Here is a 219,864-nt window from a genome sequence, read left to right on the forward strand (position 1 = left end):
TTACAAACACTCACAAAAGCAGCATTATTTCCAAAATCAGATAGCTTATGTGTATATCAGGATGTAAAACTACGTCGTCATCTAAGCTTCTTGACAGATACAGGTGCAGCAATATCATAGTAAAGAACAAGACACGAACAAATCACACAGAAAACAAAGGCATGAGAAATTTTATCAAACCACGATGCATACCTCAACTTGTTGTTGAAGTGATTGCACATAGTTGATAATCTCATCAAGCATCATCGCTTTCCCAGTAATCTTGAACATAAAATTTCCCAAAATAAGTTAGAAATTTTCCAATTCAATCACAAAATTGGAAGGTAAGCTGCAAAAATCAGTACCTTATTGCAGCCAGGAACCAGTTCCTGAAGCAATCTCATTCTCTCACTAATCTTCTCTCTTCTCACCTGCAGTTGAGCAGTTCAATTAGCTATTTTTCGACAATCAACCAAATAGATTTTTCATTTCACTCAAGAAACTTGGTTTCAAATTGAGATTTTACCCTTTCTGCAAGGCTGTGACTGTTTGTTGCCTGTCCCCTTTTGGCTCTCACATGAATGTAATCATCTTTAGATGGCTCTGCACCACTCTGATCATCCTTGGCTTGCTTCACAGCTTGCTTACCACGACTGATACCTTTCTCGAACTTCTGTTTCATTTCATCATCTTCTTTAGATGTATCCCCAGAGGGATCCTTGTGCTGTTCTTCTTCACCACTCTACATTAATCACAATGGAGCCAAAAACACATAAATATATGCCAAACGACAAACAACACACACACACACAAACACGCTCACGTGGAGTAGCAAGAAGTTCACCTTTGGTGAAGCTCGTTGCTGCACCTCCCTCTTCCTCTTCCCGTAAGGTGAAGCTCCCAATATCCCACCATCCGAATTCGGGCAATGATCTTGTGAAACCCCCTTACTGAAATTTGGCGAATCGGAGTTATGGCCGAAGGAAGTGGCCATCTCAGAGAAGCTGCCACTCCCGAAACCAGGGATTCTCGGCACCAAATCAACAAGACCAGAATCAGAGGGGAACTGAGCCAAAGAGCCACACATTGTCTGATTCTCCAACACGAGTGGATTATTGGCAAACTCACTCTGAGAAACAATGTTGGAATTCCCAAAATCCCCACTTTGACCCAATGACACAATTGGATCCCAGTTAGAGCCATAGAACATGGATTCTGAACACATTGTCACTCCTGAAACTTTGTCAGAAGCTGAATTTGTGCCCCCTATTCCTGAATTCATATCCCTACCACCACCTCTGTGTTGGAACACTCTACCCCCACTCCCCTCAGACCCCATTATCAATCAAACAATAAATTAGAGAGAAGCCCCGAATTTGGAACACCCCAAATTCAAGAATTGCAGTTTCAATTTAGGTGAAATAGGGTTTTAATTAAGCAAGAATGGGTGGTAAAATGTCTTGCAAGACTCAAATGAACTTCGCAGCTTTACAGCACTGAGTGTTGAGATAAAGAAAGTAAAAGCAATACCTAATTGCAGCATCCAATTCACAGAAAGGGGAAAAAAAGTTGAAATCAAATGTACCAGGCAGAATATCAGCACTTCACCATCTCTCTCTATCTATCCATCTATATTACTCTTCTTTCGAGATCAAGAACTACTCTAAGCTGAAAAAGAATGAATCTTTCAGAGGTTAAAGGAAGACAGTGGGCATTGGCTAAGTAACAGCTCACAAACTATTGGGGAAAAGCAGATTCCCTTTCCTCTTTTCCCTTACAAGAATTTACAAAACAAATAAACTGAATCTGCAGAAATGGTTAAGTCTGAATTAAGGTGAGTAAACTAATAGTAATATATTGTAGAAGATTTAACCGAGAGGAAGTGAAGAACCCCACAAGAATCCAAGAAAAGCTAAATTGCAAGGAGCCTTTTGTGATATTCTCAAATGTTGCAGCTAAAATTGAGTAGAGAAAAGCAGGGAATTCCACTTTGACATATAAACAAACAGTTTGTGGGCAGAGGTAAAGAGGCAGTACATTTTTATACTGCGCTTATGATTGCTGTCAACAGCATCATATGCTTGCTTAAGTCACACAAGAAAAAGGAGCGAATTCACCAACTGGGTACTTGTAGAAACAGCAAAGGATGCATCAAGTTTTCCCACTTTTAGTACTCTATAATGATGACAAATATATATTCTATAATTTCATTGACAGTTCATTAATAGTAATAAAATGTGCTTCATTAGGTAGTCTACCATTAGACCTCCACTTTATCACTTCTAATTTTTCCGACTTCTTTTTTTTTCCCTTTTAACAACTTATTTAAGTCCATTATTTATATACACTCATTTAATTTTAATACTCTCTCCATTTTTTAAAAATAGCAACTATTTTCATTTTTGGTAATTCCTTAAAAATAAAAACTTTAGAATCTTTCTATTTTAGGACATAGTCCTTACAATCCACTAACTCTACTTTCATTACTTTTTCTCTTCATCTCTCTTATTTTACTCATTTTTCTTTTCCTTTCTCTTAGTTTATTAATTATTCTCACTTACTTTATCAATTGTACATTAAAACTCATGTCATTTTAAATGTTTCTATTATTTTAATACGGAGGGAGTAATAATTATAGTCTCTCACTGTTCGCTATTAATATGATCGAATTAATACTATAGTATTTTTCTCGATAAAAACATCACATGCACCATTTTAAACTTAGAATTGAAAAGGACAATATTCGATTTGGTGGATTAAATAAATTTAATCTTACGAATGCTATTTGATAAATAAGATTCGATATTTAATTTGGAAACAATGTCATAGAATTACTCTTTAACTTAAGAGTATTGGCATTAACATGAGACAAAATTAATCTAGAACTAATTTTAAATAATTCCAATCCTGATTTTTTTTTGTTTGAGAATTATGGGAAATTAACATGAAATTTTAGGTAGTACTTTTGATTTTAAAAGACAGGCTAACAACTTCCAACTGCTCTTGCAGGTTAAATTATTACACAACCTAATCTTTTGCCTCTTTTCCCCCTACACTTTACTCCTTATTAATTTTAATTTCCATAACTTTACTTTTCTTTTTTTAAACAAAAAAAATCATCATCATGGTTTTGAAGATGTTCTTCTCTTCCATATCAAGATTGCCTCTCATCTTTATCCTATTTTCATTTTTTTACTGACACACACATTAATTTCCTTCTCTCTCTCACACACACACACACTAATTTATCTTTGCTGTTACACACTCATTTCTCTCAGTGCTAACTAACCCATAACAATTCTTTTAAGAGAGTCCATCATCATCATTCTCCATAGGGTGCACCATTCATCACTCTTGCTAAACACACCACACACACTAAAAAAATTACTACTACTATACTATTAGTATATTATTTCTAAAACAGGATTCGGGAGATATTGTTTTCTTGAATAATTATGGAGATGAACAAAAAAGTTAGTATTATGTGGGAAAAATGTGTAAAACTAATAGAAATGTGCCATGTAGGCAGAAGTGGGAGTTGTACATTTGAGGGTTTTAAGGTTGCACCTCAGGTGATGCAGATGTACAGTATAGTTTCCCATGTTAATTTGGTTTTGGTTAAGTAAATTAATACAAGTGTCAGAGCAGTCTTTTTCTTTTACTCTAGGCTTTGGTGATAAGAATAATGGAATCTCATTCACCTAATTTTACTCCTTTGTCCTTGTACAAGTTTCCAGCTGTCGGCCTCCTACTTTAGCTTTAGTTTGATTAATTAAATCAAGACGATCAACACTAATTCTACTCACTTTCCTTTTATGTTAATAAAGTTATTTTTATTTTTGGCAAGATGTGATTCTCTTTTTACTTTATTTTCTCTTCGTCTCTCTTACTTTATTCATCGTTCATTTAACACACTATTCTTAAACTCAATTACGAAAGGAAATGTCTTTATTAACAAGTAAATGAAGAATTATATAATATTTTTTGAAAATTAAGTATCAAGTATAGGATTAATGTCGAGTTCTGTTATTCCAATCGAATAATATTCATAAAGAGTTTCTTATCCGACTCATCGAACCAAACATCCTCTTAGTATTTTGTTAATTAAAATTTAGTTACAAGCTCACTTCTTCACAAAGAAAATGTGTTTTTTTTAAAAAAATAAAGAAAAATACCAGCTATTTTATGGTCAAAGTCTGATTCTCCAGTCATTGTTTTATGTAAGGCTGTGATCTTGCTGGATACTGAAGCCATTCCCAAATCAAATAGGTGCCTAAATTTGGCATCAAATCTCTCTTAGACTTTTTTAATGTATATTATTTTTGAGTTTATTAGGATTTCTATAAAATTAAAATTTGTGTTAGAATACTTAATAATTTTATATTTTAAATTGAAATTGCAGAGGGGAGAGCAAGAATCGAATAATTTGGAAACTGAAGAATCAAATTAGTTAACAGTGCAACAAATTATTTTTATTAATCTTGATTATCATATATTTATTCAAATTGTGAATAATCAAAAAATATATTTAAATAAAATTTATATATAATTAAAATTTATGCTTTTTATAATAACTAAAAAGTGACATGATTGAAATAAAAAAACTGCTGCATAGAGTCTCATTATTCACAAATTCACTTTTAAAGACCGAACTAGAGACCAAATTAGGGTCATCCATTTTCTTAATCTTGTGGTTAGGATTAATTTACAATTAATTTAATATTTTATTCAATAAATTTTAAAATTTTTAAAATTGTTATTTTTATTTTTTTTAATTTTTTTTTTAAAAAAATTAAAACGTTATGAAGTATGTTATTCAATAAAAAAAATTTTATTCACTAAATAATGAACTAAATGAAGTATGTTATGAAGTAATTTTGACATGTTATTGAAATACATTAATGATACAACAAATTTTAGTGTTAAACGTTAAGCGGTAGTAATGAACTATATCCAATAAATAATTAACCAAATGAACGTTAGTAATGAAGTAAATATGACATTTTATTGAAATACAATGTTAATTGTGTTAAACGTCAAGCAGTAGTAATGAACTTATTACTTCATTCAGTCTGCTATTACTTCATTCCATTAGTTTATTACTTCATTACGTTAGTTTATTACTTCATTCAATCATGTTATTACTTCATTCCATTAGTTTATTACTTCATAATGCGTTATGACATAATTATCTTTCAGTTGAAGTAAATTCGGTATGTAATGAATGCGAAAATTTACTCCATAACATACGTTCATTTAGTTCATTATGTAGTGAATATAGTTCATTATTTACTCCAACAAGTTTTTATTGAATAAAAAAAAGTTTTAAAAAAACTATTTTTTTAATTAAAAAATTAAAAAAATTTAAAGTAAAAAATTAAAAAAACTAAAAATTTTAAAATTAAAAAAGTATTTATTGAATAAAATATTAAATTAATTGTAAATTAATCCTAACCACAAGATTAAGAAAAATAGATGGCCCAAATTTGATCTCCAGTTCGGTCTTTAAGAAGGGCTCATAACTCTTGCTGCATGTGTTTATATATAGTTTGGTATATAATTAGTCATCATTAATAAAAAGTGAAAGAAAAATAAGAAAAGGAATTAAATTGAAAAGAACAAGAAATATAAATTGAAAATTCTTAGGGCTTCACCGCATCGAACGCTTCAATCGCAGCAGCCACATCACTTATCTTTACAATAATAAAGTGTGTTGTGAATGCTTCTATTAACTTCAAGGTTTTGCTATTAGTATAATATCATGCTATTAGTATAACTAGTATCACGCTTGTGCTATGCACAAATTAATATATTTTTAAAATAATAATTTTTAATTTTAAATTAATTAAACAAAATTAGAATAAATATTAACAGAGCTTCGTCTGTGCTTAGATATGAAATTATATTATTATACTAACCGGTATCACGCATGTGCTATGCACAGATTAATATATTTTTAAAACATTAATTTTAAATTTTAAATTAATTAAACAAAATTAGAATCAATATTAACAATGAACAATATGAGTAACAACATTGAAGCATAATAAATTTGAAACAAATCACATAATATAATGTTTAAGCATTAAATCATGGAGCAGGAAGATAAACATTTATCATAATAAATAACTCGTTTGTCATCTTTAAAGCCGTTCGCCTCACCTAAAACTACAATAAAAAAACAAAATCAATTTGCAATGCACAAAATCAATAATCAATATGTATAGCTACTTTCGTCTAACAATTTGTATAGTTTTCAATAAAATTAAAGACAAATTAAATTATACATTAAATTTACCAACAGAATAATCCTTTCATATGACTCATCCTACTTATAGATATGTATAAAAAAAATTAGCCAATTATAATTTCACACTTCAATTTTTTAACATGGATCAACTATGAAGTAACATAAATGGACTAAAAATCTAATCATTACTATTGAAAAAAAATATAATTATTTAAAACAAAAAGAAAGAAAATAGTGACACTAAGTTAGATATTTTGAGTTTTACCTTTTTTGCTGAAGGCTTGAATATATTGCTCGGCAACTCTTAAACTTGCTGCATGCATACTCAGCTATCCCTTCTGCAGTTGCTTGTGCTCTAGCACGGATAGCTTTTGCTTCTCCTAATATAGCAAAAATTTAAGGGATAAGCATAATTGAAGAACCCAATTTTTTATTAAAAAAATAAAAACTTGAAGCATCAAACCGCTAAAATCCTTTTAAAGGAATACAATCCTAACCTCCCACTCACTCACGTATACCTGAAACATGGGAAACTAATCTCCACTAATAAGAAGAAACGTGGGAAACCTGTATATTAGGATTATATTATATATTTATTAGAATTAATTTCTGGATTTTATATTAATTGCATTTACATTCCTCAGCATAAAATATTATCCAAAACCTCCCAAAACTCCCCTTTTTATAGATATAAAAAATTAGGCATTTTGTTGCAACCTACAACAAATATAAGAATATTAAGAAATTCAGAATCAAAAATTGACGTGGAATCATAATTAGTCGAGCTCACAAGTTACAACCATCAACAATAAACTCAAAAGGACATGGCATAATTATGAGTTACTAGTATTTCTTTGTACCAATATGGCAATATATATATATATATATATAGGGAGATCATTAAATCATTCTATTTATTGGTGACGTGAAATTCTATTATATGTGACATAGAAAAAATATTAAACTCGTCATAAACATACCGGAATAATTAGTCAGATGATTTTTCTTTTTTGTCAAATGTAGGTATTTCAAAATAACTTCGGGAGAAATATAGTTATGAATACTGAATTTTGCGTCACCAAGTATAGTATTCTGTATCCCAAAAATTTGAAGAAAAAAAAAAACTTTCGGTTAGAAACTTCACTTGAAACTATAACGTTGACCATAATAGCTTTTTTTTTCTCTCTAAATAGGGTGGGTTTGAATTGGAGTTTATCTTTCATTTAGATAAGAACATAACCATTTTCCTATAATGTTTTTCTTGATTTTTTATTTCTATTTGTGGTGTTTGAATTGATGGTATAGTATCTATAGTCCTTAACAACACATGCTTGGTTGTTATTTAAATCCAGGTAATAGTAGGAAATTTCAAAGTTATCCTCTAACTTTTTTTATATTTTCAAGACTAAGGGCTATATTAGTAATTTTAGGTAATTTAAGATTGAAAAGTGTTGCACAATTATTATCACACAATTTTTTTATTATGTTCGGCCTTAATTCAATGGACCATTGCCCATTAAACGGGTCACACAGAAAATTTAACCAACATATCAAACACTATATTGAACCATTATATGCCCTCTAAATATGCATATCTAACAATTTAATACTAGTACTATATTGAACCATTATATGCACTCTAAATATGCATATCTAACAATTTAATACTAGTAGTAGTGGTATCATTTTTCTAGTCACATCAAATCCTCTTAAGCAAAGTAATCCTTTTAAGCAAAGTACTCCTACGTAGTAGTATTTTCCGCAGTTTATCACATTATTTACATTTATATCACACGATATTCTGTTTTCTTCGTTCAAAATATATTTTTTAATTATTGCTAACACTATCTTTAATTATCTTTAATGCAATATTATTTCTTCCCTAGTAATATTTTAAAATTTCAACCACTATTATTAAAATTCGTGTCTCCACTTAAAACATTTATTTTTCATTCCCAGTTATTAAAAAAATGAAGTGTCTGCAAAAAAAATATTCTCACAATTTCATTCAAAACGAAATATATTTTCGGCACAAGATTTAAAAAAATGAAGTGTCTGCAAAAAAAATATTCTCACAATTTCATTCAAAACGAAATATATTTTCGGCACAAGATTTAATACACCTTTAGTTAGTTTATTAAGGAGAGATAATTAAATAAAAGAAATGCTATTTTTACTTTTAAATGAATAAGATATCCAAAAAGAAAGTAAGTATTGAAAAAAGAAAATAAGATATCCAAAAAAAAAAGAAAGGGGTACCATCTTACAGTATGAGTAGTATTGGAAAAAATAAACGAATATATTGATTGTTTATCATGAATATTTTGCTTATTACTTGAATTGAATACTGGTTTGGGGACAACCTTTTGGAAATAAGATACTCCTTAAATACATGTGGCTGGGATATGTTATTTTAGTTTTTTAACTAAATGCTCCCTCCATCCCAACGAACCGAAGATGAACGACTTTTCTTTTTAATTTGTCTCACTTAGATGATCTATTACTAAAAATAAAAACTCATTTATCTCTACTTTATTTTATCTCTTTTGCTTTATTTTCTTTACCTAACACATAAAATAAAACTGTATAAAATTATGTATCACTCAAGAAATGAGTAATCTTACTTGGGACAGTGGGAATATTTCATTTATTACTTTCTATTCTAATTAAGAGATTCAAGTAACATTGTTATATTCAGGGCGGACACAGTAAAGGAGAGGGTAGGGCTTAAGCCCTTACTTGGGTTTTTTGTACTTGTATATTTTTTGAAATTTTCGAAAATTGTCTTAAGCCCTAACTATCTGAATGCTGTAGAAGACTAAATTACTGAAAACTGAATGATTAGTGGGGCTGAACATAACCTGAAAATGAAAAGAGTTACAGGAATAAACGTAACAATGGCGGACTGCTAACCGGGGAAGAAGAAGACTAAGTCATTAAACACGACTAATATAATATTATTTTATACTCTTTCATAAAATGACTTGTTATTTTCCTTAAAAAGGCGTGCCACTTTAAAATGAGCCTTGTTTGCACTTTCTAGCATTAAACTATTAGTATTAGGGCATCCGCAGTGGTGCGGATGTCCCGGCGGACATCCCAAAAACACCTCCTGCCACGTTATACGGACTTCCCAGTGCGGATGCCACGTCATATGGACATCCCACTGCACAGTGGCGGATATCCCCAAGGACATTCCGATGGACTTCCCACATTAAAAAAAATCACAAATTCACCAATTTAACAATTTACGGAATTAAGCAATTTACAGAAGAAAAATTCGAAACGAATACGGAATAAAAATTTCATTAATTAAAAAAAGAAAAGTACATTTCACCAAAGCAAAAAAAAACATTTCAATGCAACGAGACTTATTTATAGAATTTTTTAAAAAAAAATGCAAAAATCGGGAATTCCGCGCCGACGTCCGTGGGAGTCAACGCAATGGCGGACGTCCCGACGAACGTCAGCGGAAAGGCGCTGACATGCGGTGTCCGTATCGGACGTCCGTATCCGCTGAACAGTTTCACAATGGCGGATGTCGCGCACGCCGGTCTGACAACCGCACGGAAGTCCGCCATTGCGGATGCTCTTACACATCTTTCAATTTTCTTCAGTTTTCATTTTACTTCTAATCCAATAAAGTAAAATTTACTATTTTTAACAATTCATTATATTATAAAATTGAAAATATGCAAAAATATGTTATGCGCTCTGCATTGTTAAATTTTTGTGAAGATTTTGTGATACGGAGTAGTATTAACTAAATCGGTTCAGTGTACCTATTTAATTTGAGTTTAAGATGAGTTTGAGTTGCTAGAACTGTTTAAAATTTGATTTAAGTGCTATTCCGCTTCTAAAGTTAAATGTGAATCTTTTGCATTTGAATACTATTATTTATATTTTTATCCTCTAAAAATAGACTAATTTTGAAATAGTATGCGTTTTAAATTTTAATATGTAATTGGTAAAAATAAGAGATTCATAAAGAAAAAGTGATTATAGCATTGTTATAGAGAATGAGACACATCCCATTAAAATGACAAAAAAGTTTCGTTAGATGATCTAATTTTAAAAACGACCAAAACAAGTTATTTTAAAGGACATGTGAAGTGAAATTTACATATAGCGCCGCCCTTACTGAAAAATAATTTATGCGTACAGCCCTGGTTATAGTACTCCTATTTAAAAAGAAATTACTAAAACATTAAATCGAATCTACTTAATTTATGAGTACTCCTATTTAAAAAGAAATTACTAAAACATTAAATCGAATCTACTTAATTTATGGTTGAGGAATGATGATAGAAATAGCACACGTAACTTGGGAGTGTGTGAACCCATCAATCACTCTTCATTTTTAAGTTTTGATTGATGCCTTTACACTTTTTCATCCCACGAAATCTACATGCATCAAATTCTCTAAAAAGACACTCCATACTTTATTATCCAAGATTAATATCTCCAAATTATGCTAGTTGCTCGAGATTTATTTTGTCGCATAAAAAGGACCGAGACTTATAGCCAACACTAATATACACAACATTATCTCAAGAGAAATTACAAAAGTCTATTTACCGAATTAGACAACATTAAAAAAACTCGATCTCATATTAAGAGACCATCACACGTTACCAACTAAGTCATTATAATCAATTGATATTTTTAATTCTAGGAAAATAAAGACAGCTTGAGTTTTACGGTTGAATACAAAATATCTTCTATTGGAATTTGGGATAAATTTCAGATAGGAATAAAAATTAATGCATGAGGCGTGGCTATGTGAACATCGACATATTCATATTATCTTTGAGAATGTAGTTTTAATTTGTGGGGCGTTAATGTTTTATGGTTCGGTTATTAGTTTAGGTTAAATTATTTATTAAATCATACAGTACATTATTAGAGCATCCACAAAAGTGGCAATAAGCCGTCCGTCCGTCATTGCCGCTGGCAAGGACACGCTTGTCCGCCGCTGCGCTCTTGGCGCTGGCACGGACGTGCTCTTAGCTAAGAGCACGTCCGTGCCAGCGAGCAGGGCGACGTGACGTGTTTCTATTGGCCGATGACATTTTCTTTTTTTCCTTTTTTTTTAAAAAAATCGAAATTAATACCAAAAATTTTAAAAAATATATTTTCGGATTCCCAAAAATATACAGATTTTATTACCATTTTTTGATTTTTTTGATTTTTTTAAAAAAATTAATCCCAAAATCATCTATAAATACACACATTCATCATCCATTTGGGCGAAATTCGGCCACGAGTAATGAGTTTTTTTAATTTTATGAATTTAATTATGTAATTTTAGGATTTAAATTATGTAATTTTTAATTTTTAAGACTTTAATTATGTAATTTTTAATTTCTAGGATTTTAATTATGTAATTTTTATTTTATTTTGTAATTTGTAATATTTTTTCAGTTATTTTTAATAAATTTTAATTTTGTGGAAATATTTTTATTTAAATTGAATAATAGAATGTTGGGGCCCTTGTGCTCGTACTTGCGGAAGAGCACGGTTGTGGGTGTTGTGCTCTTGCCTAAGAACATGCAGAAAAAGTGGGCCGGGCCCACAACCGTGCTCGTTGGCAAGAACACGGTTGTGGATGCTGTTAGTAATACATCACATAATTCAAACTCATTTTATTTTTTCAAATCATTGGTCAAACATTTAGGATTTATTTTTCTTAACATATGGCCCATGGGGGCTCTAGATTTGGCACAAGAAATTTGATATCTGAATAAAATAGATCCATTAATCCATATTTTTTTTATTATTTTGGACTATAACTAAAGAATATGATTGTGTATCATAATAATTTCTACAATTTTATACAGTACATTCCTTTAACAAAAACAAGGCCCACAGCGTGATGAATAGTGTGTCATGGGCTTTAGAAATGGGCCTTTATGTATGTGGTCCGGCCTCATTTTAAGGTCCCTACTAATTACTATATACATTAAACTATTTCAACATTTTATATAATCACTTATTTTATGTTAAACTTATTATTATTGAAAACTTCTTGTTATGTTCTATATGGCCTGGTCTGTCACATGTGATTCTTAGAGTGATTTACTTGTCATGTCATGTATGATTTTTAGTTATTATTATATATATTTAATTTAACAATAACATACATTCTTGTAAAAATGTGGTTATGATCATTACTACTCACAAGATTTGTATAGCGTGATTTACATCTCAAATAGTGACTATGTGTGTTATGTGCCTTGAGCATGCGTGATTTATTCTATTTAACTTTTAGAATACAAAAATAAACGAAAAAATAATTTGAAATGATCAATCTACTAGTACATTTTAAGTCGAATTTTGTATTAATTCATTCACCATCACAAAAAGTTGAATACAGATTTCAGATTTGCATGGATTAATTGGGGAAAAAAATGTTGATTTTGAAAATCATTAACTTTCCCAAGCTTAAATTATAAATAAAATAAGAAATAACGTGCCGTAACAACGAATGTACTTAATTAATGATCACTTGTTTAACTTACATAAATCTCACTTTGGTCTCATTCTTATTAAAGCTTCTCATAATTATACTCATTTACTACTATGCACCCCTCGTGCACTACCAGTGTCACATAATAACTATTTTACACTAACTTTAATCATCATTAGCATAAAAATCAACTCCAACTGTCCACAACAAATATAAGCAATCATTAATCTTGACTATCATTAAAGTTTTCAAGAATTTCGCAATCAATTTGTTTCAACCTTTTACATAGTATTAAGTGTGTAATTTAGATAGTATCCTTCTACTCTTCAAATATTTCCAGTAGACTTGTGATCCTTTTACCATTTTAATCAATGTATACTTTATATTTAACCAATAATTTTGATTAATGTTGCAGGGAAATTCCAAAATTTGTTAATGGCATGAGCTAAAAAAAATACTCCTTTAATACAAAATAAAATATTTCGAAGATTCTATTTAACATTAGTAACCTCATTAACAATGATCTTCGAATTAATCTATCTCAGATACAAATATCTTAATTCACAATAAAATTAGTGTATTATTCTATCAATAAAATGATAGTTATATGACAACATGAAAAGAGAAAGCAAATCTACTTTTAGATAAATAAAATAAAGAATCATTTACCTTTAGATTTTGTCTATTTCAGGTATAGAACAGATTGCTGGAATAGCTCAGTTGGTTAGAGCGTGTGGCTGTTAACCACAAGGTCGGAGGTTCAAGCCCTCCTTCTAGCGTTATTTTCTTTTATTATATTTTGGCATTTTATTTTTACCCTTTCTTCTAGCATTTTGGCAAACAATCACATTTCATTTTTTGGCAATTTATTTTAGTAGTATATGTTTGTTATTTATATTTTTTATTTTGTAATATACTCAAACCAATTTTTATTACCTGTTTTTCAAAAAGTGAATGTTTTGGATCAAGTTCGTGTTTTGATTATATGTTTATGACCAAAATCGACCTTTACTCTTGCTGTTAGTACTGGAAAAACTAAGTTTCCCCATTTTAGTTCATTAGAAATAAAGTATTGATAATGCCAGATAAATTACTAAATTTCTGAAAATAATCAAATGTAATAGTTTCCAAATTTAATCATATTTTCGTAGTGCACCTGCAAATTGTAATTCACCATTCCACTATTAATAGGATTAAGTACGACAAATCAATTGTCCACAATTAGTAAAAAAATCTCACAAATTGAATAAAGAAAAGAGATTCATACAATTAACATAATGATTATAAGATCAGTAGAATATCAAGAAAAGGTGATCACTTATTTTTTGTAATGGGTCTATGTCAATTTTTGACTACGTCAATCAACTAATTACCCAAAATTACTGTGATGCATATGAAAATGGGTGTCGCACTTCACTATCAAAAGGTTGGTGATCTCAATTTTTATTTATTTATTTTTTGCTGTTAATCGAAGACTTGTGAGTTGCGACAAAATATTGCACAATGCCAAAACCTAAATGGCTAAATGTGCACAAAATTTCCCTGCTTTTCCGGCATCATTCCCTCCACTGTCCTCCTATAAAAACACAGAATTTTCCCTGTTTTTCTGGCACCATTCACAAGACAATACATGCCCGGTGTCGGCGAACTTAGGGCATTAGCAATGGGGCGCCCTAAGGGATGCCCTAAAGCCCGCCCTATGCACCGCCACATCAGCATTTTATCCTCTCACCATTCCACCTACAGTGGAGCGCCATATAAGCCGCCCTAAAGGCCGCCCTAAGCATTTTCTTTATTTGAATATTTAAATAACTACAAAAATTGGAAAAAAAAAACCTTCATTTCATTTAAAATTAATACATTACAATACGAATTAAAAAAAATACGTATTCTCAACGACGGCGGTTACGAGCCCAAACTTTTTCAACCATGTCGTTCATGAGCTGAGCATGGTCTTGTTGGTTGCGCATTGAGGCCTGTCTAGACAGAACCTCATTGAAGCCCATCGGTAATCCTCGAGCGTGGGGCGCGATCGCCGGGCTGGAGCTAGATCCACCTTCATCATCGGCCCAATCGGTGGCGCTTCCACCTTCTTGTTCGACTATCATGTTGTGCAAGATTATGCACGTATACATGACATCGGCAATGACTTCCTTGAACCAGAGACGCGTCGGCCCTTTCACTATTGCCCACCGTAATTGGAGCACATCAAATGGCTGCTCCACATCCTTCCACGCCGCCTCCTGCTTTTGCGTAAATAAAACTATCTTCTCACCCATTGGGCAGCTTATCGTCTTCAGAAAAACAGGCCACCTTGGGTATATGCCATCAGCCAAGTAGTACCTCATGTGATATTGGCGCCTATTGGCAGTGAACACGATGGTCGGGCCGTTGCCATTGCATTGCTCGGTGAAGATGGTGGATGAGTTGAGGACGTTGATGTCGTTGTTCATCCCCGCTACACCGAAGTAAGCATGCCAGATCCAGAGCCGATGGTCAGCGACGGCTTCGAGGATCATCGTCGGGTGGCTGCCCTTGTATCCACTAGTAAATTGGCCTCTCCACGCCGTCGGACAATTCATCCACTCCCAGTGCATACAGTCGATGCTCCCTAGCATCCCAGGAAAGCCGTGCGCCGTCTCGTGCATCTTCATCAGGCCCTGACAATCCACAGCAGTCGGCTTTCGCAAATATGTGTCGTTGTAAGCCTCCACAACTCCCCTACAAAATCTCTTCAGGCACTCGCGGCCAGTTGTCTCCCCGACGTGAAGGTACTCGTCGAACATGTCCGCCATGGTGCCGTAGGCCAACTGCCGGAGTGCAAACGTGCACTTCTGCAACGGCGTAAGTCCGAGTCTACCGAGGCCATCTTCCCGATACTGGAAGTATTCATCACGTGACTCCAACGTTTAGACAATGCTGAGAAAAAGATAGCGATGCATTCTAAACCGGCGGTGAAAAACAGTCGGCCCCACCGTGGTTGCTCGGTAAAATAGTCTGCAAATAGACGTTCGTGAGCTACGGCGTGTTCGTGGCGGACAAATGTCGGACGTCGAATAGGCCTGGGGATCTGCTTCGCCGCCGCCTCCTCCTCGCGCTGCATTTCGGCTAAGCAATCTGCCATTGCGTCATTGATGGCATCGAATAAGGTTCGCGTCAAGGTCCGACTAACGCCCTCTGAGGTACTCCAGTCGTCGTCGTGGTTCATTTTGTTTGTGAGAGATTATCAAAATATTCGTATGGAATGTGAGAGATGAGAGAAATGTTCGTATGAAAAATAAAATGACAAACGAGGTTTAAATAGACAAAAATTCGAAAAGAAAAAAAACAAAAACGTGTTGCATCGTCCGCGCCATCGTCCGCGTCGTCCACAATGGGCGGACGATGAGGCGGACGATGCTCTATCGTCCGCGTATCGTCCGCGGACGATCTATAGGGCGCGCCACTAGGGCTGGCAAATCGTGCGGATTGGGTCGTTATCGGGTCAACCTGATAATGACCCAACCCAATAAGGCCTAACCTGAACCCGACCTGTTAAGGAAACTGTAAATCCGAACACGAACCCGACCTGCTACCTTCAAATCCGAACACGACCCGCACCCGACACGAACCCGTTATCGACACGATATAATATGGGTTGACACGACACGATAACAACCCGAACCTGATATTACACGATTAAAACCTAATATTACACGATTAAACCTTAATTTTTAACCTAATTTACACAATTAAAATTCGTTTTATACTATTTAAACCTAATTTATAAGAAATTAAAACATTAAAGTAATATATATTTTTTAAATAATAATAAAAATAATAATATTATTTCTTAATGGGTTACCCGTATCCGACCCGCATCCGACCCGAACCCAACTCGAAATTATCGGGTTCTTAATGGGTCAACCCGATAAGGACACGGATCCAATAAGACTTGACCCCAACCAAATAATTTCGTGCGGATTCGTGTCGGATTATCGTGTCGTGTCGAAAATTGCCAGCCCTACGCGCCACACTGCAGGTGGAAGAGTATGATGATAAAATGCTGACGTAGCGGTGCATAGGACGGGCTTTAGGGCGCCCCATTGCTAATGTTCTTAATGGAGTTTTTGAACTGAGATATTGCACCCATCGGAATCTATGAACATGTAATTGTGCTTTCATAAAACTAAGTTGTGGTGTGATTTGAAGTTTGATTTGAGGTATGAATACGCAGCATAGTTGTTGTATGATTTGAGGTGTGATTTGTGGCCTAGGTTGTGGATGACTTAAGACCTCGTCATTAAGTCACTTTATCACTTAATAATTGACGTTCCGACTAAATGACAAAAAGCCAAAAGGCTATTGGTACGTTTCCATTATAGATGGCTTGTGATGCTAACAACGATCTTTATTCATTGAGATTTGCAAGCCCAATGTAGACGTGTGTTTGATTTTATGATGGAATTACATGTACAACACTAGAGTAACAAGAAAATTGTTGCCAAAATTCTAATCCAATTACCAAACAGCTTCCAACATGACCTTATCATAACTCGAAGTTGGAATACTTGTGTTACATCAATTAGGTCTGACAAGCTAATAGTATGGTGTTTAGCATTACTTTACTATTTTTAATGAAAATGAGGGCTAAAATCTTTTAGGCACAAGTTCACATCACCCCACCAATCATGGAAACTCAATGCTCAAACACATATTGCAATTATTGCAGCAATCTTGAAAACCTCAAACCCCTTTTAAACTACACCTCATTCAAGAAACATGAAACACACACACGCACACACATGTTTATATGTGTGGAGATATGCACTATATGGATGTAATAAGAGGTAAAATCAGCCCATATCAGGCCACAAATGTGCTTTTCAAGTCCAACATAGCAGCAAGTGGAGGGGTGGTGGAAAAGCCTAATTACAAACATTTAGTGCATCTTAAATCCAAAAGCAAGCAAATTAACATCACTTCTTAAAAAGAATCTCCTTTTGTTTGAATTAAAGGAGGAGGGAATGTCTGTTAACTTTGGGGAAAGCTCAGAGAAAAAGGTGCATGGCTGTGATCATGCAATGCATTTAGAAAACCATTGATAGCTTTTGTCGAAGAGAAAAAAAAAACCCTTTTACATTATTGGCCTCATTTACTCTCTTTTCTAGTACTACTACTTATTATGGAATTAATGTGAAACATGCTATATATATAAACTCAATAATACAAAGGAAGATTTAATCATGAGAGAGGCCAATCAAGATTCCCTCCATTTTGCAAAATCTTTATCCCAATAGGTAGAAAAAGCATTTTTGAGTTTGGAAAAAGCTCCTAATACGTAGTTGCAAATAGATATAAATGGATCCCACCATTGTCCCCCTTTCATGATTTCCAATGTCTACCACCATTACACAAAAAAAGCTTATAGCCAACATATCCATTTTTTTTCTCCATTTTCTTAGGGGGTATTGTTTTTTTCCCACTTCAAGAAAATCCATGTAACAACGCCTGAAGGAGCCTTCAGGCGTCGTTCCATGACGCAAAGGCCGGCAACTGGGCCGTGGTGAGCAGCACCGGCCTGAGCTGAGCGGTCGGGATCCACGCACCCATGTTGCTAGAGGGGCCCACGAACCTACTAGGGCCGTCCCCGTACCTATCGGGGCTAGCCTCCCTTGAGCTACTCAAGCTAGTAACTAAGGACGACGCGTTCGAGAAGTGGGGCGCCATGGTGCTGGTGGTTGACTCGTGCACCGCCCTCTGGCTCGTGTCGAGACCAATTAAATCGTGCAGGCCGGTGGAGAACGCGGGGCTTTGATAGCTCCCGAGATTCAAAGTCTTCACTTCAAGCGTGCCAACGCCAACACTCCCTTGATGCCCCTGCCCCTGCCCCGGGGCATCGTTGTAGGGCACCATCTTCCAATCACACGCGTTGGAAACATGCTCGCCCCGAGCAGCAACAGCAAGGGGAGGCGCCTCGCCTCCATGGCACTCCTCAACGGACGCGGAAGGCCTCCCCTCCTTGGTCCTCCGGGCCACCTCCCCAGTGGGCAGAGTGCTGCTGGCCATGATCTTCTCCACGTCGTACCGGGAAATGTCGAAGTTGGTGACCGCGTTCACTCCCCGGAACTTGATCGCCGCGATGTCGTAAGCCTCGGCCGCCTCCTCCTGCGTGCCTGCAAATAGCACCACATCAACAATTCAAATTTTACTACAAAAAAACAACTAATCAAGAATGTCTCACATTTGAAAAGACCTTTTCCATTTTTCTCTCTTTATCATTTTGTCTATTAATCCAAAAACAGCCTTGACAAAAGTGGAGTCCCACTAAAAATACAGTCAAAGTTACTGTGTGAATTCAGCCTTACCAAAAGCAATCACAACTCACTACTCAAAAGATAGAGCAGCAAAGAAAGACATGCAACAAATTTTCACACAAACAAATTTGTAAAAATCTCATTATTTCAAAATTGATTGAGATGATCAAACACAAAACTCTTACTGAATGTTCCAAGGTAGAGATCCTTGTTTCCAGCAACACGACCGATCCTCGCCTGCCATCTACCATGCTGGTGATGCCTGAAAACAACAAACAAACCCTAATTTAAGCATTTTTGCAACTCAAAGCTATAAAATAAGTTCAACATCACTCAAATCTACCTTGTTACACCTCTGTATATCGAAGCCCCCCTAGAAAAACCACTGCTTTTCCTGAAAATGGCAAGGTTGCTGTGAGATTTCAGACAAAACAATGTTTTTCAATATGTATGATTATGATAAGAAACACTATTCACCTTCTCAAGTGGGCGACATATTCTTGTCGGCTCATGTTCTTCATATCCTCGAGTTCTTGATGGTAGTTTTCGAGCTGCAGACGACAAATACATACATCAAAATCAAAGCTTTACCTCTAGAAATAGATAAAATGTGGTTTATAAAAATGGGAAAATGTAGTTTACCCCAAAATTGATGTGGGTAGAAGGGCCCCAGTATTTAAGAGCAGCAAGATCATAAGCTCTGGCAGCTTTGTCTTCCATATCATAACCACCTGCAAATTTATTTATTTCAACTATGCTAAGCTGGTAACTAAGTTTTGATCTTTTGTTTACATTTCTACTCCACTAAATTATGTAGTGAGTGAGTTAAATTCTTACCAAGATAGACTGAGCAGCAACAGCCAAATCCAGACATACAAGAGAGATTCATAACACAAACGTCAGATAATGAGCATGAAAATGAACTCCACGGTTAAAAAATAAAATAAAAATGATTAGTTATAATAAATTAAATGGTGTTTATTTTGGGACTAACCTTGTCTTCCTTTTCTGGTCTGCCCCTCCTTCTTGCAACTGTTATCCCACAAGTGAGCTTCATACCTACCCGTCCAACGATGTCTGCGGGGAACACAAATTAATTAATCAATCAATTAAAACCCATATAAAAAGATCATTTTTTAAAATGGAACGGACAAAACAAGAAAATGATGAGTCCTGACAAAACTCACACCAAATCTTGAACACAACAGTGAGAAAGAAAAATCCGCGGAAGCAATGATGATGTTGGTTTGCAAAAATAAAAATAAAAAAATGAAACCTTGTGACGCCTCTATACTGAGAAGTTCTCTGGCCAAATGTGTCAATGGACTTGCGATGGACAGTCTGCTTCTGCTGCTGCCCAAGCTTCTCCGCCCCTCTCTTCTTGCTTCCCATGGCCGCAGATTCGGTGATTTCAGCCGGTCGTGACGCCGTAATGCAGCTCGACTGCGAGCCCGGGCTCATCGACAAGCTGAGTGATTGGATTTCATTCGACCTCATGGCATTCTCCTCCCATGTTTTGAAGCTTTCCTCTTCTGGGATTTGGTGGTGTTGGTAGAAGGTGTAGTTGGAGAAGTAGTGGTTCTGGTGGGTGTAAAAATCCATGGCTTGGTTGGAGGCGGCGCCGAGGAAGTCTTCGAGTTTGGGCTGCGGGGGGACGGCGTGGGGGTGTGATCTGGAGAGGGCTTCCATGAGGCAGAGGGAGCCGTCGGATTTGAGGGGCATTACGGAGAGGGGGGCGTCGTCGATGGCGAAATTGGAGAGGTAGGCGGCGGCGGCGGAGGAGGTGGTGGTGGGAGGGGAGTGGGAGTGGGAGAAGTGGTGGTGGTGGGAGTTGGGCTCGATTTTCATGTGGGGAGAGAGGGAGAAGCCGAGCCAAGTGTTGATGTCGCCGTCGTCGTTGATGTCTTTCATTTTTCTCGAGATTGAATTTTTTTTGTTGGGTTTTACGTTTACTGGTTCACAATCATTCGGGAGAAAATGGAGTAATCATTTTATGATATTCCTCTCTCTCTCTCTCTCTATCTCTCTTTTTCTACACAAGCTTGAATCATCTCTTGTTATATACTTTGGCGGAGAAATAATCACAAACAAGAAATCTCGTGTTTCCGTTTCTCTAAATCGTTGGTTTCAAAGAAAACAAAAGGAATGAAGTTGAGCGAAGAAAAGTGTATGCTGGGAAATGGGTGGCATTCCTCTCTGCATTCCCATGGGGATCTGTGTATATATATTGTGTGTGTGTGTGAGAAAGATAAAGAGAGATGGTGTAAATCTATCAAGAATGTGACTTTTGCTTTAATTTTAGTTCTGATTTTATGTAAACAATTTGATTTGAGGAACTTTTAGGGTATCCACCTTAAGGTGGACACGCCCAATAGCCTCGCCCCAGTTTTTATTCATAGCCCCAATTTTGTTGTCCACAACCCTAAAATTCTATTTCCGCCACTATAGTGGACACCTCCAATAGCCTCCAAATTCCAAATACAAAATTCTACATTTTCCCCAGCGCGTCCTTGCCCCAAACGCGGCTATCCCGCGTCCGCCGCCCCAATAGCCCCCAAATGTTGTCCGCCCACCTTCCCCAATATAGCCGCCCGTCCACCGCCCCCAGACGCGGCTATAGCCGAGTCCTACCCATAGTGGACACTCTTACGGCCGTCCAGAACGTAATCACTTATCCGTCCCTTAATCGTCCCTTGAATTATTATTCATGGGTCTCACTGTACTTTTTTACTCCATCTCTTAATTAAGGGACGGAACCTGCAACCCTCCGTCCCTTAAGCGTCCATTAAATTACTATTCATTCAATTTCATTTTTTTTATTTTCAACCAAATTCAATTTAAAAAAACACACTTCATTAAAAATAAAATAAAATTACAACATAAAATAAAAATACAACTTAAAATTCAAAAAATAAAAAAAACACATAATTAAAATCTTAAAAAAATAAAAATGACATAATTTAAAATACAATTTAATAGAAAATAAAAAAAACTACTCCGCCGGCGAATCATCCACCGAAGGACATTGTACATGCCCCCAATCGCCGAACTCGTTGATGTCGAACCCGCCGGAGCCGCCACCGCCAGAGTTCCCATCGCCGGACATTTTGTGATGAGAGGTTAGATGAAAATTGGAGAAGAAATGGAGATGATTTGGGAAGAATAGATGTGTAGTTGTGTGTGAAATGAGGATGAATTAGGAGTATTTATAGAGTAAAAAAAACTTAAAAAATTAAAAAAAGGAAAAACGGTAATATTACAGTTTTAATTTTTTAATTTTTTTATTTATTTAGAATTTTTAAAAAAAATGATTTATTGCGTCGGCGTGACGATGCCCACTCGCGGGCCGACGAGTGGCCGTCACGCATGGCGCTGGAGCGCGCCACGTCGCCTCGGCGCGTGGCGAGACGTCTCGCCATTCGTCACAGCGGGACGGAACGCGGAACGAGCTAGGGACGAGACGGAGCGCTGCAACGCGTCACGCCGCCGTCCCGTCCCTTAGTGACGGAATGAGGGCCACCTGCGTGACGCGTTGCGGGTGGCCTAAACCCTAACTTAAAACCCTACATAAGTGATAAATAATTAACAAAAGGATGTATAGTTAAATAGTGGTAAATCATAAAAGAGTCCAATTTTGATTTCATCTTATAGTACAGTACTTTTTAAAATTAGAATAATATATCGCGAAACAAGAAATTTTCTCACTCATCACATCATTCCATATTCCTATGAACTACGTACGCGTTGATATGATTAACAACTTGAAACGCGTTAACAAAACGATATTGGACAAAACGACATCATTTAATTAAGTTTGAAAAGAGGTTCTTGCGTTCACATATTTTAAAAGCAGGCCCGTCCCTTGGCCCGTGCGGCCTGTGCGACCGCACATGACCTCCAATTTTCAGGGGCCTCTGAAATATTTCAGCTCATATACATGTATTCCTATTTTTTCAGCCCAACAAAGCTATATTTTTTGTATAGCAACGCACAGGCCTTTTTCTAGCACCGTGACTTCAATTCTGATCGGTTTCTTTTCCCGATCGTAGACCTGGGAGCCGCATGTTCGTGTTCGGTGTTCCTCATCGACAAACGCCGCAACAGGGACCAGCTCACCAGAGCCATCGTTGATCGCTTCTGCAGCGCCTGCCATCGTCGGCCATTGCGATTGGGAGCAGCGCAAACGCATCAATTTGTCTTTTTTTCTATAGTATATTTCTTTAAAATGTATTGTCTTTTTTTCTTTAATTATCATATAGCTTTAAAATGCATTGTCTTTTTTTCTATAGTGATAAGCCTCATTTTAGATTTTTACACAGGGCCTCAGATTTTGTCGGGACGGCCCTGTTTAAAAGGTTTACGTTGTCATAGCAGCATATAATTTGTTAACAATGGAGTGATGAGGTGATTGATAAAATTTCTAACTTTTGCGATTTATATTTTAGATTTAACGAGGATGGTATGAATTAAAAAATTAATCATCTTTCATGATTTATTTGACAATTTTCTCTAAACAAAACCCGTATTAAATATGCTCATCTTTTAGCTTCTACTCTGTACTTTATTATATTCACTTAATTATTAAACATCAATTTTTTTATGTACCTAAAATAAATGGGTCAAGTAATTTGAGATGGAAGGGCTAATTAAGGAGTACTACTAGTATAATTTATCTATTTCAGCAAATGTTAGTATTTGATTTCTTAAATTTGTAATTAGAATGTGTTTATTTGGTTATGGACTTATACATAGTATAGTGATAAAAACTTTCGGAATTTGGCAACTAATAGTACTCCACATTTTAATTCATAGTACTGTATAAACCAAGTGCTTTCTATAAGTAGAATGTCGGTATATATAGGGTTTTGATCTATTCAAAACTAGATTTAAATACATAAACGCAGAACAATATCATACGTAGGGCACTTTTAGGTCATAGTTAGTTAATTTTTAGGTCATGCTAGCATGGCATTAAACACAAATATTATAATATAATCTAAAATTGCTTAATTATGACCTTCCGTATTTTTGGTTAATTATTGATCATTAGATCATCTAATCCTAGGGCCAAGATTTGGGGTGCATTTCTAGATTTAAATGCATTTTTATTTTGATCATCTCCCTATATATATATATATATATATATATATATATATATATATATATATATATAGAGGTTCATGATCAATTGAGATTTTTTAAGCTAATTAAGAAATGAGATGCAATCTCAGCCACTCATTTTTATTAAATGAGTGGTCCAGAATTTGCCACATGAAAAATATTTTTAAATTAACTAATTATAAAAGGGCTGAATGGTAATTTCAATTCTTAATTAATTATAAACAGTCATCCTCCCAACCCCTCTCTCCGTCTCCCACTCTATTTCTCTCTCAATTTCCTCTCGGCTGCTGCCATCTCTCTCCAGCTCCAATTTGTAGCGCTCGCCGGTGCTACTGACCGTGCAGCCTATCGCCACCATCAATCGTCTTCGTCGATCATCAATCAAGCCAGAGACGACGGCGCCTCCAGACACGCCCTCTCTCTCTCTCGCGGTTTAACGTCGCCGCTGTTCACCGCGCTTCGCCGCTCCTGCTGCACGAAGCTCCGAACAGCCTTCGCTTCTCACGTCGTCGCTTCGCCGGAAGCTTAATTGTTGATTCGAGTATGGATTTGGAGGTATTAGGAAAAATGGGGAAAGGATGTGTGAGATAGAGAGAGGAAACGCCGGTAGATCTCCGGCAAAACCAGATGGCGATGGTGAGGCAGCGAAGGAAACGCCATTGTATTCTCTTCAAGCTAGGGTTCCTAATTTGGGAAATTGGAAAGAATATGAAGTGATAAGAGGAGAAATGGAGGAGGAGAAGAAAAAAAGGGGCGAGCTCCGGCGACGCCGGAAAGATGGCGAACTCGCCGGAGAGGAATTTGAGGGGCGAGAGGGAGAGAGAGCCGAGAGAACTTGCTATTGTTCTTCAATTACGGAGTGGAAGAGACTTTGGGGAGGAAATTCACGATGAAGAAGGCATTAAAATGAGGGGATGCCTTCTTTTCTATTATTGGACAACTTTAATTGTTTGGTTTGGGCCTTAGTAAATTAAATAAGTGTAGCGGAATCAGCTATCGATACGTGAATTATTAGTGTTATTTTTAGTTGTTGACATTTTAATACGAGTTGTTGACATTTGATATTCTCGCTATTGATATGTGAATTATAAGTGTTGTTTTTTAGTTGTTGACATTTTAATACGAGTTGTTGACATTTGATATTCTCGTTATTGATATGTGAATTGTAAGTGTTATTTTTTAGTTGTTGACATTTTATTACGAGTTGTTGACATTTGATATTCTGGCTATTGAAATGAAATGACACTTATACCCCCGTGTTGACATAATGTGATAGCTGTTGACATTTAGTTAATCTTGTGGATTAGTGGTTGATATTGCATCTCATTTCTCAATTTAGCTAAATAATCTCAACCTAACAGGACCCTATATATATATATATATATATATGGGAGCGTTATTCACCTTTTCACATCTTAGATCTTTTTTCCTTCTTAATATTACGCATTAGATCTAAGGCATCAACGGATCAGATTGATTCTATAAAACTGGTTCCGTGTTGCATTATAGAAGGTGGTTGTATGCATTACAAGGTTATTATTGACATTTGACGGAAAAGTAACTGCCACATTTTGGTATCTGCGAATAATGCACCACATGGTCACGAGTAATGCATATAATTGACTATATAATGCACAATATGTGAACTGCAATGCATACGAATAAGATGTACCATGTTATGATGTTTGGACACACGTTTCTTGTTTCCCCTAAGGGTTTAATAAGCTTAGGGGCTAGGGTATAGTACGTAGACATGTATGTAATCTTCACATGGTAACGAGTAATGGATATAATTGACTATATAATGCACAATTTGTGAACTGCAATGCATACGAACAAGATGTGCTGTGTTATGATGTTTGACACACGTTTCTTGTTTCCCCTAAGGGTTTAATAAGCTTAGGGGCTAGGGTATAGTACGTACGCATTAATAACAAATTATAAAACGATACGAATAATTCACCAAATTGTCACGAGTAATGGATGTTATTAACTATATAATGCACAATATGTGAACTGCAATGCATACGAATAAGATGTACCATGTTATGATGTTTGACACACGTTTCTTGTTTCCCCTAAGGGTTTAATAAGTTTAGGGGCTAGGGTATAGTACGTAGACATTACTAACAAATTGTTGTTATTGGAATATACGTATGTGCATTATTTGGTTTAGGCAGTGCATTATGTAGCTGTTAATTGTCATTATCTCAGTATATTATGCATTATTAGAGGTATTGTGTATATGGGTTAATCAACGGATTGAAGATTACATACGTGCATTTAGTAATGTCTACGTACTATACCCTAGCCCCTAAGCTTATTAAACTCTTAGGGGAAACAAGATTAAACGTGTGTCAAACATCATAACATGGTACATCTTATTCGTATGCATTGCAGTTCACATATTGTGCATTATATAGTTAATAACATCCATTACTCGTGACAATTTGGTGAATTATTCGTATCGTTTTATAATTTGTTATTAATGCGTACGTACTATACCCTAGCCCCTAAGCTTATTAAACCCTTAGGGGAAACAAGAAACGTGTGTCAAACATCATAACACAGCACATCTTGTTCGTATGCATTGCAGTTCACAAATTGTGCATTATATAGTCAAATATATTCATTACTCGTTACCATGTGAAGATTACATACATGTCTACGTACTATACCCTATCCCCTAAGCTTATTAAATCCTTAGGGGAAACAAGAAACGTGTGTCAAACATCATAACACAACACATCTTGTTCGTATGCATTGCAGTTCACATATTGTGCATTATATAGGCAATTATATGCATTACTCGTGACCATGTGGTGCATTATTCGTAGCGGTTTCCAGCCATTATTAGATTACTATTGTACCCTCATAATGCACAAAATAGGACAAATAATGCAACACATGATTAATTATCCAATGTTGATCTTGACCGTACATTTCTCTAATCTAATGGCTGATATTAAGAAGGAAAAAGGAGGAAATATAGGAAAAGGAAATGAATACATCCCTCTATATATATATATATATATTGATTTTATTCGCATTTACATACCACCATTTGAGTTGGATAAATTATGTACCATGCAAAGTCGAAATTTTTGTTACATTAATAATGCGTTAGTAATTTTTCTTTTCTATCAGATCTGTGAAATCGTTTTTAAGAAAAGATAAATTTATTTATAAAACTTATGGATGGGGATGACAGGGATGTCAATGTAATCCGAACCCGCGGGCCAGCCCGAATAACCCGATAAAAATACAGGGTTAGGGTTGTAATTTCGCAGCCCGAATTTAAAATCGGGCCATTCGGGCTGACCCATTCGGGTTGTCGGGTTAGGCGGGCTGACCCGTTCGGGTTACGGGTTGGCCCGTCGGGTTGAAGGCTTCTGCACAACGAGCAGTTTTTGTAACGGTCATAACTTTCTCTACAAAGCTCCGATTGAGGCGTGCAATATATCCACACGAAGCTCTTTCGAAGACGAAGAGAATGATATGTATTAGAGGTTTATTAGACTTCAAAATCGCGAGAAACATTGACTCAAACAAGGCTGCTGCACATCCACATATTTTGTGTACATTTTCTAATCAATTTTCCATCATTTCTCAACAAACATATAAACATACAAAAATATAGAAATATAATTAAAATCATCCAAGACAACCCTCTAAAACCATGCAAAATCCAAATACGTAAACCGACTATAAAAGACCACGAAAAAAATCACCATGTGGTTCATGGATTCATAAATACTCGTATATAAAAGCTTTCTTTTAGTATATTTCCAATATAATAGTGCAAAGTGTTTTGATGTCGCTTCGTCATTGAATTATGCGTATTTTGATTATTCTTAAAACAAAGATAAATTATTATTTGACTTATATACAGCTGGAATAAATTAAATTTGACCAATCATAATTCAAGAAAACTTAGAGTTACTCCAATTTGCTAGCATCTTGATAATTCACTCTTTAACAATTCAAAATATTTTTGTTACATCTACGATGCACCTCTCACGTTATGAAAAATTTATTTAATTTTCTACGAATTGATTTATGTTTGAATTTTGAAACAAAGTGTTGATTTATATTTTAAATACATAAACATACTATTTATAGATATTTTGTAAATAATTATGTAATGAATAAGTTTTTTAAATTTAAATAACTTAATCTTTTTTAAAAATATTAAAGAAAATTAAAAATATGTATTTCATTGTTGAATGATTAATTAAAAATATGTATATATTTAAAGAAAATTTAAAATACATATTATTTTTTGAAAATATTAAAAGAATTAAAAATACGCATTGGCCCGAATAACCCGGTGGGTTAGCCCGAAACCCGAAGGGTTAGGGTTAGGGTCGAACTTTTATAACCCGAAAAAATCATAACCCGAATAGCCCGTACCCGAATGGCCCGACAACCCGAACGGGTTGGCCCGAACCCGAACGGGTTGGCCCGATTGACATCCCTAGATGTAGGATAAAATAAGAGCATCCACAGTGGAGGATGTCTCGCCGGACGTCGGACCGGCATGCCTGACATCCGCACGGGACGTCCGCCATTGGGCGAGGGAGGGGCAGACGCGGACGTCGGCTGCGGACACCGCATATCCGCGGCTTTCCGGGAAGTCTATCGTGACGTCCGCCATTGCGGTGCCACGACGGACTTCCCGGTGGATGTCCCGATTTTTTAATTTTTTTTGTGGATGTCCGTCGAGATGTCCTTGGGGATGTTCCCTATTGTGCAATGGGATGTACTTATGACGTGGTAGTGCAGTGTGAGGTCCTTATGACGATGTAAAATGTGTTTTTGGGAAATCCGCCGGAACATCCGACAAAATTCGGATGCTCTAAATGCATAGTATTGGGAATTAGCTAGATCTGAAAACTAGGGGTAAGGTCTGAAAATAGAATTAATTGCTAGGGTCTGAAAATAGAATTATACAGAAAAAGCTGTTCCAAGAAATTCCTTGCAGTGCAGCCATATATATACAGACATAATAAATTAAATTGAGTTAATAAACATCTTATAAATGTTTCTAAAATCTTGACATTTGCTAGCTGTAAAATACTACTCCTAGTACTAAGGTTATAAAAAAAGTCTATACTGCTAGTTTGAAAAGAGAAAATTATTTCTTCTTTCATGATTACTTTAGATCATGTAAGATCCACAATTTAGATTTATTTTTAATTAATTAATACTCTTATTTTACAAATAAAAATTATTTTCATTACACTATTTAAGTAAGAGAGAAAGGGGGAGAAGAAATAGATAGATTTGATGGGTATGGGGCAGTAGATGTGGGCATCAAGTCATTTCATGCAGACAGCTTTAAATGTACCATCTTCAACAATGGTGGTAAGATCTGTTGTTACTATCTTCCTCCATTGAATGTCTGTTGTTTAAATATGGATAAATTTCAGACCCTTCAACTAGATTTTCCAAACTCTGGGTAATTTCTATTTAAGATAGCAATTACCTTAGTAAATCTAGTAAAAAAACATTTACATTGTCAGAATTTCAAATCTAGCAGCTCTTTGCAATATAAAAATAAAATTTTAGACACCAGTATTAAAAATTGTTTATTTTTAAGTAACAAATTTAGTTAACCCTTCGGTGTTTTGGACTTTTGGTAGAAGGGCTAATTAGGGTTTTAACAATTTTGGTTGGTTTGTCAAATTACTACGTACTCCTATAACTTTCTTTTAATAATATACTCCCTCCGTCCCGCGATAGGATAAAAAAAACTAGATTGAATAAATTATTTGAACGTGAGCCTCACTTATATACATTAATTTTATAATAAAATAAGACCTACTTACTGTTTATGATAAAAGTGAAATAGAAGTCTTATCATGAGATGGATCGAAATGACAAAATATGACTCTTGTTGTAAGATGGAGGAAGTAAATACTATTCAAATAAGTACTATACGTCATATTTTGCCCATCTATCATTAAATATTTCACATTACTATTTTGAGATATCCATTTATTAATTTGTGTCATTCACATTGACTAGTAGTATTTTTTATAAATATACTCCACAATCTAAAAAATCCAAGTACCATGTCGTTATTTGCCTCACATTAATTATTTCAAATAGACTAATGATAATTTGATATCACTTTTTAAATCATGCACATGGTCGTTTTCTTCCTAACAATTTATTGTTATTAATGAAAAACATAGGCAACCACCCTCGTTAAAATAAAAACTAAGAACATGTGGAACATTTATGAATTTACTTGAAAAAGTTAATATGAATTCAAAATAATTATTTTTGCCACTTATAAGTTATAGGATACCAACCCAATATCACAAATTTATTCAACAAAGTGGTTAATCCACAATATATTTCCATGAACACGCTTGAAACGTTTCCTAATTTTTATTATCAGTGGTATTTTAATTTTTGTCAACTTATTTATTAAAAAATACAAAAACTCGTACTCTCAACTAATTTTCTTTTCATCTAAATATCATTAATATTTGTTTATTTCGATTTGTAACCCTAAATGTGTAGTACTTTTTGCAAAATGAAGATATGTGTTAACTGCAAAGACAATAAACGTCGTGTATATACAACTAGGTCGACATCGCGGTATCAATCAATTAAATATCAAACCAAGAAATAAAATTATTTTACGTAATATATTGAGGAAAATGGGAGTGGTTCGTATATATATTAGTCAACATGACAAAAGGAAAAAGTGGGTGTCTCAAATATTCCCTAAATGATGATCATAGGGCCCTCTAAAATCACAATGCTTTTGGCCATATATATTGAATTATATTATTTCTATATAGTTTCTAGTCTTATGGATGTGGTTATTAACTATTTAACACAATTATTAATTTTATTAAATTATAATATAATGCAAATAGTTAGGTCACGTATACTCTATAATTCTAACACCTTTAATCTTTGTATGAGTAATACTATTTGTTTGTATTATGATTGCTTACTAAAACATCGTGATGTAAAAATATTAATATTGCATATTCCCATAAAACTTGATTTTTTATCCCTAAAAACTATTCTTTACACCAATAATTCGACACTCACATAAGACTTAAACGTTGTTACTAGTAAAAATATAAAATCTCAAAAAATAATTATGATGCGTGGGAGGATTTTTTGCATGGACAAGTACATGAAAAAGAGTTTTAAGGAGACATATATTCAAACGTAAATGATTTGGTTTGGATGTTGAATGAAAAATAATTAGTTTTTTAGGAGGGAAAATGCGAAGTGACAACAGTAGTAATGCTAAAGAAAAAGGGCCTCTTTTTGATTATATGACAATAATGACTGAATCCACCAATTTACAAACACCCAAAAAGAAAAGGAAAAAAGAAAAAGATATTCCATTATCTACAAAACCAAATTATGAGCATATGCCCCAGCACAAAAGCAGCTGATCAAAACAACTTTTTTCATCACACTTTCACTATAATTTTCCACAATAATACTAGTGGTTTCATTTCAAAGAATTTTGGTAGAGTTATATTGCCATCAGAATAAATATGTGTCTGGATATTTTGATCAGATGATGTAACACCTTGTTTTCGTATGATAGATGTCTTAGCTAGTAGTGTTGTTATTTCTTTCATAGTAGTACATTATTTTTATACACTTGTAGTGATTGTGTAATTCGCATTGTGACGATATGATAAAGTGTAGCTTAGTGTTGCTCTCAATCTGATCTACTGATGAAAGAAGTTGCAAAAGGAGAAAATGTGACATTAGACGATCTAGCATGTGTAACACTCTATGCATGACAGATTCAAGTAGAATCGTAGGCCTATATATGAGGGTTGAAAACTACATTAAATCCGGTAATTGGATTGTTGTCGTCACACAGTTCAACATCTCAATTCTCAACCCTAAGCATTCGGGTTGAAGTTCGCTTTTGTTACGTGTGTGACTCATTGTTAGCGATGAGCAATGCACCGTAATCCGACCTCACGAATTCCATTTTTTTAAAATTGTCAGTAGAGCAACATAGAGTTTACTAAGAATGTTGAGTCTAATTAATTTACCGTCCAATCAATTTTTTTTGGGTAAATAAACATAAATGTTTAAAAGACATGTCACGTTGCATTTGAATTTGAGATAGAGATGACAGATGAGACAATAACCACTAGCTATAACAAATGCACATATGACCCAACCATTTTATAAAGTACTAGTAATGATATTTTAAATTGTGAAATTTAGAAACAAAATCACTAATTATGTCAACTTTGTTACACATTAATTGTCCAAACATTACAAAAGCAGAGACTAAAATTGTGGAAACAATATGATAAATAGAATAAAAAAGATAGGAATATAACAAGAGGTAAAATTAAAAAGATGGTGCAGCAGAGCAGACTGTATTTATATGAGGGTAGCTGTATCCGTACACACAAACCAGATATACATACACAAAACACTAGAGAGAGATGGTATATTTAGATTGTTATAGAAAGAGAATAATAAATGAATAGAATATACTAGTTGGAAATATGAATGAAATTGGAGAGAGAGTCCAAAACCAAATCTATGGAGATCATAGTTAGGCTATAGTACAACTCACAATTTCAATTCGCACCCTCAACTATATACATACTACTACTATATTATAGATGTAAGTGTGAACAAAAAATACCAACAAACATATTATATCATCATCCACAATAGTACTAGCATATTCTTGACCTCTCAATTTTGATCCATCTTCGTAAATACTACCTCCATCTACTAGCAAAAATAGTAAAATTAGTAAGTAAAATATAATAGGGATAGAAATAGAGAGGAAAAATAGTTGGAGTACTATTAGTGGTAATATTAGTGGATAATATGGACTATAGAAATTTATAAGGCATAGAAGGTGACTTATTTTTGTAAACAATAAAAAAAACAGAATTATTAGCTGTGGATTAAAATTTTATTTTTTGATCAAATCTTAAGATATGTATGTTCATTCTGCAGAGAAAACACGAGACTAAGACTTTGGACAAAAGATGCTCCAGGGGCGTAGCACAGTTGGCAACGGAGGGGCAGATCTTCCTACAATGAGTCTGGGTTCGAATTCCACTGCTGTCGTGTAGTTGCTTCCATCTCTCAGGAGATGGGCTTCTAGCAGCCAGTGGGTTAAGGCCACCCCCTTAACGGGCTACTGCGTACCCTGATTGAACCCACTCACATGATGTCGGGCCAGAGTGTGGGGGTCGCCAAGGCGACTGAATCTCCTTTTGCTGCAATGGACAAACAAAAAGATAAATTCAATAGCCGAAACAAAAATACTCTCTCTGTCCGTGAATAGGAGTCCCATTTTTCCATTTTAGTCTGTCTGCGAATAGGAGTCCCGGTTTACTTTTACTATAAATGGTAATAGGGTCCCACCTTCCACTAACTTTTTTTTAAAGGAGGATCAACGATGGTTCCCCATCTACCCCCGAAGTGACTCGGACCCCCGGCCTAACGGTCGGAGGTGAAGCGTCTTACCACCGAGCTGCGCTTCGTTGTCGAGTTGGGAAGGAACGAGTCTGTATAACCAACCTCCCCCAAGCACGGGTCCAGGCGACGCCATGAACAGGCTACCTCCCCCAGCGCCTGGGTCCAGGCCAGTGACTCAAGAACCCCCCCAGGGGAAATTAATGCGCCATCAGGGGTCGAACACGTGCCACTCACATTTCATTTAAAACTAATATATACAAGTGGGACCCCTATTCCACTAACTTTTTCCACTCACTTTCCTTAACATTTTTTAAAATCCGTGGCGCCCATAAATGAGACTCATAATGACGGACGGAGGGAGAATTATCTTAAAGTCTCAACCATCTTGAAGGAAATGCAAAGAAATTGAACTAGTTGAGGGGGCAAAATGGAATTTTACAAAATACTGTATTAATATACCTTAACACTATCTGAGAATGACAAGAGTCTGCAACCTTCAATTCCAACCCACCCCACCAAATAGTACACTGTTTTATATGTCTCACTGATCTTACCACCTTTCTGTTTCATTATTTATTATTCTATTCACATTTTTAAATTTGTTTTGTTCCTCAAGATATTCAATTCTGAATATATCCTGCATCAATAATAATAGTTTGTCAGGTGATTAAATATGGTTCATGCATGTCTCACTGCTAAAATATTGAATGATACCTTGTTGTAATATCACATATTGCTTAACTTTATTCTCTAGTCTTACTCTCTCAAAATTCTATTCTATCCAATATTAATTAATAGTCTTGATAGATGATGATTAAACAATACAAATTTTAATACATAAAATTAAAGTATAAAAAACATTATTGGAGTATTTCTAATGAAATTAGTCTCACTTCATTCATAGAAAATTGTTATCACAACACAAATAACCATATAAATATATTTATACTACTATATAAAATCATTATCGCAACATAAGTATTGCTCCCTATTAATGTATTCATATATATTCCTATTATAAATCAAGAAGCAATACTTTTCTGATAATTTTATTTTACCAAATGATAAAAAGGATGAAGGAAAACATTACTAACTTGTAATACTACTTCATAAATTTAATTTGGATGAGATTTGGGATGGTAGGGCCCACATATAAGATTTTCATTTCGGCTGTTTAAGTAACCAGATATGAGTTCAGATTTGGGTATGTAGGGCCCAACTATATAAGGCATATCTACAATGAATGCCCAAAAAGCCCTCAATATTTTTTGGCAGTCCACCACCTCCTGTCCAAAACGAAAATTTTGGAGGGGTAAAGAAGGAAAATTGCCTTCAATTATCGGTTCTGATTTCACTTGGGTTTTAAAAACCACCAATTTTGAGAGAATTGATTTCAGCACATTTTCATGGTAAATAGTGCGGGCCCATATTACATACTAGGGCTGAACAGAATTCAACCAAGGAACTTGAACACCACAATTTGTCAAGATTTCAGTCCATTTCTTGGTATTTCTATGAACTTGAACACGCCCTAAAGAAAACAAAGTAAATTCAGCCCTCTCTCTTTAACTAGCAATGTTGTGTCACAATCTAGGCCAAATTGTATGGTCACAATCACCATAGATTCCCTCCATTCTTTATATCTGTAAGTAGAAAACTTGACTGCCTCATCTATAAGAGAATCTCCAATGGCGGCGAGCGGACAGGCTAGCCGATTCCCGGCGCTGGCCGGTCCGTTCGCCGAACCATTGGAACCGGCGAGCGCCATTTCGGCAAAAAAATCGGCGACCCAACGCCAATTTTCGGGCGCTGGCCGATCCGCTCGCCCGTCGGCTGGCCGCCATTGCTGGCTCTCGATCGGCGAGCGATCGGCCAGCTCATTTTTTTTTCGAAACACTATATATGCGCGATTTGCACGTCATTTTCATTCGCACCACTTGTTTTAACGAGTTTTCTCTCCATCTTAATTTCTGTACAAGAGCAACAATGAGAAATGAGTAACGCAGGTGGTAGTAGTGGTGGTAGTGGTGGTGATGCTGAGGAGTACGAACGGCAAATGAACAAAGAGTTGGAGGCCCATACGTCCCGCGAGATAAATCGGTTGATACAAAGGGCCTTGCAGCTGGCGGTACCTCGACCTCCACCCGTTGTCCACCGATGAGCAGTGATTGATCGGGATCACGTAGCTGCACATCAGCGGAGGACTGCACGTCGTTAGATTTGTTTAATTAATGTAATTTTTTTTACTTAATGTACTTTTTTAAATTTAAATATTATTATTGAATTTTCCTGTATCTGTGTCGTAAATTTAATTCCGTATTTTGTGTGATTGTTAATTATGTGTTTTTTATAATTTTGTTTATTGTGGCTAGCCTATTGCTTGTCCAGTTGCTTGTCCGGATGATGTAACATGATGAGTTTTTAGTACTGATGATGTGGCAGAAGGAGTTTGTCGCTAGCCTATTACCATTGAAGATGCTTTAATACAAATAGAGTAACAACATAGCACATTAACAAATTCACTCCAATCTTCCCTCCACCAAAATATACCCATTTTTCGTTAGAAAAAAATGAGCAAATTATGTAGGAGGTGGCAAACAAAAATTAATATGGAGTATGTAAAAAAAACTTTTGGCTACTTAAATTGACTTCGTTTAATACACACAACCAGTCATATCTTTATTTCACATACATACACAATGTCAATAAATTCAAACACATCATACACCATAATTTTAACGGTGAGAGAACTGAGCAAATAATGTCAAATTTATGATATATAATCACTCAACACTCATTTTATAAATTTGCAGGAATCACTAAAAATTGACCAAATTAATTGTTTTTATTTGCCTGAAAAATTATCAATGTATGTCATCAGATATTAATGTTTGATCCTTCAGTTTTTTGCTATTCAAAGTTTAAAAATGATTTTGGATTGGGATTTACCAAAAGGTTCCCAATTGCCTAAAAAATGTGTACAATGACATATGAATTGGGATCACCTCTTTTAACGTTTTCCTTTGGCTATAAATGGATAGTTTCAACAATGTAGATTTATTACCATAATACTGTGTTTGGAGATTCTGGGAGCAGACATGTCTCCACTTTCTCCACTAGATAATAAACTCTGTAATTGAGGCCTCTAATAAATAACTTAATTGCAAATTCATACTTAACACTACTATATTTTTTTCTATCCTATAATACCTTTATTTTGTAGTATAAAAAATACTGTGGAGTACTGTATTAAACTTTTGCTATGCTGTGATTTTCAGTACTGCAACATTATGCATTTTATGTATATCATAAAATGCCACGATATACTGAAAATTCAATATACACTGTATGTTTTGATACATCACGTGATATATGCTATTTCTATTTCACATCACCTCCACTCTTGAAAAGAATCATATAAAGAGAGAACAAGTTCACCTAATATAGGCGATTGTTTTTCAAAGTCCACTATTTCCTCGACAACAAAATTTAAATTTCAAACGAAGATATATAGAGGGGTATTAATTTTCAAAATTTTCATCATTTCTTAACCAACCACTAAAAGTTGCATTGTTGTTATTAGCAAATCAACATTATTTCTTAATCATAGCAAGTAGTACCACCAGTCTTCCAATTTCGAAACTTCCCGATTGTAGTAAAAACAATTCCAATACTAATGGAGTACTAAGTGCATCATTAATCATAGTACTAAGTGCATCATTAACCTCGGCCCGGTTTCAGGCCCCAAGTCCCCTCCACGTTATCATTCCCCCAAATTTGAGTCTCAACCCCAACTGCTCTAACCCTGCAGGCCACAACTCGGGCCGCAACTAATAACTGACAGTCTGACACTATTCAAAACTTCAACCTATTTGACTCGTAAATGCAATACGTTTAACAATTCAAACCGAGAAAATAAATTGTTTATTCGAAAAAAATACAAATGTAAAAAAACTAAAAATTATAACATAAAAAATGCAAAAAAACTAAAAATTATAACATAAAAATGCAAAAATACTAAAAATTATAACCTAAAAATGCAAAAAAATGCAAAAAAAAATTAAAAATTAAAAAATTGGATCCGCCGCCCCTCTTCTTCATCTTCCTCCCTCTTCTTCCTCTCCCCCTCCCTCTTCTTCCTCTTCCAAATGCAAAAGAAATCAGAAAATTGAGCTTCGTCACCCATCTCCGTCTTCTTCCTCTTCCTCCCTCTTCTTCCTCTTCCAATTTTTGGCAAAAATTGCAGCTCCGTCACGGCCCCGAACCATCCAACGATAGCCCGGGCCGGACCCCGGGACCGTCCCCAAGCCGCAACTGCGGCCCCAGGACCGGCCCAGGCCTCAAATCCTCCCCCTCCAACGCGCGTCTCGGGCCGGGACTCGCGAATTGCGGCCCGGCCCCTTGCGTTAATGATGCTCTAATAGGTGTAGATCGATTTTCTAAATAAAATAATATTAATATATAATTTAGGATTGATTTGTGAGATTATTTTAGTTATACGGGGTTTGCTTGACTAATTATACATGATTAATCATCTAAAATTGAATTGTGGGGGTTGAATCTTATGAACCAAACACACTACATATTTAATTCGGTATACAATCTTATAAACCGAGCACTCCCGCAAATTATTTGTAGCCTGTAGCAAATTAAATTAATGAGGTAAAAACCTTTGACTTGGTGAGTGTAGCTTAGGCATGTAGAGTTTAGATAGGGAGAAAATGATGGGATTAAACAATCAGAATAGAATAGGATGATCAGTCAACACTATGGATATGTTAGAAAAGAAATTATCTGACAAAATTAGGTCTGGTGATATCAATCAATAGATGAGTGATTGGCTGTATCTCTCTCTCTCCCCTATTCTCTCACTAATAATCAAAGAATGTGATTAATTAGAATGTGAAAGGAGGCCTTCGTATCTATATATTTGTTGAGGGCTAATTGACAAAATCTCTGAATTATTACTACACAGTCTGTGCCCTAACTGGCTCTATTCAGCAGACCTACTGCCCTTCGTCCTTTCACACATACTCCCTCCCTAGTAAAAGTTACTTCAGTCTTATTCCGATTATCCCAAGTTACTTACGGTATTTCTCTGTTTGACTGAAAAATAAAATATCTAAATCACACCTACTTTATTCTTCTTTTTACTTACTCAACCATTTTTCTCTTAATTTATTATCTCATCTACTTTAATTAACATATTAAACACAATTTTCTTAAATCTCGTGAAAAAAAAACATCTCAAATAACGTGAGACTGAGAGAGCATTTTAAAACTCTATTTCATTTGTCCTAACTAAATTTAGTCACTCCTTTTGAACAAAGAGCTCAAGAAATTATATTAAATGATTTAAATAATAATAATAATACTACTATAAAATAAGAGATAGAAAAAAGTAGGCGAGACTAAAATAGATAATGTAATAAAATAAGAGTAATTAGATATTTATTTTTTTGTCAAAAAAGTTAACGACTTAACTTTATTAAGTCGTCCAAAAACAATAGGACTCAACATAGTTGAGACGGAGGGAGTATCTTATTCAAGGGAAACAATTTCCAATCCGCACATGATTTTATGTGGTTTTCTTATACTCTTTATGCCCTATAATAGATGACAAACTTGGGTAATGACAATGGATTTTAGGATATACTCTTATTATTTTGTGTATTAAGTGGAGAGAGAAAATATTATATTTATATTAACATGAGAGAATAATTTTTTTTTAAAGAGGAAATGTGGCATTTATTGTGGGATAAACTAAAAAGGAAAGTATGACATCTATTATGGGACGAAGGGAGTATGAGTTTGGTGAAGATAAATTAAAGTATAAATAGTGAATTACTACCATTTTAAGAAATACTCCCTCGTGACCATTTTAAGAAATTAATTGGAGAACTTTTAAAATTAAATACTTATATGTTCCATAAAAATATGTACACTTTCCATTTTCGTCTGTCTCATAAAAATAAAAGCATTTCCAATTATGGAAAGTTGTCACAACTCATTACTCATCTATATAAATTTATTTACAACTTATATCGCTGTAGCCTATCATTACAACTCATTAACCATTGATAATAATATGAACCTCATTATCCACTAGGAGGAATTACAGTAGGGGTGTTGAGCACTCAAATACCAATTTCTTATAAAAAAATTTGATATATTTTAATATTATATTTTAGAAATAAAATATTGGGGTGTGAGTGTGAGGACCCTTACTGTAATTCCTTCAGGGATCCAAGTTCCTATCCTTTAATATTATTTAAATTATCATTCTTTTCTTTTCTCACATCTTACTTTACCAATTGTGTATTAATTCTCATGCTATTTTAAATACATTATTCTCTCTCTGCCTCATAGAAATAGACCATATTTCATTTTATGTCCATCCCATAGCAATGGTCCATATCTATCTATGGAAACACTTTTCTCCTTCACTTTTACTTTATCCTTTATGGACCTCACCATATACTACACAATTTTAAATATTTTTCTTTTTCTATCTTATTTTACCAATTAAACATTAAAATCTATGCCAACTCCAAATGATCTATTTCTATGAGATGAATGAAATGAAGTATTTTATGGGACAGAATTAGTAGTATTCGTTGGTAGAAGCCAAGGGCATGGGTGACTCGGCTGTCAGTGTGTAATAAATAACACTGTTCGTGTGATGCTATTACATAATTTAGATGAAAGATTTACTGCCTTTCTCTTCAATGAACATCTCTGATTTCCAAAGGACATGTTTTTCTATGTGAATCAGAAACCTCATTAAATTGAGATACACTTGTAATATTGATCACAAGTTTAATAGTACCATTGTAATAACCTCATCCTGAATCGCCTAATATTAATAGAAGTATTTTTTAAAGATTTTGAATAGAAAATTGTAGCGACCGCAAACTTTCCTAATTCATAGAGCGTATACAATGATGGACTCGAGAAATAGAACTCAGAAATATGAATTTAATAAAATTTTCTAGTGCTAGTGGGCTGACGTTGGGGTCATTCGACCCAACCCGACCCTGCATCCATTCATCCTTGAGCAAACATACGATACAAGTAGTGGCCGCAAGCTTTCCTCGTCGTTCAAAACAAGCATGGGACTCATTCTACGATGATAGCAAAGTCCTCTTTCATAAGCATAAATCGTCATCTAAATTATTCAAACCAAGTTCAACATATCTGATGTCATGTGCAAATGTTAGCAAATTAAACAAACAAATGGTTTCAAACTATTTTAAGATTGAACCTCATAGATTTGTATCAGAAATTTTTTTGACTATCGAATAGTTGTAAAGTAAGAGGAATCATGTCTAGGGGTGGTCCGGTACGGTATATCGTACTTTAAGTGTCATATCGTATACCGTACCGAAAGTTACGGTATGACAAAACACCATACCAATAAGGTATTTCGATATACCAGAAATTCGGTATGATAGTTTTTTATACCGTTACCATACCATGTTTCCGGTATACCGTACTTTTGCGATATACCAACTTCGGTACGGCATACCGTTATACCTGTTATACCGGAAAAATAATATATTATACATAAAATATTAAAAAAAATAATTCCATTGTTCAACTACTTCAAAAAGTATAAAACAATTAAAGTCCATATGGTCATTCTAATATTCAAATTATAAAACTTTGACAACCAAATTAAAAACAAATTATAAAATCATGAGCAACATTATCTTCATTTCTTGGAAACTTTTTAGTGAATTTGACAAAAGACATTACTTGTAGATGAGACTGAAAATGGAGGATCCAACCTTCTATAAATAAAAGGGTTATATATATAATAATAATTCTATAAATATAACATAAATATTATATATATATATATATATATATATATATAGGTATATAGTGTCATGTTAGGTTGAGATTTTTTAGTTTAATTGAGAATTGAGATGCATTTTCAGCCACTCATCCACAACATTTTCGAAATGTCAACTGCAAGTAGATTATGTCAACTCATGGGTATTATCGTTAATAGCTTGCACATCAAATGTCAACAACTTATAGTTGACATTATATGTGTACAGTTGACAAATTCTGGACCACTCATTTAATAAAAATGGGTGGGTGATAATGTATCTCAATTCTCAATTAGGCTAAAAAATCTCAATTGATCACAACCCTAGGTATATATATATATATATATATATATATATATATATATATATATATATATATAGAGAGAGAGAGAGAGAGTTGTGATCATATGATAACCCCCAAATCACGTAATAACTCTATAACCAAATCTGAACCACACATATTTTCTAATCTTGTGGCTGAGATTCAAACTTAGATTTACTTCATAAAAAAGACGCAGAGGGTAAATATGTCATTTCCCTCATTTAATTTCTAAATTTCGCTCCATTCTTTCACTCTCTCTCAGTTCGATTCTCTCTTCTCAGCGATTTTGTTTCCATATTTCTCGCCTATTTTATTTACATAGGCTCCAAATTTTCTTCCGATTTGGTTCGTTATTCCATAATCTCCAGATTTTGTTTCCATATTTCTCGCATTATTGTGACCGGGAAGATGTTTTCAATTTTGCATATAAGTTGATAAAATGATACTTTAACCTGACAAAATGACATATTATGCATTGCCGATTATGTGTTAACATGATACTTTTGGCTTATAAATGTTAGGTTTAGTGCATAGAATGATAGTTTTGCCGGATAGAATGATACTCTGAGTTGATAAAATGATAGTTTTGCCGGATAGAATGATACTATGAGTTGATAAAATGATAGTTTTATTGATTTGTAGGTATGTGCATTCCTGCATACAATTATAGTTTTGTCGGATAGAATGATACTCTGAGTTGATAAAATGATAGTTTTGCCGGATAGAATGATACTCTGAGTTGATAAAATGATAGTTTTATTGATTTGTAGGTATGTACATTCCTGTTTGTGATGATGCTTTGAAGCCAATGATTGGTATGAAATTCAATACATTAGTAGTAGCAGCTGATTTCTATGAACATTATTCTCGTTTAGTTGGTTTTGGCATTCGTAAACTGGGCAACAAATCAGATCATGATATTATGTAATTATATTATGCATTGCCAATTATGTGTTAACATGATACTTTTGGCTTATAAATGTTAGGTTTACTGCACACAATGATACTCTAAGTTGATAAAATGGTAGTTTTACCGGATAGAATGATACTCTGAGTTGATAAAATGATAGTTTTGCCGGATAGAATGATAGTTTTACTGATTTGTAGGTATGTACATTCATGTTTGTGATGATGCTTTGAAGCCAATGATTGGTATGAAATTCAATACATTAGTAGAAGCAGCTGATTTCTATCCCTGATATCATTTTATCATTTAAAACTATCATTTTATAATTTAAAACAATAATTCATCATGGAATAAGGTATGAATTGATCATACAAAACCAAGTATGAAGTAAATTCAAAGTAAATTCATCATGCTGTCATATGTAACTCTAAATCTTCACTAAAAAACTATAGAATCTAAAAAACCGAGAATCTCTGGCAAAATGATAAAATCGAGCAAAAACAAAAGTGAAATAAGTAATAAACTTCATCCAGCCTTCCTTCGATGATGCTTGAGCGTTTTCCTTCGACATATTCCAAAATTTGGATGATTTTTCCTTCGAAACTGAAGAAGCAAGGGTTTGAAATGCGATTCGGAGGGTTTGAGTGTGAGAGAAATTGAATGCAGTGTGTAATTCACGTTTTCTTCTAACCCGCCCAATTTTATAACGAAACGACAATTTTTCCCTTAATATATCCGAAATATGATAGTTTTATTTGATAAAATGATAGTTTTGTTAGATTAAATTCAGACCACATATTTTTAAAATGTATGGTGGAGATTTAGTTATAGGTTATCACACAAATTAGAGTTATCATTATAATGCACCCCTATATATATATATTTATATATTTAATAATTAACGGTATACCGAAGCGTCGGTATATAGCGGTATACCGCGGTATAGGAAATCTAATACCGTTACCGTACCGAAAAATACAGTATACCAAAAAATCGGTATTTTCGGTACGGTAAGTGCGGTATTTCAGTATAATTCCCCACCCCTAATCATGTGTGTTTGACAAGTTTACCTCCAAGAAAGGAAGGAATCACAAAAGGTTACCTCCAAGAAGGAAATATGATCGATGTTAGACTCTAAAGAATTGATGTGTTCATCACCATCTTCTCACCAACGATGCAAGCAACAACTAAATTGCTGGTTGTTCTATCAATCTTATAAAAATCATGGTAGCAATGATGGATTACAATAAACAGAATGGAAGAATATACTTAAACGTGTCTGGGTTGCTGACCAGAAATACCTCAAAAAGTTGGAAAGAGCTGCCACGCTTGTCATTATGTGGAGAGGGGAAAATGGTGAAGAATAACGCTCTCCATCCAATAAGTAACCTACTAGCATAGCATGTATCTCTTGCTAAGCCGTCCATACATAAATAAAACAAGATATTCTTATACATTCTAAGCAATACCAAATCTCAGAAACTTGTTGTTTGCAAGTATGTGCATAGGCTATGATTATTTGGAAGAGTGGGAATCGGATGTAGCAATTGTAATTTTTTCATTAGACATTTTTTTTTTCTTTTTCTTTGCAAGAAACTGATTAGACAAAATATGTCGCGTTAAGTATATTATCTGCGGAAATTTTGAAATTCTATGCTTTACTTAATTCTTCAGACAAGTTAATAAAAAATTATATTCACCCATAAAATTAAACAAGACAACATTGTGTTGATAAGAGGTTCTTCTTTCTTCTTTTAATCAATAAGTCGGATTTAATCAAATTACAATCATCAGGAACTATTATTGATTTTTTACACAATAGAAATAAGCTAATAAAACTCTTACATCAAATAAATTTGTTATTTTAAAGCTTACGAGATGCAACTAACATTTTAAAGTTATTTAGCACTAATGAAAATATACAAGTAGTTATATGATTGATGAGGTGTTGATTTAATGGCCGATGCAAGCGCTGTGTTTCGCTTTCATAGTAACGAAAAGAAACGTGTTTGAACAAATACACACAATACCCAAATGGCCAAATTCATAGCTCAGAAAAGTCGAATTTCGAAAAAAAAAACTCAATATTTGAAAGCAACTCAATAATTTAAGCTCACTTCAAAGTTGTTCATAATTTGATGATATAATTGAGGGAAATAATGAACATCAACATTAATGCATCTCCAATTCATAATTCACACATCAACAGCATTGGAGTAAAAGCATAGCCTTCACAATGGAAGAATGCTATACAACACTTCTCACCACAAAAACAAGTCCCACAAGCTCTGCTTCTTCTGTTCTTCAATACACAGAGGCAAGCAAGCACTATGATTTAATATGAAACACAAAGGTAACTCATGATGACAAAATGATTTAAACTCAACAAGAATGCAGAGTGTGTATGTTACATGAATCCAAGTGCAGTAGCATATATTCCTCTCACTTGACAGTTTAAAGAGGAACTCAGATTTATCATAAGCAAGACTATCACACAGCTGACTCGAAAATCAGTTCAAGACATTTATGAAACCCACTTCAAAACAAGACTGAACGTAATAAACGAGAACCATACTAATAACAAGCATCATCCAAGCAACAGCGAGTCAGAGCATACCTTCAGCTAGCTTGATCAAACCAAACTGTGTCAAACAGATCAGAAACACTGTATGAAAAAATAAATTTATGAATAAATTATATTACAATAACTGAATCCAGATTCCATTGATTTTTAAAATTAAAAACAGGAAAACACACCAAATCTTTATAAGAATTAGAAACAGATCTAGCGCGTGGACATTGGAATAACGATAACCAACTCCGCCAGTGGGAGAAACTTCTAACATGTCAATATCCACAATCAAGACGTCAAGCAGTCAGCTTGAGTTAGCAGCTTGGTAAGACATATCACTAACTCTGTGACTCTGTTTGCTAGCCACACCTCCAAAGTTTCTTCCAGAACCAAAAGAATTGGCATCTACATTATTTATACCAGTCTGAGGGGGTGCTGATTCAGCCGTGTGTTGAGCATCTCCACCCAAGATCCCACCATATCCGTTAATAGACAGTCCCATCACTCCAGGCCCGCCATTCACATAGGAGGGATAGACAGGAGCACAACTTCCATAAGGCAGGAAACTTCCCCTGACACCAACCATCGCTGGATTCCAAGGACTCCTCGGGGCAATTGGAGTGAGACTGTAACTAATTCCGCCATACCCTCCAGAAGGAGGATATCCACCACCAAATATCCCAGCTCCATATGGGTAGCCAGCCACATTACCACCATACCCAGGGAAATACCCAAATCTAGAACTATAAGGTGTGTAACTCCCCTGCTGATAAAAATTGAAGCTAGTATGGCTTCTTCCGCCACCTAATCTTCCATTATAACCAACGCTACAACTACCAAGTCCATCCTTTGGCACCGCTCTTTTAACCTCAACAAGCTTTCCAGTCAATTCATGGAAATTCTTCTGCATAACTTCCTCTACAGAATCCTCTGAGTCAAAGGTAATAAAACCAAATCCCCTCGGCCTATGAGTCAGATTATCATGCATCACAACTACATCAGTAATCCTACCAAAGTTCTCAAAGTAACCTCTGAATTCTTCTTCACTCAAGTTAGCCGATAAACCCCCTACAAAAATCTTCTTTGTCCTAAACTGCTCGTTGCTCCTACTGTTAGCCCTACTATTATTCCTACTCAATCCCCTGTTATTCTGTTGTTGACTTTGTTGTTCGCTTCTGGGAATGGCCCTTTTGACTTCCACCTATAAGAATTAAGTCATACAAAAGCTTGAAAGGTTAAACAAATCCAGCCAATGAACAATATCAAGTTGACATAAAAAATAATTACATAAAAAATAAAAAATGAAACTCTTGACAAAACAAGACCTAAAGATAATTACATAAAAAAGGAGACTCGTGACAAAAACCTGCAAACAGGCATAAAATACTACTCCATTTGCAAACACAAGGGAAAAAGTTAATGAAAAAATACCAAAAAAATGGGCAAAAGCCCAAAACAGTGCATAAGACCTGCATGTGCGCAGAAGCAGAAACTCTAACTTCGAAAACAAAACACTAGTATGAAAATAGAGCAGCGGGAATGTAGAATCCCATTGACCACGACTGTGCGAGTTATCCAGACATGCACTGGAAAAAAAAACAAAAGAAAAGAGGGGAAAAAGAACAGGAAAAAAAAAAGAAAAAATATACTACTATTGAATACACACAAGCGCGAAAAAGAAATAATTTTAAAGAATATAAAATCAGCCGACAAAAAGCCCTAAAAATAAAGCAAACGAGAGCAGACCGTTCTGCTGAGAATTTGATGGGAATCCTGCAGAGCGCGGTCGACGGCGGAAGATTCCGAAAAGGTGACGAAAGAGAAGCCCCTGGGGCGCCCGGAATCCCGATCCCGAGCAATCACGGAGTCCACAACGACGCCGTACTTGCCAAAATGGTCCCTGAGCACATCGTCCGTCGTGTCCCACGAAATTCCCCCGACAAACAGCTTATTCTGCTCCGAATCGTCCATGATTTCACCTGAATTCCAATTTGCACGAGTAAATTAGCCAGGAGAGAGGGAGAGGTGGGGAATTCGGAACGAGCTCGAGAGGGGGAGGAAACTAGGGTTTTTTGTGGGGTGGAGCGCGGAAGGAAAAAATTGGGGGGAAAGAGGGAAAGAGTTTTTCGGATGCGTGGGGCTATCTGCTACTGTAATAACAAAAATATATTGTAGTATAATTAATAGAAAAAATATTGATGATATGTAAAGTTTCTTCTATACGATAATGAATGTAAAAATAATACATATTTATTTATGCTACATTATTGCAGATAGTATGACGTGGTGTGTCAATTTATATTGGGGTGGAAAGATAATTTCTAGAGCAGTTATTTAATATGATCCTCATTTCTCAAAAAGATATATTATGTTGGACAAAAGTGTTTTCTACTATAAGCTTGTGGGTAAAATTGTGAAAGAATGGGTATAAGCATATTTGAAAATTCAAATAATATGGAAACGTACTATATGCGTTGGATCCGGAATCACGTTTATAGGTACTTTACTAGAAGTAGTATGCATGCCACTAATGTTCAGTGAGGGTATGGCTATAGCCTATAGGAGGTCAAATGGAATTATTTGTTGAGTATTCGCCGATTACTCAACAAAATATTCATCATGTCATAAGTTATGATGTTGGTACGTCTACGAGAGCCCAAGAACCAAGTTTTGCTGGAACATATAGATTTGCAACACAATATTTTGATGTTGGAGGCGTGCGTTTAGGGGACAATGACAATTGTCATGTGGCTGATGATATTATAGGTCCTGATAAAGCCGACTTTCTTGATCCACAATCACCTAATGATTCAGAAGATATAAACATTGTTAGTACAGACTCAGAAGGTGATCCGCCTGATGATGAACAATTTATTGATTCAAGGCCATCCATTCCAGTTGGAGAAACAACAGTTGAAGAAACAGTGGTTGAAGAAACAACAGTTGGAGGAAGAGTAGTACCACAGTTCCCACAGTTTTATCATTCAAAGTTTTACCGTCTTATTTGGGGGAGGAGAATCTGATATAATTCATTCGGTCTAAAAACGCCAATGACGTTGGCGTTTCTAATTTAGTTTTATTTTTTTTGTAAATTTTTTAAACACGCCAACGCGATAGGCGTGTATAAATTATAATTTAGGATTTATTTTATCCCAAATTTGCTTAAAACGCCAATACAATAGCCGTTTTTTAGATAAACACGGCAACTTGGTTGGTGTGGTACAAGTTGGCGTGTTTCGATAAATAATATATTTGTATAAAATCAAAAAGAAATTTTAAAACGCCAACGTGGTTGGAGTTTTTATTTAATAAGCCGCCAATACGAGTGGTATTTTTCTCATAGAAGGAAGAAATAACAAAATGGATACATTTTTATTATTATATTAGTGGAGTGCCCCTCGTATCCGAAAAACTCAAAGGCAAAGGAAAAGGCGGTGGAGTGTGTGTGTGGGAGAGGGAGAGGGAGAGGGAGAGGGAGAATCGTTTGTTAGAAGTATGAGAGAGAGTAAAAGGATCCCAAAAGTGAGGAGAGTGAATCTGAGTTGGTGGTTTGTTCAAAGGGCTACACGTTGGAGTGTTTTTATCATATTCTATGTAGGAATCTATTTTCTTCTTGTTGGTTTTATAAGGAATCTAATTAAATATTCCTTCTGTCCACTACCATTTTTTTATATTGGAATTTTAATCGAATTTTACAAGAAAATATAGACAGAAAAAGATGATGGAGGGGGTAGTTTAGTTGTGTTATATAGTGATTTGAGGCAGACAAATCTCAATATCCACTTCAACTTCAAATTTAGTTTTTATTCTTACAATTTATGATTTGACAAAAACTTTATGTACTTATAAGCAGTAGTGAATCTTTGAAAACAGCTGGTAGTATGTAAAAAAGGAGCTACGGTTAGAACCACCCTTGTACAAATGCTAAGAGCATTCACAACCGTGCTCTTGCCAACGAGCACGGTTGTGGGCCCATGCCCATTTTTTCTGCCTGCTCTTAGGCAAGATCACAACACCCACAGCCGTGCTCTTCCGCAAGGACGAGCACAAGGGCCTCACCATTCCATTATTCAATTTAAATAAAAACATTTTCACAAAATTAAAATTCATTAAAAATAACCGAAATAATATTACAAATTACAAAAAAAAAATAAAAATTACATAATTAAAATCCTAGAAATTAAAAATTACATAATTAAAGTCTTAAAAATTAAAAATTACATAATTTAAATCCTAAAAATTAAAAATAACATAATTAAATTCATAAAATTAAAAAAACCCACTACTCGTGGCTGAATTTCGCCCAAATGGATGATGAATGTGTGTATTTATAGATGATTTTGGGATTAAATTTTTTTTAAAAAAATTCAAAAAAATGGTAATAAAATTTGTATATTTTTGGGAATCCGATTTTTTTTTTAATTTTTGGTATTATTTTCGATTTTTTAAAAAAAGGAAAAAAAATGTCAACGACTAATAGAAACGCGCCACGTTGCCTTGCTCGCTGGCACAAACGTGTTCTTAGCTAAGAGCACGTCCGTGCCAGCGGCAAGAGCGCAGCGACGGACAAGCGTGTCCTTGCCAGCGGCAAGGACAGACGGACGGCGTGTTGCCACCGTTGTGGATGCTCTAAGGAACTTTATATGGGCTTGCCATCAAAGCCATCATCTGAGTATAAGCCAGGACTGGAGGCCCAATAATAATTGCTCTGGGCAGGCCCATATCTATATTTGAATTGTTTTTTGTATATTCCCAACTTTTTATATACAAAAATATAATTTCGTGTTTTTAATTCGAATTTTAAAATTGAGACTGCAGGAGTATAAAATATGATACGAAATTAACTACTATGATACATTTTCCTTTAACGAATCTGTTGAGGATTCTTCCAATGGATATTTTCCAAGAGAGGTTCGATCATGTGAAGCTCATAACTCCTTAACAAACTCTGCACAATAATGTTGTACGTCACCGTGTTGGGCTCACAACCACGGTTCTTCATCTCTACGAGCAAACGGTTTACTTCCTCCACGGACCCTTCGCGACAAAGTGAACCAATGATCATATTATACATACAAACATCGGGTTGTAAACCTCTAGAAGGAAGCTTGTCGAAAAGTTCTCTTGCAACGTCAAATTTTCCATTCTTGCATAATCCGTTAACATAAGCCCCATACGAGACTATATCGGGGTTAACTCCTTTCACTTCCATCATGCGTAGTAGCATAAGAGCTTTATCAGTTTCCCCGTTCCTGCACAACCCATCCAACAAGATATTAAACGTATACAAGCTATGATTCACTCGCTGAGCTTCCATACCCTTGAAAAGCTTCCACCCTTCAACAAATCTGTCTTTACTAAATAATCCGTGTATCATGGTATTGTACGTATGCGTATTGTGCTCCAAACCTTTACAAGACACGTCGAAAAGAAGCCAAGCTTCATCCACTCGTCTCATCTTGCAGTATCCGTTTATTAGGCCATCCACAACGCTGTCACTATACCGTCCCTTAAAACACTATTTGCGGGCCTCACTGTACTTTTTTACTCCACCCCTTAACTAAGGGACGGAACCTGCAACCCTCCGTCCCTTAAACCGTCCCTTAAATCACTATTCATTCAATTTCATTTTTTTACACCAAATTCAATTAATAAAAAACACACTTCATTAAAAATAAAATAACATTACAACATAAAATTAAAATACAACTTAAAATAAAATAAAAATAAAAAAAAGACATAATTAAAATCCTAAAAAAATAAAAATGACATAATTTAAAATACAATTTTATAGAAAATAAAAAAAACTACTCCGCAGCGAATCATCCCCTGAAGGTGGTGGAGGTGCCCTGAGGCCACTTGGAGGCGGGATACCAAGTTGTGCCGCCATAAACAGGAATACGTTAAGCCAGGCTTCGTATTGGGTGGGCGTAAAGCGGGAAGTGTCCGCCATTGTGGCGGTCATGTACATGGACATAAGGGAGTTCGAGGGTCCCCCCGAGCCCGAGCCCGCCTGGCTTGATTCGGCTAGGCCCCTCCTCCCTCTAGCCGCCTTCGCCGCATTTCTACCTTGCAGCCGACGGCGCCCACGGGAGGACCCCCCGGCATCGTCTGCCGGGGTCTCCTCCTCCTGCGAGGCAAACTCTTGTGGCCCGATGCCCGAACAGCCCTCACCAGACGAGTATTGGCCACTCGCCGTGCGCTTCGAGGTCGAGCCCGAGCTGGACCGCACACCACCGGCCAACCTTTCTTCGTCCCTGACAACCTCCCAAACATCGGCATATTTGAATTGTTTGCCGATGTCTTCGTAGTAGACCCGCAAAGCCGACCTCAGAATGTCGGCTCCTGTGGCTCCGCTTTGGTACTGAGCCGCTTCATTCTTGTAGATGCCGCAGAATCGTTTGACCTCTCTGTTGACTCGGTCAAAGTGAGCGCGGAGCATCTTATATGTGCTGCGGCGGGTCTTTTTCGGCTTAATCTCGTGGTAGGCCTCGGTGACCTTTTCCGAGAAACACTTCAGGGGTTGTTGATTCCCGACGATGGGATCGTACGAGACGCTGATCCAGGCGTTGTACACCGCCAGCGTTTCTTTGGGGCAGTACGGATGCCGACCTAGATCCTCCTCCTCCGCCTCCGCCTTCTTCCGGAGTGGGTTGAACCAGATAATCCCTGCGAATACCGTGGGGCGGAAGGACGGGCGTATGCATCAACATCAAAATTGGGTGGTTGGTACCCCCGGCGTGCCCGAACCCGGGTGCCCGGCGTCGACGAACCGGAACCACCCAATGTGTTGTACATGCTCCCCCAGTCGCCGAACGAGTTGAGATCCCATGTGCCGGAGCCGCCACCGCCACCGCCGGGGTTTCTGTCGTCGGACATTTTATGATGAGATGTTAGATGAAAATTGGAGAGGAAATGGAGATGAATTGGGAAGAATAGATGTGTAGTTGTGTGTGAAATGATGATGAAATAGGAGTATTTATAGAGTAAAAAAATTTAAAAAATAAAAAAGGAAAAACACCTCTATAACTATTAACGGTAATATTACCGTTTAACATTTTCTTTATTTTATTTAATTTTTTTATTTAATCCGATTTTTTAAAAAAATGAATTATTGCGTCAGCGTGACGATGCCAACTCGCGGGACGGCGAGTGGGCGTCACGCATAGCCTGGGAGTGCGCCACGTCGCCTCGGCGCGTGGCGAGCCGTCCCGCGTTTCGTCGCGGCGGGACGGGTTGCGTGACGGGCTGGGGACGGGACGAGACGCTGCAACGCGTCCCGCCCCGGTTCCGTCACTGCGGAACGAAACACTAGCAACCCGCGTGACGCGTTGCGGGTGGCCTTATGGTGCTATAGCATATAATATTGGGTTTAAGGCCCTTCTCTACAATGGAATCGAATACCTCTCGTGCTCTGTTCATTTTCCCTTGCAAACAATATCCATCTATCAATGCACTATAAATGAAGACGTTGGGACGGATATTCCGTCCCAACATAACTCTGAGTTCTTTCTCGGCCTCTTTCATCTTTCCTTCCCTACATAACGCGTCTATCACTATACCAAAAGTAACGTCATCCAAAGATACATTAGCATTCGTTACATCATTCAACAAATCTCTCACGTCCTTCATCCTACCAGCATCGCTCAAAACACGTGAAAACATCAATCAAAACACGCTTTTCAACCATCCTCGACAAAAGTTGGAGAGCGTCATCCACCTTCCCGGCCTTGCACAAGCCGTCAAGCAACGCGTTATATGCCTTAACATTAGGTCTCCACCTAGTTCTTTCAAGTCTACTAAGCAAATCACCAGCTGCACCAATTTCATCAGCTTTGCAAAGCCCATCTATCAAAGTGAGAATCATCACATCATTAGGCTCGCATATTCGGAAACGCAAAAGCTTCTTGAACAATTTCATGGCCTCATCAGGCTTACCATCCAAGAAGAGACCTTTAATGAGGGTGCAGAATGTTGCCACATTTGGTTCGTGACAGCTCTTGAAGAAGACGCCCATTATAGCAAAACCGAAGTCTACACGTCGAAGAAGGCAATAGCAATTGATAGCGATGCTCAATGTGTACTCATTCACCGGGGCACCCCTCAGGCGCATTTCGTCGAACAGGTTGAGGGCGACGGAGTAGTGCTTCAATTTCATCACGGAATTCAACAGTTTCATGAAATCAACGACTGAAAGGTGCGGACGAATTCGGAACATCTCGTGAAACAAGCGGATGGCATCGCTTAATTCTCTGACGCAACTGAATGGGGGAATGAGAATGCTGCCCGATTTGTGTGACCTTGAAGAAGCAAAAACTCTTAAACGAATCAGATCAACAACGCTTCTGCGCATCTTCTTTCTTATTGAGTTTGAATGAAGGGAAAAATGAGTTGAAAGCTTTAGAATTGAGAACTAAATTAGTTTAAACTTAAATAGATCATTTTTGTAATTCTATTATTATGGTGTTTTTTAGCTTGAGCATCAGCAGTGGCGCGGAATTCCCGACGGAATTCCCCGCATAATTATCAAAAACACCTCTTGTCAGTTGCCACGTCATACGGACTTTCCACTGCACTGCCACGTCATAATGACTTCTTACTGCACAGTGGCGGACATCCCAAGGACTTCCCACAATTAAAAAACAAAAATTCACAAATTAAACAATTTCCGGAATTAAACAATTTACGGAATTAAAATTTCGACACAAATAGGGAAACAAAATTTAATGCGATAAACGGGAATTCCGCGCGGACGTCCGTGGGAGTCAACGCAATGGCGGACGTCCGCACGCCCGTCGCGACGGAATTCCGCGTAACGCCGCGGAACTGCGGTGTCCTCGGCGGAATTCCGTATCCGTGCATACCATGCACAATGGCGGACGTCCGCCGCGAAATTCCGGCACGCCGGTCGAAATTCTGCCGGGACGAGCCCATTTCTGATGCTCTTATTATTATAAATCGAGATTTTTATCTGATTCTTGCATATTTTGTTTTTATTCAAGTCTGCGTCTTATTTTTCATAATCATCATGAAAGATGAAATTTTTGCAATAATTTCCGACAATTATACGTGTCACCCAGTTTAAAACAAATTAATAAAATGACGTTGGGCAAAACAATATCTAATTAAGTTCAAAACGATGTTTTGTCTAGGTGTTTTAAACCGACTGCTACATCAGTGCATGACTTGCCGGAAAAGGAAAAGGGAAGGGTGAGATAATCGAAAAAAATCTTCTTTCAGAATTTATATTTCAGATTTTGAAAAGTGTGGGATGTACCATAATTTATTCATCTTTCGTGATTTATTTGACAATTTGCCCTCGTATTGTTATAACACAAAATAGATAGATAAATTGTGTCTCCTTGTTTTTGGCTGCAAAATTTAATCAACAATTAGGTTTTTGACGTGGCAACAAGAAATTTTTGTGCTTTCCTAATTTTGGGGCAACATGAATTTTAAGGTGAAATTAGTAAAATACGCGAGAATGAGAAAAATAATTGAAAGAGTGTTTCTAGATTAATGAGCCCATTTTATATACAGTGTAATGTATGATGAAAATGTTTCCAAAATAGACAATGGACATTTTGGAAGTAAAATAACTGAAGGAGACAATTTTTAAGAAGAATGGAACAATATTTGCATTTAAACAAACACTGGCTTAAACAATTACTCCTAGTATATAACTATAGCTGAACATAACTAGTAAAAGACCCAAAAACAAGTCTCTAAAACTAATTTATTCTTTCTAATTTATATAATTAAGGATCCAGATAAATTGAACGGAAACAGCAAGAACTGCTAATCTATGAGTACGGAGCATCATCGCCAACTCTAATGCAAATGACACTCTCAACAGTTTATGTCTTTTTCTTGACAACCAAACGGCCCGTTGAATTATTCGCTGGGAGCATCGGCACTAACCCTGTTATATAAGCGGTAGAGCAATGTGGATTTTGCCATTTGAGGCTCTCTTTCTAATACAGCAATCACGTCCTTCACTGAAACGCTCCTAGCCACCCGAGGTACAACAACTTGATTTCGTGCCACTTTTCTGATTGACGCTGTATGCATTACGACAAGTCAGCAAGTCTCCAACAAGTAATGTATGGTATCAATTTGAATACAACTTGATGTATCTGATGCACTGAATTTTCATGGACAATGACAATAAGATCAGCAAGCTTACGCAGTTTCCCTTATAACACCAGTTCGATATCATATCTAGGTCGCACAATATGTTTCCTGAGTGCTACGCGAACCTTGTCTCTTCATTTTAACAAGATTAAAATAAATGACAATGCTTGTGTGAAGTGTAATCTATATATTATGGAGTGTATAGTTAAAGTTATAGGTCCTGCGAGAGTAGTATTGACATTTTGCAATTTCAGGCAATTAGGTTTTAACTACTACTGCTAGCAATATTACCAACTTACCAGGAGTTGTGAGAGCAGCAGAAGGATCCCGCTTTTCAGATTCTTGATTTTCCCTTGTGTTTCTTGTAGAGGTTGCTAAAGGCTTTCGTCCCGCGTCTTTGTTAGTCTGGGGAGTAGATGATGTATCAGACCCTCCCTGTTTCTGCTTGGCCTCAATCATTAATTGCCATCTTGATGTGATATCACCCACTCCAGTAGCAGCTCGAACAGCAACGTTTGCAGCTGTTGCGCGCATTTTATCATCTTCCTCTTTATTAACCTGCATGACAAGAAAGGGCTTCCATTAATGCTATTTCCGCATCATATGCAGCTTTGGAGAAATTTTAGTATCAATACCTTCACCGATTTTCCACGACTGTCATCCTTATCCTTATCACCATCAGCTCCTGTACTACTTTCCGACTGCAAATTAACAAAATCAAGATACAAAGTTCACACAGTTTCTACAGAGGTCACATGGGAACTGAAAATGGTAGGACGTGATAATTACTTCACTGAGTTTCTGCGACTTTTCAGTTTCAGCCTGCTTTTTCTCCCAATCTTCACGAGCTTTGGAATTTATAGCCATAATCTGTTGTCGAACATCAGAGGTGATAACAGTCTTGTGCCTTGACTTCTCCACATCAACTCGCTGCAAAATTTACAAGAAATTAGACAGATAAACATAAGTAATTATTATGAAAATGCATACTTCGCTGATCGCTCCAGACATATCATAAGAAGAAAAATGAGCACATTATAGAAAGTGAATCTTAGAAAGTAACCTGTTTTGAAAGTCTGATTACATTAGATAGGATTCCACGCATTCTCTCTTCTGTGCACTAAAGGAAATATGCCAAAAAAATAAATTAGATAGTTTACTGATGCTTGTGTAAAACTTGAGGAAATTTTGTTATAGCCTGTCTACGAAATATATTTCGACATAGTAAACCGGAGTATCTTTTAGTGTGCCACACGGTAGGTAGAGAAGATATAGGAAATTCACATTTACAGCACAATTTAAGCTATCACAATCTTACCAAGGACAAGCATCGCTCCACATCACTACTCATATTCTTTAAACCACATTTTGCCACTGTCAGGAAGCATACAGATCACAAATTAAATAAAAAAAATGAGGACGAAGCTCATGAAAACAAGTAAAGTACGGTCAGTTAGGAAATACTAACTTATCTCCACCATCATTTTCTGAAGTGGTATCTTCTGCAATATCAACTTCTCTTCTTCTTCTTGAACAACCCGTCGAGATGCCTCTGAAACCCGGCTGTCTTCCTTGGATCCAGAAAAGAGTTGTTCCTCCTCCTCCTGTTTATGTATTTTATGTCATGTAAGTAGCAAAGTGTATTTTATATTTTTATTCAATATCTACATTTACTAAATATCAGTTGTGATAATGAAATCAATTCAGAAATTACAATCTTTTGAGCTCAAAAGAAAAAAAAATTATAATTTCATTCATACTGCATTTTGTATAGATACCAAATATGGGAATCATTTTATCCTTTTTCCTTCATCAGTCCACTCCATCCCCAAACTCATTTTGATTTAGTCATACCAAAATTTCTGTTCTAGATACTAGCCACCAACTTAATGTACAAGGAATACAAGCAAAAACAAGGCAGAGTGACGAACAAAAACATAAACATGTTTCAAGTATAATGTTCAGGTTGAAGGAGGGTTACCCTGAGGTTGACTCCGCTCACTGCAGTCACATCATTGAGATGCTCGATGCTTTGATCAACAAAGGATCCAGACACTTTTTGCTTCTTACTGTTGGAACAATTTTATGACAATCCATTAGTAACTTGAGAACAATATGTTTTTAATCAACAAATTTGTTGATCCATGAAAATATATTGCACCTTGATGGAGGTGAAGAGCCAGGTGCTTCCATTGGCTTCTTCTGGCCAGCCATAGGCTTTTTGAGGGGAGCCTTGGAATTATTTCCAAGACCAACAGGAGTGGTTAGAGAAGGAATCCGAGAACTTGACTGACAAGATGAAAAAGAAAAAATATAAAAGATAAAAATTTATGACAACTTAAGGAAAAAACATATAACAAGCCTAAAATGTAAGTACAAGAGTTTGCTAAACAAAATAAGAGAACAAGGACCCCCCCCCCCAAAAAAAAAGAAACAAACCAAACCAAACCAAAAAGATGCAGTGAGGGTGGTCTAGAACCATATAGCATGCACATCAGAAGTTCATAGCTCCCAAGTATATAAGTTTATCGATTTCTTGTACATAGCATGTGCACAAAATAGGAATTCCATTACTCTAGCCTGAAGCCAATCATGAGGATGACAACAGAAAAACTAGAGAGTCTCAAATACCATAATGTTGGTCTCCATCAGGCTGGGACTTGGAGAGGAAACTGAGCTTGATGGCATCAGAGTGGCGGGCGCTGTGAGACCCGTTCTTGATGATTGTATATCAAAAGATTCATCCTTCAAATTCAGATTCCCAGAAGCAGCACTGCCCAATCTTTGGTGTTCATTTAACTGATCCGAAGGTTCCTGCTTTACATGAGTCATGGATGACGTAATAGAATTTTTCTGTTCTTTGCTGGTGGATGGTGGCCACTGGACTTGATTTTGTTGCAGCGCTGGTTTGCTATTCATGTGAGACAAACTTCCAGCTGGAATTTTCTTTGGATCAGTAAGAGAATGAGACCTATCAAATGTAGACATGTTTGTCACATTCATGGGCCGGGATGCTGGCCCCAAGTGATTAACAGCCATATTAGGATGAGATGGAGCCTGCCTCATCTGAGAATCATGAGGTTGTGGCCGGATAGGTGCAGAAGATGCAGCACTAGTTGTCTGGAAAGGCGGGTAACCACTCCCAGCACTTCCATATGTTGGAAAAGATGTCTGTGAGAATTGCATATGCTGCTGTTTATTAATCCCCTGTGCTGGAAATGCAGGATGCTTCGTCTCATGACCTAAACCTGAAGTGGAAGTTGACATCTGGCCTACTTGTGCTCCATGTGAATCTGCTTGCCTCTCCATCTCACGTGATTTTGTTGCATTAATGTCACTTATTGAATTGCTCAAATCTATTGGCAGTTGTGATACAAACAAGCAATTGGCAGATATAGCATTAGATGTGGTGTCTGAAGAAACTTTTTGGCTGGTTAGATTTTGAGAGAGAATTGCACCACCTGAAGGCATTTGTCGTCCAGAGGCTTGAGGCTGTGGTTGAAATTGATTAGGAGCAGCTTGTGTGTTCCTAGCAGCCTTAATATCATTTTTGCAGTTGATCAGACTGAATTTCAATGATTCAAAACAACCAGAAATGCATTAAATGACATGATGCTCATAACATACCTGAGTCTGCAGTTTGTACACAGCCATTTTTAACATCTGGTCTCCAACAATACTTCTCATATGCCGGACAAATCCATCTTTAGAGATTTCATTTTTCTGAAAACAGATTGTCAGGATAAAGCTAATAAGTACTCCCTCCGTCCCTCTGTAGTAGAGGCGTTTCTTTTCAGCACGCGATTTAAAAAATTGTGTTAAAAGTGAGTTAAGTGAAGGAAGAATAAAGTAGGAAATGAAAAAGGTAGAGAGATGAAGAGAGAATAAAATACGAGAGAGTAAAGTAAGAGAGAAGAAAAGTTGGGGCTTTTTACCAAAATAGGAAATGCCTCGGCTACAGTGGGACAAAAAAAAAATACGACTCAGCTACAGAGGGACGGAGGGAGTATGATTTGGTCATTCTAGAAGGATAAATATTTCTTTGCTAGTAAAGAGCAATAAGTCTACCTTTAAGTTAAAGTAAAGAGTGTGAAGTTGCATAGCTCTGTCCTTGTCAAGTTGGGGTTGTATGATAGGAAGCAACATGCCAAAAGGAACTTGTTTGTTCAATTTCAATGCACTAACAGACTGTTGACTACTGCTCGTCATGGTCTGTGGATTACTCATCCCTGGGGATATTGCCTGTTGACTAGTAGTTGACATTCCTATAGTTTGCTGACTCAATGAAGGCAAGACTTGGTCATTATTGATTCCCATACTTGTCTGTAGCTCATTTGATCCCACTGTCATTGATGGTTGATGGGTAACATTTTGTAATTTGTTCATCTGCAATTCTTTGTCTGGCTTTGTTTCGTGACCCAGAACTTGTGGATCGATGGGTTGTTCTCCGGATGATTGCCCGCCCACTGGTTGGGGTAAAGGGAAGGTGTTCCGTTCGTCCTGCTGGTTGGGATTAGGCTCATGGGAGGTGTTATCGTCCTCTTTTCTGTTCTGAGAGCCTGAGTCCTGTCTTTGCAGCTCCACTTCAGAAGAATGCTGGTCTTTTTCTCCCACGTTTACAATATCCTGCCCACTCTGGCATTTAGCAGTCCCGTCATGACTGGATGTGTGCCACTGAGGATTAAACTGACTTGTCATGTGACTGCTTCCTTGAGACAAGGCTGCTGGGATAGTTGAATTGCATGGAAGAGGAAAATCATGAATTTTAATGTTGTCAATAATGAAAATGGAAAAATAAGTAACTAAAACTAACAGTCTCATACCACAGATTTTTGAACTGGGATAACAGGCACTATCTCTTCAGTCATAATTCAAAATAATCCTTCATGCTTAGTTATAGGGATGTCAATCGGGCCGGCCCATCGGGTTTCGGGCTGGCCCTACTCGGGTTGCGGGTCAATCGGGTGCAGGCTAATCGGGTTGTGAATTTGTTCGGGTTGTAAAAGGTCAACCCTAACCCTAAAAGCTCGGGTTTCGGGCTAGCCCAGCGGGGTAATCGGGCTGCTACCGATAAGATTAACATGCGATCAATCCAATAAATAATGATGAAAATTAGTTATATTCATAAAATGTAAAATATTTAATTATGATGAATTTGAGATATATGGTCAAACTCAATCATAAACATGATCAAATACTAATATTTGAGATATTTAGTGAAATTTTAATGTATGTTTTTGAAATTTGAATATTTTTTTAAGTGAATTTATTTATCAATTATCATATTAATAAATATTCAATATATAATTTGTATATTTAATATAAGATTGAAAGTTATTTTTTAGTTATCTATATTATAAAATTAATCAATGAAGTGTCGAATTATGAGTAAAAAGTAGAATAATAGAAATTTTATCGGGTTATTAGGCCAGCCCATCGAGTTTTCGGATTTGGCCCTAACGGGTCGCGGGTTAATCGGGTGCGGGCTAATCGAGTTTTAATTTTATCGGGCTACAAATTTCTAACCCTAACCCTATAAATTTGGCGGGCTATTCGGGCCAGCCCACGGGTTGCGGGCTACATTGACATCCCTACTTAGTTATAAATCGATAGAAGTAGCTTGAGAAAACCTTATATAGGTGAGGTAATAAAAAACAAACTTGCTATAACCACATGATAAATTTGTATATATGGTTCATTCAGAATATTTCAAGTATTTAACTCATTAAAGAAGTTAATAAAGGTGTATAGGTTACATAACACATTGTTCTGTTCAGAAAGGATGAAAATCATTTTATTGAAGTGCTCCACATAATTTGTGAATCCACTCAATCCAAGAGAAAGAACATCATCAGATATCAAAGGTGAACACAGATCTAAGCCTCACAAGTGAATGAAAGAAAAAATAATATGAGTACTGCTTTTGACCACAAATTTATCATGGATCGGATCTTCAAATATCTCAACTTTCATGCTATCCATACCTTCTTTTCCATCTAAAATTTTCTCCAATGCTTTTCATGGCACAGCTAAATCTTATATTTTTGGCATAACATAGGTTTCTTGGGAAAAGCTTACCTCAAATTTCACAATTTATCTCAACTAGACAACCTAAACCTATTTTCTCTTCAATGACATGCTAAAGACCCTAGCTTTTCAATTTCTTCAAACCCATCTAAACCAGAAGTCTATGCACAAGTTCACCTCTCCTTTCTTTTTTCGAAAACCTTCATGCTTTGTCTAAGCAATAAAAGGAGGAACTTCATAAAATATCTAAGTTAGCAAGACATAACAGAAGTACAATAAAACTGGCACCAAAATTAAAGTGACTCAAAACTAAGAATTACCGGCATTGGAATCAGAGGGATCCTCCTGCATCGAAGTATTCCCTTCAATGTCTCTGTTCAATTCCGCTGTGAAAGCCTCCACGTCTGCGCCTGAATGCATAGTTTCATCCTGCCAAATAATTATATTGTTGCATCAAAACTCAACAAACGCAAATAAATGTTAATAGAATGAAGATGCCCAAATTCAGAGGGCACAAATTGGTAAAGACTGTGTGAGTATGTACCATCATGGCGGGGAACTAACCTCATCTTCTTCGAGGAATTTCATGATGTTAGGGTCCATAAGAACTGATTCGGAGATGTTCTCTGCAGAAATTCCTTTTGATTCGCAATTTGGTGAAGAAATTTGGAAGGAGGAAAAGGCTCGACCAACAATAAACAAAATAAAAAATTGACTGCAAATTTGAAAAGAAGGATCTTGGAAACTGATTTTCAATCAAAAAGCGCTTCCGATTTCGAAAATCCGGCCTTCTAATTGGAGATTATCGGGTATAAATTCGGAAAAAAATGCCTCTTTCACTCTGTCTCTGAATTTCTGAGCTCGTATCCTTCTGCGGGCTTTGAAGCTGAACGGAGCGTTTTGTGGCAATTTTAACAAATTTTATTATTCAAACCAGAAGTAATCCATATAAATAGGTGATTTATATTGAAACAATCACCCGCCGCCTCCTCAGGAAATAAAACAGTTTTTTTAATAATTTTACTACTTAACTATTAATATTATGACAAATTAATATAGTATCAAAAAAATTCTTATTTAAAACTATAGATATAGTCATATAGCTAATCCGTTGTGGAGTTACCAATTTCTAGTTATAATTCATTTTAACTAAAACATCATCAAATTTGGAAAGTCATTTTTAAATTTAAATTTATTAACTTTCAATTATAATATAATCATATTGCACTAAAAATTATTTTAAATAAATAATTGAAACTCCCTTTGTAAAATTTTATAGTAGAATGTTTTGTAGTGTAAATTGTAGTACTCCCTCCGTCCCGCACTACTCGCACGTTTTCTTTTGGGCACGGAGATTAAGGAATGAGTGATAGACAAAGTCAACAATTACGGCTGTAGGTATAAATTGTTGCTAAAAATAGAAAGAGTGCAAATAACTTGGGACGCCCAAAAAGGAAATAAGTGCAAGTAGTGCGGGACGGAGGGAGTAGTAATAAAGTACGTACTCCTTATAATGGAGAGTTATTAAATTATAGGATTAGCCACACGGCTCCGCCGGGTACTCGACTGTCCCCATGCACCGCGGCACCCCTCCGGCTTGCAATAGACCGCAGCGGCTAGTATATTGTGGACACTCTAACAACTAATAAAATTAACGACAATTTAACCAATAAAAATCGAAGAAGAAAACTTCATGTTTCTTTCTAAAAATCATCTTATTGAAAAGACCTCAAATCCCTAATATTCGTAAAAAAAACATCTATATGCACACATCACGGATAAAATAGTACGTATCTTGTTAGACTTTCAAGCTCAAACATAGTAAATTCGAAAAAAATGATGGATAACAACTTGCAAGGCGAAGAAGTTTATATCAATCAAATTACATAACATGAATCTCCGTGATAAAAAAAACATGTCATGCATGAAAGTAAATATGTGTTCGCTTTATCAAATGTTGATTCAACTATTGTACTTGCATATTAATTACAGACAAAATAGTTCAACTCGATAATAATGGAGATTCTTTAGTTTCTCAGTTTTGTCACCTAAACAAGATTCATTGCTTAATACGCATCTGGATCCTTTTTAGTTTTTATAGCACTTTGAGTGAGTTCATATGTGATTTTCAAGTTTTGCTTCGTAAGATCTACGCAAAGAAAAACTCAAACAATTTATAATTTTCAACACGCCAATAGTTTAAGTTCTTTGTGAACACAAGTGAACACACCCTTATAGTGTGTGTTTGGGGCTCCCCTACCACGCTTTTATTTTACTTTTTTTTTCTAATATTAATCGTTAAAATTGTGTAAAATCATCTTCTGCCCTTACTAATCTGACGCATGAATAAAAAAAGAAATTCATTTCGTCCGGTAAAAATATGTGCACTTTCTATTTTTTCGTCATTTGATAAAAATATGAGCATTTTCATTTATGGAAAATTATCACAATTTTTTACCCTTTTACATTAAGTTATTTACAACTTATATCATCATTAAAACACTAATAATAATGTGGGTCTTACTATTGACTAACACCACTTTAACTATCATTCCGCTCATCTATCTTACTTCACCAATTTTATTTTAATTTCCGTGACATATCATATGTCTGTATTTTTATGAGACGGAATGAGTATCTACAAAAGATTGGTTCGAAATAAGAATAATCAAATGCTAAAATGACAAATAGAAAGAAAAAGGTGAAATTGACTTACTACATAAGTACTCCATATGCTGATTTTTTATATCATAAAATATTTTTAAATATGTATATACGCATACTATATGGAAATAATCAAATTAGAACTCCTATCAATATATTTTTTTTATGATTTTACCAACTTACCACGATGCAAACTCCAACGAGTATCATCAGATTTGCTTCAATAACATTTATTGGTGCAGTCCTCTTTGTGTGTCAATTTCATCACTGGCAATTCATATGATAACCTTTAGAGCACCCACAATCGTGCTCTTGCCAACGAACACAGTCGAGGGCCCGACCCCATATTTTCTACCTGCTCTTAGGCAAGAGTACAACACCCACAACTATGCTCTTCCGTAAGGACGAGCACAAGGGTCCCACCTTTCTATTATTCAATTTAAATAAAAACATTTCCATAATATTAAAATTCATTAAAAAAACTGAAATAATATTACAAATTACAAATAAAATAAAAAAGGCATAATTAAAATCCTAAAAAATAAAAACTACATAATTAAAATCCTAAAAATTAAAAATTACATAATTAAAGCTAAAAATATCCCCGTGGAAGATCCGGCGACACTACCCTCAGTTGTTTTTGGAGGCCCAATATCATGGCATCGTGCGATCGAAGTTGCGCGGGGGTCATAGTTGACCTATCGGCCATATTGAGTTGGGCCAAAATCCCCCACAACGAGTTGGTGGGGGGTGGAGGTGGCGCATAGGGCACCGGAACGGGAGCGGGTTCGGGAGCATCGCCGGATGGAGTCGCGGCGCGACGACGATTGGCCGCCGCCTTCTTCCTTCCTTGTGGTCGGCGTTGGGAACCGCTCGGACCGGCGTCAGGGCTACCCAAGTTAGCTCCGGCGAGTTGGCTAACCACGTCTTCGGAGCCGGCGTCGGATAGGGATACCGACCTTGACCTTTTAGAGGAGCCGCTAGAGGAGGATGTTACGCCTCCCCTATACTTCGGATGCGACCGCGTCTCCTGCCAAATGTTGAGGTACTTGAACGGCTTGTAGTTCATGGATTGGTAGGTGTTCATCGCGGCAGTGATGACGTCGACCTCGCTCCGACCGCTCCCCGCCGACCGCTCTTCCTGGAGGTAATACCCCTAGAACTTTTGGATTTCTTCGTTGGCTCGGTAGATGGCGTTGCGCACCATACTCTCGTTGCGCTCGATTGTTCCCGCCGGCCGATTTTCATTGTACTGGCGACAGATGCACCACCAATAGTGATCGTCGGATTGGTTCGTGCCAACCTCCGGATCTTCGAAGATTGACAAGAACGCCTTGAACAATTGCTCCATCTCCGCCGGACTGTACGATGTGCGGACACCGCGAGTAGGAGGAGTCGGAGTTTGGGAGGGGGCGGTCGACCTCGCTCTAGGCCCGGGTGTCCACCCGTATAGCCCTTCGGGGGCATCTTGGTCGTCGATCGGGTAAGGCCGGTAGCTACCCGGAACTCCCGAACTTTGGGTTTAAGGAGGGGCCGAAAATTCCATTTCCGTACTAGGAAACGGTTGTGAACCGAACAAATCGGGGTTCCAACCGTGGGAGCCCGGGGGGTGATCGCCGTCGCCGGACATTGTTATATTGTAGGAGTGGAAGAAAGATTGAGAATGGAGATGAGAGAATGTAGATGAGAATGGAAATGAGTGTGGTGTGAATTTTTTGGTGTGAAAATGAGGGTATTTATAGATGAAAATGTGTTTTTTTGGGGAAAAAAATGAAAGTGGGTAGAAAACGGATATATTTTTTTGGGAAGTGGGAAAATAATTTTTTTTTTATTTTTAATCGGTTTTTTAATTAAAAACTGATTTTTTTAAAAAATATATTCAAATGCAACGGCTATGTCGTTGCCTAATCAACGCCGGCCACGTCACCTGCTCGCTGGCACAGACGTGCTCGATGCATCGAGCAGCGCCGTGCCAGCGGCGGACAGCATCTCCGTGCCGCTGGTACGGACGGACGAACGTCGTCCTGCTCACCGTTGCATATGCTCTTAACCCCCGGTCTCTCTAGAAGTATTTTTATGCTTACAAGAATCTTGAACAATAATCTCTCGGTTTCTTTAAAAAAGGAGTAAAAGACATTGGAGATAGTATAACTTTAAATTAAGAGAGAGAATAATTATTGAAGACTTTGGAGATAGTATAACTTTAAATTAAGAGAGAGAATAATTATTGAAGTAGGGTTAGGGTGTCCACTATAAGGTGGACACGCCCAATAGCCCCGCCCCAGTTTTTTGTCCATAGCCCCGGATTTTTGTCCATAGCCTCAAAATTCTATTTCCGCCACTATAGTGGACACCTCCAATAGCCCCCAAATTTTATAATCAATTTTCATTTTAAAAATAAAAAATTTTGCATGCGTCGACCGCCGCGCCGGAAGCTGCGGTCACTATGACCGCCGCGCCTATAGGCGCGCCTCACCCCCACCAGCCGCGTCCTCGCCCCGCACGCGGCGAAGCCGTTTCCGCCCCCCTCCCCCGTCCTCAGGCGCGGCGGCCACCCCAGCCACTATGACCGCCGCGCCTCCCGCCTCGCCCCACACCCCTCTTCGGCGACCGCCGAGCCGCTCCCATAGTGGACACTCTTAGGGTGTCCACTATAAGGTGGACACGCCCAATAGCCCCGCCCCAGTTTTTTGTCCATAGCCCCGGATTTTTGTCCATAGCCCCAAAATTCTATTTCCGCCACTATAGTGGACACCTCCAATAGCCCCCAAATTTTATAATCAATTTTCATTTTAAAATATTTTTTATTTTAATGAAGTGTAATTTAAATAATTGCAGTGTAAAATAAATAGAAAACGAGGTAATTAGGGCCGAATATTCGTTGTATTGGAAGGTGGTAAAATTATACAACGAATAATTAAAATAAAATACAACTACAAAACTCCGCCACCGTCTACTCGGTGTCGGAGTCGGCTTCCTCGTCTTCCTCTTCTTCGTCTTCTCCTCCTCCTCTCTCGCTGCTGCCGGCCGCGGTATCCCTAGGCGCATTATCAACCAACCCCAGTCGAGTCTCAAGCCGATTGATGAGCCTCTTGTAGGCGTTCCTGACGTACGGGTCAGTTTCCCCTGCGTACGACCGCAGTGCGTCTTGCAGTTGTTGCATCAACGTCACGTCTATGGTATTGGCCAATACCTCGTGGGGTTGCACATAGGGTTGCACATTGGACGGTCGGACTGATCCGGACTGGGGGAAATGCGCCTCGGACGCGCCTGCCGAGAGGCGGGAGGCACCTCTACCCCCTCGTGCACTGCGGATAGAGGCCTGTTGTCCCATGGGCCGTCGGCGCCTAGTGTGAGTGGCGGCTGGCTCTTCGACTTGTTCGTTGGACTGCTCGAACTCGTGCGAGCCGCTTCCACTGCTGTAGTCGCCGGTAATGTTTTGCCTTGTGCGCTTTGGCCCAGGCGCTCCTCCTGTCTCGAGCGCCACGATCGACCGGAATTTCGGGCAATCCGCGAGAGCAAGATACTCCTCCCACGACTGGAACTTCGGCCAGCCCTCCGTGTGGAATTGGCCCTCAGACAGGACCTTAACATCAGCTGCGCTGCGGCCACTCTCAGCGTGACGAAGGTTGTTCTCGTATATCGACGCGAACCGCTTAGTAGCCCGGAGAATCCTACTCCACTTTTTCCGTATCTGTTCGGGGTCGCGACTCTCGGCGCCTTCGGGTTTGAGCTCCTCGTATGCATCAGTTACGCGCCTCCAAAAGCTCCCCTCGTGCTGATCGTTGCCAACCACTGGGTCCGAAGTGATTGCATCCCAAGCCTTCGCCACGGCAACGCTCTCGTCCTTGGTGTATAGCTTCCCCCTGGTGGACCCAGAACCAGATCCACCGCTACCGCCAGTGCCACTGCCCTCGCCACTCGCCGTGCGACCACCGCCATGGCCGGAGCCCCGACTGCCGCCACCTCCCCTACGGCCTCCACCCCTTGAACTGCCGCTACCTGCTCGGGTCGGAACGGGCGTTTCCACCCGTGCTGCCGGTGTCTCTGGGATGCCGGAACTCAGCAGGCCCATCATAGTTTCAAATGCATCGTGATCTGCTTCGGTGATGGGAGATTGGCTGGCCTGGAAAGGGGAACCCGGTCGCGTCTGGTGAAGCGTGTCGAAGGTGGGTCTGTAATCTCCAAAAGCGGAACGACTCAGATTCCGCTGTAAAGATGGGGGAGTTGGAGAAGACCTCCACGACTGAGATGGATGAATGGGTGGACTCGATGCCCACGGTGGGGGAGATTGATTCCAATTCCATGTTTGGGACGGAGTCGCATATCCGCCAAATCCCGACCCCTGACCTGCATATCCGCCAAATCCAGCTGCATGGAAAGGATTAGCCGACTGGTTTGACGGATTGCTGCCATATCCCGATTCCTGAGAGTCGGGTGATTCGTCGTCTCCTCGGTGCATTTTTTAGAGAGCTGAGATGTTGAATGATTGTTGTGGAAATGGTAAAAATAAGTGGGGAATGGTTGTATTTATAGAGGAAAAAGGAAAAATAAAAAATAAAAAATTTTGCACGCCCAAACCGCCGCGCCGGAAGCTGCGGTCACTATGACCGCCGCGCCTATAGGCGCGCCTCACCCCCACCAGCCGCGTCCTCGCCCCGCACGCGGCGAAGCCGTTTCCGCCCCCCTCCCCCGTCCTCAGGCGCGGCGGCCACCCCAGCCACTATGACCGCCGCGCCTCCCGCCTCGCCCCACACCCCTCTTCGGCGACCGCCGAGCCGCTCCCATAGTGGACACCCTTAGTGTATACTATAAATTAAGAGAGAGAATAATTATTGAAGTAGGGTTAGTGTATTGTTATATTGTAGTATTGTATTTATCGTGTTAACAAGCACAATGTGATAGTACTAATACTACTCCCTCCGTCCCACTTTAGAAGTCCCAGTTGAGTTCGGAACGAGTTTTAAGAAATGTAAAGTAAAGTTGGTGAAAAAAGATGGTGGAACGTGGGTCATGTTTTTTTATATTAGTTTTATAATAAAATATGATTGGAAAAAAGGTTAGTGGCAATGTTTTAAAAACTGGACCGGTGAGTGAACCGGAGAAGCTACTGGTTCACGGTTCACTTGGTCCAACCGGGTGAACCACTGGTCGAACCGTTTTACTGTTACAAATTATATATATAATATATAAAATATATTCAATTTAATGAATGATAAAATAAACTCTATATATAACAAAATACATTAAATATATAAATATAAAAAATATTGAAAAATTAGTAAATAATAAAATCTATTTATTTTTTTATCAATTAAATATACAAATTACAAGTTATTGTGGATAAAATTTTTAATATTTTAGATATAAAAATAGATAATTCATATTAATTCAAAAAAATTATATGGCAAAGTATATAAATAAACATGAATTAATAGTTAGTTTTGATAAAAATATAGTACTATATAGTAAATAATTTATTATAAACCTTAGGACTTAGGTATAACTACTTATATTTACATAATGTACCTATATTATACAAATAATGATTAAATTTAGTAGATGATAAATATATTATCACATTAATACCTTCTCACTAGAATATAATTTTAAACATGAATTATTAGTTTGAGTAGATAAAAAATATTTTGTTTTAATATAATAATAACTAGTTTTCATGTTTTAATACATGTTAGTTGATAATAATTTTACATAATCTTTGCAAAATTTTCGGAATATGCCCGCAAATAAAAAAAATGTAAATTACGAAGGAGTCGTCTTCACCAAAAAGGCAAAAATAATTTGTTCTGTTGCAACCGCCAACCTAAATTCTTGCAGCCTATTCGACTGATAATCCCACTCTCCCACCATTCCTCTTTCTCCGCACCTGCACCAAATCATTAACCAACCATGAGATTTCACTTCGCTAACGATTTCGCCGGCACTGCCCTCCGCCGCCGTTTTGCTGCAACGTACAACCAGCAATGCAGAGCGTACGCTCCATTCCGCCGCCTCCACCACTTCACCAATAAACCCTCACCTCCGAATCGCATTTCCCCTTCCCTGTCGACATTCCGCCGCTTTTGCTCATCCAAATCCTCGGGTTCTCGTATGGGATTGCTAGGCTGGTATTTGGGGATGTTGGAGTCGCGTCCGATTTTGACCAAGAGTCTTTCTTCCGGCCTTATTTATGCGGCGGCTGACACTACTTCACAGGCAATTATATTCACCTTCGATTTTACAAATTTGAGTTAACGTAATTCATTTAATTTCGTTGAGGTTTTTTGAATTTGATTGGTTAAAGTCTTGCTTTTGGAATTGGTGTATATGATATGAACACAATCGCTAGGTTTTTTGGTTAAGTCTGAGAGGGGAACTGTAAATCCAGTCAATCAATGAATCAAATCCCTAATTTTGGATCAATTGAAATGAACAGTTGTGGTGATAGAACTATTTACTTTAGCTATGTGTGTTTTAAAAGGTATATAGCTAAATTTTACACATTTTAGCTCGACAACTAAATATGTCAATATCTTGATTGAAGGACTAATTTTGTTTCGTGGGATATAAATGATGTTTCTTGCAGCTCCAAATTTACAAGAATGTCTGAAATATTACCTTTACCATATCCTATCATACATTGGTAATTGATGGCTTGCCATTTTTTGTTGGTTATATAAGTAAGAGTTATGTTATATAACTACTTATTTTGAAATTGATCAGCTATTTACAATGGATCCCAATGGTACTTGGGATCCAATAAGGACACTGAGAATTGCTGGGTTCGGGCTGTTTATGCTAGGTCCGTCACAGCATTATTGGTTTAACTTTGTTGCGAGAGTATTGCCAAACCGTGATCTGATATCTACATTGAAGAAAATGGCAATGGGACAGCTTGTTTATGCGCCGGTGATCAATGGCATTTTCTTTTCTTATAATGCAGCTGCTCAAGGTACACTGTTCTTTCTATGCTTCGAATTGTGACCCTCTTGCTTCAATAACTGCAGCTTGAAATTATGGTTATTGAACTCTTAGATGAAGATTGTATGATAGTGCTTTGATGAGGTTAGAGTTTGGGAATACATATCTGAGTAATCAAATGCTAATTCCTAAGAAGCTGTTGTGTATAGACATGCACATATCATACAATCTTCATCTAAGAGTAGACACTGAAATATACTGATAATTCTCTAACTCTAATGTTACCATGCTATTTTCCCATAAAGTTGTTATCCAAAATCATCAATATTTGAAGTTAGTGTCACATTTTGATAACATCACTATCAGTTGAGATAGTGTCCTCAACTTCTTAATTCCTCACACAGTTATATTAATGTTTCTATGACGAGCCATACTTGATGGTTTCTCCTTAGCGAGGTACAAAAATTAGAAAAATTTGGAAGTTTATCAAGTTTTGATATTAACACATCACATGACATCGGAAGGAAAAGAGAATGAAGAAAGAATGTCAGGTAATATTGATCACAAAACAAGAATTGGAAACTTGAAGTAGGTGATGGAGCAAAGATCTTGGCATTTTTTCCCTTCTTCATGGTGCCATAACATATGTTTATAAGCAAACATCTTAACATCTCGCTTGCCAGATAAAAAAAATTATTCAAAGTCCAAACCATATATAGATTTGAGACTCCTTCATTTGGAAATTTTTAGCCTCTTTTTGCTTTACACGATAGCTTTCTTGATGTTCTAAGGTTTTGTGCTATGGCCCAGGAAAATAGAGTTAAATGCAGCAGTCATACTTGTATGCTTATTTCAGTTAAATGCCATAACCTAGTTGGATAATGGGTTTATTGATGTTTGATTGCCTTTGTTTGGTGACTCCAGTTGAAGAACAGAACACTGATGCATATGCTGGTTATGCAGTCTAAAATCTTCCTAGGTTTATTCGCTAGCTTAGTTTTTTACTTTTGTAGTGATTGAAACCTTAAGCTGAATCCATCACTCAAAGATCTTTTTAGCTGAGGCTTAAATGGACTCAACGTTATTGTAGGATGAACATTCAAGCTACCTAATGAAATCCCAATAATGGATTTCAAGCCTGTCATCTAAATCCTTCAGTCCACATGCAATCTTTTTTTTCTTTGTGCAACAGATAATGGAAAAAAGTTCAATGTGCTGTGTTGAGTGGATTCATATCCATGAGATAACTTAAAAGGTAAATTAAAATATTAGTGGCAGGTTTCAGATCTATCATAGAATGAACTCACCCTATCAACCTCATTGGACTGTTGTTATGGATTTATTTTATGTACACTTTAAGTCGATCTTTCCAAATGCGATTCTTTACATTTTGAACATGTACTTTGTCATATTCACAGGGATCCTTGTTCTCGAGAATCTTTGTGTTGGCTTTTGAGTTGTTGCTCGCTCACTTTCTCTGTGTACTAAATTAGCATGTTTGAGAGTTATGACTGGTTTTTCATGTTTAGGAGAAAACGGGAATGAGATTGCTGCGAGATTGAAGCGAGACCTGATTCCAACTTTGCTAAACGGTCTTATGTACTGGCCTCTGTGTGACTTCTTGACATACAGAGTCGTCCCTGTCCATCTACAGGTACTCCTCTTTTCCTTAAAATGGTTGTTAATTCTCTGATACGTGTACATGGCGTGGAGGATACATCTCACATTTTCTTCCCCGCGTATTGGGAAACTCTAAGACACTTTTTCATCTGATTTGTGCAGCCCTTAATGAATAGTTCATGCGCGTTCTTGTGGAGCATATATTTGACGTACATGGCGAGCTTAGAGAAAGCTATTCCAACATAACTTGAATTGTTGGAGAAGGGCTACTCTCCTTTCAATTTTACAAAGAAGTTGAGATCGTCACTTCCATCATTCAAGCAAGAGGCACAAATAGTGGTTGTAATTAATCTGTATTGTCTCTTGATATGTCCCTAAATCCTTATATCCTCTCCCTATTTGTGTTTGGATTAGATAATTGGAAACTAAACCATGAGATTATGATGGGATTTGGATAAAGATTTTTGCTAGGTATCTACCATAGCTATTGCATATTCTGGTATTAATTGAAGATTAACATATTTTGAATAAGAAAAAGGAAGGCAACCACAAAACAAATACTCTGTCCGTCCCAACTAAAATGTCATACTTTCCTTTTTTTGGTTTGTCTTAACCAAGATAACACATTTTTATTTTTGGTAATTTTCGCTTTCCAATTTATACATTCAACTACTTTTTTCTTTCTCCAATTAAATTATTCAACTCTCTTTATCTTTTCATTTAATACTTATACCCACTCTTTTTTTCTCCAATTAACCACATTAACCAACAACTTATAAAAATGTGCTGACTAAGAAATGTGTCATCTTAGTTTGGACGGAGGGAGTACTTGATACTCAATATGTCCACCAATACAAGGCCTAATTTGACTAGACATGAATTTTAAAAAAATGAAATGAAAAGTGAATAAAAAAAATAGTGTAAAGTGGGTCTTACTTTTATTTACTTAGTTTTATAATAGTAAAATATAAGTGAAATAAAGTTTGTGGAATGTAAAGTCTATTATTAAAAGTAGTAAAAAATAAATGATATATTTGTTGAGAGATGAATAAAAATGATGATAAAATGAGTCGATTATTACTGGACGAAGGGAGTAGTTATTTTAAATTTATTACTCAATTCCCACATGTGAATATATGAGTAACTAAGATCTAACATTTATAGATGACTAAGGTAAGGATCTCATATAGCGTGTCTAAATTTATTATCAAATATTTGTAGGTGAAAAAATTATTACTACCCTGAAGGCTACCTACCAGTTTTGACTGAATTTTGTGCCCACAATTTATTACACTTTTAACTCCAAGATTTTGTGATCTTAGTTCTATTTATTTTATTTAATTGTCTCCAAGATTTTGTGTACCTTAGTTAAATTTATTTTATTTAATGTAATGAACATAACATAGTTGAGTGTTATGTAACTTCTTTCTAGCATTCTTTGTTGATTCTTTCATGGATCATGATAGAGAATCGGACCGTATAAAACTAATCTTTAGCCAATTCACAAATATTTAAAAAACATGGCATGCCATCATTTTTAAAAAAAGGATAACTAATCTAAATATACCTACTTTCACCAAATATATTAATATTGGGCGAATATAGCGATAGTACCATGGTGCATAAATATAATGTGATATTTTTGGTTCCCTTGAAGCAAGACATGAATGCTTTAATTTTATTAGAATTATTAAATTTAAAAACTGTGGGACACAATAAATACAGGTATTTATTCATTGCTCATCAACTAATTAGGCGGCGCTGCACTTTATTATTACATGAATAATGGAATTTTTGTTAAGTTATATACTATTTGTATAGGAAAATGCTAAACACTAGTACTATATAAATACAATTAGATATGTCAGTATCCCAATAAAATTTCAATAAAATTAGCTCGCACTCAAAAAATCCTTGGCCCATATAGGGTCGATTAATAATCTAATGAATTTGGCTCTAAATGCAACTATGTATTCTCACGGCTTGATAAAATGAATAACTACAAAAGATTATAATTAAATTAGCCATCCAATTTATATTTGATATGCTTATATATTCATTAATTTTTTTGATAAGCGCACCAAAAAATAAGAGTTCATAATAAGAAATATTCTAAATTTTTATGTTAAAAAATATAGAGTAAACTTTGAATTAGGTATCTGTGAAATGGATTTCACCTTTTAGGTTCCGCAATTTGAAAAATTATCATCACAATATCTTTGTAAAATCATTAATCACATTTAGATCATTTTCAACTTTTTCTTTCCTATTTTTCCCCCAAAGCTTTAAGAACATAATTAATCTAAATTCATTTGTATTTTCTGAATTCAAATCTAGCACGTACTCCTATTTTTTGAACATATAAAACAATATAATGTGCAGATAATAAATAATACTACACATTGCATTTTTTAAAAAAAATATTACTGGTATATATTTTTAGTTAATATCAGGTAGTACATGATTTTATATAATAATAAGAGACAATATTAATAATAATTCAATGAAATGAATATACATCTAAAAATATATAAATAAATGCAAGTGATAAATTTATAAAAAATTAGTGCGAGTAATCTTTAAACTTTAGATTTGAATTTAGAAAATGCTCAGTTTATGGGAAAAATGGAAAAGAAAGATTGAAAACGAATTGAAATATGTTTAATGATATGTCAGACCTATGACGATATTCTTTTGAGTTCAAGGACTAAAAGATGCAATACCCATTCTCCGGGACATGTAATTTAAAGTTCACTCTAAAATCTATCTAAATGTTCATGTTTTATTTATTTTTTGTTAAAAATAGCTGGCAAATTCCAGTTACAAAATAAACTAATCAATGTAGAAATACCTTATCTATAATGCATCAATGAAAATACTAACTCATTAGAGAAATTCCCTTCCATATGCACGTGATGGAGTAACACTAAGTCAAATTCATGTAACAAACTTCGCACTCTCCGTACTATAGATCTGCAATTGATGCTCACTTCAAACTTCCCCACAATCATGGACACACCAATGAAACTATCACTTTCTACCTCCAGCTTTCGAATACCCATATTTTTTTGCCAATTCTAGCCCATGAAACAAGCACCAAATTTCGGAAGTAAAAATGGAACAGACTCCAATATTAGCAACAAAACCATACCTCCAAGTTTCTGCAGAATTACGGATGAGACCACCACCAAAAGCATGTCCAAATCCTCCCTCTAGCGATGCGTCAGTATTGAGCCAACTGACAAGGTTGGGTAGTCGAGCTACTCCAGGGGCTGTATCGGTCGCCGTTTTAGCCATTTAATTTTAAATTACTTTTTATAGGGCAAATGCGAATTTTGTCCTATTGGTGTGTTTACCAAATGTCACACTGTTTTAAGTATTACTCCCTCATTCCCACAAAAAGAGTTATATTTTGCTATTTCGGTCTATACCATAATAAGAGTCATATTTTACTTTTATCATAAATGGTAAGTAGGTCCTACATTTCACTAACTCACTTCACTCAAATTCTATTATAAAATCAATATAAAAAAATGAACCACATATTTCACTAATTTTTGCCAAGTCACTATTTTTTACCTTACTTAAAATTTGTGCTCACAACAAATGTGACTCTTATTGTGGGACGAAGGAGTAGTATCCATCATTTCATTATTGAGAATAAAATATTGAGTATAGTACTATTTTGGTCCTAAACATATGGCCGATTTATGATTTTGGTCTAAAACATTCACTTTTTGAAAATCGAGTCCAAAACATACGAAAACATTCTCGAATAGGTCATTTTTTGACTGTTTCCGTCAACTTTGACCGTCAAACGTCATATAGCCCAATTTTGACCCGATTAGACTTAATATGAGATTATTAGTAGCTTAATATTATGTTAATTATTTTACTAAATAATTCAATTTTTAATATTTTGAATATGAAAAGTCAATCTTCCAAAACTCACCTAAAATATTACTAAGTGAACATGAACCGTCACTCTCTCTCTTTTCTATCTTCTCTCTCGTCACTCTCCTAAGAACAAGAACCCTAGTTTAGGATTCCGACCAAGAACAGCCCGATTCCGACCGATTATTGTTGGTTTTCATGAGTTGGAAGTCCCTACTCTAACTCCCTTTCCAGCGACGGTCTTGTCGATGTGAAAAAAGCATATGCGAGGAAGAGGAAGTCCAAAGCTATCCGCCTGACACCGAAGATGGTCCGTCGGCTGATTCGTCGAAGCAAAACACACAATGCAACGAACAATGGCCGTCGGCGGCATCGGGATTTGCGGGCTCTAACCCTAGCTCTCACGACGAAGAAGAAGCAAGGCGGATGCAGTATGGTTTTTGGGTGTTGATGGTGTTAAGGTTGATGCAGTGCCTTATGACAATATTTTTTTGTGGATGTAATTCGACACTAACTGTGGTTGTTTTTGAGCTTTGTTGGTGTTACGATAGATGCAGTACCTTATGACAATATCTTTTTGATCGTGTAAATGTTCAAGACCAATTCGAAGTAGAAAATGAATATGAAGGACCATTTTGTATTGTATTTTGTTGTTCATTTATTGGTTCAATTTGATGTCAGTTTATTGATATAGTCGACGAAGAAACAATCACATACGAAGAAGCAATCAAATAATGTATGAAACCAACATCAACTCCAAAATTTTTTTGCTTGTAAGTCTGCAATGAGTGTTGGTTAAATGTTCAGGACCAACTGGAAGTAAATGACGACTTTGTCTTGTGTGTTAGGGTTCTCTAATTATTGAATCAGTTTGATTTCTGCCAATTTTTCTAAGGAGAATAAGAAGGATTCACTTCAAAATTCAAATAGGAACAAAAAATTAGGATTTTCAAACACTTCATCAAATAGTGTTTGAAACATTCACTAATTTCTGAATTTTATCCTTAATTTCGGTTAAATTCAATGCCAAATCCTCAAAATCGGCACCACCAAATGAGGTTGACGAAGAACATGCTCGTGCTTCGACATCACGATTTGGCTTGCACCACTTGAAGAAACTGTATTCCTTCATCTCAGTTACAAAGTAAGGCTTCCCCCGCGAAGGTTTGCCTTGGCCGGTGACAATACGGAGCGCCGCTGTCTTCTTACAGTAGCAGAAAGCGTAGCTAAATTGGAGGTCTCCAAAGTCACGAACGCTGTCGATGGAGTCCCGGCTGCACATCGAACGCCCCATGTTCGAAGGTGTTTGGTTGTTGCAGAGATGGAGAAAAAAAATTAGGGTTCTGGGGGGGAGGGGGGAAGAAGAAGGAGTGGGAGAAATGGGGGGAAAATTTGAATGAAATGAAGAGTTGAAAAAAGCGATTATATTACCCAATTTTCAGAATTTTCATTTAACATTTAAAATGTAAAATCTGAAAATAAAAAAATTAAATTAGCTACAGTAATTAAATTCAGCTAATCGGGTCAAAATTGGGCTAAATGACGGTTGACCGTCAAAATTGACGGAAACCGTTGAAAAGGGGCATATTCGAGAACGTTTTCGTATGTTTTGGACTCGATTTTCAAAAAGTGAATGTTTTGAACCAAAATCATAAATCAACCATATGTTTAAGACCAAAATAATACTTTACTCTAAAATATTACTCCAATGTACCGCACAGTTTTTTCGACAATTATATTGTTATGGTAGACAATATAATAACAATTATATTGTTATTATTCATGATTTATCTAATATTATTGCCTTGCAAAAATGCTCAATCTTTTGATGGCAATTTTCCTTCACATATATAACAATCATGCACTACTACAATAATTATAGTCTTGTAGTTCCCGTGAAGACTCAATTATTTGGTATGTGTCGGTCAATATATTTTGAAGGATCTCTAATTAATTGGAATGTCCTTTTAAAGTTAGAAAGTTGATAGGGCAATATTATTACTTACCTAACCGAATAATTTCTTCATTCATTTTTGCCCACACGTTGTGATCTTGCCTCCACCAAATCCATCCCTATATTTTTTTTTCAATTTTCTTATGATCATATTATAATCATTTACGTTTCGAATAATTTTAAAATTCGCCCATAAAGTTAACACTTGAAAAAGTTATATTTAAGTCTCAATTTTTTCCATTAAGCATTGATATTCCTCATAGATTGCTGCCAATACTAAAACCTTATACATTTTCTCTTCGAATAGTTTTATTTAGTCATATTAATTATGAGTGATCATAAACTATTATCTCACTAAATTAATAAGAATATGCTGAAAATTACTACCCTAACTCAAATTTATTATTTTATTCAATATATCACTCTAAATTAATTGTAGCTGGTATTATGATCAGGTAGCTTTTCCCCCATAAAGAAATAAAATAATAAGATGAGAAGAATGGGTACATAATTAAAAGTAGAAATAATTAGGAATGGGGCAAAGAAATCCAATAACCTCTGTCGGCAATGGGGAAGCCAACTCCCTTCACACACTTACTGTGTTTGTGTGTGTGAAATTTGCATCTAATTATATTTATACAAACGAATGTACTAATTAGTTCATCAACATTGGAAATTATTATGATGTTGACTATTGAATTTCTCTAGAGATACTAATTACTCCAATAAGCTACATATCTCAAAAAATAGAAATAAAGATGCATCTGAAGTTTAATAATTAGTTCACCAATATTATTAATTATTATGATGTTGACTATTGAATTTGTCTAGTCAGACACATCTCAAAGTATCACTCTCAAAAAATAGAAATAAAGTTGCATCTCAAAGTACACAGTATTTATTCTTTAGACTTGGTTACTATGTATAGAATGTGAAATTATTCGAATACACTAAATATATACAGATAAATACTACTTTTTTTATATTACAAATAGCTGGAATAGCTCAGTTGGTTAGACCGTGTGGCTGTTAACCACAAGCTTGAGGTTCAAGCCCTTCCTTCTAGCGTTATTTTCTAATTTATTTTTTTGGCTGGTCACATTATTCATTTCTTAAAACTTAAAAGTGAATTGATTGTTATAGAATAATTATGGTTGAAAATATAATTACTAAATATTTTGACACCTAACATTAGGCGATTAGAAAAATGCAAAATAAAAAACAAGAATGAAAGTAAATAAGATAGTGTCTCTAACACTAGGACCATCAGTACTGTTATGTCCATATCAAGGTAGTAGTAGCACATTATCTACAAAATCCCAAAAATAAGCAATTTTACAGTCAATCTAATAGAGTATAATAGACAAATAAAATGAGAAAATTAAAACTAGCATATAAGGATGAAAATACAATGATTATTAATAAATTTGATATTTTTTTTTCAATTATCACTTTGTGAAAATTTTGGTATTCAACATGTCTCAGTACTCCCTCCGTCCGATAAAAATAGAAATTCTTTACTTTTGATCCGTCCTCTGAAAATAGAAACTTTCATTTTTATGAAACTTCTTTCTCTCTATTGAGGTGAGACCCATTTTCCGTTAACACACTTTTCTTTCTATTTCTCTCTTACTTTACTAATTTTGCATTAAAATTGTGTTGTTTCAATGTTTCATACTCCCTCCGTCCCATAAAAATAGACCATATTTCCTTTTTCGTCCCTCCCATACAAATAGTCTATATCCACTACACAATTTCAACTACTTTTTCTCTTTTACTTTATTATTTATGGGCCCACTATCCACTATACAATTTCAACTACTTTTTTCTCTTTCTCTCTTACTTTATCAATTATACATTAAAACCCGTGCCAATACCAAATGACCTATTTCTATGGGACGGATGGAGTATTTAAAAGATGAAGGGAGTATTAATTAACGTCACGCTACAAGTCTTAAAGTTGAAGACGCAATTAACAAGGTGTATAAAATGATAGTAGTATCATTTTAATTTACAAAATTAAAGATATGATTTTGACTAGGTGTATTTTTTGTCTACCATATCAAGACATAATTTTAAAGTTGAAGACGCAATTAACAAGGTGTATAAAATGATAGTAGTATCATTTTAATTTACAAAATTAAAGATATGATTTTGACTAGGTGTATTTTTTGTCTACCATATCAAGACATAATTTTAAAGTTGAAGACGCAATTAACAAGGTGTATAAAATGATAGTAGTATCATTTTAATTTACAAAATTAAAGATATGATTTTGACTAGGTGTATTTTTTGTCTACCATATCAAGACATAGTTTTTCCCAAACTTGAGATCATGAGACAATTGAAAAAACTGTAAAAATTACTCCAAAATTAATGTTTTTCCTTATTGACAGTTGAAACCAAAAATAAAATAAAACTATCCCACTTACCAATTTCATCTATCTTGATTTTAACTCTACTACATTACCCTCTTGCCTTCTTTCTCCTAACAATAACTTCTAATTAACTCTTATAGCTAACCAACTACAACAATGGAAAAAAACAACCAATTATGACAAAACACTATGCTTCCATTCATGAGATGTCAGTATTAATATTAAATTTATACATGTATATATATATATTCTGCACATACATACAAATGTATGTATCATTCCTCTTCTAGAAAGCATTGTACCAAACCTTTCAAACATCCTCTCTCCTTTACACCTATATTCCTATCCTAATTCCTAGCCAAACATAGCACTTGAAACACACACACACACACACACACACACACACAATGATCCTTCTCCCCAAATCTGTCTCCTTCTGCAACGACCAACTTCTCCATTTCATCTCTTCATAATCTCCACCGCTTTTTTTCTTCATGGATTTTCGGTTGGTGGATAATTTGATCTGTTCACTCTCCGCTTCCAACAATTCCGGATCTGCATTTACTGACGCTGAACATGACCTGCCGGCGGCTAAACTGGCCAGGATTTCCGTGCCGGAATGCAACAGAAGCGGCGGTGCGACTCAGCAAATGCTCGGCTTCTCCGCCGCATTCCCGTTTCTGAGGAGCTCATCGGGTTTGTGCCTTTCTTCCTTTCATCTTTTCTCAAACATGTGGTGTGCATGAATTGTGTGTGAAAATTAATGATGTGAATGAATTGTGTGTGGTGATGATGCAATTTGGTACCAATGTATATGTTGTTCTAACTTGTATGCATTTTACTTAATATTTTGAAAATTACTAGACCGGTAACAAATCAACGAAATTATCGGTAGTGATTCTGTTGAGGTCAATGATTTTTTATGTATGGAATGGACCAGCTCGTGTCATGTCTTAATAACATGTTATGTTCACGTTTTATGTCATGTCTCACTTTGATTCGGCATGAATTTTAAAAATGTAAAATAAAGACTAATAAAAAAATTTAGTCTACTTTTAAATACTACTACTTGGACAAAACAAGTTAGGGCGAGTGATGAATAGTAAAAGTAGAATGAGACATTGAATGAAAAATAGGAAATTTAGCAGGGGACGGATGAAGTGAGTATTAATTATACTCGTGTCTTAGAAATATCGTTGAACTATGTAGATAGAACTCAATAGTTAATTTTGCAATTCTTGCAATACTAGTGCACAAATTGATGACATATATTGGCAAAAGAAAAATTGATGACATGTATCTATAAAATTTCCAAAAGGAAGGTAATAAATAACGTTTGTGATTTGCATCAGTTACTTATGTAGAGTTGAGAATGAATTTAAGTGAAGCATAGACTTGTGATTATGGGATTGTAGTTTGGTGATATGGTGGGGTCATGCTTTGCTGTTCTAGTTGTATGGTCTTGTCTTATAAATATTTGGTGCCCCGCCCCCATCTATTATATCTTGCCCTTACAACCAAACAACAATAGTGATTATATCTTTATGAATTCACACAAATTTGGTACAAATCTCATGTATTTCAAAATTGTTTAGAATTGACATATTTTGAAATACTAACTATTAAACAGGGTATGAGTGTGCAAGTATGCATGTGTTGAGGGGCCCCTGCCCCTGCCCCTTCACCACTTCACAATGGATGGAGCTAGAACACCAAGCATTGATCTACAAATACATCACTGCAAATGTTCCCATACCTTCCTATCTACTTAATCCAATCAGGAAAGCTCTCGAACATTCTCGATTCTCTTGCCTCTCCTTCCTACGACCAAATGCTCGTGAGTTCTTCATTCTCTCCTTCCTTTCATTAGTTCCTAAACTAACTGGGTTTGAAACAGTGGGATGGGGTGGTTCCGCCAAGACCGATCCCGAGCCAAGTAGGTGTCGGAGGACAGATGGCAAGAAATGGCGGTGCTCACGGGACGCGATCGCTGATCACAAGTACTGCGAGCGCCATGTCAACCGAGGCCGCCACCGTTCAAGAAAGCCTGTGGAAGGTGGACCTGGAAATAGGTAGGGACCCTCACCAATTAATTATTCTTTAAAGTAATTGTTTATTTCATATTTCTGCATCCGACACTGATTATATATTTCTGCGACCTTTGTCTAATTTTTTATATCATCAGATGCCCTATGGACAAGGAAACTCGGAAAACATGTTTGAAAGACAAGCAGCACGCCTATTCATTGCTCGACCCCTTAGAGAGGACTGAGCTCTCAATGGGACTTGGCGTTGCTAGTGAAGAAGGCCAACGACGTAATGGCTGGGGAGGTGGGCCGTTGGGCGAGGCATTGCACGCAACGGGCAACAGCTCGGGTCAATGCAAGGCGCTCAACCTCATAGCGTCGACCCCATTTTCTTGAGAAGAGAGTATTTTGTCATATCTTTGACTTCCAATCTTGTCGCCTATCACAAATGGGATCGAAATATGTGGTTTTCTTCTTTGTGTTTAGTTTCGGCCTCCATTTATGTAGGTGGTCTGTAAAGTGGTAATGTTGCATGAATGCATTCATATATCTTGAAATGATATTTTGATGAAAGTTCACTAAATTTAAGACCATCAAATACCATAACTTTTCCACCTACTTTGATGGTGTTTTATGACAATTAATAATAGCTCCCATCTATTACCCCTGATTTCTATTCAACATTTCTAAACCTTTAAAATGTGGAATGACAGATATTTACGTGTAAATTCACTTCTAACAGATAATTATGTGTCATGATAAAAGAATTTTTTTTAATGAAATTAGTTAAAAAATGGCACATTGTCTTGAGAGAGAGACCTGCAATACGGTCTGTTGAGCTTGAATTTTCCGAGTCGTCATCGCCATAATAAATTAAAAGATTCAATGAATTCAAAATAGGAAAACCTTCGGAAAAATTTCGGGAAGAATCGATAGTAAAAAACGAATTGGGATTTAAATAAGGATGAGCGATAACTGGTAAATCAATTACTCCACCAAAAACTGAATACTGATGAATTGAATTTGTGATATGACTGTTGTATAACTCCCCTGTCCGCTGCTATAGGAGTCACGTTAATTTTAGAAATGTTAAGAAAATTGGGTGGAAAAAAGTTAGTGGAATGAGTTAGAGGAATGTGTGACTCTATTGGTAAAAGTGAGGGGTAATTACATGTTTTATACAAAATGTTTTACCTTTGTTTCAATTTAATACAAATAGTATTAAGTTTACATATTTCATACAAAAAGTTACATTAATGTTTTAAATTAATACATTCCGTTAAATATTTTAAATACTGTTAGTTAGATTACAATTGGTCCAACTTATCATCATAATAAAAGAATAATTAGAGATTTAATACAATTAATCACTCTAAAAAATAACAGTCAATATCAATTCTTCCAGCAATTGATCGTGGTTTAAAAAAATTTCGTCTCTCAATATACTCTATTTTTTATTGTATTTTTTTATAGAACACAAAATAAAATAAGTCCATATTTCATCTTTACAAAATGGCTAATTTGAGCTTCAAACACTCAATAAGTTAATATTTATTTTTTACAAAAAAGATTCAATATATTTTAGTTGTATTCTCCATTGTTACATGAGAAAACTTCGACAATAAAATGCTATTCGCTAATTTGATGGTGAAAAGTGCTGATTTTTTTTCTCTGTGTTTTTCATTTTTGTGAGTAATAAAAATAACTGTATTTGAAATAATTAATGTAAAGTTTTAATTTACAACTTTTTGTACAAATTTGAAACATTGATGAAACTTTTTGTATGTATGATGTAATTGGAAGTAACGGTGTTAGTAGGGACATAACAGAATTGTATTATTTTGGAACACTAAGTAAACTTTTTGTATGAAATATATAAACTTAATACTTTTTATACTAAATTGAAATAAAGGTAAAACATTTTGTATGAAACATGTAATTACCCCGTAAAAGTGAACTGAAACTCATATTCGTGGACGGAGGGAGCATAAATGAGTGATGAAATAGCAGAAATTGACTTTCCGCCTTTTTATTTCAACTACGCGAGACATAAACTCCATTGAAATTTTTAAGGGCAAAATAGTCAATTTGAAATATCAGGGCTTTTATGTAATTGAAATAGCAGAAATTTTGTTCCTAATCTAGGCCCAAATATGGTACCCCGAACGTATTCATCGAATAAGGCAGTGGTGGGCCATACCCGATTTAATTAACGCAATTAATAAATCTGACCAAACCATATCTTCTTCAGCTAACGAGTCCTTACTGTGCTAATCGATATAGAATTCGAAGAAAAATGGCGGCTCTGAGTTGGCGGCATCACACCCTAATACAGTCGCTGCTGTCGCGAGGCCCGCTCAAGGAAGACGATTTCGCTTCTATTTTCTCGCAACTCACTGTCAAAAATTCAGGTTAAATATGTGTTTCCGTCGCTTTTTTTTTGTTGGATTCAGCCCTCTTTCGAATATTTCACCGTGTTTGATGATAAACTTGTATAGGGCTTCGGAGACTATTATTCCTACTATTATTTTTATTCGTTCTGAGAATTTCGTCCTGGTTTTGATGAATTGTGCAAGTTTCCCTCTTTTTATTCAGTTTGACTTGTAATTGTTTCATTCTGCTCATATTTGAATTTTGAGGTATTTGGTGGTGTATTGCCTTCTCTATAAACCTAGACACCTATAAGAAGAGTAAAATTTAATTGATTTGAGGGTATATCTTTACCTCTAGACTTGAACTTCAGCATAGGAGAATTTCATCCTATGGTGCACTTGCTTTTTAGGGTCACGGAAGCAACAGGAGCGGAAGTTATTCAATGAGTATCTCAAGAAGATAAATGCAGAGTTCAGTTGTGTACAGTTAGAGCTGCGAGCATGCCGGAATCAATATGATGGTCATGTTTATTATGGCGTTGTCAACAATGTCGAGGATGACCAGTCCAAGCTTGGGACAAAGTACACAGTTCCGCAGATTGCTTTCTACAAAGGCATTGTGAGCTTCTTTATGTTTTCTCGCGTATCCTTGTTCATGCTTTCATTATACTTTAGGGGGTTCAGCTGTAATTTGTTTTATTGGTGGCTTTAAAATAAGGAATCATAAAGCTAAGTAAAGAATACATCAGGAATCTTGTTCAAGAAAGCTAGGGGGGGATTGCAGTTGATGGGCTGAGCAAAGAATAATTATCCTTTATTTGATTTCAGTCTGCTTTTTCTTTCGTTGCTCATTGTGGAATAGTTTGTGTATCATATATGACATTGACACTTCCACCCACACTACTTTATTAAACCGAGACAAATCATCCTTGAGTTTTGACAGAATTTGGGATATATTTTCCATGTAGTATTAGATGAGGCTGCAAATAACAATATTAGTGACAATCTGCTTGTACATAAAATAACTGAAATAACTGTAATAATAGCTTGCGTATGTATTTATGATTTGTTGCAGTGAACCACTAGCCATGAAAAACAATTAGAATCATGTACATGATGAAACTTGTGATAAAAGCTACAAAGTTAAAATATTTTTTCTGCTTCTGATGGATTTACTATCAAATTGTTCACCTTAGAATATTAGGTGGTCAGATCCGAAATATTATCTTCCTATGTTTGTGAAATGACTTATTATATGCTAAATTTGCATACTCATATATGCTAACTTTGCATACCTACAGTGAAATTGAGTGTTATCCTTTCTGTTCATGCTTGGTTTATATTGGAAATTGATATTAGGTTGAAGCTATTATACACGATGCTGAAGGTGAAGGCTGCATTTATAATACGGCTGCTCTAAACATAAGGCTGGAATCACAGGTTTGCAGCTTTACGTATACCCTTTTTTGTTCTAATAATGGCTTTATTCTTGAGGAGCAAGTTCCTGTCAGCAATCCATGCTCGTGCTCGAAGTATTTGGTCGTATTGATTAAAATAGATTTGTTGATTAAAATAAACTTATATAGTTAATTGTTTGTTAAAATAGAGCAGGACATTTAAGTCCAAGATTTTGAGTGATCAATGATGCGGTCGGAACAAGATTCTGGATAATATGTAATTAGTTTTCAAAACTAAGTACCATCATTTGGCCATTTCTTGTATAATCACAGGTTCATGGGGCAACTGATTCGCAATCTCAGGGAGGTGCTGTCCAGATACCCCCTGCCTTTAAGAATTTCTCCATGTCACAAAAGGAAAAAACTCTAGATCAACTAGTGAATGACCAGTGGCTTTGTTCAACGCCTGAAGGAAAAATTGGTATTGGAGTTAGATCCTTTCTGGATCTGCGTAGTTGGTTTCGGACTAATGAGGTTCCCTCATGTGAAGTTTGCAATGAGGCTGCCATCAAGGTACCCTGATTTACATGTATTCTTCCTTCATTTTCATCCTTTAAAATGATATACTTATAAATCATGCATTTAAAAAGCTTTGCATTGCAATGTGTACATCTTCTGTTTAGGTAATGTGTTGGACATACATAAAAAATCTCTCTAGATTTTGAATTATACTGTTTTTCTATGAAACAAACTATACATTTGTTAATTAAACGCCATAAATCACCCTTTTTCCTTTTTTGAAAGCAGCCAGTCATTGGTATGTTAACACTACCCTTGTATCGGGTTTACAGTAAGGGATATCTGTTTTTCGGGTCTAGATTATCTGGACTGGTATGTTCTCTGTTGAAGGTCACAACTCATCATCTTAGATGGAAACACTTCTGTTGTAGAACTTTCCCTTAACAACCTATATTATCAGAATAATCACCAAGTTTTATGAACCCATTTTTAGTACTTGTCTATCTCTCAGAATAATTGCCTTCGGTCACTTATAATGAAATAGATGTGTACTTGCTTTTGCATCTGGACTTTGGAAATGATATCTCCGCACTGTTTGCCATGAGCAGGCTCAACTCTGCCCAAATGAAGCTTGCAACGTCCGCCTTCACTCCTACTGTCTGGAGAAGAAGTTTTCCGGACAAAGGGTACCAAGATCTTTCTGTTACATTTGCATCAAAGTTGCATATCAACAGTATTGTTGTTTAGGCTGTGAACTAATGTAGGAACAACACTTTTCAGGGCGAAAAAGTTTGCTCGGGTTGTGGTACGCAGTTGCAAGGCTCAACAGTTAAAGCAGAACTCGTGGAAGAAATAACTAATGCAGATGTCCATTTACAGAACTCGCAACAGGCAGAATCTTCTAGAAAGAGGAGTCGCAGATCAAACCGAGAAGCTAATGCTGACATCGATGACACAGGCGATGATTCTTCTCTGACTTCTGCTACTATGTCGAAAACAAAGAGGGTTACTAGAAGCTCTGGTCGGCTGAGTATCAATTAAGGAAGATGATGTTGCCTTTTTTGTGACTACTTTCTGCTTGCAGATGGTCTTTAGTTGTAAATGTTTTGTTTTCTTTTGAAGCCAGCAGCTGTAAATGTTGTTTTAGTGCTAATGGTAGCTTGGCAGATTTTGTGGTCCGGTGCTGGATGACCTCGATTTAGCTGACATCTCTACTGAGATTCCATCCCGTAACTAATTGGTGATAAGAGGAGTGACTTCCGAGAACTACTATTTAAGTTAACTTCTTTTTACTTCACATATTTGACTGAAGACAGCTCACATTTTAACATTATATGTATATACATAGAGGGACACCTTAACATTATATGTAAATAAATACATAGAGAGTAGAGAAACAAATATGGATTAGTATATAAAAATGTTATGCTAAAGCCTAAAAGTGTCATTAATTTTTACAAATTATGTGAAATCAAATCCTGATTTGCTATTTTATTTATTTGAAGTTTTATAGAAAATTGACAAATTAAACTTTGATTCTTATTTAATCAGTGAATTAATGATATCAATAGCGAATTTTCAACTTACAATTAAATAAATCGATAAAATGAAAAATTAATCTCTATCTCTAAGGAAATACATAACGTTATTACCTAGCTAATTTAACAAAGTTATAAAAAATTTATGATTTGTATATACATTGTTTTGTGAGACAGATGATCGATCAATAACCTATTCTTGATTGGTAGATACAAACGATACAAGGTCAAAATGAGTTGCGGTTTCTGCTCTCATATGGGAGAAGATTAATAATTTTATAAATAAATTTCTGCAGTTGTGCATTGGAAATTTGTAAGATTTTTATTTAATTAATTTGAAGAAAAAAATAGTTATCACAACCAAACAAAGTTAGGCTAATGAATCTGTTAGTTGTCATTTATATATTAAATTGTTGTCATATTATGATTGTTTGATATCAAAGATAAACATTTTTTAAGGACGTGAAAACGGACGTAATGGCTAATTGCTGATTAGTGTCATTGTTGTGAAAATTAATTTATTTAAACTACAGAAATAAAATAGAAAAGAGTATATGAAAAGTCTTAAAATTGTTTCTGAATTTGGATTTTTGTTTAATTTTCTTGTACATTAATCAAACAAACCGCTACAGGCTGCTAAAATATAACATACGTTTCAAATTTGAATGACTTGGAATTTGTCAATTTCTTACAAATTTATCATAAGCTTTTTTTTAGATTAATCATCCATAAATATGATGTCTATCCAAAACTATCATTTTCAATTTCATATATAGGTGTCGTATTAGACAAAGTATACCATGAATGACATTGCATTTTTATAATATCTCATTTATTTATGAATAGAGACTTGTATTTTTTTTGTCCAGACCTACTTCTCAATTTACTTGTAACCTAATGTAGTAGAGCATATATGGAATTAATTCGCCCAATATTTCAGCCAAGCCAATGTTTATCTTTAATATCCAAAAAGCACTGATTGCACAAAATTGGCAAAAATTTATTGACTCAAATGTCTCTATGCAATAATTTCGATGATTACGACGGTCGACGATGCACAACCAAACTCAACATTAGGAGTATGACTTTGGGATGATTTACACAAATCTTAATGGAGACCACACGAACACCGTGAAACGAGCAAAACCTCATACTAATGGAATTAGGGAAACACTTATATATTACTTGCAAGATATGAGATGATTTGCCCCAACTATTGTTTAAATAATTTTATGTATTTATACTTTTTTAAAATAGTAATTAATTAGTTAAATTTGAGAATAAAAATTATCGTACGTCGAACCTTTACTTCTATAGCTAATTCATTTTTTTTTTGTTCTTATCAAAGATTAGTAATAAAAATATAATTTTTTGATTTTTTAAAATGTTTATATACATTAAATTTAATTTTTTATTTTGATTTTAAAAAAGTTGTTCAGGCCCCACATTTCAAATGCATATTGTATAACATTAATTGTATTTTAAACTTGTATATATATGCTTTCTTATTTCAGAATTAAGTTAGAATAACTTATTTGTTGAATGAATTTGTGTGGTTGAATAAGGTAAAGAATAGAAGTGAACCCCAATCTGATCGGATTGAGTCAGGATAAATATTTGGAATATATGACAACATGCACAGGAGATTACAATTCACACGCGTGTCTTTAATTAATTAGGCTTGGTACATATAATAAAGTTATGAAATAAAACAAAATCACAACTAATGAAGAATATTACTAGTAATTAGTTAGATATTAACCACATTAATTATAAAAATCAACAAATTAATCGGCTAGGCATCAAGTCTGACGCAGACACAAATACCTCTCAAATCTCCATTTATTATTTCAATTCGTTGCCCTCTCTTCCATCATCAACGTCTTATTTCTCACTCATTTTCCCAATTTTTGATCCCTTTTCTCGTTGAAAAGTTCATTTTATTGTTAATTAGATTTGCCATTCAAGAGTAGTGTAAACTACGTGACTAAAACACCTTAATTAAACCAATATATATCAAAACCTAACACACCCTAATTAACACACACACACACACAACCAGGAAAATTTACCTAACACACCCTAATTAACACACACACACACACAACCAGGAAAATCTGTGTTTTGAGATGATGAGTAGCAACAATATTCACTCACAAAGAAACATTCCCTTCTCATGGGAAAACGCACCCGGTGTTAGCAAGGCGGTGGCGCCACCACAACCACCACAACCGGAGAAGTCTAGGGTTTCGTTGCAAATCCCTCTCCCACCGTGTGCGAATTCATCGAAGAAGAAGGGAGAGAAGAAAAATTCTTCTTCTTCTTTGCTCCCTTTTTCGAGGATGGATGATCCTTTTCTTATAGCCTACAAAGAGGTGACGAAGAGCACGAAAAAGGGTAAGTCTCAAGGGTTTGGGTTTGGAGTGATGAAGAAGAATATCTCCATTTTTTCATGCAAACAATCATCTTGTGGCGTCGCCGGTGATAGTGTAGTTAGATTGTCACGCCTTCCTCTTTCAAGATCACGTAGAGATTGAAAAATAAACATTTTTTGATGAATGTATATAGACAGATATCGAATGTTATGTTATGGCTAACCCAATAAAACAAAGTTTTGAGACAAAAAATCTTCTTAATTCTTTCGATTTGGAAAATTAGGTGGTTGGTCATCGGCATCCCATTTTCGAACTTTCTCTTTGAAATTTGAAGTGGATTTCTTGCGTGAATCTCAACAATCACTTGTTCTGATTCTATATATCGATCGTTGTTATGTGACTTGTGAAGATCATCATTCTTTGTTTAGTTCAGATTAGTATTATTTGTTTTGCTTTTCAACATTTAGAAATTCTAATGCCTCAAAATTATTATTAGGTGATTTATTTTACAGTTTACATAAAAATCAATGGATGATTTGTTTTCTATGTAAATTATAAAATTAATAGCGTTAATGATAATTTTTGAGGTATTAAAATTAAAGTTAATATATAAAACATAACAAATCATGCTAACGAGGAGTTAGTGAGAATGATAATTATAAATAGACTATAGAATATGATTTGGGTTTTTTAATAGTTTCCGGCTAATTTGAGACCTTGAATAATTAATTACTAGTGCAATATTATACTCCATGTATCTACATGGTGATTAAAGTAATTATGTGTATTACATTATGATCCTATAATTGCAATATTGATCATTATGATCATTAAATTGTATTTGTGCACTATAATTAACTAGTAGTACTTCGTTAATATGCAACACACCTATAAATTAGTGCATTAAACTCTACACTCTATAAAGAGTAAAGTTGGAAAGTTAGCACAATTCCGTTATATAAATAATTTTTTAAAATTGGGGCAAAAGTTTGAACTACATCTAGCTAGCTATGGTGTATATGGTATAGTATATGATTTTATTGATTTTCAGAAATTTATTACCCAAAGATAGAGATAGTTTGGAGGAAGTTCTTTGTTTGTGGCTATTTGTCCATTTCGAGAAAAATTAAAGAAAAGTGGCAACTAATATTAAACTTTTATGCTATATATATAAGTATATAACCCACTTTGTCAAATGAATACAAGTTTTAGGCAGAAAAGTAAGTTTTGTTTTTTTCTTAATTAGAACTTGCATCGGTTATGATCATGGAAGTCGTAATTTTGTCCAATTAATGTTCGGCCGGCCACTTGATTATGGATGTGACATTTTTCAATACTACATTGGTCTAAATCGACTAAAGAATTGGGCTCTAAAAAATATTCATGTATTGAGAGCCCACTTGTTCATCCACATTTGAATTATAAGTGAAAAAATTAACTCTTTGGACTATTAATAATTTAATAATAATTAACTAAATATATGAACTACTAGTATAATATATCGATTTTAAGTTTGATTTTATCTACTGCATTAACTAATGGTTGTAATAATTAAAACTAAGTTTTATGATAATATTATTAAATAAATAAATAATAATAATAATAATAACAACAAATACAACGTAAAGTATGATCCATAATCTAAAAATTACATTAATATTTTGTGTTATTACTTGAGGACTTATATCATTATTATTTATTATTATTATTATTATTATTATTATTATTAAGTACATGATCCATAATTTTTAAAAATAATAAAATTTGCTTAATAGGTTATTAATTGATAACATAATAATATAAATATATTAATTATTACTATCATTATATTCGTAATTTAATAAATAAATATTAAATAATTTAAATATGTAAAATTCTTGAAATTATGAAAATAAATATAGTTCATTCTGGAGAAATTAGCACTATAGAACAAGAAATCAATATCTGACAGTTCGACACCAATAATTTTCTATGCTTTATGGGTTTCATGAAAAAGCATAAATCTTTCTTCATTTATAGCTGAAAAAAACATTATTGTTCTAAAAATCATTTTGTATAATATATATAAAAAAACATTAAATCTTTGTAACTGAATACGTCTGTTTCAACAACAATAATTGTTGAAAGAAATGTGAGTGGCTTGTGAAAAGGGGTAAAATTATAAAACATACATTTATTAGAATTGAAACGTATTCACGGAACTCACATATATAGGATGGGTGAAATTAATGTACAATTCCTAACTCACATGCATAAACTTTGCATATGCTGTACTGCTCCCAACGACCTACTACTACTCTTGCGTCTTGACACAACGGTATTGAAAACCGGCTAGATCTATGGACAAAATATAGACCACCTTACCTTAACCACAAGACCCAAATAATATCAATTTAATTACTATATAATTTTAAACTAAAAAATAAATTAATTTAATATTATATGTTTAGTATAAATGCTAATTATTTTTATCATCTACTAAATTCTAAGTTTATTTAATTATTAAATGATTTATAAAAAAATAATTTATCTACTTGATTATATTACCCCTGTAGGATTATGTCCTTTTTAAAGTGACAACATACCACCAATCTCATGTTGCCACGTGGCACGTTATCCAACAATATTCATTTAGTATGCGTTTACAGATTGCATGATAGTAATAAGTGGATTGCTGTGTAGCTAGTTGAGTATTGCTGTATAGGTATAGAATGTTACAGTTGCAGTATATATAGACAGATTGTTCTTTTATACTGTTATTTTGTTGTATAGCTAATACAACAATGCTCAGCACTCCACACATCAATCCACGTAGTACTATCACGCAATCTGTAGAAATCCATCTAAAACGCTTACTATGATATTGCTGAATACTCTCCTAATATTGTTGGATAGCGTGCCACGTGGCAGCACGAGGTTGGTGGTACGTTGTCACTCTAACTATGGTGGCACCCTAATGCTCCCCTACTCCTATATTCTTATCAAAATAGTTAAAAAAACTATAATATTTTATGCATCGCACAGAAAAATTAATTATATTTAATCAAAAAAATTCTATATTAACTAATAATTAGTATTTACTTATATATTCATATAAAATAACTAAACAAGTTTAATATTTTGTATATTAAACTTAATTCATACTATATGTTATGTACAGCTGACTCTGTTGCTTTCCAACAGGTCATGTACTAGTTTTTTTGTCTTACTATATCTACTAACCTAGTACAAAAGTTGGTTAACACAATAACCATTTCACTAGCATGTGACAATCTCATTAATAATATCTTCCAAAATAGCTTCTCCAATCTCTATGGAAACCTCATCTTTGTGTTGTTGAGAATCAAAACCCCACTCTCCCAAAGAAGCCATGAAATCACATTTCACAACATGAGATATGTTGTGTTCATGTATTGATTCTTGGCTCCATTGCCACACATTCTCACACACAGCCTTCCAAAGCTCCTCAGCTCCCAAGATCTTCTTCAGCTGCTTCCCGCCTCCCCCTTCGTTATCGTGCCTCCTCTCGTTCTCGATCACTTCTCTCACGCAGTCGACTAGAAGCTTCTTCGATTGCTGGAGTGCCCTCTTGTTTATGCTGTAGTGATGATCATGAGAATGTTCCTTGCATTCTTGAGATTTTGGGGCAGTTTTATGCTTTAATTTGCGTTGAGAAATCGACTTTGATGAATTCCCTTTTGTTTTTTTGAATTTGTATTGCCCTGCACAAGGTGGAATGAGGGAGTTCTGCTATGATCACTTGTTAACTTTTGCCCAATTCTGGTTTTGCACACGAACTTTATGTTTATCGCGGTTTTCCTCTTGATTTGTCTTAATTTTTTTTAAAATTGTCGAAAATCGTCTTTAGTCATCTGAAGACGAAATGCCGGAAATTGAAGAAGAGGGACGAGAAAAAGGAAAAAAAGAATGATTGCCGAAAACATGGTTCTAAAAATAGTTTTAGAAATAGACTAGAATTTGACCATACATGATTTATTTGACGATTTATATATTTTTAAATTATTGAGCAGAAAATACAAATATACTACAATTAGTAAATTTTTACCAATATTTGTTTTAATCGCTAAACGATGCCATTCTTGCGTTAATAACATCAAGTAGTCACTTAGCACTTAATTCAACAAAAAACATGTCGCTTTGAGTTTCTAAAGTACAAAACGACATCGTTTAGCACTTAGTTTTTATAGTACTACAATTTATACTCCACTAAATAGAGTCACACCGTTGTCACGTCAGCTTTGATTTACATAAAGGTTAAACGATTGCACCAGATATCATAGAAAAAATTGAAAGTTGATGTATTTTTTTTTAATAATTTAGTTAAATTATACATACTCTGGTGAAGTGGTGAGGCTTTGGATTCTGTTTCTTCAAGAACTGAGATTGGGCTGAGCTGTTTATCACAATCTTCTTCAACTGATCTCTAGCTTCAACGAAAGTTCAAACATATGAATGTCACATTTATCAAATTTGTAATGAAACAATGATCTAATTAATTTGTACCTCATCTTCCAAATCTGAGCAAGAACTGTAGAAAGTTGTGGAAGAGAACTCATCTTCATTATTTTTTCTGGGATTCTTGATTTTCTTTCTATTGTTATGCCGCAGAATTCTGCTGAAAACTGCTTTGACTACGTCCGAGCAGTTTGGGATGGCTTGCCGCCGTCTCTCCTTCAGGCTGCAACGCGCAAAGCCTCGTTCAAGAAGGTAAACTTCGAGAGCGAATGGCTCTTGTTGCTCCTGCAGAAATTCTCCCAGCAATTTAGGCATGGTCTCTGATTTGGGGGATGGAAAGTTTGAAGAAGATGATGTTTGTTGCTTGTGTAATAAATGTGTATAGACAGTGGATTTTTCTCTTCAATTTGTGAATGAATTATGGGAGACTATTCATGAGTTTGAGGCTTAAATATGGAGGGATGGGCATGAACTCTTTATACATACATATATAGTTACGATGTTTTAGGGCCGACGCACACAGAAAAAAATGTTGGTCAGGACTTTCGTTAAACTTATTTTCTTTTTATATTAACGTAACCTCTTCTCTCAAACTCATTTTTTCCGGCAAAGTTTTTTTTTTCCCTTCCTTTCTTTATGCAATTTCGGTTCTTCTTAATCTTCCCACCACCATCAATTTGGTCTATCTTAGTAAAAGTTGAAGATAATTTTTGACAATTTCGATAATAGAAAAAAGAAAAGTGTCATTTTGTAGTAGTTTGTGAATTTAATTATAATTATTAAACGTTGGGAATTTGTGTTGGAGGGATCAATATATCTTAAGATACAAGTAACCAAAAATATGCATTAAAGCATTAAACAAAGTGGATAAAAGTTAAGGTGTAACTTCAGTTTGCTAAAAAAAAGAAAAAGTGGAGTAAATGGAAGTTGTGCTACAACATCAGTTTGATCAAACAAACAATGCTTCACGATCACTCATCCAGTCTATTTTTATTTTCAAATTATTGTTGTATGAGAAGAAAAAAAAGGAAAATTATTTATACAACTAAAATTTATTGTTGCAGCGAAAAAATTCAAAAAGAAAAAGAAAATGCAGCATAATCTTTTGTTTGTTGTTTATTGGATGGTCCTCGTGATTTGGCTGTCTTGTTTTCATGGAAACTTAACTTGACACTAACAGAATCATTGTCGAATTGGATAGAATTGCCAAAATTTTATTAAATCTCATAGACAAAATCCATCTATTTTGTAATAATAGAGTGCTCATTTCAGTTGGAAGAAGAAGGCAGAGTTCGGTAAGCTCGGCTTTGAGCTGGAACTAGCCGAGAAGAAGAAGGCAGAAGAAGGAAGCTCGGCTTTGAGCTGGAACTAGCCGAGAAGGAAGTTCGGTTGTGAGCCGAGAAGGGAGTTCGGTCTTGAGCCGAGAAGGGAGTTCGGTCTTGAGCCGAGAAGGGAGTTCGGTCTTGAGCCGAGAAGGAAGAAGCAACCTAGCCGAACTAGCCGTTGGAGCAGCAGTTAGTTAGCTGAGATGTAGCGGTTATTCTTCTTGTTTTCTTGATTCATGTTGTAGTTAGTTAGTAGCAGTTGCTACTTGTTTGTAGAGCTTTAAATAGCTCATAAACCGTGTATGTAGTTTAGAAGTAGGAGTTTAATCAATAAAGAGTTTTCCAGTTTCTCTCCAAGATTATCATCTTCAATACTCAAAGTGTGAGTGTGTGTGTTTCTGCATTGTGTGATCTCATACAACAGTGAGTGTGTGTGTGATCTTCTTGAGTGTGTGAAAGCCTTGTGTGTCTAAATCACAACAAGTGGCGCCGTCTGTGGGAAGGGATATTGAAGCTGATTTGCAGAGGATCAAACGGTTTCAGAGATGGCAGCAAGGCTTGATGCAGAAAAGTTCACAGGCAAGAATGATTATAGCCTGTGGAAGATGAAGATGAAGGCGGTTTTGATTCAACAAGGCTTGGCCGCAGTTCTTACAAAACCAGAGGAGAAAGGAAAGGCTCCAGTGCTTGATGATAAAGCTCAGGCAAAGATGGAGGAGATGCAGCTCAAGGCACATTCTGCAGTGATTCTGTGCCTTGGAGATAAGGTCTTGAGGGATGTTCAAGAAGCCAAGACTGCGGTGGAGATCTTGGACAAGTTGGATGAAGTTTACTTGGCCAAATCCTTGGCTAACCGGCTGTATCTCAAGAAGAGGCTGTATGCCTATAGTTTTTCTGGAGATAGGTCCATCATTGAGGAGCTAGAGGAGTTCAACAAGATCATTGATGACCTGGGATCTGTTGATGTCAAGATTTCAGATGAGGATAAGGCCATTCTCACATTGAATGCCTTGCCTAGCTCGTATGACCAGTTAAGTGATGCAATTATCTATGGAAGAGATAAACCTATCACCTATGCAGAAGTCTATTCAGCCTTGATGGCCAAAGAACTCCAGAAGACAGCCAACAGAGGCTCTGCAAGCTCCAATGTTCAAGCTGCAGAGGCCTTGAATGTGAAGAAGTTCAAGAAGCAGAACTTCAAGAAGAAGTTTGAGGGCCCTAAACCCTCAAGTTCTGATGCTCAGAAGGAAACCAGAGCTTGCTATTGGTGCAAGAAACCTGGACATTTGAAGAAAGATTGTCATGCATGGAAGAGAAAGATGGCCTCTGAGGGACACAACCAATCTGATTGTGTGGAGAGTGCTGATCCCCCGGCTCAACTTATGAATATTAGTGACAGTGGGGTCAGTCACAGGTGGATAATGGACTCGGGGTGCAGCTTCCATATGTGCCCAAATAGAAGCTGGTTTCATGATCTTCAAGAAGCATCGGGTACGGTTGTTCTTGGAAATAATCATACTTGTCAGATAAAAGGGATAGGGAAAGTGAAGCTAAGCCTACAAGATGGCTCTGTGAAGATCCTGACTGGGGTGAGGTATATTCCAGACGTGAAGAGGAACCTCATCTCATTGGGAATGCTGGAGCAGAGGGGGTTCACTATATTAATGAGTCAAGGAAAATTGTTTGTGAAATCTGGAGATGCAGTGATGATGGAGGCTGACAGAGAGCATATTCTCTATTATTTGAAGGCTAAGGCTGTTGATGGAGAAAGCAATGCTGTGTCAGATGATTCCCTAATGCTATGGCACAAGAGGCTGGGCCATCCAGCAGAAGGAAGCTTGATAGAACTCATCAAGAAGGGCCTGATCTCTGGAGATTTCAACAAGATGGACCCCTGTGAGCAGTGTATACTTGGAAAAGCAAAGAAGGCACCCTATCCTACAGGTATTCACTCTTCTACAGCCCCTTTAGACTACATACATAGTGATCTTTGGGGGCCTTCACCGGTGTGTTCAATTGGTGGAGGAAAGTATTATCTAGCTATCATTGATGACTATACAAGGAAGTTGTGGGTATATATTCTTAAGGAGAAATCTGAAACACTCACTAAGTTCAAGATATGGTGTAAGGAGGTGGAGCTAGAGAAAGGAAGGAGTGTTAAATGTTTAAGAACTGACAATGGCTTGGAATTCTTGTCTGCTGAATTTGATATATTTTGCAAAGAGAAGGGTATGAAGAGGCACCGTACTGTTCCTGGTAATCCCCAGCAAAATGGTGTTGTGGAGAGGATGAATAGGACTATCCTAGAGAGGGTGAGGTGCCTGCTTCTTGGTTCTGGTTTGAGCAGCAGGTTCTGGGGAGAGGCAGTGTATACAGCAGCCTATCTCATCAATAAATGCCCATCTACTGCCCTGAAATCTGAAACTCCTGATTACATGTGGTATGGAGCTCATAGTGACTACTCAAAATACAAGGTGTTTGGGTGTGCAGCCTATGCTCATGCTAGGCAAAGTAAGCTTGAAGCTAGGGCTCTGAAATGTATCTTGCTGGGATATCAGAGGGGTGTTAAGGGGTATAGGCTCTGGTGTATTGAGCCTGGTAGGCAGAAGGTGGTGGTGAGTAGGGATGTGGTGTTCTTGGAGGATCAGATGCCCTACTTAAAAGGTAAGCTGGACTCCAGTGACTCCAGTGAAGTTGAGAGTGATTTCTTCAAGGTGGAGCCTATGGGAGTTGGCCTAGGAGCAGGTGGAGTCACTGACTCAGAAAATGAACCTGATCCAGAGGGTGATGGTGCTCCAGCTCAAGGTAGAAGAAATGATGAGCCCACAGCAGATCCTACCAGAGAGTACCAGATTGCAAGAGATAGGGGAAGGAGAAATGCAAAGCCTCCTGAGAAATTTGCAGATATGGTCTATTATGCACTGTGTGCTGCTGAGAGTATTGATATTGCTGATCCTCTCACCTATAAAGAGGCCATGAGAAGCAAAGACAGAGAGAGATGGATAGAGGCCATGAATGAAGAAATAGAGTCTTTACTCAAGAACAAAACCTGGATTTTGGTGGACAAATCCAAGCTGAATACAGATGGAAAGGAGAGGAAGCTGATCAGTTGCAAGTGGTTGTTTAAAAAGAAGGTAGAGACCACTGATAAAGACAGAATCAGGTTCAAAGCAAGGCTGGTGGCAAGGGGATTTACACAGCAAGAAGGAGTTGACTTCAATGAGGTGTTTGCTCCGGTTGTTAAGCACACTTCTATTAGGATTTTGTTGGCTGTGGTGAATCAGCTAGATTGGGAATTGCAGCAGCTTGATGTGAAGACTGCCTTCCTAAATGGAGACCTAGAGGAGACTATCTTCATGGATCAGCCAGAGGGCTATGTGAAGAGTGGTGAAGAAAGCAAGGTGTGCTTGCTACAAAAGAGTCTTTATGGTCTTAAGCAAAGTCCTAGACAATGGAACAAGAAGTTTGATGCACAAATGAAGAAGATTGGCTTCATTAGATCAGAGTTTGATGATTGCATCTACATCAAGAGGAAGGGCAAAACACCTATTGCCTATCTATTGCTCTATGTGGATGATATGCTACTTGCAGGACCTTCTATGACAGAAATTCAGCAAGTCAAGGAGGATTTGAAGTCTAGCTTTGAAATGAAGGATCTAGGAGAGTCAAGGAAGATCCTAGGCATACACATTCAGAGAGACAGAGGCTGCAAGAAGCTGTGGATGCTTCAAACTGACTATATTGAGAAAGTTTTGCAGAGATTCAAAATGGAAAATGCAAAAGCTGCATCAACTCCTCTGTCCCAGAGTTTTAAGCTTTCAAAGGAGCAGGCCCCTAAATCTAAGCAAGAGGCTGAGGAGATGGAGTCTATTCCTTATGCTAGTGTGGTTGGAAGTGTTATGTATACTATGATCTGTACCAGACCAGATCTGGCACATGCTATCTCAGTGACTAGCAGATACATGGCTGACCCGGGGAAGGAGCATTGGAATGCTCTTAAGTGGATATTGAGGTACATGAAGTCAACCAGTGGCTGGGGAATTGTCTTCAATGGCTGGGAAGGTGAATCTGAGGAGGTTGTGCATGGCTATTGTGATGCAGACTATGCTGCAAACCTGGACAACAGAAAGTCCCAAACAGGTTATCTTTTCACCATGTTTGGAACTGTAATCAGCTGGAAATCAGGGTTGCAAAGTGTTGTTGCTCTCTCAACAACAGAATCAGAGTATATAGCTCTCACTGCAGCTGTACAGGAGAGCTTTTGGATTCAGGGAGTGATTTCTGATTTTGGTTTTGACCAAAAGACAATGGTGATTCATTGTGACAGCAGCTCAGCTATGTGCTTGGCTAAACATCCGGGTTTTCATGAAAGGAGCAAGCACATAGACATAAAGTTGCATTTTATTAGGGATGAGATTGAGAAAGGGAGAGTGAAGGTGATTAAGATTAACACCTTGCACAATCCGGCTGACATGCTAACAAAGTCTCTAGGTAGAGACAAGTTTGATCATTGCAAGAAGTTGATCAATGTTTGTGCAAGAACTGAGATGAGCCCTCAGGTGGAGAATTGTAATAATAGAGTGCTCATTTCAGTTGGAAGAAGAAGGCAGAGTTCGGTAAGCTCGGCTTTGAGCTGGAACTAGCCGAGAAGAAGAAGGCAGAAGAAGGAAGCTCGGCTTTGAGCTGGAACTAGCCGAGAAGGAAGTTCGGTTGTGAGCCGAGAAGGGAGTTCGGTCTTGAGCCGAGAAGGGAGTTCGGTCTTGAGCCGAGAAGGAAGAAGCAACCTAGCCGAACTAGCCGTTGGAGCAGCAGTTAGTTAGCTGAGATGTAGCGGTTATTCTTCTTGTTTTCTTGATTCATGTTGTAGTTAGTTAGTAGCAGTTGCTACTTGTTTGTAGAGCTTTAAATAGCTCATAAACCGTGTATGTAGTTTAGAAGTAGGAGTTTAATCAATAAAGAGTTTTCCAGTTTCTCTCCAAGATTATCATCTTCAATACTCAAAGTGTGAGTGTGTGTGTTTCTGCATTGTGTGATCTCATACAACAGTGAGTGTGTGTGTGATCTTCTTGAGTGTGTGAAAGCCTTGTGTGTCTAAATCACAACATATTTGAACCAACTTCAATAACATAATCTTGATTTTTACTCGCCTTAGATTTCCGTGGGTCCCATTTACGTTGTTTTGTCTCGGGATACTTTGTCCTAACTCACACATAATTGCCGCATGCTACACCCGCTTGAGTCCTAGAGTTTTTTTAAGATAGACGAAAAAAGTGATAGAAATCCATGAGTTCCATCTTAAAACTAATTGGTGATAAGAGGAGAGGTCCATGAGACTTATACAGTGGATTAAGCTCTTTGTGTACACCGATGTGAGATATTATTATATTCATTTTTATGTTTCAATTGCCAACAAAAAGAAGATGCACCCTATTTGGTACTAGAGTAACACCTATCAAATCTGTTAAGTCCTCCTCGAATATATAGTCTCATACATGCACACACATGGAAGTCGAAGTCGCTCCTTGTCTGTGTCTGTGCTCTGGCATTGCACATTCAATGTTACCAACCTTGATTTAATGAGAAGAATATATGGTCTAATTGAACATTGATATGGAGCTAAAATACAGCCAACTCCATGTGCATGGATCTCGTTTTCATTATTAATTCCACCTCCAATTATATTTTTATTGGGAGTATTGAAATAGATGATAGAAAATCAGATGCACCATCATTTACCAATTTCATGTATAACACAAGATTTATTATACACTATTATTGTATGATTAGAGAGTGGCCTTTTTCTGTGAAAGAACTTGTACACATATATGATTTCGAATTGGTACTAATTAGGTCAGGAAAATTAAATTAATAGAGTCATTCAATATTCTATAGGTGCAATTTAATTAATGTGTGCCTCCAATATTAGCTCAATAAGTGAAATAAAATGTACTCCCAATAAGTTCACTTAAATTTTAACAAATGTAATAAAAAGGGGTTTGAAAAAGTTAGTGGAAAACCAGTAAAACTATGCTACCAAAACAATACCAGAAGAGTGTACAATTCTTTGCTATTGGTGTGTTCTTTCCAGTGGCGAATCCAGACTTTTTAAACTGTGGGTACGAATTTTATGATAAATAAACATACAACATAAGAAAAATAACACATTAAAATATAAAATAAAGTAAATTAAATTAAATTATAATATATATATATATATATATATATATATATATATAAACTACCACAAAATATTATTAAAAAAGACTTACTAAAATCTTTAAATATAAGTAACAATCTAGAGAACAAAATGATAATCTACAAAATATAAAATCTAAGTAAAATAGGTATACAAAATAGAAAACAAAATCATAAAACTTAATCTACAAAATATAAAATTTAAGTTAAAAAGTATACAAAACAGAGAACAAAATCATATAACTACAAAACAGAATACAAATGAAAAGAAAATTGAGTTCAAGGGAACTCAAACTCGGGTCTCTCCATGTAGGTAAAATACCTCTCCAACCGCTGCGCCACTGATGTGTTTTGAAATATGAATCTAAATATAACAATATGTACGCAATTATTTGGGGGTTGTTATAAGCTGGATCCGCCAATGGTTCTTTCGGTATTCAATTATGAATCATTCACCCAGTATTAGAAATTACAAAGAAATATAAATTTTTAACAAAAATAACTATTTAAATCATAAAGTTTGGTCAACTTCTGGTTAGTCCTATAAGTCTCGACATATTAAATCATTAAGTTTCAATTTTTCTCAATTGTCTCGTTTATATATAAATCAATGTCTTTTGTTGATGTTCAAAACGGCGTGTGAGATTGCTTCATCTACAATTAGTATAAATTAGTTATTGCTTTATGGAAAAGACTATCGATTAGTGATAGTAGAGAGACATGAAAAAACAGATTGTGGCTACCTAACAAATTGATTGGGGAATATTCTGCAAAAACAATTAACTCGATTGGAAATGTTAGAAATCTATTGAACAGATTTAATCAATTATTGGTAAGATGATGGTTCTAAGCCAAACAAGAGTATCAACAGTAGCTTGTTTTCCTCCTCCTAACTCCTAAGCATACATCAACGTGCTCTACTGGTGTTGCAAACCGTTGAGCACGTTGTGCTCAGACGCAAAATTTATGTAAAAGCTCATATTTCGTTTCCCAAATAGAGCTCACCACATGATATTATATTGGTAGTTTTTAATAATTCACAAAAAATAGACTTTAGTTTATTTATTATTCTTCCTTTTACCTATAGATACACTTATTTTCATAATTTAATTTTTTATTTTAGCGTTTAATTAGGTAACATTTGATTTATTTTAATTTTATAATTTTAATATAATTTTAGTACTTTGTACTCATTCATAAAATAATTTAATTGAATTTATGAATAATAAAATAAGAAATGAGAAATATGTAAAATAGGTGGAAACTTTGGTGTGGGCCAAGTGTGAAGACTATGGTCCAATGTTTTTCGAGGGGCTTTGGCCCATAAACTAATTGTGAATCATACAACACCCGTGTAAAGTTTAATATTGAAACAATAAATAGTGACCAATTTGATAAAAGCATCATAGTTTAATAACCATCAATTAAAAAAACCACACATATATAGGAAGATGTTAAGTTTCATTACTCGGAAAATAAATGAATTCAAGCAAGGCAGCAAAGTAATAATATAATCATTATCTCATACAGTTTTCTCTCAGCAGCTCTAGATGAGGATTTGCTATGCTTGCATAAATTTACCAAGTGATCACAGTTATACATCTGCAAATTCATGTCTGAATCCCCCGACTTCATCTGTAAATTTATGCACATTTCGAGTATTTCACCAAAATTACTTACACTATAGTGTGGAGTTGGTGCAATAGCCTTAGGCAAGGGGTTCGGAGCATTTCAGATCAACTTCCCGATCCGGCTCATCCTCTTTGACAACATCCTACAACAAGAAAAAGTAAGGCATTATTATTGATGATTGGAGAAGTTTGCAACATTTCTTGGGAATTTTGCATATGGCGCCGAGACAAATGAGCAAATGTAGTTCCCTGTTCGCATATAGTAAGCAATATACTCGGTAGAATATGAGAACTCAACAATCAACTATACACAATGTTTTGTACTTGTATATATAGACTAATTAAACTAACAATTATAAGTTCGTTTTGGCTATTGTATGTTTGGTGATTTGAAACAATGTAAATTTTTAGGAAAAGCAGATGCTGCATGGAAATACTTAACATGGTAAACATACAAAATCATTACCAAATCCTACAATTTTGAAGCTACACCAGTTACTTTTAGGAAAGATAAATCAGAATAGGATTTAAGTACCATGTCTTTTGGTTCAGGTTCAGCTAATTCACTCTTCACTCTGCCTGGTAGAGGCTTCCTGTGCACAAAAGGATATTCGAAAGCATTCAAGAGAAGAGAACAGATATTTCAAAAGAAGTGCACAAATAAAATAAATGTACCGTTCATCATCAAGTTCCATATCAGAGTCGGGGTCATATCTCTCATCCTCTCCATCATGATCTTCTTCCATCTGCATAGAAAACATGTTGAGAACAGTTCAAAGTAGAGTTCCAAAGGTTGAGACCTTTGAATTTGAGCTGTTCAGGCGATAGATGAAAGTAACTGCACATTAGGTGAGATTCAGCAATTGTATCTTCGTTTTTTCTACTTTGACAAAGTTGTTTGTCCTTATTTGCAGAAAAGGTTTATAAAATATTATATCATGTTATTTAGTTCTTTTGGGAAACAAAAACTGAGGTACAATAATCCAAATATCTAATAGACGTGTAAAATGCCTATAAATAAACTGCAATATCAAATTCCTCCGAGTTAAAATGGTTTTCACGATTAAACCATACATAAATTAAAAAGAGCACATTTAGCAAAGGGTGAAAATGATGCAGAACGTAACTTAGCAAAATAAATCTGTTGAGCTCTTTCAGTTCTTTTATTTGCATTTTAAGGTCAGGAATATAAGGCCAGAAACAAGGAGCCCATGGAGCAATAAAGATGAAAAGTCGCATCAATTTTTCAGTACATATCCTACTATTTAGGTGAATCAAATCTTCAATGTCATCAGTGGAGAACAACTCAAAGATAAGCAAACAAGCAAGGGGTGCATTAACTGTGTTGGAAGTGGAAGGCTGACAGCTTACTCATTATTGGCGCAATGAAACATACTCATCAATGGCGCAATAAAACATACGCATTCTGTACAAATGTTGCATGCCATATGAATAGCTCAAGTCATACAATTATAATAAACCTAATTATGAGATGCAAAGGTAACCTGTGGCAGTTCACTATCTGGTGGCCGCTCCTGAAATTGGACACTTGGTGCATGCTGAAGCCTTGAGAGGTTTTCAAGAAGCTTTGATTTGATCTCTTCCAATAAATGACGCGAGTTCTTATTTTCCATGTTACTTGGAGCAACATGCAGAGTATAATCAGGACCGAAATACTCATAGTATTCATGCTGTGGTATCTTGTCATCAAGTTCAATGCCAAGTGCTACACTTGTCTGTAAAATCAAAATTGACAAGCATTAATAAGAGACACTCTGTCACAACAACGGACTGAGAAGGGTCACACAAAATATACTTTGTTTAAATCATTAAAGAGTTGATATGCATCTTTCATTTTACATATGGGCTAATAAGTACAAGTTACCAAATAACTTTTCTGCAGAAGCAGTAAAAAAATGAAACAGCTTCATGATTTGGTTCAATGTGACAGGTGGCTAGAATATTGGCTTACCTCATAACACCAGCAACGAGCAACATTACGTATGGTGTAACCACCACCACCCACCAACAGGAGAGGCACGTTGAATGATCTCATAAACCTCACACACTCGGCATGACCCTTAATGGAGAGATTAAAGCATCCTAACCGATCCCCAGACAGCGAGTCTGCACCACATTGTAATACTACCGCACCAGGTTTAAAAATCTCCATAACCTTTCCCATTATTGGCTTAAATAGACACTGATAGCTTTCGTCATCAATTCCATCATCCAAGGGAACATTAAGAGAGTAATATTTTCCCTTCCCAAATCCAATGTCTCGTACATCACCTGTCCCAGGAAAATAATCTCCAAATTTATGAAAAGAAACAGTCATCACCCTATCTGTAGTGTAAAATGCTTCCTCAACTCCATCACCATGGTGAATATCAATGTCTATATAGAGAACACGCTGCAAAAAAAAAGACTTAATTAACAATAAAATGCCAACGTAGAGAATGCAGTACCAATTCTGTCTAATCAACATGCTCCAAACATCTAAATAACAGCCGGATAAATCCTGGTGAGTATGCAGCAAAGAAGTGTTTTAAAAAATTTAAGGACTTACGAAAACGGAACATCCATATACCACCAAAATTGGCAATTGATAGACCGAGGCATTTGGGGCAGCAATAATCATACCATAAATTTGTCAAAATGAGTACATAAAGAAACTTAAAATGGACTCTAATCTGTTCAACATAATTAAAATCAAAGACGAGTCAGAACGTTAGTCTAATTTTGTGGTATGATAGAGGTTTGGCATGTCCATGGTTAAGTTCTTTTTTTCAACTCCACATCAAATTGACTAAGTGGAATTCATGCTATGAATGATTAACTTGGTATTCTTGAATAAATTTCTAAGATGGGTTTTAGCAGAGACAAGCTGTAGCAACACATAAAAACAACAGATTCACAAATACTCATATTTCACGCAAGATGCTTGCTCCAGAATCCTGCAATCCAAGAAATCTGTAAACACAAAGCAGAAAAGAGGGCACAGAAGTAAAAAACCTCATGAACTTTTAGGAGTTCTAAGATAGCCAGCACGATGTCATTCACATAACAAAATCCAGAAGCCTCGCATTTCTTGGCATGATGCAACCCACCAGCCCAATTCACTGCTATATCACAATGGCCATGATTTAGCTTCACGGCCCCACCAACCGAACCACCTGCAGAAGTCTGGCAGAACGAGTACAGACCATCGAATACAGGACAGTCTTCACCAACATTAAACCTCTTCAGCTGCCTGAGCTGTTCCTGTTGTGTCTCCGGTGTGATGGTCCTCAGAAAATTAACATAATCATCAGCGTGAAATCTGGCGAGATCTTTGTCTCTGGCGGGATTCGGCTTGAGAACATGCATATGCTGCAACATTCCATAATGTGCAAGAAGCGCGTGCGTCATGCGCATCCTGTGAGGCTTCATCGGGTGACCTTGCCCGTAGTAATAATTCCCTACCTCAGGGTCATAGAAATAGCTTACTTTCCGCTTGACCCCATCGGCTCCACCTGGTAGAGAATTGCCTCCGGTATCCATTCTCCGATGATAAATTAATTACTGTTAATCCTCAACGAAACAACTGAAAAATAGCAACAAAGAAATAGATAATTGGCGAGTGAAATAGGACAAGTACGTTAACGACATGAAAATAATCTGTAGAGTGAGATTTACAGAAGAACAATTCTCTATCCAGTAGAAAAAACTGGCTAAATCGTAAATTGAGGGTTTGGTTTGTCTAAGGCAAAGAAAAATCAACGATCGAATGCAAACTTCAACTCAAACCTAAGTTTATTTTCAAAGTCGCAAATCATAATATATAATTAAACAAAATGATTAAGCGATAACCTATGAAGAAATTGTTCAGATACAACAACAAATCTACAATTGTCTAAAACTACAGCGGATGAACAAAGAGTAAAATGGAGTAACGGTAAAGTTCAATTTATTCAAAAGAAACCTCAACATCAAAAGCAGCTAGTACTCGAAGATCATACAATGCAAAGCGACAAAAAGAATTAACGAATGCAGCAGCGATAAACGAGAGACAGAGAGTTTACCAGAGTCCAGAGAGATGAAGAAGGTTGAACAATTGCAAGACTTTAAGCGGCAGAGGTATTTATGAATTATTATTCGCTTTAATTTTTCTGTTTAGGTAAGTATCGGAATAGAAATTTCTGGAATTTGCTTCGCTCACGATTTAAATATTTATTTAATTTTCCATATATTTCTTAGTTTTAAGTCATAAATAGTTTGGCTTAAACATTCAAAGAAATGGAGTTTATGAGTGATTATCTATTAATGTAGTTTGAATTTTTCATATTAGTAGCTTAAATTTATAAACTTTGGATGCCATGAGAATTGAGATAGGGTCGAATTTATGTTCCACTTATTCAAAATAATTTACCCTAGGCAATTTTATTGAACAAAACTTGTGTGTGGGCGAATTTAGGTTATAGGAGTATTAATTTAGGTTATGATATTTATGATACTAATGGAAAAGGATTAAATATTAAATAAAATTCTTAACAATGTAGGAAATTGCACGCTCTTCTTGTCTTTTTCTTCTTGCCCCTTTAAGAAAAACCGAGATAAGGTGGTGCGCACGAACTTAGGCACACCTTCCGAGTGTCGCGGACTCGAAATTGTCTGTTTCGAAAATCCAAAAATGTGCTCTCACCTTTGCGACTTTAGGCACATTAATTAGGAAAATAGTTATGACATTACTTAAAAGGATTAATTAGGATTAATTACTAAATGAAATCCTTAACTATGTTGGACATCACGCGCAAGCAAGATTCTCTTTCAGAATATCAGAAACAAGGTGATGCGTGCCTATTTAGGCACATTAATTAGGAAAATAGTAATGGTATTTATAACAGTATTTATATAAAAGTTAAATATATATAAAATCCGAAACAAGGTAGTGCGTGCGAAATTAGGCACATTAATTAGGAAACTAGTTACTGGTATTACTTAAAAGGATTAAAAATTAAATAAAATTGTTAACTATAGTATGTTCAAAATCGTGTGCTCACCTTTTCGGTGGCCCGCATGCAAGATTGTCTCTTTCAGAAAATCCCGAGACAAATTAGTGTGCAAATTTAGACATATTAACTAAAAAAAATGTTGTGGTATTATGATATTTATTACAAGGATTAAAGTAAATAAAATTCTTACATGTGTTGGAAATCATGCTTCATCTTGCAGACACAACAAGACTCTCTTTCAAAAAATCCAAATTCAAAACTTAAAATTTGATATAATTTTATAATCCTCAAAAAATAATTTTGGTAATGGACAACACATGTTTCAATGAAAAATGGTAAAACAAGAGAGATATAGAGAGTAGCATTGATTTGTAATCTCAAACAAACCACATGCACAAAGCATGAGATCACCAAATTCCTCAATTCAATGAGATTACATAAACAGAACATAATTGAATCATGTTACATAACTAAATAAGTTTATAGATGTAGCACAGCAGAGATATTAGACACCTTCATGATCCATGAGATTTGGATAGTGAAGTTGGATTCTGCGTCTTCATGGTCTCCAGCAAAGATTTGAACTCACTTTGGAAAGACGTTACTGACCTCTGTCGACACGCAAAAGCAGCGTTAAACTGCTTGATCTCTTCCTCGAGCTTCTTTCTCCTCCTAACTTCAGTGTTAAGCTCCTTTAGAACTCTGTCCTTTTCACCAGTGACTTGTGTAAGAATCTGAGCTGAACTCGAGATTCTACGGAGCATTGTATCTCGCTCTTCTTTTACAATACAAAACTCCTTTTCCAAGCTATGAAGTTTCCCTTCGGAGACCTTCAAAACCTGGTTTTTAACTTCCAACTCTCTTTCCAAGTCATTGTGTTTATGTTTGATATCTTCAACTTCATTTTCCAATGAATGGAGTATTTGAGACGAACCGGAGATTCTTTCAATCGCTGCATCTCGCTCTCCTGTTACAAGACAGAACTCCCTTTCCATGCTTTGATATTTTCCTTTGGAAACCTCAAGTAGGCGACCTTTAGCTTCAAACTCTTTCTCTAAGTCATTGCGCTTATGTTTAATTTCTTCGACCTCATTTTCCAGTGCCTGGAGTATTTGAGACGAACTAGAGATTCTTTCAAGTGCTGCATTTCGTTCTTCTGTTACAAGATGACATTCCCTCTCCATGTTCTGATATTTTTCTTCAGAAACCTCGAGTAGCTCAATTTTATCTTCCAGCTCTTTTTCCAAGTCAGTGTACTTATGTTTGATTTCTCTGACTTCATTTTCCAATGCTTGGAGCATTTGTGATGAACTAGAGATTCTTTCAAGCGCTGCATCTCGCTCTTCTGTTACAAGATGGAACTCCCTCTCTACGCTTTGATATTTAATTTCAGAAACCTCAAGTAGCTGATTTTTAACTTCCAACTCTTTTTCTAAGTCACTGCACTTTTGTTTGATTTCTTTAACTTCAATTTCCAATGCCCGGAGCGTTTGGGATGAACTGAATACTCTTTCAAGCGCTGCATCACGGTCTTCTGTTACAAGACAGAACTCCCTCTCCATGCTTTGATATTTTCCTTCAGAAACCTCGAGTAGATCAATTTTATCTTCCAGCTCTTTTTCCAAGTCACCGTACTTTTGTTTGATTTCTCTGACTTCATTTTCCAATGCCTGGAGCATTTGAGATGAACTGGAGGTTCTTTGAAGCATTGCATCCCGACCTTCTTTTACAAGGCGGAACTCCCTTTCCAAGCTATGAAGTTTTCCTTCGGAAACCTCAAGCAGCTTATTTTTAACTTCCAGCTCTTTTTCCAAGTCATTGTACTTATGCTTAATTTCTCCAACTTCATTTTCCAATGCCTGCTTCCAACAAGCAATTACTCCTCCCAAAGTGCCCTTCACATTGAAACACTAGTTTTAAGGGTTTGGCAAAGAATGTTACTCAACATATATGTACCCTAATGTATTCTTAAAAATTACTGGAATCAAGAAAATTTTTCAATCTGAATGGTGAGGCATGTATTCCTGCTTAAAAAATCACAAATCTAAAAAGTAATCAGCATATATATCTGTGATTGAAGAAATAAACATTAAGGTCCATGATACCATCTAATAAAGTCTAAAAAGCAACAGTTCCTATGATTCCTGCCATGGTGGTTAATAGATATACTATGACCCAACATCCGGCTTGAGGTTTTGGCATGTCATAAACTTCTTCCAGACTGCATATGCGACTAAGTTCAGAATCTCACCTCGTCTACTACATTATAATCTAAATACAAAGTAGCAGAGACGACTCCAGAAAGATGAAAATGACAAGAAGAGAGTACAGTTTCTAAAATTGCATCATGCAGAGGACTGTTTTTAGACAAAACTTCAGGACATGAATAATGCTCTGGTATATTTCTTATCTTTAAAATGCCTTTTGCATCTTAATATTAACCTAAGCTAACCTTATATACGAGTTATCTAAATGAGAAGTTGTCATAAACTTATAGCCATATACAGCTTACAACTGTAAGAGAATGACTAATAGTTCTATAGAGCTGCCTACCAAAACCCACTTTTTCTATGGTCTGCTATCGCAATGCAACAATAATTGACTAGTTATAATTGCTCATGTGATTGAGAAGTTTAACCATGAATGTCCAAACAATCCTCCCCTAATTAAGATTGGAAAAATGAGTTAAATGAGCATGTTCGTTCCTGGTATCCTGCACACCTAAAACTATTTCAATTGGGTACTGGTTAGGCAATGTTGAGGACTAAACAGATCACATAGTTTCTACCGATTCCCAACAAACTAAACAATATCCACAGCCAGAGTTTCCACTTAAAAATAACAATAAATGGAAAAATATTAAGTAAGCTAAAGAATAAGTTCACAGAGTATTTAACAAGATAAAACGTAGATTAATCATCAGAAAAGAAGTCTGTATAACCTGCGATTATGAGCTTGAAGTAGGAGAAACACATTCCAATTGTGAGGACAAATAAGAAAATTGGCATGTAAGATCTTGATACATATGAGCAGGCAGCTACCTTAGTATTGCTGCTGTTAGAAGAATTGTCCTTATATTCATCAGCCACAGTTGATCCATGTGATGAACCAAAGGAGTATACTGCATCACTCAGCTTTTGATGGAGCTTGTTGTATTGCTCTTGTACAAGGCAATCATTTAATGACGAGGGTCTCTTGCCATCCCCAGCCATCAGTAGATGAGATTCTAAAGTTGAGAAAAGGGAGGTTCCAACTTCAGTTGTGGTCGCAAGTATTTGAGCAATTTCAGATTTCTCATCAGCTACAGTGTTCTGCTTAAGGAATATATAGCAAAGATATTAGTGTTTAGCAAAATTCTCTATGTTCAGATTTTCTTTACCTGAATGCAGTAAAACTGATATACCTGTATAATAGAAAAAACTTCGTTGTGAATGCCTTTGCAATGTGTCACAGTCTCAAGGAGCTTTTGTGGAACTTCTCGTGCTGTCAATATCTCGAGTTGAAGTTCAGATTTCTCTCTTGTCAATTGGTCATTGAATGAGACGCGTTCTGTATACTTCCTCTAGAGTACGTACAAACAGCAAAAGAAGCAGAATTGTCTTTTTGAGTCATGCTATTAACGTAAATAAAAGAACAAGCTGAAGTTGGAGAGTAATAGTCATACAGAGGTACAACCATTTACCAGAATCTAACCTTCAATTCATCTCTTTCCTCTATGGCAAACTCTAGCTGTCTGCGGAGGTTTTGTATTTCTTGATTGGAATTATCCATTGAGCAATCCTATACAGATACAAATTTTAAACCAGCTTGGACAGCATAATTAAGCATTTTAAGTTAATGCCGAAAGTAAATAGAAGTAAATATCCTTGTAACAACTAACAAGACGTGAAACATCATGATTTATCATTTATGTAGTAACAGATACAGTCTCCATTCTTAACTCCCTCCTCAAATTCTAGAGTGCCTAGAAGAATAAAAGGGATGGCATTTCAATATGAAATAATATGTTTCACTTTTTTATAACTTAGGCCCAATAATATGGCCTTGGTTCTAGGGATGCCAGGACATCCTATTTCACATTCTTAATCAGATGAGTAACTTTATCAGATATCATGAATACATGTAAAGAAATCACTCCTCATGGTAACATGTCTAATATGTACTGTATGACACAAATGATAACCCATATCATGAAATCCCCATTGCATCACTTGTGGGACCAAATATTGCAAATAAAACTACCAGTCTGGTCTTACAAAAGCATTGCTGGAAGAGAATTTACTTTGAGATGAAGTAGAACAAGTTGTTCTAACAAGTAACAGAAATTACGAAACAAAAGGTAACAATTTAGTGTGCACCAGAAACTATTGTTGAAAGTTATTAGTAAAATACCTCACTAAATGGAAATGATTGGACCTTCCTCGAAGGAGTCGTATGAAGTGAATCAAGGTCAGCTATGTAACCTTTATTCATTTTCATCCATGTGTCTTCATCAGCACAATCACCAAACACATCTGGAAGAGGGCTACACTCTGGTTGGCTTGAATAACGTGATCGCTTAGCAACAAAGCCATTAGGAACTGTTTTAAGACATGGTGTACTAAAAGCATCTTCTTGGCGCATGCTGTGACTACTAGTACTTTCATCTGGAAGGCATTCTTTGACCCCATTCTGTCAAGTAGCATCAAATTTTTATGTACACTAATCAGAAGAATATAATGAGTTTAAACAGAACTCACACACGACTTCAAACCAAACATAATAATTAACATATCAGTCTTTTGCATTGTTTGCTCTCACAAAACCTGGTTAGACGACCTAATTCAGAATCAAATATGTTGAAAAGAGCTTGGTAAGCATGAGACTTCCATTGAGAAACAACTTTTGGTTATGGGTAGTGGAGGGGGTACAGATAAACTGTCTGACACTAAATTCAGTTAACTGGTTATCAGACATAGTACATGAAATATGAAAAGGAAAGTATAAATGATTACTTGTACAATTTAAATGCAAAATGAGTGATCCCGGAAAGTTTGGATAATAATCATGGCGGAAGTATAATCCACAAGTTATGTCAACGAAAACACAAAACAAATATATCTAAATTAGAAAGGAGAATGCAGTCTAAAATGTGGTTAGGAAGAGAAAGTTATACATCGGAAGAGCTTCTATCAGAGTCTGTCAAGGTAACCAGATTGCTAAGATTGTGAATTTTCATTTGCTGCTCCTTAATCCATTGTTCCCGCTCTTTTTGTGATCTCCTTTCCTCTTCTAGTTCTGTGGCGAGCTTCTCCCGCTCCAATTCATACTGTTACAACAATAAAAGGCATTAGGATGTTTCAGTCTACTTATGAAGAAGAAGAAGTTACCTTTAGCATGTCATTCCTCAGTTTCAAGATTTCTTTCTCCAATACTTCAGCATGAGATCCCTAAAGAAGAAATATAATTAGATTGTGCTCGGTCTACTTGGTCTATAAATAAATGATCGAGTACCTGAAGTTTACTCCGAAGATCCTCTATTTCTAATTTTTGTCTCTTCAATAGGGCAGCATCCGTCAATATCTGGAAAACATTAAAATCACTCAGGTTCTTATCAGCGAATGGAAGATCTTACTATTTATTTAGTTCCAATGACAACGCAAAGCTCCAGTTTGCAGCTAAGATAGCAACAATATTTATAAATGAAAACACCATTTGATTATATGAATGTAGTGTTATTTTAATAGAAAAGGCAAGGAAATGATAATCTGGTAAGCAAACATACAAGGAAACAGTAATCACTCTCCAGGATGGGAACTGAAAATTTTGGTGAATCTATCTAAGGTCTGGAATGCTTTATTTTATTGCCATATCCTCTAAAATGTGATATCTTAACAACTCAATTTTTCGTTCCAAAAGAAGTTCAAATTTCACTGTATAAAAGTAGTGATGCTGGACTATACAGGAGTAAGAAGAATATATCATCAGATCGTTAATCAATAGGTGCATACACCATACCCAATAAAGTATATATAACCTCACAAACGTTAGTTATACTTAAGAAGGCATTACAATGGGAGAATTTAAACAATGCAAAGTTATATTAGCAGTTTCTTCACATGCCACATCTGAAGTCAAGTAAGGAAGAAGCAATATAGACGTCCATGAGATTTTCCAAACATTTATAACAGACCTCATTCACTTGAACACAGTTGGTTATCCTCTTTGCTCTGCTAGCAAACTGAAGAGTCCCTTTTGATTCTTCTATGTGGATCTGTATGTATTATTAATTATTACCAATATGAAATGATTTAGCTTCAACTTGAAAAAAAGAAAAGAAAAGTAGCAACTGTGTCATTTCATTTTAGTACCTCTTCAGGCGCAACAGTACAAATTATTGAAGTTTTTGCATTTCCACCTAATGCCGGCTGAAGAATTCGTGTAAGCTTACTGTCCCGATAAGGAATGTGAGCGCTGCAAATAATATATTATGATGAGTTATAGACTTCAATATCTGGTATAACAAAGAGACCTACAACTACCTTTGCTTTCCACCCTCGCTCAGTTTGTTGATCACATTACCAAGAATCATTAAGCTCTTGTTAATGTGCTTTCCTTCCTTCAAACGAACTCCACCAGCACCAGTTTTTGCTACTCTCTCAGACCCAGCTAAGTCGACTAGATTCTACTTCCAATAATTAAAGAAGCATCAAACAAATATAACAAAATGAGAAGATATGTTAATTTTATGGTAAGAAAAAGAGAAAGTTTAACAGAATCAGAGCTTAGTTCCAGGGAAAAGAATTAGAATTATATAATGAGTTTGTTTCCATGCTTAATATTAGGTGAGTATATCAAGCCTTTTTTACCGTTCTCTTAGTAAGCAATTTTATTTCAAATAAAATACGTCCACTTTAGACATGCTCCCACATTTCACTTACACAATCCTGGCTAGGTCTGATCAAATGATTCAATAACTTGAGTTCAGACTTCTTAATATAAGGACAGAAACAAATTAACATTGATTGACTTGCTTAAATAGGTACAAACCAGGACAGAGACACGGATAGCATCGTCAGGACTATCATTGAATTTGTTATCCTTCCCTTTGCTTTCGATTACCTAATCATGAAATACAATGCATTGCATTATATCATAAATCACTCATTTAAAGCAACAGACAAACTTCCATGCCTCATTAGACAGAGAAAGGGAGAGAAGGCAAAGAAGAGAAAGAACATACCATCCTAAAAATAGTATGTGATCTACTGCTACGAGCATTCATGTTGGTCTCACCAAAATGCCTATTAGCTGCCACAGAGAAACTCTAAGAACTTACAAGTATATGAACCCAAGAAAAAATGTACTGATTTCATGCAATTTCACTTGTGTTCTAATTCAAGATCAAACCTTCTCCAAGTTGGATAAGTTGGAGCACTTGGTCAGCGCTGTTTACGATTTCCTCCCTCAGACCTGCAACATATACTCCACGCTAGAAGGAAAAAAATGTCATTAACCTTGTACATTTTAACACACACGCTATAATGGATTTAACCAAGACTCACCACCAAACTCTCATGAATCTGAAGTTTTTGATTTTCCACAGCAAAAAGATCATTGATTTCTTCATTGTAAATTTCCATGTATGAAACTCGAATAAGAAACTCCCTATCTGATGTCTAAAACACACAAACCATACTGATTCATGTTAGATACAAATTGCAACATTTATCATTGGCGGAAAAATGCTATCTTACCTCTTCTGTTTTTTCAAAAATGTCTTTGACAGCTCTGTGGATAATTCCTGGATCATTTTCTGAACCATTCATAGTAAAAGTTTTCCCACTACTAGTCTGTCCATAAGCAAATGCAGTTCCTACATTACCATTAATCGTCTCAGTGAGATATTATTACAGATAATAAAACAGAATGTTTTAGCTCATGAAAGGACAACCGTAACGAATAGAAATTGAAGAAGGGAAAATCAATCAACTCCTCTAAACAAATCATCACGAGAATGGTGGTGACAGGAACAAACAAAATTTAATAGAAGTTTTCTAATTCAGTAGCTATCCATTCACTCGTAGTCTGAATCTCCATTATATCTCCACATCAAATAGGAATAAACATAACCAGCCCAAAACTCTTTCCTTTACACTCATAATTTATTCATTCACCTTATCAAACAATCGTTGCACTAACTAATATAATCTGCTCTAGCTTCCATAGCTCGTGATAATCATTTGATCTAGAAGGCATTGCTCATTTGCATTTTATTCTCTACTCAAAAGTATAGGAAATAATTGAACTCGTACCCGATCCAGAAAATAAAAAACTAAACTCACCATTAAACCCCTCCATAGCCGCATTAATTATGTCCTTGATCAGAAGCCTGTACACTCTACCATTACTGCATTCCTGATCGAACAAATGATCTGCATAAAAATAAAATCACAAAAATGGAAAGCATTACCATCAAATTATGCAAATAATTGAGCTCGTACACGCACAGATACTCGATCTGAGATTACCAAAAGCATAGGAAACCCCAGAAATGGGGGTGCCGTGAGATCTATGGAGTGAAATGCGGTTGCTATCGACCTTCCAGTGAAATCCATTAACATTTTCGCCATTTGCAGATGGTCTTACTCTCACTGCTACGCAGATCTTCTCCATTTCTCTTGCTAATAATCGCGCAGACTGATCTTACTCCCCTGTTTCTCTCTTTCTTCTCAATTCTTCTTCGTGTTTTATGGGTACTAATAATTTGAAAATTGTCGTGTCGTTTAGCCAAACGGGCGGATGGCGATTGAAATTTGAAAATGTGTTGAATTACGGAATTAGCCATTGAATAGGGCTTCTGATTGTGGGCCGGCCTCCACTTGTTTGGGCCAAATTAACAACCTACGATCTAAAACCCATGCTTATTTTACTGCCTATTACTACTGGTGAGTAGTGACTAAATGGTTTTACACTTTTAGTGATCAAAATAACTAATTCGTTTTAATCAATAAAACCAAACTTTAATGTCCGTCGGATAGAATGTGGAAATTTCCTACTCACCCCATGGTTCAAAAAAAGATCATGACCATGACGGGCGTGGTGGAGATCAGAGACCCTCACGTTTCATCTTTCCATTAGATAAATATTCCGTATATACATGTATTCAATTTTATAGATTATTTTATAATAAAATAATTGGATTCGAATGATTACGCTTATTTTGTTGGATGATAGTACTAAGAAATTAGGTACTATCATGCATGTGCCCATTTTTATAACTTTAAAATTTTAAGAATTACTTAACAATAAATAATTGAAATGGTATGGCTATAATTATTTCGTTAGATGATAACACTAATATATACACATGCAAGTTTCTATAACCAAGAATTTTAAGAATTATAAATAATTGGATAAGAATGACTATGATTATTTTGTTGGACGATAAAAATAAAAAATTAAGTATATATAATATTCTTTTTTATAACTTAGAATTTTGAAGATTATTTAATAATAACATAAATGGATGCGAGTGATTATTATTATTTTATTGGATAATAATATTAAAAATTAAGTATACATGCATATATACATATAATCGTATTTATAATTTTAAAATTTTAAAATTATTTCATAAATAATTTGGTGTCAATGATTATTAGATGACTGAATTTAAAAATTATACTATTTTATCAATTTTTAAGCATACGAACTATAAATAAATTTTTATATTTGTGTTTGAATATTAAATAAAATTCTCCATTATTTTTAAAAGGTAAGTCAATTCAAATCCTTTTATAGTAGTAGTATTTTGCAAATATGAAAAAAGTCAACCTATAATATCTTTTTAAAATATTGTAATTTTATTATAAATTTATTTTAATTTATTCCTATTCATGATATTCATAAAAAATTATGAAATCATGAACAATCTAATTTGTAGGAGGGAGTTTTAAAATTTGATAAAATGGAGAAGAAACGTCTTATTATGTAATGGTTCATCTACATAATTTATTACTCCCTCCGTCCCAATTTAATTATCACTCTTTTTCATTTGGATCTGTCCCAATATAATTGTCACACTTCATTTTTATTATAAATGGTAAGTAGGTCACACATTCAACTAACTCACTTCACTCACATTTTATTATAAAATCAATATAAAAAAATGGATCCCACATGCCACTAACTTTTCCAATAAACTTTTCTTTGCATTTCTTAAAACTCATGTCTACTCAAAGAGTGACAATTAAGTTGGAACGGAGGGAGTACTATAGTGCAGTAAATCATTCCTTATATATAAATGTTGATTATGGACAGCTTAATCATCCCTAAATGATCAATAAAAGGATAAATATGTAATACATTATATTAATTAATATTTACAAATTTATTTTAAATATGAAATATCTAAAATATCCACTTTTGTATATATAATTTTTATTAATTTATCACTACTCTAAAATAAAATGATAAACTAAGTTACATGTTTCCACGTGAACAAGTAATCCAGTCACTTAAAAATTGACCACTTAAAAAAAATCAACTTATGGTTTGTTTAGTCGCATTAGAAAAAAAGATGGCGGTGAACTGACCTTTATCCGACATGATATATCACATCAAATTAAGGTGGTCTAAGATTTTGTAGAATTAGTCCACATAGACTGTTGAAAAAGTATATTGTTTCGAAATGGGAAGAATAATCGAATACTTCAATTGAGTAAGCATTGCGTCATTGCTTAAGATGATATAATGTTGAAAGATTGATTGTATATTCATTCAACTTGCTTAGTTATGAGGAATTACGCATTGCGTCATTGATTAAGATGAATTAATGTTGAAAGATTGATTGTATATTCATTCAACTTGCTTACTTATGAGGAATTACACACCTGTTAAGTAGGCTAATGTCATCCACTACGTTGTCTCTATACCGTCTATTAATCGTCCCTTAAACTACTATTTGAGGGCTCCACTGTACTTTTTTACTCCATCCCTTAACTAAGGGACGGAACCTGCAACCCTTCGTCCCTTAATCGTCCCTTAAACCGTCCCTTAAATTACTATTCATTCAATTTCATTTTTTATTTTTATTTCAAACCCAATTCAATTAAAACAAACACACTTCATTAAAAAACACACAACATAAAAAAAATTACAACTTAAAATTTAAAAAAATAAAAAAACACACAATTAAAATCCTAAAAAATTAAACGTTGCATAATTTAAAATACAAATTTAAAGAAAATAAAAAAACTACTCCGCCGGCGAATCATCCCCCGAAGGCGGTGGAGGTGCAATAGGAGGCGGAAGGCCAAGTGGTGCTGCCATATACACAATTCCGTTCCACCAGGCTTGGTATTGGGAGGGCGAGAAGCGGGAAGTGTCCGCTATTGTGGCGGTCATGTACACCGCCATAAGGGAGGTCGAGCCTCCCCCCGAGCCCGATCCCGAGGCCGCCTGGCTTGATTCACCTCGGCCCTTCCTCGCTCTAGCCGCTTTCGCCGCCTTCGTCCCTTGCGGCCGACGGCGCCCACGGCTGGATCCCCCGTCATCGCCGGCCGCACCCGCAAACTCATGCGAGGCAGACTCTTGTGTGTCGCTGCCCTCACCGGTGTCACCAGACGAGTATTGACCACTCGTCGTGCGCTTCGAGGTTGAGCCCGAGCTGGAGCGGACACCGCCGGCCCACCGTTCCTCGTCCTTGACGACCTGCCAAACATCAACAAATTTGAATTGTTTGCCGGTGTCCTGGTTGTAGACGCGCAAAGCCGCCCTCAGAATGTCGGCTCCCGTGGCGCCGCTTTGGTAGTGCGCCGCTTCGGACGAGTAGATGCCGCAGAATATTTTGACATGTTTGTCGACTCAGTCAAAGTGAGAGCGGAGCATTTTATATGTGCGCTTGCGGGACCTTTCGGCTTGATCTGGTGGTAGGTCTAGGCGACCTTTTCCCAGAAGCACTTTCGGGGTTGTTGATTCCCGACGATAGGATCGTACGAGACGAAAATCCAGGCGTTGTACACCGCCATCGTTTCGTTGTTGCTGTATGGATGCCTGCCTAGATCCTCATCCTCATCTTCATCCTCTTCCTCCTCCTCATCCTCCTCGCCCGCCTGGGCTTCCGCCCTGGAGCTTCCTCGGCCTCCTCCACCGCTTCGGCATACTCCCGGTGTGGGTTCAACGGGAAAATCCTCCCAAATCTGGGATAATCCCTGCGAATACCGCGGGGCGGAGGGATGGGCATATGCATCTATGTCAAAATTGGGTGGTTGGTACCCCCCGGCGTCGGCGAACCCTGGGTGCCCGGCTTCGACGAACCGGAACCACCCAGTGTGTTGTACATGGTCTCCCAATCGCCGAACGCGTTGAGATCTCACCCGCTGGAGCCTCCACCGTCGGAGTTTATAAGAAAAGGAATAAAATGAGCACGCACTTAGGATGCATTCATGTTTAAGTTTATTTGACTTCTTAAAGTCTAATTAAAGTATTACGTTTAAGACCAAGTTAAGGAATTTTCTGAAAAAGACTTAAGCTATCGAGGTGGGCATTTCTTTCAGAATGTGAACTTGCCTTTTAGCATGATTATGTGAAAATTATGCTATTTATGTTTTTTCATGCCTTTTATCTTTTATGAAATACCTATCTGCTTGGCTATGCCATTTATGTTTAATCAAATCCGGGTCCCAGTAAGGCCGCAAACCCTACTCGGACTAGTGTACACATATGGGGGTCGTGAGCTAGCTTTTAAGTTGGCCGATCCAGTGACCGTCGTGGAATGTGGCCACATTCCCGGTTCACATATGTTTCAGATATGGTATATATGTTATGTGATTGCGCAATCAATTTTACGAACAAAAGTAATTTTAGTGACTCGGGTCTTTTAAGTAAAAACCCCGAGATCACTCAACTGGCTGATAAAACTTTTACGAAAACTATGTTTCGGCAATATGTCCACTGAGTATACCAAGTACTCAGCCCTGCATGTTTCTTTTCTAACGTGCAGGTTGAACGTGAACGAGCGAGATGTGGTGTTGAGCAATTGGCGTTAATAAGTTAGCCTAGGATGTCCAATACATTATGTCTTCATTCGTGATGTATTGTCTTGAACACTTCCGCAGCAGATGTATTCCTCTTTATGTTAGGATTTCCGAAATTTGTCATTGCTAATCAAACACCAATGTCTGTACTCTGATTTACCTTATGATGAACCTCTTGAACTTCTTATGAATGTCATTTCAGGCTTACTAGTCGTATAAATGTTTCACTTTCCCCTTTCACCTTATATTTACTCACGATATAGCTAATCTTGCTATAACTAGTAAGTGTGATCGTAACAGCATAGTATTTAGTTAGCAATTTAAGAGTTAGTTAGCAATATAATGCATTCGCATTCGTTAATATATGTTGATGATGTCTTGCCTGTTGGGTCCCGGTGGTGCACACCCGAACTCCACATTAGTATGATATTGTCCGCTTTGGGCAAAGCCCTCACGGTTTTGCTCTTGGGATATTCCCCAAAAGGCCTCATACTAATGGAGTTGGGGTAGCTCATTTATATGCTTGCAACTCTTGTTCATTCTCCGATGTGGGATATGATTTGCTACACCACAAACCTCCCCTCAAACCAAGACCACCAGACCAAGACCACATGTATGTGCCCCATGTTACAGGTCACCAGGTCACCACAGGTCTTGGTCGAGCTCACGCAGAGACATCGGAGAACTTGCAAGCGCAACCCACCGAACCCCGAGCCACACAGGCCCAGCCCCTGAACCTGGGCTTTGATACCACTGTTGGGTATCGGTGGTGCACACCCGAACTCTACATTAGTATGATATTGTCCGCTTTGGGCAAAAGCCCTCACGGTTTTGCTCTTGGGGTACTCCCCAAAAGGCCTCATACTAATGGAGTTGGGGTAGCTCATTTATATGCTTGCAACTCTTGTTCATTCTCCGATGTGGGATATGGTTTATATGTCTATACTGCAGAACCTCTTTCATGTGCTAGTGCCTATGCCAATGTGGTTAAAAGTGATAAAACTATGCTATGGCATGATAGACTAGGACACATGAGTGAAAAAGGTTTAAATATTTTAAAGAAGCATGCTATTTTATCTGACTCTGATGTGCAAGACAGTATGCCCTTCTGTGACACCTTTGTGCTGGGTAAGCAGCACAGGGTTTCTTTTCATTCTCCTGTGCCTGTTAATGTGAGCAAATGTGTGCTTGAGTATTTGCACATGGATGTGTGGGGTCCTGCCTCTGTATCTTCTCACTCTGGCTCTGTCTATTTCCTATCTATCATTGATGACTTCTCTAGGAAGGTTTGGTGTTTTCTCATGAAACATAAGTATGATGTCTTTGAGAGATTTAAAACCTGGAAAATGTTGATAGAAACTCAGACAGGTAAGAAGATAAAAGCTATCAGAACTGATAATGGTCTTGAGTTTTGCAATAATCAGATTGATAACTTGTGTGCTGCTTATGGTATTAAAAGACATAAAACTGTTACTTATACACCCCAACAAAATGGAGTGGCTGAAAGGATGAATAGAACTTTGCTTGAAAAAGTGAGATGTTTGCTTGCCAAATCTGGTTTGTCAAAGAAGTTCTGGGGTGAAGCTTTAATTACTGATGCTTATCTGATAAATAGATCTCCTTCTGTGCCCTTAAATGGTCAGTGTCCTGAACATGTGTTTTCTGGAAAAGATTTGTCTCTTTCTCACCTGAGGGTATTTGGCTGTACTGCTTTTGTGCATACTAAGTCTGATAAACTTGAGCCTAGATCTAGGAAAGGTGTTTTTCTTGGATATCCTGAGGGTGTTAAGGGTTATAGAATCTGGCTAAGGGATGAACCAGGTTTTAAGGTCATTATAAGCATGGATGTAGTCTTTAATGAGACTGAATTCCCTTGCTTAGGTCTGACCACTGACCCTGCTCCACACCCTGTGGACAGTGAACCTCTTATTGAGGAAGAGCCCACAGTACCACTCACTGAGGTGGAGAATCAAAATGATACTTCAAGTGAGGTGGAGCAGCCTTTCTGGCATACCTATCCAGTATTTACACCTGATGAGACACCTCATGAGGGAGATTTGATTGATAATGTGCCCCTGAATGTTAATGACAATGAGATGCATGATAGTCCTATTAGGCAAAACTCTCCTGCTCAGAATATTTTGCATAGTCCTACTGGTGTTCAAAATGCAATTGATAATACTGATTTGAACAATTATGTGTTAGCCAGAGATAGAACTAGAAGATTGAATGTGTCTAAACCTACTAGATTTGTTGGCATGGTTGCTCTTATTAACCTGGCTTTTAATGTTTTTGAATCTGATGGGGATGAACCCCAGTCCTATATGCATGCCACTAAGTCAAAGAACTGGAATGAATGGTGTAAAGCAATGTTAGAGGAAATGCACTCTCTAAAGATAAACCTTACCTGGATACTTGTTCCTTTGCCCCCTGGTGCCTCTGTGGTTGATTGCAGGTGGTTATATAAACTCAAAAGTGAGGTGGAGGGTCTTAGGTACAAGGCAAGATTGGTTGCAAAAGGGTTTACTCAACAAGAGGGGGTAGATTACACTGAAATTTTTGCTCCTGTGGTTAAGTTCACTACTGTTAGATTGATGCTTGCTTTGTGTGCTCACTTTAATTGGGAATTGAAACAGATGGATGTTAAAACTGCTTTCTTGCATGGTGATTTAGATAAACCTATCTATATGAAACAGCCTGAAGGCTTTGTTGATCCCAAGTTTCCCAATCATGTGTGTTTACTAAAAAAGGTTCTTTATGGTTTGAAACAATCTCATAGGCAGTGGAATATTAAGTTTAACAGTTGCATGCATAAATTGGGTTTTGTAAGAAGTACTTTTGATGCATGCTTGTATGTTAAAGACCTTGATTCTCCTGTGCCTGTGTTCTTGCTGCTGTATGTGGATGACATGCTCATAATGGGACCTTGTTTGAAAACCATAAAGTCAGTTCAGTCTGCTTTGAGTGAGAATTTTGACATGAAGGATTTAGGTGATGCTCAGAAGATCTTAGGGATAAATATTGTTAGAGATAGGAAGTCTTCTACCCTTGTGTTGCATCAAGAACCTTATGTGCACAAAATTCTTTAAAAATTTAATATGTATGCTTCAAAGCCTGTTTCTGTCCCTTTGGCTTCTCATTTTGTGTTGAGTAAAGATCAGTGTCCTTAAACCAAGTCTGATATTGATGCTATGAAAAAGATTCCCTATGCAAATGCTATTGGGTCAGTGATGTACTTGATGGTAAGCACCAGACCTGACATTGCTTATGCTGTGTCATGCCTCAGTAGATACATGTCTAATCCTGGCTCTGTGCACTGGGAAGCTGTGAAATGGCTTCTGAGATATCTTAAAAATACTGCTAAATATGGTTTGTGTTACTCTAAGTGTGAAGATGGTGTTCCCTTAACTGGGTTTGTGGATTCTAACTATGCAAATGACAGGGATAAGAGGAAGTCAACTACCTCCTATGTGTTCACTGTTTGTAGGTCTTGTATCAGTTGGAAATTCCAATTGTAGCCTATAGTGGCTCTATCCACTACAGAGTCAGAGTACATTGCTATCACAGAAGCAATGAAAGAAGCAGTTTGGCTAAAGGGAGTTCTCTCTGAACTAAAATTTCTGAAGTTATCTCCTTCTGTGTTTTCTGATTCTCAGTCTGCAATTCAGTTATGTAAAAACCCTGTTTTTCATGATAGAACTAAGCACATTGATGTAAGGTTCCATTACATTAGGGACATAGTAGAAAAGGGTGAAGTTTTCTTGCATAAGGTTCATACAGATAAGAATCCTGCTGATATGGGTACAAAACCATTGCCTGCTGAAAAACTTGTTTTCTGCATCAAATTTCTACATTTTGATTTGGGTTAATTGCATGTCCCGAGGATAAAAAATACCTCATTCATTTGCTTGCCTTGGTAAAGCAGGTATACGAATTGAGGCATGTCTGGAGGCAACTTGGTGGTTCCCAAAAATGCCAGTGGACCTTGTCCTTTGGGGCTGAGGGGGCTGCCAGGTAGGCTGTGATGAATTAAACCTTAGCCGGGTAGGTATTAGCTGGTTTCCCAGAATGGAAGTCCAAGGTGGAGTATGTTGAATATTGGTGGACTTCATTTGGGCCTGATTATTTGTAGCCCATGTGTAGTGGAATTGGGCTTGACCCAATAACTAAAGCTTCCACTCCAGATGCCGCCACGTGCCCCTCTCACCCGGATCCTTGCCTCCAGCCGTTGGATCCAGGTTTGTGCTAGTTATGTGAGTGAGACCTTTTGGTTTCTGTTATCATTCACTCTTTCTCTCTCTCTCTCTACTCTTAGACGCTCTCTCTTTTCTCTCTTCGCTCCCACTTCTTCTGTTCTCTTCTCCGATGGATCTCCGGTGCTTTCCTTGTGATTTCACACGGTTAATCGTGTGGTAAATCCAGTAGATGGATTAGGAGAAGCAACCACTTCGGTTGCTGGGTCGGTTGTGAACTAGGGTTTGTTTCTGAAGTGATTCTGTGTGGGTGCGTTCTTGAGCTTGATAGATCTGGTGTTTGGGGGTTGTGTTGGCCTGGAATCTGGAGTGTGAGGTTAATCACCGATTGATTCTTTGTTACTCCTTGGATCTAAGTTCTGGTGAATAGGCTTGAGCCTCCGGCGGGTGTCTGAGCCGTAGACTTTTTTCTTGAAGTGTTTCTCTCTGTATTTTCTATTCCCTGTTGTTACTGACATAGATCCGAAAGGATCCGTGTTATTGTTTTACTGATAAGGGTTGTGAGTGTGCAGGTGTTAAGAAGACTCCAAGTGGTTTGACATTTAATTCTCTAGTCTGTAATAGCTAGATAATTTCTTGTTCTGTAATCAAGTTTTTTTGTAAACTTGTTTGTAATATCAGTAGCATGGTTGGAGTTTGACTGAGCTCCCTTATGAAGAACAAAGAGGTCTTGGTAATTAGTGAATCCAATCTAAGTCTGATCCCTACAGTGGTATCAGAGCCACGGGGGGACTAGATTGGCACGCCAAGTCGCTTAAGGAGGTGGGCAAGTGGAATCCTCTTTCGAGTGGGGATTCACTCTGGTAAATTTGCTGAAACCCGGTTGTTTTACTATTTTCTGTTATAGTGCCACATTAGGCTTGGGTTATTGCTGCTGGTAGATAGTTCTTGGCAAGAACTTAGGGTTTATCTGCTTTCTTGTGCTTTGTTGTTGCTTCTGCTGTTGTTTTGTGCTGCTCTGTGTATCTGACCTCACTTCACTTGGCCACCAAGCACTGATACTGCCAAAGTGACCCCCTGCGCCCTCCAAGAGTGAGTGATTGCGAACTGGGATAGCCTTTGCCAGTGTGCTCGTGATAGTCAGGGAATTAAGGTTGTTTGTCTGTGAGAAAGTGTGTTCTATGTGTTTCTTGCCTTATGCCTGTGTGCTTTAAGGTCTGTAAGGCTCTCTGTGTTTGTCTTGCTTCCTGTGCTCTTATTAAAATCCTTGCAAAAATGACCCAGCCTGTGGGTTTGATCCCTTTTAATGGTAAAAATGATTTTGTGATCTGGAAACAGAAAATGAAGTGTGTTTTGATTCAACAAAAGGTTTTTAAAGTTGTTGATGGTTCTTTGCCTAAGGATACTGCTCAGGACAAAATTGATGAGATGAATGAGTTGGCTAGAGCCACTATTGTGTTAAATCTGTCTGATTCTGTGATTAGGAAAGTTGATCATATTGAATCTGCCTCTGAAATGTGGAAAAATCTTGATTCTCTGTATATAGAGACTTCTATGTCTTCTAGAATGTATCTGCTTGAAAAATTGTTCAAATTTAAGCTTGATTTAACTAAAGACATTGATGACAACATTGATAGATTTCAGAAGCTTGTGCAAGATATTAAGAGATCTGGTGATAAAACTATAGATGAATACACAAGTATTGCTCTAATGAATGCTATACCTGACTCCTATAGTGATGTTAAAGCTGCCGTTAAGTATGGCAGGGACTCTGCCTCCCTGGACCTAATTGCCAGCTCCTTAAAATCTAAAGAATTGGAACTAAGGGAGAGAGCTGCTGATAAAAGTGCCTTTAATAGAGCCTTAAATGTTAGAGGCAGATCTCAGTCTAGAGGGGGTAAAGACACCAATAATGGATCAGGTTCCAACTCTAATTCAAAGAAAAAGAATAGATCTAGGTCCAATAGCAGGGATCCTAAATCTTTTAGAAAGTGTTTTAATTGTGGGGAAGTGGGGCACTACAAAAAGGAGTGCACTAAGCCTAAGAAGAAGAAAAACCCAAATAATGACACTCAGCTTGAAAGTCTTGTCAATGAGGCAAAATATGATGCAAATAATGAATGTGTGTTCATGGTTCATGATCTGATGTATATTAATGCTTCACCTGTGTGTCCTTTTAATTCAAATGATTGGCTGTGTGATTCTGGATGTACTTATCATGTTAGTCCTTTTAAGGAGGTGTTTTCTGAGCTGAAACCTATTACTAATACCTATGTGTCTATGGCTGATGATAAAAAATGTGAAATCCATGGTATTGGTACTGTGTGTTTAAAGTTTAATGATGGTTTTGTGCTCTGTTTGAAAAATGTGAGGTATGTTCCAGATCTGTGCTACAATTTGATGTCTTGTACTGCCTTAGAAGTTGCTGGTATGGGGGGAAAATGGGGAGGATTGTGGTGAAGCAAACCATATCCCACATCGGAGAATGAACAAGAGTTGCAAGCATATAAATGGGCTACCCCAACTCCATTAGTATGAGGCCTTTTGGAGAGTACCCCAAGAGCAAAACCGTGAGGGCTTTGCCCAAAGCGGACAATATCATACTAATGTTGAGTTCGGGTGTGCACCACCGGAACCCAACAGTGGTATCAGAGCCCTGGTTCAGGGGTGGGCCTGTGTGGCTCGGGGTTCGGTGGGTTGTGCTTGCAAGTTCTCCGATGTGGTGTGTGAGCTCGACCAAGACCTGTGGTGACCTGGTGACCTGTAACATGGGGCACAAACATGTGGTCTTGGTCTGGTGGTCTTGGTTTGAGGGGAGGATTGTGGTGAAGCAAACCATATCCCACATCGGAGAATGAACAAGAGTTGCAAGCATATAAATGGGCTATCCCAACTCCATTAGTATGAGGCCTTTTGGGGAGTACCCCAAGAGCAAAACCGTGAGGGCTTTTGCCCAAAGCGGACAATATCATACTAATGTAGAGTTCGGGTGTGCACCACCGATACCCAACATTGCCCATTTACCCTCCCTTAATTTTTATTCTTAAATCTATTGGTTACCTCGACAAAAGAATTGATATATATGTTGATGATGTATTGCCCATTTATATTGATACGTAACTAGATTTGTTAGTTGACTATTTAACGTGATAACTAGATGTCATGTACTAATTTATATATACGTAACTAGATATGTTAGTTGACTATTTAACGTGATAACTAGATGTCATGTACTAATTTATATATACGTAACTAGATTTGTTAGTTGACTATTTAATGCGATAACTAGATGCCATGTACTAATTTATATATTGCGATGCCAAATATATCAGACACGAAATAGAGAGTGCACATACGCGCTAAATAAATTTCTTGGTTTATGTGCATACGGCATCAAATACATATCGGAAGTCATTTACAAAGTACAGTAATGTTATTGAGTATTTTTTCGTTAAGTAAGACGAATCATCGGCAATCAATTCAATTGAGTATTAGGTCGTTATAATTGAGATGAGTTCTCCACAAACCTAAATCATACCAGAGCAAAAATGAATCCAAAAATAAGATTAAATGAAGAAATTAGTAATGCATCTTCACAACCACGTTAATTTCACAGCACAAATGAAGTTAAAAATCTACTCAAAGCAATTAGAAATTTATACTATCATCCAAATAGCATGTGTTTTACTATCTATAATAGACCGAGAACACGATTAACTTTCTCTTTAGTCCGCTTCATATTGTCGTTGTAGTCTCGTAGTAATTTCTCTCTTATCGCCGCCCGTTTCTTCCGGCTACCACCATTTTCCGACAAAAATGCAATTATTGCGTCGAGATCATTGATGGCGTCGCCGGCGCCAATATTCATATGGTATGTGATCTCCTTGAGTTTCTTGACATCGGCCTCACGCTTCTCCAGAAGCGAATGGATCCATTTCCTGAGCTCCACTAACAGAAAGGCTGCCCCCGCCCCCACCCCCGCCACCGGGGCCATTTTGGCATGGGAAGAATTGGCAGCGATGACTGCTGCGGTGATGGAGGCAGCGCCGGCGAAGATGACGGCGGACAGCTTTTTGTAGGTATCGAGGCAATCCAGCATCGCACTGCAGTTTTTTCGGAGAGATGGTAGAGTCTCCCGCATCATACGGTGCTGGTTATGAAGAGATGATAAATCAGGGATGAAATTACCTTGGGGAGTGAGCTTGAGTGTGCTGGAATAGTAGTTCTGAGCAAACTCCGACAACTTATGGTGATCGTCCTTGAGCAGAGCCTCGAACGCAATAACCAATTGTTGATTGGGTTGGAGCTGCTCATCAGAGATTACGTCAATCAGGATGATGTTCGATTTGGTTGCCATGGCTTGGATATGTTTGAGAGAAGATAATGGAAGAAGATGAAGAAGTTTTTATGCAGTTTTTGGAAGTGGGTTTCTTCTTTCTCGGCCAATACATATATATGCACCGCCAAAATGCTTTTCACACCACACTATTAAGCAAATAAATTGATTTGTTGGAGAAGAAGTCCTAATTAAATAAATAGGCAGAGATGATGATCAAAGCAAATTAAAGACACGTAAACAGTTTAAAAGTTGGCAAACACGAGGACAAACTGGACAAAAAATTATCTAGCGTTTCGTTGGAATAAAGACTATTTCTTACTTAAATAATTCCTTGTTTTCAAATTAGACGATTTAAAAAGTACTTTAACTCTACAGGCTGCTGATGTTGGCTGCAAAAGAAGGCGACTTAAAATTTCTTAAGATCTTGCTTAGAGCTGGAGGAGATCCAAATTCATCTGCCGTAGTCAATTTATGGACTATATTTCTTTCTTTAACTGTTTGAGATATTTTCAAACTCTTATCGACGCTTCATTTTGCATCACTGATATATTTAAAAACATAAAAAAGCGTTTCTAACTAAAACAAAAAAGTGTCTTTAATGATGTAAGTTTGTTTAACAAAAAATGTTGCTATACAGATCAAATACTGCTAGATTGCTATATCTTGAATGGTGTATCAGACATGATTAGGTTAGGAAGATAAAGGAGAGGAAACGTATTGTATTGTTTGTTGTATTCTTCCTTGATGATTATTATTCCATATGGTGTACCTTTAAATAGGTATTACAAGAGTGTATATAAGGAATAAAATCAATCTTACACCAATCTATTCCATAATTGTGTCAATGTATTTTGGGAGTATCATTGTGATTGATGTCCACGATCTTTCCTTGTTTAACACTCCCCCTCAAGTTGAGTGGTGGGATCTCCAAAACTCAACTTGCAAAGTTCACTCATGAAGCTTCTCGAGGTAACTGCCTTGGTGAGGATATCTGCCAGTTGGTCCTCTGATCGAACAAATGGTAGTTCTACAACTCCATTCTCGATGTTTTCTTTGATGAAGTGTCTATCAACTTCAACATGTTTCGTCCAATCGTGATGTACTGGATTCTCAGAAATACTAATTGATGCTTTGTTGTCACAGAACAGTTGACTCTTTTCTGGTGCTAATCCAATTTCACTCATCAATCTTCTTAGCCACAAAATCTCCATTAGTCCACTTTTGATCCCCCCTGAATTCTGCTTCAACATTGGATAACACGACCACCTTGTATTTCTTGGTCCTCCAAGTGACTAAGTTCCCTTCAACAAAGGTAAAATAGCCCCCTGTTGATTTTCTGTCTTCAGGATTGCTTGCCCAATCCGCATCTGTATATCCATAAACCCCTCGATGCTCATTCTTTTTTAACATTACCCCATGTCCAACAGTTCCCTTGAGATACTTGACGATTCACAATGCAGCTTCATAGTGAACTTTCTGAGGCCGATGCATAAACTGACTTACAATCCCAACTGCATAGGCAATATCAGGTCTTGTATGGGAGAGATAGATGAGCTTCCCAACTAAGCGTTGATATTTGCCTTGGTTTGCTAAATCCGCCCCTTCGGAGATTTATAAGGCATGATTCACTAAAATCGGTGTATCAACCGGTTTGCAGTCTAGGAGTCCGGCCTCGGCCAAGATGTCCAAGGTATACTTCTTCTACCTTAAGAAGATTCCCCCTTCAGATCTCAACACTTCTATCCTAAAAAAGTACTTAAGATTTCCTAAGTCCTTCATCTCGAATTCTTGGAATAGACTTCCCTTGAGTCTCTCGATTTCCTCTGTATCATCCCCAGTGATGATCATGTCATCTACATAGATTATTTAATGATTAATGGAGTCAGTAATGGTTATTTAATGGTTATTTAATGATTAATATAATGTATATTATTGTCTAATTACCTCAGGTGCCCACCTTCGTACAAAGTAAGGAGAGTTTCCTTCTGCATAGCCATTAGGTCTTTGTGACTCCGAATTCTACAAGGATAAATGCACTTAAACTCCTCCGTTGTTCCATAAGATTAACTGAAGTTTGCGATTTATAGAGGTAAAAAAGCTACCATTTTTCTAACAAAGAATATAAGATCATCATCCTCACGATGTTAACGATGTTATGCCAGAAGCTAGGGTCCATTTCCAAATCATCTTGTGACTCCTCGTCTAATATGGTTTGCCCTATCGACTTTGAGTGCTTCCTAATGATACTCAACAGCTCGTGCCTGCCAATTTTGTATGATTCCCACATAAACATAATGTACAAGAAAAGTGTAGTGGAAAATCTCAAATACAAATACTCCCTATGCAATATATCAAGAGATTTACGTTCACAATAACTTCGCCACAGATGCATCAGCATCGTATAAGCAAAATTAAATGCCTGAACAAAACAGCTGCATGAAAAATATCAAAGAAAGAAACTAACTAGCAACCACCTACCAAAGAAACAGTCAATCTAACTACGTAATCACCTCAAATTTTAACCCAATAACATAATTTTCAGGCTCACATTGACATATGGAAATAAGCAACTAAACTCATAAAATTCCAGTCATCTCAGCTGTTTTCTACTATCAATCAACAAAATCAAAACACCAACTGATCCAAAGCTGTCACCTTTACAATATAGAGTTAATCAAATCGAACAAAGAATTGAGCCAAATCCGATCATCAGAAACAATATTTAGTAGTAAGATACATCTTCCAAATTAATCTTTTCAAATTAAATTGAACGCACAAATGCAAACAGCAATAACAGTATACGAAATCTGACCGAGTAAGGGCTAGCGATTCATCACCGAGCATCTTCTCACCAAGTCTTACTCCAAATCACTATTTTTGACAGTGTTTATATCTAGGAAATTTTGAGGCAAAATCAAATTCTACTCGATTTTACAGCATTCCACGTGTAATCCTTCTTCTTGATTAGCGTTTATAAATCCATGATCAAATTACAGCTTGAGCTCTCCCCTCTCCTCTCCTCTCCTCTCCTCTATTAATTACGAATGGGTTCGCATTTATAAATTATTATGAATGGTAATTAATACTCCAGTTATACTTATATAAGGTGAGCATACATTACTACATAATGATATATTAGTACAAAAAATTTAGGTAGATATTCTCTATTTCTCTCTATATATATGTGTGCTATTTCAGTTTCTGTTATTCACTCAAAACGCATTCCACTCGTCATAGCAATCACCACCTTCACCGCCGCGCACAGAGCGAGCCGACGGGCCTCCTCCGGCCGTGCCGTGTCCACGTGGATCGTGAACGGCATCACCGACGTGTTCTTCGCATCGTTGGAGAGATGCTATCTCAACAGACGAAGGTGATTTTAGAGACGACGAAGATGAAACCACTCCTCTTCTCTTCGGCAACATAAAAAAGGTGAACATCTTGAATACGACTAGAGAGATTATTAATCTCTTTTATGTAAAATAGAATTCACTACATCTTCAATTGTTTAATTACTCATTTTTATTGCTAATCACCGTGATTTGGCTTTGTAAATTCAGCTAAAATAGAATACAATGTTAAAATTAATAAGTGATTTTGTACGTTACATCATGAAATGTATGATTTTCCTCTTTTTTTTGGCCAAAATCTCCTCGTTATTTATGAACATCGAAGGACTCGTTGATAAGAATATTACACTCTTCTTGTTATGATGGAAATGTATGTGCTTCTTATTTTTATTCTATTGATTTGCTTGGTATCGTAGAATGATGAATGTAATGAAATGAAAATACAAAAGAAATGCAAAATAATCATTTCATTCCCATTTCATTCTACCATACCGAAAACTAAAGAGTCTTAATACTTTAATTGAAATTAAAAACAATTTTCCTAAACACATAAATTTGTCTAATTTATTTATGGCACATGCACATTAGTGATTTTTCAGTTGTTGTAATTTATTACTATTACATATTTCTCATATACTAGTACTTATGAATTATGTACATTTATAATATGTCATCCATGGTTACATCAATACTTATAATTTTCAAATCAATTATATTAAATATTGATAAAACTACGAAGAGAACATATACATGGTTGATCTTTTCGGGTATTTTAGTTGAAACAAGTTTATGAAAACTAATTAATTTAAAATAATTTAATATATTACATATTTATTTTTGTGCAATTATAAAAGAAAATATTAGCTTTTAAATTAAATTTCCTAGATATCTGCATAATTATCTCCAAATCTAATTAAAAGATTTAAAAAATCATGTGTGAGCTAATGTAAATCTTTCATATCAAATTATATTTCTTAAATATAATATGAGCAATTTAATAGGGATGGTATAAGAAAAACAGTGAATAGAACCATTTTATTAATTTTATATAAAATTTAATTTAGGTGATAATTCTATTTTTATTGGGTAAATAAAATATGCCAACTCTCTATTCCTATACCGTGTAATTAAACAATGTCATGACTAACTTTGTCCGATGACCAAGCAATTTTTTGAAAGCCCGTGACGAAGTAATTTAATTACTAAAAGCCAATCTCGATAAGAATGTCTGATTAAATTTGTTTTTCATACTTTAAGTTATCTTTATCCAAAACAACACCAATATGTAGTACTCCTAAACAATATATATAAATATAATTATAAGAAAAAGAGACATAGAAACATTATGTCAAAAAGACATTAAAGAAAAATAAATAATTTATTAAAATCTGTATATCAGTTTAAGTAATTATTAATATTATCATCATATCTATATATCTAAAATATATTTTTCCTTAAAATTTTAGGATATGTGGTTGGAATTGCATTTCCGAAACTATGGTCAATAATTGGGCATACATGTGCGGTGTATTTATTTCATTTGGCCACACAAAGAAAGACATACAAAAGTAGTAAATTATTATTAAATGTAAATTCAGAAATGTGGTAAATCATATTTATGATAGATAGCCAAAATACTCTATTGACAAACGGGAAAAGTAAGTTTTATTAAGAAAGTAAGCTTTTTTCTGAGATTTACGATCTTATAATGACTCAAATTCCCAACTTATTAGTTGACATGAGAATGTTTTAGCAACTAAGTTATATCTCATCATTGCTATAATAACGGTGTGAAAAGATAAATTTCCTTTTTATTTGAGTAATAGTGTGATTGGAAGGAGCTCTTTTGCTTCTTTATAATGTTGTTATCAAATCCTAATAACAAAAAAATCCTAATAACAAAAGAAAAATAATTCCTATCAAGTACTTACAAGAAAAATACAAAAGAAAAACAAAAAAGATAATTTATAAATATTCAAACACAATGAAAAGGTCGTCACCGGGCGTTGGAAGACAGAGGAGATGCAACGACTGTCAATGGCAATGGGCACAGACGAAAAACGTAAGCAAACCCTGACCTGAAGGATTGAGGTGGAGTTGCCACACCGTGGGTAGGTAACATTGACCACAACCCAAATTCAATAGAACTTTCCGATCCTCATGGGCCAGCGGTGGAGTCATTCAACCCCGGGCAACGTGGATCCGCAATTATGTGTAAGCAAAACATTCATACACTCGGCTTTTAACTACTATATTACACTGCAATTGTACACTAAATGATTGATAAACAGATAAATATGGCAGCAACATTTGCAGAATCCATAACAAAAGGTTGCTGTTGCAATAATGCAGCTGATTAGTCATTGTAGGTAAAAGGGGAAAAATCATCATCAAATCTCTAAATTAATGTTGCTATATCTAGATATAAGCATAAGTGGTCATCAAATATTTCTGTACAAATTCATGTCCACTGACAGTATAAGGCACTTCAAATTGTAAAAAAAATATATTCTACACTGTAAATATAATAGACGAATTTATAAAACATGTAAATTAAGGAGTACTATGAATTTTCACCATGTAGCCAAGAACTAGTATATAGAATTGCTTTCACCCACAGCCAATATGTAAACAAAGAAGTTCGTTGAGTTCTTGAGGATCTGAGACCATGTATGCAGAGACGTGGGAGGAGATAAGACGTTGGAGATGATAGACGAACGCGGTCACATTAAGCAGCCACCAATGCCCTACTGCTGCCTATGATATGCAGAAACAACGAGAGACAAATGGTGAGGATAATGGTGGATTTGGCCCCAACATATCTCACAACTTCGTATCCTCGTTCCACAACGTTTTCATGAACCACGTTCGCACTCTTTTTCAAGGCCTCGGATGCTTTCCACAAGAAAAACTCAATGACAGATCGGACTGTCTCAAATGTCACTCTCCCGGTGACATCAAGCACAAACTTTCTATTGCTCGGTACAGCCAGTGTTGATGAAACGCTACTGACCCATCCGTTACTCTGAAGATCAACAGAAGCATTCTCATTCTTTCTAGAATGAGTCTCTGCTTCAAATCCTATCTTTTTTCCGAAGCTTGAAGCTTCACTCGATTCCTTCTTAGGAGAAGCTGTCAGCACTTGGTGAGAGGTCTTTACAAGAGTTTCGACAGCGCCATTACAAAGGGAGACGAAGAACTCAGTCATCTTAGTATGATGCTTAGGATTAGTCAAGCCCGAGAACATCTCATTATAGACATTGACATCCATGGTTTTGTCGAGGTAAATTGTAACAGCAGAGCTAACGAAATTCTTGATGCAATCAGCAACCAACACTCTGCATTTATCATCCGACACCACACTTAACCACGATGAGGAACTCGACTTCTCATGGATTACACCCGAGTGGCCATTCTCACTACTAGCATAGAATCCCAACACCAAATTCCTAGCAAAGCTACCAACAACAACCGAGACAAATCCTGCACCAGCATCCGACATCACCTTATCGATAAGCCTATCAGAAAAGCTCGGATCACCATCTCCTTGAACGTTACTCGCGCTATTCTCTACCCTATAACCCCTCAAAACGCCTATTGTCATCGACTGGCAAAGACGAGCTACTGACTCAGAAAACTCTGAGGAGCGAGCAATCTTCGACAACTGCTTCAAACTATTCGGGATTTCATCCGAATCAGACTCCAAAAACTCTTTCAAATCCCTAGACACCACTGTCATCATCTCCGCAGAATCAGAAACCATTTCAGCCACTGAAATTAGGGATCCTAAAAACTTCAAGATTCTCTTTCTCTTCCTAGCTACAGACGGCATGTGATACACCCTATACACACCGTAGCTCGAAACCCCAACCAATCCCATCACGACCAACCATTTCTTCTTCCTTCTAGTGAAATCAAAACCCCTTTTCACCAACTCACTATCCATAGAGCTTCAAACGACAAAAAAACAACCTAAATTGAAGAACTCGAAACAAACTAGATACAAATATGAACCCCAGAGCCCACCGAAATTCAAACCCCGGGGTCCAATAAGAAAGAAACCGAGCTCTTCGCCTCAATCGAAAAATCAGGATAAAAATTGCAAATACCAAGAACCCTCGCCCTCGGTACTTGCTAACCTCAGATTGGTCTAATGATTACTCAGAGAAACCCCCCCAAAAATTGCAACTTGACAGTATATGTCCCCTTTTTTTCACATGTAATCGATACCTCGACGCTATGTATTAACCGAATACACGAGATATCGGGATGGGATTTGATCATACGCACCTTGGGGGATGAGTCGTCGGAGAGAGAGGGAGAAATTGTGCTAGTCAAAACTGTGGTGCATATAAAATAGGGAAGGAGGAAAGAGAGGGGAAATCAATGGGAAAAGGGGGAGGAATTTTAATTCTAGGGATTCAGATTGAAAGATTGGCATATTTGTTGTTTGTTTGTAAAAATCAGAGATTAGCAATATCCATAGCTTGGAGTCTTGTATGGTTGATGAAAATTGGCACGTGCTTTTGCGACCATGATCACGTGATTTATTTATTTATTTCTTCTAAATATACTAGAATAATAGTCTGTCTCATAGTTATATTTGTATCTATGTATTGGTTATTTAGATGTGGTATTCCAATTTTCAATAATAGAATGTGGCTGTATACTTTATCGCAAATGAATAATGTACATATTGTTGCCCGCAGGGGAAGCGCATTTGGCAACGGAGGGGTAGATCTTACTGCAATAATATACCTATTGTTGAATTATATAATATGAGAGGATGAAAATATGGTTACAATGAAAAGAAATAGTACTGAAATATCTCCTATCCTATAAGGTAAAATATTTTCCATGATCTTCTGTGATACATCAGTGTAACTATAAATCTCCAAATGGTCATTCTTCTTGAAGTACTCCCTCCCTCTCATATTACTCGCACTTTTCATTTTAGGCCGTAAATTTGGGATTGATTTTTTAGTGTAATTAAATTAGAATTTTAAGTGTAATGAGACATCACTTAATAAATAAGCTCTTAACTTAAACTAATATATTAATTAAATGCATTAATTCTAACTTAAACTATAAATAGTGTAAGAAGTTTGTGACGAGCCGAAAAGCAACAGTGCAAGTAACATGGGACGGAGGGAGTATGATTTATTATGTGTTGAAAGTAAGCTTAGATATGTACATAGTGTATTTTATTTTTTGTGCAAATTCTCTCTTGTGATTTATGAACACATACCATTAGAAATTATTTTTTGTGCAAATTTTCTCTTGTGATTTATGAACATATACCATTAGAAATTTGTTTACATACTCATAAAATTATATTTAAATAGTTGAGTATAAAATAATCTTTAATATTTTTCAAGCTATTTTTTAGAGAGTGTGTACGCTCAAATGAACTGGCGTCGTCAACAATTCGAAACATGTTTTAAGTTCAGATTTTGCAATATTACATAAATTAAAAAAAAGAGTTTGTGCTATGTCACGTGAAAGACTTCTTACAACTTATACGCTATCAGTGGTTAATTTCATGGAAAAAATTATGATTTTAATCTAAATATGGTCCTTTTGAATTAAATGTATAGTGGAGTAGTAATTAATTTGTACGGCTTCGTTTACTATAAAAACCCACTATTCTTCCACACAACAAAATAGGACTAACAAGCAGCAACTATAAGACAAAATCAAAGCTATGCTATTTAAAAAAAAAAATTGTTTTAAGTGAAATATAGGGATTTAATTGACATAGTTTCTAAAACTAGCTGATAATTTCTATATAGCATGCGGTTGGTAGAATATTGAATATTACAACCTATAACATTAACTTGGTGGTAGTTGTGAAGAAAGTATTCACATAAATTTACCACAGACCAAACTCATTCAAACATTTATGTTTTTTTTCATTTCCTTGTCATATGTACATCCAGACAGCTGTAGTTTGAAATACTCCTATTACATTTGAATCTATAGCTGTCTAACAACAAATACACAAGGCTAAGCCAAAAACTGCTGGCTTCAGCTTTTCAAGATATCAAGTAACACATAACCAAGAAAAAGGGCTTTCCTGCTCACTGCTTTTAGTGATCATACAATATACTAAATCCATGATATCATCGAATATTTACCTCCGCTATAATCTCATCGTGTGCAGCGAACTTTAGCAGCTACGGTTCAAGGATGATCTTACCAGAAGTGTAGTAAATTGTGCACAACCGAGCATGATCAAGTGACTCACGACTCCTTCAATCTCGAAAACCAGTATATGAGTGATCCACCACCGACTCGTGACTCTTTCAATCTGGAACACCAGCTGAATACGAGTGCTATGTGTGTGGACTGAGAAAGGCCAGCACAAATTCCTCTTATGTCCCCCCCGAGAGATGATCTCTAGAGCGATCTCCCCTGGCAGATCGACTCATGGAGTTTTGGTTGTTCTATTCCTTTCAGCTGTGGTTGTTTTGTATTTATATGGTACAGTGGAGTCTAAATCGTCTTCTAAATCACTAAATGATATATCATCTTCGTTCAAACTAAGTGAGGTGCCAGTATACCCAATTAAGTCCGAGTCATCCTTAAGCCAGTCATAATCATCGTCATCATCATTAACAACAACAACCACAACTGGCACAGGAATTTCTACGGAAGAACCCACAACAATCTCCTTATCCAGAAGTATGGCTGGTGGATCTTCCTTGATAACAGACTTGTCAACGAACTGAATTTCGTCAAGTACGTGCTTCTCAATCTCATGCTCAGTGGTCATTTGATGCGTTGAAGATTCAGAAACTGACCTCCAGTCTGTCTCATTTTCATACTGAACATCATCATAAGTGCAGACAATATTTTCACGGGGTGAGTCCGTGTTACCTTTGGATTGGAAACTACTTATTCCGGACCAATAGGAGTCCCCTTTAGTTTGTTTTTGTAGCTCATGTATCCACATGGCCCTAGCTTGCGCAAGCTGCAAATGAATAAAAAAAATTAGGTAAACTAATTGCATTCAATTATTCATTTGTATAGATGTTTTAATTTATCTGCAATAACATTGCCGTAGAACTCTGACACTCTTTACCAACAAAAACCAACTTTGACTTCCAAAATTAATGAGATTTGTAGGAAGAATAGAAAAGAGAAAGTGAAAACGTGTGACAGGTAAGCTATCTGCTTCAGTTGGGTACCGGCAGTACATTAAGGGGACGGTCGCCATGATTACTTGTGATTAAATGTCATGACTAATCTTATCACTTGCTCAGTTGTGTTTTTTTCAAAAGTTCAGCCCGTGACAATGTATCTTGGCCCGCCTCCATAATGGCAAGATTGGATTGTATATCAATCTCACCTTCACCCCTATGACTAATTTAATCCTAGACAAATCCTATTGTGGCTAATCCAATAGTGAATCTCACTATTATACATTATCTAACGAACTGAACGCCACCTAAGAAGACAATCATTTAAGATGCCATGCTCATTTTGTGAAGCCCATTTTTAGTTCAGTAATGTTTTGTGCTTCTGTAATCATTCTAACATCAAAGTTCTAACAATTGGGTCACGTAACCAACTACACCATGATCACCATCAATCTCTTTTAAATAACATCAAATTTACTGAATGGTACCTATGCATACTTGGATTTGTGTGTCTGTGACCCAGGGGGGGGGGGGGTTAGAGGCGTGCCTAGTACCTATTTATACTACACAAGACACTATTGATTATCCCAAAAATGATAAACATGGAACCTAACTAAATGAAACATAGAACCACTGTATCTAAACATTCTGTAGGACAAGTCATTGAGTTGAAATCTGGGTCAAAACATCTTGCAATTTTTTGAAAAAAACAAAGTACTGATATCTGGATATGTTAATCTCTCTATGCATTAGTAACAACCAACCTGTGGCGAAGACAGCAGGTTACCATCGTGTTTATTCAACCTTGAGTGTAGAAGAACGAAATAGACCATCCAAAAGTAGCCCACACCCATATGGACTGGACAAAGTTCAAATCTGAGAGCTGCTAATCTTGGCGCTAAATGTTCAATTGCCAACAAATGCTTGTACTGGGCCTCGGATACATCAAAATCTGTAAACGATGAAAAGAGATATCACAATTAGATTAGATAGCCCATCAACATATAAACTTATGAATATATCTACATATAGGATAATATTATGCACATTATAATAGCTGTAGTTACAATCGCTGACCAAACATAATTAAGACTTCCCTTCCAGCTGAAAATAGGAAATAATCAGTAGCAACCACTGAATGATACACGTCATGTATCCATATGTGCAAGCATTCATATAATCAGCCTTTAACCACTATTCTTTTCAGGGACACACTCATCGAAAGATTATGTCGCATGAGAACATATACAGACCTTGTACACAATATTATTGAGAAATGGATAAAAGGTGCCAACATTTTACAAACGCGGTTTCATTATATGAGTTTACAAGCAAAAGACTCAAAATCTTATGAAATGAGTTCTCTGCTTATACTCCAATAAAATGAGCACGGACAGAATATATATTATAATTAAAATATTAAGGAAAAATGGAAAATATTGTTCTTTCTAAATGAAAGTTGAAGGTAAAGTTTCACAGAGGTCCTGAATAGCGACAACAAAATGAATATCTTGGAACAAGAAAGCACCGAAAAATAATTTTATAGAAATTTCGGAGAAAAATGAAAGCATCTTTTAAAGGAGAAAGTCTACTTGCTAATGAGAATCATTCAGACCGTCAAAGACCATTTATACAAATTATAATGGACTTCTTCTCCCTGGAGATAAATGAAGATCAGCCAAACCCTCTACCAAAATTCACAGAGTTCAGCACATAAATGGTTCATATTTGTACTAACATGCAAATGACCAGAAAACCAAGTAACCAACAGCCAGATTGGCCTCAAACACGATCAAGAACACACTCTAATATAGTCACCTTAGCTACGATGATATGAAACAGCTCAGTCAGAAGTATGTGGTCCACAGATTGACACTAAACGTTTACTCAACAAAGATAGATCCATATACTTAAGTCAGCTAGATAATCAACTTACTACTCTATAATGTATGTGAGAAGTCATCAAAATCTTCTATTTATTGACTGTATGTATCATCCCTAGTTCAGGTTCAGTGCTACAAGTTAAACTCAATAAACCGAGCTTGCTCCATATTTGTCTTTGTCATGTGCATTCTCTTCTAAAAGATCAAACCTTTTTACAAGTATAAATTCCAAAAGCTATATGATAACTTCTAATAGTTCTTGGCTTGAATAGCTGAAGGGAAACAAAGGACATTTCTTTATAAATGTTTCGAAATGATTACTAACAACTCCTCAAAATAGTTTACCAGATTATACAGCATTCACAGGTAGTCCAACTTTCTCATTCTATCAGCCATCCACAATCAATTCAATTCTACACGAAGTCATAGCAAAAGCCAAAAAACAGAGTCAGAGCAAACAATGACGGAAAGCTCAAACTGAAGTCAATCAAATTTGATTATTAATTAACAAAATGGATCCACAAAACTAAGTTTCTTTACCATCAAACTCCTCTTCCTCTATTGGGAAATCCAACCAAGTTTCTGGATGATGCGCGATGTTCCTCGCAAAGGCCAACACTTCCTCAGTAATCCCTACTGCATCCTCAAAATGAAATGCATCGTCATCCTTCGATGGAGAAAATTCCGCAGATTCCCCCAATTTACCAGACCCTCTATCATCATACTCCGACAATTCTTCTTCTTGTTCCTCCTCATCGTCAGCATTGACCGTACCTGCCGGATCAGATTTCGATCGTACGCTCGATCTATTAACAAACGGCGGCGGAGGGAGAGGCGGCGGGGGTGGGGGCGGAGGAGCGAGAAAAGTAGCAACGCCCCAAAATTGACGCGTCAGACTTTCTCGAAATTCCGATAAATCCTCTTTTACCCCACGGCGATCGCAATCGGCGTCGAAATCTTCGTCGACGCCGTGATTGTCACTTGCGTCGCCATCACTATCCAGCGGGCGATCTTCGATTGAGAAGGTGGAGTGGCGAGGCTGATCCTCCCGGAGCACGGCGTCGTTCTCAGTGGGACGTGGAACGGAGTCGGCTACGGGCTCATTGACATCCTCCACCGCCGCCGTCGCATCTTCTTCGCCGTCGTCGAGGCGGAGACTGTCGGCGATGGAGCGAGCCAGCCAAGACATGTTACTAAGACGTCGTTTTTCGTGATTGATTTATCGACCTCGATTTTGAATTGGCTGTTTTTTTCTCGTGCAAAGTGAAATAATGATAAGAGCATCTCCAATGGTCGGCGTCACCACCGGAGCGCCGATTTTTCGCCCACGCCGGTTTGACGCCGAACCATTGGAACCGGCGTGGGCGAAATCGGCGTCAAAATCGGCGTCGCCATGCCGATTCCCGCGCTGACGCCGGTTCCCACGCCGATCCTCACGGGCGCCATTGTGGCTCCCGGATCGGCGCCAAACCGGCGTCGGATTTAAATATTTTTTTTTTTTTTCGCAAAACACTATATATACGCGCGTTGAACCTCATTTTCATTCGCACCACTTGTTTTAACGAGTACTCTCTCTCTACCTTACTTTCTGTACAAGATCAATTTAAGAAATGAGTAATGCCGGTGGTAGTGGTGGGGATGCGGATGAGTACGAGCGTATGATGAACGAAGAGCTTGATGCCTATACGAGCCGTGAGGTTGATCGATGGATGCAGAGTTATATGCAGCCGGCGGCACCGCGGCAGACATTTTTTAAATGTAATATTTTTAATTATTGTACTTTTTTTTATATTAATGTAATAAAAAAATTTTAATATTATTATTCGAATTTTCCGTATTTGTCTCGTAATTTAAATTCCGTATGTTGATACAAGTGTAAATTAAATTATATAATTGTTATTAGTGATGTGGATAGGTAGTGTGAAGGCTATTTGATGGCTATTTGATGTCCAGTTGATGTGGCAAGCTGATGTGGCAGGAGAATTGTAGTGCTGATGATGTGGCAGTGTGAAGGCTATTTGACGGCTATTTGACGTCCGTCAGCATTGGAGATGCTCTAATGTTTCTTTCGTGGAGATTATTTTGTCTCTTTCTCCACTTAAAAATGCTCACGTGGAATTGCCAAAAATTTTGGTTTAATTTAGTTAAATTTTATTTTATCTCGTAATTTTAAAATAATATTATATTGTAAATTTGAAAATTTTCTTTAACTAATACTACATGATAAAAAATTCTGCATGCTAGTATATGTTATTAACGTGGCACGTTCATCCATAAAAATTTAAGAAATGACTAATTGAATATATTCGACTGACTTTAAGTAGTTGAATGTTTTGTCCTAATTGTATTTTATGTTTGTCGTATGCACAATTTCTCTCAAATATGAGATCAATTGAGAAAAATGTTAAAATTAAGATATCATCGGAATGTTTTTAAATTTTGTGATTGGCCTGATTTTTTTAGCTATTTTCCATCTAAAAATTAATCGGCAAAACATGAGCTCATATAGTTTCATATTGTTATACTATAAAATATTGTCGATATTAATCTCTAGTGACAAAAATTCACAATTTAAAATTAATTGTATGCGACGGGGATTATACAAGATAAATATTGAATCATATTTATTCAAATATTCAACCAAACAATATTCATAAGACTCGATTTTATCTAATGAGCTAGCAACATGTGAACTACATCTCTCATACTAGGCCTTGCATCTCTCTTCTCTTGCACACATTGCAATGCCACTCTCACCAGATTCCTAAATCCATCACACTCCCCAATCCCGTTGGTAACTGTTTCTGAGTCTTCCTCTACACTATCAAAATCAATCTCTTTAGGGCTCTTTCTGGTGACCATTTCAAGCACAACAACCCCATAGCTATAGACATCCACCTTTGCAGTTATGGGCAAATTATACACCCATTCAGGTGCCATGTACCATCTTGTGCCACGTATCAGTGACATATCCAAATTCTCAACCCGATCACTTCTCTTGAGTTGTTTTGACAAGCCATAATCCGCCACCATGGGATTGTAATTCTCATCAAGAAGTAAATTGTGAGGCTTCACGTCGCAGTGCAGAACCCACTCCAAGCACTGGTCGTGCAAGTATGCCAACCCTTTCGCAGTCCCTAGCGCGATTTCGAACTATTTTGACCGATCAAGTTTGTTTGAGCCTAGATTTTCCGCTAGGGATCTGTTCCTCATATACTCGTAACGAGTAATCTATGTCTCCTTTGTGCGCAATAGCCCCAACATTGGATCAAATTAGCATGGTTTAACCTTCGTATTAGGCTTACTTCAGCAAGAAATGCTTCTTCTTCTCCTCCTCCTCCTTGGCTAGCTTCACCCAAGCGCTTGATTGTTGCTACTCAGTTATCCGCCAATACGTCTTTGTAGACCACACCACTCCCTCCTCTGCTGATCTCCTCACTGAAATTGCGCAACGCCTTCTTGAGGTCCTCATATGTGAACCTCGTGAACCCGATGGCAACCTGGAAGAAACCCAACCCACACACATAAATAAGCCAAAGCACATAAACTGTAACTATATATGACACTCTCATAGCAGGAGAGTACAATTAGAGTTATCAACTGGACTGGGCCAACCCGGTCTAGCACAAGCCCAATATGGGTAAGCTTAGACCGGATCCATCAACAAAATGAAGCGAGTTTGGGCTAGGCTCATATATTGAAATGAGCTTCAATTGGGCCATTTGTCAAACCTAGGCAAATCCAGGCTCAGAACCATCAGAAACCCAGCCTAGACCAAACATTCCACGTACAACCGTTAATATTAACGACATCTGTTAACACCACAGACTTCGTTAATATTGCACGGCGGCACCGTGAGCTGCCACGTCACCTCCTACTTATGCCGCCACGAGATGACACGGTCGGCGTCTAGCGTCATCCTCCCGTGTGGCCCGGCGCTGAAATCCGACGTCTTGAATGTCAAATCCAAATTGTTAATCGAGTTTGCCATGATTTTTTGTTGGAAACATGTTGTTATGCTTCTTCCATTTCGGATGAAAATTATATTCCGACTAAATTTTAATGGGGTGAAAATTTAGTTAATTTACTCCACTTTCCTATGTGTTTTAAATAAGTTTAATGCTAGCAAACTATATAAATGTCATTAACAATATACGTTATAAGGTTAATTTTTCTTAAATTGCTAACTTGTTAACTCATCAACGCAATATATTAAAAATGTCAACATGATCGCATTAAAATGTCAACACAACTCATCAATGCAGTGTATTAAAAATGTCAATACGATGACATTGAAATGTCAACATAAACTTAGTTGATATTTTTAATACATTGTGTTGACATTTATATTTAAATGTCATTGTATTGACATTTTTAATACACTACATTGATGAGTCAATAGAGTTAGCAACTTAAGAAAGTTAGCAACGGATCACACCTCATCATTCTAGTGACACCATCTTTAACTATTTGAATCAAATTCAAATATATTTTTTATTTTTATATTATATCAAAAGTGATTTTATTCTAACCCAATGGATATGGAGAGAATGAAGCGATAATCATGGGGGAGTCAGACCCGAATTATTGTATCAGAGCAATATCGAGATGCAATGGACATGTGGAATTGGTATAGGCAAATTTTAGCCATCCAAAAATGTGAGGTGAATCTTATGGCTATAGTAGCTTCGGAGATTCCTATGGCTCACACGAGTATCCAACTAGGACAATTCCAGAATATTCTTACACTTCAAACAACATCATTTGTGTGATTATGAATATGATCATGGACGGGTTTAGGGACCCCTAAACCCCTACATGGCGTAACCCTTATTATCTTTTGATTGATTATACCATCCTTAACATAATTTCTTTTATCATTATGTGGGCTATAAATATTTTTCCACCTTAGCCCTTATAATCTGTTTTGTGTTTATTTGGCCCTTTCTGTACAAAGCTGTGAGTGTTATTCTAAATATTTATTTAAGAGTTCTTAAATTGTTAGTTCAAATTTGATTTAATGTTAAAATTTTAGCAGGTGATTTAATTTATTTTGAACTTTAATCTCTACTTATTTTCATTGTTCATTTTATCCCAATTCATAATTTTCTGATTAACTCAGTTAAGAGAATTTTCGTTGTCTTTTTTCCATTTAGAATAATACTCTCTCCGTCCCACAATAGGAGTCCTATTTGATTTTAGCACAAGTTTTAAGAAATGTAAAGAAAAAGTGAGTTGAATAAGTTAGTGGAAATGTGGAATATAAGTCACACTTATATATACTAGTTTTATAATAAAATGTGAGTATAATAAGTTGATGAAATGTGGAAGCTAGTTACCATTTATGGAAAAGTGGAATATGACTCTTATTATGGGACGGAGTGAGTATTTCAGTATGGTTATAGAGTTATAGACATATCGATATAGAATTTTCTATTAATGGCACCTTCATTTTAGGATAAAAAATAGATTAATTCTAATATTAAGGTTTCAAAGCTTTAAATATAATGCTATAGATAATGCTATAGACCTAAAGTGTATAATGACTTATATATCTACGACTAGAAATGAACTTTAATCTTAATCTATATCTATACATCTATATAAAATGCGAGTTTTTTACCTTCTTTTGAAATATATATAAGTTTTATCCTATATTTATAAGTTATGGACCAATTTGAATATTTGAGTAGTTAATTGGGCATGATAATCAATACGTATAGCATTTATAATTCATATTAATGCTTTAATAATCGATAAAGGTGGGAATCATAATTAGGTTAATTAACCTAATTTAAATGGATTGAAGGTGTAAACGTGAGAATAATAATTAAGTTATTTAGGCATCTTATTTGACCATATATCATAAATATTTTATAAAAGAAATAAACTAAAATTAATGGGGTAGTTACAAATGAAAATCTATCTATACATATATAAAAAAGGGAAGTTTTTGGATATTTAGAAGACTCCATTTTAATTTAAAGTTTATAATTTAATTAAAATTAATTTTTGTTAACGAATTTTTACGAATGAGCTCAAGTTGTTTGGACATCTTAATCACATTTAATGTCATTATGAATAATAAAAATGGTGTTCATCGTAACGTTAAGGCTATTAACACATTAATTTTCTCTTTACTCTACCATCAATATTCATTAATATATGAATAAAAATGAATGAAAAGTGAGTTGAATCAAAATTACTCTTTCTATGAAACAAAGTTAAGTCCCTATAAATACTCACCACGGGATAATTTTTTCAGCATGCGGTGGTGCCATTTCACCTAAATCAGTGGTGAATGCTTGGGATGATGATCTCGATTTTGCAGTTGACCTCGCTCGAGGAGCTCTTAGACTGCGGAGAGATCGCATGATAGTCCAGAGTAGGGATGTCAATCGGGCCAACCCGTTCGGGTTCGGGCCAACCCGTTCGGGTTCGGGCCAACCCGTTCGGGTTGTCGGGCCATTCGGGTACGAGCTATTTGGGTTATGATTTTTTCGGGTTATAAAAGTTCGACCCTAACCCTAACCCTTCGGGTTTCGGGCTAACCCACCGGGTTATTCGGGCCAATGCATATTTTTAATTCTTTTAATATTTTCAAAAAATAATACGTATTTTAAATTTTCTTTAATTATATACATATTTTTAATTAATCATTCAACAATGAAATACATATTTTTAATTTTCTTTAATATTTTTAAAAAAGATTAAGTTATTTAAATTGGAAATATACTAAAAGAAAGCTTTTATATACGAGTATTTATAATCCATGAACCACATGGTGATTTTTTCCGTGATCTTATATAGTCGGTTGACGTATTTGGATTTTGCATAGTTTTAGAGGGTTGTCTTGATTTTGATTATATTTCTATATTTTGGTATGTTTACATGCGTTGTTGAGAAATGATAGAAAATTGATTAGAAAATGTAAACAAAATATGTGGATGTGCAGCAGCCTTGTTGGAGTCAATGTTTCTCGCGATTTTGAAGTCTGATAAACCTCTAATACATATCATTCTCTTCGTCTTCGAAAGAGCTTCGCGTGGATATATTGCACGCCTCAATCGGAGCTTTGTAGAGAAAGTTATGACCGTTACAAAAACTGCTCGATGTGCAGAAGCCTTCAACCCGACGGGCCGACCCGTAACCCAAACGGGTCAGCCCGTCTAACCCGACAACCCGAACGGGTCAGCCCGAATGACCCGATTTTAAATTCGGGCTGTGAAATTACAACCCTAACCCTGTATTTTTATCGGGTTATTCGGGCCGGCCCGCGGGTTCGGGTTACATTGACATCCCTAGTCCAGAGCACTTTCTTGCCGCATTAGGGAGACGAGCTCGGCGGTGGAAAGAGGATGAGAAAGAGAAAGAGATCGTTAGAGTGGAAGGTTTCAAATGGAAGTAGAGGTTGAACGACGGAATTGGAGACAACACATATATGAAATTATGATTATTGTTTTTGTGGTAGACATAACAGAGTACATTAATTGTGGTTATTGGAAGCTTGATTAATTTTATGAACAATCTAAATTTCATATAATTATCTTAAATATGTGTGTGTATATGATTGGTTGATTTCTAAAGTTAGCTTTATTTATGTTTTTGGGATTGTACATTTAAATTATTTTACTGATTTTCAATTATTAAATAATGTAATTGTATATGATTTTAAGTGATTAATTCAAATTGTTAATTGATTATAATATAATGAACTTAAATTTAGTCGTGTGTGATACTAGTTTTAATATAATAGTCAAACTGAGTCTCTTCAAACCCAATTCCAATGAAGCCCACAATGCACACACCGAGGCCCACTTCTTTTCTTTTGCGATCTACCTTCACAGTGACATTATTACATGACGATATTCTTTATTATTTCAAGTTGGATGCAGAAAAATAAATTTATTATCTTGGACTACATTCATTATTATTTCAAGTTGGGCTAAAGAGGACCATAAACATTAACTCAATTTATAAAGCCAGCGAACTTATTCAATTACTAATCGAGAAAGTTCGCCATTTGTGTCATTGTTTGTGTGGCTTAGTCTAGTGGTAAATTGGTAATGTCTCATGTAAAAGGTCTCGGATTTGAATCTATTGTCGATGGCCTTTAAATTTATATTCATTTTCTTATAAAAAATTTGTCATTTTTAATATAGAATTTGTTTGGTACCATAAAATTAAGAAAGTAGATTTGAAACAAAGAATTTAAAACGAAATTTGAATAAATGTTTAGTATTTCAAAACTATTCCAATAATCCAATTTCATGGTACCAAATACATCCATGATTTTATATTTTTATTCATAGTTGACTTAATAATTTGGGTACACATTGTGTCTGTAACATACAAGAAACACCATGGCTCGGGATTTTAAATTGAAATCTGTTGAGCAATTACTTTCAACACAATTGTACATATAGTCAAATATAACCACCTAACAACGGATTACATAAAAAAATGAAGTAATATTCCAAACTACAGGAATTAAATAATACAAAGCTGGCATGCAAAAAACATTCAATTGAAGTCAAGCAAACATTTATTATTCATGTTTTTGTTTGAATTTCAAGCATTGCTTTCCCTTTAGCTTCCTCTTAATCTTATCCGGTGTGCCATTGAAAAAGTCCACCATTCATACCCTCTCTTGTTTATATATATATATATATATATATATATATATATATATGCACGAATCCCATTCTAGTTTATTCATATATAACAATACGCTTCACTTCATTTCCAAGCAAGAAACATTTCTCTTTTTTAAGAAACTTCAATTAAAAAAATCCAACTCTCGACGAAGATGAAATCGAAAGTGAGCCAGCAGAACCGGCTCTTGAGGATCATCGCGGTTCCGGTTCGGGCCCTGAGCAGGGCCAGGGATTTCTACGTGAGGAGCCTGTCGGACTACGCGGACAAGATGAACTACGGCAGCGCCATGGCGATCCCGGTGACATCGCAAGTGACGTCGCTGCCGAGGAGCTTCAGCGTCAGCTCGGGCAGGTCTGAGGTCGAGCCGGATCTGGTTCGGGCCTCGTCGACCCGGAGCATGGGTGATCGGGCCGAGGTGGAATCGTTCATCAAGCAGCAGATGAAGATGAGGGCGGGGCCGGCTGCAGGGGCCCGGACTGGCCCGCATGGGATGCCACCGAGGAGCAGCAGTGTTGCGATGGGGAGGATCGACGAAGATAGGGCGTGTGTCTATTTTGGGGAAGAAGATGGTAGTGGTTTTGCTAGTACCAAGTTTCCAAGAAGCAGAAGCCATGCTGTCTCTGCAAGAAGATTGCAAGCCTTTTGAATTTTTTCTATTTTTTATTGGTTTGGAAAAAATTGTTGCATAATTGTTGTAACAAAAAAGATGTGTTGGTATATAGAATGGAGAAAGGAAATGCTTTAAATTTAAAATTACCATACAGAATGGGGATAATCGAATTTTCAGAATCATAAGAATTTTATATATATATATGGTGCTCCTCAAATACATTATAGTACTACATAGGATTACTTGTGAATATACACTATATTGAAGTTATGAAGTTACTGATACAAAATTATGAAGTTACAGTACCTGGATGTTTAACTGAGATGTTTAACGAGGAGTAGGAATTTGATCGCAAAATAGTTCCCACTTATGCTTAATATTAATCTGCAAATATAGACCTCAAGTTTACTGGTGCACAATATTCAAAGTGCGATTGAACAATTTACCCCGAATCATATATGTGATCTATAAGTTCCATATTTATGACAAAACTTCTAGAGTATATAAATTGAGTTTGGTGTTGCTAAACCAGTGTAAATGTTGCACTAGACAGTGAAGCAACCAAAAAACAACTTACTTAATCCTTTCCTGAATACAATTCTCTTAAGAGCACCTAATTATTTTTTGTGGATCTTCATATTCAATCTACACAGCAAACAGCCTGCAAGTGTTCACGAGCATATTTACATCTTCATGGAAAAAGACAACCTAGACCAAGGCAGCATTGCTATTGCATGGGCATGGGCCAATCTACTCAAACATATATTCAGGTGTAGGGAAACTAACTATCTATAATGTATTTCTCGATACCAAGAACACGAATTGGAAGAAACTAAACATACTAAATATAGAGATAATTAGACAGAAATCCTCCATATATTTTTCATAGACCAGTAACACAAAATGCCATCAACAAGTCCTTCAACATTCTTCACAAACAGCAGTCAATGGCCATAACTCAAAGCTAGGACACTATTTTTTTATAATCAGAAAAAAGAAAAAAGAAAAAAGGAAATGAGAATAGGTAGGAGGATCTATTTCTCCGAATTGATACGAAGATGAAGATCATACTACTACGAGGTTAATTAACCATAAACACCCACCAGTCACTAACTCCACAATCTTATTTTATTCTAACGAATGCTGTGGAAGTAGACCTTAATTAGGAAGACCTTTGCAGGACTTCGCCATTTCTGCAGAGTTAATTAGGCAAAATAGCGTATTTAAAATAAAAAAAAAAATGAAATCCGAGTCTATATCTATATCTCTTACATAGATAAAATCTGAATTCTGAGAAGCAATTGCAATTTTACCACTTTCCACCAAATTGATAACAGCAGCGGCTGCGGCGATCGATGAGGATGATGAGTGGGAAGGAATTGAGGAGAAATTTGAAGAATCAGAGAGTCCTTCGCCTGTATTGGAAGAAGAAGAAGAAAGTGAAAAGGGGTTAGTTTGGTTGTTAATTTTATTTTATAGGAGTATTATTATATACTGTAGTTTATTTAATTTGAAAATGCAATATTTGTTTATAGTTTATACAGTTTCTTTCTATTTCTATATCTCACCTTTCATCCAAAAACCCTAGAGAGAAACCTTCACCATGAGAGGAGCTCTGCTCAGAAATCTCTCTCTCTACTCTCGCAGTCGCCATTTCTCTATCTACCACAGACCTACGGCCATCGTTTCCAATGCCTGCACCACTCTTCATCGTAAGCTTGTTGCCACCGACAATGCGCAACATTTCAACCATTTCCCATCCAGAATGCGATTTTTCTCTTCCGAAGATGGTACCCAGGATCCCGACGCGAATCCAGAACCCGAATCTCCCATCGCCCTACCCGAGGAGAAGATCACTGCGGCGGTTGAAGTAGGAGACGTAGATAACAAAGGTGGTTTTCACGAAAAATTGAATTCGATTTATTGTTACATTGTTCATCGCTCTTTCCTTCTATTTTGTGCAAAATAGTAGTAATTACTTGATTTTATTGAGATCAATTTTGGAAAACTTCCTACTTGTCTAATCTATTTGCTAAATATTGAGTAGGCAAAATGTTTTATGAGCTGCTTTGATATGTTTTATTCCAATTATCGATTGAAACCTGATTATCGATGTAAGATGTTAGGGTTGGTTTTGTATTCTGATTCTATGCGACTTCGTTGGCTGTAAATTGGTTTGCAGAACTGAAAGCGCAGGTAGAGGATTATTTACAAAACGCTAATGAGGAGGCAATCCCGAAGGTCTTCGAGTCCATTTTAAAGAGAAGGCTTTCAGATAAGCATGAAGAGACAGATGATGAATTTCTGGACGAGCTCTGTCGAGAGCCAATAGACAATGTAGCTGATGAAGATTTTGAATCAGATTTGGAGGATGCTCTCGAAACTGATGATGAAATTGATGATCTATGCAATGCTAGGGATTATGTGATGGAGAAAAGGTCATCGGATCCATTTTTCAACATGACTGACCAGAAATGGAATGAGATGATTAAGGAGGCTACTGAGCGTGGTCATCTTCAGGATACGAAGGAATGTGAAGACTTACTAGAGGATCTGCTTAACTGGGACAAGCTTTTACCAGGTATGATGGTTCAGTTTGATCTGTTACCTTGCTAATTTTCATTCTTTATTTTATATCATGGATTTTGTGTTTAGTTAGTTTTAATGGTTGGATGAAGTTGTTTCTGGATATGGTGGTCATTCATCTTCTCATTTAGATATGCTCTTGGATTGTTTACCAATTAATTTGAATGCAAACTGTGATAGGATTTGACTATGTATGAATTCAAATGATGGAATGAACTGTTGATAATCATCAGTAAGATCTCCCCAATTTTGTTGACCTAATTACCTTAATGTATATACTTCTAAGAAGCTAAGTTGCATTTATACCTGCGTGTTTTTCTTGGAGTCTGCATGAATAACTTCAACATGGTTATTACACTTTGTCAACTTGGGTATGTGATAAATCTGCATGCAATGCTTATGTTCCCTTCATAGAGTAAGATTAGTATGTATGCATACTCCCTCCATCCCTAATAAATAGTTTATGGAATCTAAAAGGAAATCTCTAGCTGCATTAGTATGGATGTAAATGTTACTCATTGTCAAACAGACCTCCATTGACATGCTAACTTTCTTTTAGAGCCCTTACTTGCATTTTAAATATCAATTCAGGATTTAACTTCGCAAATTATGCGTCTTGTTCTTACTAATATGAGTTGATTGGAACTGTGCTCTTTTTCATTACTGGTCAACAATGATTGATTATTACTGTATATATTTATTTATTTATTTATCAATCTGTGATTTTGAAAATGGACTTGTTTCAGATAAGATTAAAAAGAAGGTGGAAGTCAAGTTTAATGAGATAGCTGATAGGATTGAAAAAGGTGAGATTAATGATGAAGAAGGTTATGAGATTTTCAAGGAGTTTGAAGATCAGATGGTTTTGGAATGTATGAAAGAACAAGAACCCCCTCAGTTTGACAAGGACAGTGACAGATCCATGAATTGTGAAATGAGGGTGCGTTTGACCTGGTTTGCAGGCAGTGGTGCAGCGCAGCAGGAGTGTGAGTTTCGGTACTCTCAGCAGTGTAAGTGTCGCCTCTCTTTTTCTTTTTTCTTCTACTTTTCATCTCCTCTCTCAGTTGAAAAACTCCCATCTCCCTCCCTCTACTTTTGAATGGGCTGTGAAGTTTAGATAAATGGGCTTTTGTAATAATTTTTGTTGGGGGTACAGTTGTTCTCCCTCAGTTCAATGTAAATCCGCCACTGTACAAGGATGGCCCACAAGGTAGGGGAGCAATTCTTAGATGGCGATCTCGGGTGGTCCTATCTCCTGGTGGTGATTCATGGCATCCAAAAAATAGAAAAGTAAAGTTGTCCGTAACTGTGAAGGAGCTTGGCTTATCTAAGCATCAACTTTTGCGGCTGAGAGAATTGGTTGGAAAGCGTTACAATCCAGGAAAAGATGAACTGATGATAACCAGTGAAAGGTATGTCCATTTGCTTGTCCATCTGAACTTATGGTACCTGAACATCTATATTTGATCTACATTTGCTTAATTTCAGCTGAATAAGATCAAATACTATTACTATGTTATGAACTTTTGACCATGGTATTTCTGACTTAGATTCGAACATCGAGAAGAGAATAGAAAAGACTGCCTCAGAACTCTATATGCTTTGCTTGAGGAGGCTGGAAAAGCTAAAGAGATGGTGCATGAAGCTCGAGTTTCAGACATGAAAGAAAGACTCAAAGCCAACCCAGACTTCATGCTGAGATTGCTAAGCAAGAAAAAGGCATCAGCCACAAATCCAGAAATTGCATAATAGGAACTAGGTTGTTACCATAAAACCAGCTTTGAATCATCAAATGGATGCACGTTCCTTCAAAATTTTGTTTTGGAGCGTGGAATGTTTTGTTTGGAATTCACTCTAGCAATTCTGGCATTACCATTTTGAATCTTGTAGAATTTTTTTTGTTTAGAAACTGAGCCTGTAATAATAGGTCTCCTAGCCTTGATGCAGTACGATGAAATTGAATTAATTTTGGGAGACGAACAAAACCAAATTTGAGAGAGAGACTCTATTTGGCATGTGTTACAAATTGGAGTGAAGGCACCTTCACTAAGTTGGATTATCTGTCATGAAGAAGGCATCCATGGAAATGAGATAGAAATGTCACAGGTTCAATGCAACTATGTCTTCTCTTGAAAGAAATAAGGGCATCAAGATTACAGATTGAACTCCTTACATCGAGTAATGATTATAGAAAAACAAAAATCAATATGAAACTGAATAAAATAGCTCCTCCAAATTTCCATCCCAAACACCAAAATTCCTAGAGGCATAGAACTAGCTATCAAGCAACTACAAATAATAAGACGGTTTGAGACTTGAACACTGGCAACTCTCTTAAAAAGCTGTTGACACACCCCGTCTTTCTTCTTATGGTACGGTAAAGGGCCAGGCATGGTGTGGTAGGAGCATCCATTCAGCAATCGAAAAGTCTTATGTCCTCCAAGTTGCACGGCGTTTTAACCAAAAGAACTTCTGACGCAATTCAGACGGCCTTTGAGCTTTTATGACATAATATTCTTTCTTGACTATCATTTGAAATTGTTCTCTGGACTTTTTATCAATATGAGGTGATCGTAGCACAGTATATAAGACTCGTGAGTCTGGCAATGCAACCTTCTTAATCAAGTCACAAGTACCAAACTCTTGCTTCATCTCTTTATATCTGTCTTCATCCTTGCCGCCTGTGAGAATCCAAAAACAAACTAATTACATGATCTAATGTTTGAGAAAACATTAGCAACTGACCAAGAAATATACATCTCCAACAAGCCAACAGAACATACCTAATAACTGACCAAGATCTAAACCTTCTTTGGTGATGTCCACAAAGTTCTTGTCCTTGTAAGATTTCAGATTTTGGATAGCAACCTTATCTATAGGGTCCACCAAGAACAGAACCTGCAGCAGAAAGAAAATTATGGACATCAAGAATGTAGGCAAATGCAAGATTGATAGTGTAGCAGATTTAAAATACCTCAATACCCTTTTTGACAAGTTTCTTCAGCAAGGGTGTATTCCTTGCACTAGTTACGCTGTCAGCCGCAATGAAATAAATATCTTTCTGATCAGCCTTCATGTTCTCAACATACTCATTCAAGCTAATAACATCCTCCGTGCTTTGAGATGAACAAAATCGAAGTAATGGAGCAATGCGTTTGCGGTTCTCACGATCCTCAATGCAACCTAACTTCAAGTGTTTGCCAAAATTCCTCCAGAATTTCATATAGTCCTGCACATAAGAAGTTAAATTACCAATGGATACATCATACAGTAGTCCAGGAAAAGCCTACTCTTTACTGGGCAGCAAACTGTCTATGTTTCTCTGGATATTAACTGAATGAAGCACAATCAAAACACAAAATATATCAGGAAGGTATATATATACCTCTCTATCTTCACTCATAGATATGCCACGGATCATGTCAAAGGCCTTGCGCACCAGACGTTTCTTCATAATGCGAACCTACATATGAACTTGAGAATTAGGTCACTCATACTCACACCTTACAGACACAACATAATATTTTATATCTGCATCAAGACAACCACTAATCCTGCATACTTACAATATCGCTTTCTTGAAGGATTTTGCGTGAGACGTTTAGAGGAGGATCATTTGAATCAACAACACCCATGATGAATCTCAAATACCGTGGTAACTATTACATAGAGAGAGGAAACATATATAGGTTACAAATACCTTAAATAAACAATCAGGATATAAAAACCAATTAATTTTCTCTCACCAATTCACCATCGAAACCATCAGAAATGAATTCTCCTTTTACAAACAGCCATATATTCTTTGTCTTGGGGTTGATAATGTCATCGTTCCCTGAGGGTTTCATGGACGGCACATATAGTATAGACCTAAACTCAACTTCACCCTGAAAACAGCTAAATCAAATAAAGACACAATCTTGTATTTGTGATTTTATACAAGTCTCGGACTACTATATCCACACACAAAAAATAATTTGTACTGCCGAGAAATAACGGAAGTAATTAGCATCTTAACAAAAGGGGTGCAAAACAGACATCAGATGGAAGATTTATAAACAACAAAGAGAATGTTGTCGGAAGGAAAATGTGTAACCTCAGTCGCAAAGTGTGAAGAGGCAAGGGGTTCTAAATAATCATTAAACGTTTTTTTGTAGAACTCATTGTATTCCTCCTTTTTAACTTCATCAGGGTTACGCAGCTGCATCGAAAGGAACTATTAAATTCTGAAAGATAGCAGCTCTGGTGGCAAAACATAACAAATACAGATACAAAAGGCTAACCCATATTGGCTGCCTCCCATTTGTAAGCTCCCAATCCCAATCCCAATCCCTTCCAACTACACTCTTGGTCTTCTTCCTTTTCTGTTACATCACAAACAGAAAAAAAATTCATCCGCTGAAATCAAACAGCTTCATAAATGACACATAATTGTTACTCCACAAAACAATTAGAAAGATATAACTTTCTACGTATATTCACCTCTGCTTGGTACTCATTTTTTTCAGGTGGCGGAGGTGGATTAGCTGAAGCAGCAGTTGTCTCATAACGACACCCCATAAAACGCCCCTTTTTCAGATCAAATGACGTGGTGCCACCAATAGCAATGCTGCTGCCGGTTGTCAGCACAGAGTACCATCTCTTTGTTGGATCACTCTCTCCGGACTAATCAGCATAGAAGAAGATGAGGACTTATCATCAACAACAAACAACAATGGCGTAGGGCATGAACTCAATTTTCAAGAAGAAAGATGCAATTCATGAAATTTTAATTAAAAAAAATATACATTCAGCACAGTAGTATCGAATCACAAATCAAAACTGTTAAATAAGTAAATGCTGACATTTAGAAGGAGAAAGAGGAGCATACGAGCTGATGGTCGACGGAATAAATGGCGCGATTGCGCGCAGCGCCGCCTCGGAGGATAGCCGGAACAGAACGCCTCGATAAGCTGTACATTTTGGGAGACAGAGAGCGAATTGCAGCAAATTTTGAGAGGTGGTGGTAGGGTTTTCAAAGGTTTTTCCGGAGCTGAGATGAAGAGTGAGGAGAGAAGGAGAGAGAGAGAGTTTGATTTGGGCCTTTCACTCATTACATGAATAGTTGGGCTGGGCTAGTAGACTTGGGTTATCATCTATGGGCTTTATCATAACGGGTCACTGAATTCTACTTGTGTCATGTCGGACTCGTGTTGTTATTAATTCGTGTCAACACAAACTAAATCATGTCACCATCTTAACGTGACGGCTTTGAGTTTGATAATATATTATGCGGTGTATTTGTTATACTATTCTTGATGCCTTAATAAACTTTATGTTTTTATGGGGAATGGCTTTAACGAGGAAGAATGCTTGGTCCGCACATGGCATAAAACATCACACGTTGGGAAGAATGCTTGGTCCGCACAATTTATTCAAATTTCCTTTTCTCTCCAAACACTACAACTCGAATTATAAATATCATTATATCATAACTACAATTATTGCTATTGAAATTAAATCTATTTTTTTTTCTTGAGGAAATGGTGGAATGAAATCTTGCTTCTTCTACAAATCCTTGCTTACGAACTCATATTGAGACGAATTACAATCCTACTATCAACCTTAATTTTTTCGAGCCACTGTCTCTAATATATTTTCAACCTTCGATTATACAGTTGTGATTTAGCTTCTCAAAATACCTAGAACTAAATCAAACATGTTAATAATGAAATAAATTAAATGAAACACAAGTGCATAAATTAAACGTGCAAAACGTGAAAAAAGTTCAATCCCTAAACAAAATGTTCGTGCATGATAGATGAAAGGCTCACAGGCTAGGAAATTTTGTAAAAAATAGGATTCTAACTTAAAACAATAGAACGAATTATATTTTAGAGAGGGTTTACTTTGAATAATATTACAATTTGATAAATCGTAAAGATTGGGTATTTAATTTGAAGAATAAAATATTCTTTCCGTCCGCAAATAGGAGTCCCGTTTTTTCACTTTAGTCCGTCCGCAGATAAGAGTTTCGGTTCACTTTTACCATAAATGGTAATAAAGTCTCACATTCCACTAATTCATTTCACTCACATTTCATTTAAAACTAAGATATATAAGTGGGACTCATATTCCACTGACATTTTTTCACTTAATTTTCTTAACATTTCTTAAAATTCGTACCACTTAAAAATGAGACTCCTAATGGCGAACGGAGGGAGTAGTAGTTAAACAAATTAAAAATAATTAATCTACCAGGATAGGTCTAGGCCTCCCAAATCAAAGCCGACCCAGCCCGGCCCAGCCCGATCTATTTCCATATCCTGAGGACCTGATCTACAAATTAAGCTAAGGTCAAGATGAGTGAACACTTCAAATGGAGAATGGAACTAAAATTGAATTGTACGTATAATTGCTAGCTTAAAATTAACATGGATTAAAACTCAAAACTTAATCTACCTCTTTCTCAAATACACACACACACACACACACAAATTCATCTTTCCTCTTTCTTATTTTTTAAAAGGGAAAACTAAAGGAAATTAATGTTAATAGAGAAAATACCTTGGTGTTTATATGGATGTACATTGGTTGTCACTGGGAGAAAGATAGTCCCTATTATGTGATATGTTTTGTGTTAGGTCCACTTTGTAACATTTAGATGTCTTCCTTTGAATTGTTGATACTATCATTTGGAATTTTCTGTGTTATTAGGTGATGTTATTTTTCACATTGTACTCCTAATTAATTAAAGTGGTCGTGGACTTGTGGTCTAGAATTTGGAGGCATAAAGTTGGACAGTACTACTACGAATTTAAGTTAATTATACTGGAGCCTTGTGTTATAGCTAATTTGGAAATTATAATTTGAGTAACACAAAATGATCAATAATGTCTAATGATTTTGTTCCATAGGATGAAATATCATAGAAGCCGGATTGGGATGTCTACTATATAGTTCACCAAAATAAGAAGTTTTTGGTATCTTTCTCTTCTTACTTTTTTTTTATATATTAGATGAAAGGCTCGAATCATATCAAGCGGCAAGGAACAATTAAACAAAGTTTAAGGCAACTAAAAAGAAAAAACATACAAAAATTCTCTGGAATATGACGCTTGAACAAGATACACCAATGGCCAACAACCAACAACAAAACAAAAGAGAAACACATACTATAAACACTAAAGGTAAGAAAAAAATAGTCAGTCAACTATCCATCCAATCACCAAAGACCGAAGGAAAGCACACAAACATCACACATTAGGGGTACAATAGAAGCAAAATGAGGGTCACCCTTGTATCATTCGACAAGCGATGTATTGGTTCTTCGGCTACTTCCTGGCCACCTTCTAACTTTTTGAAACTCCGTCACGTAGCTCTTCCTCTTCCGCACAAAAGGAAAATCTGGGTACCACACCTTAATCAAGAACCAAGTCTCCAAAGACTGGGTTTTTTTCGTCGTCCCAATGTAGTTTAGTTTTTCAAAGATTACTTTGTTTCTATGTTCTCTTTATTCTTCTTTGCTTTGGTGCTTATTTCAGTGTTGTGAAATGCATTGTTCAATACTTTTATTATTTGAAATCGTTGGCAAGATCATTAATCTTGTTGTTATGGTTTTGTTTTTATTCCTTATCTAAGAGGGGAGTTTTCAAAATGCATAGTGTCATACATAAGAATTAATATTTGAGTTTTGATTACATGTATATTTTGTATATTAAGCATGCGTACTTTTTGTATATTTTATATGGAGTATGATATATGGATTATTAATTGTTCTAAAATGTTGTGTTATTAGGGGATTAAATTACATTTATTTATTCACATAGTTATGTTGTATATTCACTTAATGACCAATTACATAGTACTATTTTTTGCATAGAATATTAGTTTATATGTACTTGTAATAATTATCAACTTTGGAATACCATGCAAAAAAAAATTCTCATTTTGAATGACGTACTACATTTAAAATTATTACTTCTGTTCTGAAAAAATAACTTTTTTCTCATTTTGATCCGTCCTCTAAAATTAGTATTCATTTTTATTTATATATGGTAAGTTACACTTTGTAATGGGGTGAATCTTATTTCTCAAACAATATTTCAACTACTTGTTTTCTCTAATTTCTCTTATTTTATCAATTTTAAATTAAAAATATATATTGTGAAAAAAAATTGTACGAGGATAGTATTATTTATCGGGGCCCTCCTGTACAATACTTCTAGCTCGGAGACTATATCAAATTTATATGTTACTATTTCACATTTTACTATTTATATGGCATCATAAATATACCAATAGTTGTATTAGTTGAATGATTGACGAAATGTGACTTGAAAGAGAAATCTATAGCCCACCTTAAAATTAACAAATCGTGAGAAGATGGCATTAAATCACTTCGAGGAATCTCTATCACTTCTTTTATGAATAGGGACAGTGTTATAACATAATTAGCTGCATGAGAAAGACTGGTCTTTTTATTTTAAAAAAAGAAGTGAAAAGTATGAATTATTATGATTTTAATAATTGGCAAATGATTTCAACTTATAACCTAAAGAAGATGACAATCAAGAAACCACCAGCAACACAAAATTAAACCTATGTTTTTCCTTTCTTCAATTAAGTAAATTGCTCAAGATGGCAATGGAGAAAGTTGGAAGCATACAAAATCCCCAAAGAACATCAACACAAACCAGCAACATTTATCAATGCTATGGTTTTTTCTTCGACTAAGTAAAATGCTCGAAGCCAAAGAAGATGACGACTAAGAAAGATTGATATATACAAAATCCCCAAAGAAAGTAAACAGACAACCCGGGATAAGATGACGACTAGGAAAGATTGATATATACAAAATCCCCAAAGAAAGTAAACAGTCAACATGGGATTTAAAACGTAGTAACTAGTTATATTTCCATGAAGAAAAGAATTTGATCAAAACCTCATTGCTATTTTCAATTATATAAATATATATATATATATATATATATATATATATATATATATATATGCTAAAAAATTATTATGTGCTTAGTCTAAAATTAAACAAAAGTACCATGCAAGCTGTGCAAGAATAGTAGGTTTTTTGGGAGTATCATTCCAATTATTATTAGAGATTTGACACTAAGTTTACAAACATATTTGAGTCTCATTCAATGTATTGAAATGCTATTTAGTCACATTGACAAGACTTAGAAATACCTAAATTGGGATAAGGAAGTTGGACCTGCCTCTTAACATCACTTTTAAGTTACAGAAATTAGACTATGATTGATTGTGACAAATTAGGATCAAGTGAGGCTTTGGTATTTAATACTTGTATGTGTTGAGCTGTTAAGACCTATACCTTTTAACATTTGCCAACATATTAAAATTGCCACCTAAAATCCCAATTAATATCATGTTAAACATGCAACCTCTCACATGCGTGTGACCACAAAAGTTATCAAGATTGGTTGTAATTGTACCGTCCTAGTGAATGGCACATGGACCAGATACATAATCGAAACGAACTTAACCGAATAGTTATTTGTTTTTGAAATGTGTATAAACTTCATTACCAAGCCATTAATTAAATAAGAGTATTATGTTTAACAAATTTGATAAATTACATATACATTATTTTTGGGACATATTAGCATAAGTTTAGATGTTGATTCAAGAACTTATAATTTCTAAAATATGAGAGGCCCAATTGATTGTGGAAATTATATTTGAGGAAGACTTGTGTTACATAATTTGGTGAGACACAAGTAGACACGATTGATGTGAAGGGTAAAAAACTTTCAGGAAAAATATGGTAAAAAATGTCACATTCTTATGAAAATTTTAAAAATGATTCTATCTGTCCTTTAGACTCTTGAATTTGCAAGGGACCATTGAAGCTATATTTTAGTCCACATTTCACCTTTTCAATTTTCGTCCATAATTGAAAACTTAATAATTACTTTAAAAAATTTCAAAAAATCATTTTTCATCAATCCCCAAATGATTTACTACACTATATGTGTATTATTATTATTATTATTATTATTATTATTATTATTATTATTATTATTATTATTATTATTATTATTATTATTATTATTATTAACACACACATATTGACAAATGCGGCGGTACCATATGATTCATTTGAGTGCTATAATTATTATTGGTGAAATACTTAATTGTTAAATTAATACACGATTTCAATTATTTTTCTAATTGTACGATTTGCAATAATTCATAGCCTTTCTTTCAAAATGTTGTAATAGGAGTATTAATATTATTAATATTTTACAACGGTAAATTAAAAGGTGGCAAGATTATTGAAACGCTTCTAAACTGTGTTCAAATTGTAAATATATAAAATCATATGTATATAAATATAATAATATTGAATGATACAAAAAGGACATTTACTTCCAAGATCTTAAAACCTACTCCATCCTTGAAAGAGATGGTTAAACTGTCCTATAGCAAGAGTGAACTCAAGATTTTTTTTCTCTTGAAAAAAGTTGATTTCCAATTGCCATCTTTGACAAATTGACATTTGCAAAGGGACCATATGAATACGATAAGCTAATTAAATAGTAGTACTCCACTACTAGTATAACTTATGCATAGAAAATCCCATACTTCACAAATTTCATGGAAGATGACAGCCAAGAAATGGATTAACTATTTCAAAAATTTTACCTACACATGAATCATGATCATCTCAAATACCAATTCAAACCAATCCATACATGATCTTAAATTAAGTGTGAACTGGATTTTTGTTTTTCCAAATCAAGGCATGGCAAGAGATGAAATCCAAGGCCATGATTGGAAGAAAATGAGCCTCTAAACTTTGTCCATGGCTTTGCAAACAGCATGTGCAAAGGGGTGAAAGGACCACTTCTGCTGCAACGTCGAATTGCACCTGTACTCGCTTAGCCACATTATAAACACCACCTTTTCCTCCACACCACACACACTCACCTATGTTTGTTTCCTCTTTTTGAGGTGTTTTCCCATCTCCTCAGCCCCTCAACACAACTTGCATGCCCTAATCCAAGATTAGCCCCTCATCGGTGTCACAATTAGGTTTTCGAAGTGTTTGTGTTGTGTGTTTTTCTAGTACTAGTATGTGTCTGTGTTTGTCACCAGAGGCACATGAATGGGCCTAAATATATATATCAATCATACACTACTGTTCCCATCTCTGCTGGCCTAATTCAACTGTTCCAATCAAGCATGTATACATGTTACACATTTCAAGAACTCAACAAAAAATACCATGATCATGACTGGAAAACTTGAAATTAATGATGTCTTGATTAGGCTTGACAATTAAGATTGCACGTTTCTTGGTTTGTTCCTTCCTTTTGATTGATTTCAAGAATTCATGGTTGTCATGATGTATATACATGTGACTTGATGTTATCAGCCATATGCATATATGTGGTTTTTTTTCCTTTTTTCTTTTTTTGACATGTAAATAGCACAACACATTCTATTGCAATAGATTCACCTGTTTTCACTCAAAAACACTAAATATACATGATTGCAAACGTTTGAGTTTGAATTCTACATCTCTTTTGATTTTAGTTACTTTTTTTTTACTCCAAGTTATAATTTTGCTCTTCCATACACTATCATTGTCCATGGACCTCTCTCTCTCTCATCTCCCAAAACAAAACACCAAAGTAGACTAGACAACTGGCAAGTTTGATTCCTACAGCAACATATGTATAAAATTAAGGCAAATGGATAGAGCCAACCAGAAATATAGTCAAGGGATTTGAGATTTTGAGAGTGATTTATTTGGTCTCACACAATTCCTATCATTATACTATATAATATTCCATCTCACACATACATCCATCTACACATCTTAACAAAGCAATCACTAGAGGAATAATGAACACATCCACTTCTGAGTGCAGCAGCGGCTGCGAATCCGGGTGGACTACGTACTTGGATCATCTATCCAACTCGACAAATCCGTACACACACTACACACACCAAGACTACCAAGGCAAAGGAGCCAATTATGTGCATGATCATGATCAAGATCATGATCAAGAAGCTGATGAGGACCTTTCAATGGTCTCGGATGCCTCGTCCGGGCCTCCTCATTTACACGGTCCTCCTCCACCTCAGCCGGAAAGGAAGCAGAAAAGCAAGACAAAAGAGAAGAAGAACAAGAAGCTGCAGCAACATAGCTTCTGCCTTGATGACACTGCCAGCTCCCCTTTCTTGCTGGTAATAAGTCCAACATCTTTTTATGTATCATTTTTTTATTTAATTCCAAAATTTTAATTTTCCATTTGATTAATTTCAGGGCAATGCAGTTCCACCTGAAAATCAACATCACTCATTTTCCACAGCACAATTTGAGGTGCTTTGTTTGTTACTTCACTTCTTTTTTTTTCTTCCCTCTTTTTTTCACTTGTTTATAAAGATTGTTTTTTTACAATGTTTAGGAAGAGAGAATGCCAAAAACTAAGATGGGATTCTTCAAATCCTCAGGTGGGAATTTGGGTTGATTTTTTTATTTTATTTTATTTATTTATTTATTTTTGGTGACATGAATTTTGTTAGTCTGATTTTGGCTTGTGCATATTTGCAGGCAGTTTGCAGGGAAGAAAAAGGCACTAACTGAGAAGCCATGTGGTTTTTTTTTCTTTCCTCTCTCTCTATGTCTATTTTGTGTTTCAATGTCTCTAGAAATCAATTCAAATAAAAAGGCTATGTTCTAGCTCTCCTTTTCTATTTTTTCTTTAATAGAATTAATTAATTTCTACTTGGTTAGTATTTCCTGTCCATGCAGCAGGGAACAACTAGCTCTCATTAACGTAAAAAATTAGGAAAAAAAATTGTAACAAAAATTGTTCCATTAGCTTCATGACTTGCACACGCATTACAATTTACACATAAGAGCATCCACAATGGAGAGCACGCGCTCGTCCGTCCGTCTGTACCAGCGTCGCGGCACCGTTGTCCGCCGCTGCGCTCTTGCCGCTGGCACGGCGCTGCTCGATGCATCGAGCACGTCCGTGCCAGCGAGCAGCGTACGTGGCAGCATGTGATTGGCCAACGGCATATCCGTTGAAAAATCATTTTTTTTTGTTAAAAATCGAAAATAATACCAAAAAATTAAAAAAATATATTATCCCAATCCCAAAAAATGCCGTTTTTTTGCCCGTTTTCTGTATTTTTTTTATTCTCCCCCAAAATCATCTATAAATACACACATTCATCATCCATTTTTCACATCAAATCATCTCTCATTCATCTCTCATTCATCTCTCATTCATATTTTTCATACAACTTATCTACACTTTCATCTCTCACTCAAAACCTCAAATGGATTTCATCCATCTCATTGCGGAAGCGGAGCGTGAAGAACAAGAATACTACGAATAACATAGTGCCGCTTATGAAGCATATGTCGCAGCGAATACCCCCGCCCCTCCTCCTCAACCAACTAGATCAACTCACCGCTACATCCATCGTGACCGGGAGGGAGCCCACGAAAGGCTCGTTGCCGACTATTTTGCCGACCCACCCGCCGCGGTTTCCGGAAGATTACTTTAGGCGCCGTTTTCACATGTCAAAGCGCTTGTTTATGCGTATTGTCAACACATTGTCCGCCCGTGTTGAATTCTTCCAAACAGGTCCAGATGCAGCCGGTCGGCAAAGTCTCTCGGCGTTGCAGAAGTGTACGTGTGCCATCCGACAACTCGCTACTGGGCAAATGGCCGACCTCTTCGACGAGTATTTGCATGTCGGTGAGTCCACTGGAATCCTTTGTCTTAAAATTTTTTGCGAGGGCGTTCGTACAGCTTTCGGTGATGAATTCCTTCAGGCACCCACCACCGATGATTGCCAACGGCTGCTTCATCTTCACGAATCATTACATGGCTTTCCCGGTATGCTTGACAGCATTGACTGCTTGCATTGGAGGTGGAAGAATTGCCCGACTGCTTGGAGGGGGCAATACTTAAGCGGCCACAAAGGCGGCGGCCCAACACTTATCCTTGAAGCGGTCGCCGACTACCGCCTATGGATTTTGCATGCATATTTCGGTGTTGTCGGATCCAACAACGACTTGAACGTGCTCTATTCTTCACATTTCTTCAATGATGTGTTGAATGGTGTAGCACCGGCGATCGACTTCACCGTCAACGGAAATGTATACCACATGGGTTACTATCTCGCCGATGGTATCTACCCAAGGTGGTTGACTTTCGTGAAGACGCTCAGCAACCTGCAAGACCCGAGACGGGTTCTTTTTGCGCAGCGTCAAGAGTTCGTGCGGAAAGACGTCGAAAGAGCCTTTGGGGTCCTTCAAGCCCGATTCAACATTGTGAAGACACCGTCTCGGCTGTGGTAAGTGAAAAATATCGCTGACATCACGTACACGTGTATTATCTTACACAACATGATTATAGCCGACGAAGGACCGAGGGCGGCTAGCTTTTACAACGAGGATGAAGCCGGAAGCTCAAGTGCGAGGTCTCCCCCATGCCGAGGTATGCATACGACGGTGAGTGAGAGGATCGAAACAAGGTACACAATGTGCGATACCCGAACCCACGTTGAGCTACAAGAAGACCTAATCAAACACATGTGGGCGAAATTTGGCCACGAGTAATGAGTTTTTTAATTTTATGAATTTAATTATATAATTTTTAATTTTTAGGATTTTAATTATGTAATTTTTTTTAAGATTTTAATTATGTAATTTTTAATTTTTAATGTATTTTGTAATATTATTCCGGGTATGTTTAATGTATTTTAATTTTGTGGAAATATTTTTATTTAAATTGAATAATGGAATGGTGGGACCCTTGTGCTCGTCCTTGCGGAAGAGCACGACTGCGGGTGTTGTGCTCTTGCCTAAGAGCAGGCAGAAAAAGTGAGGCCGGGCCCACAAATATGCTCGTTGGCAAGAGCACGGGTGTGGATGCTCTAATAATTAATTCTTTTTTTTACAGAAAATGAAACATCTAAAAATCAAAGTTGATATTTTTCCACACAACATATTGATTTTCTTTACTTTATTTGTTTTAGCAGTAGGCTACATTGTTTGAGCACTCGTGTGGGCTGAAAAGGGCACGACGACAAATTAATAAATACAAAAATAATGAAGATAGAGATAAGAAAAATAATCAGCAAGCTAAATTTCTACAAAGAGAATAGCCAAGAACAAATTTAGGCTGAACAAATCTTGCTTTCCCCCAACATTAAAAAGGGGGACAAAATTGTTTTTTTTTTATGAAAAAAACTTGTTATAACTCTCCATATTATTTTTTCTTTACACCAATGTCCAAAAGTGGCATCTCACCACTTAATGACAGCAACACGGTGTGTGCGTTTATGTCACGTTCACTGTTCACCCACACGGGGCGAGAAATCTTAACTTGTCTAATATTGTAAAATAAAATGCGAGACATAATATATTACTGAATTATGAGGCGAATTAATTGCATAACAAGAGTGAAAAATTAATTAATGGAGGGAGAGGAGAGGGGTCTTTCTTTTAAATCATGTCATGAAGGGTCGCCATACTTGAGAATTTTGAAGTCCATATCTTGAAGAAAACAATTGATAGAGATTTTGAGAAAGGGACAAGAGATCACATCTATGTATAGTCTTCTCAATCTCTCACTACATGGTACTTCTAATAATTGAGAATAATATCATAGGGGTGTAATAAAATTTAATAATCCTATAGAATTAGAATATACTACTATCAGATAAAGATTTATTATGATTTGTATAGATTTTTGTCCATGTGGGGTAATATATACTCTCTCATTTCCATTTTTCATATCATGGATTCTTTTTCAGAGAGTCATATAATATAAAACATTTACTATTTATTACTCACATAGTCACATAACTATATTAACTTTTTTAAATACTCATGTCTGAGAAAAAATGTGTCATAAATAACAGAAGAAGATAGAACAATCATTATCACATGTTGAAACTCAATAATTAGTTGTACACTTGTACATTAATGTGTCATATATGATGGAATGAGGGAGTACAATCATTCTCTCTTGTACAAACAAATACTAATAATACTAGTCTACTGAATTTGTGGTTATTTCAAACTCAATGATGAATATAGTTGTAGTACAGGGATATTGTTCATATATTTTAGGTTCCAAAATTAGGCCATCGTGTTAAATTAAATATGTCATATAAATAATTAATTGGTAAGTCTTTTTAGTGCAAGATTGCTTTCATTAGTCAAATATTTGACCAAACGTTGATAGATGTATTTGTCCAAAGCATAATAAACAAACAAGAATTTGGCCTTGGTGATTGCCCCCAATTATTATTTTCTCTAACACTTAGTGCAACAATTATTGAATAAACCCATGCACGCACGTGACCTACATTTTGGCACACCTACTAAATTATCAAATGATAGACACCTTTAACTTTTTTTCGATTTTAAAAATAATGCTCAAAACCCAGATTTCGGCGAGCGAAAGTCCACTAACAACAGTGATAATTCAAACCACACAAAATATATTGCAATTTATCAAAAAGAGTAATAAGTAGATCTCGTATTCTATCAAATTATTTTGCTTACATTACATTTTTAAACTGTTAATATAAAAGTGTGACGGACACTCAATCAATATTTTTTCATTGATTTTTTCTTAAAATTAATGTCCCGAGTCAAAATGTGACAATTTATTTAGAACCGAACGAGTATTAACTATGCTAAACTAAAGATGACAAGTTAAAAAAACATATAAAGACTAAACAAAGCATCAACAAAAATTAGAAAGATGGGAAGCATGAATTGAGTTTGCCAGGCAGCTTATAGAACTCATTATTCCTAACATCTTTGGCATACGCAACGAACTTATCCCACCAGAACGAACCGTTGTCTTTCCTCGCCTGCTCAGTGCTACGATCGAGGCTGCAGTCGAGCACCAGCGCCACCAACCCGGCCACGGTCGCATGGGACATCAGCATCACCGAGATCATGTCATTGAACTGCACATAAATTGTATTAAGAGCTATTTTCTTGTTTTCTAAAAAAAAAATGAACTCTGTTTTAGCACGTACCCATCGTGCAGGGGTGTGGAGGGGGCCGGTGCCCGTATTCGCGTGATTCTCTCTGAAATACTGCGGCAGAGAGATTCCAACGAAGAAGGAGAATCCGAGTATCAGTTTTGTCCGGAAACTGTTGAGGTTGCAGAACTGGAGATACCCTAACCCTGCAGATGCTGCATTCATGCACGAATAAATGTTTTTTTTAATCTTTGATTGCAATTTATTTATAATAATAAAACGAGAGAGAAAAAAGTAGAGAAAATATTGTGGCGTCAATATTGTTATAAACTGTTTTCACTCAATGAATCACGACAAAATTATGTTTTGAATCCACTACTGCTTTTTAACGGATGGTGAAAAGATCTACTTACAAACATAGCCTAGGAAGATGCAGTAGGATGCTGCGATGATCGGTAGGGGCATTGATGCGAAGACAGCGCCAAATTTCCCTGCGATAGAACAATGTTACGTTCGATTAGAATTGGACCCGTAGTCCAAGTTAACAAATTCTCATCGACTTAGATCTTAGATATACTACTGCATTAGAATCCGCCCTTAATAAAAGATCATATTCTGATTTTACCAAGTCGATGTGGGATAATTACCGAAAATCGAGAAGAAGATCATGAAGAGGGATGAATATTGAATGATTCTTCTGCTCCCTGCTTTTGTGAGGGCTAAAAGGCCAACATTTTCCCTGCATATATATAGCACATGCCCTCAATTATACATATGTTGAAATAGTTTAAATTTATACATATGTTTAGTAAATTTATGTATATGTTTTTTTGTTACACTGATACTGTAGAGCAAGTGATGCTTCCAAATAAGGCATTGAGCAGAGTTCCAATCCCCTAACACACACACACACACACACACACACACACACACGTTAAGAAGAATGTTGAGCTTTTTTCATGAATGAATTAGCGCACACACACACACACATATATATATATATAGCTGACCAGCCAGCCGACGCCTCGGCTGATCACTGAAGGTGGCACGGGCGTTGCACTCCCGTACCTGGCTGCTGCAACCAACGAGCCAGTCGACTGCAGCCACAAGAAAAACATGAAGAGAAACGTCGCGAAAAATATAAGTATGTAGGGATGCAAAGAGAGTGTTTCAAGACCTCAGTCAGAGCTACAAACGAAGCGATCATCGCTGCAAATGTCTCTCCGCCGTTGAAAGTTGGAGGCCCCCATTGAAACGGAAATGGTGCGTAAAACCTGCGAAATTCAAGCTACGGCCTCATGTACAAACCATTAATGGCGCGTTTGGAAAACAAAAGATGATTCCAGCTACCAAGGCGCGGAGCTAATGAGGCCGGAGCCATCAGTGCGACAGCTAGATTGCTTCGTCTTGTTGAATGCGCCGCTTAATGTTAGGATCTCCGCGTAGATCCACACGAATGCAAGGGATATGAGCAGAGAGTATCTGTCCAAAACTGGCCTCTTGAGCTTTATGTATTTTGGGAGAATCTGCTGAAAACAAGTACCATTTTTAGTACTCATGTGTTATATTATAGTATCACATTTTTCATGCTTGTGTAGTGAATTCATTACCTGAGAGATAACAAGGATTAAGACAAGCTCTGGTATGCCTACTTCAAAGCATTTAGCTATCTACAAACAATGTTAATACATAATATGTTTAGTAAGCGTGATTCGGGATTAAAAGCTACCTAGATTCCTTAAAACATGATAAAGAAGTACTACTATTAAGTAAGTTTACCTGTGGGAAGCCAAGATAGTAGAGCCCGAGCCCGGTGAAGGTAACCAGAGGCGCAGTGGACAGAGGCGTAAGCAGCCTAATAAGATGAGATTCGAGAAGTTATTTCAACGCACATCACACGGGAGGAAAGCTAGTATCAGCAACGAGCGGTATACCTTGTTATGTTACGCCACAAGCCAGTGAATCCGAATACCATTTGGAAGCAAGAACTCATGATCAGAGCACCTTGGATTCCCCTCATTGTTAGTACAAATCTCTGAGACAATACCAAAACCAATTAAAACTTATTGAAAAAAAGCAACCTACGAGAGTAGGAAGAGCATCAAACCAGCTCGGGTGGATGCAATGTGGCGTATCTCCTGGACTGGATGATGGAAGTCGCGGGGATGAGGAAGGCGTAGGAGCCGCCTATGACTGAAGGAAGCCTCGTCCCGAAAAGGGAATGCAGCAGAGTGTTCACACCAGAAACAAATAGTAAGGTTTGAATCACCTTTGCCTTGTCTTTCTACATTAGTTCATTAGTAAGCTGATTAAAATGGGAAAAAAGTTTGAAGTTTATGTAAAAAATGGGATTAATCTTACATCACTTCCACCCATTTGAGGAACTAACAAAGTTGGGATTATGACAGTTGAGCCAAGGGAGAGGATGTAATGCTGGAATGCCAACAAGATTGATTCCACTGCAAGAACAAAATGAAGATGATTTTATTTTATTTTACATAAAAATCAAGAAGAGAGAAAAATGGAAGTGGGAACTGACACAAGGGTGGTGGGCTGTTGACGCAGAACTGGACTCCGGGAAGTTGCTCGAGGGGTGGATGGGACGGAGGCGGAGGCGGCTGCTGATCGCCGGTGGTGGCGGAGGGTGTGGCGGATGGGTTTGACATGTTTGGAGATGAGAGGGGAAATGGGAAGAGGTGGAGAGGATCTTGTATATAGAATTTGAAGTGATTGCAGAATCTGGTAATGATATGTAACTTATCACAAATTTTAAATTGGTATGAATTCTATAGTTATGGGAATCAAAACATGAAACCGTTACAATGGAGACATGAATAGCAAGTTTATGAATGATCTATGCATTTATGTAGTCTATCATGAATTATTTAATTTTCATGGGATTATTGTGTTTCATATGTTGGTAGATTGTTGATTTTATTTTGTGAACGTTGAGACAGTAAATATTTCTTGAAGAGCAATGTAGCTCGATAATTAAGACGTTTTGTTTTTAATTTGTGTCAATTACCCTCATTAATTTATTGACAGGATATTAACAATTGTTCACATTTTCGCGCATATAAAATGTAAAAGTAAATACTTCAGGAATATTTCTTCATTCCATTGGAACTGTAATGAATTCAGCAATGCATATTTATGTAAATCAGGGGACAATTTTGAGCTTAAGAATCAGAATTCAGAATATTTAATACTGTATATGTACCAAATACATCAAGAAGGAGATGCATATTTACTGCATAAATGACATTACAAGAATATACTGGACCCCGAACTGTGCTAAAGAAACAATAAAGGCAGATTCAGCCTCAGAAGTAGCCAGCCCGTTTGGAACTACGACAGTCGCACTGATAGAAATCGTTGTTCTTCTGATTGGTATGTATTTCACTCGCTCCTCATGATGTACTGAAGCTCCTCACGGCTGAAAGCAGACACGGGAAACATCATTCAAGGTATTGCAATGAAAATAATTGTAAGAGTTTTACATGACAAACCAATCTATAATATCCACATTTAGTGTAAGCATGCTACTGTCAGATATATGAATTTCTTTTTCACTAAAATAACCGTACAACGCAACATTTTTAGTGAGTTTGGAAGAAGTATTCAATCGTTATAACCTCTATTAATAAACGAGCTTTGCCAACAGAGATCACCTCCAATGTCCATATTCACCAATATCATCCACTTCACTTTACTTGTGACAAAAATGAATCTTATCTGCAACCACTACTTAGTATTGCATAACTGTTTATTCCGGCAGAATTAGTAAATATTAGTAGATCATGGAAAACTAAAGATTTTGATGCAACAGATGAGACGTGATATTGATGATGAACCAAAATTAAGGAGAGTGTGAACGGTTATAGATCACATTTCTTCAACAGCTAACGCTGTTCAACTTGTCTCAAGTTTGACTATATGATTGAAAAGCTGTGTCAACTATTTCAGCATCTTACATCTATTTAGAAACACAGCTAACTTGACTATACATGATCCCTAAAGCATACAAAATACACAAAATTACATCTTAAAAAGATAAATCAAATCAAAAAATTGCAGCTCTAGCAATAGCAATAGTAATAGCACAATTAGCATATGATGAAGCAGAAATGGTAAACTGATAACAGAATTATTCACAATGGAGATGAGTAATCAGATAGAGTTACCGAAGAATCCAAGTTCAGTAGCATCATGCATTCAGCTTGTCTTCTTTTTTCACCCACACCATAATTCTCTCTCTCGGTTTCATACTGAAGTCATCATATTTGTCCGGCCTCGTGTGGCTCATTCCCCTCCCAAAAGCTCCCCTCCAGTTCGCATTTGCTGGATATGCACGCTGTAAGCTCCTGTTTTCACCTTTTCTTGGTAAAACCTTATGATCCACCTTCTTCTCAATCTCCATTGTCAATGCCTCACTATTTGTGCCTCCCCCTTCAACTCCATCCTCTTTGGCCTTGTTCTCTGGCCCACAAATGCCATTTTCTCGATATGCCCTCCCATAGCGCCTGTTTTCACCTTTTCTTGGTAAAACCTTATGATCCACCTTCTTCTCAATCTCCACCACAACTCCCTCACCATTTGAGCCTTCACCTTCAACTCCATCCTCTTTGGCCTTGTTCTCTCCCTCCCAAATTTCATTTTCTCGATATCCCCTCCCATAGCTCTTGTTTTCACCTTTTCTTGGTAAAACCTTATGATCCACATTCTTCTCAATCTCCACTGCCACTTCCTCACCATTTGAGCCTCCACCTTCAACTCCATCCTCTTTGGTCTTGTTCTCTCGCTCAGATATTTCATTTTCTCGATATCCCCTCCCATAGCTCCTGTTTTCACCTTTTCTTGGTAAAACCTTATGATCCACATTCTTCTCAATCTCCACTGCCACTTCCTCACCATTTGAGCCCCCACCTTCAACTCCATCATCTTTGGCATTGTTCTCTCGCCCCCAGATTCTATTTTCTCGATATCCCCTCCCATGGCTCCTGTTTTCACCTTTTCTTGATACAACCTTATGATCCACCTTCTTTTCAATCTCCACTGCCACTATCTCACCATTTGAGCGTTCCCCTTCAACTCCGCCCTCTTTTTCCTTGCTGTCATGCCCCCGGATTCCAATTGCTCGATGCCCCTTCCAAGGCCCCCGGTTTTCTCCTTTTCTAGCTAAAACCTTATGATCCTCCTTCTTCTCAATCTCAACTGCCACTTTATCCACATTTGAGCCTCCCCCTTCAGCTCCATCCTCTTTCGCCCTGTTGTCCCGCCCCCGAGTTTCATTTACATCTCCAACTCTTAAACTAGCTATTCCACTACGAACCACAGAAATTTCATCCTGATCAGCCTTGTTTTGCAACTTCAGTTCAACTTCGTTACCCTCTGAAATAACAGGCCTATACTCCTTCAACATGTTTATCTTCCTCTCTGGATTGCCTCCATTTTTCCTTCCCCATCCTCCTCTTCCTATCCTTCTCTCTCTTTCTTCCTCACTCCTTCTCCCTCTATCTCTACCTCTCTCACTCCCTCCCTCTCCACCCCATCTCTCCCCTCCCCTTCTATCTCTCCCCCTCTCACTGCCTCTCCTTCTCTCCCCTTTTTCCTCACTCCCTCTTACTCTATCTCCACCTCTCTCACTCCCACCATCTCTACCTTTCCCTTCCCCTTTCCCACTCCCACTACACTTCTTACCACCACCCTCCTCTTCACTCTGCTTCAACTCATTTACTCTAAGTGAACCCTTATCTCTGCCATTTTTCTTGAATCCACCTCTCAAATCACTTCTATTCACAGGAGCAACCTCTCCATTTCTTGGCAAAACCTCAACCACAGACACACACGCTACTAGCTCAACCGCGCTAGACCCGCAAGCACTTCCACCTTCCTCACTCAAAATCAACACCTCAGCCTCAGCCCCAACTTTCTCCCTTTCCTCAATCGCCGCAGCCCCTTTGAAATTTCTCTTTTTTTTACCTTTTCCCCCCTTCTTACCTATGTTCTTATTATTTTCTCCTCCATCACCGGGCCCTCCACAGACTATCTCCTTCCCCTTCTCTAGAATCTCACCAGTCGCTCTCACAAACCCGCCCCCAATTTTCGCGCCTCCTCTCTGATTCTGATTCCGACTCCTCCACCTGTTCTGGGCCCGCGAATCTCTCTCTCTCTCCTCCCATTTCTGTTTTTGCTTCAGCGCCAACGCATCCCTCTCTCTCTTCTCCTCTTCTTCCCGCTTCTGCTTCAGCTTCGTCTCTTCTTGCTTCTGCAGCCACCGCTCTTGTAATTGAGCAAGCGAAACGTAGTCCGACGGCAACGCCGCCGCCTCCTTTCTCTCCCCTCCTTCCATCACCACCGTCTGAAGCCTCAAAATCAGATACAAAAAAGGGATCGCGAAATTGAAAACCCTTCAAAATAAAAAACTCAATTACTCTTCTTTTGCTTTTGGGTGCGAGAGCTTTTGTAGCTTTATGAGGATTTTCAGAGGATTCTAGTGAGTTTGGTGTGAACATAAAGTATTAACCACTGGGCAACTTTCCGTCGATTTTCTGATTGAATGCAGAAGAGAATGGAAAAGCACAAAATTGTTTGCCTATTTATATGCGGGCAGAGGCATGCAACGACAAATTTCCTTCAGTTTTTTCCCTTGGGTGATGATGATTAACGAATTTGGGTGAAACGAAGGCATTGGAATGCTCTCTTTTTCTGAATTTCTTTTTACGACAGTCGCTGTTTAATTTTATAGTTCTACTAATTAATTATTGAGTAATTATTATCAAATGGATATGGTTCGGGACTCGGGTCTTGACCCGGATCCGTATTACGAGACATAAGTTGTTAAATTTTAAGACTTTAGAGTGATGAATGTTAGTATTGAACTAACTAACAATTTTAAGATTATTTTATAGATACTTAAATTCCAAACTTTGCTCCTTGTTCTAAATTGGATTTGATATAAACTAATTTTCAATATATGTCTCAATTTTTCAATTTGCTTAGAGCATCTCCAGTGGGCGGATGTCCCACTCGGACATCCACTAGGACATCCCGAAAACACCTCCTGCCACGTTACTAGGACTTCTCATCCAACTGCCACGTCACTAGGACATCCCCTGCACAATCCGCCCTTCTCATCGCCCTTCCTACTAGGACTTCCCGCAATAAAAAAAATCACAAATTCACAAATAAAACAATTTACGTTTACGGAAATAAAATTTCAACACGAATACGAACGGGAAAAATTATCAACTTCATTAAAAAAACATACAAGATTTGAAAAAAAATTACATAGTAATAAAACAAAAAAAAAGTAATAACATCAACGTCAACCCCTCCGCGTCCAAACCTCTTCGATAATATCGTTCTGAAGTCGAACATGGGCATCTGCTTGTTAACACAAGTGGTGCGAATGAAATGAAGTTCAACGAGCCGTATATATAGAGTTTTAAAAAAAAATATTTACCGGACGTCCGACCCGGACGTCCGACCCACTCCACAATGGCGGACGTCCGCCCGCCCGTCGCCCGCACGTCCGAGGACACCCGACGTCCTCACGGGACGTCCGTATCCGACCTTCGACGCTCCAATGGCGGACGTCCCGGTCGCCCGTCGCGGACGTCCGACCGGACGTCCGCCATTGGAGATGCTCTTATACTAGTATTTGACTATGTCTAGTTTTTAACACGAGTTTAAAATTGTGATTTTGATATTCATCCAACATTGATTTATGTTAGCTGTGATAGTCGCATCATCGCATGCGCATATACGCATAGTTCATTCATCAAAATAATTATGCATTAATTCAATTTATTGAATATTAGAGTAAAGTCCAAAATTGATTATCTATATTTACTGGAAAAAAATAGGTTATATAATTTGATAATTTTTTGTCCTATAATGTTTAACATTTTTATCAAAAAATTAACCGTCAACAATATTTTGAACATATTAGTAATATATTGCATTTAACAGAAATTAAGAGGAGAAGAATGTTCTTTTAGTATTTATTTTTTATTACTATTTGTGTTTTTATCTAAATATAAATACTTTTTTTTTATCTGACGAGAAAGTAAAATTGATAAGGAAAATGATTCATGTATAAGTTTGAGATTAAGTACCTTCGAGAATATTTTGAAAATATTTTGATATGACCAACAAAATCGTGTTCCTTTAGTGTAAGGCCATTCAAGAGTCATTTTGGAAAAGAGATAGTATAAATGATCAAGTACAATATCCATACATACTTTTATTCTTTTGAATTTCTCAATCTCCATTTTATTCTCAAACACCAAAAATAAGAACACAATCCACACAAAACACATGGAATCAATGTGGTCTCAATTAAAGTTCAAATAGTATGATATGATCTTCAGCTACACTACACCACTTGTGTTCTTGCTCTCTCCTTCTAACTGGCTCAAGTTGCCCTTCTCTTTGATGAGTTGAATGTGGTGGTGCTTGCAGTAGAGCCGCCCCTCGTGCGCTATGTAGTTCGACGGGCTAATCGTGCACCCCCCATGGGTGCACTTGAAGCAGCTCTTGTGGTACGACGTCCCATTCACCGACACCTGCCATGGCACCATGTTACATTGTGTAATGAGACAACCCCTCTAATTAAAGTTCGTCCAAAGGTCTTGAGTTTGAATTCTTCATATAGATAAAATTATAATGAATGGTTTTACAATATCCGGTCTTTGGCCTAGGCGAGAGCAGCACATCAGCTCTCGCCTAAGACCCAAAAAGTGCGCTATATTCGTTTGGGAAATTTCCCAATTAAGAAGCTAATCATAGATTCTTTTCGATGTAACAATAGGGTCGCTACGCGTATTAGTACTAAACTTGTTGAAGTGACTCGGGCATCCAAATACATCGTAAGCTAAATCGATACTTACCTTCTCAGTTGGGTAGACGGTGTTCTTGCAGGCAAGGCATTTATCTCTTGTCCCACCAAACATGGTCGAAACCTTGTTAGCATTAGGTTTCTGCACAACAATCAATCTTGATTAGTTAACTTAACTAAAAACCATGAAAAAATAAGCAGAAATATGTTTGAACTTACCTCAAAATCTGCTGGTTTCTCTGGCTTCACAATTTTGGGTGTGCCTGGTGAGAAAATCATGAGCAATGTGAGTGTTTGGCCAACAAAAAATGAGGATTCTTACATTGTTATGATGTTTTTCCTTAGCTGAATCGAAGATACCTTCGAAGCTTTTGTCTAGACTGCCGGTTCTCTTAAAGAGCTGATCAAAGTGATGCCTGCAGTAGAGAACTCCCTCAAAAGAGTTGTAGTTCCCTAGCTGCAATCAACAGCATTGCATACTCAATCCTATCCATCCCGCAACTTTAATATCACATGAAAAAACTTGAAATTTGTATTTGTTCGCAATTATCAAATTTAGAAAAAAAAAATTGTCGCCTACGTGTAGTAGTATATTACTATATATGTTGATTTTTTAAACCAAATGGCTTAGTGTATAATTTCTCGGCTATCATATCATGGCAAATGGTATAGAATATTTGCGAACAAATCCAAATTCCGGCAGATATTTAATGTTGCATGCCAGATTATAATTTAACCAACCTTCATGATTTTTCTGACAATCTACCTTGTAGTATAATTTATCTAAGTTCAAGATTTTTCCATTATTGAAATTTGAAAGTGGTGTTTTTTAGGCTTGAAATTCTGGAATACAGATCCATTAAAGCAGATCTTCTATTGAAGAAAAACCTTAAAACTACAGAATAAATTAATAGAACACATCATCACTCTTGTTGATTATACATCTTTTCAAGATTAGATTCAATATTACCCTCATATTTAAATCAGGTACTAGTTCACAATTATGAAATGAGATCTTAATAGTAGATTTAAAAGTGAAGCCTCCCAATTCTGAGCTCAAATTAAGATCCAGCTAACTAATGTGCTTAACAAAGAAGCATAAATTTGCAGATGCAATCAAGAAAGCCAAAACCAAAGTGTACCTTGAGAGTGCCTTTGCAGTGGTGGCATCTAAAGCAAGCCTTGTGGAAGATTCTGTTGTCTGCAGTGAGCTTGTCTACAAGATATACAGTCTTCTCACATGCCATGCATTTCTGAGTTGTACCTGCAAATGCCATTGCCTTTCAATCACTGTGTGTTGTGTGTGTTTTGTTTTGTGCAGCAGAAGAGATAAAGGGACTTTGTGTTGATTGAATAGTGTAATAATTGCAAGGTTGGGGGAATTGCTATTTGCCTTTCATTTGGTCCCATTTTCAAATACTACTATATACCTACCAATTTTTTTTTATTCTTTTGTTTGTAAATAAAATTAATTCCCTCTTATCTAACTTCATATTTTTAAAGATGGTTTTGAGTTCGAATATCGCAAACGCTTCTCATCAATAAGATTATAGTCCTAAATTTTCCAAATATAGTATTATATGGATGTATCACATATGTTGTCGATAGTATTATTTAGATGTTTATATTGGTTGGTTTAAGAAATTATATTCATGGGTTTAGTTTGTTTGAAGGTACACATTAGAGACAAGATATCATGATTGTTATTTCACTTAAAAGATAATTGAAGTCACATTCTTGGTAGGAAACCACAATTGGTTGGCCATGTGACATTTTCTTGACCGATTCAATTTGTTAGTTCCTAATTCAGTAGGTTACAACAATAAGTACATCCTTTCCATATAATTAATTTCGTTGTTTTTATTCTGAATTGTTTTGTACTATTATTATTATTTTGCTAAAGATGGCTACTTTTCAGAAGTTATAATGTCAAATTTCATCATGAAAAATAAAAATACAAATATCATACATAATAAATGTAGTCACTTAAATGGACCATATTCAAGAATGAAGGTGGTGGACCACATTTATCGATATAATAATTCAAGAATCCAAAGAAATGAGAGTGATTGATTATTGTTTTGCCAGACGATATTGGTTTGCACACTCAACACCCATAAATAATTACTACTATATGATTACTGCAGCTATTTGTCTTGGTATTTTATATTACATAAAATATTTTTATTGATATTTATAATAAAAATTACTAAACGTTGTTATATGCATAAAAATTAGACAAAAAAAATTAAGTGAAGCTGAATAAAAAAAACAAATGAACTAAGTTAGAAATTTAGAGTGAAAAACAAAAGGCAACTCAAACAAGATAAATTTTACTATTTATACTGTAATTAAATGTGTGTCAAAAAATAGTTACAAAGGAAAGCACAAATTATTTTTAGTATTGAAAGAGGGGTTTTGGGTTTTAGGTCATTTTAATCTCCACAAATTAACCGTAAAAACTCTAATTTTGAGCTGAAGAAATTGATCGGAAGAACAATGGTGTTCGGTCAAGTGGTTATCGGACCACCGGGCTCCGGCAAGACCACCTACTGCAACGGCATGTCTCAGTTCCTCCAGCTCGTCGGCCGGTACTTTATGAACTTTCACCAATCTTGCCGTCTACTTATTTTCACCTTTTTTCGCATCAAATGCTACTATAGTGCGTTCTCGAATGCGGAATTTTGGAAAAAAGTCTTATCTTGATTGTTACTACTAATGTTTAGGGTTATGAATTTAATTTGGTGTTGTGTTTTTGAATTGTTGCCGTTGGTAAAAGTCGTTGCTGTGTCATGTGTTGCAGGAAGGTTGCGGTGATCAATTTGGATCCAGCTAATGATTCTTTGCCGTATCCTTTTCGTTTGTTGTTTTTCCGTGAGATTGAAATTCGCCTATTGTTACTTACTGGTGGAGTGATTTTGTGTATTTGGATGTTATGTGAGCTTATTCCTTATTGTAATGAAGATATGACTGTGCTATTAATATCGAGGATTTGATTAAGCTCGAAGATGTCATGGCGGAGCATTCCCTTGGCCCTAATGGAGGTGTAACTTTTGTGCTGGTTGTCGAACTTTATAGGGTTATTCGAGTTGCAGATATGCAGCTAGATGTTGTACATTGCTTTCCAATGATTATTTTTTCGATTTATAGATTGCGGACTTTCTTCGATTCAGCTAGATTTATAGTTTGCAGATATGCAACTAGGTGTCACACATTGCTTTCCTAAGAAGACTTCAGCATAAAGCAATATGTCCAACTCAAACCCAATCCAATCCGCTCTGTGTTTGAGTTTGCCATATTGTTTTGTTCTAAAGTCTTTATACTGTTTGAGTTCTGTAGCTATTTATGAGCAGTGCTACTTCAGTGATTCAACTCTCAGTTACTGAATTATGTTTCAATTTTTGTGTACTGGTTTTATGTTTACTTGCTGGACGGAGTGGTGTGGCTTTGAATGGTCTTTTACTTGTTGTGAATGAAAAAATTGGAAATGTTTAGTTATTGTGTTTTTTTTCTTCAAGCACGTAATGAATCATTCATTTTTCAATTTATCAAAACATTTATATAAAATGACGTTCTGTGAATATAATAGTATGTTTTTGTTAGTCTATTTCATTAATGGAAAATTATTCTGTCATGTTCAACAGGCCTTGTTTACTGCATGGATTTTTTGGAGAAGAACATCGATTGGTTAGAAGCCAAACTAAAACCCCTTCTCAAAGGTTGCTTAGTCTTTTGATTATTAGTTCGTCTTGCTTATTTGTTTTTTATGCGTTCCATCTGTTTATAATTTTATGCCACCAACAGATACTAATGATTCATCAAAATGGCAAGCCCTTTTTTCGTTTTAGTAATTGTCAAGAAATGGTGGTTTTTTAATGCGGATTTGAAAAATATAACTGATTACTGATTATGGTGGGGTTTTCCAAGCTTCCTAAACCATATGATGTTCTTCCTTTCAATAAAATAGAAGCAAAATTACGAGACATGGTAACAATTTTGGGGCACCAAACATTGTTGCGTTACAAACTTGACAGAGATATATTTTCTTTGCTGATTTTCCTGAGTTTTGAAATTAGTAACTTTTGTAAGTAAAATCAAGATTTCCTGATGCTTCGTGTTTCTCAACAATAAAGCTATTAATGGACTTGTATAATTGTTTCATACCTAGAGCAACAATTGTTGCCGACCTTCATGATACTTCAGATACTTTGTCTGTGCAAGATTGGCCTTCCCATCAACGACTATTGTTTTATTTGCTCATACTGCATTCTTCGTATGATCCTATCAGTTTATGCTTGCTGCTATGAAGTGTATTGTACTGTTATCTATGTTAATCATTTTCATTTTATTCACTCCAGAACTATATTTCTATTTTTCATTGAGGAGGGTGAAACTGATGTCATTTTGCAGATCACTATCTTCTCTTTGATTTCCCTGGCCAGGTTGAACTCTTTTTTCTTCATGAAAATGCCAAAAAAGTAATCATGAGACTTGTCAAGAAGTTAGATCTCAGGGTATATTGTTCATCTCTGCAATTGTTTCCATTACCTTGAAATTTTACAGGATGCAACTTCTTTTCAAAATGATTAGTTTTGCTATTTGATGCTTATGTATTAGTACCTGTAACCAATGAGGCTTCCTATTTGGAACTCCTTGTTGAAATTCTTAGTGGCGCCTCTCTGTTTTGCAGTTGACTGCTGTTCACTTGATTGATGCTCATCTTTGTAGCGATCCAGGGAAGTATATTAGCGCCCTGCTGCTTTCACTGTCAACCATGCTACACATGGAGCTCCCTCATGTTAATGTTTTGTCAAAGATCGATCTTATTGAAAGCTATGGCAAGCTAGGTTAGAGCTATTTGATTAGCTAGGACATAAACTATCTTATTTAAGTTTTGGTGTTATGCTCGTATTAACCCTTCGCTTGTTTTGCAGCTTTCAACCTTGACTTCTACACTGATGCACATGATTTATCATATCTACAGCATCATCTTGACCAAGATCCTCGATCTGCTAAGTATAGGTATGAAACCAGTCTGAGTCGTATATAGAAGTTGACGTTGATGTTAGAACGCTCTATTTGGCATCTAATGACTTGTGTATTGAACTAGCATAAATCTCCTTCATATTACTGATTGAGGATGAGCTCGAGTGGAATTTAATTTCAAAGACATAGGTCGTCCATTTAGTACAATCATTTGTCTAATGTTTCTGTGACTTGGCTGTTGAAACTCTTCTCATCAATGGTGGGATCTTGCAATCTCTGGTATTGCATAATTGGCAAGATATGAAATGCATTCTGTGATCACCTCTTATAAGCTTTTATGGAGGATAATCATGTCATATCCAATAACTCCACACCTCTTTACTTGCCTGCTAGTTGCTTATAGAAATCTTGCATATACATTTTGAACAGATGATTCAAAATTTCAATTTAGGGCCTATTGTTTGGCCCGATCTGGACGCTATAATACTATATACGATGGTAGCATGTTTGACAAGCTTAAGCTATGAAGGATTGTAATTGTATTGTATGTTAGTTCCAACAAAATGGCTATATGATTTAACTTCTATAGTTTCAATTATTAATTGCTACGTTTTCAGTGGAGATTCACTATAATTTGGAGCCAGGAATACTAGCATATATGAGTTCCACTAGCTCTCACATGTAGAGGCCCATTTTTCGCAATTTTCATCCTTCAGAAGATTAATCTGGGTCCATAATTGTGTATGTTTCATCATTTCATGTAGCCAAGCTACCAATACACTGTTTCTTTACTTTCTCCAGAAAGCTAACAAAGGAGCTCTGTGAAGTTATAGAAAATTTCAGTCTTGTCGACTTCACCACTCTGGACATTCAGGCATGTTTACATCCCTGTATGATGTAATTGTCAGTTCTGATTGTATATATACTTAGCTTCTACCCATGGTTTTTCAGGATAAGGTGAGCGTTGGGAATCTAGTTAAACTGATTGACAAGACCAACGGGTACATATTTGCTGGGATTGATTCAAGTGCAGTTGAATTTAGCAAAATCGCAGTTAGTCCAGTTGATTGGGATTATTACAGATATCCTTTTCTCAGTCTTAATCTTTCGTCTACACATGCTCGCTTCCTCATTTTAGTTCTTTATATTATTTCCTTAGTATACATATGCAATTGCTTTTCACATTATCTTGATTTTTGTACATTTTGACACTGTAATTTTCATCTAGGAGTATGTTCTTGTTGGATTATTCAGTGCAAGCTACTACATTTGCATAAATCTAAACCTCAAAGAGTCTTTGGAAGCAACAATTCAGTTCATGTTCCAGATATAAGTTATTGTTGCTCGTTCCTCGTCTGAAGCAGTTTCTCATTAAGCACTTGAACATTCTAACATTTGATCCATCTATGAATTCAGTCTGGTTTTCCTTGACATAGCAGTTCACAGTGGCAGCTGTGCAGGAGAAGTACATAAAGGACAACGAAGTATTTGATGACGAGATCATCACTTCACCACCACCACCACCACCGTCTATTGCTGAACGTGATCTTCGAAAGGATGAACGTTGATGATAATTCTCGTGCGCTTTAAAACTGTAAGTTTCCTCTGCAGTTGTGCCATAGATTTCGACTACAGCTTGATCATAATGTAGTGGGGAGGCATCATTGTTGTAGTATATGTGAATTACATTAATTTTGTCTTTATACTTTAGCTTTGATGATCGAGTTCAAGATCATGTCTACTGAATTGAATTTCCTAGTTCTTTCTTTTTTCTTTAAAAAAAAAGATGTTTGATTAAATCAAGTCTGAAAGATTTAGGAAGATTCTTTCACTTTTGCCGATATAGATGTAAGTAGTCTAGTAGGTCGCACGATTTATGAACATATTTTTTAAAAAATGCGATTTATCTAGAAAATGTAAGTAAAGCATGAACAAACAGCAGTCTCAAGTCGTCTTCTAGATTACCTTGATTTTCAAATTTATTTTTCTACTTCTAGATGCCTTGATCAAAGATGCCAATCATTTAATTTTCATGCATAATTTGACTTGCATAAATGGATTTTCCATTTCATACTTGAAGCTTGAAAGTTGTCTCAGACATGTGGATAAATAATGGTTTTAAATTCTTTGGGATCTTATCTTCTTCAATTATTACATGCTATATATAGAAAAAAGGTACTACTAATATTTCCACACCAAAAAAAGATCTCTCATTTTCATACATCATTGGCGAGCTGAAATGTAGTCATTCTACTCGGCTATATATTTGGACTAATTATAAACAAAACTAATTCTGAAATGTAGTCATTCTTGAGTGGCTATATATTCGCACAGTAATTTTAAATTTCTTAATGAACTACACATGGGAATGCGACGCATATTTTGTTTTTTAATATTCTTTGAAATTAACACAGCTTATTTCGAATAAATAAATGGTTGTATTAGTAATTGATTATAGTTAAAACAATTTTCACAAGTGATGTCGTGAATCCCATTTGCAACAATAATACTACTATATATACTACTAGTATTTAATTACTATAGATAAACTGAACATCTAAATCTCATCAACAAGCTCGTGTGAAAAATCATGTTATATTCGAATAGGACAATTGAAAGTTTGAGACATTGTTGAAACGTTTCCATATAGTATTCATTGATTACTATTCTCATTATCATATTATTATTATTATTATTATTATTATTATTATTATTATAGTACAAGAATGTGATTTATTCGAAATACACAATTGTCCAAACTGTGTTGTGGAAATACTGTCTACACCTCATCTAAAAACGTGGAAAAATAAGATTGAACCCGAGATCTATCGCTGAGGAAAGTGTTTGTGGTATACTTAAGAAACTTTAATTAACATTAAATCCTATAAATGGGTACTAATTTAAGCAGCCTTCTATACCATCGATATTTATACATATTTAGGCAGAACTTATGCGATATCCAAAAACACACATATAATATTACGTTCTTTATTCAGAACTTATTCGAATAATGTAAGATTATAACATACTGTCAATAATATGCTCCAAGTTTGATTTAACAAAATTAATAAGCTTCAACGGCTTATCTAGTGATCAGAAGAATATTTAATCAAATATAAACAAATCAAACTCAAATTAATCTAGCACTAATATTCAGCTTGTGAGTTTGCTGGTAAATTAAAATATAAAATCGATGCAGCACGTTAGAAATGGATCATGTGCTTGAGGCCTCACGAAGAATTGTTTAATACTACTACAATTGTTTAAATAAGGATTATCTTACATTATTGACGTGGTATTTTAAATATTCCTATAATTCGCAGTATAATTAAAATTTTGAAAATCAATAATCGGTGGCACAGTTGATAGCTTGCAAGTTACTCCACCTAACTATTTAATATTCCAGCCGCCATATCTACTAGTAATAACAAAATAGGGGTCTCGGTACTTAATTGTTATCGGTTATGAAATACTATTATCTTAATTAGCATTATCTAATTAAAATATATAGGCCACATTGACTGTTGGGTAGCTTCATAATCATAGTATACAGTACAATACCATATTTTTTACGTTCGATTTGATAAGTTTGATTAAATTAAGTTTTATAAATTTTAGTACATTAAATAGATAGTAAGTATAATTTTATAGTCAAATTTGGATATTATGTAAGATTATTCTTGATTTATGAGTTTAATTTTTTCTCCGTGATAAAATTAGTTTTGAGGTAGTTTAATTTCAATACAAAGTTAATTTTGAGGAATTAAACACAATAAGATTGTAATTAACTAAGAAAATAATGAACAAGAAAGTTAGAAGGATGTCTTGCTGATCTATTAAGTACTAGTACTATTTTAAAAACAGTGATAGGCGTTTTAAATTAATCAAATGAATAAACCAACAACTACGCTTAATAAATACATTAGGTATTGTGATTAATGCGTACATACATAGGTGAATATATCTGAATGCCTAGGACTCTCTAGAAAAAGAATATTACTTGGACTATTTATAGTTTTTTATTTAGGAGAATTGGACTATTTCTCTGAAATATCATAAAACCAACAAATTATAAGATCTTCTAAATCAGATCGAAATATTTGACTAATGAATATGCAAATCAACAAATGCACTAATTTCCAATGTTAGATTGAGAAACATCTGAACTCATATTAGTATGATTCTATATTCTTTAGTCTAATTTCTCGCAGTTTATAATCTTGGAAAATGTCTCATATTAATAAAATTGGATTAATTCTTATAGGAGTATATTACTTGCAACTTTACTGTTAAAATTTTTAAATGTTTCATTCTAAAATACTCCTAAAAAGTACGATCATAATATACACCATGCAACATTTTCCCATTTAAGATAACTTATGTTCCAAACAAACAAATAAATAAATAAAAAAGAATTATTTACATCAACCACACTCAAGAAAAGTCGAACACTCTTCGATCGACTTTCACAAATATTTAAAAAAATTAAAAAAAAAATCACCAACTGCACTTACGATCATGCTGAAGTCCATTGATCACAGTTTTTGGTGAAGAAGGCCCCTCACTATGCACCGCCATCTTCTCGCTCCTTTTCCTCTCATATTCCTTCTTCCTCTTCGGCTTTCTCTCACCACCCGCCGCTGTCGCTGTGCCGCTGATCGTCGGAGCCAAATACCACACAATCGACGTGCACAGGATCGCGAACGACCTGCCGTAGATGGCCAGAAACAGCAGAATCAGCACTACCATCACCGGGAAAAATAATTGAGGACGTTTCAGATCCTCCAGCTTAAAATTCCCCTTGCATCTCAGCGATCTCTTCTTCTTCATCGTTTTCTCGCTCTTCGCCTCCGTCTCCGCCGGCGCGGCGTCGTTGCTCTTGAAATTCTTGGCGGATTTCGGCGGAGATCTGTCCTTGACCTTGATTACGATGGGTTTAACGCAGTCGGAGTCGTTATCGTAGACGAATCGGACGGAGGAGATGTCCTCGGAGCCTTTCTGCGTGTAGATCTTCTGCTTCTTATCGTCGAGATCTGCTAGGAGCGCGTAGAATTTGTCGAGGCCTCGATCGGCGTAGGGATTTTTGGAGGCGCCGTCTCTTGACATGAGTTTGCAGAAGCTGGTGCTCCGCCGCGATCGCTTCGGCGTGGAGCAGGGGCTGAACTAGGGTTCGTCATCCTGATTGCTGAAACTTCCACTTCCGCAAATGAACATCTGAGAATTTGTTTTGCTGAATTTTGATGATTTGAAAAATATTCTGTTTGAAACTTTGAATTCAAATTGGGGAAATGAGGGGTATATATATATATATATATATGTGGGCGTGGGAGGAGAATTGGTCAGATAAATATTAGTTTATCAATGGCTGAATCTAAGATTGTATATTTGTATGGAAGCTTCTATTTTTTGCAGGTTATTCTATTTCTAAAGGGTTGACTTTTTGTGGGAATTGAAATAGTATCAAATATTATTAGCGCCATGTTTGAACTTGCCCAGGGTCTTTCCGGTAGTATTTAGTTATCTTGATTATGATTCGTGACATCAGTTTATACTGTATAAATTTAATCTGTTGTCATATAACGATGTCTACACTTTCTTTTTTTCATTAATTGATCCATAAAAATTGGCACATTTTCCATTTCTAAAAGAGAATAAATAATTATTAGTATATCCAATTTTATTTTCTTCCTATTCAGTATTATTCTAATTATCTTTTCCTTATATTGAACTACTTTTATTCTATCTACATGCTAAACAACGTCTTCTACAATTTTGTGTCATCCATCAAGTGCGACATCTTCTCCCGGATGAAGAGAGTATATTATGGGTAAAGAAAGTAGTAATTCAAGTGGTAAAAAGAGTAGTAAATTGTTATATTACGAGTTTTATGGGGTGGGATGCTATTTATAAACGGAAATAGACTATTTTTTGGGACGTGTAACAAAAGCTGTGTTTTTGTTAAAATAGAGAGTAGTATTACATTCTTAATTTACTATCCTCAATGTAAATTAAATTTATTTCGAAATTATTAAAGTAAATAAAACAAACCCAACCACTCACATCCCTACATATAGTTGGTGGGCAATTGTAAGTTAAGTTTATATTAGGGAAATTACAGTATGTTATGTAGAATGTATGTTATTTAATTAAATTAAATAGATAAACGTGAGCACGATGGGACACGTCGAATCAGATACCTGCACTATTAGTCTAAGCTTACTTATCTACAAAATACATATACTTTATCAACACGGTTTTGGTTTGAAATGCAAGTAACTACATACAGTACTAGGTTGATTTTTCAATATTCTTTCTTCTTTTTCTTACTCGTTGTAATAATAGTTAATATGAATATTGTATAAACCGTCAAAATAATACGTACCAACTTATTAGCACATTGTTTTTCAAATCCCAACTCGTTAAATTTGAGGAAGTTATATATTTTCAACAAACCATATATTGAAAAACAAAATGATCCCTTTTAAGAAAAAAAAAACTAATTTGAACTTGAAAGCGGCTGTAAAATACTACTTTATAAATTACGTTCCCACTATAGCTAACTCAAATTATTATTTTATTCGTTGCATCACTTTTAATTTATAAATATGTTTTGTATTAAAACCTGTTAAAGTATCGGTAGAATCGATATATTATTTCTGAATGAATTTACATTATACACATAACATCAATATATAGGGCTAAGGACTCATCTATATGGTAAACCTAATTAACATAATTACATTGATTCCAAATCTCCTATACTTGGTAAAGATTGATTCTCGTATATCTTTTCCCTGATTCGGTGCAATCTTCTCCAACACTCCCCCTCAAGTTAAGCGACGGGGTTACCGATGCTCAACTTGCACAATACTTCCCGAAATAGTTTCGAGTTTACTGCCTTTGTAAGGATGTCCGCCAAATGATCTTCGGACTTGACAAATGGCATCTCCACTATCTTTGCTTCAATGTTCTCCTTTATGAAGTGTCTGTCAACTTCAACATGTTTGGTTCGATCATGCTGAACCGGGTTCTCAGAAATGCTGATGGCTGCCTTGTTATCGCAAAACAATTTGCAGGTCTTCGATGAGTCCAGGCCCAATTCTTTCATAATCCTCCTTAGCCATAGTAGTTCGGTCAATCCACTTTTGATTTCGCGAAACTCTGCCTCCGCGCTAGAGAGTGCTACCACCTTCTGTTTCTTACTTCTCCATGTCACAAGATTACCTCCAATAAAGGTGAAGTATCCTGCGGTTGACTTCCTATCATTCGGATTTCCTGCCCAATCCGCATCAGTAAACCCATGTATCTCCAAGTTCCCGTGTTTTTCAAACAGAAGTCCATGATCTGCCGTCCCCTTTAAGTATCGGACGATTCTTAATACTGCATCACAGTGCTCTTCTTGTGGTGCATGCATAAACTGACTTACAACTCCCACAGCATAAGCAATATCTGGCCTAGTGTGTGATAGATAAATCAATTTTCCAACCAACCTCTGATATCTCCCCCTGTCGGCAAGTCTTGCGTTTTCCTTCATTTGTAACCCATGATTTTGGACCATTGGAGTGTCCGCGGGTTTACAGTCCACCATTCCCACTTCTGCCAATAGGTCGAGGACATACTTTCTCTGATTTATGAAGATCCCCTTTTTCGATCTTAGCACTTCTATCCCCAGGAAGTATTTAAGGAGTCCTAGATCCTTCATCTCAAATTCATTGAACAAGTTCTTCCTTAGCTCGATCATTTCTTCTGTATCATCTCCAGTGATAATCATGTCATCTACATATATGATTAGACACGTAATTTTACCTCCTTTCTTCTTAATGAACAATGTGTGATCGGAATTACTCTGCTTATATCCATACTTCTTCATCACCTCCGTGAATCTCCCGAACCATGCCCTTGGAGACTGCTTGAGCCCGTATAATGTCTTTTTCAGTTGGCACACCTCTCCAACTTGGAACTCACTAGCAAAGCCTGGTGGGGGTTCCATGAAGACTGGTTTTGGTAGCTCCCCGTGCAAGAAGGCATTAGTCACGTCGAACTGGTGAAGTGGCCAATCCTTGTTGGCGGCGATTGAGAACAAGACCCTCACAGTATTAATTTTCGCCACAGGTGAAAATGTTTCATCATAATCGATTCCATAGGTTTGAGTGTATCCTTTAGCCACAAGTCTGGCCTTGTACCTTTCCACCGTGCCATCTGGTCTATGTTTTATAGTGAACACCCATCTGCACCCGACTGTCCTTACTCCTTCAGGCAACTTGCCTTTCACCCATGTATTGTTCCTTATTAGTGCCCTCATTTCAGTAAGCATAGCATCCCTCCAATGTTTATGTTTCATTGCTTCCTCTGCCGATTGTGGAATTTCCTCTTCCTCATACAGTGCGGCTTCGAAAGCTCGTGCCATTTTAGCCAAATTCCCTTGCACAAAATTTGCTACTCCATAACGGCTCTTCTTCCCAATCTTCTCAGGGGAGTATCTCTTTGGTGGTATTCCTCTTGTAGTCCGATGAGGGAGAACATACCCTCCAGTATCACTGTCAATCGTATTATCTTCTTCGGGGAAATCTGGACTCAAGGGGTTAGGAGAAACTGTATTCTCACTAGGATCGGGTTCAGGAATTACCTCGGATATCATTGAAGGAGGATCCGGGGACGGCGGATGAGATGACTCTTGTGGTGAGACTTGCTCGGCGGCAATAACAACTGGTTCTGTTGGATCCTCAATCGAAGAGTTTGGAAGTGGCACAACCCAACTTAGATAGTCTGGTGAACTACCTGGATCACTCTCCCCCTGACTACTAAGGTGGGTGTGGTAAAAGAATTCGGTTTCTAGGAAGTTACAGTTCATGGTAGTAATGACCTTTTTGGTGAGAGGGTCAAAACATCGGTATCCCTTCTGGTTTATCCCATACCCGACAAAGGCACATTTTGTTGCACAAGGTGATAGTTTGGTTCTCTCGTGTTTCGGGATATGGACATAAACGGTGCACCCAAAGACTTTAGGTGAAAGGTTCAGGTGTTGGGGAATTTTGGTCATTTTGGAGAGGGTATCGAGCGGGGTTTTTTTGTTGAGGATTTTGGTAGGGAGACGGTTCATGAGATAGACAGAGGTGGCTATAGCTTCAGGCCAGAAATGTTTGGGTACCTTGGATTCGATCATGAGAGCCCGGGTGATTTCAAGGATAACTCTGTTCTTTCTCTCGGCTACCCCATTTTGTTCGGGTGTGTAGGCACAGGATGTTTGATGGATCATTCCCTTATCCTTACAAAATTGGGCCATAGAATTGTTAACAAACTCCCTCCCATTATCGGACCTAAGGGTTTTGATAGTGGTGTGAAACTGAGTTTGGATCATTTTATAGAATAAGACAAATTTTTCCACAACTTCAGATTTATGTTTCAAAAAGTATATCCAAGTCATTCTAGTGCAATCATCCACGAATAGCACAAAATATCGAAAACTGCCCCCACCAACAATTGGTGTAGGGCCCCACACATCAGCATGTATTAAGGAAAAAATAGAATTCATACGGGTGTTGGTAAGCTTAAAAGACTGTCTATGGCTCTTGGCCAAAACATATGTTTCACATGAAAAATCGGTAGGAATAGAAATGTTTGGAAAAAGAAGTTTAAAGTAACCAGGAGATGGGTGCCCTAGTCGTCGGTGCCACAGCCAAATTTCTTGTTTCGTGGTTCCGTGAGCCAGCATCGCATTGCCATGTTGAGCTATCTCATCCACGTAGTAAAGTCCTTGTTTCTCAGTGCCACGCCCAAGAATCCTCCTCGTCTGAATATCCTGTAATATACAGAAAGTGGGGTGCATCAGAAGTGTACAATTCAAGTCTCTAGTCACATGACTTATGGACATCAATCTCTGAGATAGCGTAGGAACATGTAGACAATTTGACAAACATAGAGTAGGAGATATATTGATAGTTCCCGACCCAACAACAGTAATCAACTCCCCATTTGCAGTTCTAATAAATGTATCAGCAATTTCACCATAGCTACTAAAATCATTTCTATCCGGGGTCATAGTATCTGTGGCTCCACAGTCAAAAATCCAACCCTTATTGCTCGTTCTATCATTATTATAAACATGAAATGCAGCGGAAATAGTTTCTAACGGTGCAAAGGGGTTGTTTGACACAAAACTGCAAATATCTGGGCTTTTTCGAGAATTTTCCATATTCTGGGGCCGTGTTTGATAACCCATAGGATCTGGGGGTCTAAATGAAATATCATGGGGTCCAATTTGTAATAAACATTTCTTCTTGGGGTCAAAAGTAGAGTAGGGAAAAATACAAGGGTTTGGTTTTAAACCAAACCCTTTACCTCCATAGACGGCGCCGCTCGTCTTCCTCAGCTCCTCCGCCCTCTCGGCGAAATTGCCGACTCTACGAACGCCGTCGCCGCCGGTCGAAGCTCCAGCCGACGATTTCCCTTGGCCAGTCGCCGTTTCCCTGTTTCCGGCACCAATTCGAGCGGGATGCCCCTTCTCATCTACGCTGACCGCGAGCTTTGCTTGAGCTCTCTCCTTCTGTTTCTCCTTCCACCACTCCGGATATCCGATTAGAAGGAAGCATTCCCCCCGGGAGTGTCTCGGTTTCCCGCAATGAGAACAGATTAGCCGGGATTTGTCTGGCCTGCTTCCCGGTCGGTGAGTGGTCGTGGTGGGTCGTGGTGGTCCGCGCGAGTTGGGGCGTTGGCTCTGGGCAGCGAGGCCGTGCCCAATTCCTCCTCCTGTCGACGAATCGGCTGCTCTGCCGTCGTCGTCTCCGGTGGGTGGGGGGGCTGTGTTGATACTCCTCCGGGCAGCCTCCCTCTTTACCCAACCGTAGGCCTCTCGGCCTCCTATCTTGACTTTCGTCAATCTGGACCAGATCGGGTAGTCCTTTCCGTTCAGTTTGAACGCGACAGTAACGTTCTTGCTGTTCCTTAACTTTGTTGGTGTTTCCAGATCCGTTTTTGTATCCTTCTCGGTGTCTGACATCGTTTCTGATGTAGGGTTCGATTTCTGTGGTTGATTTGGCTATGAGGTCGAGAATTTGGTATATTGTGGCTATGATGATATTGTTCTGAGCCAAGATCATTCCTGCTCTGAGGCCATGTTAAAGTATCGGTAGAATCGATATATTATTTCTGAATGAATTTACATTATACACATAACATCAATATATAGGGCTAAGGACTCATCTATATGGTAAACCTAATTAACATAATTACATTGATTCCAAATCTCCTATACTTGGTAAAGATTGATTCTCGTATATCTTTTCCCTGATTCGGTGCAATCTTCTCCAACAAAACCGAACTTCTTATGTTTAAATAGTTTTCCCTTTTAAAAGTCTTAGATATGAATCCGAAAGTTTTGTTTTAACTTACTCCACTCGCCACATCAATCTCTATTGGTGTCATCACTTTTTTCAATTTTCGAGTTCACATATGCAACGCACAAATTCAAAACTAAATAAATGTATAAATACAAATAAAACTTAATACTATAATTCTATGAAGACAAATCAGAATAATAGCTAAATTTATTATTAATAAACTGAGATGTTCAAACAAATTACGCCATAAAATGGGACCAGGTAGCACGTTTAATAAATGGTAATGATAGCTAGATCAGAAACAGTAAATAATAATTAAAGTCAAATAATGTATATACCATAGACGTAAGGCATAGTTGACAACAAATTTAATCTTATCCGACGCTATAAAATGTGGATAATTATCCATTTATCATTGGGATTAGCGCCAGGTAATCATCTTCACCTCCCTTTCACTCAGCTGAATTGAATTCACAACTTTAACCATATGAAAATTGGATTCAATATAAAATTTAAAATTTATTTTAAATGTAAGTTTAATTAAATATATTAACATTTACTACTATATTTTTCTATATTCATGTGGATGAACATATATCGTGTGAATAAAAATATGATTTAGAATTAAGTAATAGTCAAATAAGTATGATTCATAACGAGTATGCCTTGTTCTTGATTTTAATTTTATTAAATTTCTGAAAAGGAAATGAAAAAATTTGTGTTTATAAAATGAAGTAGTAATTAAAAAAAACACTCGTGGCCCATTGGACTCAGTTGGTCGAACCGGAGCTTTTGAGTGAATAAGTTGAAAAATACTCAATTAATAAGACCATCTTTTTAAATCTCGTTACCCATATTATTTCAGAATATTTTTTTTTCTTGAGGTCTTGGTCTTAAAGAATTACTCCCTCCGTTCCATGTTAATAGAGTCATTTTCTATTTTGGGAAGTTTCAAGTTAATTGAGTCATTTCTATTTTTAGCAAAAAGTAATTCTTCTTTTTACTTTATTCTCTCTTTATCTCTCTTACTTTACTCTCTCTTACTTTTTCCACCATCCATTTAACATACTCTGCGCGCGCAAAGCCCACGTGATTTCTAGTCATGCCCGATAACCACACCTGTACACTCATTATAAATTAAGGATTTTACCCAATGCATTAGATTTCTGTCTAATAAAATCTCTTTTTATTTGAAAACTTGGTACGCTACAAATAAGCAATTTGCTATATTCCAAATGCTACTATATACTTTCCCTAATCCCTACAATCTTCACTAACTTTTTAACAACAAATAAAAAAAGAGATTCATTTTTCTTACACACATGGCTTAAGCCCTTAGTAAGAAATTTGGATACACTTCTGATACTTATTATTCATGCAAGAAATTTCAAGTTAATTTTGATATCTCAACCAGTTGCTCAGTTACTTTTTGTTATATAAAAGACGATTCTCACTTTACTTGAAAGAAAAACTACGATGTTGCATACTACGAGATCAGCATACTGGGGAATAAATAGCAATGATACAAATTTTATGATATATTTTTACAATATCGATGACATAGTAAGGCAAATTTTACGATGGTGTATTTTCAATTTCTAAACAATAGATAAAGCCCACTATTTGCGGGAGATTCAATATTGCTAAGCTTCAATAACTATTAGGAGCATTACTATAAAAAAGCTTTTCAAGATAAAACAGCGATAACATTAGACTTGTAAATTTTGGATTAAACTATCACTGCATAAAGGTTTCAAATGAAAATTTTGATGTCTTGAAATCAACAACAAAAACATGCTGTTCAACAGAATAACACAAAATTTCTTCAAGATTGTCAAAAAAACTAGTAACACAGGGACCAGACTTAAACTTGTTACACTGAAAGAAAAAGGACTTCAAGATCAGCGGTAACGACGGAGGGACAGGGTCTGGTTTCTCTTCCATGTGGCCCTCCTGGATGGGCGCGCCTTGTGGTGCAAGTGACCCCTGCCTCTGAGACCCCTGTACTTCTTTCCAGCAGAGGTGAGACCTCGGAGCTCTCTGTGTTTGTGGACTGGGTTGCAGATCCAGTTGATCCTTGGGTCATTGCGAATAGTGGTGTGAGCTGGGTCAATCAATATGACTTCAAAGTACTTGTAGGTTGAGTCCTAAAGTGACATGAAACATTCAGGTAATTGAAGGGATGAACTTTGCATAATAAATACAGTACATATTTCAAAACAATATTCAATCATTCACAAAGCTCAGATGCTTAAAGTAAACAAAAGAATAATACTGTGATCAGAGGTAAAGAAAAGGAGATGCAAACCTCATTGATCCAGTAAGAACTCAGAACCCTAAGACCACCCAATTTCCGCCCGGCACGTTCCTCGGCAACAGATCGCTTGCTGCGTTGGAACTTAAGCTGGGTAACCCCCTGGTTGGTGGGCTTTCCATAGACAATACCCTTGGAGACTGGCCTCTTCCTTCCACCTCTTCTAATACGAACTCGGTAGATCACATATCCCTATTTCATGAAATCCATTGATCAATCACAATTCACAAAACATCATAAATTTAAAGTAACATTATGCAAATTAATAAATCAGTGATGAAACTCAAAAGATGACATCCTAGAATGAAATAACGATCTCTACTTCATATGATAATGGATATCGAATGACTGCAAGTACACACATGAAAATAAGACAACCATATGACATACAAAATCAGTCAAATCATATACGGAGTACTACAAATCTAACATATCAACGAATAACCCAAAACGGTATCAACAATTAACATCACCAGGAGCAACAATGTACACGGAGAATCATATCTTACAGCTATTCCAAAAATCAAATAAAACATTTCCTCATTTTTTCCCCAAACAAGATAAATCATTTAGGCAATAAATAACAACGATCAATAGATAAACCTAATCCACGCATCAAAAACACGAATTTCTCACCTACAAAACATTCATAAAAATGAATATTGCTATTGACAACAAAAAAAAAATACCTGCTTGGCCTTGTAGCCAAGGCGGCGAGCCTTGTCGGGGCGGGTGGGGCGAGTAACGCGCACAACAGCGGGAAGCTGGCGATACTCCCAGCAGCGAACCCTAAGCAGGAACCGCATCACATCGGATTGCTTCTTCTTCCATAGCTCCGACACATACGTGTAAGCACCTACAATATGAGAAACGAAAGGGTGAGGAAAAACTCGTCGGAAAAAGGAAGTTAATTGAGGCGGCGGATGAAACTCACCCATGGTTGTCTGCAGAGAGATGGGAGCGAGGTGCGATAGAATTATATGGCATGGCAGTTGGGAGCGATCTAGGGTTTTAGCTCAGAGTATTTGGGCCTTTTGGGCCGAGTTGGTATGAGATTGTAAAATTGAAGTTTAGTTGGATCCAATGGACTTTATATGGACTTAAATAAATTAGTTACCTGAAATATGGATTTAAATAATTCAAATTGTTACCAATCCGTGGATGTATATAAAGGCTCGGAGTTATGTATGTGACGGACTTTATTGGAGTGTGATGAATTCATGAATTACACGATTATAGTTCTTTATTGATATATATCCTTGACAAGAAGACAAACTAAAGTAAAAAAAAAAAAGAAAAGAAAAGAAAAGTAATAGTCATAAATTGTGTGAAATGTAGATGTGTCCTATGTTGCATTAATAAACAACTATTACAACATTTTAAATTGATGACTGGTTTAGCAAATTAAAGAGAGTGATACATAAACTGATCATCGTATCGTACCAATCGAATTCGCTTTTGTGAATAAGAAAAAAGAAAAGAAAAAAAGGATTCGCTTTTGTGCATCGCGTGGAAAAATAAAGCTTGGAACATGATGCTATGATAGTGGACTATCTTTTGAAATGACTATATCTTTAATAATCACTATAATAGTACGATGCCAACAAATACATTTGTGTCCAATCAATACTGCACTATTTACTCGTGGTTTTCATAGTTGCCATTATAAGCATCCTAAGTGATTTTAACATAGAGTAAATGATATGAACATATTTCATTATATCAATTTTCTTTAGCTTTAGTTAAGCAACATTTAAATGTGATTGTATGATTGTATCTCTAGACTATAAAATACCCAAGCCAAAAAAGATACGAGCAACATAGATATGCTCACCACATGAATTCTCATTTCTACACGGGATTTTATTCCATTTTTAAACTTTTATTCTTAATTTTCATAAACTTTTATTTAGGGTTTAGGGTTTAGGGTTTAGGTAGTCATTCTACACGGGATTTTCATAAACTTTTATTCTTTATTTTTAAAACGTCATAATTTATGACACCGAGACAGAAATTGGATGCACCACAACTATATAAGTGCATGTCATTTATCTTATGTGAAACTTCAATGATTTTTTTATTCCATTTTTTCTAAGGTTTTAGCAACTGAAAACTTGTTAGTTCCATATCCAATGACTAATTGCAATAAAACTTCACCTGAAAATTCATAGCACTATCAAATAATAATTGAATCACGTGTTGAAAGTATATTAAATTTGCAAATAGTGGTAAAACATTTGAGTCGTGGGAGTAGGTAGCCATTTTACCAACTGCGCTTTGTATCTTTTGTTTAGGTTTAGACTTTTAATTGCTACCTTTTTAAAACCAACTTGGGTTTGTCTAGATTATTCCTTTTAATTTTATTACAATTGGAGGTTTTTTTTAAGTAGTACTACAACTCCACTAAAGACTAAAGTATTACTACTATATGTACGTGGACGTCAATTCAAATTGCGATATTTATGGGTTAAATCGAATTGGCTGAATAAAAAGTGTGATCATAGTCGAAAATTTATAGTCAAATAAATTTGCAAACTGACTGACATGTAAGTGAGTGATATGATGTCTGATTCCAATCGGATGGACTCGATGAGATGTAACACCTCGTATTTGTTATGGTAAACACATTTTCTTCTCCTTATACAAAAAAATAAACTCAGTTCCAATTTAATTGTTTGGTTGTACTTTTACTAATCTATTTTTGTTGTATGATTCACTATCAATAACTTCCGTTTGATATGTGTGTTTTCAAGAAAGAAAAGTAAAGCTTCTTACCACAAACAATTTAAGTTTAATTTCGTATAAGTTTCAATTATGATTCCAATTTGAGTTAACTCGATAATTCAGTGCGTTAGAACTTAATTAATTACTACTTGTCCCTCAAATATTGTCTCACTTTGACTCGACACGAGTTTTAAGAAATGTAATGGAAAATGAATTGAAAAAGTTAGTGGACTGTGGATCCTACTCTTATATATTAGTTTTATAATAAAATGTGAGTAGGAATGAGTGAGTGGAATATGAGGTCTACTTCTAAAAATGGTAAAAAGTGAAATGTGACAAATTTTGAAGGTCGGACGAAAATAGAAAAATGGGACAAACTTTCAGGGACGGAGGTAGTATAAGTTATAACACGAAGTCAATTACCAATTTGAATAAATATTTCAACGGAATACAGTTATAACACAAATTAATACTCTAATTTAAATGTTAAGTAAATATGAATAAAATTGAATTTTATTACAAGTTGGATGGTTGGATATGCAATTGGATCCGACCAAAGTCAAACTGTAACCATTATTTAATGTATAAAACGGAATACTGGTCTGCTGTCTACCAACCATTTTGGCACGATACCACGTTTTTTTAGTTTTTTATTCAAATTATTTTCGTTTTTGTTTATTAATATATGCCGATGTACATACATCGATGATTCACACAGCAGTGATGCACACTTTCAAACCTACTTAAATAATAGAAAATAAATTATTTGAATAAAAATTAAAATTTATCACTACATCGTATATTAGATTTCATCACTCTGTCTAATTAAATCTACTCCTATATGTTTACTCACAAATGTGTTATAAATTGTAGGATGTGTGAAGATATGTCATATGATACTCATACACAAATCTAAATATTTGTATCAAAACGTACACTTTTCTATACCAAAATTAAATTAAATGAATAAAAATAGAAGAGTCTTGATTAACAACGGTAATACTCCACTATTAATATTCCAAAAAAAATGTTGTATTTCTAACCCTTTTCATTATGCTAAAAAAATCTTAACCCATCAAAAGTGTTGAGGTAGAGCACAGCATCAACAAAAACAACCAGCTAAACTAAAAGAAAAAATATCCAGACAAACCAGAAGCAAAACTGACCGCACAACTAGGGCAAAGATTGACAGAGCTAGAAGAAAGGGAACACCTAGGGACTCAAACAAGTACGCAATTTCTACACTTTTCAACTATATATACACAACGATTCAATTGACTCAAACAAGTACGCAATTTCTACACTTTTCAACGCTCTCCACGATATTTTTCAAATAAGGCAGCAGCAAAAACTGTTGCGAATCACCTCTGTTGCTCTTTCTGTTTCATGATCTGCAGCTGAGATTCTCGATCGGCGGCGATGGGGAGCTATTTGAAGGATTTTTCCGACGTGAAGCCGAAGAATTCATCTGAGGAGGCGCTGCAGCGATGGCGGAAAGCTTGCTGGCTGGTGAAGAATCGGAAGAGGAGGTTCCGCTTCACCGCTAATCTGTCAAAGCGTTTCGAAGCGCGCGAGATCCAGAAGTCCAATCAGGTTTGACCTATTTTTCTCAAAACTTTTCAATTAGGTTCTTCGCCTCGTTGACCCCCCTCTCTCTCTCTCTCTCTTTGATTTTTGCTTCGATTGATTCAGTTTAACTGTGCTTAATAAACTGTTGCCTGTGATTTAAAGTGGATTACTGAAACTGTGTCAATATAATTACACAAATTGATAGTTAAACGAATCATGAATTTCTGCTGTTATATAGATTTGGAATTTGAGATAGAATTGCTGAGTGAATTAGGTCGTAAATGGCGCCTAATTACCTGGTGACTGTGTTTCATCAAATAAAGGCTAATTTCTGCTGAGATTTCATCAAATAAGTTTATTTTGAGGTTTCAAAACTCTGTGATCAGTTCAGTAAAGATGTATATGAGTGTTTTCATGTTGTTGTGTTGCAGGAGAAGCTTAGAGTCGCGGTATTAGTTTCCCATGCCGCTCTTAGTTTTATTCAGGGTAAGACTTCTACGACGTGAATTGCGTGTTTTGGTCTCAATTTTTTTTATCTGTAGTGTGTACTGATTCTGTCCTAAATATGCCCCAGGTATAAGCTATAGTGTGCCTGAGGATGTCAAGGGGGCAGGTTTCGAAATAGATGCGGATGAACTAGGGTCGATTGTCGAAGGTCATAACGTAAAGAAGTTGAAGGTTCATGGTGGTGTTGAGGGTTTAGTAGGTAAGCTATCAACTTCAGTTAGTGATGGGATTAATAATTCTGAGGCGGCGCTTAGTCGTAGAAGAGATGTTTATGGAATTAATAAGTTTTTGGAGAGCCCGGCTAAGGGCTTTTGGCTTTTTGTGTGGGAAGCCCTGCAAGACACTACCCTCATGATACTTGCTGTTTGTGCTGTGGTCTCTCTGATTGTTGGCATTGCAACAGAGGGATGGCCGAATGGTGCTCATGATGGACTTGGCATCGTAGCCAGTATACTTCTTGTTGTATTCGTCACTGCTACAAGTGATTATAAACAATCATTACAATTCAAGGATTTGGATAAGGAAAAGAAAAAGATTACAGTCCAGGTTACTAGAAATGGATACAGACAAAAGATTTCAATATTTGATTTACTTGCAGGAGACATTGTTCATCTTGCTATAGGGGATCAGGTCCCAGCTGATGGACTCTTTGTTTCAGGTTATTCGTTGTTAATCAACGAGTCTAGTTTAACTGGAGAGAGTGAACCAGTAAATGTATCAGCTGAGAACCCCTTTCTTCTGTCTGGGACTAAAGTGCAAGATGGTTCGTGCAAAATGCTTATTACTACCGTTGGGATGAGAACTCAATGGGGAAAATTGATGGCTACTCTTTCTGAAGGTGGTGATGATGAGACCCCTTTGCAAGTTAAACTGAATGGAGTCGCAACTATTATTGGAAAAATAGGTCTATTTTTTGCTGTAATCACCTTTGCTGTTCTTGTGCAAGGACTGTTTAGCAAGAAGATGATTCAAGGTACCGTATGGAGCTGGTCAATAGACGAGGCACTGGAAATGCTCGAATACTTTGCTATTGCAGTCACCATTGTTGTGGTTGCTGTCCCTGAGGGGTTGCCTCTAGCTGTTACCTTGAGCCTTGCATTTGCCATGAAGAAGATGATGAACGACAAGGCACTGGTCCGTCATTTAGCAGCTTGTGAAACTATGGGATCTGCCACAACTATATGCAGTGACAAGACGGGGACTCTAACTACTAATCACATGACAGTTGTAAAAGCGTGTTTTTGTGGGAAAATAAAAGAAATTAGTAGCTCTATGGAGAAATCTACCTTCTGCTCAGACATTCCAGATTCTGTTGTTACAATGATTCAGAAGTCTATATTCAACAACACTGGAGGCGATATTGTCCTAACTGAGAATGGAAAAATCGAAGTCCTTGGCACACCTACTGAGGCTGCACTTCTTGAATTTGGCGTCTTCCTTGGAGGAGATTTCAAAGCAGAGAGACAAGCATCGAAGCTTGTCAAAGTCGAGCCATTTAACTCTGAAAAGAAGCGAATGGGTATAGTTCTGGAATTACCTGGAGAATGTTTTCAGGCACATTGCAAAGGCGCGTCCGAGATTATTCTCTCCGCCTGTGACAAGACCCTGAATTCAGCAGGCGAGGTTGTTCCTCTAGATGAAGAAACATATAATTTTCTGAACGAAACAATCGAACAATTTGCTAATGAAGCTCTGCGGACTCTGTGCCTCGCGTATAAGGATATTGAAGGTGACTACAAGGCTGATAGTCTCGTTGCATTTGAGGGTTACACTTTGATAGGAATTGTAGGTATCAAAGATCCAGTTCGTCCTGGAGTGAAGGAGTCTGTAGCAATCTGTAGGTCAGCTGGAATTATGGTGCGGATGGTGACAGGAGACAACATTAACACAGCTAAGGCTATAGCTAGAGAATGTGGAATATTGACTGATGATGGCCTTGCAATTGAAGGCCCAGAGTTCCGAACGAAGAGCGACGAGGAATTGCAAAAGATCATCCCTAAACTACAGGTACTTCTCTACCCGAAGCACTTCTCCTTTTCTTTGTTTTTTGTAATTCTGAAGTTTTATGCTTAATATAGTGATTTTACTGTATTCATTGAAAACGGTCACTTGTCTTATGTGTCTGATACTTAAGCAAGACTTTGAGATTAAGTAACTTTAAGCATCGGGTGGAGATTTGAGCATATTTCCATCTTGTTAGTCATGAAAATATAACTCCTAAGCTGGCTAGATGGTCATATTTTAAGCATGATGATTATTATGTACATATTTATCTTAGATAGATTGCTTGATATGGGTGATATAGCATTCATTAATGATACCTATTCTATGCTTCTTTTCTGAAGGTTATGGCTCGTTCTTCACCAATGGATAAGCATACCCTTGTCAGGCATCTGCGGTCCACATTTCAGGAGGTTGTTGCAGTGACTGGAGATGGAACAAATGATGCTCCAGCACTTCACGAAGCAGATATTGGTCTTGCGATGGGAATTGCTGGAACTGAGGTAGTAGTTTCGTCCATGAGTAGGATTATGCCTCATGTTCTAGAGGACATGGGATCTTTATATGTTTTCATTATTTTAAGACTGCTTCATGATATTGGTTTGATCTGAAAGTGTTTGAAATTCTAGTTTTGTACTTCTAAAACTTCTAACATAAACAACCACTTGATAAGCTGCTTCTAGCATTCTAGGTGCATAACCGAACATGCAGTAGAACATGGGTGTAAATTCTGTATTATCATGTTGATAAGGACTTAGATGCACTGAATTCCCAGTAAAGTGTTTGGATCTTCTTGCATCTTCAGTTGTTATTTGTGGTGTTTCAGCATACTCCTGAACTCCTGAGTTAAGACACTATGAAGAACACAAATGTCTTGTGTATAAATAATCTGCGAATTGTGGAAGTGCCTGTTACGAAACTCATTACGTTCTTGTTTATCTTAATTAATCGATGGTTGACTGAATTTTTTTCTCTGATTAAATGAAACTTGAAGTGTGAACAGTGATTTACTTACTGCTTGTTTACATTTTCCAGGTGGCTAAGGAGAGTGCCGATGTTATAATTTTAGATGATAACTTCTCCACCATTGTTACTGTTGCCAAATGGGGCCGCTCTGTTTATGTCAATATTCAAAAGTTCGTCCAATTTCAACTCACGGTTAATGTGGTAGCACTGATTGTCAACTTTTCCTCGGCTTGCTTGACAGGTGAATCACTTCTTCAGCTGTCTTTCATATGGATTGATTTGTACATTTTTCACAATGTAGAAGTTTATTACGATCACACGATAAAGAAAATCTGATCTTAAGTTATGATTCACGATCAGGCCAAACACCTCTCACCGCTGTCCAGCTTTTGTGGGTGAACATGATTATGGACACACTCGGAGCACTTGCACTCGCCACTGAGCCTCCCACCAACGACTTGATGAAGAGAACTCCAGTCGGAAGGAAAGGGAATTTCATCAGCAACGTCATGTGGAGGAACATCTTCGGGCAGTCTATCTACCAGTTTGTCGTCATTTGGTACCTCCAAACTGCTGGAAAGGCTGTGTTCCGTCTCCATGGAGACGATTCAGAGCTGATTCTTAACACAATCATATTCAACTCATTCGTCTTCTGTCAAGTAAACTTTGTTCAACTTCTCTGCGTTGACCAAATACCTTGTACCACATTATCTCAGAGTTGAGCTTGTCTGTGATGCAGGCTTTCAATGAGATAAACTCCAGGGACATGGAGAAGATAAACGTCTTCAAAGGCATACTCGACAACTATGTCTTTGTGGGAGTGCTGAGCTGCACGGTCTTCTTCCAAGCCATTATTGTCGAGTTTCTGGGCACTTTTGCAAACACACATCCTCTCACATGGCAGCAGTGGCTAGCAAGCATATTGATCGGGCTTCTGGGCATGCCGATTGCTGCTGCCATCAAAATGATCCCGGTCGGGTCAAGGTAAAAAACCAGCCTTAGATGTGAGACCTCATTGAAACAAACATTTGATATTATTTTTTGGGACAAAGCATTTTGCTGCGGAAGTGTGATGTCCATTTCTCACCTTGATTGTCCGCTTAATTATTATTGTTATCATCATTTTAGAACCAGTTTAGCATACAGAAAGATGACAATTTTTGTACGCATCATTTACTGTGTTTTCATATGTTTAAAATTTAAATTACAAGAATATTTTGCTGGTGATGAGCTTTATTCATTATTTTCCCCCCTTTTTATATTTTGAAATATTACTCCACATGACAAGTTTCTGATGCTTTTGTAAGTTAGAGTTAAATTATCACATGTTGATTCAGCCTCTCTCTCTTGTTATATAACCCTATTTCAACATAATTAACTCCGAAATATTTTCAAAATTGAACACATGTACACATAACGGTGGAGTTTTAATTGGTAAAGTAAGATATAAGAAACAATATAGTCAATAATAGTGAAGTAAAATACTCCCTCCGTGTCATTCAAGATGTCCACTTTTTTTTTTAGTTTGTGTATGTTTGGAAATAAATCTCTCTCTTATCTTTCCTCATCAAAATATTCAGCTATTTTTTTCTCTCTACTTAATTCACCTAACAACTCCTCCTAAAATCCCTTGCCACTTAAGAATGTGGACATCTTGAGTGGGACAGAGGAGGGAGTACTACACATTGGTAGTGTTTAGAACTTTTTTTAATGGGTAAATGAATTTAAATTTAAAGGTTGAACCTAAGACCTTTGGCTTTAGGCATTAATCTCTCTACTGCTTGGCCAACTCTTTAGATGATTTAGTGGGAAGTTGGACAATAAGAAAATAATTTGTAATAAGATGATTTATAGAGTAATGAGTTGTAGATAAGTTTTCATAAATATATGTAGACTAATTTTATAGGAAGGACCAAAATGACAAAAATTGACTTTTTAATGGGACAAATGGAGTATCACTTTAAAGCCTAATTTATTTTCGCACCACTATCAGTTACTCTTTCTGTCCCACTAAATGTGAAACATTTGCTTTTCGGCAAGGAATTTTATGTGGTGTCGTTTTGTGAGTTAAGTATAAAGAGAAAATGTAGAGATCATGTTATTTCCATTTTAGGAAATGTGTATTTTTAGTGGGATAATGCAAAAAGAAAAAGTTTCATTTTTAATAGGACAAAGAAAGTACTATTAGTATATTTTAAACTATTGAATATATTTTGATAGATTTTATATTAATTCTACCCCATAAATTTTATAATTACACTATTAAAATTCCAAATTACTACTTCTACACTATTAAACAATCGAAAATATGTTTTTTTAACCATACCTTATTATTTTCAGACTACAGAAAGTTGACAGGACATGCTGAATTAACCCAATGTATTCAACATTTTAAAAAAGAAATCTCACAAGGCAAAAATAACGCTGTTATTTTATTTGTAAATATTTTGTGACAAATTCACTATAGAAACAATATATCCTCACATGATTTGTTTGCCGAAATTGTTTTCTTCACTCAACTTAGTTAAAAAGGTTCGTTTACGGATAGAGTTTGTCTCCAATGTCATTTTTGTCATGTCATTTTTTAATTGTTTAATATATTGTGGCAATCCAACGTTGTCACCTCAATATTTTTGAGTCCGAAAATAAATGTGAAGTATAATTAAATTTACAAACTTAATAATTTTAGGTTTCAAATTAAATGCATTTTCAATAATTTAGTAGTATACTATATAATTTATATTGCAAAAATAGTGAGGTGTAATAACTATCTTAATCGTATTACATAATTAAGAGATGGGTAATATTAGTGGATTGTGGGGTACACGTTATTAATAGTACTAGTATTTAAATATTTTTAAAAAATTATAAGTAGTCTAATTTTGGCGGACGGTCCAAAATGGTAAAACTTAGTCTTTTTTTTTTTGGACGGAGCGAGTATATTATACTACTCATATTTACCTGTTTATGGTAAAAAAAATTAAAATAGTTGCTCATATTGACAAGTTAATCCATCTCTAAAATTGAATTAACCAATTGACATGGGATAAAAGAGGCTTAAATACTGGCATTTTCAGGCTGATCATGATCAAGAACAAGTAAAATAATATGATCAGTTTCTAGTTTCTACCCAATTACATTACCCTCATACACTCTTTTATCTCATATAATACGAAACAAATTTAAAATAAAAATATTTTCTCAAACTATATAATGACAAAAGAATCTTTAAAAAGATTGGTAAAGTATGCTTCTATATAGATAAGCTCGAAACTCAAAAGGCCCTCTAGTGATTATGTAGGATATACTGAAATTTATTACCACCAATTCAATGACATCAAACCTTTTGTTTTTGTATAGAATTCACTCGAGATTATTGCATCACAAATATATCAATATACATACGCATAATTCCTGAAAAATTAAATCGATAAAATAAAATTATATTAGTATCATAAATATATCTATATTACTATATACATAAATACACACAATTCCTCCATTTAATTTACACAGAATAATTTTCCAAAAAGAGAGTGCAGAAGTCAACTAAAAACTACTCCATTTAAATGACAAATTTCATCAGAATTTTTTTTATACGTATGAGACAACTGCGAAATGATTTAATTTTGCTACTTTTGAAAGTTTCCCTAAAAAAATAATGATATCATAAATGCATATCAATATTCATAAACATAATTCCACCATTTCATTTTTACAGAATTGTCCAAAAAAAAAGTGCTGAAATTCTTGAGCAATGCTGGAAATTATCAGCCCTTAGATTGCCCTGCCCATCATCCTTCAACGGCTGAGATTGCATGCATCTTGCTACAAGTATCACCTCCATCTCTTCCACCATTGTACAATCAAGAGCTCTCAAACCACATAGAATTTCATTTCTTCTGCACCAACCACATCTCTTTCATGGAGAATCCCATCTTTCAAATCCTTGAAAGCAGCTCCAACATTTGGCCTCAATCCACCTCCATTGATGACTTGTTCATTCCTCAAAATTTCACCAATAATAATATTTCTCCCAACCAAGATGTGGAAATGGTCACAACTCCTGATCCAGAGCCAGTTCCAGTCAAGAAAGTCAGACAAAGGAGGAAGAGGAAACAAAAGGAGAAAGAGAAAGAAACATGGTACAAAGGCCCTTGGACCAAAACTGAAGACAGGTACTAATGTAGTAAGAACTCTTATTAATTTGTCCAAATTCTTTCATTTTTTTTAAATTATTGATTATTCTAATTGGAAATGGGAATGCATGCAGAAAACTGGATAGCTTGGTGAAGCAATATGGCAACAAAAAATGGGCATCAGTTGCTAAACACATGCCTCGAAGAATTGGGAAACAATGTCGAGAGCGATGGCATAATAATCTTCGTCCCAATATCTCGGTTTCTATTTATTTCCCTTTCTTTAAATTTCTCTTTTTTTCAGTATTTTTTTAACTAAAATGTTAGTTGTTGTTTATGATAAGTACTTAAGTAATGATTAGGGTTTGTTTTGTCACGAGTAATTTTCATAAGATTATAATAAAGCATAAAAATTTGTTAGAGTGGCACTGAGTTTTAGGTTCCACGGAAAGAACTTAGTTGGATTTTGGAATATATTAATCCCAACCACTTTACCAATTAGGATCTCATTCATCGAATTTATTACTACATAAAAAAAAATCATTTCATTTATTACTTTACTAACAAATTTTCATGTATACATTTCAGAAAAGTGTAGTGTGGAGTGATGAAGAGGAGCTGAAGATAGTTGAAGGCCACAAAGCGTACGGAAACAGATGGTCTCAAATAGCAAAATTCCTTCCTGGAAGAAGTGAAAATGATGTGAAAAATCATTGGAACAAAACCAAAAGAAGGCAGACTTCTTCTAGAAACATCCAAAGGTCTAAGAAGCTAAGAGGCTTCTATCAATCCACCGTTTTAGAAGAATACCTAAGGAATGGGATCCTCAACACCGCCGCCGCCGCCGCCGATTCTCCTCCGCCGCCGCCAATCGGTGACGATCAAGAAGAAAATGACGTAACCAATGCGGAGGATGATGATGATGTTCCCCTTTCTGTTGATGATTATGACATTGACGGCGTGCCTTTCTTCTCATTCGAGATTGCCGCCGCTGTTGAAATAAGCAACTGTGTTGATGCCGTCGCCGGCGAAGATTCTCCGGTGACCGCTGGTGAAGCTTCTCCGGTGATCAGCGGCGATTATTACGAAGCTTCTCCGGTGATCGGCGGAGATGAGTATGGCGCGGCCGTTGCGGCGTCGTATTTGGCGATGGATGAGGCGGTGGATGAGGAGATGAACTTCTTGAGAAGTCTGTTTAGTGATGATATGTAAAATGCTATCTTCAAAAGAGTTAATTAATTAGCTCTTTTCCAAATAATTTAGAATGAAATAAATGGAGTAACAATTTGGAGTACTATTTCATAAGCAAGTATTCGTTTATTATAATTAATAATTCCATGTCACCCTTAAATATACAATGAGTCACTATTTCGTCATTAATTATTGTGGAATACAATCTTCCTAGTACTATTAATTAAGAGATTTAATTAATTCCTGATTCATCTCTCATTCACTTCTCTAGAATTATCTCATTTTTTTTCTACATCTACGAGATATTTTATGCTAGCATGAGTATTATTTTACACAAAATATTTCAATTGTAGTTGTTGTTCAGATGTTTTTTTTTTGGTTTATAGTTGCATGGAGTGATATTTTAATGAAAGGAATGCATGTGACGATCGAGCTATAGAAACCATAAAGTAATATAGGATATTTCGGAACTCCTCCACATATATAAATTCCCACGCATTATTATTCTTAAATTTTAAATAAGGGAAGGACAGAGAAATTTAATTATTAATATTACATAATTATAATATTATTCATAATTAAATCTAATACTACATAGGACCATGCTCACTTTTTTATGCACACGAACTTAATCCGAGTAAAAGTTAGATAATGGTATTTAATAAAAAGTTCTATTTCTATTATGAGGTGTGTGGATAAACTGTATGGTCCCACCTTTTATTGTGAAGGAAACAAAATGTGGGCCATCTAAGTAGAAAAGATGACATAAGAATTTAATAAATAATTTTTAAAAGCGAATAAGCAATTAAGCATGCACACTCTCGTGTGCCATAGGGAAAAGAGTATGTATAGACAACTTTCATAACACAACTCCCTTTTTTGTATAACTATATAAAGAAATAGAGTATATTTTTATGAAACTAAATTTCATAGTTTACACATTCAACAAAAAAAAATCAAATTTATTGAAAATTTCGTATTTTACCCATCCAGCTTTTCTTTTCTACGCATGCAAAATAACTTTTATTGTAGATAAAAAAGAATCAAAATTTGTTAGAAATGACACTGAAATTTGTGTTTTATAGAATTAATTGTTTGGAGTTATCTACCTTACACCCACCTCATTCCAAGTCGCCCATCATCATTTTCTTGGTATTCGATACATAAACCAAAAGTATGCTTCTTGGAACCTTTTTTCCGGATTATACTGAAAAAAAAATGAGAAATAGAATCATAGAAAAAACAAATTGAGAAAGAATAATGATAACATAGTCACATTCAAAGCATGAAGATTTTACATCCAAAAATAAAGATGCCTATCTCAACCCACTAGTTAATTAAAATCTTGAGAAGGTGAACAATTTTTAGCTAACTTGTTAGTAATTTGGTAATTCCGGTTTAATTTCAAGTATAATTTAGTACTCTCGATTTTGTATAAAATGTGTCATTAATTCATTTTTTGGAAAAAAAAAGTTTACATGGTAGTCTTGGTACTGTCATAGTTTGAGGAACATTTTTTTATTTATATCCTTTAATTATTAAAAATGTATGATTGCGAAAAAAGTTGTGACGATCGCCTGAGCCACGCTAATTTTTCGGAGCCGAAAAATGAATGGGGAACACAATTGGTCGTCTACATAATGGCGGCGCCGCCATATACAATGATGTTGGAAGAACTAAAATCGATATAGATACGAGAGAGCGCTTATTTTAACACCTTAACGGACTTGTAAATATTGCATGTGTCATTTATTTTGTAGTTATCGCTTAAAGAAATAATTACGGCACAACATCTAAACGTGCATGCGTTAGCTAATTTGTCGTTATGGCTTACAAAATTATCCATCGTACGTTTATCCGTCATATCATTGATAAATAGTTGTAGTAATAAAATTGAGTGATGCTATATTAGGAGAATGAAGAGATGGCAATCAAATTTGCTTTAATTTCTAATTAAAAATATATTAGGACTACAATATTATATTTTTTTAAAATTCAGTCTAAATTAAATTTAAAATTAAAATTGAGACTAAAAATGAACATAGTTGAAAGGTAAATCCCATTGTGAATAGTACTACAGTACTACTACTTGAAATCATTTCAGAATCACAATGGGCCAAAAAAAAAGATGGGCCACTTTTGGTCAAAAATTCATAAAAATACTCCTCATAATTTTATTGGTTTGGGTTGGGCCAAAATAAAGAAATACGGATTATTTATCAAATAAAAAATAAAAAACATCGACTGAATATGGATATATAATAGCACATGTAATATAGTAGTAGTAATTTTTTTTACCTAATATATTCTACATAAAAAGATGACTTTATTATAAGTACTACTACTACATAAGAATCTGGCGTTGACATGGAATATAATTTAATTATACGTACTTGTTAATAGATTCCTTAGAGAAGGATTTTAGTCAAATAAAGGTACATGACAAATTTCTTTGAAAAGATCACAGTTTATGCCGATAAAATGACTATAAAATTATTAATTAATTGTTTGTATTCTTTATTGTTTTTCTCCTCAGGTTTCAACTGCAATTGTGTCGGCAAGAAAAATTCTTCCAGTTTGAGTTCACATAGCAAACTACAGCTATAAGATTGTCAAATTTTACAAATTTCAAATATTTCATAGTAATGAGTGACAACAAATTTAAACTACAACAATATTTTAGAAAGTGATAATAAATTTCGGTCAATATTAAATATGTTCAATAGTGTTGAGCCGAGTGTTGTACTGATAGAACACTACAGTATCCGTTCAATTCCCACTACAATTTATGATTATATGTTATGTTTATTCTTAAAAAAAGCCAAGTTTATTTTTTCCTTGATAAGTGCATATTAATTTTTAATAAATATGTCTAATTAGTACTATCTCCATTCCGGTTTGTGTTAAAATGACAACACCTCTTAAAGTTATATTGTGACACCACGTATCCAGCAATATTATAAACGCTACACAGCAATAGAGCAATCTATAGATTGTTGTCTAGCGTATTGGATATTGCTGGCCGAGAAAATTTACCCTTAAACATTTTTTATTATTGCCACATGGCAGCTGATTATTCGTTCACGTGTACAAATGATTGGCTAGGAATGGTGATATGGTGTTACTTTAAGAGGTGCTGTCATTTTAACGCACCCATCTCTATTCCATGCTATACGCACTTTTATGTTTCATCTCGTCCCAAACTAATTATACTATTTCTATTTTAACTAAAATTAAAGTATTTAATTAAATTATTAATGGAGTTAATTAATTATTCTTTTATTAAATGTTTTCTTATTATACTTAAAATACTGTTTTAATTATACTATTAATTATTCAAATCTTAAATTAGCAACTTAAAACGAAAAGTGCAAGCAATATGAGTAATTATTAAATTGTTTATGTCTATTTTATAATGTGTACAGTATTATTTTGATAGTGTACTTTCGCAAAGAGGAATGTAATTTTATGTACTGTACTGATGCATGTATCCTGATGTAGAAATAGAGGTATGCCAGTTAATTTAATGTAGATTTGACCAATCACTATATCAATCATGATTTTTAAAGTATATTACTTTACCAAAATAAAAGGTCAATAATAATATACAGTATACATTAGTAAAAGTCATACTACAACAGTACCAACTTATTTGATATACTAATGTTTTGGAATCATAAGCTATATAATAAAAGCAATTCAATTCCAATCCCAATTAATATTTTAATTTTTTCTCCTTAAACAGAAACATTCCTTTTTCAATTGATATTTTCCCCATAAAATTTTATTCAACGGTCACCCAAATCTATCAATTTTGTCATAAATACTCATTTTGTTCAAATAGTTATATTTTCCAGTGTAGTCGGCCCATTTTTCAATAGCTCTACTAATAATATTATAAAGAAAATGTCTATATAAAATATAATTGTCGCCATTAATACACAAAATTAAAATATAATGATAGGGCGGAATCAATTGGTTAAACAGCACGAAATAATACAATACATATTGCTTAATTAGAAAACCGTGTTGCTTTCTACGAGATAAAATATGATTTTTCGAGGTATTGATATGTTTGATTTATTAGAAGTAAAAGTGTAAAACTATCATTTTATAAAAATAATTGTTTGTACGAAAATTAAATTTGAGTAACTTAATTAATTAATTCATAGTGGAAGGGTGAAATTATGATAGTTTAATACTACTAAATAGTAAAAATAAGATTTATATTGTAGAGGTGGTGTATGCATTTATAATTCAATAGCTTGGCATAATATATCATGAACCATGTTTTATACATAAATCTTTCGAGTCACATAAAATATAAAAAAAATCACTGCATATATTATCATATTGTGCTGGATAATAATATGTATTATCCATAAAACAAATAATAGTTTGGCGGCATAGAATAAATATTTATACAGTTAATGAAATTTATTCGGTGTATTTTAAGACTACAATTAATTGTGAAATTAATGATTTAATTAGGTGTATTTTAAAATTTGGGACGGTGTGTTTTAGGCCGCCAAGCCCAAGTCCATGATTAGTTCAAGAGGCCACCTTAAACTTATCTAATTCACACTATTTCAACAGCATTAATTTAACTATATAAATATAAATTTGTTCTTTAATTGCATCATATAATAGTACTATATTAATTCTGTAAAATACTAAAACCAATAATATTTGTACATACTATTAGCCGGAATTGATCCAACGTTATTAATTGACAAGAATGCCCCTCAAGAATCAAGATACAACCAAGTTATAATTAATTATCTCATCTCAATAAATAATTAATTAAGAAATAGAGATATATAGTAATATGTCTTGTACAACATTAAAGTTGCATTTATCCTCAAAAGAAATAATGCAATGCACCTTATTATATCTTATCAGAATCAAAACATAATTAAAATTTTAACACAATACAAAATCGAGTACAACTTTACAAGATATGTGATAAAATATTAGTAGTTCGCATATATCCCATATAAACTAGGTATATTTTAGTACCTATAGAAACTCCAAAGATATAAATAGTAAATGTGCCATGCTAAATAAGTGGAAGGACTAATATAGTTTTTTTTGTTTTTGAAGGGGCAACTGATATATATATATATATATATATATATATATATATATATATATATATATATATATATATATATATATATATATATATATATATATAATTGATTTACAAATTCCGTTTAATGATTGTGTATTGCCTTAAGAGCAAATTAAGTTGAATAATTACTATCATAAAGTTGGTAGTAAAAGATAACATTATTTAATATATAAATTATAAAAGTATATGCTAATTATGGGCTGAAGACTGTAGCTCCAGCTCTTAGTTGACAAGATAAGTCAATAGAGGGGTTAAAAAAAATTAAGTCCTTAACTTCAAGTGCCATCACTATCACTAAATAATTAACTTTTAATTAATACACCTAGTTACTTGAATAATACAATCATGTAGCGTCGATCATCCATGTAACTTAAGCGCACTAGAATATAAATTTATTTTTATCGCAATATTTAAGCAATTTTAGGTGTGTGATTGATGGTTTATACTATTTATGTTCATTATATTATTCATAATGTTGTTTTTAAATTCATGCATTCCTTAGGGTCATTTAATTTGATTGAATACTTTAACAACGGAAAAAAATTACCAACTAAAATGACGGACTTGGGTAATTACAAACAAATTTAATTTATTAGCTTTTGTGTTAATCCTTTGATATATGATATACGTATTGTTTTTTATATTTGAATTGTCACCAATTTTTTTTGGCTTTGAGAATGTTATATTCTATTAAAAAAAAGTTTGTTTATATTTGTATTTTAAACATAATTCATTATCATGCTATTTCATAGGATTGTAAATTTACTTATAGCTTATCAAAGGTACCAGCTGCAAATTCCCACGATAAGAAAATAAACATCACAAACAAAAATAATTTGAATAGAGATCTGTCATTTATACTGCCCTTTATAAAAAAAGGGATACGTGGTTTAATCCCGTGAATACGCGTGTCCCGAATTAGGTAACTTAGTTTGATCAGACAAAAAGATTAGCTGTCATTCTTCGAATCTTAATTAATTTAGTTTATATGCAATATAATAATTGATGATTAATGTCTTAATTAAAATGACCCCGCCACCCGCCGGGAGATTTTCGGCCTTAATCCGCAAGTCCGGTCGAGCAGAATTAGTCGAAAAAAAAAATGATGTAACTACCCCCCACCCCAGTCGTGCAGAGCCGGCCAAACTAAGCCCTAAAGAATTTAAAGAGACAGAACAATATCTGATTTTAGGGCTTTAATTATTAAATTAGGAACAAATGGAACTATAGATAATTAGATATTATTCCCATATTATTTAATACTACTATACAGAATTTTTTGTTTGGGGCTTCCCCCATCGTCGATGGCGATCGTGCAGTGGGAAGGAAATTTATGTAGTACTACTTGCTAAGAAGTTTCCAATACTTATCATTTTTATTAAATTCTCCTATTATCTTTATTTATGTGTATAATACTTGATTCCAAATTAAATAAATTCTTTAAAAAAAAAAAAAAAATTAAATAAATTCTTGCTAGAGTTAGTTAGATGTGTGCTAGGTAAGCTGGGATATTCTTATTGAAAATGTTATGGTTTTTATAGATTAATTGGTTTTTTCTTGACATAATATAATAGGTTGATCGCATACATTACATATTAATTTGTACATCGACCTATAATCGATGAATGTTAAAACATGTTTATGAGAGCATGTTTTTTGTTAGTCCCCCATTTATGTTTCGATTACTCTTTTACTCTTTTTTTCTCTCTGGTTGATGTATTATACAATG

General features: G+C 36.0%; 26 protein-coding genes, 2 non-coding genes and 1 pseudogene across 34 annotated transcripts in view; 10 read left to right on the top strand and 19 right to left on the bottom strand.

The window, feature by feature from the left end:
• Positions 1-2,154, bottom strand: part of LOC121801111 (transcription factor bHLH74-like) — a 3,448-nt gene extending 1,294 nt beyond the window's left edge. Inside the window, exons 1-4 of the mRNA XM_042200572.1 lie at positions 824-2,154; positions 506-721; positions 345-410; positions 193-261 (exon numbers count right to left, since the gene is read on the bottom strand). Coding sequence (XP_042056506.1) covers positions 193-261; positions 345-410; positions 506-721; positions 824-1,318 — 846 coding nt within the window. The 5' untranslated portion in view covers positions 1,319-2,154. The remainder of the gene's footprint in view (positions 1-192; positions 262-344; positions 411-505; positions 722-823) is intronic.
• An 11,249-nt stretch (positions 2,155-13,403) lies between these two features.
• TRNAN-GUU lies at positions 13,404-13,477 on the top strand. Its single transcript has one exon. It is a non-coding gene; the product is annotated as a tRNA-Asn (tRNA).
• Positions 13,478-17,901: 4,424 nt separating this feature from the next.
• LOC121754067 (AP2-like ethylene-responsive transcription factor CRL5) lies at positions 17,902-21,261 on the bottom strand. Its single transcript, XM_042149405.1, has 8 exons — positions 20,271-21,261; positions 19,989-20,071; positions 19,832-19,840; positions 19,637-19,725; positions 19,472-19,545; positions 19,338-19,388; positions 19,180-19,256; positions 17,902-18,853 (listed from the first exon to the last, which is right to left on the bottom strand). Exons 1-8 carry the CDS (start codon positions 20,903-20,905, stop codon positions 18,201-18,203), a joined length of 1,671 nt encoding a protein of 556 aa, XP_042005339.1. The 5' UTR covers positions 20,906-21,261; the 3' UTR covers positions 17,902-18,200.
• A 23,738-nt stretch (positions 21,262-44,999) lies between these two features.
• LOC121801125 (heterogeneous nuclear ribonucleoprotein 1-like) lies at positions 45,000-47,350 on the bottom strand. Of its 2 annotated transcripts, XR_006050549.1 has the most exons (3): positions 46,957-47,350; positions 45,396-46,411; positions 45,000-45,303 (listed from the first exon to the last, which is right to left on the bottom strand). XR_006050549.1 is itself a non-coding variant. In XM_042200580.1 (2 exons), the coding sequence occupies exons 1-2, from the start codon at positions 47,179-47,181 to the stop codon at positions 45,515-45,517; spliced, it is 1,122 nt and encodes a 373-aa protein (XP_042056514.1). In that variant the 5' UTR covers positions 47,182-47,350; the 3' UTR covers positions 45,309-45,514. The 2 variants fall into 2 exon arrangements, 1 of the variants encoding a protein (XP_042056514.1); XM_042200580.1 differs by lacking the exon at positions 45,000-45,303 and having other exon boundaries at positions 45,309-46,411.
• A 2,724-nt stretch (positions 47,351-50,074) lies between these two features.
• On the bottom strand, positions 50,075-53,700 carry LOC121792333 (annotated as a pseudogene).
• A 1,122-nt stretch (positions 53,701-54,822) lies between these two features.
• On the bottom strand, positions 54,823-62,288 carry LOC121754077 (transcription initiation factor TFIID subunit 4b-like). Of its 3 annotated transcripts, XM_042149434.1 has the most exons (16): positions 61,936-62,288; positions 61,692-61,800; positions 59,413-60,068; positions 58,972-59,067; positions 58,806-58,881; positions 58,406-58,700; positions 57,976-58,315; positions 57,506-57,633; positions 57,326-57,413; positions 56,813-56,948; positions 56,663-56,718; positions 56,408-56,464; positions 56,134-56,274; positions 55,980-56,045; positions 55,644-55,902; positions 54,823-55,271 (listed from the first exon to the last, which is right to left on the bottom strand). In XM_042149434.1, the coding sequence occupies exons 1-16, from the start codon at positions 61,972-61,974 to the stop codon at positions 55,105-55,107; spliced, it is 2,709 nt and encodes a 902-aa protein (XP_042005368.1). In that variant the 5' UTR covers positions 61,975-62,288; the 3' UTR covers positions 54,823-55,104. The 3 variants fall into 3 exon arrangements, with proteins under 3 accessions (XP_042005368.1, XP_042005360.1, XP_042005351.1); XM_042149426.1 differs by having other exon boundaries at positions 57,976-58,700; positions 59,413-60,065; XM_042149417.1 differs by having other exon boundaries at positions 57,976-58,700.
• A 7,521-nt stretch (positions 62,289-69,809) lies between these two features.
• Positions 69,810-73,068, top strand: LOC121754095 (PXMP2/4 family protein 4-like). Its single transcript, XM_042149445.1, has 4 exons — positions 69,810-70,251; positions 70,759-70,987; positions 72,486-72,610; positions 72,739-73,068. Exons 1-4 carry the CDS (start codon positions 69,946-69,948, stop codon positions 72,820-72,822), a joined length of 744 nt encoding a protein of 247 aa, XP_042005379.1. The 5' UTR covers positions 69,810-69,945; the 3' UTR covers positions 72,823-73,068.
• Positions 73,069-81,071: 8,003 nt separating this feature from the next.
• LOC121801134 (growth-regulating factor 6-like) lies at positions 81,072-83,447 on the top strand. Of its 2 annotated transcripts, XM_042200593.1 has the most exons (4): positions 81,073-81,498; positions 82,433-82,639; positions 82,700-82,874; positions 82,988-83,447. In XM_042200593.1, exons 1-4 carry the CDS (start codon positions 81,297-81,299, stop codon positions 83,223-83,225), a joined length of 822 nt encoding a protein of 273 aa, XP_042056527.1. In that variant the 5' UTR covers positions 81,073-81,296; the 3' UTR covers positions 83,226-83,447. The 2 variants fall into 2 exon arrangements, with proteins under 2 accessions (XP_042056524.1, XP_042056527.1); XM_042200590.1 differs by having other exon boundaries at positions 81,072-81,498; positions 82,433-82,874.
• A 174-nt stretch (positions 83,448-83,621) lies between these two features.
• LOC121758158 lies at positions 83,622-83,697 on the bottom strand. Its single transcript, XR_006041356.1, has one exon. It is a non-coding gene; the product is annotated as a small nucleolar RNA Z107/R87 (small nucleolar RNA).
• Positions 83,698-85,090: 1,393 nt separating this feature from the next.
• LOC121801149 (non-structural maintenance of chromosomes element 1 homolog) lies at positions 85,091-88,414 on the top strand. Its single transcript, XM_042200600.1, has 6 exons — positions 85,091-85,240; positions 85,612-85,820; positions 86,561-86,641; positions 86,932-87,171; positions 87,726-87,803; positions 87,898-88,414. The coding sequence occupies exons 1-6, from the start codon at positions 85,126-85,128 to the stop codon at positions 88,156-88,158; spliced, it is 984 nt and encodes a 327-aa protein (XP_042056534.1). The 5' UTR covers positions 85,091-85,125; the 3' UTR covers positions 88,159-88,414.
• Positions 88,415-94,148: 5,734 nt separating this feature from the next.
• LOC121801155 lies at positions 94,149-96,014 on the bottom strand. Its single transcript, XM_042200605.1, has 3 exons — positions 95,555-96,014; positions 95,387-95,474; positions 94,149-94,752 (listed from the first exon to the last, which is right to left on the bottom strand). The coding sequence occupies exons 1-3, from the start codon at positions 95,819-95,821 to the stop codon at positions 94,289-94,291; spliced, it is 819 nt and encodes a 272-aa protein (XP_042056539.1). The 5' UTR covers positions 95,822-96,014; the 3' UTR covers positions 94,149-94,288.
• An 8,454-nt stretch (positions 96,015-104,468) lies between these two features.
• Positions 104,469-108,826, bottom strand: LOC121754105 (histone deacetylase 19-like). Its single transcript, XM_042149451.1, has 7 exons — positions 108,722-108,826; positions 107,673-108,243; positions 106,630-107,070; positions 106,163-106,393; positions 105,333-105,403; positions 105,193-105,250; positions 104,469-104,800 (listed from the first exon to the last, which is right to left on the bottom strand). Exons 2-7 carry the CDS (start codon positions 108,198-108,200, stop codon positions 104,735-104,737), a joined length of 1,395 nt encoding a protein of 464 aa, XP_042005385.1. The 5' UTR covers positions 108,201-108,243; positions 108,722-108,826; the 3' UTR covers positions 104,469-104,734.
• Positions 108,827-109,906: 1,080 nt separating this feature from the next.
• On the bottom strand, positions 109,907-118,394 carry LOC121754111 (kinesin-like protein KIN-7N). The gene is made up of 18 exons (XM_042149462.1): positions 118,162-118,394; positions 117,976-118,065; positions 117,388-117,506; positions 117,196-117,309; positions 117,041-117,122; positions 116,874-116,941; positions 116,681-116,752; positions 116,173-116,315; positions 116,002-116,104; positions 115,824-115,904; positions 115,145-115,213; positions 115,021-115,080; positions 114,807-114,959; positions 114,044-114,322; positions 113,345-113,431; positions 113,055-113,213; positions 112,693-112,962; positions 109,907-111,546 (listed from the first exon to the last, which is right to left on the bottom strand). Exons 1-18 carry the CDS (start codon positions 118,304-118,306, stop codon positions 110,167-110,169), a joined length of 3,474 nt encoding a protein of 1,157 aa, XP_042005396.1. The 5' UTR covers positions 118,307-118,394; the 3' UTR covers positions 109,907-110,166.
• Positions 118,395-136,922: 18,528 nt separating this feature from the next.
• On the bottom strand, positions 136,923-139,022 carry LOC121801165 (protein PHLOEM PROTEIN 2-LIKE A10-like). Its single transcript, XM_042200614.1, has one exon. The coding sequence runs from the start codon at positions 138,496-138,498 to the stop codon at positions 137,281-137,283; it is 1,218 nt and encodes a 405-aa protein (XP_042056548.1). The 5' UTR covers positions 138,499-139,022; the 3' UTR covers positions 136,923-137,280.
• Positions 139,023-140,440: 1,418 nt separating this feature from the next.
• Positions 140,441-144,807, bottom strand: LOC121754121. Its single transcript, XM_042149471.1, has 3 exons — positions 144,118-144,807; positions 142,459-142,646; positions 140,441-141,525 (listed from the first exon to the last, which is right to left on the bottom strand). Exons 1-3 carry the CDS (start codon positions 144,764-144,766, stop codon positions 140,980-140,982), a joined length of 1,383 nt encoding a protein of 460 aa, XP_042005405.1. The 5' UTR covers positions 144,767-144,807; the 3' UTR covers positions 140,441-140,979.
• A 1,440-nt stretch (positions 144,808-146,247) lies between these two features.
• Positions 146,248-147,568, bottom strand: LOC121792349 (putative receptor protein kinase ZmPK1). The gene is made up of 3 exons (XM_042190261.1): positions 147,476-147,568; positions 146,973-147,077; positions 146,248-146,730 (listed from the first exon to the last, which is right to left on the bottom strand). The coding sequence occupies exons 1-3, from the start codon at positions 147,566-147,568 to the stop codon at positions 146,248-146,250; spliced, it is 681 nt and encodes a 226-aa protein (XP_042046195.1).
• Positions 147,569-152,386: 4,818 nt separating this feature from the next.
• On the top strand, positions 152,387-152,881 carry LOC121792359. Its single transcript, XM_042190270.1, has one exon. The coding sequence runs from the start codon at positions 152,387-152,389 to the stop codon at positions 152,879-152,881; it is 495 nt and encodes a 164-aa protein (XP_042046204.1).
• Positions 152,882-154,377: 1,496 nt separating this feature from the next.
• Positions 154,378-157,446, top strand: LOC121754133. The gene is made up of 5 exons (XM_042149481.1): positions 154,378-154,737; positions 155,028-155,426; positions 156,178-156,441; positions 156,588-156,843; positions 156,982-157,446. Exons 1-5 carry the CDS (start codon positions 154,449-154,451, stop codon positions 157,178-157,180), a joined length of 1,407 nt encoding a protein of 468 aa, XP_042005415.1. The 5' UTR covers positions 154,378-154,448; the 3' UTR covers positions 157,181-157,446.
• Positions 157,447-157,538: 92 nt separating this feature from the next.
• Positions 157,539-160,502, bottom strand: LOC121754143 (heat shock protein 90-6, mitochondrial-like). Its single transcript, XM_042149492.1, has 10 exons — positions 160,302-160,502; positions 159,914-160,096; positions 159,715-159,795; positions 159,528-159,632; positions 159,178-159,318; positions 158,998-159,090; positions 158,817-158,894; positions 158,406-158,660; positions 158,215-158,329; positions 157,539-158,112 (listed from the first exon to the last, which is right to left on the bottom strand). Exons 1-10 carry the CDS (start codon positions 160,389-160,391, stop codon positions 157,862-157,864), a joined length of 1,392 nt encoding a protein of 463 aa, XP_042005426.1. The 5' UTR covers positions 160,392-160,502; the 3' UTR covers positions 157,539-157,861.
• Positions 160,503-167,008: 6,506 nt separating this feature from the next.
• LOC121802947 (protein SOB FIVE-LIKE 5-like) lies at positions 167,009-168,143 on the top strand. Its single transcript, XM_042202645.1, has 4 exons — positions 167,009-167,644; positions 167,724-167,780; positions 167,866-167,911; positions 168,012-168,143. The coding sequence occupies exons 1-4, from the start codon at positions 167,300-167,302 to the stop codon at positions 168,038-168,040; spliced, it is 477 nt and encodes a 158-aa protein (XP_042058579.1). The 5' UTR covers positions 167,009-167,299; the 3' UTR covers positions 168,041-168,143.
• A 3,987-nt stretch (positions 168,144-172,130) lies between these two features.
• Positions 172,131-175,092, bottom strand: LOC121754152 (putative nucleobase-ascorbate transporter 10). Its single transcript, XM_042149503.1, has 14 exons — positions 174,966-175,092; positions 174,788-174,885; positions 174,534-174,710; positions 174,361-174,461; positions 174,206-174,281; positions 174,037-174,096; positions 173,777-173,952; positions 173,604-173,700; positions 173,437-173,523; positions 173,264-173,322; positions 173,074-173,165; positions 172,840-172,917; positions 172,481-172,641; positions 172,131-172,408 (listed from the first exon to the last, which is right to left on the bottom strand). Exons 1-14 carry the CDS (start codon positions 175,090-175,092, stop codon positions 172,190-172,192), a joined length of 1,608 nt encoding a protein of 535 aa, XP_042005437.1. The 3' UTR covers positions 172,131-172,189.
• Positions 175,093-175,597: 505 nt separating this feature from the next.
• On the bottom strand, positions 175,598-177,963 carry LOC121754161. 2 transcript variants are annotated; one of them, XR_006040557.1, is made up of 3 exons: positions 176,611-177,963; positions 176,062-176,161; positions 175,598-175,862 (listed from the first exon to the last, which is right to left on the bottom strand). XR_006040557.1 is itself a non-coding variant. In XM_042149512.1 (2 exons), the coding sequence occupies exon 1, from the start codon at positions 177,846-177,848 to the stop codon at positions 176,634-176,636; it is 1,215 nt and encodes a 404-aa protein (XP_042005446.1). In that variant the 5' UTR covers positions 177,849-177,963; the 3' UTR covers positions 175,598-175,862; positions 176,611-176,633. The 2 variants fall into 2 exon arrangements, 1 of the variants encoding a protein (XP_042005446.1); XM_042149512.1 differs by lacking the exon at positions 176,062-176,161.
• Positions 177,902-179,144, bottom strand: LOC121792367 (eukaryotic translation initiation factor 3 subunit A-like). The gene is made up of 2 exons (XM_042190282.1): positions 177,950-179,144; positions 177,902-177,906 (listed from the first exon to the last, which is right to left on the bottom strand). Exons 1-2 carry the CDS (start codon positions 178,776-178,778, stop codon positions 177,902-177,904), a joined length of 834 nt encoding a protein of 277 aa, XP_042046216.1. The 5' UTR covers positions 178,779-179,144.
• A 1,476-nt stretch (positions 179,145-180,620) lies between these two features.
• Positions 180,621-182,665, bottom strand: LOC121754181 (LIM domain-containing protein WLIM1-like). Its single transcript, XM_042149540.1, has 5 exons — positions 182,411-182,665; positions 181,629-181,725; positions 181,488-181,531; positions 181,321-181,410; positions 180,621-180,996 (listed from the first exon to the last, which is right to left on the bottom strand). The coding sequence occupies exons 1-5, from the start codon at positions 182,543-182,545 to the stop codon at positions 180,802-180,804; spliced, it is 561 nt and encodes a 186-aa protein (XP_042005474.1). The 5' UTR covers positions 182,546-182,665; the 3' UTR covers positions 180,621-180,801.
• A 970-nt stretch (positions 182,666-183,635) lies between these two features.
• Positions 183,636-188,053, top strand: LOC121754173 (GPN-loop GTPase QQT1-like). The gene is made up of 10 exons (XM_042149526.1): positions 183,636-183,859; positions 184,072-184,116; positions 184,233-184,312; positions 184,913-184,987; positions 185,679-185,782; positions 185,959-186,115; positions 186,203-186,290; positions 187,056-187,128; positions 187,206-187,336; positions 187,699-188,053. Exons 1-10 carry the CDS (start codon positions 183,768-183,770, stop codon positions 187,820-187,822), a joined length of 969 nt encoding a protein of 322 aa, XP_042005460.1. The 5' UTR covers positions 183,636-183,767; the 3' UTR covers positions 187,823-188,053.
• Positions 188,054-190,751: 2,698 nt separating this feature from the next.
• Positions 190,752-191,360, bottom strand: LOC121792374. The gene has a single exon (XM_042190295.1). It carries the CDS (start codon positions 191,358-191,360, stop codon positions 190,752-190,754), a length of 609 nt encoding a protein of 202 aa, XP_042046229.1.
• Positions 191,361-199,312: 7,952 nt separating this feature from the next.
• On the bottom strand, positions 199,313-200,960 carry LOC121801175 (60S ribosomal protein L15). The gene is made up of 4 exons (XM_042200625.1): positions 200,839-200,960; positions 200,594-200,760; positions 199,899-200,096; positions 199,313-199,737 (listed from the first exon to the last, which is right to left on the bottom strand). The coding sequence occupies exons 1-4, from the start codon at positions 200,840-200,842 to the stop codon at positions 199,492-199,494; spliced, it is 615 nt and encodes a 204-aa protein (XP_042056559.1). The 5' UTR covers positions 200,843-200,960; the 3' UTR covers positions 199,313-199,491.
• Positions 200,961-203,700: 2,740 nt separating this feature from the next.
• LOC121754190 (calcium-transporting ATPase 1-like) lies at positions 203,701-208,886 on the top strand. 2 transcript variants are annotated; one of them, XM_042149560.1, is made up of 9 exons: positions 203,703-203,915; positions 204,026-204,221; positions 204,629-204,683; positions 204,772-204,903; positions 205,363-206,711; positions 207,050-207,208; positions 207,741-207,912; positions 208,032-208,330; positions 208,411-208,886. In XM_042149560.1, exons 2-9 carry the CDS (start codon positions 204,048-204,050, stop codon positions 208,657-208,659), a joined length of 2,589 nt encoding a protein of 862 aa, XP_042005494.1. In that variant the 5' UTR covers positions 203,703-203,915; positions 204,026-204,047; the 3' UTR covers positions 208,660-208,886. The 2 variants fall into 2 exon arrangements, with proteins under 2 accessions (XP_042005484.1, XP_042005494.1); XM_042149550.1 differs by having other exon boundaries at positions 203,701-203,915; positions 204,772-206,711.
• Positions 208,887-211,724: 2,838 nt separating this feature from the next.
• Positions 211,725-213,022, top strand: LOC121792392 (transcription factor MYB118-like). The gene is made up of 3 exons (XM_042190316.1): positions 211,725-211,849; positions 211,945-212,071; positions 212,399-213,022. The coding sequence occupies exons 1-3, from the start codon at positions 211,725-211,727 to the stop codon at positions 213,020-213,022; spliced, it is 876 nt and encodes a 291-aa protein (XP_042046250.1).
• The last annotated feature ends 6,842 nt before the right edge of the window (positions 213,023-219,864 follow it).

This window comes from Salvia splendens, chromosome 1 (assembly GCF_004379255.2).
Source record: "Salvia splendens isolate huo1 chromosome 1, SspV2, whole genome shotgun sequence".
NCBI classification, from domain to species: Eukaryota; Viridiplantae; Streptophyta; class Magnoliopsida; order Lamiales; family Lamiaceae; genus Salvia; species Salvia splendens.

Coding starts and splice junctions, on each gene's coding strand:
- LOC121754152 (XM_042149503.1), bottom strand. CDS start 175,092: ATGTCAAACCCATCCGCCACACCCTCCGCCACCACCGGCGATCAGCAG. Junction 173,166..173,263: donor ACTTGCTCTACAGTATCAGT/GTAACAAAAAAA, acceptor ATATATATGCAG/GGAAAATGTTGGCCTTTTAG. Junction 172,409..172,480: donor TCCACACCCCTGCACGATGG/GTACGTGCTAAA, acceptor ATTTATGTGCAG/TTCAATGACATGATCTCGGT.
- LOC121792349 (XM_042190261.1), bottom strand. CDS start 147,568: ATGGCAAACTCGATTAACAATTTGGATTTGACATTCAAGACGTCGGAT. Junction 147,078..147,475: donor TGACGCTAGACGCCGACCGT/GTCATCTCGTGG, acceptor GGTTTCTTCCAG/GTTGCCATCGGGTTCACGAG. Junction 146,731..146,972: donor GTGGTGTGGTCTACAAAGAC/GTATTGGCGGAT, acceptor CGGTCAAAATAG/TTCGAAATCGCGCTAGGGAC.
- LOC121792374 (XM_042190295.1), bottom strand. CDS start 191,360: ATGTCAAGAGACGGCGCCTCCAAAAATCCCTACGCCGATCGAGGCCTC.
- LOC121801125 (XM_042200580.1), bottom strand. CDS start 47,181: ATGGACGATTCGGAGCAGAATAAGCTGTTTGTCGGGGGAATTTCGTGG. Junction 46,412..46,956: donor ATCAAATTCTCAGCAGAACG/GTCTGCTCTCGT, acceptor TAATTCTTATAG/GTGGAAGTCAAAAGGGCCAT.
- LOC121792359 (XM_042190270.1), top strand. CDS start 152,387: ATGAAATCGAAAGTGAGCCAGCAGAACCGGCTCTTGAGGATCATCGCG.
- LOC121754067 (XM_042149405.1), bottom strand. CDS start 20,905: ATGAAAGACATCAACGACGACGGCGACATCAACACTTGGCTCGGCTTC. Junction 20,072..20,270: donor CAGTATAGAGGCGTCACAAG/GTTTCATTTTTT, acceptor TGTTCCCCGCAG/ACATCGTTGGACGGGTAGGT. Junction 18,854..19,179: donor TCTCTACCTTGGAACATTCA/GTAAGAGTTTTG, acceptor TGCTATTTGCAG/GCACGCAGGAGGAGGCGGCC.
- LOC121754111 (XM_042149462.1), bottom strand. CDS start 118,306: ATGGAGAAGATCTGCGTAGCAGTGAGAGTAAGACCATCTGCAAATGGC. Junction 116,753..116,873: donor CACATACTATTTTTAGGATG/GTATGTTCTTTC, acceptor TTTCATGATTAG/GTAATCGAAAGCAAAGGGAA. Junction 115,081..115,144: donor ATCTTCGGAGTAAACTTCAG/GTACTCGATCAT, acceptor TTTCTTCTTTAG/GGATCTCATGCTGAAGTATT.
- LOC121754077 (XM_042149417.1), bottom strand. CDS start 61,974: ATGGACCCTAACATCATGAAATTCCTCGAAGAAGATGAG. Junction 56,275..56,407: donor TAATCAGACTTTCAAAACAG/GTTACTTTCTAA, acceptor TAAATTTTGCAG/CGAGTTGATGTGGAGAAGTC. Junction 55,903..55,979: donor GTCGTGGAAAATCGGTGAAG/GTATTGATACTA, acceptor CTTGTCATGCAG/GTTAATAAAGAGGAAGATGA.
- LOC121754121 (XM_042149471.1), bottom strand. CDS start 144,766: ATGTCTTGGCTGGCTCGCTCCATCGCCGACAGTCTCCGCCTCGACGAC. Junction 142,647..144,117: donor AGAGGAAGAGGAGTTTGATG/GTAAAGAAACTT, acceptor CATCGTTTACAG/ATTTTGATGTATCCGAGGCC. Junction 141,526..142,458: donor ACCTGCTGTCTTCGCCACAG/GTTGGTTGTTAC, acceptor ATTCATTTGCAG/CTTGCGCAAGCTAGGGCCAT.
- LOC121801149 (XM_042200600.1), top strand. CDS start 85,126: ATGGCGGCTCTGAGTTGGCGGCATCACACCCTAATACAGTCGCTGCTG. Junction 86,642..86,931: donor ACATAAGGCTGGAATCACAG/GTTTGCAGCTTT, acceptor GTATAATCACAG/GTTCATGGGGCAACTGATTC. Junction 87,172..87,725: donor GCAATGAGGCTGCCATCAAG/GTACCCTGATTT, acceptor TGCCATGAGCAG/GCTCAACTCTGCCCAAATGA.
- LOC121754190 (XM_042149550.1), top strand. CDS start 204,048: ATGGGGAGCTATTTGAAGGATTTTTCCGACGTGAAGCCGAAGAATTCA. Junction 207,209..207,740: donor TGGGAATTGCTGGAACTGAG/GTAGTAGTTTCG, acceptor TACATTTTCCAG/GTGGCTAAGGAGAGTGCCGA. Junction 208,331..208,410: donor ACTCATTCGTCTTCTGTCAA/GTAAACTTTGTT, acceptor TCTGTGATGCAG/GCTTTCAATGAGATAAACTC.
- LOC121802947 (XM_042202645.1), top strand. CDS start 167,300: ATGAACACATCCACTTCTGAGTGCAGCAGCGGCTGCGAATCCGGGTGG. Junction 167,781..167,865: donor TTTCCACAGCACAATTTGAG/GTGCTTTGTTTG, acceptor TACAATGTTTAG/GAAGAGAGAATGCCAAAAAC. Junction 167,912..168,011: donor GGGATTCTTCAAATCCTCAG/GTGGGAATTTGG, acceptor GCATATTTGCAG/GCAGTTTGCAGGGAAGAAAA.
- LOC121754133 (XM_042149481.1), top strand. CDS start 154,449: ATGAGAGGAGCTCTGCTCAGAAATCTCTCTCTCTACTCTCGCAGTCGC. Junction 154,738..155,027: donor AGGAGACGTAGATAACAAAG/GTGGTTTTCACG, acceptor ATTGGTTTGCAG/AACTGAAAGCGCAGGTAGAG. Junction 156,442..156,587: donor GTTTCGGTACTCTCAGCAGT/GTAAGTGTCGCC, acceptor TTGGGGGTACAG/TTGTTCTCCCTCAGTTCAAT.
- LOC121754181 (XM_042149540.1), bottom strand. CDS start 182,545: ATGGCATTTGCAGGTACAACTCAGAAATGCATGGCATGTGAGAAGACT. Junction 181,726..182,410: donor ACTGCAAAGGCACTCTCAAG/GTACACTTTGGT, acceptor TGTTGATTGCAG/CTAGGGAACTACAACTCTTT. Junction 181,411..181,487: donor AGAAACCAGCAGATTTTGAG/GTAAGTTCAAAC, acceptor ATTGTTGTGCAG/AAACCTAATGCTAACAAGGT.
- LOC121754161 (XM_042149512.1), bottom strand. CDS start 177,848: ATGTTGAAGGAGTATAGGCCTGTTATTTCAGAGGGTAACGAAGTTGAA.
- LOC121754173 (XM_042149526.1), top strand. CDS start 183,768: ATGGTGTTCGGTCAAGTGGTTATCGGACCACCGGGCTCCGGCAAGACC. Junction 186,116..186,202: donor TGAAAGCTATGGCAAGCTAG/GTTAGAGCTATT, acceptor CTTGTTTTGCAG/CTTTCAACCTTGACTTCTAC. Junction 187,129..187,205: donor TCACCACTCTGGACATTCAG/GCATGTTTACAT, acceptor ATGGTTTTTCAG/GATAAGGTGAGCGTTGGGAA.
- LOC121801175 (XM_042200625.1), bottom strand. Junction 200,097..200,593: donor TTGGCTACAAGGCCAAGCAG/GTATTTTTTTTT, acceptor TTCATGAAATAG/GGATATGTGATCTACCGAGT. Junction 199,738..199,898: donor GTTCTTACTGGATCAATGAG/GTTTGCATCTCC, acceptor ATGTCACTTTAG/GACTCAACCTACAAGTACTT.
- LOC121801134 (XM_042200590.1), top strand. CDS start 81,297: ATGGATTTTCGGTTGGTGGATAATTTGATCTGTTCACTCTCCGCTTCC. Junction 81,499..82,432: donor GTTTCTGAGGAGCTCATCGG/GTTTGTGCCTTT, acceptor ACTATTAAACAG/GGTATGAGTGTGCAAGTATG. Junction 82,875..82,987: donor GAAGGTGGACCTGGAAATAG/GTAGGGACCCTC, acceptor TTATATCATCAG/ATGCCCTATGGACAAGGAAA.
- LOC121754105 (XM_042149451.1), bottom strand. CDS start 108,200: ATGGATACCGGAGGCAATTCTCTACCAGGTGGAGCCGATGGGGTCAAG. Junction 105,251..105,332: donor ATGGAACTTGATGATGAACG/GTACATTTATTT, acceptor TTTTGTGCACAG/GAAGCCTCTACCAGGCAGAG. Junction 104,801..105,192: donor AACCTGAACCAAAAGACATG/GTACTTAAATCC, acceptor TTCTTGTTGTAG/GATGTTGTCAAAGAGGATGA.
- LOC121754095 (XM_042149445.1), top strand. CDS start 69,946: ATGAGATTTCACTTCGCTAACGATTTCGCCGGCACTGCCCTCCGCCGC. Junction 70,252..70,758: donor CGGCTGACACTACTTCACAG/GCAATTATATTC, acceptor GAAATTGATCAG/CTATTTACAATGGATCCCAA. Junction 72,611..72,738: donor TCGTCCCTGTCCATCTACAG/GTACTCCTCTTT, acceptor TGATTTGTGCAG/CCCTTAATGAATAGTTCATG.
- LOC121792367 (XM_042190282.1), bottom strand. CDS start 178,778: ATGGAAGGAGGGGAGAGAAAGGAGGCGGCGGCGTTGCCGTCGGACTAC.
- LOC121792392 (XM_042190316.1), top strand. CDS start 211,725: ATGGTCACAACTCCTGATCCAGAGCCAGTTCCAGTCAAGAAAGTCAGA. Junction 211,850..211,944: donor TGGACCAAAACTGAAGACAG/GTACTAATGTAG, acceptor GAATGCATGCAG/AAAACTGGATAGCTTGGTGA. Junction 212,072..212,398: donor ATCTTCGTCCCAATATCTCG/GTTTCTATTTAT, acceptor TATACATTTCAG/AAAAGTGTAGTGTGGAGTGA.
- LOC121801155 (XM_042200605.1), bottom strand. CDS start 95,821: ATGCCTAAATTGCTGGGAGAATTTCTGCAGGAGCAACAAGAGCCATTC. Junction 95,475..95,554: donor GCTCAGATTTGGAAGATGAG/GTACAAATTAAT, acceptor CGTTGAAGCTAG/AGATCAGTTGAAGAAGATTG. Junction 94,753..95,386: donor AGCCTCACCACTTCACCAGA/GTATGTATAATT, acceptor CACCTTGTGCAG/GGCAATACAAATTCAAAAAA.
- LOC121754143 (XM_042149492.1), bottom strand. CDS start 160,391: ATGTACAGCTTATCGAGGCGTTCTGTTCCGGCTATCCTCCGAGGCGGC. Junction 159,796..159,913: donor AAAATGAGTACCAAGCAGAG/GTGAATATACGT, acceptor GTGATGTAACAG/AAAAGGAAGAAGACCAAGAG. Junction 158,330..158,405: donor TTGTCAAAAAGGGTATTGAG/GTATTTTAAATC, acceptor TTTCTGCTGCAG/GTTCTGTTCTTGGTGGACCC.
- LOC121801165 (XM_042200614.1), bottom strand. CDS start 138,498: ATGGATAGTGAGTTGGTGAAAAGGGGTTTTGATTTCACTAGAAGGAAG.